General features: G+C 38.1%; 2 protein-coding genes and 1 long non-coding RNA gene across 3 annotated transcripts; 1 reads left to right on the top strand and 2 right to left on the bottom strand.

Annotated features, from left to right (window-relative positions):
• Positions 1 to 92,278: 92,278 nt before the first annotated feature.
• Positions 92,279 to 199,419, bottom strand: LOC112540109 (uncharacterized). Its single transcript, XR_015795935.1, has 8 exons — positions 199,279 to 199,419; positions 197,375 to 197,488; positions 162,095 to 162,145; positions 122,155 to 122,299; positions 107,099 to 107,256; positions 98,672 to 98,871; positions 96,755 to 96,795; positions 92,279 to 95,056 (listed from the first exon to the last, which is right to left on the bottom strand). It is a non-coding gene; the product is annotated as an uncharacterized LOC112540109 (long non-coding RNA).
• Positions 199,420 to 201,822: 2,403 nt separating this feature from the next.
• Positions 201,823 to 207,492, top strand: MARCKS (myristoylated alanine rich protein kinase C substrate). Its single transcript, XM_007423471.4, has 2 exons — positions 201,823 to 202,367; positions 204,344 to 207,492. The coding sequence occupies exons 1-2, from the start codon at positions 202,266 to 202,268 to the stop codon at positions 205,112 to 205,114; spliced, it is 873 nt and encodes a 290-aa protein (XP_007423533.2). The 5' UTR covers positions 201,823 to 202,265; the 3' UTR covers positions 205,115 to 207,492.
• A 25,528-nt stretch (positions 207,493 to 233,020) lies between these two features.
• On the bottom strand, positions 233,021 to 260,625 carry HDAC2 (histone deacetylase 2). The gene is made up of 14 exons (XM_007423472.3): positions 260,442 to 260,625; positions 252,156 to 252,268; positions 251,162 to 251,279; positions 250,100 to 250,174; positions 248,482 to 248,620; positions 243,366 to 243,507; positions 239,917 to 240,009; positions 239,726 to 239,834; positions 238,591 to 238,731; positions 236,374 to 236,482; positions 235,637 to 235,767; positions 234,696 to 234,851; positions 233,827 to 233,884; positions 233,021 to 233,399 (listed from the first exon to the last, which is right to left on the bottom strand). The coding sequence occupies exons 1-14, from the start codon at positions 260,491 to 260,493 to the stop codon at positions 233,369 to 233,371; spliced, it is 1,467 nt and encodes a 488-aa protein (XP_007423534.1). The 5' UTR covers positions 260,494 to 260,625; the 3' UTR covers positions 233,021 to 233,368.
• Positions 260,626 to 288,358: the final 27,733 nt, after the last annotated feature.

Raw genomic sequence — 288,358 nt, forward strand, 5'->3', positions numbered from 1 at the left:
CTGATATAACCAACATTATTAAGACTCTGTAACAGACCTTCAGTAATACCTATAGCAACACTTTGACAGCTACATACACCAGCCAAGTGGCTTCTGCCAGGCTGGTACTGAAAGCTGGCTAGAGCACTACAAAGACTGCTCTAAGGGGACAGATACAGGCATGTCTAGCTGCCTCTAGCACTACAGTTGGACTTTCAGCAGTACTATCTGTGGAAAAAAAATACTCTGAGAAAACGATTTTCAGAGGAATAGATGTATTAGGAAAACAACGAACGATATTGTGGTTTCAGTTTATCAGGGATTATTTAGCATTTTTCTGTCATAATTCACTTTATTAGATGCATCTACTTTAATTCAGTAGACTGTGTTCAAGGAAAACGAATGTTCTGCTAAATTTGTGGGTCTTCATGGTGTTCCATTTCAAGTAGCCAGGGATGACATTATGCTGCTGGTGCCCAAACAGAAGCAGCCTATTTGGCAGGACCTCACCTTTCTTCAAGTCCTTCAAGAGTTGCTATGATTCTCTAGTGCCATTGGATTCTCCTACACTTTATTTCTGCTACTCATCTTACCACAGGAATTGTATGAAGTTTCTTTTTCTTTTCAGCAGCTAGGCTAGTCCCTCCCCACACCACATGCTTGCTGAGAAATGTCATTCATACTGAGCTGAATCTAAATCAAGCTGATAAATGTTTCTCCACCACTGGTCTCAGGTTCAAAAAATAAAGGGATTCACATTTCACAAGATATTTTTTTTTTCATTATTGCAGCTGCTGCCTTTATACTATGAAGTGTAGCCGTTATAATTCTCCCTTCTGTGCCATTTAAACATGTACAAATATCTTTTCGCATCTCAGCATGCTTTTTCTCAGTCACAACTAAGGAAGCAGCAAGGGTTTTTCCAAGGGAAGTTCATATAAAACATAGGCTAAGAAAAATATTTCCATGAATTAACCATGCCTTCTTTTGGTATGAATTCTCCTGGAATTTCATAGGTGGTTTGACTGTCTTTCCCACAACATAGAAAAGGAAAGAGATCCAATTAATCCTTCCCACTGAAATAATGACCTCCATTGGAAGAACAGGAAGGGGAGGATGGGTCCAAATTGATTGATCTGTACCAGTAGTTTAATGAAACTGCTTGGTTTCCGGTTTGCCAACCCAGGGAACCTCCTGGGTTCATTTCTGGGGAATGAAGCAACCAAGTGATCCCTCATACAAGGAGTAGTGAATCTGACTGAATACGTGTAACAGCCTATCTTTGGGCATACATTGTGGTGATAAGAGGGGCAAAACATTGTTCTCTGATTGTATTGGCAGATTGTTATCCAGTAGCTCTTTTTAAAGTGACCCAGACTCTTAGGGTAGGACAGGTAGAAGGAACATCTAAGTGTGAGGAATTTTCTAGGCATCTGGAGGATAAAGTTGCTGAGATTCACTTGGAGCTTGAAGCTCTCTGGATAAGTCTTGAGAAATTTATTGAAACATTTAATGTTATTTGCACAATTTGCATGGATGTTCATCTCTCAGAAGTGACTCTAGGCAGCATACAATGGGTAAAAAATACAATTTAGCAACAACCATAATGCCCAAGGCCACAAACTCAATGCAACTCATTAAAAAAAAAACCAGGAACATTTACCAACATTAGCCAGAGATGGCTGAGGCTTCGTCTGGTGAGGTTCTCCGGAATAAGTTTGATCCTGTGAGTCCTGAGGAAGTGGATGGGGTGCTTTGTAGCATCAGCTCAGCCATTTGCATTCTGGATCCCTACATTTCCTGGATAGTGAAAGCATCCAGACAGGGAGCCAGGTTGGGTGGTGGTAAATGTGTCCTTGAGAGAGGAGTATTACTGCTTCTTTGAAAGAGGAAGTTGTATACCTCCTCCTTAAAAAAAAAAAAAAATCACCACTTGATCCAGATATGATGGACAACTATCAACCTCTTTCCAACCTCCCTTTTGGGGAGCAGGTTGTGAAGAAAGTGGTTGAATTGTAGCTGTAGAAGCTCTTGGAGGAAACAGATTATCCAGATCCATTTCAGTCAGGTTTCAGGCCTGAGTTCAGCATTGAAACAGCATTGATTGCACTTATAGATGATCTCTGGCAGGACTGGGATAGGGGTAGCGCAACCCTCCTGATCCTGCTTGACTTCTCAGAAACTTTCAATATCCTTAAAAGGTATCCTTTCTGAGTCATCTCTGATGATTAGGAGTCTGGGCTACTGTTTTGTAGTTCTTTCTGAAGGGACATTTCAGTCAGTGGTGGTTGGAGGGGAGAGAGCAAGCCCTAGACCCCTTAATTGTGGGGTGCTGCAGGGCTCAATGCTCTGCCCACTCATATGCATATTCCTAAGAATCTTAACCCCTGACAAAATAAGTGATACTGTTGAAGTGCTATGTGGATGCCCGGAGACTCAGTCCCACCAAAATGGAGTGGCTTTGGATACCAATTCCAGGAAAACTCCATCATTAAGTCTGACTTGCACTCCCCGGGCAAAGTTGGTTTTATTTGTTTATTATTATTTATTATTATCACCCTAACTTCAATGGACTCTGGGCAGCATACAACACCCCATCCATAAAAACAGATAAAACCTTAAACCACACAGATAGCCCAGAATAAAATGATCTAAAAACTACACAACTCAAACAAAACGAAACAGCCCTCACCCGCCTCAAATACAATACATTAATCCCAGGCCTGGGACCAAAGTCAGGTTTTCAAAGCTTTCCAGAACCCCAGGAGAGAGGGCACCATCCTTATCTCTGTGCTGTTCCAGAGGATGGGGGCCATGACAGAGAAGACCCACTTCTTCAGTCCTGCAGGATGACAATGTTTAACAGAGGGGACCTGGAAGGTATCCTCTCTGCCAGAACTTACCAGGTGGGCAGAAATGACTGGGGATAAGTGGTCCCTTAGACATCCAGGCCCTGTGCCACACAGGGTGTTATAGGTAATAACGAGCACTTTGAATTGCACTTGGAAGCCAACTGGCAGCCAATGCAGCTCATGTAGTAGTGGTGACACGTGGGCATGCCAGCAGGTATCCATTACTGCTCATGCCACTGCATTTTGGACCAACTATAACTTCAGGGTGGTCTTCAAGGGCAGCCCCATATACAGCACTTTGCAATAATCCAGTCATGAAGTGACCAGGGCATGAGTAACTGTTGGCCTCCCAACTGAGGAAAGGGTGCAACTGGTGCACCAGGTGAACATGGTTCCATCTTGTGTGCCAGTTGCAACTTTTCCTGGAATGGAAAGTGATACTCACTGTCACTCATGCCTTAGTAACCTCTCAATTAAACTACCACAACGTATTCTACACAGGGCTACCTTGAAGAACATTTGGAAGCTCTACTGGTCCAGAATGCAGTGACTTGAGTATTTATGAGTGTACCTCTACTTTGACAGCTGCACTGGTTGCCAGTTAGTTTCAAGGTGTAATTCAAAGTGCTAGTTGCCACCTTTAAAACCCTCCATGCCTGGGTATCCATGGGACCACCTTCTCCAAGTAACATCTACTTGCCCATTCTGTATGTGTCCTCTTGATTAGTGACTGCCACCTTCAAGGGCACAGAATCATGCCTTTTCCATTGCCCCTCCCCTCCTCTGAAATAGTGTCTCCTTGATCTGTGATTGGCCTTTCCTTCTTAGTCTTTAGGAAATTGCTGAAAACATGACTGTTTCACCAAGCCAGGGGGGCTGGAGCATTATTTGTATCCATCAATATAATGGATTGGATTGTTTGGATTTTGGCTCTCAGTTTTATGTGACTATAATATATAGTATTATTTTTAAGTTGTTTTACATCAGTTTGTTTTAACATAAATTATGGGGTTGTGGAATTGTACACCACTCAGAGTTGGTTGATTGGAGTGGCTTATAAGTTCTGTAAATAAATAAAAGGTGAATCCTTCAATTTCCCACAAGGTGCTATAATCCTCTGGAACTAATTAGAAGAGAATGTTTGGAGTTGCAGAGGAAGGATTTGAAAGTTCATTGTGTCCACCTGCACAGTGTTGGATTTTGCTCCATACCTTTTGAAGAGTACAGGTAGTCTTTGCTTACCAACCACTCATTCAGCGACAGTTCAAAGTTACAACAGGGCTGAATAATAAGACTTATGACCAGTCCTCAAAGTTGTGGCCCAGTGGTCACATAATTGTGATTCAGATGCTTGGTGACCTTACAATGGTTGCAGTGTCCTGCAGTCATGTGATTATCATTTGTGACCTTCAGAGCCAGCTTCCAACAAGCAAAGTCAATGGGGAAGCCAGCAGGAAGTTGCAAGCTGCGGTCACGTGACATCAGACTTAACTACCCACCATGATTTGCTTAACAACCACAGCCAGAACTGACAAACTGCCATTGTAAGTCGGGTGTGGTCATGTGATTTTTCACTTTATGACCATGTCGCTTAGCAACAGAGTTGCTGGTCCCGATTGTGGTTGGTAAGTGAGGACTACTTGTAGATTTTTTTCCTACTGGGACTTAAGGCACCTGATGTATACAGAATCCAATCTCCTCCTTTTAACACAGTACATTTATTATCTTTAGCATAACATAAATCTTGTCTTTTAAAAAAGATCTATGAAGGACCTCAGTCCTGTTACTTGAGAATACTGTCTTACCAAACAGCATCTTTTAAATGCCTGTTACAACAGCAGAACAGACCTCTCTCATTCATAAAATACAATTTAATTTTTTTTCCCATGGCACACTTTTTATCTGCCGCTAATTCCCCATAAAACAATTCTGAAAGCTGTTTTAACTCAACAAGCTTCATTTCCTTGAAAAATTTATGGAAGGAAAGGAAAACTAATTTATTTTACAAGTGGAAACAGTGACCTCATAGTCTCAATAATAACAAGCAAACACAACAGTTGTTAAACCCACTGCTTTACATAAACTTAAATGATTAGTAGAGATCCAGAATAATCTGTTGTTCAATGATGATTTCCCCACCCCCCAGTTTTTTCAGAAGCATTCATATCTCTTCGACATATCACATCATGTATGGCAATTGCAAGCAGAATCTTATTCTCATGATGAAAGACTTTCAGTCCTACTATTTTATTCAGAACTTTCTAAAAAATTTTCTCCAGTATTTAACAGATCCATTGGTTAATTAGAATAATTCTTACTCCACATACTTAGTTAAAAGGGGACAGAGAAAGAAAGGAAAGGAAAACTATGCACCCAAGCCAAAATATTTTTTTTCCCAGGGTTTTCACACAGCTCTAATTTACACTGCAGTCACACCAGGATGTGGCTGAAAGAAGTTTGGCGTTTCCTGCTTATACATGCTTGGGATGCATAACCTCAAGATGTCAAGAAGTCAGTGGGTCATGGGTACAAGGCCTGATCCACAGGTTATGTTTTTGTGGCTTGCAGATATGAAGCACGTAAACAACCCTTTGAAGGTTTCACATTTGATAGATTTCATGGTTTAAGGAAACCCACCAGATTAGCTTGTGGGTGTTTCTGAAAAGGAAAGGCATATTTTGAGTTTCTAACTTTGGGGGAATGTTTTAGTTTATAGTTGTAAAGCTTAAAAGCATTAAAGGAGGTGGGGTGGGGAAAGGAAATGATGAAAGAGCAAGCGTGATGTGAGGAGACATACCAAACGAAATAACTATGGGCAAAGAATGGGAATCTGATAATCCAGTTATTTATTCATTTGTTTGGACTTCTTCTTCTTCTTTTTTTTCAGAACCTATTTTGTAATGAGAAATATCCGAAAGCCTGTATCAAACAGCAACTCATGTGGCCAAACCTCCTGGATGCATATTCATTTCAGTAGGAAAAAGATTAAAAAGTGTAGGCTGTAGGCTGTATCTTCTGTTGGCATGAATGAGAAAGTCTTGTGCTGGGCAGCGTCAACATTCCCAGAAGTGCCGGCTGCATCTCCCTAAGCATTATTCTAAGGTCTGTGAGTCAATTGATATTGAAATCATAGCGGATATGGAAAGTTGTTTTTTTTTCCCCTCAGATCCTCTACACATTTCCAGCACAGTGGAAATTAATCTTCTTTAGGAATGCTTTTGATGGATACCCACCAAACACTATCTAAGCATTGTAAGTCACATATTTTTTCTCGTAAAATGATTGAAAAGTATGCTGCTTCTGTCAGCATCACTCAGAATCATTACTTTTAGACTACAGATGCACTCCTTTCTTAAGACTTCTCACATCCATTTACCAATTACTCTTTGCCCAGTTATGCACAGAAATAGTTCATAAAGATATGCGGCTGAGGAGTTGAAATGCCCTATATGTCATAAAGACCAGATTTAACACACAAAAGTCAGGTACTAACTCTGCTGATATTGATTTCTGTTCATTTATATGGGAGAGAGGGGAAAGAGTGAAGCAGCATAAGAGTATGGTCTACCTTTTAGCGTTATAACCTTTGTAGCACTAGGGAGTGAGAATATTCTTTCTTTCTTTCTTTCTTTCTTTCTTTCTTTCTTTCTTTCTTTCTTTCTTTCTTTCTTTCTTTCTTTCTAATTTAGATACCGTCCATCTCACGAAAAAGTGACTCTTTCATTAACTTTGGGTACAACAATAAGTCTAGCATTAAATCACTTAGCTACCAAGTCATATCCAAATTTTGCTCTTGGCATATAAATCTCTAAACAACTTGGGACTATGATATCTGACACATTACTCTTGCCGTTCTAGACCAGGTTGATCACTGAAGCCATAAGGGGAGGTCTTGCATGGGCTGGGAACTGCAGAATCTCACCTCGCAGACAGACCACCTTAGTAGTGCTGCCTTCATGCCTGAAGGCTCTTCATAAAATTCATGAAACATCTGTAATTACATGTTTTAGGCATCAGTTGAATGCTATATTTTTGTTTCATTCTTGTTTCCTCACTTTTTAAATTAAATACTATTTTGTGTACTATTTTAACTTATATTTTGCATTCTGTATTTCAGTTGTTGACAATTTGAACTGCTTTGACAGTTGTGATAAAGGGAAGTGGTTTGTTGTTACTGCTGCTGCTGTTGTTGTTACTGTTTTATAGATTTTCCATATTCAGACGGAGCATCATCTAGAACACAATACACTGGAAATCATAGTAGCTAAAGAAAATATATTTTTATTTATAGATATGGCAGTACCGAATGACAGCAGAATAGCTCAGAAGAAACTGGAAAAGCTTGTAAAGTATTGGAACAATTGAAATACAGAGATAATGAAATAAACCCACAAAGTTTTCCCCATAATTATTGGAGTATTAGGACCTACAACAATAGAATTGTCAAACCAGCTGAAAAAAATAGAATTATTTGGGCTCAAAACATTTAGTTTATAAAATACAGCTTTACTGAGAAGCACATACATATTTTACAGTGGTAGTTGGACAATGCTTAGGCTTTTGAATTGACCCTAGATTACCAGAATTTGCTGAATATTCTTCAGAAGGGAATCTGTAACAACAACATAATTCTAGCAATAAATCTCATGAAGCTTCAAACATGTTCTTAAAATTAAACATTCCAAATTAAAGTTATTTAATTTAATCTTTTTTAATCCATCAACATTAGAAGTGAAAATAAATTTACTGAAAGTTTAATATTATGCCAGAGCTGGAAAAGGCCATTACAAAGCATAGGACACCTGCTTGAATGTGATATTCATACAGTATTACGAAATCAGCTTGACAAAGAAAAATGTGCTAGACAATGAAAATCCAGCTTTCGTGAAAGCTTCTGATACCATTTAGCAAAATGATTCAATAAACTCTATTCTCTAATCTGGAATAAAGTTGTTATATATTATTTTCCCTCATGTTAATTGTTTTTTTTCAGTTTTATTTGCTTGGTTATGGTGCAAACACTTCATATGTAAGAGGAACCTTTGCACTGTGGGATTTTCATCACCTAATGAAAATTCATAGATCTCAATATTAACATAGCAATAAAAACAGTTATGACGGGTTATTATTTCTACATAAATATTGTATAAATATTCAAAGACCAAGTGAAGGATGTTCTTTTCTCCACTCCATAACAATGATGAATGTGGTGAGGTAGGCAGTTTAGTTATTCTAAAGAAGATAGTGTTGTCATGATAGATATATTAATACATTTATTGAACTGATTTTCTTGTAATTGATGCTTTAAAATGCATTTAATGTGTAGTGACAGTCCTATTACATGCTCAGGTGACTTCTTCTATCCATTTTAGAGGTAAGTTATACAGTTTCTTGTAAGAAAGAAAGAAAAGGGGCACCACAGGGTGCAGTTTGCCTGAAATTTTTTTCTTTTTTTCTTTTTGGTTATTTGCTAATATAAATATATTCCCACAAGGTGAAATCAGATAAGCCTAAGAAATGTATATAGCCAATATACCTGGACACCATGATGTTAATATATTATGATCGCTAATTGAATTTTTTTTTCATCATCTTATATAATAGAGAGTCTGCCTACATATTCCTCTTTACTTTGCCAGAACTAGCAGCGCATGAAAACTGAAAGGGAGGCAAAATTTTGCGCTAGCTTGGAACCCAGGTATCCCTTCCATGAACAAAAAGATTCATTCTTTCCCCAGAAAACTTTTGACTGAGTGAGGACTCCAATGGCAGAAGACAGGGTTGTTGTTGTTGTTGCTGTTGTTGTTGTTTTGTATACCAGGACTCTATTGAACTCTTCCTCTGGGATTCAGAGTCCTAAAGCCTCTGCAGCAGATTTCTGAGGAGCACTAGGGGGTGCAAGGAAGTTGGTGAAAGCGATCTCCCTCATTTCTTCAAGCAGGAGGGTCCTCTAAGTAAATGAAACTGACTGAGATTTAGAACAGACAAAACAAAGCATTTCTTTACACAGCACATAATTAACTCCAGACTTAATTATCAGAAAACATAATGATGGCCGTTAACCTGAATGGCCTTTAAAGAGGATTGGATGCGTTCATGGAAGACATGTTGATCAATGCTTGGGCCACCTAGAAGTATTTGGCTGGAACTTTAAGAAGCAAAATACTAGATGAAGATGGCCTTGGCCTAATCCAGGGTCAAGTGGATTCATGTGGTGAGTAGAAATCCAACTAGCAATTCCAGTCCACTACTTGTTTGTAGGGTTTGTGTAGAGTGACTCCACTCTATCTCTGTTCCCTGATTTGACTTACCTGGTCTACCTCAAAGGGCTGACACTTCACAAGAAATACTGGAACACTATTGATATAGGCTATAGTAACAGAATCTTGAAAACCTGACAGTGTTTTCCCTTCCCTCCTTCTTATATCAAAAAGTTAGGATAGAGTCATTGTCAGTTTCTTTCTAATAGATTTTTCCTTTCATGTTTTGCTACAGTTTGGCCAAAAGAAGAAGCAAGTGTACTGGCCATCTGCTGCCTGACATGATCCCTACCCAAGTTCCTGGACTAGTCTCAGTGCTGGTGTCAGAGTCCCTACACCATCTCTAGCTAGAATTGACCGGTCTGATACATATATCACTGGAAAAAATGCTTGTAATCCTTCATTTCTGTGAGGTTAGGGGAGTAAAGGAAGATGCTTCTTCATCATGGCATCCATACTGTAGAATATATTTCTCCTGGGAGTTTGACTTGCTATGACAAAGATGGAGCTCTTCTGAAGAGTTTTTTTTTTAAGCTTAATTAAATGACACCATTATATGAATCTTCTCTTTGTATTGCTCCAGTTTTAGAGTGTATGTTGGTTTTATTTTGATTGATTTTTGACTCTTTTGTACTGTGGATGTTTGATAGATAGATAGATAGATAGATAGATAGATAGATAGATAGATAGATAGATAGATAGATAGATAGATAGATCCCCTCTCACCCCTGTGGGTGGTACGTGTCTTCCTCAATCTCGGGTCCTCTACCAGAAGCCTGGGAGTTTGAGGGTTCTGTGCAGTATCTTAGCTGTTCCTAGCACTGCACTCTTCTGGACAGAGAGCTCTGATGTTCCTGGGATCTGTTGGAGCTGCTCTCCCAGCTTAGGAGTCATAGCCCTGAGTGCTTCTACCACCACTGGGACCACTTTGGCCTTGACTTTCCACATCCTCTCTAGTTCCTCCTTCGGGCCTTGGTACTTCTCCAGCTTCTCATACTCATACTCATACTCATACTCATACTCATACTCATACTCATACTCATACTCATACTCATACTCACTTTTCATACTTGTCATTCTCATTCATATATATGTATACACACACACAGACACACACATATTCACATATATACACACATACACACATACACACAGGCAAATGTATACAAATACATGCATACCTACCTACCTACCACTGGAAGTCTTATGATTTCAGCAGAATGACTGAATGAGCAACTCTTCATGTAGAAGAAGGTCACCAACTGACTACACTGAGAAACAAACCTAATTCCTCTTGAATATGACAATTGTGCCCTTTATGATGTCAGCAGCCACTGCACCTTGCCCCATTCCTACCTTTGATCAATGGTGCATGTCCAGCATTCAATACTCTCTCACTACATCTACAAAAAGAGAACACAAATTTGCTCAACAGGCCCTGAGGCAAAGTATCAACAATTCATGTAATATAAGAGGTAAACAGCCAGCATGAGATAGAGATAGAGATAGAGATAGAGATAGAGATAGAGATAGAGATAGAGATAGAGATAGAGATAGAGATAGAGATAGAGATAGAGATAGAGATAGAGATAGAGATAGAGATAGAGATAGAGATAGAGATAGAGATAGAGATGAATGTAGCAGTGAGTGATAAATGTAAAAAGTTCAATTAAATTCAGTTTATTCAATTTAGGTATTGCCTAACTCCAGACTGGCTCTGGGCAGATCACAATAAAAAAAGACAAAGTAAGAAATACAATAAAGAGAACAAGAGAACAAGATGGCAAATCTGGCCAACGGCACCCACACATACAAGTGTATCCAACATTCCCCCCAACTGCCTCAGCCCAAGGCCTGGGAGAACAGCCAGGTCTTTAAGGCTTTCCAGAACACCAACAGGGTGAGAGCCACCTGGATCTCTGGGGGAAGCTCATTCCAGAGGGCGGGTGCTGCAACAGAGAAGGCTTGTTTGGTGTGCTGCTGGTTCCATCAATTAAACAATGCCATCTTTCAGCACCACAGAAGTGCACCTTTTCTGTAGTAGCACCTGCCCTCTGGAATGAGATTCTCTGCAAGATTTGAACGCCCTCTCCCCACTGGTGTTTCGAAGGGCCCTGAAGTCCTGGCTCTTCACCCAGGCCTTTGGTGAGGACACCTGATGCCCCTTTTCTTCCTTTTCCTTGTCCCCATCCGGGTTTGTTTTCTCTGCCATCTTTGTTTTGTTTTCCTTGTACTGCTTTTAAATGTTTTTAACAATTTGTAAACCATCCAGAGCTGCTGGGAGTTGGGCAGGATATAAATTTAATAAATGATGGTTGGTCGCACAGTCTGCCAGTTGTTTAGACTGGATTTGGCATTTTATCCACCTATCGAGTCCTTCCCAAGGACCTGGGATAGGCAGATGCTGTTTGACGGTGTTAAAGGTATCATTGCGGGACATAAGCTGTTCCAAGTAAAGCTGCCTTTTGCAACTGACGGATGGTGATTTTGTCAATGCGGATGGTCTTCAAGTGGTGCTCGAGATGTTTTGGGATTGCATCCAAGGTGCCTATTACTATTGGTACTATCTTTGTTGTTGTTATATTTCATGGCTCCCAATTTAATTGTGGCTTCCTGCTAATACTCATGAAACTGTTTCTGTCTATCTGAAGAAGACAGACTAGAAAATGTGAAAGGTTCACCTACAAAGATCCCATGGCTACAGTGCAAATTCCTCTCTACTGAATTCCGTCCTTGATGTAGCTTAGTTCACCCCTTAGCCTTTTGACAAATGGAATTGAAGCAGCTCTTTATTGGCAAGAAGTCACTGGATCACTTTTATTTGTAATGGGAAATTCAATTATTTCAAATGCTCATGGGAAAAATGCACATACCTAAGTCACAAAAAGCAACATCTGTCCTCATTTTAGCGTTAACAGCAAGAAGTTGCTTCAGGGTAGCTCTTTAAGATGATCACTGCCTTCAGGCTTAGGGAAGGCTTTGAACTGAGGGAGATGCTCACTCTTCAAAGCGTTTCTTCTTTTTCCACCCCTCTTTCAGAAAAGCAGAAGCTAACAATTGCCATATTTTTAATTCTATATCAAGAAGCACCAACCCACCTTCCATCTCTCTCTCTTCCCTCTTTCCCTCTCCACAAGCCACATACAGAGGCTGAGTGTTATACAGGCATTTTTTACCTGAAAACAGCTTTGTTGCCTTGACTTCCTTCTTTGTATTTGGTCAACAAGAAAAGGGAAGGGTAGGGAATCATTCTGAGTCTTATGTTTCAAAAAAAACAAGGAGGTATATGTACTTTTAAGAATTCAGCCTTGAGGAAGCATCGGGGCAATGCATTCCAGACTAGGTTGGTTTTCAGAGTTCTTGGAAAATTTTGTTGTAATGTAAGAATTTGTTGGAGATCACTTTCATTGTTACTACATCATTTGTGATGTGAAAGCTGTAAAATGAGACGAGCCTGGGAATCCATTTCTAATTGCTGTGATGTACAGTAATTCACTTCTGCACTAGATATGGCTTAGTATCTACATGTTATCCATAAAGGTGCATCATCTTCCAGTTCCTATTTCAGTGTATAATTTTTGGCATATGTTTCTAAGTGGAAATTGTATTAATATGAGATTTCTCCATGTTACAAACTGCTGCAGAGAAAACAAATATTGCTATAACTATGTTGTATAATTTCAGAAGCATGGAAGGCCTAATGATCTTCTAAATCATCTCATTAGCAAGTACGCTAGCAGGTAGACTTTTCTAATGGGTTAACAAAGAATAAGAAAAGCTTATTCAAATGATAACATTTGAATGCTCTGGGCTTAAATGGTTAAAAAATCATTTCTCAAATTTGAGACATAAGCTGCTTAATTATGCATCGACCTTTAAAAATCATATATACAATCAAGTGAATCTTTTAAGAAAATCATTCTTTTGCTGGAAGAGACCATCTATTACCACATTCTGTTTCCAAATATGACTAACAGATGCATCTAGGTATTCCAAAGTATCAATTTTTTGTTGTATGGGTACTGTGAGTGGCTTCAGGTTTTGTATCATTGATTTAAGAGTATGATGACGATGATTCAAAGCTATAATGCCTCTTCGGACTTATATTCGCTTATCGTGATTGAAAGACCTTAATAAAGAATTGAAATTTCATTTTCAATGTGGAAAATCTTAAGTAATACACTTTCATATATTCTCTAAAATATTTGTTTGTTTGTTTGTTTACTGCCCTTTTATATTGCCACACCCCCTAATGGGTTATGACATGGAAGCATCTGCTACGTGCACTTTCATTTCTTTAAGTAAGTGAGTAAGAAATTGGCACAAGTCACTGAGTCAAGCAATGCCATTGCCACCAAAAAGGGATGCAAGCATTAATGGTGAAGTACAATTTCTTTTAGATTAGTAAACACATATGTTGGTTTTAATATCATAAGTTGACATGTGTGTGCAATGAAGATATAAAATTGTGAACCCTTTAGAACTATTCATAATCCTCCCACACTGTGACCTACTGTATGATCACAGCTTCATCTAAGCTCTGTTAATAAATAGAGAAATTCTGGTTAAACAAACAATAAACATAACAATGTAGCACATCATGCCTTTATTGAACACACTGAGCTAATATTTTCCATCTTTGTTGCAAAAAGAATGTGAAGCTTTAGATTAATAGTGGCATCTCTTTTAGCAGCAGTCACTTCAACTAAATATTACCAGCAGCTGTTGATCTATCTCAACATCAGCTTTGAGGAATTTTGGCTCATTCTTTTTACAGAACTGCTTCCACTCATTGATATTTTGGCTCTGTCTTTCATAAACTACTTGCTTTGGATCATGCTGCAACATTTCAACTGAATTAAAATAGAGATTTGGTCAGCCATTCTAAAATGTGATTTTTCTTCTGCTTCAGCCATACTGTTGTATATTTACATGGATGTTTAAGACTGTTGTTGTGTAGCATGAGACACATTTGTTTAAGCTTCAGCTCACAGATAGATCATCTGACATTATCCTGTACAATTTGCTGGTATGGTCAGATGCCATTATTTCCACAATGATTGTGAGCTATCCAGATCCTTAGGCTGTAAGGCAGTGCTAAGCCCTAATACTCATCAGACAATCAGGAATGGCCTGCAGATAACTGGCCATTGCCCTGTTGTTGTTGTTCTTTGTAACCTCCTGGAGTATTGTACACCTAGATCTTGGGGTGATTTGTATCACACAACCACTCATGAGAAGAATAGCTATAGTACAATATTGCATTTTTTCTACTTGTACTCTATCTACTTGACAGTGGAATAATTGAGGCCAAAGTCTTTGGCAATGGTTTTGTACCCCTTTCCAGACTCTACTGATCAGAGCATGATTCACTTCCACAAACCTGTGTCATGAAAAGTAGGTTCTAATGATGGCGACTAATGTATGTGTGTCTTTTTAATAGGGGAGGCCTCTCAAACTCACTGTTGATTGTCATCTCATTGCTTGGAACATTGGACTTAACTAAACACCTTAAAACACCTAGTTAGAATAGAGTTTCACATTTTTCCAACAAAGACATTGAATTTTAGCTCAATGTGTGACACAGCATACTGTTTGGGGTAGTATTTGTTTAACCAGAATCTCTTGAATGAAGCTGTAATCACACTACAGTAATATAGTTCTATGGGATTATAGATAGTTCTAAGGGTTCACAAACCATCCTGCACCATTGTATTGTCTCACACATTCCACCACATTCTTTCTAAAAACAGAATGGAAGGCAAAATGTATGTGTGAATAGAGAGTGGTACCATTGCTCTAAAGCACAGGAACTTCAGAACTAGAATGAGGCAATAATGGACAGTTACATTTCCTGTTACTCTATACTGAGCACTGGAATGTGTATTTCAGAACAATAATCTCAAATCAATGAAACCCACATTTCACTATCTTGTTTGCAAACTGAAAATATTCCTTTTGACACAACGGTTGCTATTATCCTTGGCTAGAAACAATCATAAAAATATAGCTATTAAAAAAGACTAACCCCCCCCCATTCTAACTGATATAATTTTTCCTCCATTACATTAATTGTAATGAACTTGCTATTTCTTGTTCACTACACAAATCCATTTGTTTCTTGACTTAGTTTTTAGAATGGATCAATAGCAGTATTTAGAAAATATAGCAAAGAACACTATTGTAAGATGCAAAAGGGAGAAGGAGAAGGAGAAGGAGAAGGAGAAGGAGAAGGAGAAGGAGAAGGAGAAGGAGAAGGAGAAGGAGAAGGAGAAGGAGAAGGAGAAGGAGAAGGAGAAGGAGAAGGAGAAGGAGAAGGAGAATCATCCATATTAGGATAACGTAACAGCTCTGTGAGGCCAGCTCAAGGTCCCTTTGCATGCAAGTTTTCATATTCCTCAGAACTTTTCATCAGGAAAAAATGGCAAAAAAGTTAATAGGTATGTGCAAATTGCTAACATTACCCTTCCCTTTATTTTCTGCTTTATTTATATCTCATGTTTCATTATTTTCACAATGTTGTAAAATGGAATCTTTGTGCATAATTTCCTGAAGTATATCTAAGTGATAACATAAATAGCCCATGAACGTTTTTAATGCAAAATACTCTGCTTTTGATCTTTGACACATACGCTGTTTTCATGCAGATTTGACACATACATTTTTACATGCAAATTTCATAAGCTGCTTTAGAAAAATTGCCTTAATAAAAAGTATATATGCTAGCAGACCTGATGGTTCCTATTTTTTCATCATATATGTACACACACTTTTTGTTTCTCTCACACACATAAACACAAAATCAGTATATATACATTGTACTGTGTGATATTACTATAAACATTATCATAGCCCATCCAATTTAATTAGCATTTAATTAATTAATCAATATAATTATTATATAATTATTTTAATTAAATAATTATAATCACATAATATAATTAATTATAGAATAAACTACATTTACTAAATGGTACTAAATGACTCTGGTGTGATGTTGATGACCTCGTTTCTCAAAAAGTACTAACTTCACTTTTTACCAGCCCCATTTTTTGTATGAAAAACTACTCTGAGACAACCTTTGATGCTTAAGCTAAGTCAGTGCTGATAATATTTAACAGCAGAACAGCTGAAATGGAAGCATTCTTAGATATTTACCTAGGTCCTTAGGTAAGTGGTAAGGATGTTTTGCAATGCCAAGCTTTTACTGGATTTAAACCTTACAGCCCTGTTGAGAATTTTCAGGGGATATGTTATTTATTGATATCTAACCTGATATGAATACCAAGTATGCAGTTATTAAGTGTCATGAAGCTTATTAACTTTCATTGCCATGTGACTTTCTTAGCTCTAAAAAGTTGTTTCATATAGAACATCTGGCAATAGAATATAAAAAATGATTTCATGATTTTGAATTGTCCCCATGTCGTTGTTTGGAGTTCACAAAGAGGAATTTTGGTGAAGGGAAGAGCACTCTGTCCAAAAAGAGAGCAATTTACATAAATGCTCTATCTCCAAAACACTCATGGGAACATGGACACATTACTGACCTTTCTTTTTCTAGAATTCCAACAAGTACCTTGCACTGAAACCCAAGACACCAAAATCCATCAGTAATTTCTACTCTAACTTAGGTTACTAGGACAAAGTCAGGCTAAATTAATTCCTATGGTCATGAGAATAACATGCCGGGGGGGGGCGGGGGGGGGGAGAACCATGTAAATCTTTCTAGATCCCAGGTGGAAGGTTTTAGTGAATAATATACTGTATAATACAGACTGTGGAACACAGCAAATTCATTTATAACTTTTGAGAATAAAAATGAAATCATTATAAGAATAACAAATTCCAGGAGAGAGATTCTCTTTTATTCTACTGGCAGAATATTTATTGGCTCTTAATTTGAAGTTTGTGGCAGAGCTACCAGACCTGGGTGGCAGAAGTCGGGGCAAACACTAGATGGCAGCAAAGTGATAAAGAAAATGTAACACTTTACTGCCATCTGGGGGTCTTCCAGAGTTTTGCATTCCAGATCTGGTTTGTAATGTTACATTTCCTACTATCTGTATGCAATTTCAGAATTCCATTCATGAGAAACAATATGAAATAAACAATCGTTTAATAGTCTGCAAAAGAGAGAAACTGCTGAAGAATTTCCCCATTAGATGGGTCAAATAAAAGTTTATACTGTTATCATGAGTTGTTTAAAAAAAATCAGAAACAGTAAATCTTGCATCCCAATTATTACAATTGACCTTTTAAACAGCAATACTGTAATGTTTTCTTGAAGTATCTTGGGAACGTGCACTTTTATTTTTAAGAAGACATTAAACACTTAAATCACAGTTGTGCTTATTTGGGGAGAGATTTTTACCATTTAACTAGAACTTTGTGTACATACAAAGCCAATAAAAAACATACCAAAAGAATGGTAAATACACATACGGTGTTTGCTGCTTTTTTTTGGTACGCTGGTTGTTGAGACATTATTACTAACAGGAGAGCTAATGAAAGTAAGAGAAAAGAGAAAACAACAGTCAAGCCTAGAATTGTGATGGCATGAGCAAACAGTAGACCTTGCTGGAAAATGACCCAAAATGGGGCTGATAATGATGTGCAAATATTTTTATGGTGGTATAAAAAGATAATGAATAGAATGAACTTGACATTTTGCCCAAGACATTCTGTTCCTCCAGGAGTTGCTTGGTTGTCAAATTATGGGGCTAAAGAATGTCTAAAACGTGTGCAGCAGAACTCTTGTGATCATGGATGGGCTTTCAGCTGCATTTCTCAAGCTGCATATCCGACAGGGTATGATAATGATCTAATTGTCTAGGGTTGCTTTGATTATTGCAATATTTTCCTCTTTGATCTTTTGTTACTGGAATTTGATAGTGATTTCCTTCTGTCTGTCTAGCATTCTAAAACAAATATAATTCACCTTTTTGTTATTTTGGTGTTATGATGCCCCTCTTTTAATTCCTACACTGCCTTTGTGATCATTTCCAGATTAAGCATAAGTTATTTAGCTTTTGAAGGCTCCATAACTTTGTCTTCCCATCAGTCTTTCCTCACATCTCATAAATTCTCTAATTTGCCTCTCTCAGTGTTTGAAATTCTCCTGTTCCTTTCCAAAGTCACTACATTTTCTTCCATCTGTCCCATATGCTTCAAACTGCCTCCAAAGATGTCTATACTGTATCATACTCTCTCTTTTATCTCCAGAAGGAACAGAGAAGGAAATGAAAAGTTTAAAAAATAATAATTGGGTTAGCTAAGGTGGAAAGAGAGGCATCATAATTGGCTTAAATATCTTTAAAATTGATTAGCCAAATCAATGGAAGATAAGTCTAACGATTAAGAATATTTTACTCAATCTGCTATGATTGCTAAAATATTATACCTTCAGGTTTAAAGGAGTATGTCTCTGAAGCCTGTTAGAAAATAAGATCAGAAGAACCCTTATTGAGGATTTTCCCCCGGCAACACATATCCCACTGGGAAAAACAGAATTCTTAATTGATTTGGTTTGATATCTCCTATATCTTGGCCAATAATATTTTGCAAATTTGTCTGATTTAGTAATATATAATTATTCTCCCAAGGGCCATAATGCTGTCAATGTATTATCCAAAATCAAGCCATTCTTGTGACCTATTCCTTCATTGGTATAATTAGAATAAATGGATCACATTGCTTAAAACAATTGTGGTTTAGGGTAGTTATTATAAGTTATGGGTATGGGTGTGATGCAATGAAACAACTGGAACAAATGAAATGAAGTTTCAGATTTCCTGTGCAGAAAATCAGGAATTAGTATGTCAAAAAATAGTCTGGTGATGGGTTGTAAACAAGAAGATTTAGCCAAAAGTTAACTTACAATGTGTAATTAGATAGTATATTTATTAGGAAAATCAAAATGACACCAAAAAATGCAAAAATCCAAATAAACTATGTTCTGACTCATGGCATAACTTAAATGGAGGTATCTGTTACTTCACTTGAGGCACAATGGGGATGTCTAACTCCTCTTTCTTCAAGTCAAATCAAAATTTATTTATGGTCCAAAACCAAACACAAGAAAAGACCAGCATACAGTAAGGTATCTATAAAGGAACATTTTAAAAATTGCAAGAAAATCCTAAAACATTTAGCAGCTAACAGTTAATAGCATTGAGGAGGAATGAGACAGTTTCTAACAGCTATAGCTATTGATAAGAATGTTGCAATCTTCTCAGAGGTTTCTGAAGAATGGTCACCCAGGAGAAGGGTAACAGCCTCCTGGTCGCAATGGCAATGAGGATTATTAACAATTGGAAGTATTAAACCTGATTGCCATTGGGTGTACAATGGACATTTTAATAGCACATGTGAAACAGATTCTACCTCAGAGACTGAACAGAAACAAGTCTGGCTTTCAGATGCAAGGCTTATATATCTACCAGTTGTTGCCCTAATAGATAGCATCTCAATTCCAGCCAAAGTAAATAGTCACCTGTGTGGAACATATAAAACGATATAGAAAGAACTAGGGACAGCCCAGGGAGGAGGAGCAATTTTGCTATAGAAAGGATGGGAGACTTTGGCTCTGTCATTTTGGATATCTAGATCCCAAATCCTCTGCTTTAGTTCAACCAGGGTTTAATCAAGTCCCAAAGCAGGTAGCGCTGACAAGGTAAGACTGCAATATGCCAAATCATCATTACGTCAAAATCCTCTGCAAAGTTCTGAATTTAATTTTGGAACTCAACTATGCGGTAAAAATTGAAATTTTTAGAGCACTGGGAAGCAACTGTTTTCTTTGCCCTATGACTTCAAAGACAACTAACATGAAACATTTCTCTGCTCAGCCCTGAAAAAGGATATGGCTACTTTAGGTGTCTCATTAACTATATGGCTACTTTAAAGGACCAGGTCCTTAACATAGCCACCTCCTTTTTAAGGCTGGCACAGAAGCCTGATAAAAGATAACTTTCTATTTTAATGAATAGCAGAGAGGCCCTACGCTTGTACTTATGTGAGTTCCAAAGCACGTCTGAATCAGTTTCATGGTATGCACAGCCCTAATATTATGTTAGATGTTTTTGCTGTCAATTTCACCTATTACAGCATAGCTGAGCTCCCAAAGCATGCCCAGCCCAACTATATTTTCAGTGCATAATCTCCACCTCAGGATTGACTTTGAGCTGCACACGTAGACGTTATTGCTTCCATAACCCCTGTTTTTATACCTTCTTGCCCAGTAAAGAAGTCTGGAGAAGGTGAAAGCCTGCATGTTGGGTTGGGTTCTGCTAGTCTGTTTAATAAATGGATTTGAGAGTTTTTCCCCCCAGTGGATCAACTTGGCTATGATTGCACAATGCGCGTGTTTTGTGAGAGCAAATCTTCAGCAATTGATTAACCATCAGGTGGTGATGTTTTCTTCTGTTCCTTCATTTGTGTTGTAGTATATGAATGATTCCAAAGCATTTTAAAAATTCGAATCTTGTGTCAAAATGTGAAGAGAAAAAGAAATCTGAAGGAAACAAAGGAAACAAAGGAAACAAAGGCCTTTGATGGGTTCAACCTGAAATCCTAAATCAATCAATATACAATATATTATTCTAATATATTAAGAATGAGGTCACATGTTTTAGGAAGTCTTTAGTGAGCCACCAGGAAAGTGGTTCTTCCCCAAAGATAAATATAGAAGAAAGCAAGGGAAAGAAATTATGCTACACACTAACACCTTAAGACAATGCTGTTTATTTTTATACATTGTTTTTTCATACAAAAGTCTAACAAAATGGTTCAAGTTAATCTATACACTTGCCTCTAGACTATAAGCAAACGATTTCACATGCAGGAAGCATCTGTCGATGCTTGAGGGCAAGGGTGAAGTGGGAAACAATGGGGCAGCTTAAGAAAGAATGATTGACTCTAGGAAAATAAGGAAGTTCACACTCAATGTGACATCCACGCTTTAAATATGAATTGCAAAGAATCAGATGAGTAAGATACCAATGTTTTACACATACTATACAATTCAAGCAGTGTATAAACAAACTAAGATTATTTTGTTTATAACGCTAAGAAAAAGCTTGTTCAGTAGTGGTTGCTGGGCCATGAGATTAAAGAAAAACAGGTTAACAATACAATTTTCTACGTGCTTACTCAGGGGTTAGTGCAACTGAGGGCAATGAAAGTTACTTCCTACAATGTCTAGGACTGCAAAGAGGTGATTTAAGCACTGATGAATACAGAGGGGTAGCATCAATCTTGGATTGCTTGAGTTGACAATCCACCAAAAGCAGCAATTGTAGTTTTCTAAATTAAAAAAAAAAAAAAAATTAACAGAAGCAGCAGTTGTTCCATGTTTGGAAAGCTGAAATAATATGTGATTTGTTTTCTACTTGAATGCCCAGTAGGCACTTTGCTAATGTAATAAATCTATGAAACATAGCTAAAAATTAAGAAGGTATTTTTAAAATCTGATAGGCTGCATAGCCTTGCATTGGGAGGGTTATTACAATGTAAGAACGTAGGATGTGACAACTTCAGTAGTGCTGGATCAGTTGGGGCTCAATTCCATATGGTCTAGCCAGGAAAATCTCTCTCCTTCCTCAAGACTATTTTAAAAAAAGCAGAAGCAGCATCATATAGAAATGGGGCAAGTGCGTACATTGAGAATAAGCAACCTCTTTTTTTGTGGTCCTCACAAACCTGCTGAAATCATATGCTAAAATCTGATGATAAATCACTGTCCGATTTGCCTGAACTTGCAACAGAGGTACAAGTTTACATCGCTTTTCATTGGAAAACCTAACAAATTAAAAGGAAAAGTTGAAAAGGCTTAACATACCTCAAAAGACCCTCCCGTTCTTGAAATCCCAGCCCCACCCAGTTACATTACTTCATGATCTCATTACCTTACTTGGAAAAATATATTTTTAAAGATGGCTTCTGGCCACCAAATGTTTGCCCACATATGCCATATACTGTAGTCCCAGTACTCTGCAGTACTTGTAAAGAATTATTTTATTTTGTAAATTCAGAAGAGCAAGGGACCTTGATCAGTCTGGAGAAGACAATCAGACAATGTCCTACTCAGCAAAACCAAGACAACAGTGTTGGATAATCCAGTGAAGCCAGAGCTGATGATGCTGACAGAAAATGCAACTGGAGTGAGACTGAATTGTCTGTGACCCATTAATTCCTTGCCATCAGTGATATGATGCCATTGCAAATACACCCACCACACCTGCAAGCATTGTAGCACAGCGGGACATCCCTAACAATGACCTTTTCATCGCCCAACACTGTATTTACAGAGTCAACTAACCCGAATATGGCTGCGGCACAGCTGTTTTCATTCTCTTGTTCGTGGGTGGCTTTCAAGCACTAGCTTTGCCAGGATCCTTGGAACAACAACAGGATGAATCTCCTTCAGGGATACTTGTAGCCACATTCTTTCATTCTTCAGTATTTTCGGTCTTGCAGTCCTTGAACTCTCTAGCCTTGGAATCCCTCCAATTTTGCAAAAATGAACTCATTTCATCAAATGTTTCCCCTTCTATGATTTGTTTGCCATTTTAAAAAAGAAAGAAAGAAAGCCACCCTCAAGACAGTGGTTCAGACTGGAGCCTTGGTCAATGGAACTCATACTGGGTGACCAAGTGTGTCACCAACACTCAGCCCAACCCATCCGCCCAAGTTTAAAAAAAGAAAAAAAAGGAGAGGGGAGCTCTCTCCCATATGCAGGGTTCTGAGCTCCCAAAGGATTAAAAAAAGATCAATTTGGAATAATAAAATAGAGAAGAGAAATCTCCAGCACAGAAACAAGCAAAATTAGAAATTAATAGAAACTCCTAAAGGTAAACATAAATGTTTGGTTCTTCAAAATGCTGCACACACCCTCTGAAAGGATTTGCTATGTCCTCAGCTGAGAATGAGATTTCCACCTATCTCCCATTTTTCCCCAGACAAAAGACATGCTGGTAGTTCAGGGCAAGTCTTGGGATGAATGCAAGGAGAAACTGCCTCACTTAAAGTGTTTATAATATCCAAACTGAGCTCTGGCAGCAAGGCATTTTTCACCAGGATATTTTGAAGTGATCCAGGAACTTGAGTGCCCTTTGAAAAGGCCCCATGAATAAAAATGGTTGTTCAGTTTTAAAACCGCTTGTGCATATCCATCGTTATTCCCTTTCACAGTAAGCAACTGGGCAGCATGCAGAAGAGGAGTAAGAAATAGTTAGCTAAGTAAATTAAAGGCATTTGCTAAAAAAAAAAAAAGAGAAAAAGAAAGAAAGCTAAATGAAGGTTACACCAACCAAGTAAGTCTCCCCCATTCGTGCACTCTCTCTGTCCCTTTGTGCTTGCGCCACACCTCACCGGCCACTCGCACACGCTCACACACCCTTCCCAAGCCTTGCTGCAGTGCTAGCTTAACAATCTGCAATTTTCACTTAACGACGGCAGGCATTGCTGTTGCTAAGCCATGCGGTCAAGTGACATCGTGCTTTATGACTGCATCACTTAGCAACATAAATTCCAGCTGTTGTTGTAACTCAAGGACTACCTGTATACATTCCTCATAAAAGACCACATACTACTCACTACCTTTCTACCTACAATTGCATGTGTTAAAAATTCTACTTCCATTTTCCCAACTTTAATAAGCATTCTATCCTAAGTACCCACATTTAACTATTTGCTGTGATTTATGTTTAGCTTGCAGGTTTTTGTTCATTTTCCTTGTCAAACATAACTATCTTGGTCTTCATTATATTAATGTTCAGATCCACACCTTCACTGCATCATACTATCTAGCTAACATTCACTGCAAATCATTCAGTTTCTCATCCAGCCACAAATCATCTGCATAAAAAGCATACACACTTTTGTGTCCCCAACCAAAAAAGCTCTAGCTTCACTACAAGCATTTCTTAGACGTTTACCCATACTTGCATTAAACAATGAGGGGGATATCACATATTTTCTTACTGCCTGTCCAGTATTGAACCACTTGCTAAAAATTCCATTTTTTCTCATCCATGCTTTATATCCATTATATACCACTCTTATTACATTCAGCAGTTAATGTTCCACTCCATAGTTGTGCAAAATATTCCATAATTTAAGCCTATTCATTTATCCTGTGCTGTTTCTAAATCAACAAATATACAATATATTTTTATCATATTCATACATTTCTCAATGATCTACTGAAAGGCAAAAATTGGGTTAGCAAATCCCAGCCTGGCACACGGTCACATTGCATAACTCACATTTTGCTGATTGTCACCCCTTCAACCAGAATTCTATCAAATACCTTCCCAGGCGCACTAATCCCCTGTAATTCATTCATGCTACCTTTTCTGTTGAACAGGGGAGCAATAATGGAATTCATTCAATCATCAGGCACAGATGCAGCCTCCCACACATGCTAAACAGGTTGTACAGCCACTCCATAAACAAACCACATCCATATTTTAACATGTCATGGTCTCTCCCACATTCAGAACCTCTCTTCACCCTTGTATCTTTCACTAAATCTCTAATCTTTCATCATAATCAATCATGTTTTTAGATTAATATCCATTCATTTGCCACATGCACATGTGAGAAGACTTACCCTTAAACCTTCTGTTCAAAACAAGCAGACTTTTTTCTAAGCAGATGTTCACCAAATAAACCCCATCTTTATTAATTATTGGGTCTCTGAAGGGCCCTATCACTTATTCTGTACTCTCTTTTCTTGTTATTATCTATCCATTCATGTCACTTAACAGATATTTTCCCCCTGAATTGCATTCATTCATAATCTCACACAATTTCTGCCCAAATTCATCTCTATTTTTTTCTATTATCGCTATTCACCTGAGAGGAACATGGAAGGATCAATGACCTACAGATTTCTGCTTTCATACACACCCACAACAACCTAGACAATACCATTTCATACATTCTGATATACATTTTAGTCCTTTCATTTATAACATGCTCTACACTTTCACTTTCCTGCCTGTATGTTTCAGCTCCATTCCCCAGATTCAGATCACCTTATTCAGCTTCATTGCTGAATGGACCTAGGAAGAGCACATTCTCTGTTGTAGTGTCTGCCTTCTGAAACAGTATCCCCCCCCACCCCTCGAGACCCATACAAGTCCTCGAAAACTTGGCTTTGCTCCCAGGCCTGGGGGTAGAGTGGTTGCTGAGCCGCTGTCAGTTTTGGGAGGCATTGTGTTGCTCCATTGTGTGTATAGTTCTGTTGGGAGGAGAGGCATTGCATAGTGTTATTCCAGGTGTTCATGATCTTTTTCTCTGGGTTTTTGTTGTTCATGACTTTTAACTTGTAAGCTACCCAGAGTCATTTCAAGTCAGGCAGCCTTTAAATCTAATAAAATAAATAATAAAAATAATAAGTTCAGCTTTCTTGCATCATTCCCCTTTCTTTTAGCTTTCAAAGTATCTCTTTTTCTTTCCTTCATTCTTTAAATCATGCTCCTTGCCATTTACCCCTCTTAGAAACTAAATTGCAATTTTCCATTTGTGATGGCTCTCTCTATATTAACCATCATGCTTTGGTCAACTGAGGTTTTCAAAGAATCCATTTTAATAAGATAGAGAAGATATAGATTATGCTACCATCCTTAGTTGTATCCATGCAACACATACTTTCCCTACTGATGGTAAGAACAGTACTGATCAGTTTTGGCCCATTTTGGACCGAATGTCACAAGTGCAAGCAAAGTCCAGTTTTGCCTCAAGAATGCTCATGCTATTATATGTAAGCTAGGATTTCTAATCTAGAGACTACCTTATAAGCCAACTTACTATTGCCCACATTCTACCAACTTGGAGACACATGGATTGTACCCAAACATTGTAACAATTCCTATGACATTTTACTAGTATGCCAAAATAGTACACTGAAAAAAAAAAATATTAACATTTCACTTGGCAGCTTCACATGTGCCAAAGAGTGGCATAAAACTATGCTAAACTTTCCAAGATGACTGGAAAATAGACACTATTCTTCAAACTATTGGGAGTATTTTCAGTAAGAAACGGATCGCTGAAGGAGTTTCTTCCAGAAATTCCCTGAATTCCCTGTTATTTCCTCTATACACTTTTTTGATGGAAAGGCTTAGATAGCAAATAAATCTTTATCCTCAGGTGAAACATATAGAATTATTGTCCCTGTGGCTCCTCAAGTCAAGGGACCATATTACTAGCAAGGAGTATATTCTTGTTCTGTTATTCTCAATACTCATTCTCCACTGTCAGGACCCCATAAAGCGTAGAAAGCATGGAGACTGAGTTTCAGAGAGAGCAGATCTCTATTTCCCTCTGGAAAGCAGCATGGCCTCTCTCTGCTTTTAAACCTTCACAGTCCAAGAAGACCCTGGGAAAAAGAAGAGGGAGTTCCTCAACTTGGAGGCTCCTCTTTCTGCTTTTCATGCCCTAGGTTGAAGGGGAAAACATATCTGCGTACACTGTGCAGTTAAACATTTTTATTTACTTTCTGCTAAGCCTCTAGAAAAGCAAATGGCAGGGAGAAGGGTGATTTCCCTAGTCTGGTGTGGATAGATCATAGCCGAACATCTGGAAACAAAAAATGTGGTTGGATACATTTATGCATTAGCCAGGGTGAGAAATGTCTATTGCAATTCATACCTGGTGTGAGGAAAGCCTTTTATAATGCTTATGGCATAAAAACAATTATTGCATTAGACCAGGAACATTTATGTGGAAACAACTTCATATGTCTGCCTTATCAGGAACTGTCCAAAGAATAAGAGAGCTGTCCAACAAGGAGCACAAGGATCATGGCAAAATTATTTACTAAAAAATACAGTACATTATCATTGTATCTATGACAAATAATTATCACACTTATTTTTGAGCCACAATAAGCAATGAAACACATATACATATACATAAACACATATACATAAACACAAGTTATAGTTTGGAAGTAGTTGCTTAAAGAGTGGCTTACTATGCCTTATTTAGATGACAAGGCATTTAACATGTTCATTCTTGGAGCACATAATTTGCATTGTAAATTCAGTGAAATATAATAATTGATATTATGGGGGTAAAGCAGTGGCAGCTTCCTGATGTTTGAACTTTCACTCCCAGAATTCTCAGCAATGGCCATGCTGGGTGGGAAATTCTGGGAATTGAAGTCCACACATCTTGAAGTTGCCAAGGTTGGAAAACACTGGGCTAACGGAAAAACTTTTTTTCTGTATAGCAGCAGACTCCTTAGGTCTAGACTTAATCTTAGAATATACCTTCCAAAAGCAATGAGGCAAAATATTCAAATGAAATATATTCATGGATTTCAATGGATGCGCTCTTGGCATAAGGATATTTCCAGAAAGAGGATTCTAGTGCTAGCAATCAAAAACTACTATAAAGCTATTTCATCTTTACTTTCTCAATGGATTTTCTTTTTGAAAGAAAAGCATGAAGGAAGTTGATAAAAAAAAAATTGGTGAATTACAAGCGAAAGATTATTCATTGGACTATCTGTCATTAGAAAGGCAGAACGACTGTAAATGAACACCTTGTCTGGAAGCTCTCTACATCAGAATTCAGACTCATGGCTTCCTAAGAGACTTGCACACATCTTGGAGCCATTTGTTAGACGGGTAATCATGTGAATTATATGAGAGTCTCCTGGTCATTTCAACATTTCCAAATATATTCAATTTTTGCCTGCAGTATGCAGGTGGCAATTACTTTTGAAGTATGTTGACCCTGTTTGATACTGAGCTTGTTCAGAAAGGATGGACGGATGGATGTATAGATCAATCGATCAATCCAGATAATTCCTGATAACAAAGCACAATGCAAAAGGCCTCCGAACTTCAGGTACTCTCTAAAAGCTGTGGCAACTCTTCCTTAAGCTGCAATTGAACTATAATTTTTAAAGCTGTAGAAATATATACTGTACATATGAGAAGAATGCATACTACCTGCAATTTAAATCAAAGTAAGTCAGATGTAACTTTTGTTCTTGCTTTCCACACTTTTTGGCCTGGCCTAATCCACTGGTGTAATTGCTGTTAGTGGCAAAATACATTCTTCAGTGGGAAAAAAAGTCATTCAATTAAAGTGAAGCTGGGAAATAATGCTCTTCAACTTCATTTCCTGGAGACATTGAACATTTCTGGAACAATGGGCCCCACTACTGTCACTTAAATGGTTTGATTTGGAAGAAGGAGAAGGAGAAGGAGAAGGAGAAGGAGAAGGAGAAGGAGAAGGAGAAGGAGAAGGAGAAGGAAAAGGAGAAGGAGAAGGAGAAGGAGAAGGAGAAAATACATAAGGATAGTCCTGAAACCCAAGCTTAATGGTGAAAATATTATTAAAACCTGAGCTATTCCACTTTTCCAATACTCTGCAGGAATTATAAACTGGATACAAGATGAGCTAGAAGCACTAGATTGAAAGACTAACTGACACTGCAGTAGCTGGAGATAGATAGGTCAATGAGGAGAACTAGAAAAAACAGAGAAATATAAAGAGAGTTTGAATAAATATGGAAAAAGAAAGTAGTAATGGCCCCAAGAGTAGCTGGCACACTTGGTGCCATACCAGAAGATCTGAAAAAGTACTTTAACACAATAGGAATGGATAGAATCTCAACTCCGCATTTATAAAAAGTTGCCTTACTTGGAATAGCACATATATTGCAATGATATCTTTAACTTTCCTAGATTGTTGGGAAAGATCAGGTAACCAAAAGTACCAAATCCATCAGAACTATCTGGTAGACTATGTATAAATAGCAATAATCATTATCATCATCATCTAAAGTTTTAGGAAAATAGATAAAGTAAGTATGCTGGGACACATTTGCCAATAAAATACTATGAATGAATGAAAAATCTCATTCAGAAATATCTGTCATCACTGTCATCACAAGCACAAGCACGGTCATCACAAGCAGAGTAAAGATTTCTTGCTCAATAGGAGAAGAGTTAGTTCTGAGATATTTCCCTTTTCCTATTTCAACCATATACTTAAACTCCACTCCAATTCCTTATCCCACATGCTAGAATAAAAATTAACATCTTTATAAAAAGCTTTCAACAATCAGGATGTTTTTCATAAATCCAGCTACTGAAAATATAGCTTAGAAGAACACTGAAAGCATAGTAAGCCCCATTCATAATTGCTTCAATGGTTGACATTTTTCTTTCAAACTATTGACTGAAAAATGGACTGGAATTACTGATTTTTTTTTAAAAAATGTTATTTTTCTAAGGGATTGGAATTATTCTTTAACGATTGCCTCAAAAACATGTAACTTAAGAACCTCACTTTTTCATTCCCCTGCATCGTTTTCTGAGCCAGAAAAATCTTGGACCTGGTTCCCATGCTGAGTGTACACATTTCCGCTTTGGCAAAGGTAGCCTATCTTAGCCTGTCTTGATTACTTTAATGTCCTAAGGGAGCACTTCTTATTTAATTAAGAAATAATTTCCTCTATTTAGCCATTTTGGAGTTGGTGTGCATGCATTCTGTTAAATTATAGCTCACAGGTAAGGCTGCAAGAATTAGATGTTTATCAGGAGTCACAGTAGGTTTCTAAAATATGAATGGAAATCAAGCCAAAAGCAGACTCACTGATGAAATACTTAGTGTTTTCTGCTTTGATCTAGTATCTTGTCATTCCAATCAAGATGTCTATTTCTGAAAGAATTTTTTTTTTAATTGCCACTGATTGTTGCAGCAACATTTACATGACCTTAAGGCTCTTTGATTTTGCCACATATATTCATATCAGACCAAATGCTAGAGAAATTAAAAAGGCATATCAAATTACAGTATCTTGAGAAGATGAAATATTCTGAAATGTTTTCTTGCTCAGCAATAGTTGGTGGCAGTGTACGAGGAAAGCTGCTAACTTTCATGTCAGTGTGGGAATGAAGAATACAAACATCAACCAGGTTAATTGGCAAATATTTGCAATAGTAAGTAGAAAATCCTTTGAACCAAAGAGACTGCAATTTAAAGGATCCCTGCTGTAGAAGACCACAAAATAGATGTCAGTCAGTGCAAATCCTAGTTCCAAACTAGCACCTGTAGAAGCACTTGTGACATGGAAGCTTCTTTTCATACTACAAGGTAAAGAACTTTATGGGAAAAAGTTTGCCTTCCCAGATGTTTTGGGGCTGATCATCTTATCACTGCCTATCCTAAAAGCACCCAAATCAATGGATGCCTTCTTGAGTTCAATGGACATTTGATTCATGATGAGGTTATGTTTTTCAAAATTATTGAAACAAAGCTTTCATTGTTGGTCACCACTAGCCTGATATAATGTAGAGTCATTGTTCCGGTTATTAATTATGCTTATCTGAGGCTGGTGCAAGTCCACCCTGCACTTGTTCAGTGTTGCTAGTCCTTCCAGGGACAAGAAATTGACTACTATCCACTGGCAGAGAATGGTTTTTAAAAGAGTCCCATAAAAAGAAGGAGGGCAGACCAGCCTTCAAGAACAATACTTAAAGCATAGTCAACTGAATTGCTGGGGTGGGGTGAGGTGGCAGGTCTCAAATGAATTTCCCTGGGCTGAAATAAGCTCCCAGAACTCCTGCTGTGCAGAAAGGGGGAGACTTTATAGTCCCATTTGCCTGTCCTACTTTCCCAGCATTGTCCTGACCTTCACACTGTTGTCACACATCCGCCCCACAAGGAACAGCACAGTTGCAGCTGCAGCAGCTTAAAGGTTTTAGGCAGAGGAGAACATTCTAATTGAGTTTTTAAAAGCTTAAGACTGAAGCTGCCACTATACATATCCGATTGCCATTGTCATTTTTGTTATCATCAGAAAGAGTTATGAAAACTTTTTGAAAAAGACCCATTAGGCCAATAAGGGAAAAAGAGCTGCTCTGCACCAAAAAATGGAACAAATCAGATTGCTATAAACCTAAAATGAATCATTTTTGTCACCGTATGTATATTGAATCTCAGAATTAGCCCTTGTTGCTTTATTATTTATACAGCTGCCACACTGAGGTCAGCCAGGATTTGATGCCACCAGGAAAACAACAGAAAGAGGAGAGTTGAAGTTGCATGGGCAATACTGCCCATGTCCGCAAAAGAAAATAAATGAAAACTCAAATTTAACATTCTCTTTGTCAGACGAAGTAGTTGCGAAAGGTTCCTTTCACTTAAAGACCCAAATCATTTCTGAACTATTTCAGTTCTCCCGAAATGCCAGTTATCTTGGTAAATACTATCACCCTCCTTTTACAAAGGATTTGTTCCCATCTGTGGCTTATCTCTACATTTCACCATGTAGATGAAGTATGCATATACTCCATAGTCACTCAAGAATAATGGATGTTCATGGACTCCATTTCATGCCTTACATCATTAACGGGATAATGTGCAAATTTTACAACAAATCTTCTTACTGTACTACAGATATCAGCATCTTCCTGTTCACTTTTGGTCTTTGTGATTGTGCAAATTGATTAAAAAGGTTCTTTTATATAGCTAGACTACGTGCATCCCCAAATAATGTGCAATCTGTTTGTCATGGAGGTGCAGTGCAAACACTAAAAGTAGCTACAACTCTAAACTAAATCCAGTTTCAGCAAATCCTCAAACACTGTTGAATTGGAACACCTCAGCCCATAACAATCCCAAGAAGGTTGTACCCATTTCCACTTCAAGAAGTTTAGGTATACCTTTAAAGAACTATCTTTATTATTATTCTGTTTTACATACTATAATGGCATCTGTTACATTTCCATAGTCCTCAATTTTCCTTTATTTCACCTCTTTCTTTAAAATATAAAACATTTTGAAAGGGATCTAGTTTATTCATTGTGCAGTTTTAAGATCTTAAATGGTTTGCTACTGGCCAGCTTTGTATTCTTAACAGGGTGGCATTTGCACCTTTCCTTAAAATTAAAACAAGTCACCATCCTTGTACAATCAGATATGAGAGGCAAAACGTTCAGACACTATTATGCCCAAATATTTTGTGAGAAATAAGCACGATCTTGTGTTTCAGTTTGTTTGTTTTTAACCAAAGAGTAGAATTGTACCTTTGATTGTCTCTCAGATGAGACAACCTTTGGGAACAAAATCAGCCCAACTTCTCTGAGACCTGTTGCGTGTGAACAAGCTTGCCACCTACCACCAGCACACAGAGCAATTTTAAGTATCCACCATGTTTCAGCCATAAGGTATTGATCCTATTACCTGACCATTGTAAGCAAAGGATAACCATTTCAGACAGAAACTTGCATAGCATTATATATTAGGGGAAATGTAGAAGACTGTAAGATAATGCATGGTTGAATTGTCAGTAATCTTGAAATGCAGCCAGTGCTTAGCCACCAGTCAAGTGTTGTATTACTGCTGGCCAGTAAGCAATAATTAGCATCCATTTGCTAGTCCAAAGAAACCAAATATATTATTTACACACACACTGTCTGTGGCACAACATGCTTATTCACAGAGACAATAATAGGTAACTCCAATGACATGGAAAGAGATCATAATGAAACTCTTTTAAAGTCAGTGTTTCAGATAGTGATTTTTGCAACCATGACCAAGTTTCAGTCTGTCTTGAATATGCGGTAGTGAATCAACATTTGGCAACAATCCTGGATTAGATGATGATCAACAGATCAAAACTCAAAACTAGGCAATATGGAAGAACTAGTTCCTGGTGATCCTAGCTGAGGAACAACATTTTTCTCTTTTTTTGGATGAGGTTAGGGTTGAGCTGCCCTTACAGTTAATCTAGAATCTTTAATTGGGTCAAAATGTGAATGAGAAAGCTTCTATTGTAGCAGTCAGTTAAACTGTACGATACTAGCTTGTACTCCCCACACTGGTTACCATTAGCATTCGATTCAAGAGGCTGAGTGTGGCCTTTAAAATCTTAAGAAGCCTTCATCATTTTATACGGCCCTTGGTTGAGTGTGGCCATGCAAACCTCTGTACTATGAGAGCACTAATAATTAAGTAACCACACAGTATATTTCATTCTTCTCTCTCTGCACTGAAGTTTGCAGCTTCAGAACTTACAATGCTGCTCGTATCTGTCACACAGAAATCTCATACTTATGCAGCATGCATGGCTTTCAGAGAGAGCATTTCTATCTTAAAGTAGAACTAAGGTCAGATTGGCTTTCTGTGGCTTAAATGGTTCAGGGGGTTACTTTTCCAAGCTGTTCTTTATGGGCTTCAGAGTACTTTTGGAAATGCATTGAGTAAAAATGTATGAATAGCTAATTGGTGATTCTATCATAATCATAGTCCAGTAATGCTTAACCATGGAGAATTTTCAGTTCCCTTTTCAACAAAACCCTAGACTGAAGATCCTCTAAGGGGGGGATGTTTGTTACTGTGAAACATTGGATGGTTTTCTTGTTTGTTTGTTTATGATGACCTGGCATGTTAGCCTTTGGTTTAATCAACCTTCAGGGGCTTCAGTTTCATTGGAAGCATGGATGGGAGAATCACCTACACTTCTTGGGGTTCACAGGGAAGATTTGAAGAGCAACCCTAACAGTGTACTCTTTGAACCCCTTGCTAATCCATTGCTCTCCCAGTGTTCTTGGATGTCAGCTCCCAGAGTTCCCTTTGGTTACACTGATTGGGAATGTTAGATAAGAACTAAATGGGTTAAGCTAACACTAGAACCTGAGAGAATCTTTCCTAGCCAGCATTTATGTCTTGCAGGGGCCAACCACCTGCATTCAGGAAGCTGACACATATCAGCGGGAAGGTAACAGTCCTCTTCTACAATTAGTTAGTGATTAAGGTATGCTGCCTGCAGTTCAGGAAACAATATATAACCATCAAGATAAGGAGCCATTGATAGCTCTCTTCCATGGATTTGTTCAGTCTCCTTTTAAAACCTTCTGAGCCGCTGGTCATCCCCACATGTGAGAGAGGGAGAAGACTATATTTTCCATACTACTCATGATGTTATAGATCTTTATCATGTCTTATTTAAGCTCAAAAGCGCAAATAACTAGTTTTTCTTGTAGGAGAGATGCTCTAGCCCAATGATTTTGTTTGCCTGTTGTGCAACTTTTCTAGCGTTTCTGTTCTGAGATGTGAGCAACACAGCTATACACAGTCCAATAAACTTTCATCTCAGATTCTCTTGGGAATATGCTTTAATTTATGGAAAACTGAGATAATAATCTATATTTAAAGTTATTTGAGAAAGAGTTTAAATAGATTGTGGTTAATCTTCAACCTCAATTTTAATAATTAGGATTGTGCAGTGCTCCAGATGCAATGGAAAATATAGGTCTTGGATCATGCCGCAGGGTGAACAGAACATGTATCTGCAGTACCTTCAATCTGTGCTTTTTTCCTGCATGCTCTGAAGTACCATTTTTTCTTCAGATCCAAAGCACTACACAACCCTAACTAGGATTAATTTCTGACTTGAGCTTCCAAACCATGAAAAAAGATATAATGCTTCCAGGTGATTATTATGTAGACCTCAACATGGAAATGATAGTCCATGGAATGGAGTTTTGAACAAAGCTAGGGTCAGAATGCAATGGTCAGTGACAGAGTCATATTCTGTAAGCAAGATCAAACAGTTAGAAGCAAACAACACCCAGAAGATAGCTAAACAAGTAAGCAATACATACCAAAGTATGGGACCAAGATCAGGCAGTATTCCTGCAAGAATCATTTTTTATGGTGGAGTAGGGCAAATATCTATCCTGTCTGCATTAAAGGCCTGAAGTCTCAGAGATCCATAGAGTTCAGTTGTAATTTGTCCGTGGTGCTCTGGGTGGTGATATTATCTTACTCATGAGGTAGATCTTATTTATGAGTAGTGCTTTACTCACAGGAAGATTTCTGCTTTTGGACTTTTAGGTGGGCATTCCTTTGCTTAGTGACTAACTGAGCCAGCACTCTCTGGCACCTGTGTGGGTGCTGATTAAGGACACTTCCACCCTGTGCCATTTCTGTTCCCCATCCCACTAGTCTTTTGAAGATTCTTTTTATTTTCAAGCAATCTTCTTCAATTTGATTGAAAGGAAATTTTGAAATAGTGAAATTCTCATGGGTGTGGACAAGGATGTTGCTGTTATTTTAACTAGGCCAAGGCCAAGGGTGTGTATGAGGTTCTGTCTTTCATTTTGTGATCCTCCCAGCAGTTTGCAACCCCTCTGAATTTCTGTGGGCAAGAGGCACATTTCTCTCATGGAGCTTTGTCAAATCAGCAAGCACAGGTAGCCAGGGAGAATGCATAGTGATGGAGCAATGTTTAACAGAAAAAAAAAAAAGTAGTGCCCTTTGCCATTTCTAACAAAAACAGAAACTCAAAACCACAACCAAAACAAATCTGAAGGCAGCCTAAGATTTCAGTGGAAAAACAAAGGCCTCTTTCACAGGCAAATAAAGCTTTCAGGAACTTGGAAAGCAGATTTTGGCACAGTATTGTGAGGTTCTACCTAATCAGCCTCAGATTTTGAAGGATCAGATTGCCTTTTCTGATCTTCCAGCTCCAGGAGCTTTGAGTTTTCCTCAAAGCAGGACTCTCCCACTGGAGTGTATCAACCATGTTTAATGCCTGATTGAATAGAAAGCAAAAGAGACAAGAGAAGCTAATCAGATTGGCTTGCAAAACTTCAGCTGACCATTAGAAGGCACAGAAGAGTTACAGTGTCAGTATCTCTTTGCTGTTGTCTACTGGACATAGTGTCTTTTACCAGCCAGATCTGGAGGATGGTTTTCTAATGATGCTCACCTTTCCCTAGTAAATAGACATCATTATGCCCTGCAAATGTCAAGCATTTTTCTAGACCAGATGATATTTACAAATTATGATGTTCTCAAGACTTCAGAAAAGGGGATTACCATCCTGGGATTGTAAAAATGTTGTAAACAAAAATGGTTCTTTTGCTACAATGCTTTATCTGAGGGATACGTCACTCTTAATCAATTGGACATTATTGCAGTTCAATATTCTAATTTGACTCATGGGGAAATTCTCAGTAAGGGTGAAAAGCCTTGTAGTGTGCAATTCCATTGGAATTCTACTTTAATGAAAGGCTTAGTGTTCATTTAAACAGAGAAAACACTGATAGAGCTATGGCACCATAACCCTTTCTTGATTTTTTTTTTTTTTTAAAGAGCAGCTTTAATCAAAATGCACCAAAATGCTTATGGAGAAAATGGGAAACTTTTTGTTTTGTTTCTGTTTCTGTTTGTTTGAATCATTCATACAATGCCTTTTTAATTCTTTACAGATGTTTTAATACGTTTTAGAGAAAATAATATTTAAAAGTGAAAGCCATGGTTTTTGCACTGGCCATGTTATACAGTTTTGGGCCCAGTTTAATGCTTTGGGAAATATTTTATTTTAAATCAGCTCAGAGACTGCTCATTTGATTTGGGGACTGATGCAAAGCAAGATTTTTGCAAGCAGAACAAAACCCAAATAGCTGTAACTGTTCTGATTTTTCACAGAAGTAAATTGAATTTGTAGAAACAACAGACAGTTAAAGGGGGTAAAGGCTATCCCATTACAGAAAAATAGGTGCATAGGTTTGGGGAGTTTTATTTCTTATTGTTGCATGGTGGGGAACAGAATGTTTAACTTGGTTATTTGGAGATAAAATGGTTCTTCATTGTTGGGCAGATTTAGATGGCATTAGAAGGCAAATATACTGCTTCTGTGAAGTTCAACGCTACAAAATTTCAGATAGTTAAGTTACGAAGGTTCCATGCAAAGAGTCCTTACAAATTAAGCTGGGTGAAGAATTTAAGTAAAGAAAGTTGTTAAAAAACCTTGGACAGGATGAATTATACTTTTCACTCTCTGCAAGTGACCTTGCCAAAAATCATTGGATTCCTGTACTGGGAAGTTTGATCTGCAAACAAAATATCTGAGGGAAAAACCTCATCACTTCTTTCTAATCATCCAATTAAAGATTTCTAAGACAGAGGGGACTTTGGAGGGAAGAGGTGAACAAAACACTACACAGTTCTTGAATAAGCCAGCTAGAAAAACAAAGTGACAAAGGTTTGCTGTTTGGAGTCAGAATTAAATACTGTGGGGGGGGGGGGTTGGAAAAATTACTGATAAACAAGTATTTTAATCAAGAAATGATATTGACTTTACAGCAGTGTTTTTCAATTCTGGGAGCTGAACTCCACACATCTTAAAGTTGCCAAGTTTGAAAAATACTGCTTTAGAGAGAATTAAGCAAGCATAAACAATGTAAGTGTCATTTTCTGCAATTACAAAACATAGCATACCATCCAACTCAAGTGATGTACTTTTCATTGTTTAATTTGTAGAAATTTACATAGATGTCTCCCTTGAGGTAATCTCAGAAAAGTATGGTGGTCTAAAAGTTTGAAATCCCTTTCTTTTTTAGTGGGGGAAAAAGCTAACCATGATTTTTCAGTTCCATTACACATGACATCGAAGATGTGTCATGTCAAAGAACAGCCAAGTTAATTGAGTTTTCATGTTTCACTAAGCTATCTTATACTGTATCTTATGGCACAGCACTGTGATTTGTTAGATGGAATTTATGGCTTAGAATTCTGGGTAAATCCGGCTGCTAGACCACTGTAATACAGTGTAGTGACTAAGATGCTGAACCACGATTTTGAGACCCAAGTCCACATCCCCTCCTGACTCAAAAAGAGACCTTCTTGAATAACTTCGGGCCATTCATTCCAGGGTCTTGTTAGGATAAAATCAGGAGAGAGATCTACAACCCTGCCTTGAAGTGTCAGAGAAAAGGAGGGATATAAATGAAATATAAAACTAACAAGCAAACAAAAAATGAGCAAGAAAAACAATCAGACTGATGTTTCATAGAAGTCAAGCACTTTATGTTTTAGAAGTTGGGAATTTCTTCATGTTTCTTCTTAGAATTGTATGGTTTTGATTGTTGTTGCTGAAAGGAGAAACAATTTGGGGAAATGTCCCTTGGGAGCTCTATGGTTTTGACTTCTGCCCCCCCCCTTTTTTTCAGAAGCAGCAATCTTAATAAAACAACTTTTTGCTTCCTCAGTGGGAAAAATGGAATTGCATGAGGTGCTGCTTCAGCCAAATGTTGTTAGTCTGTAAATTAAAATACCAGTCTCTTCTGCCAAAAATGAAAAATGCCTGCAAATGACCACAATTAAGTAATTAGAAATAACTTTGCCCCAAAAGCTCATGAGTAATATGCACTGTACTCACAATGCATTGCCATGACCTTCTACCAATAGGATTAAACGTTGCTCATAAAAACATGGAGAAGAAACTTGATAGATGCCTTGAAGGAGAAAAGATGCTGAGATAGTCATTTGTTTTTCTACGTTGAAGCTTTCTGCTGCAACTCCCCACACTTGTAGTTGTTTAACTCACCATCCATAGCAGGTTAAAGAAGCACAACTGTGTGAATGTTAATCTGTGTGTAGAACTTTGTGAAAGGACTCAACAGCTTGGGCAGGGATTTAAAGTGGAGAAATGTCATGCAATGAAAGGGTTATTTGTACTCTTCTCCAATCCCTTTTCTAATTCAGATTCATACACACAGAGACACAAAAGTGACTACTGTCTCCTGATGCCTATATTTGCATATAATGTTTGGTTTTACCCTCAGGCAAATTAGTATTGATTTTTGTCTAGGAAAATGACTGCTATTGCATATACTATACACAGAAGCCTTCTGAAAAATAAGCAAACAAGTGGTTAGTGTGCACAACTTCAATCCTTCAATTGAACCCAATTCAAGAGAGGGATCTCCCCATTCCTGCCATCTAAGATTCAGTTTATCATGAAGGCTGAATCTCATTTTGGCCACAATGTACTGAGAATATTTCTACACATATCTATTCAGAGGAAAGCTCTTATAAATTCTCTTGTGTACAGATTGCAGCCTTAAGTTCACAGACATCAGGCTTGGGCTTCTCCACTGTTATACTGGACTGTGAGGGTGGATTTTCAAACAATGGATAATTACATTAAACATCCAACAGAGAAGATATTCTATGTCGGTGAGCAACACATAGATGATTTTTCCTGGACAGCTTAAAGATTGAATGGAGGATCTTAGAACACTGCAATACAGGTGCCTTCGTCAGATTCATTCAACCATGTTGTCAGTTCACGTGCGACTGATGAACAAATCATCAGTAGGGTCCCCATGCTTTGAAGCAAGGCCTGATAAGCTTAGGGTCTTTCCCATTCCAAGGAGCAAACGAAATACAAGCAATGCCTTTTGCCTATAACAAATATAACTCTTATAGTATAGTTCAGGTGGGTGATCATAATTTGCATGGTGCCATCCATGCAAATTAAGTCTGTCATTTATTTTCATTATTCAGATTGTTATCAAATTATATGATTTCTCTCTAAACAGTATTACAATTTAGCTACCTCTTTGTTAGTATCTAGATCATCTCTGGTCTAGTTGATTTTTATCTTTTCTGTCCTTCAATGCTTTATAGGACTTTAATTCTGTGTTTCTGTCAGATATACAGTACCTTTCATGTTCTATATACAATATAATATTTCTTGCCAAATCCCTGCATGGAGTCTTGTCCTTTTCCACATCCAAGATAAATTTAACTTTACTTCTCCATGGTCTTGCCTCACATTTTTTTTTAATCATTAATTTATCTTTAATGATGTGTTGTTCTCCAGTTAGGCTGTTCTTTTAATCCTATCCTCCTATTCATACCTTTTAACATTCACATTTCAGTTTCTATGCATCTTGGAAAAGGGATCTTTCATGACTTTGTTGCAATGTATAACTTGACTGAAGACGTCATTCAAAGCAAGCTTCTTTTCAGCTAAAGGCCAGATTTAGCCTTTAAGTAGAGTATCAGGGACCATACTCTGAAAGGTAGATGGGGTTAGGTCATGACAATTGTTAATTAAATACATTTAAAATGCCTGCTACCTATATATTTAAACATTTTTTCTTTCAACCTCAATAGAAATGTCATTTTGCTGGCCATTTTGGAGGGACTTTAGGGCATAAGTGGCCCTGCAATCTTAAGTTAGTTGTGGCTGATTTAATGATATGATGCTGTTGTATAATAAAGATCCCTTAAAACAATAATTTATATTGAAATCTCTGCATAAACTTCTGTTATGGTTCAGGACAATTTAAATGAGTACAAGCTTCACAGGAGCAACTTTGAATGAATTCTGGCTGCAGCTGTGGCATTCTTGTAGGAATTATACACCGTTCCCTCCTTGAGTTAAAGCAGATTCCTTGCCAGCCTACCATAAGGCATCTTTGGTGTCTGAGAGGTAAGGCTTGCCATTATTCCTACAGATACACTGGACACAAACTGATCTTTTGCTACTACAGCTTTTCTTTCTAAGTCTCTCTTTTTTTTCCCAATGGCTGTCATCGAATCTCCAGATCACCATATGAAAAACAAACCATACAAAAGCCTACACAAGGCTGTTGCTTAAGCCATGAACACGGTCGTCATCATCATCATCATCATCATCATCATCATCATCATCATCATCATCATTTTCATGTAGCAAAAAAAAAAAGAGCACCTGAAGTAAAATTATGAGATTGCTGCAAATTCACTTTCTATGGAAGATTATTATTACAATTTTTACTTATTCTTTTAAATGAGTGAATTCAGTCTTACTCTATTATTCATCATCAGCTTTGTCATAGCTATTATGGGAAATTAATTCACTGAAATACATTTTAATTGCTCTGTGAGTCATGGGATAGACATGCATTTTTCTCAAATTAATGCATTATGCACACAGCTTTAGTCTGAGTTTGCCTAATTTTCGCTGAACATTTCAATTATCAGGTCCCATACCCTGTTGGAGATGGAGAGAGGGTGAGAAGAAACACCAGGACATGAAAAGGTTAATGCAAACATTATTTATTATTACTACCTCAGAAAAACTGCTTTTCTCCAAGACTGCAATCTATAAATGCTGCCTCATGTAAAGTGATATTTTTCTCCCAATTGTAAAACATTAAGGAATGGTGATCCCATATCCTATGAAGTTTTCATTGGATTGACTAATCTAACAATACTTGTGATATAACACCAATTATTATCCTTACTAGATAAGGTCTAGATTTGAAGCCATACTGACCAAAAGCTCAAAGCATCTTCTTAAGCCTCCCCTTAAAGGAAATATGAATTTAAAGATCTTTACTATACCTGGCTTGTGCATTCCAGTGAGACGCAAACCAAAATTATTCTTAGAGTTTTAAGATTCAAGAAGCAGTGGAAACATTTTCCATCCCACCACCATCAAAGATGTGAATTAAGAAAGAGGAATGGACACTTCCCCTAATGGAATCCTTGTTAGAACCAACTGAGCCATGTAACCATGACTGGTTGTTTTGGTTGTTTTAATCTTCTCAGAGTAGCTAATCTCCATAAAAGAACAGTTCACAGCCCTGCTATCAGGTTTAAAGTTTTTAAAAATAAAAGACAAGACACGCAAGGGACATATACTTGAAGTAAAAGGTAGAAGATTTTTTTTCCCCCTTGGTCATATAGGTGGAATATTGTTTTGAGATCATCAGTGTTTCCATTATTTCCAGAATGTTGGAAGTTGACTTTTGCAATGCGAAATGCAAATCACATTATAATCCTGAATTCATTCACTCTAAAATAATCTGTTGCTGGAGATAATTTCAGGTTCATCAAGTCACAATTTCATAATTGTCACTACTTACCGTAAAAATATGCCTCAGTGTTGGGAACACACTCTTAAGACTTCTCTTCAAATAACACAGTCACTGAAATCTAAAAAGTCCATTGGAGTTGAGCAACTAATAAATTTAAACAAACAAACAAACAAAGCATTTGATCTACCCATTGGTCTGTTGGACCACAGTGGATCTCTAAACAAACCTGAATTTGATCTCAAACATATCCCTGTATGAATATTTTGAGCAAACATATGAAATAAGATAATATCAGATTAGTTAAGCCACCTAGCATCACAGTTCCATCCACAATATAATATAAATGTCATCATTTGATCATATGTTTCTAAAGCCTTAATTTGCAGTTATTGAAGAGAAGCAGCAATTCATTGTGGACTTTTTTATTGTGTGACTTCACTAGCTTAAAAAAAAGCCTTATTCACTGCTACCATTTAATACTTGCAATTTGAGCATATCTGTGAAAATGTTTAACTACCATTAAGAAACACTTTACAGTCTCCAAGTGTTTTGATCACACCTCTAGCTAGAAGCAAGATGTTGCATGAAGGTGGCAGTTCTGATGCAAAGGAAAATTGGTACTGCCTACAGTGATGCTTATAAAAAAGTTGGATTTAAAATAAGTTATTTTTCTCTCACCATCATAGAATCAGCTCCTTTGTAAAGTGAATCAGGATGCTCCCAGATGAAACTATTATTGTGCAATCACCCTGTTTCAACTAGAAAATTCATATGATGATGTGTTCTATGCATGGCTAAGGTTTCAAAATAATTTAGCCACAGATCTCATTAGGTTGAATTTGGATTTTCCACTTTGATCAGATTTTGGAGCAGCACAGATGTCAGCATGAATCAAATTCTGGTTAGAATTTGTTTTTCCCTATGCAAGATTCTGCCAAAAAAAAAAAAAAAACCCTAAAAAGAAGGTACACTGCTAAAAATTATATACAAATAGTAGTAGTTACATTTTTAAAAAGCTTACATCAAGAAAATGTATACTAAAAAACCCTGGGCTGGGAAAATGAATTATCAAAAAATGAATGCAGGGTAATAGGCATTTTTAGGAAATGCTATTGAGCAATTTTATTAAACAGCTATCTAACTTAAAGGAAGTTGTGAATCAAGATCCTATATATTAGGAGAGTCTGAGAACATAAATAAAACACTATCTTTTATGATCTAGCTTGAGTCAAAATTAAGAGAAACTTTCTTGTAGAAGACAGAGATTCCAGACAACTTATTCACACCAAAGGCCCTTAGAAATAACCTCAGTCAGAGGCAAATCTCACCTTGGTCCCCAAACAACCAACCCATTTATTTTCATCTTAAGTCTTGCCAAGATGCCAGATTCTTTCCCCTCATTCTGTCTCCTCAGGGCAGCAACAGTCCAGTAGGAATCTCAGGCCACCTTAAAGGCATATGTTTGGCTGCTAGAAAACCAAAAGTCCACTTAGAATAAAGATCTGTTCAAAAAGTAAGGAAAGAACTCAGCAGGAACAATAATCCAGCAGGGGAGCAGAAAGGTGGGAAGAGGGTAAAAAGCACTGCTGAAATAAAATTTCATTCAAAGCAAAACCCATCTTTGATTGGTTTTCCCTCCAGAAATCACATCAAATCTCCATTTCCCCATCCACATTCCAGCCATCATTCCTGCTGTTAAGAATCAGACTGCCAATATGATACCTACATGTTTACTCACCTTGATGCCTTAAAGTCCAAAGTGCTTTCATTCATAAGAGATGGCTTCATCAGATATATGATTGATAACTAGGTTCAATAGGTATTTCTATTCCCACAAGTTGAGAGTGCCTTAAGGATGGGGATCTCTTTTACAAGATGAGATTGAAAATTCAAGAAATACAGTCAGAATGCAAAGATTTGTCCTTACAGCATTTGTCCTTACAGAAATGGGTTTCAGAAATGCTGTTTCCTGTTTTTAATGTCTTCTTCTGTCCCATCCTTCTCTTTGACCCCCAGAACAAAACAACACACACAAGGTATGGTAGCGTATAAGGGCAGAAATGACTTTTCATCTGAGTTTGTATCTAAAGGAAGAGGTACTGGGATGTTGTGTAAAGTTCCTTTATAAAGTGATCCAAGTTTACAAGAGAAGTGGTGATGAACTGGTGGGCAGAAAGAAAACCAAATGATAGATTTACCAAGATGATGTGTAAAAGGTTTGCTTTTTAAAAAATGCAGGCAAGAAATGTTGATTTAAAGATTACACAGTTATACCTAGCACAAATACATTTCTGCCTTCCACATCTAATAGACAGGGCCAGTTTCTTCACTGGATGTATGCTAAACGCAGTTGTTTTTCTGTAAAAAGGAGCAAGACTATTTACTCTTGGAATCCTAAGTTTTTCTTGAGCTCTGGTACAGCAAATCAGGTTGCCATGGTAAAATGGGTCAGCACAGTGAGCCAGTTGGTATGAGCAAGTGAAATCAGTCTCACAATGCCGAGAGAGCGACGCAGGCCCAAGCAGACAGTAATCTAGTCGAGAATCTAGGTCATTGGGATTCTTTCAATCTGCAGCTGTCTGTGTCGTACCTAGCTCTCTGCCAGAGCTCACAAAAGAGTCATAATGATGGCTGGGCTTCTGATTAACACTTTGGATGCATGGCTGTGGCTGATGGCTTTGTCTCCAACATTTCACCCTTCTAGTTTTTATTTCATGACTGACCATTGAAACATACACAAGTCACACCAGCCTATGCAGACCGTAGCCAGGGATAACCTGACTTGCTTCTTATAGGCATCTCATTGTTTTGTTTGCAAAATGGTCCATAAGCACACAACCTACTTTTCAGGAGATCGTTGTATATATTTGATTCTAGAATAATTGTGAAATAGTTTGTTCACCCATCCAACAATAAATACTAACCTGTAATCATAATACTATGTACCATATATATTTCAGACTACATACAAACCTGCTTTCAGATCTCATACGAAGTCTTCAGAAACGCTTGGTGAAAAAAACTGTAAAGAAGTAGAAAAAAATGGCTACACTTCATAACTTCCACTGTTGTGATCTTTTTGTCTACCCACCTGCATACCCATCAAATCTAATTAGTGTTTGAAATTTATAATTATTTCTAGCAATCCATAGCAAAAGACAATAAAATTCTAGTCAATAATCCTCTTTGTCCATCCTGAAGATGATGCCTACGCTCAGCTGAGTTTGTAACTTTAATATATTTGTTATTATTTATTTATCATGAATGCTCTTCAATTATCAAATTTACTAGGCAGCTCATAATATTACAAACAATACACAGTCCATTAAAAACCATCACTTTTCTACAACAGCTTCTCTGAACCACATTGAAAAGCTGCTTCTGAAAGTGAGAATCTTCTTGAAGGTTCTCTGGACTGTGTCCAAGGGGATGAAGATGAGTGCATTAGCAGATCAACAGTATTCTTGTAAAGCAGCTCTTGGAACTGATTATAATTATAATTAACACAATTACAGATCTATATACATTACAGAATGTCAATAAAATAGCACCGGGGAAAGATTTAATGAAGCTCTTCCTGTATCAGTACCACAAACAAAACATTCATTAGTTTTAAAAACCATCACAATATCAACATGTGAATAGACATAAATTAAATATAATGCAAAAATTCTTTCAAAGAGCTCCAGTTCCAACCTTTTTTAAAATTCATATTGCATATTTGTGTTTAATCAGTGTAAACTGACCACACTCTTATAGCAGCAGAACAGCGTAGGATAGATTAATTGATCCTTCTGAGGTCAGAGAGAGACAGAGAGAGATTTGATCTGAGAGAGAGAAATCCAAGACTGATACCCCATTCCCTATCACATCAAGATCCATAATCCCCCGCTTCCTATTGCTGCAACTTATTCCTCAGTAGAGGGGATAAAAGAGAGGTCTGCTGGTGTGTCATGAGTTGGCCTGGGAAGCTGTGAATTCAAACTTGTCATCTTCCCTCACAGCCCTCACTCAGTGAAAATTTAGCTCAAGTATTCAGATGATTGAAACTCAGTCCCTTTGACTGTATGGAGTAGAAAAGAAATAGGCATTTTTAATGGCTAGGAAAGGAAGAAGAAATATAAACAGTTCTCTGCCTTTTTGTCCCCTTTGCAAATCAGTTGCAAGCAGGGGACTGTTATTCACTGGTGCCTCCAGTATTGAAATGCTTTCAGAGGTTGGCCTGCCCATGACTCTATACATTGGTTAATTTCTTGAATTTCAGGCTTTATAGAATACTTTTTGAGATTTAAGAACAATTAAATAAACACATTTTATAAACATATGCCAAAGACATAAATCCCTTGGCTTAAAAATACAATGTGATTGTGTGTTGATAACTTTGCCGATGTTATGTTTTATAATTTAATATATATTATAGCTATTGCTTTTAAACAAAACCCATTACATCTAGTCATAACATGCATTGCATCTTCAGTGCAACCCAGTATGCTAAAATGCACATTTTAATATATCTAAGCATGACTTTGAACCTTTCTGAAAGCCTTATTCCCAGGTCGAGAACGTTTTCTTGCCTCCAACAATGGCATTTGAAATACCCACAGTTTGAGTCTGATTTCAAATTTTAGTTTATACAGAACATTCCCACAAGTTTCCAATTTGGACAATATAATAAATTACACTTTAATTGTGGTTTAATACATCATGACTTCTTTTAAGAAAGTGATCACGTGAGGGAAGGACACTGGAATAGAAATATGACATCTCAATTGAGCCAATCTATGTGTGGAATCAAAACGCACACATAGGGAGAAAGAGAGATTGTGGTCATACTGTTTATTTATTAGCACTGCTTCACTGTTTGAATAACGAGAATAAAACAAGAATGCTCATGTCTTTAAGATAAGGTCTGAGCTAAAATCCCTTAATTATTTTGTAGTTTCAAATGGCCTTGAGAATCAATGTGAAGCAACCTAAATTACTGACATTTTTGCATAGGCAGGCTTATTCTTGCAAAGTCAACAAACATTATTTTGTTCAGAAGGGCCACAACTGAGGTCAACAACCAGTTGGTAAAAACCATAGCTTAAATGTAAATTCCTTAGCTCAGAAGAGCACCCCCAGGTATCTCAGATTTGTGTTAAAGATCTACTAAGATGCTGATAAAATTCCTTCCATTCTTTAAAGGCCTAGATAAACAATATTGAAACATCACAGATACCGCTTGCCTTCCAGATCATCCTACCGATCATCCTACCTATTCTGGTATTCTAGCATGGTATGCCAACTATGCTTTTGATGCAGCATTATTGCTAGAAAAGTCAGCCCATCTGAAGCCTCGTGTAGACTTCAGCTCATGCCAAGCTCTTTTGAGGATAGACTTTCCAACACTGCAGTTTGATCATTTCAAACTCCGGATATTTAGAGTATTAAAAGGCAATTACAGTATATTATTTCATTTATTTTAAAAGGTGGTAAGCCATCCTTACTGCATTTCAGGGACTTCTTACTTATTCCCTTGTCTGAGCTCCTAGATCATTACATAGATGTCCTAAAGGCTTCTTTGTGGCCACAAAAGTGTTGTGCATATAAAACTTTCTTCACTACTGCACTGTATGAACCTATTTCTGATTTCTGGATGATGTACATGATTTAAGGCAAAGTGGCTAAACAACTACTGAAAAGGGAGTAGAGAATAATAAGTAGTAGATTTCAAGAAAAGAGGTGAAGGTTAAACAACCAGAAGAGAAAGACAGATCCTGGAAGTGAACCTCTGGCTATGCAGATAGTGCTGTTGAGCCCAATCTCAAAAGCTGTGATAAGAGGATATTAGCATATCAGTTTAAAGGACTGCCTCTCCCCAAAGGTTTCTGAACACCCCAGCAGATCTGGCAGAGTGGTAATGCTCTGGGTACCATTTATAAAATAATGTCATTTAGCAGGTCCCTGGAAGCATGCCCTCTCTGTTATTGTGCCTGCTCTGTGGAACAGCCTGCCCCCTGAAATATGAACAGCCCCTTCTCTATTGGCCTTTCAAAAGGCCACAAAGACCTGCTATTCCCCCAGGCATCAAGGAGTCTATAACGCTAGGCCTTTCCATAATGTGTCTGTAATATGATAATTTGAGTCTGATCATTTGTGCTCAGGTGAGGATTGGGTTGATTTGTTCTATAACTCATTTTTGTTTGGTTTTGTTTCTTGACTGCCCATGGTATTTTCAAGAGTCTTCTTCAACACCAAAGTTCAGAAACATACTATCTCTTCAAAGTCCAACTTTCACTTCCACAGTGTGGGTGGAAAAACCATTGCCTGTACAGTATAAACACATCATGGCATCTAAATGTCTATTCCAAGGCCTTCATGGCTATTCCACCAAGTGCTAGTCTGCAGCATATTTCTTGACTACTGTTCCTTTACTATTAATACTTAATTGTAAAAGGCAGAAGCTATACACCACTCCGATATCTTCACTGTCAACTTTAAGGCTGGTTGGTATACCTGTTGTCATTAGTTTGGCCTTTATATTTAAGTGTAGTCCCATTTTTTTTGCTGTGCTCCTTGATTTTTATTACTAGAGCTTCCAGATCGTGTGTGTTTTCACCTTTCAGAGAAATGTCATCAGCATAGCAGCAGTTGTTGATGTTTCTTCCTCCCATTTTAAAAACCATGCTCATCTTCTTCCAATCCAGCTTCCCTCAATACATATCCAGCATATAGGTTGAATAAATAAGGATGCAGCCTTGTCTCACTTCTTTGCCAATCTGGAGCCAGTCTGTATTGCCATGTTCCATCTGGACTGTGGCTTCCTAATTTGCATGATGACAATGAGATATTCTGGGATTCCCTTTTTCCTAAGCACATTTCCCAGCTTCACATGGTTGACACATTAAGGGCCTTTCTACCATCAGTTAGCTCTATTGACTTCTTTCTGGTATTTTTTTTTTTTTTTTTTTGGCATTCTCAATTACAAAGCATGCATCAGCAATCATGTTTCTTGTTCCTCAGCCTTTTCAAAAACCAATTTGACAATCTGCCATCTCCTTTTCTATATAGGGCTCTAATCTGTGTTGGATGATCCTAAGCATTATTTTGCAAGTATGTGAAATTAAGGATATTGTGTGATAGTTTGCATACTCCAAGCCTCCTTTCTTTGGCATTGTAGACTGATGTTTTTCAATCTGTCACTCTCAGATTTGCTGCCATAGTTTGGTTAGAAGCTTTTCTGATGTTCCTTCTGTTGCTTGTTGTGTTTCTGCAGATATTTCATCAGTTCCTGTAGCCTTCCAACTTGACAATGGCTGGAGGGCTAAATTAATCTTCTAGTATTCTTCTAGCTCCCTATCAATGAGATTCAGAATTTCAAAGTGATTCTTCATATTCTTCTTAAAATGATGGGCATATGTTCAAGATAATATAATGGAAACTGGTTGACTTAGTTTTTCTAATTTAGCTTGACTTGAAATTTGCACATGAGCAGTTTGTGATCTGTTCCACAGTCAGCCTCTGGCCACATCCTTGCTGTTATAACTGATCTCTTTCACCTTCTTGCATCAATAATACAATCAATCTGATTTGTGTGTACTTCATCTAGTAATGTCCATGTATAGAGGGGTAATTTAATTGTTGGAAGATTGTGTTAGCAATGAAGAAAGCACTGGATTGCAGAAATTAATAAATCAACCACCTGCTTCTATTTCAGATTGAATTTGGCCATAAAACTCACCATCTTCCTCTTGTTCTGCATCAGTGCCTGGAGCATAAACTTCAATAGTTCTCATATTAAAGAGTTGTCCATGAAGTCTAATTGATATTATTAAATCAGTAACTGCATCACATCCATGTACTGTGCTTGCTGTATCCTTCCTGACTATGAAACCGGTGCTGTTCCTTTTTTGTTTTTCATGTCCTGAAAGTGTCCATTTCTGATGCCTAAAAATGTCGATATGTAGCTGATGCATTTCAGCTTTCGCTGTGTCGAGTTTTCCCATGTTCCTGCTTCTTCCATTCCATATTCCCACTGTAATTCTGTAACTTTTCAGCTTTGGATTTTCTTTTTCTGCTTGGCAGCATCAGCCCCTAGATACCCCAAAGGCTTTAATCCAGTCACATCATAAAGGCCATTAGTACTTTGAATTATCTATCTATCTATCTATCTATCTATCTATCTATCTATCTATCTATCTATCTATCTATCAAATTTGTCACCGCCCATCTCGTTGAAATTACTCTGGGTGGTTTGCAGCAGAGATAAAATCAATTAAAATACAATATAAAAACAAATAATAATAATAATAATAATAATAATAATAATAATAATAATTCCTCAGCATTTCCTCAATAGCACGTTGACCCCATCCAACCTGAGACACTCATTATCCGGCACTTTATTGTCCATCACTTTATACTTTCTATCTATGTGGTTTTCTTGGTAAAGTACAGGAGTGGTTTACTTTTGCCAGAAGTCATCATCTGGCTCCAGCATCTTCCACACTGCTGCCACCTGATGTAGGTGCCCGCTGGCTTTGGTGGGCAGCTGGAGCATTCCTGCCTTGGGTGACCTTGCGGGATTATATACTTGTGGCATACACTGCTGGTATCATTTGCTTCTCTTTCTCAGGAACATGATTCATCACAATGAAGCAGCACAGCAGAACTTGAGGGGGATGAAGTTGGGTAGGAAGCCCAAAACGCCAGAGCAAAAATTGTATTAGTCAGAAGCTAAGCAAATAGTAATATAAATCATAAGTTTTGATATATATGGTATGCTAAAGCACTATATAAATTCACCAAAATGCATTTTGGAAAAAAACAGATCTCAGTCCTTTTCTGTTTCTTTCTGTTGTCCTTGTGCACATTTCTCATTAGACTCTTTCTCACTCTTCTCTCTTCAATCAAGTTGAATTGTTTGGCAAAGATGAACAGATGTTTTTGCAAAGAAACAGTTCACATACCAACTCCAGCATGCTATTTTACATGGAGTTAAAAATGAGGAAATCCAGAAGATTATCACATTGAGACTTTCAAGCATGTATTCCTAGGCAATAGGGGGAGGAACTGTGACAAATGATCAAACCTGCCCTCTTTCTTTGTGGTTCTGGATGGCCCTATTTTCTGGGACAGTTCGTAAATTGTCTGAGATGCCCAAACTGGAGTGTGAAAAGGGGACAATCATGGTTGGTTGGAATGTTAATAAATACAGTGACACAGGTAGGTTGCCAAGATAGTAGAAGACAATTGTTTGCAGGCATATTGAAGATATGGCCTCCATAAAGTCACCAAGGAAAATAGTTTCATAACTGATTCTGGAAGATAAAGGGATTAGCAGCACTTTACAACATACATAACTGATGGGGCATTTACTGCTGCAAGACAGTACAGGTGGTTGTTGCCATCACTTGAGATGGCCTTTAAAAAGGGCTGAGGCAGAATCATGGGGAAAAGCTATTAAGCTTAATGGCTTACTTCTTAGAACCTCCATGTTCAGGACCAGAATTTCTTTGGTAGATCCCTTCTCTGTCCAACCTTCAGATGTATTTGATTGGCTATTTGAAGAAGAAGGAATTTGTCTGGATGGATTTTTAGTCCAATCCATGAGGCTGTGAGGATGTGTGTGTGTAATCATCACATCCTTCTCCAATCTTCATTCTTTTTAATAAGGATACATGCACTTTCATAACAAATGAGACATCGGCCAACTGGGCTTTGGAAATCTGCTGTTATGGCTTTCATCACCACACCAAAGAAAGCTGCAGCCTATGAGTGTAGGAAACTGCACTGATTGAATGAGAAAGAAAATACAGCTGTCTGATTGTCCATGAGATTAAAGACACTTTTTAAAACTGCAGCGAATTGTGCAAGCAGGCAAGGTTCGAATAGGACAAGAGGAAAAAAAAGAAGAGAAAGAGGCTTTTCTGATATTGGATATGCCACGGCTGTGTAATCCCTTATTACTCCTACATGATCAAAACCACAAATAAAAAGAATATGGCCTCTACCAATGAACCCTATGTACAGTTGAGGAGCAGAGTCAAACCCACTTCTTTCTGCAGGAGGCAATTTCTCTTTAATTAGTTGAGTCACATCCATGAAGAACAACTTTTTGCCCCTTTGGATTTTCTGTTCTTCCATCTCACATGTCATCCACATTAAAGAACTGCACAGTGTTTTTGCTTTGGTTGGATTCTCCCTCAGTGATGGCTCAAGACACTTGGATTCTTTCTATCACAGTGGATGGAGAAGCTGAAGCAGGAAAAGAAAGGACAAAGGGTTGGATTGCTATAGTGGTGGCAAAGAGGGTGGTGTAAGGAAAAAGAAAGAGCTGAGGGGAAAGAAGCTGAAGGAAGGATTGTGGATATTCCTTATTCCCTTTTAGATTGTGGATTCTGGGTCATTTACATAACAGGATACGAAAGATGTGCAGAACATGTAAGTAATAAGACAAATGTCTCAATTCCCCATGGAATTGGGAAAAGCTATATGATCAGCTTGATTTTGAAGTCTACTTCTCTGGATGCTTTGGGTACTTCAAAGTCCTGCATCGATTCAGACTTTATCAGATGGCTGGTAAATTTGGATTTCTACAGCCATCAACACCAGTATAAGGGAGGAAAGATGGGCTGCATCTCATAAGGCCAGGGGGAAATGTGTTTGGCAAGAGCCTTGCAAACCTTATCAAGAGAGCCTTACATTAAACTGGAAGACGGAGGAAGGCAAGGCACTAATTCAGATTAAAAGTCCTGGCAATAGGGAACATGGCTGCATTCAGTAATGGAGATGAAAACCAAAAAAGGTACTCAGAAATCCTCAACATGCAGCAATAAGGATATCAGTAAACAGTGACATTCTCAGTCTCCAGTGCCTGTACAGCAATGCACAAAGAATATGAGTAACAAACAGGAGAAGCTAGAACTCCTAACACAGGAAAGTAAAAATGGCCTGATAGGTCATTTCATAAAAACTTGGTAGTAATCATGATTGGAATGTAGAACTCCATGATGGAATGTCTAACAGACCTTGGGAACGCGAGGGAGGGAGAAGGGCCAATACAGAAAAGATTCCTTCATCCAAAGGAGGGGGGAAGCATGACAAAGAGACTGGTTGTAATTCTGCCTTAATTACACCAGGCATAAGTTGATCTGGAGAATTGCTCTGGCAGTCTTTCAAGATTACATTACCCAACCAGCAATAAATATCATTCCGGAAATCCAAGTGGTTCTTGTTTCTTGAGTTTGCCAGCCCAAAGGACTTGACAAACTTGAGGATATTATTTCTTCAAAAAAATAGCCCCAGTCCAAAGGGTGGCACACTGGCTTTGTATGTGAAGAAATTATATGCCTGAGAAGAAATGCATAACTCTGAATAAGGAAGCCCTACTGAAAGCGTATGGCTAAGATTAAAAAGAGTAAGAACATAGGTGATGCTATTTATAGAAACTACTGCAAGCCACCTACACAGGCAAAGGATGGGGTGGTGTTTTTTAATCAATTTACCAAAATCCCTAGAGCATGGAATACATTGGTAATGGAGATCTGAACTACCCTAATATTTGCTGAAAAATACCTCAGATATTTTAAAATTTATTTATACCTAATGCTCTTGGCAAGCTATCCCAAACTCCCAGAGTGGGAGGTCCAATATATTTCTGAACTCCCTTGCTGACAATAGAAACAAGGAAAGGATCAACTCTCCTAGACTTAATCCTAACCAATGAGAGTAACTGGTTGATGGACTGAAGATATGAGGTACCTTGGAGGAATATGACCACATTGTGTTGTGATTCAAAGTAATTAAATGAGGAAATGCTGAGAGAAGTCAATCGTGTATCTGTAGGAAAACAGATTTTAATAAACTCAGGGAAAACATCATGGCATAAAATCACCCCTCCAAAAAAAAAAAAAAAAGTAAAAAAAGGGGAATGATTGATCCTGAAAACAAAATACTGAATGCACAGGCACAAGCGACCCCAATGAGAAGGTTAAAAGCTTAAGAGGCCTGAAGTATGAATAGTAAGCTCACTGTTAAGCTGAGAAAGAAAAAAGAAATGGAAGCAGGGGCTGATAATTAAGCAGGAGATGATGAGATGATAGATAGAAGATGATAGATAGATAGATAGATAGATAGATAGATAGATAGATAGATAGATAGATAGATAGATAGATAGATAGATGATAGACAGAGTTAGTAAAAGTGCACCAGAGTGCCATCATTTGGAGATATTTGAGGAAATGGTATTATCAAGCAAAAAAAAAAAAAAACCTGAAAATCTACTGATAGTGCTGTGATTCTTTTTGTCCTATAAATCTTCGAAACATAAAGTTCTCATAATTTTAGCTGCAAAGAAGTGACATTGAACTATCAACTTACACTGGACAGTCCATAACCTTCAATGAAGAGGCCTTACTCCTCTAGTGGATTGACTCAGGCTAGAATACACATGTACTACACAACACAGAGCTGGTTTTAGGCTAAGACCAAGTAAGCACTGGCCTGGTATGCCAAAGATTAGGGGGTGCCATTACCCCCTTTTTCCAAATCATTCTTAAAATTCAAATCTTCATGTTGGTGGGAGGTGGCGCCATCAATGTGGCCTAGGGGCATCATATACCCTTGAGTTGCCTCTGCACACACCCACCCACACCCACACATACACACACCTACACATTAATCTTCTCTCAGTTGTGCTGAAAGCAGGTTACTTCCCCTTGCTGCATGGCAAGTCTGGTTGTTTCACCTTTAACTTATGAAGTACTGAAGGACGTTTTTAAAAAATGTAAACTTCTTATATTTTTAGTTAATTTGAAGAAATTTAGTGAACTATAATTTTGTAACATTTACTTCTCTGCTACATTTCTTAGATGAAGACTAAGCAACGTAGTACCTTCTAGTGTTTTGGACTAAAACTCCCCAAATTCTTAATCATTGACCATGCTGGTTGGAGTTTATAGCAAATGCATTCCAACTGCATTCCAAACCATTTAGATGGTGCCAAATTGCCTACCTCTGTCCTAATCTAGCAGATCTACAATTCCCAGTCTTTCATACCACAAGAAATTGTGATAACTGTATTTTCTACATTTCTGTTTCATGTATCCCTTTTTATCAATAGTCATTTAAGATGGCTATCTTGAGTTCCATAGGATTCTTTATTGGTGTAATAATAATATTCATAGTGATTTGATGCAGAGTGGTTTCTATTTCACTATCACACCCCAGGCCATTCGTGGCATTCCTTGATGCCACAGATTATCAATTTGTAGTACTGAGTGATCTTTCTGAGTCAAATACAGCCCTGTTCATTTTTCTCCAATGCCCACTTGATCTGTCTGCATATACCAGTACTATGCATGGGTTTAAAACCTGAAAATTCCTTTGCAAATGAGAAGTTTATATGCTGAAAGCTATGGACTATTTGTCCTCTCCATGAGCTTGGCAATTCCATCATAGCAGGACTACTAGATTATTAGTGATGTTAGCTCATCCACAGAGCAAATATATTGTTTGTTCAGAATGACCTGACTGCAGTTGATTATCAGTCTATATTCCCTGTTCTTAGGTGAGGAGGAATCCTTCCTATAGTTTACAAGCTAAAAACAAAAACAAAAAAGCTTGTAGGATACTCAGTGCTTCCCATCCTGTCCCCTGCCATGTCCCTTTGAACCCTTCTGAATATCAGAGGTTTTAAATTCACGTACCAGAGAGCACTATCAATAGCAATGCTAGAGTATGTCTCTCACCTTGGAAAACATGTACCATTTTGAGCCATGAAATTACACCTATTGTACTACTTTTTCTATTGACAAGAATAATAGGAAAGCAAACCACCAATTATTCTGCATGATTCCAAGGGGGATTCCTGTCAGTTTTGATCCTTGCTCATTTTTTAAAAAAATACACTATATAGAGGAACAAAAATATTTCTCCTGGCTAAAGCACTGACCTTTCCTTGCAATATTCCAGAGAGGATGGTATATGTCAGATACATTATCTCTTTGGGAAGAAAGGGAACACAGGTATTCCTTGTGAACAGTGTAAGGGGAGTAGAAGAGATTGCCCTTTCTAAAACCATAGAGTTCAGTGGAGACTGTCTAGATAGAATGGCAATTTACATGTCAGGTCCTCCCTAAGAACTGCATCCCTTTCAATAATGAGTTTGATCTAATTAAGGTATGGATGTCTGCATGGTTAAAGTTCGCTTGCCCAACTTGACTAATGAAAGGCCACCCTCATCTATTTATTCATATATTTATTTGCAAGACCAGACAAACAGCAAACCCTGGTTCGTCAGTGGTCTGATTATAGATGTTTTCTGCTTTGTGGATCACAAAATGTTCAGGCTTGACTTAAAGTAGCCATACTGAAATATTCTAGTACTTTGATTTTCATAAAGCAGAAGCCATTTTTTTCTTCTTTTTCCCCCCTGTTTTTGTAGAAAATGCCAGGGTCTTCCCCCGTACCCCTCGCTTTGGAGAAACTGATTTTCTTGAGAAAGAAAGTAAAAGAACCAAGAAAGCATCCTTTGAGATATTTTATGTCCTAGGCAAATTATTCACTTTGTATTCCACATCTCTTCCACCCTGATTATACAAGATCATGTCAAAATTGCAATATAAAAGTTAACAGTTTCCTTTTGTTGTTTTTTCTCAAGAAATGTTTGATCTGAAAGGAAAAGATGCAGGTCTAAAACCTTAGCTCTTTAAAGATGGAATGTGATCTAATCCTGAATGTATCTAGTAATTTTCCTTCTATAAATTAACACGGCTCTGTCTGGAATGTTGTTATAGAGATTTCCTCATCAAATGGCATGCAATCCTGTTTGCTCTTTGTAGGCAATAGAGCTGAACACGAATGAGTAATGGATGTCAATTATCATACAATCATAGTATGAATGAACTGGCTCTTTATAGAGCTTCTAGTCCAACCTTCTGCTTAATGCAGGAATCCACTCAATTCTCCAAGATAAATGGCCATCTAACCCCATTTGACAACTCTAGTGAAGGGGAATGCACCACTGTTCTAGGCTGACTGTTCCACCACTTAATTTCAGTTCAGTGGTCCTTGTCCTACTTTCAGTTTCAGCTGAATATAGGTTCACACTTTCTTACATTTGAATGCTTTTGCTCTCCAGCGGGAGAACTCCATCTCCAAGACATTCTTGTGCATCAGGACTCTAAGATCCATTTTGGGCAGTAAATTATCCTGGGCCAGCACTGAGTACAGATCCTCAAGGTTAGAAAATGTTATGAAAATAAGCATATTTAATTGGACTTTGATTTGGACTAATTTGGCAGTACTGATGAAAAAAAATTGCCAATCCCACTGTGGGAATGTAGGCATATTCTTTCAAGAATAAGATTATTAATTGAAGGCACTGGCACTGAAATGAAGAGTTGGACAAGGGAAGGGAAATATCTCATGGCATCAATGGAGATATATCGGGTTATTCTAAACTGTCTTTTAAAAAGAAGAGGACTTCCTCACTCATTGCCATTCATGGACCAAACTGAGTTACAAGTATTTTTGCTGTAGTTAGTTTTCAGCTGCACTTTACAAAGTTTATGTAGGACCGCTAAGTTATATTGCTGGCTGTCACATTTCAAAGAAAAAAAAATAGATGTAATTGTCAACACTATGCTACAAGTGGCTTTTATTAAAATAGAATTACAATGGAATCCTATAAAATGACAATGAATGCCAAAACATTGTTTCACAGCTGGAGATAACATGAAATAACAAAGAAACTATGGCTACAGTCCTAATTGCATGTACTTGGAAATGAGCCCCCTTTGTCTCACTGGACCCTCCTCTCATCCTAAGCAAGCATGCTTGAGAGTAGCCAAAAATATTACATTTGATTTGAAAACTGACAGCCAATTCCAATTACCAAACATACTGTAGTTATACTGCCTCATGCCATTATGACTGCAAACCCCAGTAGGGTTCTATGCTACAAAAACAATCCAGAAAAGTTCTTCATGCAAGATTATCTGTAACATTGCACCATTATGGACTACTAGATATACCATTGATCTTGGACTGAAAAAGGTTGTGTTCAAATTCCTGAAGTTCACATTATAGCCCAATGCTACGCTGAGCTTTGGATACTTTCAGGGTATATATGAAGAATGTATAAACAGAAAACCATGAGTCATGCATTTGTAGCAAATAAGCCTCCATGTGCTTACATGGAGGACTTGATATAATCCATTATTTGCAAGGTGGGATAGTGGATCCAATTCTTTGCTACAAAACAGTGAGTAATGGATGGATGACATGTGTAAACTAGTGAAGAATATCTTGGTCTATCCTTCCTCACTTGACTAAAGTGACTGGAATGAAATCAGATAGTTTAGTATAAAACATTCAAAGATTCTTTGAAAAAGGGTGAAGTGCATATGTGCGATATGCAAATTCAACATGCCATTATTTGTATTAAGGCCATATCTAGCAGAATTGTTTCCTGGCAGAGAAATAGGAAACGTTGTTTTGTTTCAACGTGCCAACTTCATCATCACTGATCTGCTGAGAAAGGACTTACTGCAAGCCTCTCAAAAAAGCAACAATGAAGCAAGAAGAAAACTAGGATGGATGTACAAATGATCTGGCTCTACAGACACAACTAAAGGTAAGGCCCGTGTTTGTGCCTATTCATTTGATTTAAAGATCTATGTGTGGAATAGGCAATCTGGTACCACCAGGTGACTTATAATACAAAATCTAGAGTCTCTTGCCCTTAGCCTGTTGGTTGAATATTTTGCAGGGATCAAGTTGATCCTCTGTGCAGCTGTGGAAGACCACAGTTCCTGACAACCTTGTTGGTGTCAGTGGGATTAAAGTTAGTGATTTTAGAACTAAGGCTTATGATCAGAACAAACAAAACTAATATTAAGCACTGTGCCAATAAAGGAAGACTATGTGACTGCCAAGCTGAAGAAAAACAGTAAAGGGAAGAGCAAGAGAAAGAGGAGGAGGAGGAGGAGGAGGGAATATTTACAATGAATATTGTGTTTGGCCAAATTAAAAAAAAATGAAAACATTTTCAAATCAAAATGTAATCTGTTACTTTGCAAAGAAGTTGAAGTGCACTTAAATAAATTTCTAAGTAAGACCCTTTCAACAACTTAGAAAACTAAAGCTCAGTTTCACAGATATTTATATGTCTAAAGGGAATAGTATGACACAACAATTTCTGAGGTTATGTTGTTTTCATAAAATAAAACACCAACCCGCGCACACACACAAAAATTCACAGATTCCACAAAGGCAAAATTCAGCCATTCAGTCCATTGTGTCACTGAATCATTTTACATATTTGTAATTCTTGGTAGATCTGAATTGATATAAGTGGGATATATGATATAAGCAGGAAATCAATATGCCCTTTGAATACCTGAAGTTTTTGTTTTCCTTGCAGGTATGTAAACATTTATTATTTTAAAAAAAAAAGTTTTTCAGTAATGTGGACCACAAGGTCCATTCCTTGCCCTAAAGTTGCATATAAGGCACCAGGTATGGCCAGAAACAACAGGGCCCAGCAATCAAGCCTTAGGGCCTCACCTTCTGTAACTTTCTTAATGACAAGCTGAATCTAAGATGCATTACTATCCCTCTTACTTGACTGACTCTGCTATCAGCTGACCTCTGTAGCCAATCCATGTGTACCAGAGCCTGGAAAACTCTAGCTTCATTACCTTGGGGACTTTTACCATTATTTTCAGGTCACATGTCTTAAAAGATCTTTTCAAATCAACCTGTGATTGTCCTCCCAGAAGCCCACCTTAAAACACTGAGAATACCAGATGGACTGACCTATGTACCTTCCAGATGGAACACACAAAAATCGACATCCAAGTCCTGGTTTTGTACTTAGCTCATATTCTAGTTTTTGTCCAGCGACTTAAAAAAAAATCAACCCAATGTTCATTTTGAAAGAGTAATAAAGGGATGGCATAGTACTAGAGGGCTTGCATTCTGTGGGGAGGGGGAAGAGCTGCCTAATGGGAACCAGGAGGTGGAGAGAGGTGAGAGGGAAAACTGCTCAGCCCCAGGCTCCAGCATCCCCAAAGCAAAGCCACCTTTCCAGTCATTCTTCTTGTGCTGCATAAGAGCTAGAAGTAAATTGGCTCAGCTGCCCAACAGAAATGCTGGTGTGGGATTACAGGGATGTGGAGCTAATCTAGAGGTGGTAGAAAGTCCTGATGGCCTTGCTGTTCAGCATCTGGGCCTGCCTTTGACCTTAGCAGTGCCTTTTATGAAGCTGATTTCTTCCATTCCTCTTCTAGCTGATGAATATTGTTTCTCTAGCCTCTAATTTGATGCTTCTGGAATGTGATTGCTTCCTATCTTGAAGAAGGAACTTTTGACCTTTGCCTGCCACCTCTGGAACATAATCTATTCTCATCTGGATCATGTAGTTGCCTGGTTCCTGCTGCTTACCTCTGCCTCTCAGACTGACAACCAACCCTCGGGTGATCCTCAATATGATTGTTAATATTAAAAAGTGGAAAGTCCTAACCAGGAATTATGTAGATGGGTTTAATATAAGAATGTATTTGATCTACTGCCAGTTGTCTTGTAACATATCTTCTGGCTTCTCTGTGTCCTACAGCATACATAAAATGCACAGTAGAAATGGAAAAAATGTAGTTAGAAAGTGTCCACAGAAGGAAAAACCCAAACAAAGTGTGTCTATTAGGTGATTAGTATTTCTGCTGTTCTTATTTATATTTATTTGTAAAATATTTAACATGCATTTTAATATTAAAACAATTCTCAAACTGTATTTTTAAACGTTGTTTCTAGATGACATGTTAAGTACCAGTTCAGTGATGAAAAAGCAGAGTAGAAATCTCCAAATAAATAATGGTATATGAAACAAAAAGTATCTGCATTTGGACCCCTGACTATAAAATGTGTTTGCAAAACTGCATGAGCAAAGGTTCATGCAAATGTTTCAGGGATTCATAAAACAATATGAAAAGGATGCCAGAACAAATTTATCATCAAAGACAGAGAGAAACTAAGTGAAAACAAGTTTGAGAGGTCTTCACTTACTTGTGCCAAAAATTGTAGTCCTCTCTTCAAATGATTTCAGAGAATTTGTTAGGAAAACAAAAATGAGCAATACCCTTACAGTACAGGTAAAGTCTCCCAAATGCTAATCTGGATAAACCAGTGAAGTGTTCATTATAGATCTGGACATATCTCTAACATTCTAGCATAGAAATGTTCTGCTAAACAGCAAAAATCTGGTCTGAACACCCCCACTGCACTTTTTACTCAGTGTCACCTCTTGTATCCTTTCTGACAAATTCTTCCAAACATCTTCCCAGGCACACTTAACAAACTAATCCCCTGTCATATTTGTATTCATTCTTGCAACCTTTCCCTTTGTTTATCAGAACAATAGCCATATTCTTCCAGTCATCCGTCTTTATACACAAGTTAAGCAAGTCATTTAGCCATTCCATATGCAAGCTACACCCATATTTTAATATTTCATCAATTTCATCAATTACACCATCTACACATGAAGCTTTACCATTTTCTCACAGTATTTATTTCATCTTTTACATACTTTTTTTTTCTTGGATACTAATATTTATAGCCTTTGTTGAAATTCCACTCTTTAGCATATCACTATCAACCCTAAAATACTTCATCTAGCAGTTCCACACTTCAGTTTTGTCTCTCATCTCTTTTATTTTTAATTCTGTTCTTTATGCTCTTTGTTCAGTCCTCTTCAACTACTTCCAAAACATTTTTTATTGTCATCAAAATCTCTCTGCATTTTTCCTGCCTATTTTAATCTTAGCCAAGCCTTGTTCTCTTGAACTAAATTCTTTGCACCTATCTTTTTCTTTCTATACACATGATGAAATATTTTTCTCTCATCCTGATTTTTTGCAGCATTGTCTTGTGTCAGAGATTTGAGCTGAACATTCTTTGAGAGACAGACCACAAAGAGGAAAAATAAAAGAAACTGTACTTGAATTGATTGGGAAATCAAATGTGTGCCTATCCAGAACTATACAAAAAATGAGGAAAGGACTAGCAAGAAATACTACCTCTCTCCATGTGGGGGGATCATCTCTTTAGATGTCAATAATTTTTCCCTTAATGAGATCATTATTGGAGTTAAAGCCTTCATCAGATACCACTTTCAGTACCAGGTTTATTTAGACAGCCCCTGTTTGTCTGAATGGATCCTACAAGTGCTTGACTGAAATCAGACTAATAATTCACAAATTATTTCAAATATCTACTTCATCATTAGACTTCACCTACAGTCATTGGCTTAATGATTGCTGAGTAGGCCACTATTCCACAATTTCACTCATGTGTGTTTATATGTGTGTGAGAGGGAGATTCACCATTTCGAAAACTAAAGTTCAGACATTACATTATGAACACGTGGAGCAAATTTAGTCTGTCAAGACATGGAAAGTACTAAAAGTGGAACTACAAACGACAGGCCAAGATAATATTTGGAAAAGGATGCTTTATTGTATATACAAAAGGAACTGGCTGAAGTTTTAAAAATTAAAGGGGAAATACAAATGACAAACCAAGAGAATGACCTGGAAAATGTTTTCTTATTGGATCTACAAAAGAGGATTGTTAAATGAAATGGGATAAAGAAGAATGGAATAGAAATCAAATCCTCCAACAATATTTGAATGAACTAAAGATTAAGACTGCTAGAAGTAAAAGGAAAGAATATAAAGTTGATTTAGTTGATCTAGGTTAAAATAAGTAACTGCTCCTGTCTGTGCTCCTGCCCTCTGAAGATGCCGGTCACAGATGCTGGCGAAATGTTAGGAAACAAAACTTCCAGAACACGGCCACACAGCCTGGAAGACCCACACCAGCCATCGTTAAAATAAGTCTTTTTTTTTTTTTTTTTGCAAAATTCTGGCAACCCTTTGCGGAGTTTTTGCTAACACCAGGATTGAAAAGTTGATGTTTTATGGATTTTCTTTTAAATAAGGGATGGGACATGAGATGAAGAGATATTTGTTTGTAACTTTATGGGGGTGAAGAGTTACTAAATTTGCCTATACTTGTAATGAAAGTTGGAAGTCATTTATATATTTCTTTTCTTTTTCTTTATTATATTCTTTCTATTCTCTTTTCTTTCTTTAAGTTTAGATTGAATTAGTTTTAACTACTGTAATCAAAATCCTTAATAAAAATTATATACCAAAAAAAAAAAAGGAACATGTCTACATGGGAAATGCTCAGTGTAACATTTGGTTTTTAATACTTAGGAAGACATCAGTGGAAACAGTTTAAGGAAAAATAAGAGAGGGTTTTGATGCAAGGTTTTGCAGACCAGTACTGCAGCATTCTACCTATCATTATGGCAACCTGGTAAAAAGTACGAAACCTTTGGTTCACAGTATCAGCAGAGAGGGAATCATGAAAGGTACACATAGTGTTGTTGCTAGTAGACCTTTGGTGCACCAAGTCAACTCCACAAAGTGGTGGGTTGAGCTGGCAGTCATAAAGCACTATACCCTTCACATAAGATGAGTATATCTTTGCAGTTGTACTCTGTACATGAGATGCAGTTGTGATTACCCTTATTAACAGCCATTCTAGGTGGACAAATATTGCATTTAGGTACAATACACTTCTACAATTTCTCTCTCTCAAACTTGGAACTGCTAGTATTCAACCTGACACCTTATTTGAAAAGTTAAATCCTAGATTTCTTGCCTTGACTATGATTTAAGCAGCTTTTGCTGCCATTAAAACCCTATTGTGAGAGATAGGAAATGGTTAGATGTCCGATTGTCACTCTGCTGTTCCAACACTACAGACTAAAAGGTAATCATCCTATAAAATATCTTCCATTTGGTGCATCCAGCCATTTTAATGTGCTTCCAATGTCCAATCCACTAGGCATGTTTAGCAATAGATACTTCACCCATTAATAGATATGGTTATCTCAAGGCACCCTTGATCCTTGACCTTTGCCTGGTTTTTGATCCACCCCATTTTCTTCACTAGAATTTTCCTGTATCGGCTCTTTAGTTAATAGATCCACAGTCGATAAATGGAATGAATAGGGAAGAGACGATGTCCTTTAATTCAGAGCCCTTGAACATAACAGAAATGAGCTAAGTAATTGTTAAAAAGATAGCTCACAGGCCTTTCATTAAACATTAATTGGCAGGACATTTTTACAGTGGCAGAATCTAATTCCATTAAATTATAATGTGCTACAAGAGGTTACAGAACAAAATTTAAGGGTTCAGACACTTTACCTAAAAAACAGACAAAGGTTTCAAAATCACCCTACAATCCTAAACTATACTAAGATGGTTTGGTTGGTATACATTTCTGTGAAAGGATGTAAGATAGGCAGATTTACAAGTTGATGCTGATATCACATTGTGCACTAATGTCTTGTTGCTTTGCAACATTTTGACATTAAAACAAATAAAATGCAAAACAAGCAACATTTATTCTTCCTGATGAAAGAAATAGTCTAGTCCAGTAATTTCCATACCACATGCTGGAGCATACTCATATTTTATTTTGTCTTCTTCCAATGAGAAGGCAATTGGATAATTCTAACACATCTCTGCTTTGCAAGTAATTGTGACACTCAGGTTGAGCTTGCACTACACAGTTAAGTAGGTTGTTAAGGAACCAATCTGAGAGACAGACAAAAAACAACAACAACAACAGTAGGTATTAGTGCAAGAGAAGGGACAATTTCAACTGAAAGCACCACCAGGGCAATGATTCAAATAACACTCAATTAGCAATGCTGTGTAAACACCAAACCATAGACAATTGTGGGGCAGTCTTGACACCTTACCCAATCAGTTCTCCAAGAAAACTAGATGTAGACATAGAGTAACTAAATGCTGTTCATTACAGAACTCAGCACAGAGGCCTGGCAGGCTCAGGTCATGCCAGCCAAATATGATTGGCTATAATGCCCAAGTCATGCCCATTGAGGCCAATCTGGTCAATAGGAAAGGCCCTATTGAGGAAATGAAAACTTGCCAATACTCCTATAGTGCAAGGAGTCATGGAATACCAGGATGATTTCTTCCAGTAAGTGGGTGAGATCTGTATTTTTCCAAAAGAAAACTCCAAAAGTAATCATTGACTTTCTCAATCACCTACCTTCTACAAAACCTTTTCTACAAACTACCCATATATTGAGGCTCTGTATGCATCTTAACCACACACATTCAGCTCAGTCTTATGCATGTCTACACAGAATAAATCCTTTTACATTCACTAGGACATAATAAAGCAGGGTGAGCCTGCAAAGAAAAGAAAAGAAAAAAGAAAAGAAGTTACTTTTCTGAGAGTAAATTCTAGTGAAAATCAGTGGAACATACTTAGAGTAGGCATGAATAAATTCACAGGGTTGATTTAAAAACCCACAGGCTGTAGCAAGTACTGACACAGTTCGCTTAATAATGGAATGAGATCTTGGGCACACCTTACTAATTTTTTATTGTTTATTTGATAAACAGAAGTGGGATCCATTCATGAGCTCTTGGGAGCTTGTTTGTTTGTTTCATCTAAAGTTGGCAATGGAATGCTCCATTCCACAAATTTTCACAAAGAGAGGCAAGCCTGAAAGGGCCAAGCATGAATTCTTCATGTGTGATATTTCCGTATTAAGTATTAGTGAATTCTATCAAATGAGAACCCCTTTCAGTAAAATCATTAGGATGTTTATTTAAAAAATATGACAGAACAACGATACCAACAAACTGAGAATGGTCAAGCAAACAAAATAGGTAAGATGACAAAATGAAATTGATTAGATTAGAAACAAAGTTACCTGTTGGGTGGAAGTGAATAATTAAATCTTTACCATATATTCAAGAGTAGAGGTTAATGCAGTGCAGTAAATCTGCTAAATAATGTATTTCAGGATATGTTGAAAGGTGGGCATCCTTGCTTTCTAATTAATTTGCTTCATCCAAAGTGGGATAAATGAACATTTTCTAACTTGAAATCTGACTGTCCTCATGAGTCCTTTGAATGCAAGCAACCAAAATATAGGGAATAGAAGATGAATTCAAACACATTTGCATTAAAAAAAATATCTGAGAGACATTTTAGAGCAAACCCAGAATCCCCCATTTCATACATTTGCCAGAGGTATGGTGAGCATCTCAAAACTCAGAAACTAGATTACATATAGCCTTCCAGCTCTTTCACATATGGCTTTAATCCAGCTGGGTTGCCTGTATCTTTGAGGAGGAGGAGGAGAAGGAGAAGGAGAAGGAGGAGGAGGATTATAAATTACTATTTAGCCTCCAGGAAATAGGCTACAATACATTCCATTCTTGCATTAATATTCTTCCTATGTGCATAGATTTATAGTATGCTAAGCAAGCACGGGATAGAAAGAAATTGCACCCACACAGTATATGCATGCTTGTGAATGTATGTAAAGTTTGACCCAGCTTCTGATCATCAGCAGTAGAAGGCTACAAAAAGGTGTCAATATACCACATTTATTATGCTGGCTCTGTCCAATATGCAAGAATTGCACATCAAAGTATGGAAAATACACACACACACACACACACACACACACTTAGTCACAAATATATTCCACTGAGTTCTGTGGTACTTATTTCCAAGCAAATTTTACAAAAGCACAGCCTTGACTGTATTATGTTAAAGCTTGTTGAGTTCCATAAATGATCAAAATAATTTAATAATTAAATATGCTGAATTCACACACTTTTATTTGTCTTGTTCATTGTTCAAAGATAGATAGAAAAGAAAATATGACTGGTTTTATCCCCCTAGGGAGTAGTTAAATACTTTATATTCTAAATGGTGCTACCAATCATCAGACAAGTTGGTAATATTCACCACCTAAAGTCACTTGGACTGAGATGGGCGGCTATAGAAACTGCATAAATAAATAAATAAATAAAATAACATATCGACAAACATTTCCATGTGGGACCTTTGCATTGCTCCTAAGGCAGCTTTCAATCACTGTGTTCTTGTCATTTGTGTTGAACAGCTGGACTGCTTTAATTCCAGCTCATCTGTAGTACAGTATAACCCAAAAGGGAGGGAAAAAAGTGAGCTTTCCTTCTGCAACAGAACATTTGGGAAAGTTCGGGAAAGTTTCTGAGTGCTTCTTTTTCACTTTGGCTAGAACTCTTACCTCAGTTCCTGCGCATTAACTGACGTTCCATTTTTGTTCCAGCTTTCTTAGAGGGAAAAGAGGCTTCACATGCTCTGTTCATAGTCAGCTCTCAGATGTTAATAAGTATGACCAGACAAATGTGCACCATCCTATAGATTAAAGTGGGCTGTTGTGTCTCTTTACAGATCTTTGCACCTATTCCAAGATATACAGCAACCTAGAAAAACTGACCAGCCTTTTTATTACCTTATCTTATCTTACCTTACCTTACTTTACCTTACTTTACTTAGCAATGGCCTAGCCAACTTGCAAAATGCCAATCAACAACATTTCTGTCTCTTTATTCTTCCCCCTCCCGCCATGGATGGATGGAGAGCAGCAATTTATTTTCCTTCGGCTCTCTTTTGTGTGGCATGGTATGTTTGTTCCTTGAGGACTGTCTCCACTCACACACACACACACAGGCTATCTTCAGCATCCTGTTTCTAGTGCCAGTGAATTGGTGAGAATAAGTCTCCCTTTCTCAGCCATTCCAGCCATTTTTTTTTTCTTTCTGCATGAAGTATGTGGTTGGGGGATTTTTTGTGACTGGATCTACAGTAGCTTAAGTTAGGGCACTGGAGGACTGGTGCTTTTTACACTCCAGGATTGTTCAGCTGGGAGGAGTACTGATGGCTCATGATGTTCCTTTCCTCTTCTTTATGTTTCATGGTTTGCAGAAGCAAAGATTTCAAACTGGTTTGTGAAGGATTAAGGGGTGGGGGGAATTGCTGTGTGGAAGTGGCCTAAATTTGCTATTGCTGCTTTTAAAGATGAAGGCCGAAATACAATCTTGCTTAAACTCCTTTCTTTCCTTCAGAATTACATCTTACTGTAAAATATAGTACAATACGTTTTACCACAAACTTCAGCATGTTCTTAGATAAATACTTTACTTTTAATATATGTAGTTTCCCTCAAGACTTGTTGGTTTTGATCCTAAAATAAATATTGCACTTGTGGAAATTCACCAAGGCACAGTTAGTTGGTGTTAAGTTGTATAAACATCTACCAAAGCTTTGCGATACTGCCCTGTTTGTTTAAAGTGAACTGCTTCTATTGCACAATGTGAAATTGAAATGGCATTTAATCTAGCAAACTGCTAGCCCTTCCATTGAAATTGCCAGTGAAGCTTCCTTTTTCCATAAGTAGCTGTTATTGTTTTAATTTGTGTGCGCAACCTCACAGGATTTTTATGGATCAGATCTAGTGGTATTTCCTAAGCCAGTCCAATTAAAAGTTGCTTATGACAAAAATACACACAGACAATAGAACACTTTGGTGGGAATGTTTGAATTTTGAATAGGTCCAAATAAGCAACAGTTATGGAAAGGAGGAGGTTGGGAAGATGATGAGACATTGTTGGAGAGACAACTTTCTATATCTTTTCTTCTTACAAGGCTGTCAGTTCATGCACAGACCGGCCCTATCACGGGGCAAAGTGAAGTGGCCACTTCAAACAGTTGATAGTTGATGACCTGAAAAGGCTGCAAACAAATTGCTATTGATTGATGAACTGAATGCTACTATGCTTTTTTTTTCCAAGAAGAAGAAAGAGTAATGATTACAGTACAATTTGCTTCAAGTGTCAAAATAATTTTACTGTCTTTGGACTTGGACAAGAATGCCATTGACCGTGGCACCTCAGTAAGCATTTTGTACCAGTCCTGTCTTTCACTTGTGTGTAGGCAAGACATAATAAAGGAAGAGAATAGTACAACCTCCAACTCTCTCCAAAGCTGTATGCAACTACAGACATTTCTGCCTGAGATCTGAAAAAGTAAATATGCAGCTTCCCTGTTACAAATGGTGTTCATCTGTATGGAAACAAGCTGTCTTTTGTAGGGCTGACAGAGAATTCTTACAACCATCTTTGTCTGACCTAATGTCTGAAGCACGAAAGAATTTGAAAGGGGCCACCCTAAAAATACCATGGAGACTTCTGGGCATAAATACTCATAATGATATACAGTAAGAAAGGGATGAAATATGCATAGAATGAAGTTGTTTCATAGCACTATATAAAGATAGCCATAAGTACTTTGTCTCTTTTATGACCTCTATCCAACTTCCCCCCATCCTATCATGGTTAACAAAATAGCCAGACAAATTTGAACTTTATTACATGTGACATCATCATTCATTCTATTGGAGAACATACTTATTAGTAGATGTTTTTAAATATAATGAATACAAACAAGTTCTTACCACTCAGTCCTAACCATGCTTAGGCACACACCCTCTCAATTTGTCTCTATGAAACTTACCCTTAAGTAAAGTTATTTAAATCTATCCTAGGGTTATTATGGAAGGCTTAAGTGAAATATTTGTGTGTTTGCTGTTTAGTATCAAGGTAAGGTAAAAGTAAAAAAGATACAGGAGTTACTAAATTTCCACTCAGTATAATTAGTTCACAATTTAATCAAACCAATAAAAACACTATTTTCAACTAAAGCAAGGCCAAGCTCAACAATACATATTTGAAACAACACATTGTGATACAACTAAGTTGTATAGACATCATAATTAATATAGAAGGTACTCACCTAAGAGCTGTTAGCATTAATGAAAGTTGAGTGTGATAAACAGACCTACTCCACCCCACTAATCCAATAACAAGATCTTCACATTTATTTTAAAAGCCATCAATTTTTCCAAAAGTGAAGAAAAGGAGATGACTCCAGGTCACAAAGCCATATTCCTGAAAGACCAGAAATTACAATCCTGGAGGGGAAACAAAAGGAAAGCCTTGCCCAATGGAACAGAGAGAGAGAGAGAGGGAAACAGAGAGAGAAACAAACTGGGGGAGTTTGTGACCAGAGAGCTTTAAATATGAGCACCAGTAATTTAAACTGGGATCTAGCTCAAATCGGGAGGCAGTGAAGAGTTAACAAAATGTTAACATGAGAATAGTATGGAAGGTCTAGAACAGCTTGAACAGAACTGTAGGATCACAGGATGGAGAAGGAATCAGGAATACCTACCATAAGACTATTGCAGTAATCCAAACATGGAACAACCAAGGCATCTACAAATAAAGATGCAGTCACATTCACCAGAAGCCCTAGATCCTACAAATACCCATCAGGGAAAAATTAGTTACTTTCACTGTGCAAACAATAAATGGACTCAGAGTCAACTGATCATCAATCGAGACCCCAAGGCTGCAGGTAGAGGGAAATGGAACAACCTGGGAGCCCAGCAGACAAATAGGAGAGACCTGTTAGAGATTTGGAAGGACAGTCAAGCTGAAACACAGTGTTTTCCATAATACTCATATGCAACTTGAGGCAATGGAAGGAAATCCAGGATAAAATGCTAATGTCTTAATACTAAGCCATTTCATCACAGTTGACTACACAACATCATCAAAGACCACCACCACCACCACCAAAAGAAAAAAGAAAAAGGCCTGAGCTTCATCAGCATAGCAATGATATTGAAAGCTCTGCTTGTGAATCAAGACATCAAGGTGAAGGGTATAAAAGATAAACAAAATAGGACTCAGGACCTATTGGTGTCCCATGAAGGGAAAGAGGGAAATTCCCAAGATTGTAATCCACCATGCAATACTACAAAAGTGTGTGCGGGGGGGAAAAACTCAACAAGTCAAGGGCAAAGCCAATAATGTCCAGGGACCATAACCTAGATAATTAGTATCTGGTGTTCAAATGTGTAAAATTTAGTCATCAGATCCAAAAGGACCAGCATTGATGCAAGACATTAAGACTATCTTCAGAATATCATTCCAAATTTGAGTTAGTACTGTTCACTACTCTTTCATTTTAATAAATCTTGCTAAAAAGAACTCTGTGAATTCATGCTTGGGGAAAAAATGACTTTCAGTTCAAACTGCTGCCAAAAGCACAGCATTTTATTAGAGAATTTATCTCAAGTTCTCGTCTGTAAGAAAGGAGCTAGGAGAAAGCACACTTCTCACTTTAGTGGTATATGGTGCCAGCAGAGAATGAAAGGTAGAGAAAAGGTAAGAAGGAATTCTGATCTGAAACTGGATGTTAGCCTGAATGAGGGTGGGCTTTGCCTCTCACAGGACAGAAAAATAATTATCCAATGCTAGAGTTTTCTCTCAAGGCACAAATGACCAGCTCAAATTATCTTACTTCAGGCACATTAAGCAAAGATTGAATGCTGGAGAAAGTTCTAATGCTGGGAAAGGTAGAAGGAAAAAGGAGAAGAGGATGACCAGCAGCAAAGTGGATGGACTCAGTTACAGTGGCGATGGCTGTACCATTGGAAGACCTGAAAGACCAGGATAGGGACAGATTGTGATGGAAAAAAATCTATGTAGTTGCTAAGAGTTGACAATGACTTGATGGCACATAATCAATCAATCAATCAATCAATCAATCAATCAATCGTTATGTTATGTGTGTTCACAGCCTAGGGGAAGGAAACCATCCCCAGAGGCCTTTCTAGCATTCTAATCAAGACCCTTTCCTTTCTCAGAGCTACAGACAAACATGTGTAGCCTGGTGCACACCACATATTAATGTTGTGTTGTTCCTACTATTATGGGGTACGAATGTGTCCCTTATTTATGGGAACATTTCCTATATCATATTAGAGGAAATGAATTGAAAGAGCTATATGCAATGGCTTAAAGTAATAGAGAACACAATACTTTTCCCTTAATTTCCACTGCTGTTTTATAAGAGTTTCCCAAAAGGAAGCCAAAGCCATACTGCACAGTGCTATGCAACCTTCAACATGTTTTTTCAGCATCACTTTTGAGAGTGCCACTCATCCATTAGATTTAATTGTCACCATACAAGTGGCATGGCTGCCTGCTTTTAAAATGCTGACGCTGAGAAAATGGCATTAGGGCTGGCCACCTGTAAAGACAGATAGCAAGTTCAGGGCAGGCCCGGATATGAGGTATGAGCTCATATTCCTTCCTGGCTGACAGTTCATTCCTCTTGCTGCTAGAATAAATGAGATTTTGTTTATTTTCTTCTGTGCTTTTGGAAGGTGAAAAGGTGAAAGTGGCATTGTATTCAAATGCCCCCCTCCAAGCCACTCAGCACCAGAAGTTGTAACAGTCGTGACAAAGATCCTATTTGTTGAAACAGGTGGGAACAAAGTAGGGTTTGAAAGGAAGATGGTGCACAACAACGTGTCCTCCTTTTTCCACCTGAAAGTAGATGAAAATAAGCAGTCTATTTATAATAGTAATAGTCCATATAATAGTATAATATATAATAATAATAGTCTATTGAGCATACTAGCCTTTAATTTCATGAACAAACTGCATATCTCTTTCCCTCCACTGTTGCAAAAGATTCTAGAAAAAAAAAGTTTCATTTGATCTAATTGAGGAAATACAAGTTTAAACTAATCTCATCTAATGATAACATTAGGGGTTTTTTCTTTATTGTTTGTTTCAGGTAGAAAAAAAGAGTTTCCTATCCTATTGAGCGCTGTAATAGGACCAATGTGATGGATAGGTCTTGCACGTACACATGCACGCACACACACAAAGTAATGCTTCCAAGTATTTATGTTATCCGTAAATTTCTTTCCTGTAATTTCTATAAATACCTTCTGAGGTAGGGCTGAGCAATGTGCATTTTTTCAGCTGCATAAAGCCCTCAGCCTAGCTTCAGAAGCCTTCAGCTTAATTACCAAAATCTTCTGCAGGAGATCAGTTCAGGCAGAGTTAAAAATGGTCTCTCCTTTCCCCACAGCCTGGTGCTTGAGGAAAGGAAGCAGGTATCAGAAAGAGAATGAGAGAAGGGGGAGGGAAAGAAAAAAAATGGTGAAGTGAGAATGGATGTTCCATGAATCCCTGAACTGTACCTGAAGAGCCAGTTTGATCTAGTGGTTAAGGCATCAGGCTAGAAACCAGGAGACCAGTTCTAGTCCCACCTTAGGCACGAAGCCAGCTGCATGACCTTGGGTCAGTCACTCTCTCTCAGCCCTAGGAAGCAAGCAGCCACAAACCACTTCATAAATCTTGCCAAGAAAACTGCAGGAACTAGTCCAGGTAGTCACCAGGAGTCAAAAACTGACTTGAAGGCACACACACAAAATCAAATCAAATGAAGACTCTCTCTTATGATAGAAACCCCTGAATATAATGAAGGAAATTGTACTTTTGGCCACAATCTGAATGAAAATCACATTCCTTGTCGAGCTGCTTTTAATGAAGGATCTTGGGGGGAAGCACCCATCACTGTTCACTGCCCCTTCGCCACTGGTCTTTGGACTTTTGTGCCTCACCTCCTGGAATAGGCCATTTCCTTAACACTAAGCCTTGACCTTTACCCTTCTTGCTGTTTCTGGGCCATGCACATTTCCTTGTCTTTTCCCAGTCCTTTTTAGGGTATTGCCCTGGCAGAGATTTCCCTGAGGAAACCATACTGACTCATCATTGGTAAGAAAACAAGGCATTCCCAAATTGACAGCTGGGACTTTCCAACTTGTCAGCAACTGGAAAAAGTATAAAAGAACAAAGACAGAATGGAAGACTACAGAACAGGCCCTCTCCCCTCGGTGTATTGTTCAGAGGAAAATTGTATTCTGCCACTATAAACAGCTTAACAGAGGATTATGAACAATAATATTATCATTTTTATAACATTTATAACTTTCGGCACTTTCAAAGGTATCTATAAGTACACTGTCTCGGTAACCACATTCCTATTAAATCAGTCTTACTACCCCATAAGACAGATAAATAGCATCTAAGATAATGTCTTCTCATAAGATCAAGGTTGGGGCCAGATTTGAATTAGCTCACATTACAATACTAAAAATGGAAATTTTTGAGTGACAGAGCCATGCATTATGCGTGAGGAAAGGGTTTCCTTGATAAAATCTAGGTTACTACCTTATTATTCTGAAAAAGAAAAAAAAGAGATTAAAATTATAGGTCATGTCTGAGACTGTTTATAGAAATTTTCCCTTTTTATTTATCCCCCATTATCCAAAACAAGATTACAGTAACAACTTTTTCTGGATTCTGGTGCCATCAACTAATTTCATACAATGGTTTGGTTCCCTCTCTACCTCCTACCCATTAAAAAAAAGTGAGGTTGTGAGATTTCAGCATCCTTGCACAAAATCAGAAGAAGTTTTGGCAATTTTGCATGACCTTTTAGCAGGCCGTTGTGATCTTGTGTGATTTTAGCAATTTCCTTTTTTAATATAATTTGGGAAATGAGAGGGAGATGTCTTGCCGGTGTTGTGGACACTTAGAACCACTCACGAGTCAGATTACCCACCAAGATGCTGATCTTGTGAGGTCTATTAGAATCCAGCAGCAAGCATAAAATGCTTCCAAAAATCCTAAGCAGAACATGAAACCAATGGCCCTACTGTGCCCCCTCCACACATATTATTGTTGAATGTGGAGATTGTTTAACTATTATATCTGGAAACTTTATTATTAGATTTAGATGTTTTATCCCATACACACACACACACACACACACACACAGTCGTGTGGGAAAAAAAAGTACACCCTCTTTGAGTTCTATGGTTTTACGTATCAGGACATAAGAAAAATCATCTGGTCCTTAGCAGTTCTCAAAAGTAGGTAAATACAACCTCAGATGAACAACAACACATGACATATTACACCATGTATTTATTTTACATATTTATTTTACAAAAAGAAAGCCAAAATGGAGAAGCCATGTGTGAAAAACTAAGTACACCTTATGGTTCAGTAGCTTGTAGAACCACCTTTAGCAGCAATAACTTGAAGTAATTGTTTTCTGTATGACTTTATCAGTCTCTCACATGGTTGTAGAGGAATTTTGGCCCGGTCTTCTTTACAACATTGCTTCAGTTCATTGAGGTTTGCAGGCATTTGTTTATGCACAGCTCTCTTGAGGTCCTGCCAAAGCATTTCAATCGGGTTGAGGTCTGGACTTTGACTGGGCCATTACAACACCTTGGTTCTTTTCTTTTTCAGCCATTCTGTTGTAGATTTGCTAGTGTGCCTGGGATCGTTGTCCTGTTGCATGACCCAATGTCGGCCAAGCTTTAGCTGTTGGACAGATGGCCTCACATTTGACTCTAGAATACTTTGGTATACAGAGGAGTTCATGGTCAATTCAATGACTGCAAGGTGCCCAGATCCTTTGGCTGCAAACAAGCCCAAATCATCAACCCTCCACCACTGTGCTTGATGGTTGGTATGAGATGTTTGTGCTGATATGCTGTTTGGTTTTCGCCAAACATGGCGCTGTGCATTATGGCCAAACATCTCCACTTTGGTCTCGTCTGTCCAAAGGGCAGTGTTCCAGAAGTCTTGTGATTTGTTCAGATGCAACTTTCCAAATCTAAGATGTGCTGCCATGTTCTTTTTAGAGAGAAGAGGCTTTCTCCTGGCAACCCTTCCAAACAAACCATACTTGTTCAGTCTTTTTCTAACTGGACTGTGATGAACTTTAACATTTCACATGCTAACTGAGGCCTGTAGAGTCTGAGATGTAACTCTTGGATTTTTTGCAATTTCTCTCAGCATTGCACAGTCTGACCTTGGGGTGAATTTACTGGGACGTCCACTCCTGGGAAGATTGGCAACTGTCTTGAAGGTTTTCCACTTGTGAATAATCTTCCTCATTGTAGAATGAGGGACTTTAAATTGTTTGGAAATGGTCTTATAACCCTTCCCAGATTGATCGGCAGCAACAATTGCGTCTCTAAGATCATTGCTGATGTCTTTACTCTTTGGCATTGTGTTAACACACACCTCAGTACTCAAGACCAGCAACCTCCTAAAACTTTGGCTTTTATACACTTTGATCACACTTGCTGATCAAGGGCATCTGATTAGCAACACCTGGCTGCTACTTAGCCTCTTCATACCTATGGAAGCAGTAAGGGTGTACTTAGTTTTTCACACATGGCTTTTCCATTTTGGTTTTCTTTTTGTAAAATAAATGATGACATGGTGTAATATGTCATGTGTTGCTGTTCATCTGAGGTTGAATTACCTACTTTTGAGAACTGCTAAGGACTAGATGATTTTTATTATGTCCTGATACGTAAAACCATAGAACTCAAAGAGGGTGTACTTTCTTTTTCACACAACTGTATGCATATAAGTGTATATGTATGTATGAGCATGTATGTATATGCGTGTATGTATGTGTGTATATATATTGTGTGTGTGTATATATATGGAACGTTAAGTATGTTTGCTGCCTTGAGTTGACGAGAGAGAGAGAGAGTCAACTCAAGGCAGCAAACATACTTAACACTCCTGCCTCCTATTTGCTCCACAACAACCCTGTGAGGTAGTAGGTTGGGCCAAGAGAGAGCGACTGGCCCAAAGGCACCCAGCCGGCTTTCCTGCCTAAGGGAGGCCTAGAACTCATAGACTTCTGGTTTCTAGGCCAGCACCTTTACCACTGCACCAAACTGGGTCTCAGAAAATAAGAAAGACTATCTTTGTTTAATGAATTTATCTGGCCTCCTTTAAAGCCCTCTAGGCCAGTGACCCTTACCTCTTGTGGTGCAGCAAATTCCAGAAGATGCAGTACATGAAGAAATTTATTTTGTATGTTTTCAACAGTCAGTTTCATTTGATGACCCCAAATATCCACTTTTTTTGAGACAGGGATAACAGTTGATCTCTATTCATTTTATCCATACTATGCATGGATAAATCATGTCTAGTCCTAACCATCCATTTTCCAAAAATGAATGCTTTTTGTACTCAGGGCATACTAACTATGGTTCAGGAACTAGTAAGTCGTCATTCATATTAATAGCCATTGGTGGCCCGATCTTCCATGACCCAATCCAGCCCCCTTTTGAAACCATCCAAACTGCTACCAATACCACAACTTCTGGAAAGGAATTCCACAGTTTAACTATGCACTGTGAAAAATAATTCTTTTCTGTCAGTCCTGAATTTCCCTGTATTTAAGTTAATGAGCGATCTTGATTTCTAATATTGTGAGAAAGGGAAGAAAGCATGTACACACACACACATACACACACACACATAAATTATGATGTCTCTCCTTAGCTGTTCCTTGTAGCCCCCTAATCCTTTTGGTTACTCTTTTTTGTACCTTGTCTAGCTCCATAATACCCTTGTTAAAGTATAGGGACTTTAAGGGCATTATTGTATTAGTAGTTTTATTTTCAGTTCCTTTCCTAATGATACCATGCATGAAATTTGTCCTTGTCAGCTGCTCACTGGGTGACTTTTTCATCAAGCTGTCCACTGTGACTCCAAGGTTCTTTCCTGGATCAGTCACTGCCAGGTCTGATCTCATCAGTATAGAGCTAAAGTTTGGATTTTGTGTGTGAGTACTAAATTGCATCATTGTACCCTTGAATTGCATTTGCCTTTTGTAGCTCATTCATCCAGTTTGGAGACACCATTTTGGAGCTCTCCATAATGCCATTCTGGTTTTACCGCCCCTAACACTTGGGTATCATAAACAAACACTTCATCAGTACATACTCTATAAGTGTGGATTTTTTTTTTATTTGCACCAGTGTGTAAAATATTACAATTCATTGTGTTCCAGTATACTTAATCACCTTGAACTTCAGTTGCCAGTTCAGTTTTCCATCCACTAGATCCTGAGAAACCCTGTTGGAACTTTTTACAATGCACATGTGTATCCACTGTCCTAAATAATACAATGACATCTACAAACTCACTGACTACTCATCCTGACTTTAGATCATATGTGAATAAATGTAGTAATACTAATCTTAGAACAGGTTGCTAGAAAACATACTCCTTACTTTTGCTATTTTGAGAATTACCTATCATTTACTGTTGCTGTTCACTTCTTGTATTTTACTGAGCTAGTATTCCATAGGACAATCCATGACCACTAAATTTATGTTTGAATAAATATTGCCATTTATTAGGGATGTGGGGTGGAAGAAGCATGTTTTCTCGTACTGAACAAGTAATACGTTTGACAGGGAAAGTTAAGTGAGAAAAATAGTATGAGGAAAAAGATCAATATCTCTTTTCCAGTACTTCAGTAAGTTCAAAATCACCATCCCACCCATATCTTTTCAAATACACACAGAGATTTCCCAGGTTCACATTCAATTTGGTCATTGGGGTACACACATGCATTATTTTGTCATAACAATAATATTCCATATTCTTTGCCTCAGCATTGCACACATATCTCTTTCTTTTTTCTGCCCCAACCAGCTGGGGATTCACAATGCAAAAGAAAGATGAGGAGCAATGGATGTGATCCAAGCTGAATAATCATTGACAATAGTGGTTTAGAAGTACCTATTAATTGCCAAGCTGCCCCCTTAATCACCGTGTTAAAGACAAAGGATCCCCATTGGACATTCAATATGAGCCTGTAATAGGTCAGCTTTTCCTCAGAGAGGCATAGCTGTATGTTCCACCTGTGGTGCTGTGGTTGCTATGGTGTGTCTTGTTCCTTTCACTAAAGAGTACAGTGGAGGATCACGTACTATTCTGCTTACATGAGCAACCAACAGAGTTCTCTGGGCCAGTTTTTAGACAAGCAGCCCCATGACTAACTAGTTTTTCCATCTTTTTGAGATGCAAATATATTTACAGCAAGGAACTGAACAACAAAAACAGGTTGGAACAGAATGAATTTTCTCTTCCAATTCTCTGCCGCCTAAAACACTATGTTGAGCTGAATTAAAGGTCCGCAGAGCTACAAGTGACCTGGGTGCTGAGTGGCAAACTGAACCAACTGACCGATTCAATAGGAAACACAGTGGGCCAGTTTTGCATCCCCTCCAAATACTTGGCACTATGGCAAACAAATCAGGAAGTGGTAGGGGATTGACCTGGGGTTGAGCATTTGGCCAGCAGAGACTCTTTCTTGCCACCATAAAGACCAAGTCACTCTACAGTTTTGCTTATTGCAGGGCTCATGCTTGTTCCCGTTGGCTTGCTTATTTGCAGTGAGACGGTTGTCTTATGCTGTTGGCTTCCCTTGGTTGTGGTGAGCTGTTTGCTTGACTATATCAGCTGCACAAGTGTGTGTGAGAAAGTGGTGTTCAATGTGTGAGCTAATCATTCTTAGACCATGCTAGGGACAACTATCTGATTCTCAGGAATTCACCATACTGCCACAGGCCAGCCCTCTCTTTCACCAATCTCACTGACTTAAGATAGTTGCTAGAACTCAAATGGTGCTTCTCAAAGCAAAAGAAGGAGATTTCCAAGGGCTGCTTCTAGACTACAGTTTTTTAACATTGCCAAAATTGTCCTGTTTCACCATTCAGCTTGATGTAGAATTTCTGAAAAGAATGCTGTTTTCTCCATTGAATACACAGTGTCCCAGCTACAAAGCTGGGAGGTGGAAGAAGGGTGAACCCCAGTTTTATAACTAAAAGAGAAAGGGATAGTTTCTATGGACAAATTTTTAATATGAATTGTCAGGAGTGGAATTTCACTCCAATTTATGTACGTGTGTGTGTGTTTAATTGCCTAACAGCCAAACAGAAAGAGATAGTTTGACCTCTGTGGCAACACAGAGGCAATTAGCATTCTCTTCCTTCGTACATGTATGTATGAAGTGCAGAAGTCTCTGGGAACTGGCTAGCTGTTCTTCCTCACCTCCTTTGTTTTGCAGAGAGGGATCTGTCTTCCTCTCCACCACCATTCTCACAACTGTTAGGCTCTTCACAGGGGAGAGCAGGGATCCTATACCAGTTTACCAACCACCTTGCCCTAAGCCAAGTGAAATAAACTATTTTCTGGCTTCAGTGTGAAGAGAGAACCCAACCATAATCTTCTAATAACATCTGAAGGTGGAAAAGAAGAAAAGTCCATTTATTTTGAATCTCACCTACAAAGCAGAATCATAAGGTACAATTCTTCACCTCATCAAATTGTTTTGTATATGTCATAAAGGGAGGGTTGCATTAACACTTGCCTTTTGTTGTTTTTTTTACAACTAGCTTCCCTGCACATATTGCATAAAATTAAATGTGACAGCAAAGAAATTCCTCCAGAACATTGTTTTGTGGATTTCTGCATGCAGAAAGTACATTTTTCTCCCTAAAGAAATCTATACTGAAGAGTGAGCTACCATACTCTGAAAAATATTGTACTGCATGGATGTGAAGCTTCCCATTAAAGGGACATCAGCCTTGAATTAAAGGCCCCTGAAAGAGAGCTCCTTTGTAAAACTACAGCTCTCAGCAGGTTCATGGATAAGATAAACCATTGTTCATGTTGTTGTGCATACATGCTCTTGCATCAGCTAAGCACACCAAGATATTAACCAAAAGCTATGTTCTTATGAGTTTATTTATATTTTAAAATCAACAGATGTTAATGTAAAATAAACCCAGGAAAGAAAAACCAATTTCAGCAATCTTTTTAGTAATGCGAAAAAATGAGTTGTTTTTCTGCCAAGACTCTGAGTTTTTATTGACTATGTGTCCATCAAATCAATAGTGCTCCAGGAAAAAAAAATGAGGATTTATTTCCAAAGATTTTTTAACATAAAAATTCTTTATTTCTATCCTATCTGAAGCCAATGTATTACTTGGAGAAGTGGTTTAGTGGTATCTATGTGCCAATTATCTTTTCCAGGACTCCACCAGAAGATAATAGAATTCCGTCCCTCTACTAAATTGAAATGTGATTTCTGCAGACAGCAAGCAGCCTTTTCTGGGTTTTTTTTAAAAAGGCTGCAGAAAGAAGTGACTGCAACTGTTATGTGGCTTATGATGATATTTGTTTACCTCATAGCATTTGGTGTAAGAAAACTGATCAGTTATTTAATATACAGTTGGAGGAAACAACTGCAGTATCTAAATCACACCTGGTTAATTCCCCACAAAACAGGTTGAATGTGTGTGATACTTTGAAGCCTAGCACCAGAGGTGAGACCTATTCCCCAATCCAGTTGACTCAGATACAGTCAGATAAAAACCCATTTAAAGGAGAGAACTCTAAAGAAGGATATCGTTCTTGTTAGTGGAATGCAAAGTGCCCAATGTTGGTTGTTTGGCATCTTTAACAATAGCTGGGAGAAATTCCCAAAATCAGGAAAAGCCACCAGTCAATACTAACCTGAATGGAACAGTGGTATGAACTGACACAATGTTGCTGACTTGGGTCTGTAACTTGGTGGTTGAGTGTGAAATCTGAATGTAGAAAATCCCAGGATCAAGTGTTGGCATCTCCAGTTTAGAAAATGACCAAAAAGATTTCGCCATGAATCCCTGGAGAACCATTCTGAATCATAGGAGACAAAATGTGTCTAGATGAACAAGATCTGACTTGGATTAACTTCATATATTCTTCAGGAAGATTCATCTCCTCCAGTCACCCTGCCCATTCCCTCTTTTAGCTCTTCCCATCATGGTACTCTCCAGATATGTTGAAGTCATATCTGGCCATGCTGATTTGTGAATTATTAAGATTATAGTTTCAACACACCTGCAAGATATTAGATTGGTGAATGATGATATACTGTATAATCCTCAAATGATATGCATGTATTTGTAAGCTTGATTCTGCTCCAGGAGTTACTTCTATCATTCTAATATAATCTGAGTCCTGGAATGCACAGAATGTTGCGTGCAATAGTTATTCAGCCTGATTCAGCAGGTTCTTCTCTCACCAATATTACCTTCCTGAAAGTTGTTTTGAAAGAAAAATATAACTAATAGTGCCATCCAATATTTTTTATAGTAGTTCACTGAGATGAAGTTTTGAGGGATAATTGTTTGGTGCTTTATATGCAAATGTACTGTAAGCTCTGGTTTACATTTAGCCTCTCTAACTATTGGTGAACATTATCTTCCAATTTCAGATATTTGAACATTAGAGACAAAGGGGAAAAAAAGTCACAGAAATCATGCAAGGTGTTAACACGTTTCTTTTTATAAGACTAAATGTGACGAAGGTGACACCTTTCTGCCCCTCCAGACATAGTTTAGATGATACAAACCAACAGTATTCTGTTACACTGATACAGCCAAGTTGGCTGCATGGAATGATAAGCAAGAGGATTTTGTTTTAATGCCATGAACTCAAAATTATTGCAGGCATTGTTTCATTTTGTGGTCAAGCTCACTGGAGAACAGTCAAAGCTCTTTTTTTTTTTAATCAATTAGCTTTGGTAATAATTGGTGTTAATTTAGCAATCAGCTGGAGCTTTAACCTATTTTGAGTGACTATAGAAAGAAACACTCTTTTCACAATCTTCTAGTAGCACATTCTGGAATGTCAACAATAATGCTTTTGTGTATGTGTGAAAAAATGTGTGGCCTTTTATTTGTGTCAAAATGTATTATGTTCTATGGTTTTAATATTAATTACATCTATGGCTTCAATATGGTTTTTAATATGCTTTTCTATGTTTTTTTGTTATGGGCAAATAGAATGAATGAATGAATGAATGAATGAATGAATGAATGAATGAATGAATGAATGAATGAATATTCATATCTTAAAGGATAGTTTTGCAATGGCTCAGCACCAAAGCACTGAATTTGGAATTATTTCAAACACCGGGCCTTATGCCTTCTTTGTTAGACAAACTCAATGTACGCAATACACATTCCGTCCTCTCAGACATGGCATCTCCATCTTCACAAAGGGGTAGTTGCACACCCTGGGTCACGTACGAAAGCAGAGGAGCCTAAGCTCTCCCTTTCTGTTAAAGATGAAAATTAAAAACAATGGGAGAAACTCGGAACTGAGGCTGAGGTGAGAAGTTCTACCTCCCCAGCAGCTCTGAATTAACTGATAAGAATCCTCAGGGATCTGGAGGGAAAAGTCCAGGAACAAATGAGACAGAGGGAAATCTGTTTCAGGAAATAGCTATTTCTGAAAGGATGGCTTAAAAAAATGTTTAGCTACAAATATTGCATAACATTAAATTTTATTTTGACCTGTGCACATTTAATATTTTGTCTTGGAGGGTATTTTTTCTGTACAAGCTCAGTTCTTGCAGTGATTTATACCAATTAGCTCCTCCATATATCAGAATTGCTTCTCTCCTGTTGGCAGATCAACGGCACCTTGCAATTTGCTCAGCACTTTATTTTTCCTGTCAGATACTCTAACCTCTTGCATTTTGAAACTATTTAGTCTGAGTGTATTAAAATTCGACTACAAGTCATTTGCTGTACTCCAAATGTCTTTCTTTGAATAGAATTAGGATGCCTCTCAATAGTAACCCAAATGAGAATCTGCTGCCTGAAATATTGGTTGAGACAATTCTTTTGAACTCATTGGTTCAGCTAACTTTTTATGATAAATTTATCTTGGGAAAAAAAAACACTAAAGATCTATGCTTTTGAAGTCTTTCTGCTTACTCTTGTCAGAGTTGTCCTTGAAGTTAGAGATCTTCATTTGCATATAGACAGCAACAGGCCTACATTTCCCCTCTATTGTCTCGAGGACCATCTGTACAGCCCTTTTAAGGCCCTCAAATGTCTTCATACCATTACAGCTGCTACTTACAGAACAATGCTCATATTCACAAGATTTAATGTTTTACCTTCAGTGCTGATGGTGGGAATATTTTGGCATTCCAAAATTACCTGTGGAGTAAGCTACATTGGCTCTCTGCATGCTTCCAGGTGCAATTCAAAGTTCAAAAAAAAAAAAAAAATCAGTTTAAATCCTTGCATGGCACAGGGCCAGGTTACTTGTGGGACTATCTATCTCAGAGAGTTTCTGCCCATTCCACCAGACCCTACAGGATGGGTGCACTTCAAGTCCCCTCTATTATACTGTGTCATCTTGTGAGAATGAGGAGGCACACCTTCTCTGTCACAGCACCTACCCTATGGAACAGCCTCCCTCCTGAGATTTGGAGGGGCCCCACCCTCTTGGCCTTCCAGAAACCTGTTAAGACCTGGCTTTCTCACCAGTTTGTTAGGGGAGTCTGAGATACGTGAGTCTCTTTTGCGAGTTTGTTTCATGGTGCTCGGAGTTTTTTTCTTCACTGGGTTTATTTTAACTATATCTGATTATGGGGTTCTTTTATATTGTTTTTTGCAAAACGTTTGTTCACCTTACAGAGTTATGCATTTAAGATGAGCGGCTAGATTCATTTTCTTAAATAAATTAATATTTAATAATATACCCTATGCAGAATGCTTTTGCAGTTGCTGTGATGTTACTAATGAGTCAGCAGCACGTGTCTGTCTTGATCGTTTCCTGCGCAGCGCTTCTATTTCTACTTCTCTTTCACTGCATGGGCTGATCAGATATGAAAATCACCTACTTCTTATTCTGTAGACTGCTTGTCAGAAATTTCCAGGAATGTAGCAAAGTTCTGCTCAGTGTTAGGAGGTATCGGGCCTGATTAACATTTAGCAAAGAGCTACTCTCAGTAATCTTAAACTTCTGTCATTAATCTGTTTTGTTATCTGTTTTCTACTTACATTGTCCTTTATAGTTTTTCTATGGAACATTCTTTTAAGTCACAATCTATGTTTTGAGCAGCTCTCTATAGTTATCTTCTTTGAGATTACTTAAAGATGAAATGAGATTTCTACATTTCCTTTTCTCTCTCTCTCTCTCTCTCTCTCTCTCTCTCTCTCTCTCTCAATACATTTTCATTCTATTTATGCTTTGTGAAGGACATAATTTCTGTAATTACATTCTTCAGTGCTGTAGGGCAAAGCATGGTGTTATAGAATTTATTTCATTTTTGTCATTTTTTTCCTTTTTAGTTTTTTTAAAACATTAGATATTTAAAAACACCAGAAAAAACAAAAAAATGGGAAAAGGAAAAAGTAAAGATTTACAAGCACTATAAAATTAAATAAAATTTTCATACTAACATTAGTTAAATATGTCAGTTTAAAACTTCAGATCATTATTAAAAGCAAGATAATATGCAATAATTAACAATAACCAGGATAGTACAAACAGTAAATCAAGATGAGAGATTACAATAATTTTTGCCTCGTCTAAAAATTCTATCCTCATTTAGCAACACATAGAGAAACTTAAATGTTAAAACCTTACATCAGAAGAATCTCAATCTTCAGATGCAGTAAAAAGCTATATATAGAATTCCTGATTATAATTCCTGAATTACAATCCAGGAATCGATTCCATGTTAAATTTAAATTTAATATCAGATTTGGTTTTCAAATATGAAGTTATTTTTGACATTTACTTAACATAATTTCCAATAAGATGCATAGAGTATCATAGCAGATATAACCATACACAAAACCAGTTTGCTATACTATTGACTCCTCTTTTCCCCCAACCTCCTTGCCACCTTTTACTTGCCAGTCTGACGCATAGGCTGTGAGGGTCCTGTCTCACATGCCAGGAAGTATCATGGTGCCCTCCAGAAGGTTTCAGACTATATCTTCCAGTATGTCCATGCAGGCTAAGAATCCGGGAGAGAGCAGTAAGAGGAGGAAAACTAAAACAGAGGGTAATGACTGCTATCGGTATATACAGTAGGTACAGAGCCACATGTCATGACTGATCTCAAACTATGATGTTAGTCCAAGACAAATCTAAAACTCTTTGTGCGATAGGATGAAGGAGTCAAAAGGTCAGCTACTTCAGCTTTCGGACACACGATAGGACTATTTACCCAACAGCCCATCACAGATCAACTTGGGCAATCCAAGCAAACAGACGGCTGGTAGATGATTACAAGAAGCTGTTTGTAGAGCAAATAATTGCAGATCATTCAGATCCAAATCGAATTTAAAGTCATCACCTTTTAACATGAAGAGGTAGACACAGTCCAGTCATTTTTAAATCCTCCTGTTCTTATCCTTTACTGTGTGGTAAAGGATAGAAAATAGTGAAATAGGTCAGATGCTAAGGCCTCCAGACTAGCACTGTGGCCCCTGAGAAATTTGAACAAAGGCATCACATTTATTCTTTTTCCCCTTAGGCCTTAGCTAGCATAGCAGAACCAAAGGGCAGCAATAGCACAGAGAATGTTAAGCTTGGCTGCTCTTTAGTTTTACAGTACCACTAAATATTGGAACGTGATACTTTCCTGAAGAATTTAATACGTGGCTTAGATTGTTGGCAGAAGCAGTTAGGGTGCACTATTTCTATGGTTTGCTGGTTAAGAGGGTCTTAGTTGCAGTCCCTTATTCAGGCCAGGAACCCCACAGTCCTGAATCTGGGCTTGCTTAACTGCATTCTGATGGAGAGTTATTAAGCAGATGAAACTTAATACAAGCTCCCTTTTGGTTGGCTGACTTCTTCTGCTTCCAATTCTTTCTTTCCTGCATAGCAGCAGCACTGAAACTTTTCATGCTTTCCAGGTGTGTGCTTCACTACAAAATACAGGCTTGTTATACTAATGCAAGTTTCAAAAAAAAAGTTTCAAACTTTTCTTAATGTTTAGCATTTATATTATGCACATTCTCCCCACCCAAAAAAAGGGGGGGGGGAGAAATGCATTAGTCAAAGAGGGACAAGGTGATATCAATGTGGGTACAGATCGTACACTTATGCATGTAGATGAATGCAGTTGTAAAGAACATTATTATTTAAATGAAAATAAAATATACTGTAGTTCACCATAGCAATCGGAATGCTTGCATAGTGGGCTACTGCAACATCTATTAAGGATGGCAGATCCAATCAGACAACACTATTAACAAGTATAACAACATCTGGCCAGTAGCCAGACCATTGGGATCATCTTAATTCCCTTATGTCAGGGTTCCTCAACCTCAGCAACTTTAAAACGGGTGGACTAACTCCCAGAATTCCCCAGCCAGCATGGGGAATTAAAGTTGCTGAGGTTGAGGAACCCTGCCTTATGTGATAAACATCAAAGGTGCCCTCCTTCTGCCTACTGTATATCAACTTGGGTGTTATTTAATTGCATTTGTAAAGTATGCTTTATATCCCCACTTTTAGTTTGAAGCAAAGCAGGGAAATAGGGCTTTGCTTCACAAAGGCTGGACTATCTCATTGGTGCACTGTGGTCTCCAAGGTAATGTCTGCAGAGGAAGAGGCTGCTCCTTGTGTATTAAGATCCACGAGCAAAGATATTGCCTGAACAGGTCTCTAATCTCCTATATCCAGATCTTTCCAAAATTTTCCACACAAGTAATTATTCTGATAGTTATTTAAATCATTCTCCCTCCACAGCTGCTCTTCTCTGGTGGAAAATCTTAACCTTGGAAGTAGTTCAGTGAACTCCCCAGGGTTGTCTGGCTAAAGAAGGATATAATCTTGCCTCTTGGGAGGTGGAATTAATCACCTAGTAACTGCAGGTTAATGCTCTCTCCTTGGGGAAGGCCTGCACAGCAAGAGAGGTATTTTGTTCTCTATATTAAAATCAGTTTTCCTTTGTGGCATTATAGATAATTCTTCCATATAAAAGCACCAATTAATTAGCTGAAGGATATTTTTGCTAATTCTTTGTTTCCCAACTAAAGCTACACTATCTAACCAAAGCAAAGGAAATTAAATTGGATTAGCCTAAATATATTCACCAATTAATTTACTTATTTATGTGCTAGATTTATATTCTGCCTTTCCTCCAGGAACTCAAGGCAAAGTACATAGCAATCCCTTCTTCCCTTAACAATCCCTTTTTCCCATTCCACAGACACCATCCTATAGAGTAGGCTAAGCTAAGAGATGGTGACACTTCCAAAGATATACTGTAAGTTTCCATAGCTGATGGTGGACTTGAATCTTAGTGTTGTTGGCCCTAATCCAATAGTTTAATCATTACACCACACTGGCCGTTTTTGGAATTTGGCCAGTAATTATTGATATTCAACTCTGCTGAAAAGTGTAAGAACCTCTATTTATGTCCTACAAGAGAGTTGGATCATGATAGAGTTGCTTAAGTCTGTTGATAACTTAAAGTATAGTCAAATGTATCTTCTCATACCAAACACTTAGATGTGTCTTCAATAAAACTATCATGAGTGTTCTCTAGATAGTTTGATCTGGTTCATAAAAACCAGCTTTTGTTTTTTTGTTTTTGTTTTGTTTTCAATGACAGGGCACTTCTCTGCTCAAAGGGGCAGTGACATGGTGGTGAGCAATGCCAGCCCAAGGCAGTCAGGAACTAAGTGTGAGGCAAGGAACCTTTTTCATCACTCAGAGAGCTGGGTGGGAATAGGAATGACCCTCCTTGCAGGAAGTGGTCTCTCAGCATATTGCTTCTGATGGACCTATGTCCTGCTACTCAGCTTGTTCGAATCTTATCCGCTCGAAGAACTGGTTGTTGCTTAACACCTCCGAACACCATCCTCTAAACCAAGGGTTCTTAACTTGGAGTCTATGGATAGCTTTCAGGAGGTCCATGAACTTGAATAAGAAAAAATGCAACTTCATTTTCACTGTTTTATTTTATGCTTTTAAATACATGTTTTTTCTTTTTTGAGAAGGAAGCCATAGGTTTCACCAAATGACTCCCTGCACAAAAAAGTTAAGAACTGCTACTCTAAACTGAAAAGACATTCCTGAATATATCTTCAAAGAGAGTCAGTTTGGTGTAGTGGCTAAGATGCTGGGCTAGGAACCAGGAGACTCTGAGTTCTAGTCCTCCCTTAAACAGGAAAACTGGCTAGGTGACTTTGGACAAGTCACTGTCTCTCAGCCCAGTCCACCTCACTGGACTGTTGTGGGAAAAATAGGAGGTAAGAGCATTAGACATGTACCCCATCTTGAGTTCATCAAAAAAAGAAAAAAAAAGGTGGAATAAAGATGATGATGACAACGACAAAGATGATGATATCAGTGCCAAGGGGGACTCTGTTTGGTTTTCTTGTTTCCTGAACCTCTAGCCATCTCAGCCAGTTGCATGGGACGATCAGTTCTAAGGGATTCTGGATGATGACATACTATGATGTGCTATAAATGTCTTTACCCCAATATTCTTGTGGGTTAGGATGATCTAACATTGACTGGCTTCTCCTATGTAGTGTTAATCTGGTGAACTGAGTGGTTGACCCTAATTTAGCTTCTTGGAAGTGAGGGGAAACAACATTCACAACACTTGCAATAATGTGGTACCTATGAATCTATGGAGGGCTGCTTAAGGAAAACACAATGCGAAACTACTAAAGAGAAGTCGGTATAGTTCAACAGCCATGCTAGTATTTTCTGCTAGAATCAGAACTCAAGAATGCAGTCCATTAATCTGCATGGCCACAAGTATCAGCCCTGCTTTTGAAGAGGGGGCAGCCAGGGCTGAGGAATTTAGGGCAAAACACTATGAATTTGTTTTTGTCTCCTTCCTTTCAAGGAGATAAAGTGCATACTTGGTATCTTCCTATATTTACTCCTTTTTGCCTTTGAGGGACAAGAATAGAACATGTGTTTTCAAAAGGAGGACAAAAAAGACATTTTACATAATGTTTATATTTGCCAGTGTATAAGAATATACACACATTTTAAAAGAACTGCTGGAATTGAAAAAGAAAAACCCTGCATCTTACAGTGGCAGGGAGACTACATGCCAATGCTAGATGTTGATGAGCCACTTCGAAGCCCCTGCAGTCCCTTCTTATGGCTCTTGAGCTTTAAGCCAGAAATTAGATGGCTAGGCTTTCAGACTAAGGATATCTTCCAATATTGTACTGTCCCCTGGAGTAATCCCATGTCAGCTTTCATAAACGGGGAGGAAAGTCATTTACACAACACTATGTGCAGTGTGGGGTGCATGTTCCTTATTTATTTATGGTCCTCTATCACAGGAAAATTACAAATGTCTTATTAAATCAGTTATGGTTCCTTCGGTGACTCATGCCAGAGTTAACTGGGCCAGAAGCAATGTTTTAAAATCAAAAGTCTATGGTATTAAGCCTCTCTCAGCTGGCAAGGGAAATACCGCAAGAAATTATTTCACTGGATGCAAAGGTTCAGAGAGCAGATTCATTGTAGCAGAACTATGAAGCCATTGCAGTATCACTCCAGTGACTGTGGTGTACCAACCGTGAGCTTTCTTTATACCACAGTGCTCCATTTCTTGCCCCTCTTTCTCCTGCCTGCTCTACATGAAGAGCTAGAAGTTATTCTCTTTGGGGTGGGAGTCACACTGTCCAACCATTATTTGTTTTGGTTACAGCCTGATCAATAACAGTTTGTTTACTTTGAACCATGTGAGAGCTGAATCTGACATCGGGCAACTTAATGTCGTGTTATAAAATCTCACAACCTTGTAATATTTGCTAAATAACATCAAACATCTCTGCCAATTAAACCAATATATAAAAGACATCTCTCTCTCTCTCTCTCTCAACAAATCTCTGCCAAGCCAAAAACAAAAACCTAGCAGCAGCCCTCAGCCCTCAAACTCTGAGAGAATGCTCCTGGGCCAATAGCAACTCTATTTATATGCTTGTTGGCCACTCCCCTCCCCTCACACATCAAACAGGGGCAACACTGTTGTCCAGAGATTATAGCTGGGAGACATCAACCCCATTTCTTTTTGAATGCTATGTGAAGCTTACTGTGGCTTGCTGCAACCACCCACTGCTGTTCCATCACAAAAGGTCTGGGAATCAAAGCTCCAATCGCAGATATTTCAAGGTTTTTATTCTTCCTGGAGGACCAGAGCATAGCTGAGGCCACAAGAGGATGTGTCTGGGAAAATATGAATATATGGTAACCAACTGTCCCTTGTGACATAGGAGTCATACAGTTATGGGGCATCAGACCATGGTACTCCTTGGTTCGGCTTTCTATGTCATATAGTGGCCAAGTGGTCCAGCTTTCTTTATCATATAGTGGCCAAGTGGACAAGTCTGCACTGGAGGGTGGTTGGCCCCTTTTATTGTCATTACCCAGCAATCAGTGATCAAGGCACGGTTCCTATAGTTCAAGAGGCACTAAATAGCCTTCAATATTAGTAGCCCTTGACAGCCTGATCCATCATGAATCTATCCAGTCCCCCTTTAAAACCATCCAATTTGGCTCCCATTACTATAACAGCTGGCAGAAAATTCTAGTTTAATTGTGTGCGCTGTGAAAAGATATATCCTTGATTCTCTCAGCATTTAGTCTGAATGGATGACCTTGAAGGAAAAATATATTTCTATCCAAGTTAACTATGCCAGGGTTTTTCAAACTGTGTTCTGCAGAACTCAAGAGTTAACAAGAACGTGATGGTGGGTTCCACATGAGACTAAAGGCAAAAATAAATAACCACTTGGATACAGTCAATGCCTCTACACATACACACACACACACACATAGATTCTGCAACCTAAAAGAGTTTGAAAACCCCGGATCTATGCCATACATGACTTTATATACTTTGGTCATGCCTCTTTTTCCTTTCCTTCATCCCAAAGTGAAGAACCCCAACTGCTGTAGTCTTTTCTCAAAGGAGAGCTGCTCCAGACCCCCAATCATTTTAGTTGTTTGGTTTTTTTTACATATTTTCTAATTCCACAAGTAAGATCCTTCGTAAGTGGAGTGACCAGAATTGTACATAATGTTTCAAGTGTTGTCTCACTATAAAGTTGTATAATAACTGCATTATTATATAGGCAGTTGTGTTCAGTTCCCTTCCTAATGATTCCAAGAACGGAATTTGCCTTTTTCCCAGCAGTGGCACCCTGAGTTGATATTTTCATTGAATTCCAAGTTCCCTTTCCATCTAATCAGCTAAGATCTCATTATTGTAAAACTGAACCGTGGATTTTCTGTGTTAACGTGATTACTCTGCTTTTTACCAGCTTTCCCCCACCTCTTGCTTCCCCTGCCAGAGTTTTTGTCTCATTCACTTTTCTCCTCAACCCACATGTCACTTCCTCTTTAATTCAAGGCAGGCAACCTTATGACAGCTGGGCCTTGCATGTTTTGGAAGAAAAATGGCAGCCAAATTGGCAGTCAGCAAATAGAAAGATAACATGATGTTGTCACTAAAAGAAGCAGGTCCAGAACTTCTGAGAGAGGAGGAAGATTGAGGAAGCATTTCTGGTTGTTGTATATGGCGTATTAGACCTAAATCATGGTTTACATGTCAGTTTTCCTCTCTTTCTTTCCAAAAATGATGAGAAATTGCATTGCTATTTCTCAGCAATATCCCACTTAATTCTGATGGCACCACTTCTAGGGGCTTATAGAAAAAGAGGAAGTTTTCTTTTTTTCTATACAGTATTATTAATTTTGAAATGTGCTCCTAGATAACTCCTGCACACTGAGGGCTAGGGGCTTCTACAGAGCCTTTGATAGTTCCAAAACTAACAGAATTTTTAGTCCCATGATGCTTCCTGAAAAGCTAACTGACTAGGTCAGGACAGGTGTGTGTGTGTGTGTGTGTATGCATATGTATGTGTGTGTGTATTTTATATTATATTATATTGTATTATATTATATTATATTATTATATTATATTAATCCCAGGTTTTCAAGGATTATAAATACTGATCAGCAGGAAAATGACTAGTTGTTCACATCCTTTTATTTCAAGTTTGCAGCTTTCATTTGTGAAGTCAAAAGGGGTCTTTCAAAATGAATTATCCAGATTTATTGGATAGTCCTTCACTATTAGATTCCTCTTTTAAAACTCAATCTTGCATGCTGGATCCACTGAAGAAGACATACCTGGACACACAAAATCCCAAGTAAGTCAGAATAAGTTCTCTTTTTGGTAAAATAGAATAGCACAAACTAAGAATAATTAGGAGAGAGATGAAGCTATGACATGGAATAGGACCAGGAAAATGTTTGTTTGCATTTATAAGCATTGCTTTCTGTGATGTCAAAAAAATCCTCTTTTACAGAGTTAATATAGATTTTTTTCCCCTTCAGGTAAGCAAAAACCAATAAACAGATATATTACAAAAATCCATCTCAGAAAAGCCATTACAGTTCAACAATCATATTAGTTGCCTTGCAGGGCTGAATCCGCTACCTTTTGAAACCAGAAATATAGTTAATCAATGCTGGATGCTCACATACAATTTGCAGTACTGTGAAATTTGCAGGCACAATCTGAAAAATCTTACTTAGCAGTAAGACTGTATAGATGCATAAATTTACAAGACTATGCATGTTTCTGAGTAAACATGCATAGACTTGCACTGTTGGACATAATCTATTTCTGCACTGGATTATTTCAGAGTTAGAGCCAGAATTAAACATCATGAAATAATCTGCCACAATCATGTTTCAGGTCTCAAATGCATTTATATGATTTTATCTCATGTTAAATTATTCAACACCTTGCTAAAATTCGAATAATGAAAGCAGCCTCCTTCTACACTACATACTCAATATAATATTTGATCCACCTATACATATATGCCAAATAATTGTGTGATCTACCTCATCCCCATTTTGGAGAGAGAAACAATTAAATATGGTCTCTGAATTGATGGGGCTCTATCTGGAGAACTCTGGTCAGATGTTGTCTTCATCAAAGCCTTGGAGAAATGGAGAGGAAAGGGCATAAGCTTACTCCTCTATCTCAAATATTCTTCAGTAAGTTTTTGACTATAGAATTGCCTCCCAACTGTACTGTACAGAAAGCCAATATGCTAAGCAGGACAATGAACCTGATGCATCTTGATTTCTCTGAATATGACCAGAACTGTTCAAATCCTGAATGGATGCCTAGTCATTTGTATTCATAAATGGTAATCATCAAATTTAAAATTGCTCAACTTACCCTCTCCTTCTCACCTTTCCCTATTTCCCTTTGATCACTTGTTCTCCATTCCCTATTGCTATTTCTCCCTACCTCACTCTTCTTCAGTCATTCTATTTTTCCTTCTCTCTTCCTGCCTTCCCCTGTGTTCCTAATTTCCTTCTAACATTAAACTGAAATCTATCTCCCTATAACTAATATCTATTATTCCATGCCTGCACTCTGGAGTAAGAAAGAATAGACTTTTCTTCTGTGAGACATTCTTTCAGGTATTTTAAGAGTGGTATCTTATTTCCAGTCAGTTTTCTCTTCTCACAGCTGAACATGCCCAGCTCCTTCAAGTTCTCTTCATAGGACATAGCTTCTAGATCCCTGATCATCTACTTTATCCTTCTCTAATTCTGCTCCAGTTTCTCTGAATCCCTTTTAAATTAGACACATTACTTGCTATGAGGTCTGACTAAAGCAGAAGAATTTACCATTTTCCTTCCCACAATTTGGAAATTATACTTCTATTGATGCACCCTAAAATTGCATTTGCCTTTTTTGCCACAACATTGTACTAGTTACTTATACTTAATCTGTAAACAACTACTATTCTAAGATCTTTTTCAGATTTTTTTTACCCATGCATTTAATTTTTTATCTAAGTAAATAAAATTACTTTCTTCTATGTTATATTTCATTCAATTATTTTAGCCCATTTCTCTTATTATCAAGGGGGTTTAGAATTTCATTTCTGTCTTCTTAGGCATATTCCATCCCACCTAGTTTTGTGTTATCTGCAGATCTGATAAATACTCCATCCCCCATTTTATCCTAATCATTGATTCAAATACTGAAGAATAAATCTAGGACTAACTCTTGTGGCACCTCAGAAGATACCCAACCCTAATTTGATGAGTTGACAAGCCCTTTTGGAGCATAATTTTTCAAGCCAGCTGTGTATCCACTTAATTGTTAAACCATCCAACTCACACGTAACTACCATGCTAATCAGAATGTCATGGGATACTTTCCCAAAATCAAGTTGTATTATGTCTGTAGCATTCCAACAGTCTATTAAGAACATTAACAAATCCAAATGAGAGCATTTGTCTGGCAAACCTTCTTACAAATCCATTCTGATTTCTAGTAATTATTTATTGTTTCCAGGATACTTATAGATCAATTTCTGATATGTTCTAGAATTATTCCAAGAATCAATGTCAGACTGAGTGGTCAGTAGTTTCTTGGATCTTCCTTTCCCAGCTTTTTGACGATTGAGCCAACATTTTTTTCTATTCCATTCATCTGGCATTTCATCAGCTCTCCAGGTGTTCACAATGATAATAAGGGTTTGGCCAGCCATGAGCTAATTCTTTCAGTTCCCTAAAATATGGTTAATCTGACCCTAGATGTTTACAATCATTTACAGTAAATAGGTATTCCATTACCATGTTTCTGTCAGTTTCAATTTTCAGTGATGTTCTTTCATCCTGCTGTTCACAATTTCCTGAATGGAACACATACTTAATTGTTGGAGAAAATGAAACAAATGTACTCCAGAATATTTAGAGATCCTCTGGGACAGCATACAAAGTTAGATGAGGGGCTGCAGGAAAAAATAGGCATTCACTAAAATCACTATTTTCTTGTGCTCACAGCAGCTTTCTCTGGAACAGCAATACAGATCTGTGGAGTGTAATGGGCTTACCCCATTATAAGTGTTTGGGATCATTATCTTTAGCATTTCAGAGAAGCAAGATCCAGTTGGGGTAAACATTGAATGAATATAACTGTAAAAATGTCACGTTTGCCTCTAATCTTTTCAGACTGTATATTCTAGGCATCTTCATTTCACTAAAACTGCCTGAAGAAAGAAGCAAAATCTAAATGAGATATTACAAATATTCTCATTTGTAATATCAGCTGGAAGAGGGGACAAGCACATCCATGCAAAAAAGAAAAAGAAAAAAATGACTTTTTAAAAAGTCCAATAGTGATTGCACTACTGCAATTAGTAAGGCTGATACGTAATATCTAGCTCTGTTCACTTCATTTGCATGCTTTACTTAAACACTGGTGGCTTGGATTTTAGCTTTAAAAAGAACCAAGGCACACAGTCTTTGTTGCTATAACACAGATCACGTGTGCAGTGCATTACACCTTTTAGTAACAATGCTATTTATAGCGTTACCAGATTATCAGGTCACAAGGATCAAAAATACATGAAAATGTAGTGGATCACAAACAAAACAGTTACTAAATGGTAATTAATCATCTAATCCTTTTAAAAAAAAAGACTATATGGAAGTTCAGCAATCCACATTTTTATTGTATTATTGTCACCGTTATGTCATTTTTATCTTTGTTGGTTACATTTCACTAATTAAATAAAATAAAGCAATCCACACTACACACTTCCTATGAAATATCCACCATGCGGGCTCTCACTCAAAGGAAAAAAATGGACTATATCTAAATTTGTAGACATATTTATAATATAATAAACAATAGACAAACTACCTTGGGGAAAAACATTTTAAAATGCCAATCAATGTTATCTGGGGTTAAGTGTTTTGCACTTGGTGAGCAAAGTGCAAAAACCCATTCATGATGCCATTTTATATAGATTTTGGTATATTCTAAAATGATAATGCTATAAAATGTGTCCCAGGTCTCACATTCATTAAAACCTGGTTCATATTGATCACAGAGTTACATCTGGGGAAAAAACCCCAAAGCAATACAATTTCACAACATATCAAATTTCCAAAATGTTAGCTTGAATTGTATTTACAGGATTTGATTTGGCAGTATTTCTTTGGAAAGCTTTAAAATATACAAAATTCTGCCCATGTCTATTCAGAAGTGTATCCAACTGAATTCAATGAGATGCGCTCTCAATAAATACATGGGAGACTGAAAAGCCAAGTCCAACTTGCCTCCTCTCCATATGCAGAGAACTGAGAGCACTGCAATGAATATTTAAAGTATGCAAATCAATATTTTCATAGACATTTGGTTCTCTGACAAAATGATATTTGTTTAATTCAGTCATTTGCTACTCATAATATTTTTGCCTTGATTAGAATGCATTAAGCAGATTTAATAAATTTCACCAGACTAAGTTCAAATGCTGGGCCGCAGTCACTTAATCCTATTCCCACCTCTCTGGAAAACTCTGCCAAATGTCTATGTTCAGAAGCCCACTTTAAGACAACTCAACCCAGCTCCTGAATATGCTTGTTGCTTCATGGCCCTGAAAAGCAAGCCGGACCTTTGCAGAACCCACCATTCAGAAACTAACCTTTTTGAAGTCAGGAGGAAATGGCAACCAACTTTCCATGGCTTGCAAAAAAGAAAAGAAAAGAGAAATTAAAGCAATTCATGTCTATGAGGCCCTTTGACAATACAGAAAAATGAAAACGAAAAGAAAGGAAAGGAAATTAGATTCTGTTTAAGCCAGATCACAGTTAGAGTAGTGGATGGAGGTACATTGCAGGGGGGAACTTTCTTTTTTGGTCTGAAAGTTTTTGGGGTTTTCTTTTTTTGGCCCAGGGAAAGTGAACTGAGACCTGTGGTTGGTAGTGGTTTCATAGCCCCAAATGAGCAGTTCTAAATCCACTACTTGCTTTGTTTTGTTCCAGCTTGTCCTGTCTGAACCCCTTGTATTCACTAGGCCTGGCAGATCTGGGCTGCAAAAATTCTGATGATCAATAGAAGATAGCAAAGCGTTATACTGTAGGTGCCTGCACCATCCCATTTGCCCCTTCAAGATTTCTCTCCCTTTTCAAGGTGAGATCTACTCAAGCAGGTCAAATTCCATGGGCAAGACCCCGGTACTCAGGAAACAAGGTGTAGTTGTAATCAAGCAACAAGGAAATATGAAATAATAAATGTGATTGGTTACAAAGGAATTATAAAATACAAAGTTTAAAATAGGCCTGAGTTGCTATGTTGTACCTGCTAAATATGTCGAACCACAACTTCTAGCTGCCCTGCCCAACTTCCTCCTGAAGCTTAACCACAAGTATAGAAACTATTCTTATTATCTACTTGCTTTTAGGGCTTGCCAAATATTTGCTGTTAATTTAAACTCTTACTATGCTTAGGAGCTCCATGCTAAAACATTTATTCATATTCAAATTGCTTAAATCCTTCCATGCTTCTCAGGGAGGGAAGAGAGAGGCAGTTGTCCAAAAGAATTTAGAAAAAGGTACTCATCTTAATAGAGAACTCAAAAAATAGGTGGAGAAGCTGGGACGGATGAATTTGATCTGTTGACCAGGAGTCCTCATCTCTGAGTGAGATGATGAGGTTAGTTATTCTCTTATTGAGGCCACTTTCTCAAATGAATTTTAATACACCATTTTTAATTACACCACTTGCCATTCACACACAAAACCTATACCAGTTCAGCATTGAGAGCCAGTTTGGCTCTCAGTGGTGGATAAGGCAGCAGGCTAGAAAGCAGGAGACGGTGAGTTCTAGTCCTGCCTTAGGCATGAAAGCCGGCTGGGTGACTTTGGGCCAGTCACTCCCTCTCTCAGCCCAACTTACCTCACAGGGTTGTTGTGGGGGAAATAGGAGGAGGAAGGAGTATTAGGTATGTTCGATACCTTAAGTTATTTATAAAAAAGATGGGATAATTAAAATCAATAATAATAATAATAATCCCAAGTGAACAGAAGGAAGTCTCTTGTAAAACATTTCCCTGAAACTAGAGGCATGAGTCTGAACTGGCAATTGATAACATTGTTTGCCTTTTCTTGGGCAGGACAGTTTTAAGACACTGTTTCTTTAAGCCTAAATTTTGTCAGGCAAAGTTTTGATAAAAGCATTTTATTCAGTCTAGAATTTAGAATTTTATAATTAAAAGTTCTCCAATTAACCAGTGCTGTATTGTTGTGGTTTTGTTCACAACTTAATACCTTCACAAAAGTACCATAGAATTATGGAACTGGAAAGTCTCAAAAGATTCATCTACTCCAACCCTTCACAATGTGAAGGAAAACCAATTAAACCATCCCTGAGAAATGACCATAGGAAAACCAACAACCTCTGTAGGTAGACTATTCCACTGTCCTATGGATCTTACCATCAGGAAGTTCTTCCTTAAACAAAATCCAGCTAGCTGTAATGTATATCCATTACTTCTGGTTCTAATCTCTGTGGCAACAAAAAACAATTTTTGATTGGCCTCCATGTGAATCCTTTTACAAACCTAGACACTGATATCATGTCTCTCCTCAGTCTTCTTTTCCCCATACTGAACATCTCAGTTCCTTCAGCCTATCCTCATAGGATGTGTCTTCAAATGCCCGTTTCATCTTTATCACCATCCATTGAGCCTCTTCTAGCTGTTGATATGCTTCTGAAAATATGGTGCCCAGTATCATAAATGGTACTCCAGATGTGGTCTCCCTAGTGCAAAGTAGAGGAGAATATGACCTCAAGCATATTTGATACAATGCTTCTTCTAATGCTGCCCAGAATTGCGATAGCCATTCTGGAAGTTTTCTATAATTCATGATATTCTGTTGAAAAAGACAACAAAATAATTATCAGGAGAAAAACTATTTATTTATTATTGGAATATTTTTCAACATTCTGAAATATATACACTAACATAAAGTGCATAGATGCACGGCACATATGATGAAACCAAAAAATATCCAGCTGTATCCAGGCAGTTATTTTAAACACAGGTCCCATTTTTCTTTAGTAGGGCAAAAATGAGAAAATAGGGGTCTAATTTGGAGATGGAACCATCAGTTGTTTGAGAGACTAAATGAGCAAAGAGAAACACCTTGAGTCAAGTGTTTTCACACTTGATTGGTCATTTGCACATAACTAACAAGGCCACAGCCTGCATTTTGCAAATTGTATTTTCTTTGAAGAGTCCCTGCATTTTTCTCTAGCTAAGATGCCTTTTCAGGCCAAGTTGCTTTTGGATTTTTGTGTTTGAATAACTTGGGTTGTAAGGTCTTTTAGAACACTGCATTTTACATTATATTATACAACATAAATGAATGAAATGATGAGGTTAAAACGAGATAAGATTTCACCATAATATTCTGTTTCAATATATTTCTTTCCTTTATGCTCATTAAGGAGAAGAGAGTAGGTCCATTTTTTATTTTTATTTTTTTGGTCTGCGCTCAGTCATTACTGACCCTGCAGTGACTGCTTGGACGAGTCCCTGCAGTTTTCAAGGGAATTGTTTCGGAAGTGGTTTGCCAGAGCCTCCTTCCTAGAGCAGAGCCCAGCTGGTGAGCGCAGGAGGCGGGGTTTCCGTTGCTTCATGCCCTTTTCGGGCGAGCGTGGTTTTTCGCGCTTACCGGCAGCTGTTCCCGACTCCTGTGCAAGCGCCGCCAGCATTTTTCCTCCCACCGGAGTGAGAGTCCCCATTTATCTACTCACGTGAGTTTTCGACCTGTTGGGTTGACAGGAACTGGGGAGGAAACAGGAGCTCACCCTGTTTAGCGCGAAGGCTGGACTCGAACCGCCGAAGCGTCAGCCATTTCTGGCCGGCAACTTTCAGCGTCATTAAGCCGCTGCGCCACCGTGTCCCCCACAGTAGGTCCATTAGCAGATGCAAAAGGGAGGAATACTTATTAAGAGGTTGTATTTCTTTTGAATCAAGCTTCACGGCTGGTGACTTCATGGACACGTCCATATAGTTTTCTTGGCAATAATATGAATGAATAGGTACGGTGCTGGACTAGGAGCAGAGAAGCCTGAGTTCTAGTCCTACCTTAGGCATGGAAGCCAGCGGGGTGACTTTGAGCTAGTCATTCCCTCTTAGCCTAGGAAGAAGGCAATGGCAAACCACTTCCAAAAATATTGCCTAGAAAACTGCACTGATTTGTACATGAGTCAAATCTGACTCGAAGGGGAAAAAAGGGATATTCCAGGATGTTTTCTCAACTTTCAGGTCTAGCTTATAGCCCTGATATTTCTTGGTGGTTTTCTTCCAAATACTAACCATGGTTAGCTTTTCAAGATCAGCTGAGATCCATTACAAGTTGCTACCTACCTGCATAATGCAGTACTTGTTAGCTGGTCCTCAGAGACCAGACTGGGTCTAATGGATATTAAGACTGCTCACCCTTAGCAAATGACTCAGAAGAAGTGCTCCAGACCTCCTGCAAGCACTCTTTAAGCTATTCATTAAAACATATGCTCTTTTTGGTGCATTTCTGCAACTCTGAAAAAGACATCTTTTTTCACATGGAAGTCTGAAAAAGAAAAGTTACGCATGCTTTAATGAAATAGCAGAGAGAGGTTGTACTTGTACGCTACAAGGTTAGAGGCACTCGTTCTGAATCATTTTCTAAGCTTCAATAGCCAATTTCACAAACTGGAGAGATTGATGGGGCATGAAAACAAGTGTTGGGGCCAGCTATTGCTGCTCTACATTATCTGCAATAAATATGGGAAAGATTTTCCTTTAAAAGCTGCTTATCATTCAAAACTTGTATAATTATCAGGACATTGTGCAGTTCTAGGATGATGAATTTTATAATAGAGTTAAGACTTCTCTGTCTTCACAGGACATTCCAGGGGCTCTGTTCTTGGAACAAAGATATCAGACAAGTTTCAGAAGAGTGAATATTTGTAATGGAATGCATTGTATATGCCTCTGCTCCTCTAGGAAAGCATACAAAGATAATGAATGATTGCTCATGCAATGCAAACTAAATTTGACTATAGTGATTACAGCTTACACCCAATAATTGTGGATATGCTTGTAGTCAGAATTTCTGTTTTAATAATTGTTTAATAATAAATATACATTCATAAGTTTGTGATGCTCAACATGTTTACAAAGTCATAACCATGCATGATTATGCCATATACTGTATGTTTTTTGAAAGTTCCAGAAAGTTAACCTAATCAGATTTCCTGCAACTTCAACTCTCTCTCTCTTTCTCGTACACACAGATAGTAGTCATACGCACACATTCTCATTCTCATACATGCACATTCTCACACACACACACACACACACAGTCCCTTACTCGTATTCCTGTGTAAGGAATAGCAGTAGTAAGGAAGAAAGATCTCTGCCTGAAGGAGTAGGGAAAGAATGAAAATGGTATGTGTACATTAAATGAAAAAGTTTTGCAACTCCTTTGGAAAAAACCTTGGCCCACATGCTTTTGGAGATAGTTTGGATGATAAGGCTGAAAAATGGCTAATGCTTACTGAACAGATGGGGAGGATAAGAAAAATAATAGGTATTCAGAGTGCCTAAAGTTAAAGTAAACAGCTGACAATCAGAGCCATAAAGGCAAGGCGATGAGGGTAAAGACTGATAAAACAATGCCAGGATGAAAAGAAATCCTTTTTCTGGAGACTCCTTAGGGACTAGTCAGTTTATTTAAACAATAAAATTTATTGTAACACCTTACCACTGAAATAATGGCAATTTTTTTTGGGGGGGGGTGAATTAAAGATCACCAGATGCACAGATGAGACAAAGGGGCTCCTAGATAACAAACCAGTAAGTGTCTTAGTTTGTCATCCTAAAGCAATAACCTTGGAGTAAGTCCCATGGAATACATTGCAACTTACTAAGTACACACATAGTATGATTGTATTGCTAATGTGTAGCAACACCAGATCCTGACTGCCATATTCCAACCAACCAGTACTCTAGCTGTAAGGAAATAACAAGTGTAAAAGTTACAGCCTGGCAGTTACATATGAATATAATATACAATCCTACCTTTGGAAAAAGATTCTCAAAACAGAAGCAAATGGGAAGGAGCACAGTAGACTACTGATGGACATATCCATGTACTTCTCTTAGCAACAATTCAGAAGTGATCTTTGACTATTGTCTTTTGGGTTTTCAGTCTAGTTTACAATCCTGATATTTCATGGTAGTCTCCCATTCAAGTATTAGGCGTGTTGAACCTTATCTAACTTTTAGAGATGAGTCAAGATTGCTTGGGTGCTACCAACAAGATGAGTTTACCTCCCTTGAAGTAAACTACCAGCAAGGCACTTCCATATTGTTGACAGGAAAATATTCAACTCAACGGATACATGAAATCACAAGGAATTGAGTTTGATTGAAGGGGTCATCATCAGAGACAATATAAGCACAACAGGATATAACAACTGTTTGAAATTTGTTTTTATTTATTAGATTTATATACTGCCTATCCTCCAGGAGCTCAAGGCAATATATATCACACATCCTCCCCCAATTATTCTACACAATCATAGGCCTGTGAGGGAGATTGAGCTAAGAGAAAAATCCCCCAATGACCTTCCATGGCTAAGGATCTGGTCTTAGTCCACCAGAATCTCAACCACGAGACCACATTGACAGAACCATATGAACATAAACCAAGTGAGTTTCCTTCAGATGAAATGTGTGCATTGAGCTCATTATCTTAATCTAAAGATAAAATGTTTTTAGGAGGAAAGGATGTTGAAATAAAAGGATGTAAGTATAAAGGTTGGATACTTAGTACAGACTTAAAATATGAGACCTGACACATAATGAGAAGAGATCATAAAGGTCTATTATATAAACAAGATTTCAATAATTTGAATCAGTTGCCTTTTGGTCTTGATATCTTATGGAAGACTAATGCTAGTATGAGAAATAATCCTTTCTGATGGTTGTTTATGTCATGGGAAGTGGCTGTGAAATAAGAGTGTACAAATGCCACCATTCCAATGCAGGAACTTGATCCAGAACCCTAGGAATGGCTAATCAAGATTGGATTGTAAGTCAGCTTCTGTTTTCTCCTTGTCTAATACAGCGCTCTTCCTCGTGATCAAATTTAAATGCTATCCACAAATCCTTCAGCCAGCAAAAACTATACTACCATAAAATTTGCTACCACACTGGCAAACTCTATCTTGCCAAAGCCACAATATTGGCAATTGTCCTTATTTGTGGTGTACAGACATGTTAAAGACAAGACTTTAAATTCCTTCCCCTTCCACAAAACAACACCAGCCAGCAGGAAAACATCCATCATTCCCTCTCCTTTATGAGAGATGGGCCTGGGGCTGGAGAGAAGGTGAGTTTTAATGGGGGCTGGTGGATTAAGCCATCTGTCAAAACTGCCTGTGCACAAGGTACTATTTCATTATTCTGAAATAGGGCCATTCTGGAATAGCACTAAAGCTGTGTTCAAAAGCAGATGTGGAGTACTGAGATGGCCTTGAAGAAGGAATTCAGTAGTCATTAGGTAAACATCAGCTTATCCCAGAAAAGAAGAAGAAGTGAGGAAGATTGCCCTGCCTTGATTCTCTTGGGTGTAAGAGGGGGAGAAAGAATCTCTATCAGGCTTTCAAGATTCTGTTATTATTCCCTTTAACAATAAAGCAGAATTCCAGTAGTTCATGTGCTGTCTTATTTCCTGATCTGCCTACCCTGAAGGGCTGACAGCAGCCCAAACAGCATTTGACAGGCATGAGGAGAGACAAACCATGAAGCTTCTCTCTCTCTCTCTCTCTCACACACACACACACACACCACACACACACCACATTTCACAATGTAGCCCCCCCACTCCTGCTGCCAATTATGGTCAGCTGTTCAGGCAGATCCAAGTCTCCAAACCAGAGATTGCCTTGGGGACCCGGTGACTACACAAGGAGAACCTTCTTCGAAAGAACTGGACTTTCCTACTGTCCAAAGCAGAGCAGCCCTGATGGCAATGCCCAGAGCCTGGAGGGATGAAGGTGGGCCTGCAGTTGCCAAACGGGCCAATAAGTGCCAAGGTGATCTTATTCTCTAGGGCTCACCTCACAGCTACAATGTCAGAATGGTTGGTGAAGCACATCTGATTGTATCCATAGCAAAACCACTATCTTGGGATAAAGGGAAAAACACTCCTTTAACACCAGTACTCCTAAAGATGATTTAAGACTCCCTTAGTAATAAACTGGGGAACAGTTGAAGGCAACATAATGAGGCCAGAGCAGGAAAAAAAAAGATTGCTAGTGCATGTTTGTGCCACAATTAAATGCAAGTAAAGAAAGATTCAAGGAAAACACACATGACTGTAACTTTTGGTTCTTATTAGGCTGAGATTAAAACAAGACTTTTTGATGAGATGAGGTGTGCAAACCTACATTCCTTTAAAAATGGATTTTAAAATAGTACCAACATTTTTGTGGTTTGGGGACAGAATGTGATGAGCTTTGCACCATTAGAAGCTCCTAGAATAGAGATCTGTACTATATTTCATAAACATAGCTTGAGGAGGGGTGCTTATTATAAGAGAAGATGATGACTCCCCCTTTCTTTAATTCAATGAATTGATTTTCAAGGCACTGAGGTGGAAATCTAAGGGATTAATTCACTGATCTCTTCCATAAAATAAATCAGTTACTAGATTAGGTCAGCTAGCAAATGCAGTTCATTGTCATCACCACACAGCTGCTGAAGACAAGTGGCTTATAGAGACTGAAACAGCTATTAACCAGCAACGACAATCAATCCTTGTGACAGATTCAGATGCCAAATCTTCTCCCTTATTTAGTCTAGGAACATTAATACAGGGCCTAATAATGTCATCCAGAACATCAGGGAACAAATATTTTTCATTCAAGAAACTGTCCATTTCTATGCAAAACAGTACGTGAAATTAGAAATGTCAAATGCAAAAATGAATAGAACTTTTTATATCTCCAGGACATTTTGTCACTGATACCAAAATGGTAATCCTTGGGAAAACAGAATGGCAAAGACTGATTTCATCCAAACAGTGGGAGATTTAACATTGTTGTTCACAGATTAAACAGAGATCAAGGTTTCTTATCAGGTTACTCGTGTTAATGAGCTCATCAGTGCAAGAATCTCTCTCACACACCTAATGTTGTTTATAGTTACTATCTAAAGTAAATCTGTGTCTCACTTCTCCTTTCCTCAACTCTCCTCTGCAACAATTTCTATGTGTAAAGAAAGGATATTGCTTTCACAGAGTTATATTCCAGGCATCAGATGAGGTGATCCATGAAAAGACATGTGATAACTGTGTTAGTATCTTCAGGAGCCACAAGATTCCTTGTTATATTTGAAGGTTTCCTCTCAGCTCCCAAGATTTTGCTGACCTTCAAGATACTGACAGAGACCAAAAAAAAAAAAATTATTTGATCTCAAGTTCACTGTGATTTGAAGGCACCGAATCCAGTAATCCTGCCCTTTCCCACTTCCAACATGCTGTTTTACATAAATAGCTGGAAGACCGTATCTTTTGTTTTGCAGCAGCTTTGTGTTGCCACTCTTTGCAATGGGCAGGAGTCCAGAGAGGAGATTGTCATTAGAACTTTCTGGAGCCTCAGAATTGGAATAGAATGGGTTCTGGCACTTCTGCTCCACCACAGGTAAATGATAATATGCTCTGAATCACCCAACTTTTCTGGATTTCTGAGCTTAGTCACATCCCAAAGATCCAGGCACTTTGCTTCACCGTGTGCAGAAGCCTGTTATCCAGAAAAGCTGTAAAATAGGATCTCCTCTCTCCAAAGTTTTGCTTGAAGAGGGCCTTTGTTTGAGCTTTCAAGTGCTCCTTTCAAGTTCTGCACCATCCTAGAGACCAATTCTTTAATTAGAGTTCGATTTGAAGATTTATGGGTGGTTTTAATGTTACTGAAATATCTTCCTTTCCCTTCCTCAGAGACCATTTTCTTCAGAGGATTCTGGGAGACATTCTGAGATGTCCTCTTAGCTTATTTTCACACTTCTTCCAAACTCTCCAAAGGGTACTGCTATCAAAACATTGGTAAAATGTGTATTTATATCAATTTAATTAATCAGTGAAAAGGGCAGATAACTAATCAACTAAAATCTTTAGCTGGGTGACACAGTTCTTACGATGTCCTGGATTGTTGCCATCCTGACAAGTAAGGAAATTTATTTAACTATTCTGTTCTTGATATGAAAAACAGAACAGGGGTATGCATAAAAAGGCAAAGCAAAACAAATCAAATTTCATTTAGTCTATTATGTGCAGCTTTCTCATTAAGAATTATTCTAAATATCCACACCTGTAATACATACTGGCTGTGGTAGAAGAACTCAACAATAGCTGACAGATAAATGTTAAATATAAATCAGAAACTACAGTTGTAGAAATGTGCTTTTCATATCACAAATATCAGCCTGGATTTCCCATACTTTTGGGCTCTTGCCTAAATCTACATGCCATTGGTTAGCAGCCTAACCTCTGAATTTAACAGGTAATAAAATTAAATGTGTAGAAGCATGGCTTCCAAAAAGTCATGGGTTAGCTTATTTCGTATGTCTTAGATGATAGATAGGTGATCTAGTTCAGTCTGCCTCGGTGTTAAAAGTATCTAAACTGTTAGTTAAGCTTTACATGTAGAATTGTGTCTTCTCTCTGTAGGACAAATGTAATTCTGGTATCTCAGGCATCACAGCAAGTACATCGGAATGCATCTACCAATGGGTAGTTCGCTGCAGGCAAGGCTGTACGTACAATTGGACATTTGGCTTCTCAATCTACTGTACTCACCTACTCAGCACAGCATCAAACTGTTTCATAGCAATTTTCAAACAATCCACACAAAGAGCCATCTTTGGTTAGCTATTATTTTGGTACAAATATTGCATATGAATTAACAGCTATAGGCCAAACACATGTATAATTACCTGTGCGAATGCATTTTTCTTATGTTTCTATGCACCATTTTGATTAAATAAATGACAGCTGAGAAGAGGCCTCATCAGAACCTTTAGAGTACAGACTAGGGCTGAGAAGTTTCCTATTCAGGAGAGATTTTGTTGTTGTTCACTTCTCTGACACTCATCTGAAAGAGAGAGGAAAAGCCAAGAGGTTCCATCAAAGCACCAGCTTAATACCAATCCTTGATAGCCGAGTGTACCATTTTGTTATTTTTGATTTCGTTTCAACAGCTGTATAAATGGAACTTCAAGTGTTCTTATCTCTTAAAATCATTAGAATAATACAGAGTTGCCATATAAAGTATGAGCTGGAGTTGAAGGGGTTTGGAGGAAATCTCCCAGAATAAATTGCAAGTCAGGACAATATTTCATTTTGTAATCTTTAAAGCTAATGAAAAAATATGAAAAATAGCATTGTCTAAATGAACCTGTCATAATATATATACATACATACACACACATTCATATACAAACACACACACACACACAAGCAGATGTATCCTTTTAAGTCAATGTGCAGTGCAAGCCAATACATATTAATTGGGATCTATCCCCATGTACATTATAATAGAGTCAAATGGTTTATATTTAATATCAACTGTCAATAAATTAGATGAAATATATTAGCAGTTGAATTTTTAAACAATGGTTATGTGGTTCCTTTTGTTCCTTTTGCAAAACAAACTGAATAAAGCAAGAGAGGTGAATTCGTGGGGGTCTGCAAATCATACAACACAGTCGCATCACAAGCTCTGTCTCTTTTGGGTGTGCAGGCAACATAACAACCAGCCATGTAGAAAAAGGATAAGGCTTGCATCGCAAAGGAATTAAACTGCTTTCTTCGTTCTGCGCTCCTTCAAACACACACCACTTCTTGCAGACACCGCTGGGTGAATTAACTTTTCTGCCAAACCAGCACTATAATATAACCATTGTAGATAATTCTACTTGGACTATGGGCATTTTCAAGACAACTTGGGTCACTTCTTGCTATGCAGATGTGCACATGACTATTTTTAGCAGCATGAAAATGCACACTGCATCAAAAACAACAGGTCCTGATTGTTTTTCACTGGCTTTATAGAGGAGGAAAGGATGCTATTAAAATAGGTGGTATATCTATCCTCTGTGCTTTTCTGTATGATGGAGGGAAATGTGCTAACTTAAAAAAATTAGCTAATGGTATATCAAATCCTGATGTTTGCGCTCGCCTCCTCAAATTAGGATGAGATGGAAGGGAGATACAGGGTATAATTTTGAGTAATGTTGTTGGCTTAGCCTCCATGGCAGAACTGGGCAACTTTTTAAAAATTTTCTATCAAGAGTGGCTTTCCTTCAAGAATAATCAGTTCAAGGTGATATGGCAGCAGTGGTATAAAGAAACAGATTAGCCATCTCTCCTTTCTCTCTCTCTGCTTCTTCCTTCTCTTCCCCCACTTTTTTTTTTTTGTAAATTCTGCCATTCCTTAGCTTAGTTCTCTTTCTGTATCCCCTCCTAGACTTGTCCTCTGTACTCTCCATCAGGCTGGTAAATTAGAGGAATACAAGATTAAGCTGGGAAAGGAATGCAAGAACTATTAACAGAACTGTTAAAAGGTGATAAAAGAGAATGTAAATGACAACATAGCCTCAAGAAAGGAGGGGGCATGAGGAAAAAATTCAAAATAGTCCTGCCTTGATTCTGTAGGGTATAAGAGGGGACAGAGGGAAATGCTGGTAGGCTTTCAAGATTCTGTTATTATAACTTACAGCATAGTTCTTGTGGTGTCAGTTTCCTGACCTGCTCTACCTTGAAGGGCTGACAATAAAGGAGAGACAATAAGAGAGTAACATTGGCCAGAGAGTTCAACCAATGACATGGAAAAGTTCCAATAGAAGAGAATATATGTAGCTCATGGTTGAACTGTGGAGTCCTTGGTGCTCTCTGAGCTTGGTTGTTTGCTGGCAGACGTTTCGTTACCCAACTAGATAACATCATCAGTGCTAGTGAGTGTGGGATTTGCTCTCTGTTTATATATAGTAACTTGCCTTACCAGTTTTGGTGGGGGTGTGGTTTTCTCCTTGGTAGTTCTTCAATTAGCAAAGAATTTTCTGCTTCTTTGTCTGGTGTTAATCCCTGCTTATCTGGGTGTTGGCTGCTGAAGAGGATGTATTCTGGTCTTTTTGTTTCCTTCTTAGCTTTTTTATTGTCTCTTTTGAATGGTGCGTAAATGTGGTTTATCTCTATGTGTCTGCTGATGGCTGATTTGTATGAATGCCAAGCTTCCAGGAATTCCCTTGTGTTTTTGGATTTAGCTTGGTCTAGGATGCTCACAGTTTCCCAGTTGAAACTATGGTTGAATCTGTCCATGTGTTGTGAGATTAAGGAGTTTTCATTGTGTCTGCTAGTTGGATGCATGGATGCACTCTGCTGTCTCTCCTACATAGTGGCTGTTACAGTCTTTACACTGTTTGTTGTAGATGACTTCTGTTTTTTCTTCTTGGGTTACTGGGTCTTTTGGTTTACTTAAGATGTTTTGGAGGGCTTTGGTTGGTTTGGTGATGCTGTGTGGTTATAATAGTTAGGTGGTAGTTTCTGAGATGTTTTTGATGTATGCCAGTGTTATCCTTTTCATAGTTTGTGTTGGCTGTGCTGTGGTGGGTTGAATGGTCAGGCACTTTTTGATAAAGTTGTGTGGGTATCCATTTTGTTGGAAGTTGTTGTATAGCGGGTCCATTTCCTTTTTCTGGTGTTCTGGATTGCTGCAGTGTGTTTGTACTCATCTGAGTAATGTTCTTACACAGCTCCTCTTGTGGGAAGTTGGGTTATTACTTTGGTAATGGAGCAATTGGTTAGTGTGGGTTGTTTTTCAAAAGAAATCTGGTTATACAGAAAGAATAATATTTCTTTGGAATTTGAATAGCTCCTACAGTATCAGACAAAAGTCAGAGCTGATTTGGGCGGCTATAATAAATCTAAATAATACAAAATAGATTTTGAAAAAACCAGCTCAATGTTCTTAGATGTGTGTGTGTGCATACGTGTGTGCATTTGGTTGCAATCTTTGGTGGGACTTTTAAGAATTCCTGATAGAGATTAGAATCTATTCTATGTATATGCTATCCTTACTAGACATTTGAAGAAGTACCTAATGAATGCTGACTATAGGTAGTCCTCGCTTAACGACTGCCCTGTTTTGGACCGTTCAAAGTTACAGCGGTGCTGAAAAGTAACTTTACAGCCAGCCCTTGCAGTCACAACCTTTGCAGCATCCCTGTAGTCACGATTGAGATTTGGACACTTCACAACCAATGGACATTTATAACCATTGCAGTGCCCTGCAGTCACAGAATTGCCATTTGTGCACTTCACAGCTGGCTTTCGACAAGCAGAAGCTGGCAATAAAATCACAAGTCACAGTCACATGATGTCTCACATAACTGCCACATCACTTAGCAACAGAGTTGCCAGTCCCAATTGTGGTTGTTAAGCGAGGAACACTTGTAATGTCAAAACCAAACATGCTGCTGTGATTTATTTTACTGCCATAAAGTAACATGGTTTGCCTAGGGAAAAACCCTTTCAGGACAAGATCTCAGGGAAAACTGAAAGCCTATTTTAATTTTTCAAAGAGTTTTATGTTAAGCCCAGCCACCACTTTAATCTGTTCTCCCTCTGGCCTGCCTTCTGCAAGCAGCTTTCTATATACACATGTTATGTTTTAAATCACAAACTTATAAGAAATTGTTTGATAGAGTTCTATAAAAAACACCTACTGTTTATTTAAAAATAAAATAAAGCAACAGATAGCCGGCACAATGCAATGAAGTGAATTTCCTATTCCATAGAAGAATTTCCCATACTTGAATATGGCTTTGGAGGGACCTGGGGTGGGTATATCCTGGTAAATATTCATCAAAAGCCCATCATCTCATTTAAACAAATATTAGCAGAGAATCAGTGCTAGAATCAACTATGAGTCACACTACAATAAATTATTTACTTGCACACATTTCAAAAGCAATAAAACCCCAGGGTTTTAACAGTTAAGAATACTAATTCATACTACCATAATTTATTTAAACCCATACATTCCAAAGGCAATAAAAATATTCAGATGGTATGAAAATGTTCCCATCTAAAATTGATTCAGTGTTAGTCTAAGTTAAATGTTACTTTGCTTCAGATATTAGGAAAGTGCTTGTGGTTGGTAAAAGGACTGTGTCTGAGGTTAAAAAAATATTCAGGAATCAAGGAGAATATTAATTTAAGACTTGAAGAGGCCATCAATAAAATCTAAATGGCCAGATTTCTATAAAAATAAGAGAAAATATATGTAATACAATTAGAGGGTGTAAAGAAAAACCAAGTATCATATAAATTACTTTTGAACATTTATTTATTTTATATATCAAATTTGTCACCACCCATCTTGTTAAAACAATATATGCAATATATTGATTGTGTATTATGAAGAAAGAGCTGCTCCAGGACTTCCAGCTGTTTTAAAACAGAGACAGAAAAAATGAAGAACTAATCACTGTCCTGAGATGCTAGAAACACTGTTGTTCATTTTCATGTAATGATAGTTAGTATTTACCTTGGGCTTTTTGACAGTCATGTGAAATGGCTGAATGCGCTGAGTAAACCTGATAGCAAAGCTCAAAATGATTAGCCTCGTTTTGCAGATACGGGTGAGGCTCAGAGTTTACCAAAGGCTGGAGCAAGATCTGAAGTGACAGCTTTCTGACTCACACTCCTACAGTTCAATCCTATACATGCTTAATTATGGGATTTACATCTCAGTCTGTCTGCATAGGTTTGCATAATTGTGGGATATTGGAAGTATCAATTCTGCCTCTGGTGTGCATTCTGCTGGCAGACATAAACAATTGGATAGAACCCTAATTAGTATTATTTTTGTTCTCTGCAAGTCTGTTACTGTGTGCTGCTCTTCATTTATATATCTCATCTGGCAGGCAGGTTCAGAATTTTGCCTTAAGAAATGGCAAAAACATGATGCAAAGCACAGACCAATATGTAAGAGTTAATTCACTATTTCATAGACACAGGGATATAAGACAGTTCTGTATCAGATGTAAAAGACTGGAGTAAGTTCAAAGGAAACCTCATAAGAAGGATGTTGCGTCTTTAACCTAAGACAGAGACAGGGAATTTCAGGGCAGAGCTATGTAAAATGCAGGAGCGATGCAAACCAAAGGAGTGATATAAATTAATGCATTTGGTGTTATAAGTTACAGCAATACATGTTCATTTTGTCCAACCATAGATTATCTGGGCATTAATACTGCAGAATTACATAGTAAAATGCAAGCATTTATTTTAATTTATGGTTGCATTTCAGCTAGGTTGCTGTAGAAACTTGAGAAACTCATTCTTCATCTCATCCAAAGTGGTTTAATGCTCACCAGAAAATTTTGGGTTCAAATACACACAATGATACAAAGAATGTAAAAAAATTAATATTCAACTGAAACAGGAACTTTTTTGGCTGGGATTAATGGACAGTTAGAAAAGAGCCATGGAAGACTATTCTTATACAGTGGTACCTCGGGTTACGAATTTAATCCGTTCCGTGACTCTGGTCGCAACCCGAAGCAAATTTTCCCATAAGGTTCAATGTAATTACCGTTAATCCGTTCCAGTGTCCACGGACCACGCATCAAGGGCGGAAAAACGGCCACGGACCATGCGGCAGGGCAGAAAAACGGCTGCGGACTGCGCGGCAGGGTGGAAAAACAGCCGCGGACCACGTGGCACGGGCGGAAAAATGGCCATGGACCATGTTGCATGGGCGGAAAATGGCCGCAGACCACGTGTCACGGCGGAAAATGGCCGCGGATCCGGTTCGTACCTCGAGGCGGAGTTCGCAAACCGAGGTAAATTTTTGCGGCCAGAGCTGGTCATAACCTGAAAAGTTCGTAAGCAGAGGCGTTCGTAACCTGAGGTACCACTGTATATGATTACTGCTGTGAGACTATTATATGCACAAAAATGGAAAGACTTTGAAATACCCACAATGAAAGAATGGTTGGTGAAGATGATGGAACTAGCACAGATGGCAAAATTAACTTGTTGCTTAGAGAAAGATCAATTAATACATTTATTAGTGACTGGAAACCTCTTATAACCTTTTGCTGAAAAATGAAAAAATGAACGTGATTTTTGGATTTGATGATTAGAAAGGGTAGATTATGGAAAGAAGGAAATTATGATGTAGCCTTAGAAAAAGAGGGTAAAATATAAACACATTTATAACCGCTGTTAAGAAGATTGGAAGTCACTTCTTTGTCATCTTTTTTTTTCTTTTCCTTTCTTTTCTGTTTCTCTCTTTTTATTTCTTCCTCACCTACTTACTGCTTTTCTTTATTTTTCTTACTTTCAACTTAAAATTTGTATTGTTTTTATTCTGTTGAAAACCTCTTTAATACAAATTATTAAACAAATGAAGTGGTTTAATGCTCCAGGGTCCATCACTCCATCAGTAAATAACACACTAATATTAACTTTCTGCTTGCAGATATATCTATTTTTTTCAGTTGTATCATTAAAGCAAGAGAACGAGAAATCAAACTGTCTAAGTGGCATTTGTGTAGTGAACAACAATAAGTCTGAGTGACATCATGATCCACATGGAGAACAGACCTGCACGGGCAGGTATAATCATCCAGCTGAATTGATCTCATCACTGCAATACCAGAAATAATAGCATAGCCTTCTCCAACCTTTTCCAGAATTTTTCCATAATCCAATGTATCTGAAAGGCATTAGGTTGGGGAAGGCTAACATAGATGTCAGCCTGGTCATTGTGCTTATCTTATCATGTTACTAATTTTACATCTTGCATTTTCATTGTTTCTACTGCTTTTGTTTTTTACAGTAGTAAATTTCCTTGATGTTAGTACCTTGGATTAAATCTATTGGGCGTACCACTACGTGGTCCATTTTGCTTCCCAAACCTTCATGACTGGCCGTTTGCTATGAACTTACGTGGTAGTGAATGAATATCTGCCATTTGTTCAAACCCTGAGAAGGATGCTGAAGAGCAGAAAGAGAAAGAAGATGATCCTGTGGTGAACATCACAGAAGGTATGTCCAATAATTTTTATTGTTTTCTGCAGCAAAGTTAAATTGCCTTCCTTTGTCTTCAAGCCAGAGAAAGGAAAACTGCAACTACTTCCACATGCCACATTCAGATGACAACTGGCAGCCGAGCACTGCCTTTCCACTTCCAGGGCTTAGCCTGGGTCAGACGGCAGTGCAAGGGTCCTCCTTGTCGGTCCTCAGGGAAAGACGTGCCCAGGGGCAACCTTTCATTGCCTTCATCACATACAGTACTTTGCTCCTCCTATCATTAATTACTTAGTTCATTTGTAAAGTTAGTAGAGAAGCATGATTTGGAAGAAGCATATTAAGAAAAAGACAGAATGCCAGGCAGAAGTCAGGCATTCTCATAGTAAGGGCATATAGTTTGTAGGTCTAGGTAACAGTAAGGAATTATTATTATTATTATTATTAATATTATTATTATTATTATTATTATTATTTAAAATGTAAAAGAAGCTTTTGTGATATCTTTTTAATGAGCCTTTGCTCTAGAAATGAATGGCTATTGATCATATAACCAGTAATATTACCTCCAATCCAACATATGTTATCTCATTACCAGAACAAAAAATACTTGTAAATATACAGTACTAATTTTGGAGATATAAGATCCTTCCAAAAGATTTAGCTTGTTTGTTTTATAATCTCGCCTTTTATTAAGAAAAATACAAACAATTCATCAAATTTTCTAATAATAAAAAAAAAGCCTGCCTATTTCAAGTGTCAGGAATGGAGTGGTCCTGACATTTATCTGAAACTACCAAGGCTTACGACAATAATTACTGAAGAAACACATCTAAGATTTTTGCTTGTTGTGGCTTGTTTAATGCTAACTCTCAGCATGGTGCTTGGAGTAGCATAAGATCCATATAAAAGAGTTGCTCTGGCAATGCATTGTTATGGCTCTTTGCAGTGGGGGGGGGGGCTGTTTGTTTTGTTTTCTGTGTACTGCCTGTCTCTGCGTTCAGATTTTATGTTGGGTGAAGATGCCAATATTTAACCTGAGTCAATAATCTTATAACCCACTGATGGCAAGTCAGTGTCAAAGTTATTTCTGCATTATGAACTGACTTGAGGATGTGGAAGTCTTGCATGGTCTGAGAAGGACCTTTCCTATTATTTCAATTGGGCACAAGATTTGGAATATGGTTAATGGATGCGATTCCTGCCTTTCTATCATTGTTCACTTTTGGCAATAAATATAGTGGTAGAAATTAAATCATTCAGCTGAACTCTTCTCCTTCATGGAGAAAATCTATTTATGTGGTTGCTAACAGTCAACATCTACTTGATGGCTTTTAATCAATCAATCAATCAATCTGATCCTCCTTTTTGTAATACAATCACATCTCTGATCCTGTTCAGGTCTTGTGTATTCAGTGCAAATGTCTGCAGGAAAAAAGTTTCCACATACAGTATACAAGTTCTTGTACACTGGCTTTCATGTGAGTCAGGACACTGATAATGTATGTATAGAATCTTTATATATGTGAGCGTATACAGGTATGTGTGTGTATGTGTGTGTGTGTGTATCTACACATATATTTTTAAACTTTTTTGCTGTTGTTTTGGATGTCGATGATCCTTGTCAGCTATACAGAGTGACTTAAGTTTGTTCCTTAGTTTACTTCGAAATAAGTTTTTCTTTGTTCAATGGGAATGATTTTCAGGGCATGCACGGGAGCCCTAGGACTGGTTTGTTGAGCACTGTTCTTCAATCAGTGGGTAAGCTAGAATGCAGCCTAAGCTACACTAGCACTAGTACTATGTACAGATGGGGCTAAATATTAAGAAATGGGTCTCCAATGCACACAAGAATAAATACGTGCCCTGGCTGTGTGTGAAAATTACTATAAATATAACTTTATTGCGGAAAATTCTACAGAAGACTGATGGCAATGTTAACACTGACCTATTTTTGAAAGCCTTCTTCTTTGTCCATTTGTGAAAAAAAATAAATCCTAATTCACATGTTTTTTTGATGTCTCTGACAGACGTTATGCAATTTCATTAATTCTGTTCTATTAATTAGATCAGCACAATAAAATTCACAGTAAAAAAATGAAGAGAGACAGCTACAAATCAGGAGTCAGATCTCTTATCTTCAGAAAATACAATCTGGTGACACTTAGCTAAGCTCTTTCTCTTTCTCTTCCCTCTCTCACCCCAGTGTAGGGCAAAAGAATTACTGACCTGTTGTAAGAATTACAAGTAAACAATGCAGGATTTGAATACTGTAAGCATTATATCATCATTCATATTATTAACCTTTGTATACAGCTATCTATGGCAAAATAAATGGCCTGTGCATTGATATGTGTATGTTTTTGCATGAATACACATATACTATAGCCATTCAGCAAGTTATTTTGCACTTACATATTCAGATTACTTATTAATCAACTTTCTATTTTCCCAGCATCATCTCATGTCTGTTCAGACAAAAATCCAGCTGAGTTAAAGGGGGTTTACTATCTGGCACATGTGCATAAGAATAACTCAAAATACATGGGCTATGTTTAAAAGAAATGAATCCTAATTTTATCATTTTTATCTGAGAAGGAAAATGCAAAATTCACTTCACACATTGATAGTGACAATTACGATGATTAGAAAATTTTGAACATAAGGCAGAAAGGTCAAGCCTGTCTGTTTTCTGAGCAAGATCATTCAACACCTGCCTAATGGCATAAACAGTAAAAAAATATTTGAAGAAAAAAAAAACCCTTAAAGCTAGTTTTTAAATGCCAATACAATCTGGATTATATTTTTCAACTGTCGCAGTGACAGATTTTTTTGACAACCCTTCAGTTACAAAAACAAATGAACAGAGATGCACATTTGTGCCTTTCTATGCGGGATAGAAAAAAAAATGGAATGGTTCACCTAATCACTAGTGAATGGAATTATGGCATTATAATTTAAAACTGTTAAACCAAGGATTCAACTGTTAACTTGGAATTCTAGGTGGAGGAGAAACTATAGTTGACTGCACATCTGAATCCAGTTCTAATAGTTGTAGCACTCAGCACTTCTAACCAACTTCTGGGGCTTTGCCCCCCTACCATAGCCAACCAAAGCTGATTCTTCTTTTGGGCTCCTATTGCAGGAATGGGAACAAGATAGGCTGAGATCTACCGGTAGATCTCTTGGGAATTTCAGTGGTTCAGCAAGCACAGGCACTGCAATTCTGGCTCCCAAGGGATTAACAAAAGTATAAATTTTCCATCTAAATTAGGCTACAAAAACAAAGAAAGTTTGGAGTCTTTGGTATGAAAAATAACAAGCTGCATTCTGGCATGCATAATAATTTCTGCGTTTACAGATGGGTTTAGAGGCACTCCCTTTTTAATAATGAATCTATGCCCTATGCCCTTGGTACTGGCTGATAGATCTTGAATTTTTAGGCCAAACCAAGTCAGTCCAATAAGCCCCAAATCTGCTACACATCAAATTAACATTACATTTCCCACAATGCTTTATGTTATTGTCCCAAAGTATTGTGGGCAATTTAAGTGCTAGCTCCTGTGGAGGCACCATTTTAACTTCCTGCAAAGCTCTGCGGTATAGTTGCTTACAGTTGTTTGATGCTACTGCTAGATAAATCCTAACCCTGGGGCAACCAGATTTGTCCTGCAAAGACACAAATGACCTGGTAGCACAGTTAGAGTGTTGTGTCTCTCTGTGCTGCCATCTAGTAGTTGCTAGGATGTTTGCAGTCCAGATTAGGTAATCCTATCATAGCCAAGGGATTGCTGAGGTCATCCTGACCTACAGTTACCCTTGGTAGAAAAAGACACGTTCCTCACATTTAGAGGAATGAGGCATATGAGGCTTACTAGTGTGTGTATCCACACTAATAAATTATAGCTTGCAGTAACATATTTTTAAGCTTTCTTCAAGTAATCTCCTGAGCATGTGAAAGATGAAACATGTAAGGGAGCAGGACTGCTAAGCTACCCCCACTTCCCATCTCAGCCTGCATGCCCTTGGAGCCCCATCTGAGGGTCAAGCAAGTTCTGAAGGGAAGCATTGCTTACATTCACTTGAACACTTAAAATAGAACCTTCTTTGTGACTGGAGACTCTGCTTCGTCATGGTCCCCTGAAGCTCAGAGAGTTTGAGGACTAATGTGGCAGAACTAAATCACACTGGGGCAGAGGAGGTGGAACCAGCATGCTTAGCCCTGTACCTTACCAACTTAGGAGCCTCATATGCATGAGAGGGTTAGAATTAAGCCACAATGCTGGCACTGCATCTCCCAACCTAGAAATGCTTATTCCAACAACGGTGGTCTAATATTAATTCTTTATGATTAGTCATTAGAGCCCATTAAAAGATAGCTGTTGCGCTCTCTCTCTCTCTCTCTCTGCAGGTTTTTCTTGAGCTGAATTGATTAAACTTTGGTACAGTGCTTTTTTTCCCCTTCTTAATCCAAGGCAGTCCTAAGTGGATTGAGTGATTCAATCAACCCATTACATGTCAAGTGCCTTTAGTGTGAAGAAACCAATGGCAAAAAAGGAAATGCTGTTTATTAGATCCACAAATTAAAAGCATCATTATGAAATGGTACGCTAACCATGATTTGCAGCCAGCTTGTCAGAAATATTGTATGTATTGAACGCAGTAGAGTTAAAAAGCCAGGCATTACTTCCATTTCAATAATAAATGCTTCCTTTCTCAAAATAAAATGTTTTGATATTCTAAAGAGACCTCTTTCTCCTATGAACTCTAAGTGGCAGTTAATAGAATATTCAGAAATTAAAACACGTATGTAGAGCTCATTCACAAATTGTGTACATTATTGTAATTCATTTCTTATAGTTACAGAACAGTTGTCCCCACAAAGATGAACAAGATACTGTAAGTAGCATCAACGAATCCACAGAATGCATAGCCCTCTCTTCACATGTGCTACCAATTTCCTGAGGTCCACTCATATGTGATACTGCTCAGTCTACAATAAGGATCATGATACTGTTGGGCAGAGCAGCAGAATTCCAAACACACAGGAAAGTCCATGCCTAACCCTTTCCTCCCATAGGATGAAATCATAGCATATCACTAGGAACATGAGTGAAAATAATTTCTGTTTGACTACTCCTTATCCTCTTGGTACAGTTCTTTTTCAAGAATACAAGCAGAACCCGTCTTAGCCTTAGGCAGAATGACCCAACTGATATTGGGCTAAGGAGTGAGGTGTTAGAGCATACAACTGTATCTATCACACTCACTTTATCCTACACCCTTCATAATCACCAGCAATTCACTAAAAAAAATGTATAATTTTAAAGGTTGGCATTTAGATGCCATCTTGTCCTTTGACTCTGAGAACAACCCAAACCCAAACCCTAACCCTAACCCTAACCTGCACCAGCCCTGAACGTAAGACTGAAGTAGCCTAGATCTTCTTGCTTATTTTCAGTGTTGCTTTCAATATTATAAGCAAGTCTGTGTATGTGTGAGAGTGATACATATTCAATAATTGAACTGGCCTCAAAAACACACTAGTAGTCACATCCCCATCAACGCTCAGGTGGCTATTTTCTGCAGGAGCTGATGTTTTCTGACTGACTTCAAAAACAGCTCTGTGCAGAATACATTAGTATTATTCATAGTCCCAGGGTGAAGCAGTATATTCACAGCAGGCACGCGTACACTGAGAAACTGTTTGTGCCAACATTTCTGAAAACAGTCAGACAATTGTTTGTTTGATTGATATTTATAGGCTGTTTTTCCTCCAGGGAGCTGAGGGTGATGATCATGATTCTCTACCCTTTTTATCCTCAGAACAACACTGAGGTTAGGTTTGTGCTGAAAGAATATAACATCTTCCTCATGTCATGGACATCAGGGAGTACCAGTGAATGAGGGGTTAATGTTTTGAAGGTTTACAATTTAATAAAGAGACATTTGAATACATGGCAAAGGAAAAAAAAACCACACACACAATTGCATCCCTACAAAAGATCAAGTAAATTCTATGAGTCCATTGATAGTTATCCGCAATTCTTCATTTCTCTGTCTGGTGAAACAATCATGCCCTTGACAGGTGGAATCAGTGCAAACCACAGACTGGATATCTCACATGACCAAAGTTCAGATTTGAGAAAGAGAAAAGATATGCCCTGGCAAGCTTGAAATCACTATATTATGTTTCTCCACTACTGAGGCAAAAATACTCTACAACTGTCAAAAAACGTTTCTGTTTTGGTCTGAAAGAAACCAATATTTTTATCAGCCTGACATAAGTTCTGCTTTTCCTGTCTTTTTTCATTCCTTGAGGAATAAATTCTGTGAGATAAACTGGTAAGATGACAACTTCTGACACCCCTGACATTATTCTAATGTTAGGGAAGGGCAAAACTTGATTTCAAAGAATCCAGAATTATTCCTCTCCATTTTACTGACATGTTGACGATCTGAGTTATTTATTACAACCACAAGCAACTTTTGTCTGCTAAGACTGCAACTGTTTCACAGCAAAACCAGCTAAAATGTTGCAGTTAGTAGAGATCCAAAGTTTTGTGTAGTTTTGAGATACTGGGGAAGTGGCCAAGCTATAACCTGAGCCAAATGTGCTATAGCTATATTTCTGATCTCTCCTTAAATGAATGCACACCACTATGATTTTATGGCTTCTGAGCAGTAAAACCTGTCCAGGAATCAGGAAAAAAAAATCAATTGCATTTCATAATTAGTTTCCAAAGTTGAGTTACTTTTTTATATGGCAACCAATGAACGAGACATCATTAAAAGAGTTAAAATACATGAAAGGCCTTTATTTTTTCTCTTTCCTTCCTTAAACTATTAGGAACTGTAGCATGACCAAAAATCTACTATTTTTTCTCCATTCAACACCACATTTTCTGTTCTCTTACTGTCTCTCCTTTCCATTGCCTGCCTGCCTCCTTTCTACATCTGTTTCTCTCTGACCATCAGCCACCCATGTGGTATCCCAACCTCTCCTACAGCTGAATTCTCATAGCAAATTGCACAGCCATTTGGCACGGGGCAGTAAAATCATATCTGGGCAATGGCATCTGCAATCAAGCCTGTCTAGCATTTTGTATATAATCTTTAATATGAACTAAAGCCTAGGAAACCCAGTTTGATGGCAGATCTCAAAAACCTAAGTACGATCAGAGCTTGGATGGGGGGTCACCGCAATGGGAATCAAAAAAGTATCCTAAGATGACAATGGCAACTTATTGCTGTGCTTTTTCCCCAGAAAACTACATGAATGTGAAATCACTAGGAATTAGGTTCAACTTTAAAAATACTTTCTTCCTTTACTTCCTAAGAACATACATTCATAGATTGGTGTCATTTACCTTGTTGTTATTGTTGTTTGGGTAGTCTTATTTACACACCTAAGCCTATTACACATTAAGACAGCGTTTCTCAACCTTGGCCATTTGAAGATGTGTAGACTTTAACTCCCAGCATGCTGGCTAGGGAATTCTAGGAATTGAAGTCCACACATCTCAAAATGGCTACGGTTGGGAAACACTGCATTAAGAGGTATAATACAATAGCATGCATGAACCAAAGGACTAATTCCACACTCCAGCACACATCACCTACCTATACAGCTGGCATGTGAAAACTCCTTAGACTAACATTTGTCCTTAGCAATTAAAAATGACCACTAAAAACAAAATGAAATTAAGGTCACTCTTGTCATTGTTTTTCATGTAATCAGTCATAAGAAATAGCTGAATGAATGGCTAGAAGTGATGGCTTCCATTTTCTGTAAGTAAAGAGAGAAAATAATCCATAACATTCCTTCAATCCGTCTGACTCCTTGGTCAAACATTTCTCTCTCTTTTATCATTTCCTTTGATGTTAATTGCTTTCAATTTTTTTCAAAGGTGAAGAAAAAAATGATGGGATACAAGGTTCTTGTATTTACCTTACTTACAAGATGGCTCCTTGTCCATACTGCATTATGCAATCTTTTCTCCTCTGTTGTGATCATCTTCTCAGCAGACTGCCACCTCTATAGCTTCTCACACTTCAAATACATCCCAAGGGAAGGCACTGGAATGGAGGCTGACCTTGTTTTTTTTAAAAAAAAAAAAATTAAGAACTCTTTGCCAGATCACAATGAAAAGGGGAAGGGAAGGGAAGGGAAGGGAAGGGAAGGGAAGGGAAGGGAAGGGAAGGGAAGGGAAGGGAAGGGAAGGGAAGGGAAGGGAAGGGACCCTGAGAATAAGGCAGAAAAATAAAAGTATATTGGCAAATGGGGAAAAAAACCTTCGGGAAATTGGAAAATAGATTTCAACAATATGAATCCAGATAAATGTTTAAGAGCTTCTATAGCCTATCTGCTATGCATAGAGGCAACTGTCCTAGGTATAACTGAGAGGCTTCTTTTTTTCAAGCTGACTGGGAATTTTGGAAATTGTACTCCCACTATATTTGGACAACCCCCAGCTGGGAAAAAAATGAGAAGGGCTCTTCTCAAGGTTTTAATTTCTTCAGGAATTCTTCAGGGATGGAAGTTAAATCAGTTGATCCAGAGACAATTCAGGTTCCTCCCCTCTTCTCTTTCCTTCCCATTGAAGAAGTAAAGGTTTGAGTTTGAATTGTTGACCGAGACACATGGTAAACATTCAACTTTGTCTCCTAACCCTTTACGTATGAATTGATAGCACAGTGCTGAATGGTTGGGGAGGATGTGGGGTATGTTACTGAATGTACACTTCCACCATATAACATATTTATGGCCCCATAAAACTGGCGGAGGACACTGCAAAGATCAAATGTAAGCATCAATCAGGAGCAGGCCCTGTGCTGTACCAGCAGTTGTAGCACGAAAGCCCTAAATTCCAGAGACACCTTTTATTTGGTCTGTGTGGGGAGCAGGCAGTTTTGTTGGGGTCAGGAGTGAGGGGTCTTCCTCCACACGTACCAAACAGTAAATAAGAGGGCTGGCTGTACCCTGCGAAGGAAAGATGGCGAAGAAGTGATTGACTTCACTTTTATGTGGGCCCTTCCCCTGGGCTATCAGTGAAAAGGGGCTTCACGGTGAATTATGAGGAAGATTAATGTTTCAGCTTACCAGCTGGAGAAAGCCAACTGAGTGTTCCTAATGGCTGGGTGGGAGAAGGAGGACAAAGGGGGACAAAGTTTACTTGTAACACATTTAACAAAATGTGCTTTTTAAAAACAAACAAACAAAAGCCTAGGATTTAACAGAGGGGCAACAAGGCCTCTGATTCTGAAAGGACCATGTTTTCTGAAATGTGCATAGTTGCCAATATGCACCAGCAGGCCAAGATTAAAAAAGAGAGAGAGAGAGAGAGAGAGAGAGAGAGAGGAGATAATACACCAGTGGGCTAAAGCTTTCTCGTATGGCACCTAGATCACAATACAAAGCAGGGAGAAACAAAAGGTGAAAGAAAAAGGGAGATTCAGAGCTTTGGGACCTAAGAATGGATTAACTCCCGTCTCTTGGCTGTGATTTGCCATGCTGGTAAGAAAAGCCCCAATTCAGGGCTGGGGTGGCTGTTGGTCAATTGCAAAACTTCAGGGAAGCTGAACTGACAAAGAGCTGAGCCTAGACTGCATTACTTGTCCCATCTGGGTTTGTTTGCATCACAAATGGCAGCTGCCAGCCATCCTGGCAAGAAATAGATGAAGTGTGGAACTACAAGAGTGCAGTATTTTTGCATGCATGCGTGTGCATGTTCTCAGGAAGAAAAAAAGAGCAATTATATTAATAGAAGTAGCCGCCAATTCCTAAACACATAAAAGACTGCTACTGCTTCTTCAGATGTAACCAAACTGCAGAATCGCTGGGAGCATTAATGTTAAATTCACAAAATGACTTTTTATTTATGATCTTTCCACCAGTGAAGGTATAAATGTCAAAGATACCTTTCTGAAAAGAATAAAAAGTTGGTGCTATCAGGCAGCTACCACTGTTTTCAAGTAAGATGACATCTAAGCCTTCAAGAAATAATGAGATGTGAAAGATTAGCGTCCTCCAGTTTGTCTACAGGCAAAGCTAATTATATTTTTCTGTTATCTATAAGAAAACTGCAGGCATACATAGGGTGATTAATTTTTAGATAATCCAATTCTTGGCTACAGATGTTGGGAATTTGCATAATCATCACCTAATCAAACAGCAGAAAATTATCTGGCAAGTACTATAGTTGGAAGGAGCAAATATTGTGTCATTTAGAACAACATGAAGGGTTAACGCATTTCAGATTTTTTTTTTTTTTGTGGCAGGGGGCAGAAGATTTGTTCTTGTGAATTTGTTAATTAAAAACCTCTAGTCAGTTTAAATATATTCCTGTGGGAATCTGAGTATGTAAAAAGAAACTGTCTGCATTCAGAGCATGTGGAGAGACATATGTTATTACATAATCAGATTCCAGAATAATAGTCATAATAAAATTCTCTCTATTTTGAAAAAAAATACATATCCTGGAATAACTGGAACCAAAATACAATTTGCTCTTCTGTTTTAATGAATCAATAGTGGCAAAATTAGCAAACAAACAAACAAACAAACAAGGTGTAAAATAGAACGAAGACTTTATTAGTCCATCAGTTGAAGGTTGGTGTAAGGAAGTGTTTCTCAACCTCAGCAACTTTAAGACATGTGGACTTCAACTCTCAGAATTCCCCAGCCAGCCATGAGTTGAAGTCCACATGTCTTAAAGTTGCTGAGGTTGAGAAACACTGGTGTAAGGCATATTAAGTGGAATCCTGCAAAGCATTCAGAAGGGTGTGGTGCATGAAAGAGCACTCCTCCAAGTATTTGGAAGGCTCCTGGGGATGTTATACATGTGCACGTCCACAGCTGTTTCTCTGTCTACCTGGGAAGTGAAGTCTATCTATTTGGACAGGCATGCTTTGCACAACCCTAATATTTAGGACATCATACAGCATGAGTGGGATATGTCTCTGCAACTGTCTATCCACCCAATGTATTTTGTCATATTTATATTTATATTCTGTCTTTCATCTTGGCACTCAACGTAGTGTACCTAAAAGTCCCTCCTCCCAATTACTACAACAAGAATAACAACCTACCTGAGAAGTAGGTTGGGTTGAGAGATAGTGACAACCCAAATGCATTGGGGGACCTGGAGCTGAATCTCCTCAGTTCTAGTGCAATACCTTAATCACTATACTGCACAAACTGTCATACATATCTTATGATTTGAAATGCCCTGATAGTAAGGTTGTCATATATATTGTCTATTGGTCTTGTTGTTGTTGTTGTTCAGTCGTTAAGTTGTGTCCAATTCTTCATGACCCCATGAATCATATCGCGCCAGGCCTTCTTGTCCTTCACTGCCTCCCTGAGTTTGCTCAGTTTCATGTTCATTGCTTCAGTGATGCTATCTAACCATCTCATCCTCTGCCGTCCTCTTCTCCTTTTGCCTTCAATCTTTCCCAGCATCAGGGTCTTTTCCAAAGAGTCCTCTCTTCGCATTAGGTGACCAAAGTATCTGAGCTTGAGCTTCATTATCAATCCTTCCAATGAGCAGTCAGGGTTGATTTCCTTTAAGATTGACTGGACTATTGGACTAGTTTTACGCAAATTCTCATCAAGCTATCCAGAGTCTGCTTCCACCATAAACTGACCTTCCGTTCCTTCCTAACACCAAGCATTAGCCATTTCAGAAGCAGAGGTATGAGACAAAATCTGTAGGTACTATTCATCTGCCCAAACCAATGACTCTACTTGATTTTCAATGTTCTTATCCAGTGAGTGAAGTCATGGCTATAATTGACATTTAGAGGACCAAGGAGATTAAAATTTTAGACTGACAATTGTCTGTAATAATGACTTTCTGATTCATTTTAAATCCCTTCAAATTGCTTTTAGTAGTTCTAATCTTATTTTAATCCTTTAATATGACTGAATTCTTGATCTTTATGTTATTTCTTTAAATCTAGCTTGTACATTACCATGATAACATTTGTAGAAAGGTAGCACAGAAATACCAACAGATAAAATAAATATGTAAAGTAACTCAGTGTTGTTATATCACTAGGAGGGAGACTGGAGGGCAGTGCTGAATAACAATCCAAAAGTTCAATCTAGTGATGCTATCTACTCCCGTCTCCTAGCTGATTCTGTTTTTTGTTCGTTTATTTGGAGAATGCTTTTAGAGAAATACAGCCATGTTGAAGCTATAAGGCAGAGTTCATCAGGAGGAGAGGTAATTCAATGTTTTCCCTCCCATGCAGAAAATTATAGGACTTTTGAACACTATGGATATTGATTTATTAATTAAAGAGTTTGAAGGGGAGAATGTTTATGCATCTTATTTATATCTTATCTCTTTCCACATTTTACTTTTTAAAAAACCCTGAAATAAATGTGATTAGTTTGTCTCAGCATTGTTAGAGAAAATTTTAAAATGTTCCAGTAGATGTTTTTAGCTATGGTTTCTCCCATTGTAATACAGACTGTGAAAGCTGAATCATCAAAAAGGCTGTCATGAAGAAAAATGGGTGCTTTACAACAGTGATGCTGGAGAAAATTGTGGGGCTTAAGAAGAACTACTAGATGATGTAAAAACAGGCTGTTCACCAGAAGCACTAATAATTAAGCTCAGGCTTAGATATTTTGGACAAATAATGAGAAGCCAAGAGTCATTCTACAAAAAAAAGTCCTTGGAAGAATTAAGGAAAGTCGAAAAAGAGGCTGACAAGACAAGATGCCTAGATGCTATCACTGATGACCCAAGCATGAAGCTACAAAAATCCAAGGAAGCAATTACTGACAGACAAACCTAACACAATAATGTCCATCAGGTCACAAAAAGTCAGAGGTGGCTGAATGACTAAACAACAAAAACTCTATTCCCTCCAGGTATTTTCTCCTAATGGATGCTCACTTGACTGAATGCTACATCCACCCATATATTAAGCACTCACTCTAGATCAACAGGCCAGTGTAGATCAATTGTCTCCTCTCCAGCTCCATCATAATCCAAATCTAGTGCACATCTACACGCACTGTTTAGGCTTTAAAAATTCAGTCACATATGTTAAAAAAGAAAAGTTGACCTTTGGCCTACTATCTTAAAAAATGACTTTGAAAGGGAATGATTAGGAGTGGGACATCCATACCGCAAGAATTGATTCACCCTTTTCCAACTTAACTCAGGATGATCATTTGTACAATATGCATATGAAATAGCTAGATTTGAGACACTAAAATTAGAACAATCATACCGACAGCCAGTTTGGTGTAGTGGTTAAGGCATCAGGCTAGAAACCAGGAGACCATGACTTCTACTCCCGCCTTAGGCATGAAAGCTGATTGGGTGACCTTGGGATAGTCCCTCTCTCTCAGCCCTAGGAAGGAGGCAAAGGCAAACCACTTCTGGTATCTTGCCAAGGAAACTGCACTGACTTGAAGGCATGTGTGCACGCGCACACACACACAACCCTGCCAGGCTAGGTAGATGTCCTTGACTTTCTTGATTCACATCTCTTTCATTATCTCTCAAATTATAGAGTGCTCTACACTAACCAACTCTGACCCTTAGGAGCCCACGCTCAGGGGCCCAGCTCTGACTCTCAGGAGACCCACTCCTTCTGTTACCTTCACCAGAATTCACTTCTTGGTTATCTTTATCCTGCTACATGATAAGTCTTTGAGATGGCCCTCACTGCTGTAAGATGGGCAGCCTTAGAAATCAATCGAACAAACAAAGAAAGTTTCTCTGGATTCTGCCATTCCCATCTATTGCAAAACCATGACTGAACATCCTGTTGGTCAATAATCTTTCTTTATACAGTGGTACGTCTATTTACGAATGCCCCTACTTGCGAAATTTTCAAGATACGATCAGCTCCGGCCCCAAAAATTTACCTCTACTTATAAACTCGCCTCGACTTACGAGCCATTTTCCGCCCATGCCACGTGGTCCGTGGCCCTTTTTCCGTCCGTGCCACGTGGTCCGCGGCCATTTCCCGTCCATTCCATGTGGTCCGCGGCCATTTTTCCGCCCGTTCCATGTGGTCCGCAGCCATTTTCCGCCCATTCCACGTGGTCCGCGGCCATTTTTCTGCCCGTTCCATGTGGTCCGCGGCCATTTTTCCGCCCCTGACGCATGGTCTGCGGATGCCGGAATGGATTAACGGTAATTACATTGAACCTTATGGGAAAATTTACTTCGACTTGCGACCAACTCGACTTGCGATCAGAGTCACGGAACGGATTAAGTTCGTAAGTAGAGGTACCACTGTACTTGCTTCTGCAGAATCATCAAGGCTGTATTGTTCAGAAAGAGTTTTATTTTTGTAAAACTTTTCTGTACTTCTCTTCACCAAATTAGGTTGTGTAATTCATGCACATACACATGTGAAAGTTTGTGTGTGTGTGGGTGTGCATATGTCTGGAATTCTAACTAGTAAAAAAAAAAAAAAATGCAATTGCATCAGAAAATAATGCATTTGTTAAACTTGTCACCTAAAAGCTTACATGAGCTGAAAAATTGTGAAAAAAGGGAGCATTGCAGAACACAGCTGAAAAAGTCCTCATATCAGCCATGGATTTTGTTGCAATCTCTCCTGATTTCTGATTAGTTCATTGTTTAATAAATGCCTGATATATGGCTCACTGTCTGCTCATGTATGTGAACTGACACCAAAAAAATAGTATTGACGGTGAGGTGAAAGATCTACTTGCACAGTTGGTGTGCTCAAATATATTTTTGTTTGTTTTGTACAAAGAGTTTTACAGCTCCTTTCTGAATATAGTTCATTCAAGTTGGCTGGCATCAACCATAAACTTGCAGTTAAGTAAAAATTGTATCAGTCTTTTTGAAAGAAACAAAATTAACCACAACCAAAAAACGGACCAATTTAAATTCAGTCTTATATTTCCAAAGCCAATAATTTAAATGTTAAATAACTCAATGAGCAATTAAAAAAACAATTTATACATGGACATCACCAGACGGAGTACAGTGGTACCTCGGGATATGAACTTAATCCGTTCCGTGACTCTGGGTGTATCCCGAGTTGGTCGTAACCTGATGCAAATTTCCCCATAGGGTTCAATGTAAATCCAGTTAATCCGTTCCACCCTCCGAATTTGGTCCCTCCCCGAAGCAAATTTTCCCGTAAGGTTCAATGTAATTACCGTTAATCCATTCTGGTGTCTGCGGACCACGTGTCAGGGGCGGGAAAACGGCCGGGCGCCGCGCAGCGGGGCGGGAAAATGGCTGCGGACCACGTGTCAGGGGTGGAAAAATGGCTGCGGACCACATGTTAGGGGCAGAAAAATGGCCACGGACCACGTGTCAGGGTGGAAAAATGACCATACCCCGAGGCGGAGTTCGCACATCGAGGTAAATTTTTGCGGAGCTGGTCGTAACCCGAAAAGTTCGTTAGTAGAGGCGTTCGTATCCCGAGGTACCACTGCATATAGAAATCACTGTATCAATAAATAGAAGAGCTTAGCTGTGACAGCAAAGATACGGCCAGGGGCTGACTGTGAAACAGGTTATGAACTGCTCATATGCAAGTTCCAAATCAAGGCAAAGCAGAAGACGACAGCCAACTGATTTTCACAATATGATCTTGAGGATTTACCCACCATTTTCAAGGAGAACATCAAGAATTACTTTGAAGTCAGGTTGGCCTTGACCCTGCTGGCTTTTTTGTAAGGCCTTGAAAACGTGGTTTTGCCAACAGGTGTGGGGACCAAAGAGTGTGGTGGAGCCTATGCAGTGGCTGCATTGATTTTCATTGATGGACACTGACTACCTTGGCTACGTATTTTGTCATATGATTTTTATATGTTTGTATTGTTTTTAAATTGTATTGTTTTGGTGTTTTTTATTCTTTTTAAAACTGTTTGTGAGTTTCCTAGAGTCATATATTGAGATGGGTGGCTGTCTACATTGGAAAAATAAATAAGTCATGAGCCTCATTGATAGGGAACCAAAGGAACTGAGGAATGAAATCAAAGAAGTTGTTAAGGATGAATGTGAAAAGAGATTGCCAAAGACCAAGAAACAAAAGAAATTGGATGTCATAACAGACAGTGAAATTGCCAAGAAGACAAGAGAAGCCAAAAGCAGGAAAGACAACTATATCTAGAAGGAACTTAACAAAGAATTTCAGATTGCTGTTAGAAGAGACAAGAAGCAGTATCACAATGGCATTTCTAGACACTGGAGATGGAAATTGACATGGAAAAACAAGGACAAAAGATCTTCCAAAAGATCTCTGAACTCAGAAGGAGGTTTCAACCTTGAATTGGTATGCTAAAGGACACCAATGGACAGATAGTAACTGATTCAAAGGAGATCAAACAAAGATGCAAGGAGTATACTGAAATACTGTACAGTAGAGGTGTCAATGTCCAAGATACTTTAGAAGATATTCCCTTTGTACAAGAATCTTTAGTACTAGAAGATGAAGTTAGATCAGCTCTTTAGATGAAGTTAGATCAGCATTATCAAGTTGGAAGGCTACAGAAATTGCTGGAATATCTACATAAATATGGCAAGCAACAGAAGAAGAATCTGTAAAGATTCTAACCAAATTAAACTGCAAATCTAGAGAATGACACAGTGGCCAATAGATTGGAAGGGGTCAATTTACATACCAATGCAAAAGAGATAAGACTTAACACAGTGTACAAAGTATCATACAATATCCTTAATTTTACATGCTAGCAAAATAATGCTTAGGATCATCTGACTCAAATCAGAGCCCTACATGGAAAGGGAGATGCCAGGCATTCAAGCTGGTTCTTGAAAAAGCCAAGGAACAAGAGACATTATTGCTGATGCCTGCTAGATAATTGAGAAAGCCGAAGAATGCTAAAAATAAATCAGTTTGTGCTTAACTGATTATAGAAAGGCCTTTGTGTTGATCATGTCAAACAGTAGAATGTATTTAAGAAAATGGGAATCCCAGAACATCTCATTGTCCTTATGTAAAACCTATATACAGCTCAGGAAGCCAAGTCTGAAGAGAACATGGTAAAACAGATTGGTTCCTGGTCAGCAAAGGAGTGTAACAAGGCTGTATACTCTCTCCTTATGTATTTAACCTATATGCAGAATATATATTAGGAAGCTGGATTGGTAGAAGATGAGTGTAGTTTTAAAATGTAAGGAAGAAATATCAGTACAATCCCTTCCCTCCTCCTACCCCCCCACCCCCCATCTTTAATATTAGGGAAACCCAAATAATCACAAAAACTTATAACTTTTAATAAAATGTGCTAGTCTGAAGGGGTACGATCAGACTCTGTATGATTTTTGGTTACCATAGATTATAATGGCGCTCCTTCTACAAGGGCTATCAGTAAGGTACTGTACTGTAAAGACTTCCTCGGGTTAAGCTTGACTCATGGTAACTATAAGAAAACATATTTTCTTGGCACCTAGATGGAAATGGTTTACTGTAGCTTTCCTCCTGCATTTTTTTTTAAAATTTCACAATCTAATTTATGGTTCTGAGATTTCCTGATGGCCTCCCATATAAGCACTAGCCAGGACTGACTCTGCTTAGCTTTTTCATCTGCTGTCATCTGCTGTGGACTTGGTCTATATACTTGAATAGTCAAATATTTATTTCACTGTAATTTTAAAAGCTACATTGGGTTTTTACATTGCTAAGAATCAATTCATGTTTTTTTAATTTATGAAATAAAAATAAAATACTTCATATAATTTATTTCAGGCAAGAGGGAAGGAAGGAAGGAAGGAAGGAAGGAAGGAAGGAAGGAAGGAAGGAAGGAAGGAAGGAAGGAAGGAAGGAAGGAAGGAAGGAAGGAAGGAAGGTTCATATTCAACTACCTTTCTATTAATTACAGGAAACCCACCTGTTTTTAAAGTAGGATTACTTTGCTGGATCATTCTCTCAAGCTCTAACTTATCTTATAAAGTAGTTACATGTCTCTCTTACAGTTAAGAAGTCCAGTTGCTTTAAAACATTCTTATCAGCCAGGACTTACTAGAGTGGAAATCTCACACATCTGGTGGAAATCTCAGGAAAAGTGGGTTAGAATTCAGTCAACCAGTTATAAATAAGTGTAGGTTACAGGTACTAATTCTGCAATTTTGGGCTAGTTAATCTAAATAATAGTTGTTGGCTTTAATCCATTATGGTCTAGTTCAGTGAACCATGAACCTCCTTTTTCTTGGTCTTGAAGTTCTACACAAAAATGCCACTTAGTGCCCCACACTCCACCCGTAATAACCTCCTCAGAAAGTTGGATGGAACTTTCCATCTTTCTAGGGTGCTCATCCTATTTCTTTACGTATGGCTGCCCTTGCATTGTGTTACTCGGCAGCAGAGTATGCCTGCCCCGTTTGGGGCCAGTCTGCGCATTTTATACACGTGGATAGGGCATTTAGTGATACATGTCATATTGTTACTGGATGTTTGCGCCCCACTCCACTTGATAAACTGTATATCTTGGCGGGAATAGCTCCCCCAGGTGTTAGAAGGAGCGTGGCACAAGACATGGAATATGGAATGGTGTTACATGTGTACCCACACTGGCACACCCACTATTTGGTCAAGTACCTCCCACAAAAAGATTGAAATCAAGGAGGACCTTTTTAGATTGCACTGAGGAGATTGCTACCACACCTCAAACAGAGCGATTAAAAAGATGGAAATCCCAAACAAAACATCTTTACAATTGGATAGAACCGCTTGAGGAGTTGCCTGGAGGTTCGGAGGAGTGGAAGGTTTGGAGATATTTAAGTGGACTGCACCCTGGCTTGTGTAGAACTAAAGATCAAATGGAAAAATGGGGGTTTCTTCTTGAAGACAAGGATATTTATTGTGAATGTGGTGCTATTCAAACAATTATCCATCTTTTGCAGTGCTCCTTGGGATCGACATGCACACAGAATGACTTGCTGGTCAGAAATATCTTTACCATCAACGTGGCCCGGAATTGGGCAAGAATTATATAAATCTATATTTTTATTAAAGTTTTTAATTTTATAAAATTTAGATTAATAATGATCTCCCTTCCAGTTCCTGCATTTCTGACACGAGACGAGCACTCCACATTTGAGTAAGGCACATATTCCTTTGTCCAATGGTACCTTTTCCATGTTTTGGACAGTAGCTCTGAAGAACTTCATGAAAGATAGCCAATGAAAAGGGGATAGGATCTTGGGCAAAAAAATCTGAAGGAGGATACATTTCTGCATAAATATCATAGAAATGTCAGGAAATTAGTAGAAGATCTTAAGGCTTCCAACAAATGTAGAAAATCTTCTGGTTCCCCAAAAATTGTCAGCATTTTCCTCCGGGTGGGTGTGGCATTTTGTTGCTGCCACATGAAAAAAAAAATGTTTCCTTTTAGTATATACTTAATCTTTCATCTTGTCATCCAGTAACTGATAAAGATGTCAGTTTTGATTTCTCCCTGAAGCAGTGTCCCTATGTTTGTTTTTAACCATTGTTGAATTGTTCTAATAGTTCTCCTATTCTAAATTTGGGAACATTCAGAAATTCGTGAACAAAAAAGGCAACCTACCTTTTTCATAGATTTGTTTACAAACACACACATGCACAAATGCACACACATGCACGCACACACACAAATACTCCTCCCTCTATTTTTAGCTTATCTTTTCAAGCGAAAGTAATCACATGCCCACCACATTTTTGTATTAAGGCATTGTTATAATCCCATGCAGTACAGCTGTTTTACCATTAATCTTATTAGTAAACTTAATAGATTTGTTTAGAATTTCATAACTGTATAAAAGCATTATTTTCATTGTGCTTGAATATATAGTATGGTTAATATAAATTTAGGTTCTGCCTGAAAACATCTTTGTGGCTTTCAGTGCAAGAAGCGTTTTATAGACGAGAAATGATAAGTAAACATAAATAGTTAACTTACCGTGATGTACTAGAATTCTCTCAAGGGGATTGTAAAATGAAATCAAGAGAAGATTTGATAAAAGAACTATATACTTGTCAATGGTTTACTTAGTACAATTATCAGAGAGGTTTAAAGTGGATAAAAGATTTTATTGTTTTGAACAAAATAAGATTGAGTTTGAAATAGAATTATGTACTAATGATGAACATGTTATTGCTAAAATGTATAAACTTTTGCTAAAATATGAGACAGAAGAAGAAGAAAGAATGTATGATAATATGGGCTAATTTTTTTTACTATAATATACAAATGGATCAATGGGAAAATATGTAGTTGAAAGGATTGAAATATACATTATGTTCCAGCCTTAGAGAATTTTTATAAAATGATGTATCATTGGCATCTGTCACCACAGAAATTGTCTAGAATGTATAAAGGTACTTCGAATCTTTGCTGGAAATGTGAACAATATGAAGGGACATTTTATCATGTTTGGTAGACATGTAAAAAGGCTAAACAATTTTGGATACAAATACATACATTAATTCAGAAGTTTTTAAAGGTTAAAAATACAATTGAAACCAGAGACTTTTCTTTTGGGACTAATGGACAGGCAACAAGAAAAAAGTCATGGAACTTTGTGTTTATATATGACAACTGGAGTAAGACTGTTATATGCTCAAAAGTAGAAAGGTTCAACACTACCTACAATGGAGGAATGGTTGGTGAAGATGATGGAACTTGCAGAGATGGCTAAATTAACCTCTTTGATCAGAGAAAAAACAATATCTACATTTATGGCTGACTGGAAACCCCTTACAGACTTTTTGCATGAAACAGAAAAATGCACTTATGACTTGTGATTTTGATGATTAGAAAAAAACAAATGGATAATAGAAAAAAGTGAGCTTTTTTTGTAATCTTAGGGTAGGAGATAATTTTGTAATCATATTTATATTTGCTGCAGAGAAAATTAGAAGTTTCTTCTTTCTATTTTTTTTATTCTTTCTCACTGCACTTGTGTTTTTTTCTTTCTTCCTATCTTTTTTCTTTCTTCTCTGTTTTGTATTAGTTTGTCTTAGTTTTTATGTTCTTTTTAAAATTTTAATATAAATTATTAAAAAAAGAAAATATATTATGGTATATATTGATTTTATTCGTTTTGTGTAATTCAACTGCTGTTTAGTTCTTATTTGTTTCTGTTTTTTTTATTGTGGTTGGACCTCACCTTCATAATGTACGTTATAAATATTTTTTGTTTGTTTATTGTTTTAATTGGTTTTAATTCTGCTTTTTCTTTTTTTTAAAATCATTACCATTACAAGGTGAGCTGGCATTTCAAGGAATCTTGTTTAAACAACTGCCAACTTCATTACTGATCATCACAAAAGCACAGCATGCAAAACTGACCAGTATGTGCAATCTTAAGCTTTTAGTGACCCTCTAGCTCCCACAAAAACTTGAGGTGGACAGAGGTGGTCTTCACTGTGTTTGTATTTAATACAGTATTTGTATCTATTACCAAATATTAGATACTACTAGATCTTAAGTAAACCAAAAGACCCAGTAACCCAAGAGGAGAAAAACAGGAATCATCTACAACAAACAGTGTAAGGATTGTAACAGCCACTATGTAGGACAGACAGGCAGAAGGCCGGCAGAGCGCATCCATGAACACCAACTAGCAGTCAGAAGACACAATGAAAATCCCTTAATCTCACAACACATGGACAGACTCAACCACAGTTTCAGCTGGGAAACTGTCAGCATCTTAGACCAAGCTAAATCCAAAAACAGCTAGGGAATTCTTAGAAGCTTAGCATTTAGAGAAATCAGCCATCAATAGACAAATAGAGATAAACCACATTTACACACCATTCAAGAGACCAAAAAAAAAAAAAAGGCTAAGAAAGAAACAAAAAGACCAGAACACATCCTCTCCAGCAGCCTCCACCCAGTTAAGCAGGGATTAACACCAGGCAATCAGTGAAGCAGAAAACAATACCCTGATCAAGGAACTACCAAGGAGAAAACCACACCCCCACCAAAACTTGCAGGGCAAGCTACTGTATATAAATAGGAAACAAGCCCCACACCCACTTGCACTGATGATGTTACCTAGTTGGGTAATGAAACATCTCAAGCAAACAACCAAGCTCAGAGAGCACCATGGAGTCCACTGTAGATGCCTTAATACTCTGTAGCTCATGCCTAACACATTTCCTATGCCACTAGCCACAGTAAGAGTGCAAAAGGAGTGTTGGACTCAGGAGAAGATGCTTGGACAGTCCAGGCTCCATAACATACTGCCCTTGATTTCTTGTTTCAGCCAACTTCATCTTAATGACAGAGGTCCCTGCCTGCATCACACACGTTTCAGATTTGGCTTGTTTTCCCTCCTTAACATAAATATGCAATTGAGGATAAAAATAAGATGAGCCAGATTAAATTCTACTTTGGAAAAGTAAGTATAGCATCAATCCTGTTTGGAACAGCTGAACATTTGCTTCATGAGTTCAGCTTCAGGCCCCATTGGCATCATCTTACTCATATTCTAACAGAAGGTTATAACACATATACAAATTTACAGCTTATCAGTAAATTATAAGAGATTTTATGTAGTTTAGCAGTTTACTGTCTCTAGAAGCAGACTTTGGAAGAAATTATATTATTCATTTCTTTGAGGACTAAACAAAAAGTCCAACCTATCACATGCTCTCTACGGAAGCTCAAAAAACCAATTTACAGTTAATTGATCAAATGTCAGCTTACATTGGAACCTGTTTTCTAAATGCTGCCTCATACTGTATGTTAGCAGTTCCTATGGTTAGGTCCCTAAGGCAAAAGGCTGAGCAAATTGATTGACCTTTCTACAATACCTTTAAAATCAACCTATGCTCTGCCAGCCAACTGATGATATAAGCTTTTCAGCTAAGGACCTTCCTCTATATTTCAGCTCAGGCTTCATTTCCGCTTGCTTATTCGTAACATACAACAAAGCATATGGAGATTAATTGTCATTACTAATAACACTTAGAATGCCCTTTGATGGAAGCAGAATGAGTTGTGTTTGAAAGAGTGCTGATAAATAAGGAAAGTATGGGTGCTTTTTTAGAGAATATACAAGAGAGAAAGAGAATCCTAGAAACATACAGCAGAGCAAGGCAGGGTCATAAAGGACACTGAATCCAACCCCTGCTCAGTGTAAGAGCCCAAATTGAAGCATCCCTGACAATTCCCTATCCAACATCTTCTTGAACAGTGTTGTCCAAACTAGGCCACTTTAAGATGAGTGGACTTCAACTCCCAGAATTCCCCAGCCAGCCATGCTGGCTAGGGAATTCTGGGAGTTGAAGTCCACTCATCTTAAAGTTTGAGTATATGAGGCAGCATTTAGAAAACAGGTTCCAAGTTTGGACAACACTGTTCTTGAATAATACCAGCAAAGGAGAACCCAACATGTCCCTGAGAAGAAGGGAGGGACTTTAACTTCATGCTGTCATGATTTCTAAACTTTCAAAATAAGAGAGCAGCTTTAAAGCATTTGTACGTATTTTATGTGATACAACACATTATACTGTTTGTTCTTACAGTGACCTTTAATACTATTGCAGTATCCTTATGGACCACCTTCAGGTGTTATAGTGGTTCTTTTCCTATTTGCAGAAATGGTCTTCAAGAGATTATTACGCCTCTTGACTGTAGCAGCTATGTTGAGAGGTCCCTAAGACAAAATATTAATGTCATTTAAAATTCACTCTGTCTTTCAGAAAGAGAGTTACTGGTTCTTGGGGATCAGAATTGTGATGCTTGCCTGTTCCCCAGTGGTGCTGCATTCCCTTAGAGAAAATAGGTACACAGTTTAGAGGTGCTTCTAGAGTCATTGTGGCCTCATCAGCCAGGAGCACTTACTACCAGCTTCAGCACTTACTAGCAACTTATGTCCTTTCTGGATAGGGAACTACTCACACACTTGATCTGGCTATGTATATTATGCTACTATTGAAACATCTGCATGGACTGCCCATAAGCTATCAAGCCAGGTTCAAAATCTTTCATGTGACATATAAAGTCCAAACAATTTAGGAGCAGAATATCTGATGGGCTGCCTTTGCCATTATGACCTGGTTGATTGAGCCAACTGTTGAGGGAAGGTCTAATCCCTTTGCTAGAACAGCAGAGTGCTTCTCTCTTTGAGATGGTGCCAATCCTTTGGAATGTTCTCTCCCTGAAAGTTTGTAAAATGCCTACAGTTGCATCTTTTAGGTGCCTGTTGGAGATCTCTCCACCAAAATATTAAGTTTTGGATACTTTTTTCTCCTTTTGTTTCCTCTTCCTTTTCTTTTTTTTTTTTACTCTATTTTTTTATAATTAAAAAAAACCTTCATTCTGTATTTTATATTTTGTAAACCACTTCAAGATGCTTTTATATAGAAAGTGGTATAAACATAAACAAGAACAGTTTTATTCATCATTTTGAATGGCCTATGCTAAATTCTACAGACCAATTTGGAATCAGGGAAAGACATTATTCCTATGTAAAATTTTGACACTATTTTGGTGCTACAATTCAAATTTCTGCTTAGTTGTAGTCTATCTCCATGGCCTTTGTAAGGTGCACGTCAGTGCACACTATACCTACCTACTTGAAAGTAATGTGCTGCAAATAACCATTGGCAGATTTGTCACGGGCACCTTTTTCTTTGATGTTACACAGTTTGTCAAATATAGTTCTTAGAACATGTGAACTAGCTGAAGCAAAACATCCAAAGAGAATGTAACGTGTTTGTTACAGATGAACTATTCTGGAGAGATTATTTCATTTTCTTTTCATGAGCAATAGGTAGGATATATTACCTTTTGTTGTAGCAAGGTTAAATGGCTTCATGAAGACTATGAAGACTATGGAGACTGGGACGTGGTTGCATAGGGCTTAATGACGCTGGAGCTTGCCGGCCAGAAATGGTCGGGACTCCAGTGGTTTGAGCCTGTTCCACATGACAGGCTGAGCTCCCGTCACTCATCCCAACTTCTGCCAACCTAGCAGTTCGAAAGCAATTCCATCTGCGAGTAGATACATAGGTACTCCCATTTCAGTGGGAGGAAACGGCGGCACCTGCGCGGGGAAGCTGGAACCGGTGCTGGACCCGATCGGTGGAAAGAACAAACGCCGGACGCTGGACGCAACTAATGCGACAGGCGAAAAGATCATCGGTGGAAGAAAGCCTGGATAAGCTGACTCCCTTGTGACCGCTGCTGGCCACAATAGAATAGGGTTGCACTGTAGTTGTATTAGAATAGGTGTAATTGTAATTGTAATGGTTAAGGTGTACTTTGTGAGCTGCCCAGAGTTCCCCATTGGGGGATATGGGCGGAGATAAATCCGAAATGTAATGTAATGTAATGTAAAATTTAGGGGTCAGAAAGATGACATTATAACAAAATAGGTCAAATCGTTTTCACCATTTTGATTTGCTAGGACTGCCCCCAAAGTGGCAAACTGAATTATCTTAAATAGCAGTCAGAAATCAGTAATGTATATTGTTACAATTACACATGAATTTAATAATAATAATAATAATAATAATAATAATAAAAAATCACCATCAGTCAATTCCAAAAGGCAGATTCACTTAGAACAGCTTATATCCTGCGACAATACCTTTAACGCTATCAGACAACAATATCTGCCTATCCCAGGTCCGTGGGAACAACTCAATAGAAGGATAAAAATACCAAGTCCAATCTAAACGTCTTGATGACTGTGTGACCAACAATAATAATTTATTACATTTATATGCTGCCTGATTCCCAGCAACATAAAATTTTGTTATAGGTCCAAATGAAATAAAAGATAGGAAACTATGTCATGTCCAGTGGTGGATGGTGCCCACTAGGTCTGTTAGGGTAGAACCAAGGAGTCAATCATTTTGACTAATTGGATCTTATACCACCTTAGCATTCCCTCTTGGAAGATCCTAAGGATGTTTAAACATTTCATTACAATTACATACAGCTACTAACTTAACTGAGGAAAAGAACTTGAGAATGTTTGGGTGGACTTGATTCCACCTTTCTTATAACCAGCCATGTTGGCTTTATATTTGGTTCACATTACTCTTTGAGCAAGAATTTGGTCCCAGCACCATAATATGTCCACACCTCAAACTAAAACTTGTCATGAAATTGAATCTGAAAAGGCAATTGGTTTGTAGCAGTTGATAATTAGAACAAAATAAAGGGTTAATATGGAAGAAAAGAACCCCAAAACTAATATCCAAAGCAGTCTTCTGAATCCATAATATCCTGTTACCTAGAAAAGCCATGATGTGATGATGATCCACGTGGCAAAAAGCAGGCCTTGAGCCACATTTTTCTAATCCAGCTATTGAACAACACAGATGCCATTGCACATAAAAATTCATGGAGCCAAGAAATGTTTAACATTCTGAAATTCTGTAAATAGGAGGTTAGGGAATGATCCACACAGTTAAAAACAATCTATTAGACCTGCATGTATCTGTCTCATTGGCAACACATTGCCTGAAAGGCAAGGATAGCTCTATAACTAGTATGTATAACTTATATCATGAATGCAAAAGGTGCATGCCACTTTTTGAAAACTGTAATGGGGGAGAAAAGGCCCGGATATCTCTTAAATTAAAAAAGCACTATATCTATCTATCTATCTATCTATCTATCTATCTATCTATCTATCTATCTATCTATCTATCTATCTATCTATCCCTCCCTCCCTCCCTCCCTCCATCCATACACACACACACACACACACATACGTGTGTGTGTGTTAAAGAAGCCACTTAGTTCTTTAAATTAAAGGAGAGAAGTAAACTTGCAGCTAGAGATTTTTTTCAATAAAACTAGCAAAACTCACAAATAGTGATTTTTTAAAAAGGAAAGAAGGTGTAACAACTCATTAAAGTATGATCAAAGTAAAAATGGGGAGAAATATTAACTGATTGGCTGCCATTGCTAAAAATGTTCTCTCCACTGGTTGTTGCTGATTTGAATAAACAACTAGATTCTGTAGGTGGACTACAGGATGCTTGACTAACAAAACTGATTGGCTCTGAGCTTCCCCCCAGTTACCTATATTGCATTCTAGACAGCTTATACAGACACACATTTACTACTAAAAGTGTTCCAGAATGGTCAATGCATCCGGCTGCTTGTCCTGTTTCCCTCTACAGATGCTTTGCTCCTTTTGCACATGCTCTTGATGCTCCTGGTACAAAAAATGCCCAAATCAGTCTCCATGCAGATGCCAATCATGTTTTAATCCCTTAAGAAGCAATGCAGATTGCTGTTTCTCTTGGGTGTGATGCAGCAGACAAGTTACTGAGTTCACATGGTGATTTTGGAGGCAGTGACAGCAGGGTCTGGGCATATGTGTATTTGAGAGTGGGGTGGGAGTTACACACTGTACAGTATGTTCCTGTGCAAAAATTGTATGGTGCTCTCTCTAACCCGCAGTGGCTTTCCAGGGTTTTATACATGGGCACTTCTCAGCTTTATTAAAGCCTTTTCATGTTCACAGTATATGAGCTACAATCCTTCCCAAAAGCTGCACATTACAACAGGACATTAAGCATTATGGCCATTTTTTTGAAGGTGCAGAGATTTGTATCGAGCCCAGAGATTCATTTTCTATGGTTGAACCACAACTCTAGGGGTTTCCTTAGAGTCCTATTCATTTGCAGACTGAAATAAAGTGAAAAACATTATTCTGGAGTTTTCAGTGCCTACAGATTAGTCTGCTTCTGCCAAAGAGAACAAAGCTGATTGTCTCAGTGGGCTGTTTGGATGCAATGTGAAAAAACAGTTTACCATTACATGCCTGAGCTTCAGGCTCACATGCATTTCCCTCCTGTCTCCTCTTTCAGCATAACATTCACTTCTTGTTTTTAACTAACTACAATGTCTCATTATACTATACAAGGACAACTGTAATTTATTGAAATAAATTAGGACCAACAAGCTGCCGTATAAGGACAGGCATCCTCAGCTCCCACAACCCCTTTCCATCAATCATGCTAGCAGGGATGATGGGAACTGAAGGCCAAACTCTGGAGTACAGGTGATTGAACCTGATTTTCCAGTGCTTCTGCAATTAAACATTCTAGCTCACTTGTAACACAAAGTGAATGCCACTATCTCTTCCTTACGCTTGTACCAGCAACAATGGAAAGTTCTTGCATGCAAGTCCAAGTTTCACTGCTACTCCTTCATGTAGCACGAATGCATCTAAAATGAAAATGGCTGTCCATAATGCCCACTGACCTCCCTGAGAATGTGGCACTATCAATACAGTGGAAATGTCAATAAATACAGTGTGACAACTGGAAAAAAAAATGAAGTCCAAGGTATTGATCTCCAGAAAAGGTTCAGAAATAAAACTACCGATATGATAATGTTTTCACACATTTCTATGGTGTGGAGCAACTCACTGGTAAGAAAAGATTCTACCGTTATATTTAGACAGCATAAAAATATGAAATCAAAGCTAAATCCATAGCTCAGAGCAGAAGAATCATGCTGCACAAGAATATTCACTTCTTGCACTGCAAAATAGGTCTCATCATGTGGTAGAGCCTAGCCAACCTTGGTGTGAGCTTCAAAGCTAAGTAAGATTGTGCTTGATTAATAATTGAATAGAGACTATCCATGGCTGTCACCTAGACTAGGAAATTGAAGAAAAAAATAATCCCAGAAAAGGGAGGTTCATATAATCACCAGGGGCAAATCTGACTCTAGGAAATCTTTACTTTTACTGAAAGGCAGGCAGGTCCAATACTGAATGCCACAGAGCAGGTAATATGGGCAAAGAAGGTTTGCTGTTGCCTGAAGGTACTCAGGATATTTACACAGTGGCATCCAATCAACCACTGTCTTGCCCTCCTTACTTTGAAGAAGGTTGGTGGAGTTCTTGGGCACTGCTGTCACAGCATCCTCAGGAAACACTTGCATACGAGCACCACTCAACAGTTGTTCTATCCTTCATTCCAAAAGCACTATGACTTGAGCAAAGATATTATGTGATTGGAGGTTAAAGCTACCAGTCTCAAAAATACTCCATTCTGCCTTTACCTTGCCCTCTGCCTGGTATATCCTATTTATGGAAGCTTGAAGCAAACTGTGTAATTTGATTGATTGATTGATTGATTGATTGATTGATTGAAGCCCTCCTGAGATATTGCGGCATTTCCAACACCCTGTAGCCAGGATCTTTCACCCTAGGCCTCTCCCAGTATGAGCCACCTTGGAATCTTAAACAATCTAAGTATTTTGGAGGTATAGATTTGTGGCAACTGCACAATCCTACAAGAAGACCATCAACCTATTTCAGTCTGACTCTTCTTTTGCTGGTGTTCTCTTCTGACTAAAGCTACTCTGGGGTGGGAATTAAAACCAGTTCAATACACTAATCACCTAAGTCAAAGAACTAGAAACCTTTCTACATGAATTAATGAAAATTTAGTATTTCTGTGTCCCACTGATATCAGGAAAAGTTCACTACATGTTAAATCACTTCTCACAGAAAAAAGGTTAACATTGGCTGAATGGTCCTTTACATTATCCAACTAACCAATCCATAACAATTCTGAATCTAACCCAACATAAAATCTCCAAAAGCAAAATTAAATTTTAAAGACAAATATTAAGCTACCTCTAACTGTCTGGTCCTGCCAAATTTTATGGATGCCTAGATATTATATTAGAAAGCCATGTCTTCTTATGGTAAACTTGTTATCTGACTTGGTTTTCGATTACTGGAATGTGTCTGGAAGACAAAGTTCACATTTGGTGGTGAAAATGTTTCTCCGGTGAATTGGTTTGAGTTTTAGTGACAGCTGTTAGGAGGCAGCTCAGAGGATTGGAATGCTAGTTTAAATTCCCTTGCAGATGCAGAAAAAGCCCAAGGCAGGTGAGGCATCAGAGATACCTCATGATCAATGGCATTTATTCCATTAACTGTCTCACATCTGTGCTATGCCTCCTATCTCTATATGCCTGAGATGGGAACAGAGCAAAGCACCAAGGGCAAGTAGGCCTAATTTGCTAAGGGAAAGTGGGAGTGAATCTAAATCCAAAAGGGTGTAAACATCTGGCAGCCCTCCCTTATATATTTATGTGGACACTCTGCAAGTTCTTTCCAACGGATATAGCAGCTTAAATCCAGAGAAATCTTGTCCACAACTGGAATCATCTCAGCAAGCTAGTAAGGAAATTGACTGATGATCCCAGTTTCTCTGTCAGCAGAATTAAAAATGCATAATATGAGAGAAGAAGGAAAAACTGTGTTTGTTTCTTAAGCAGGTGCTGCAAAAGCTCTTGCGAAGAACATTCACTAGTGGCTTTGGAGAGAAGCCAATTGTAAAGCATCCATTTATGTTTCTTTGGAAATCCAGCTGTTCAGCTGCCTTCATGTAGAGGCCCCATAGACAGCTGAAGGAGCAGAGATCCAAACATCTTCACTCTTCACCATCAGCATTACCCCACCCTACAGGGACAAACCTATGCTTTATATCTAAAGAACAGTTATTGCCCAGCTGCTAGATATGCTTAAGAAGCAATCTGATGTGGAGTCACAGCTTGGGAGGATACCAAGTTAATGCAGGGTTCCCTCCCACCCCCCTCTATGGATTATTATGTCCAGGCTCTCAAGGGATAAAAAAAAAATGCCTATTTGCACATGTGCTAAAAGAACCTTGAGAAACAACTCTGCACAGCACAAAGGCAAGCTCAGTTATGAGATTTTGATTTAGACTGTCAAGTAAGTTCATTCCAGCTGGAAGCAAACATAGGCCATGTATCAAAAATATAGGCTGTATATTAAGCTATGCTCAAACTATGAGTCCTGTCAAGGGCCTATTCCCATAATCACATCAGTGCATGCCTGTAAATGTTGAATCCCAGCTGTTCCTGTCCAGCTGTATTCACCTATGCGATATATTGAATTCAGCCTGTTTGCAATGTTTATATTTACTAAACCCTATAAATTACATCTGTATACCTTGTGTTCCACATGCCAACTCAATGAATTAACAACACAGCTTGATCAAGGCTCCAGCAAACCTGTATTTCCTGACTTTCTAGTGAGAAGGTGATAAACTCATATCAATCTACTAATTAGACTGCTAAGAGCTTAAGTTCAAAGAATAACATATGTGCTTGACATGACACTTTTACCATGAGGGAAGTAGGCAACCTGTGGCTCCAGGGTCATATGCAAGCAGACACCAGACTTCCAACTTTATTATCAAAATCTGGCTACAGGTCATGTTGAGACAAAAGTGTGTGAAGCCTAAAATGGCTTAACACCATTTTCAGAAGAGAACTACTCCTTCTGACCACAAAGAAAGAAGGTGGAAATTCATATTGTATGGTGGGGATGTGCAAATCCTGCAATTCTGTGATCTACTTTCCTTTTTTACAAAACCTCAAGGTTCACCAACGGGAATCAGGATCTAAATAGCAAGTGGATGGAGACCTGTACTGAGTAGAATTAAAGGCACTTGGCTCAGCCCCCTGCTCCAAATGCTTGTTTAGAATTGGAACTGAATTCACAGTCCCATTGCATTCAAATCTATTCTTGATTTCCCATCATTTCAGCAACCTATTTCAGATTTCTAGTGAGTGAGAAGGAAAGGCAAACTGATGAGGTTGTTCTTCTGGAATATTCATTATATGAACTCCAACTTTACATTATCTTTTCTTCTAGGCAGCTGGGCACATTAGGAAACCAAGCACAGGACTGCAGCACCCAAGTTATGTAAGAAGCCTATGGATCCAGTGTAGCAGGGGTATCCACAAGAATGGTAAAAAAAAATCAAGCTGGTGGCTGTGGTCATACAATTCAAGCTGCAGCCCTTTTTATATGTGCTGCATATGCAACAATGACCATCTTTACTTTTTGGACCTCCCCCATACAGATGTCTGATTCAGTTTTAATTATGTATAAAAATCAAAACAAATTACCTAGACATTTAAAAAGTAGAATGGGGGAGGCTGCTTGTTAAGATATCAAGGGAAGTTTCTGTAGGCATGCTGGTGCCTCTGAACACCATTTAAGGATGCTGCTGTACAACGTCAATTGCCTTAGTAAGCTTTGCTAGAGTTCTTTTTATTGTTCATCAAAATGGTTATAATTCACCCTCTATCTGTGGATTTTGAGAGGTTTAAACAGTACCAGTGAAAAAGTCCAACACAATAGTGATAAACCAACAAATATATAGCAACATCCCAAACTGCTGATAATCCATTATCAAGAGCTAATAAAGTGAAAATAAATTAAGGTCAATAAGACCCCCAAGTTGGGTGAAGAGCCATATCTTCTTAACACTGAAATGAAGTTGATATTGGTGGAGACCTGGCATCTCTTATGTCACAGATAGTTCAGTATTATTGTCCCATAATGTCAATAACGGGAAGAGAACAGCTGCTTGCCAAAAATTATCTCCAAACTTTAACTCTCTAAACCAAAATCTCATTCATGTATTTGCATTCTTTTCATAATGGCCAAGTGTCAAAGCACTACATTCACTACATTCTATCATTAAAACACCTTGAAGTGGCCGGGCTAGTACTTACAGGTGGTGACACTATAAATTGGAATCTGTTGCCAGCAGTGTAAAAACAATGAGAAGATGCTCATCTTGGTAGCAAGAGATTATTCTTATTCTTATTATTCAGATATTGTATCAATTAGGTTTGGTAATTCAATAGGTGAGGAGGGACTGGCATATGTTCCAGACAAAGTTAAACATATCTCTTCCAATTCTCTTAATGGAAGTAGTCTATGCCCATACTTAAATCTTCTTCTGAAGCCAGTAAGACTAGATCACAGAATATTGTTCTCTACTAAAGTATAATGGGAATCCTGTATAACTACATCAGTCCACAGAAACTTGGTTCAGACTTTTCCATTTTTGGAGAGTGCAAACAAAATGGCATGAATAGAAGAGAAAAACAAATCTCATTTCACCTAATGAAACACAGCAGATGTTATCAGGTTTGGTCACACCACTCCCTTCTTTTCAGACATTGTTGGGTGGAATGTTCAGAATTCATGCACTGGGTGTGGTAACCAGAGAATTGACAAGTAAGTTAAGGTGACAAAAGCATTTTCTTAATCCTTCCAAGATTCCAACAATATAGAATAAATATTCACAAACAAGTAACATACCTAATAAAACCTCAGATTGATGAGTCATAGAGTCACAGACTGGGAAGAAGAAGCAACTGGTTATCAGTTGATGTTACAGGAGTCAGGGGCAATCCATTAGTTCCAGGGCCAAGGAATGATTAGGAAATGTCATTTCTTTAAGAAGTTACATGACACTAAGTATGATTTCCTTCATTCAAACTCTACCTTTGCTGCAATGCCTTTCCTTAAGCTGCTCCCCAGCCCCCAAATTCCTAGCCATAACAAAATCTCAATTTGGTTTAGAGAACTTCCTTAAGCTGTTTTTGTTCACATTCAGCCATTACCTTTTGTTCTCTCAACTTTCCTCATCCTTTGTTTTGTCCTTACAATCAAATTTTAGACTGTAAGGGGATTTTTACTTTGGGGGAGAGGAGCTATGCTGAAGAGAAACATATACAAGGAAGAACCAACACCAGTTTACAAGAAGATTATCCCTTGGCTTTTCAAATTCTGAAATGTCAGATTTCTTTACCAAGAGTATTTTCCCACTTGTACCTAACCCTAACAAACATGCCTTAGCAACAGCTTTTTTCTCCTGGATCCCCTTGGCTTTATCTTCATCTTGTCCCAGCACATGAAGGAGACAGGCTTTAGTCATCCTCATCCATACCTTAAACTAGCTGCATCTAACATCAGCTGCAAGGTGTGAAGAATCTGTTAAACTTCACCACTCATTATATTAGAGGCAACATAATGAGACCACTGGTAGGAGGGTTCAGAGAAGCACCACTGCAGGCAGAAAAGGGCATGTCCCCTTTCCCTCTGGTCCACATCAGCACTGTCTGTTATTATTTGGCTGCTGTTTCTCTTAAGAGATGCACAACACAGCAATTGGTGCCTGGCAAATGTAAACCATGGTCTATCAAAATTATGCCACAGCACCAGACTGATCAGCATTTCTCACCTATAAAAGTGAGGAAAGGAAGGGAAGAGAAGTCCTAAATAAAATACTGCTTGTGATTCAGCTCTCTTTATGATTCCAATCTGCTTCTTTTTTCTTTTGCTTTATTCAGTATGGGTTGTGACAAAATGGGATATAGCAAGGAGGTTAGAGAAAGGAACCTAGAGATGATAGACAGAGCCCTGAAGCTAAATTCCTCCCATTCTTGCTTCACCACTTGTTCTACCACTGGCTGGTGATGTGCAGAAGAAGGACAACAGCTAAACCACAGGAAGCATCTATCGGTTTGCTTATTAAGTGCTACATATATGAAATCGGGGCAGTACTATTCAGCAGTGAGTCAGAACAGATGCCATAGGGGTAAGGTCGGCAAGGGGAGCAGCTAATTTCATGACAGAATAGTATTCTTCTGACTCAAGGATGGGTGGGTATCAGTGGGGAAAAGCCCCAGATCATTCCAAAAGGATCAGTATGAGATTGATCCCAATTTTATGAATGTACAGCAATTGTGAGTCCTGGGCATAAACACACATGCATTGTGACACATTTTCCACCAGTGCCAAGCAAAAAGTCTCTTTCCCAAAGCTTTTCTTCCTTTGTAGATGAGGTATCTGGTTTGTTGTTGTTGTTGTTGTTGTTTTTTGCTTGTGTTTTTCTGAAAGTGCTTTAGAATTTCTTTCCATTTTTCTGGGTGGTGTTTCCAAAATTTTATTTTACTGATGGAAATGGAAAAGGTTGATACTGCTGTTCTATTCTGTTACACATTTTTCTATCCCTCTGAAACATCTCTGGCTGCCTACCCTTTCAGGGTGGACAAAAACAAACAAACATGGGATCACTTCAACATCTTCCAAAAAAATGGATATCCATGCAACTTCATCAAAATGTGCCTTACCACTCAACTCACTACAATACAACCAACAAAAGCTATGAAATGGATAACACTGTCATACATCAAAAACATCTCAGAAACAGCCAACAAACTATTAAAATCACACAGCATCATCATAGCACACGAACCAACTAAAGCCCTCCAAAATATCTTAAGTAAACCAAAAGACCCAGTAGCACAAGAAGAAAAATCAGGAGTCATCTACAACATACAGTGTAAGGATTGTAACAGCCGCTATGTAGGACAGACAAGCAGCAGACTAGCAGAGCACATCCATGAACATCAACCAGCAGTCAGAAGACATGATGAAAACTCCTTAATCGCACAACATATGGACAGACTTAACCACAGTTTCAACTGGGAAATTGTGAGCAGCCTAGACCAAGCTAAATCTAAAAATGCTAGGGAATTCCTGGAAGCTTGGCATTCAGACAAATCAGCCATCAACGTAGAGATAAACCACATTTACACACCATTCAAAAGAGACAATAAAAAAGCTAAGAAAGAAACAGATCAGAACACATCCTTTCCAGCACCCAACACCCAGATAAGCAGGGATTAACACCAGGCAATCAATCAAGCAGAAAATGATACCCGGATCAAGGAACTACCAAGGAGAAAACCACACCCCCACCAAAACTGGCAGGGCAAGCTACTGTGTATAAACAGGGAGCAAACCCCATACTCACTTGCACTAATGATGCTACCTAGTTGGGTAATGAAATGTCTGCAAGCAAACAACCAAGGTTAGAGAGCACCATTGACTCCACAGTTCAACCCTGAGCTACATATATTCTGTTCTATTGAAATTAAAATGTGTTGACTAATTGAATATTTTCAATCAATTATAAGAACTCCATTGCATGAATTAATTAAGTAATGGTCACAATAAAAACAATATGACCAATTATAGTTTAAAATCAATATATCCCATGGCTGCCAATGACCCTTTTGGATTAGCTGAATAGAATGATGAGTTCCCATATCTTTTACTTTATCGGTTGATGCCAGAGACCAAGTGAAAATAAAACAATACAATACACAGTATAAAACAGATAACAAGACAAATTGATGACAGAATTCTAAGGTCTGCAGGTAACCCCTCTATTTAATGATGATCACATTCAGTACCTTCTGATGGCAATCACAAATCAAGAACTTCACTATATTCTTGGAGATTTCTGGGGATAGGTCTGCAAAGAAGAAGCAGGTAATTTTTACATCTGACCAACCATACAGTACGAGAAAAGGGGGAGTCTTGAGTCAGCAGAATTATGCAACACTATAGTGTCCATTGCATAGGAAATAATGGACTGATCTACATGTAACATTTAATAATTCCTGTGGCCTCAAATAAAGAAGAGACAATGTCACTGTTTATTCTTGATTAAGTCCTTGAGATTTTCTATTAAATAGTACTTTAGTTTGTTTACAATATCTGAAACATATAAAGTAAGACTACCATGTCTGGTGTGCAAAACTAAATAACTAAATAACAGCAAAGAGTTACCATTTTCTGTATTCCCCTGCTACAATGCTGTGGTTGACCAGAATTTTGCAGCTCAAATATTGTAAACCTGTATGAACAGCTTCTGGTCCTTAGCCTGCTTTTCTTAGCAGAAATCTCCCCTCTCAGCTAATTCTTGCTTTTGTTCTCTCTGGGATCTTCCTTGCCTTTCAAAGTAGTGGCTCCTTCTTCCCTTATTAACCAAGTAGGAAAGTGTTTCATTTGCTAAAGTATAAGTAGTATGCACTGAACTAATCAGATGTATTGCTTCTGTAAGTGAATAGTCAATGAAGGTGCTGGACCTGAAAGAAGCTTGTCCTGGGTCCTTTCATTTTGCTCCTTGGCCAAACCTCTCTCAACATCGTAGCAGATGGATTAAGATTCCTACTACTCACCCTCTGGCAATCTGTCAATATTTCCATCATAGCCACAGGCTTGGAACTATACAGAACTTAACGCAAGCAGCCAGCATCTGCAGAAGATGCTTGTAGAGCAACTGTTAAATGGCATCCCCAGAACACGATTGGTAGAGCTTGTGTGATCATGCCCACAAGCTTAAAGAACTTTCCCCTTTTCTTGCTAATAAGTGGACAGCAAAGGCTAAACAGCAGAAGGCAGCAGAATGGAAAAGCTGTGCTTTAATACACGATGACAGTCATTCATAATCACTTTCCTCTGACTAATTGAAAATATGTTCTGTGTCAATATAGCTATGTTTTCCCCCTTTGCTTAAGCAAAGCATGTACTGTACAGTTAGCAGTTTCTTTTTTCTTTATTTTAAAGCTTTTGGGGGCCAAGTACAGATTTTAAAAGTGGAAGATCTTATTAAAGAAGTGTCCACAGATAAGATCAGCATCAACTCCCATTTCAGTACAGCACTAATGCTGAATGGTTGCAAGTGAATTATTATTCATTCCTTTGACAATAATTCTGCAAACTGTTGCTGATGATATAACCTGAAGGAAGAGATCTTTGAATTAACATCAACTGTATCTGAAGGTAAAATACATACAGAGAAGCATTTTTGGCCCGTGGAGCAAGGCAAACATATAACTTTCATTTCAGTTTCCTTGGAAAAAAACATAGTTTAGGCACGGTGAGATGGAGATGCTCAAAGTATGCCTCTTTCCAATTTGATTTGATTTCTATAGCAGCCCATTTCACATATGTGAGTCTGGGTGGCTTACAATATTGTCCTGCCCATGGCTTGACATTGTTGTGGAAGTCCTTGTGATCGGTCTTCTGTAGCAGCATGCAATGGAGCACCTTTTCCTAGAAGCTAAGTGAGCATCGACATGGGTTTAGGGAGGTTTTTTGGCACCAGGTGTAGACTTTTATTTTCTGCCAGACATTTTGATAGACAGCTGAGATTCGGTATAAGACTGGGATGGCTGAAGAGTGTTCTGGGAATTTTAACTGAATTATGCAATAATCATTGTCTGTTGTGATCATAAGATGATGAAGGATGAAATATAAGACATTGTGCAAAGAAAAGAAAAACTAAATGCCCTTTTGGTGGTAAATAAATAGCCTCCTTCTGATCTTGCTCTGCTCCTGGTGAATAAATGAACAGGTCCATGTAGTTTTCTCAGCAGCAATACTGAAGTGATTTGCCACTGGCTTCTTCTGGGGTGTTTTTTGGCTACCCAATGTAATCTATGTACAGCCTTGGAATTCCTGGAGGTCTCCCATCCAAGCCCAACTTTGCTTAGTGTCCAAGCCCAACATGGTTGGCCGTGTCCTGCTATCTTGGCAGACATTGTTCAAATGAAAAGAAGGTAAGACCTCCAACTATTATTCCCATGCATGCCTGCAGCTCAATAGCCTCAGGTGTGGCTGACGCAACCCTTTCAAAGTTGTCTCCTGAGTGTAATTTTTAATGTAACATAAAGGGAAAGGGGAATTTAACAATTATTTTGGGAGCACTTAGCTGCTAATTACTAGCTGCATTATTATATTAGTATATAATATTATAATATACTATTATTACATTAATGTTTACTGAGCAATAAAATGCTTGAAAAAGGTGATATGTTCCTATTACGCTGTTATCAAATGATGTACTTTCCATTGTTTAGTTGCCAAATAGACATGACAGTTAATTTTTCTCTTTCTTTCTTTCTTTCTTTCTTTCTTTCTTTCTTTCTTTCTTTCTTTCTTTCTTTCTTTCTTTCTTTCTTTCTTTCTTTCTTTCTTTCTTTCTTTCTTTCTTTCTTTCTTTCTTTCTTTCCTTTCTTTCTTTCTCTCTCTCTCTCTCTCTCTCTCTCTCGTTCCCATAATTGTAGAATTAATGGATTACTTAGTTAAAAAGAGATTAAGTCTTTAAATTCTTCCATTGGTTGACAGACAAAACAACAACAACAACATTAAGCCCTAATAGATAATCCACCTGTCAGTCTTTTTTAGTTCAGCCTTGCCTCCAGGGCCTGTGTATGTCGTGGCATCTGGAGTCAGACTTTCACATAGCTAAGGAAGAAGGAAGTTTCTGAGAAATCCATTGAACCTGAAAGGACTGAACATGTCCCAGTTGTGGAAGCTGCCAGTGAACTAATTCCTGCAATCTGTAAATAGCAGCTCTGCATCAGGACTGCAGTCGCACATTCTATGAAATGAAAAGCAATGCCCCCCTTGACTCAAAGGGTAGCTGGACAAAACAAGGAACCTCTTCAGGCCAACAACTTCTTCAGGTGCTCAGCAATGCAAAGACATTGTTTCTATGCAATATATGTTAGCTAAAGGCTACATCTGCATTTTCTCTATAGCAACATAGAACTTTCCAAAATGCACAATGGGCAACTATGGCTTGAGCCTACAGTGAAAAGCAGAGATGCATCTTGACCTCATGTCTGAGCAATACTACCCTTCCCTGCCCATTTCTACTGCTTGTTTTTATTATCCAACATGTGGCTGTGATGTGTATCTTCCTCTCTGGTGAGAGTTCAATAATCCCAGTTTTGCATATTCACAATTTCTTTCCATAAAATAAAAGCCAAAAATAACCATTAGTGAATGTTACATAAATGCAAAAGGAAGAAAAACAGGGAAAACAAAACTAGATGTGACATTAAACCATGTTTTCCTCCCTCTCTCCCCACGTTTTCATATATTATGTGAAAGATCTGATCCGAACAGGGATCACATTATGGAGATAGGTAACCGTACTGTTATTTTTACTTTACTTTCCACTTCACTTCAATTTGCCCTACCTTTCTGCCCTTAAGGTGGCTAAATTCAGAGAGGTGTTTTGCTTAGAGTCAATTAAGTTCACCCAACCAGGCATAATTTATCTGATAGAACTGTTGTGATAATAAAATGGCATCTACATTTGAAAGAGAGAGAAACATATTGGTTCTTTGTGGGGAGTGTTGTCAGGCAGGTTATCAATGCAATCCATATATCCATATATATGTATATACAATTTCCTGTGCTCTTTCCCACCCCCTGAACTTCAAAACTGTTGCAGATCAGGCTGCTTTTCAATCCTAGTTCCAAATTGAAAAACTGTGGCTAAAACGATTGATATGATTCTAAGAAATGTTGAATGTTAAAAAATGTAACAAAATTATTAAATAGATTTTTTAGATATACTAAGCTAAGGTTGTCTTCACTAGCAATTTACAGCATTGCTAGAAAGGCCTGACCATCCTAATTTTGATCCCTTGCTTGCATGACATGAGAAAGAAAAGAATCAGGCGGCTCATTATTATGGACACATTTCTTTTTACCCCTAGAATAAGGGCTGGACTTTGCTAAGGATGGTAGTAGGGAAGTGGGAACAAGCAGATTTGAATATCATTATAAATCAAAGTGTGTGTGCATGTGTGTGTCTGTGTGTGTGTGCATGCTTTTGAGTCAGTCTTGACTCTTGGCAACTCCTGGTAACTACATGGACAAGTCCATGAAACTGAAGACTGGAAACTTGAGTTTCCCTGCTGCTAAACCAGCTCCTTAGCCATTAGGCCGGACTGTGTCTCATAAATCAAATACTGCTGGGTTATTAAGCAAGACAAAAGCTTTTCTTGGCCAGCAGAACCTCACTTTATCCCCCACCCCTTGCCACTTCCAAACAACCTTCCTATTATTTCCAACTGTTCTCTCCCAGTTCTGTGCAATGCCTTTCCTTTTTTTTTTTTTTGCTTCTTTCCCACTTAAGCTGCTTTCTTTAATTTCTCCTCATGTCTCATCCATCCAGTAGTTGCTTCTGCACTCTCCCTTGATAGTTTTTTTCCTACTGCATTTGAAATTAATTCTTTTCTCCTGTCTTTTTTCCATTGAAGCTGTCCCTTCTGATTTCACCTCCAGCCACTTTCTACCAACTCACCCAATGCCTTTTTTGTTAATTGTGGCTTTGTTTTTCTCCACTAATTTCTCCTCAGTTCACTCTGTCTGAGGCCTTCGTCTCCTCCCTTAGGCCTTTTTATCCACTTTTTATCTTGTTTCCATCTCCACACTGCATTTTGCTTCTTTGAAATGTTCTCTTTAATTGGAATGTGTAACCATCATGCAAAAGGTATTTCAGCCCACAAAAGGAAAAGAGGGGTGGGAAGTGTCTCAGAAGAGACCTTCCTTAGTTTTCTGGAAAGTAAAAGTAAAGGAGGGGAGAAGTGCTTTCAGACTTGCAAGATCAGTCCTTTGAGGTAGTCCAGACAAGACCCACAAACCATGAGTACTAACGCTACCTTTATTGCAAGGTTACAATAACAGAATCTTGCAAGTCTGAAAGTACATCTCTCCCCCCTTGCCTTTACAGTTTAAGAAGGTAAGGAGGGTCCTTTCTGAGATGTTTGCCATGCCCCCATTTCTTCTGTGGGCTAAGCTGCCTCTTCTCTGACCATTGCCTAGTCTGCAACTCTATCTCCTGTCTCCCAAGGTCACTGCCACATACCATTACAGAATGTTCTTCTACAAGAAAAAGGAAAAACTGCAGTGTTTTTTTTTCATCAATAGATGGAGCTAAAGCACTGGGTTTTAATGTCATAGTGCCCTCTACTGATGAAAAATAAAGTTTGATTTTTAAAATATTGCTATTACAATGTTGCAAAGACAAGATAGTAAATTCAAAATAATTTTCAGCCCACCCACTTTGGAGTATGATGTACAACATCCTACACAAAGGCTGGTGTTGACCTCAATTTACCTCTGCCTGCAGTACAGGGAGGCATAAGACAACTTCCTATCTTCTTTCCAATGTTTAAAAATACAAGTATCAGTTAGGGAATGAGAACCAATAGACATTTTGTTTGTCCTAAGAAAAACATCTGAAGACGCCTGCCAAATTCTGCATACAGAAAAGATGCCTGGACTGGCCACTGGATAAAATCCTGCACTGGTCTACAGAAAAGCAGCTCTACTGACAGAGACTCCAATACCTCTGTCCTTAATCAGAGGGAATTTCTTGGCACGAGGCTTAGGAAACATTGCCAGAAGTTTGTACAATGGCACTTTCCTTTTCACACACTCAGCAACTGTTGCCTGATCTTATTAGTCGGGTCAACCCTGTAGACTAAAGGTAGAGAACCTTGGTTTCCACTATAATTTTAAATGATTTTATCACCGTGCTTTCCACTTAAGGAATCCTAGGAATTTTAAGACAGTGAAAATATTAGTCTCCAATAGAGAAATCTGAGTTTCATTGAGCATCATTCCCAAGTTCCTTAGGAGATTCCATGATAATTAAGCCAGTCCTAAAGCCAAACTGTAGTTCACCCACAAAGATGTAGTTATTTCTGACTGCTCACTTAGGTACTTTTTTCCCATGGTGAAGATAACCTTCTAAGTAGCAGGACCAACCACTTCTGTTGACCCCTTTAATGTTAGCCCCATCAGGTAGACTGGAAAAGGAATCAACTCCACAGAAAGGCTAAAACTACTTTTCTTGAGAGTAGCTATAACAGAATCTTCCAAGTCTGATGGTGCTGTACCTTCTTCCCCTTCTTACACTCATGTGAATTAGGGAGGTATCTAAGCCTATTCTGCATATTTTCTATTGTGAACTTAAGATATGGTTTTCCCCTTTGTCACTTTGGTAATGGAGCTTGTGTATCTCCATCAAGGTCACCTCTCTTACTCTCTACATCTAACCATTACTGCACACAGTGATTAGGGGCAGTGACTGCAACTAGCTTAACTTCTAAGTTTCATTAATCAAAATGAGCCATTCCTCTGGGGATGGGGATGGAAGGGAGTTAAAACTAATTGAGACAAATCACATGGTAGGATTAATTCCACACTATGTCAAAGTTAAACATCCCATCATCATCCGAAAACTTTCTGTGAAACATTTAGTTAAAGAAATCTCATCCTGAAAATCCCATGGGAAGTCTACTACCTCCTACTAGAATTCTGAGTTATGCTTTGGTGATTTACTCATGCCTATATACTGATTAAGGTGACTGATTCTGCATTTATTGTTTCATCATCAGCTTTTATCTCCCTACATTCCCTATCTTAACCAGATAACATTGTCTTTTCACTATTGCTAACTTATCATTTCTAAGTTATAAGAATGTTCTATTCCCTGATAATTCTTGGACATTCTTTGGTATTAGCCCCCTTCCCTCACTGAACTGATTTGAAAACAGTATTTAAAAGTATTTGAGTATAGATGACTTTTTAAAGTGATCCACATGACACCCTCAAAGTCAATTTAACTATACCATTGAAATAATGACTCCACTCAGAATTAACAAGATCAATAGGTCATAAGAAGTGAATGTAATTTGCAATCATGCTCAGTAAAGATAAAGTGAAAAGCTTTTTTTTTTTAAAGCAATTCATAGAAACATACAGTTCAGTGGTTAAAAGGGACTATTTGGAACATCAAATCCAACCCACTCTTCATGCTGGAATCCAAATTAAAGTATTCCAAGCAGACAGCAATTTGACCTCTGCTTGAACATTGCATGGGAAGAAGAACCATTTCTACTTGGAAACTAGTTCCACTGCTCTACTGTTAGGGAGTTTGGTGTTGGTTTTTTTCCTAACATTAAATAGGAATTTGCCTTCCTGAAACTTAAGGCTATTGCTTCATATCCTGCGTCTGGAATGATAGAGAACATATCTTGACATGATATCCTTTCAGGTATTCATGATATCCTTTCAGGTATTCATACAGTGCTACCATATTCCCTCCTCTGTCTTCTCTTCTCAGAGCTATACATTCCAGTGCCTTATGGCCTCATTTCATAGCTTTTTCATCTTTTGATCATCCCCGTTGCTCTTTTTTGAACCTATTCCAGACTGTCTAAATACTTGAGGTAGGGCCTAACTAATGCAGAATAAAATGGAAATAAGCAATAGCAGTATCTTGCTGGATGTGATTAATCTTCCATTTGCTTCCGCATTCTGTCAGTGGACAGTCCCTCTCCAATACCTTAGCATAATAAGAGATAGCCAAACCCAGCAGCCTTGTACATGGAAGCTTTATTTTCAACTACCATGAAGCATAATTGTTGATGAATCTTTTGACACAACATGATTCTTATGAGCCCAGAAATGTCCATAAACATCTCCCTTGGCACTTGACAAGCCTTATGTCCCTTTGACTTTATTTCTAAAGATTCTTCTAATTTAAACAAATGCATGGGAAGCTAGCCTGCTGACAATAAAACACTGGTTTCTGGTTCCAAATACCTGGTGTGGTATAGCAGCTAATTTGTTGCACTAGCCCTGGGAAGGTCTAGGTTTTCATCCATCCTCAGCATAGAAGCTCACTGGGTGACTGTGAGCCAGTCATTTGCTCTCCATCCAACATACCGCACAGTGCTGTGAAAAGAATAGGAAGAGGGAGCACTCTGTGGAAGGCAGGCAGACAGGCAGGCAGGAACTCACCAAAGCATTTTTAGGAAATAAAAATGGCCTTGGGTGCAGCCCTGTGTTTTGTTAGAGGAGTGCTTACTAGCAGAGTAGAAAAAGATAAAGCTGGCCCAGTAGAAAATGTCCTATCATCTAGAAGGGTCAGTGAAATATTACCTGATCAGTGTGTCTTCTGATAACTAAGGGCTACACATTTGGGTTGCAAAAATCTAGACAGCTACTAAATGACAAAGAGATACTGAAAATGCTAACTCTTTGCTGCCTTCTGGAGGTCACTCAGGGTTTTGCAGCCCAGGTACAGTAGTCCTAGAGAAGGACCATAGATGCTTTCTATGTAGCCATACCCATCACGGCAGGATACAGCTTTCCTGTTTTCAGATCTGAATAGGATGCTGCTTCTGCTCATTAAAAATGGGCAAATGTCAATTCTTACATGCTAAATAATTTGCCAAATTATCATATTAAACTCATAAACAAACTAACTCCTTATCACTGCTCTTTGGCCACCTTTCAGATTTTCATTCTTTAATAGGAATGAGAGCATAGAAAATGTGTAATCAAAAGGCAACACTTATGCTCTGTTTGGGGCTGGGGGCTGGAATCTCTATTAGCTGCAGATATTCTACCGAGACAGCATATTGGATCCTAGTCCATGTATCAAACATGCTGGACAATCAATATGTTGCAATAATTAGATTCTTGCTCCATCTGACTGTAATATTGTGTCAAATCATTTCAAGATTAGTTACCTACTATTTGGAATAATAAGAAAAATGTTGGTAAGTCTTTATACATTCTCTTCTAGATAATTCAATTGCACAGAATAATTATAAGCTCTCTGCTTCTGAAGGTTTTTCAGAACATGTTAATAGCTCAAACATTTATTTTACCATTTTTCCTCAGAATTATCATGACTTAAAGGAGCAGCAGACTGTAGACTTGAATATGCAGTCATCACCACAGCCTCTTCCAGAGGATTGAAACAGGATACTATGGATTGGAAACGCCCATCCTGGCTGAGGATTCTGTAAGTTGTACTCATGACACAACTACTGTAGACTGTGAAAGACTGGTCTAGAGGATAGTAAAGCATCATCAAATACTTTCACTGTATATTTAATAGTTACTGTCCCTACCTCAGTTTCTTTATATAGGCTCCAAATGTCTTTTCTTTCCTTTAAATTGCATGTTACTTTAGTTGTACAGTACTAGGAGTGCTTTCTGTGATCTTAACACAGTATATTTCTTTCACAAATCCTAGATCCTCATCTTACCTAAAGTTTTATTGAACAGCAAGGAAAGAATATAGCCAAAGTGAAAATTAAAGCACAGACATTTCCTTAGCATGTCCAAGCATATATAGTCCTGATTCACATCAAAGAAGTTGGTACAGTGTATAATTTGTTTCTTTTGAGACTTGGTTCTCACAAAAATCTCTTCAAAAAAATAATAATTGTGATCTGTTGGATTTATTCCATGTGTTTAAGCCTTTCAACTGATGTTCAAGCACTTTTTCTTTCATTCTTATAAATCAGCACTTTTTTCAGCATTTCAGGCAGAAAATGGCTACAGAAACCTGTTGTAGAAAAGTAGGAAAGACCTATACCTGGAATCTGGAGATCTGTTTCCAGTCAAACTATTCAGGTTTTGGACACTGTTGCACCGTCTCATATGATGGCTCTATGGTGTAGGCATCCCACTGCTGAAATACGTCTACAATCATGCAAGAGCACTGGAATTTATCTCAGCATGCAAAAACTCATGAAATTTGGAGCACATGCTGAGAAAACAAAATGGAAGGACTGCAGGCATCATTTTAGGTAGTGAAAGAAACTCTGCTGATTTTGGTGGGTGCTTCAAAGGGATCTGGGGCAACTGAAATTCTGATTCAGAGACAGGGCAACCAAATTTGGGTACAAAAGTCTGGATGGCCTCTAGATAGAAACCATTGTCTCTTTACTGCTATCTGGTGGCAACCTGGATTTTTTCAGCTCAGTTCTGCTAGCTGTCAGACCAGACTAAGAAACCAAGGTCATGCAGGCTAATACTACTTTTATTATAAAGTTATAGTAACAGTATTTTGCAAATCTGAATATGCTTCCCTCCCCCCCTCTCCTATCTTCATGAGAACTAGGGAGGGTCTTGTCTGAGGCATTTTCTCAGGTTACAGTTCTGCCCTGGACTCAGGTTTCTTTTATCTGACCATTGTCTTGGTGGTGGCTTTTCCACCTGTCCCTCAAGGTAATTCCTTCTTCACATTACACTAGCCCTATATGCAGGCCACCATTTCTTGGTGGAGCAGGATAGTTATCAATGCTACTGACATTGGGAGAGTTGCCAGCTGCTCTAAAATCGTAACTCTTTATAGCCTGTAGATGGACTAATAGCTTGACTTGATGTAAGAAAGCCTTATATAAGATTCCTTTAGTAAGATTCCTTTACCAGGGAATAATTCCATTGATATTAATCTTTTCATTGTCCCAAGAATTTAACTGCTCAACAGCAGCCCAGTCAATAACAATATTGGCAGTTGATATCTCCTAGTGATACCTTATTAGTGAAAGGGGCTATTCAGTGAATCACAAGTATGTTCCAACTGATAGGACTTTGGCATATGCCCCGATAACTTGAGGGAGAATGCTTAATGAGGCTGATAGGGCTTTGAAATGCACGTCAAACTAAAGAGAACGCTTTGCTTTTAAAAGATGGACCTTCTTAACTGACCAGTAATCAGGTTTTCCAATGGCAATGTTTTAGAGTGCATCACTGGAAGCATCCCTCCATTGAAAACAGCATGCCTCTGTATGTCATTTACTGCCAATCCTGAACTCTGGGCCTTTGAAACCTGGTGTGGCTAAAGAAAGCTCTCTCGGGGGGCACCACAATTAAATCAGTGGAGATCACATTTTGTTTTGATGTAGCAATTGCTGCCAGACTATCAGGGCCTAGATTTGTTGGTAAGCTGCCTGGCATGAACAGAATGCCAGAGGAAGATTACATCATCCTAAATTATACTACTTGTCTAGATTTGCCAAATATAAATCGTATTATTAGTGACATGGTTACCTAGGGATTTTTACAGTATATGTTTTACAGAGCTCTCAACTATTTTCTTCCTTTCCTTCCCTTCCCGCCCCTTTTCAGAGTCTTGTATTATAGCTTGTAAATTGATGTAGGTATAGCTTAGTCAGCCCCAACCTAGTGCCATCCAGATTACAACTAATGAACATGGATTGGTACTACTTGGTTGTAGAAGGGAGATCTGGTTAAATAATACAAATGTAGCTGCTTTGTTTTTTCAGCTTGTCATCTTCTGAAATTACTGTGCAAGACTGGTAACATGAGATAGCAGAATGAGATTTGCTGTCTTCCAGATCTTCCCCCTCCTCTCAACTTCAAGTGCTTCTAGAAAGACAGTGAGTGAAAAAGGAGAGGAGACCTCATTGTGTAACTGCAATAAGCCACATTAGTTCCCTCTTCCTATATCTTCATCATTCACTTGGAGATTTCTATGCTACAAAGCACAACTACAGTGGGGGGAAGGTCCCATATTACAAGCTTCTCTTCCATCTCTTCTTCAGACATATTTGGAGGGAGCGGGGAGATGCTAACTCTTTTAAAACTGATATTTGGGTAGCTGGGCAGTACCTGCATGTTCCTTGGCATGGACTCCGTGTTTTTCTGCAGGATGTCCACATCCTGAAGAGAGATGAAAAGTTATTGTGTGTAGTTATTGCATGAAATAATATGATGAACACAGGCCCTCTCAGAGCACAATCCAATACAGATGAGACCAAAAATAGCAGTAATAATCTATCTGCAGAGCACATATAACTCAGTAAAATAAGCCATGATACTCTCTGCTCCAGGGAATTATGCCACACATATTCCATTGGAAATTAATGGGTGCTGCACAAAAACATGGCACCCTTTGTCTAGGAGGTGGTACCTTTTGTCGCCAACCTTCACTCATAGCTCCTGAGTTGCCATTTTGAAACTGCTGATTAGTCAACACTTACTCAACCTACTTGACCTTTAGTCTACTTGTCTAGCAAGTCTGTTTCAGTGCATTTAGTGGCATATTTGCCAAGCTTCCTTTTCCTTTGCTTTGTTAGTCAACAAGTAATGGTTTTTGGAGGCAATAGCTTGAGCTTTTTGGTGTCACATTTATGTTTTGTTTTAAGGAAGGTTTAGGGAACACATGGCCCTCCAAAGGCAAAATAATTTAAATTCCCATAAGCAAAAAAGACCCATGCTTGATGTAATCATGGGAAAATATTGGAAAATGAATCAGGTGATGAATCCATGGGAATGCAAAGCTGCAATTTTGTACTTATATTTCAGGGAATGAGCCCTATTGAAATCTAAGGGATTTATTTCAGAGTACGTAAATATAGATTGTTATAGGATTATGGTATTAATTGTTTATTTGGCTTCTCTTAGTTATAGCAAACTGAACGCAAACTACAAAGGAACCATAGGATACCATGGTATCTTATAATATGTGATAATTGCATATGAGGCAGAACAAAGCAAAGCAAAGCAAAAATGTTATTTATTTGTACATTCTAGAAGTAAAGGAGAATGAACCACCTGCCTGTGACAGTATCTATTTTATGACTATTATTTTGCTCTATTCCACGAGGAATAAAATTGAGCTGAGTCTTTGGTTCTTAGTAGCTCATAAAACAAGATGCAACAAATGCCGTAGCAGATTGTCAACCATTTAATACTAGGTTCACCTCATCACTACAACAAGGCTTGTATCAAATTGTATAACAAAGCAATAATTCATAATATAGCTTACACAATGCTGCAGCCATGATTAAAACAATCAATTAGTCAGTGATTACCATCCATTCCTCTTTTCATCAAAAACGAAACTTTTCTAAACAGATTTGTCCTACAAACATTTTGCTGAATTGTGCTCTGCAATTTCTTCAAAGTTTGCTTTTTTTCTCTCCTTTCAAGGAAAAGATACTACTTTTCTATTTTATCTTCAGGGTGATTGAGGCTTGATTCTAAATCTTTGTTGACATTGTTTTGAGCTGTTCATTGTTGGAGGTACTGGAGGCTAATTTTGTTAGCGGTGGTGTTTCTTCTACATTGTTCCATCACTCTGAAACCTGACTGCCAACAATCTGGAAAAAACAAAAAAATCCCCATAGGACAAATTCGCTCCTGCTCTTTTCTCCTGTAGTTTAATTGAAATTGGGGAAAACAAGCTGACTGCAAATGGCTGGAGATGTTATTGCATAAAGCAGTACAGAATATTTACACAAGGTCTTGGCAATCTAGTAGTTAAATAAGTGCAAGAACACCATGCCGCCATGGAGAATTTCACTGACATCTCATTTCCATTAAAAGGAAGTTCAAAAGCAAACTCTCTTTCACCAAACTGAGTAAGAACATACCTATATATTTGTTTCTTCCTGCAGCTATTCAGCTTATACTATAATTTTTCCTCCTTCCCTGTTTTCCATGTCCAATTTTCCTCTCAGATCTACTTTTGATCTTACCAAAATGACCCACATTCTCATAACCCTTATATCCTTTACTAATCATGCTTTCAGATTTCATTCCTTTCCCATATACAGTATACATGTGAATAGACTTGTATTCCACAGACCTTTTTCTAATCCAATACTCACTACTTTCATGCATTATTTGTTTTCCCGAGATCACATTCATTCAGAATGTTGCATCAAATTTCCTCAAAACTCTTTTTTTTTTCTGTTCTTCCATTATCACCATTCACTGGAACATTGAAGTAGATACAGGTGTATCATGTAGTTGTTAGTCTAGTGTAGATTCAATTACATGGCTAAGACAGGGGACCAGCTTTTCTGGAAATAAGAAATAGGACTGCACAATCATTTTTTTTAGTCCATCATCCACTCATATGATATGCCCAAAAGTATGTGTGTTTCTATTTGCTGAGTATTGTCTCAATTTCTATATGCATATACCATTACCTCTGTTAAGGCATTGCTTGAACTGTTCTGATAATTAAATGCCCTTTTTCAAGATTTTTTTCTAAGTTTATCATTGCCTTCCTCTCTAGAATCCTCTTTACTTTTCCAGCACAATGTCCATCTTATCTATCCTTGAATTCAAGTAAACAAAACTATTTACCGTCTTCACTTCTTTTCCATCTGAGAAGGTCAATTTGGTTGCTTATTTACACATACACTGTTTATGTCAGGTTCAGAAGATGGAACCAGATGGTAAGGCTACTCTGAAATAGGCTTTGGGAGAAATATTTGGTGGTGGTAAAAAGAGATACCACATCATATTCCAGAGAGATTTCAATTGCTTTTTTGGGGGGAGGGGGAATGCAAAAGTTGAGATTTTTGAAGTTATAAAAAAATTGCCTTGTCATAAATCTTTTATCTATCTCTGCCAGCCAGATGGCTGGATTTACACATGGATCAATGAACACATTATCAATCCTATGATGTTCTTAACTACTTTCATTTTCAAAAGCTGGTATGTGTGCACTCCATAAAGTTATTACTCTGTATATCTTTTCTCAGATGATCAGCTGTTAGAGACATAAGTATGAACTGACAGCATGGTGTTCTTAAAATACAAGGCAAGATATAGCTATGATCTGGAAGAGTTTTAATCTCTGCCCTAAACTTCTACCTTTTTAGAATGAAAGTTCAGTGCCTTACTTTCAAAACCCAGCAATTCTTGATGGTGGCAAAACATATACATCAAAATACAAGTTTTGTAAAACCTATAGTGAAGAAAGAGTTATTCTAGAAAAAGAATTCCTGCTTCTAGGCCTCATATTACCCCACTATAAATACTTCCACATTCCCTAAGAAACCTTGTAATTTAGAACAGATGTTTTCAGCAAAAGTAAATCTAGTTGTTAACCAGATTGCCGGATGCCCATTTTATTGATTTCCAGATTAGGACCTTGAACAAGTTAAATTCTAGTCATATACTTAAATGTGTCATTTTATCAATTAGTACAGCCATAAGAGCTAGAGTAAAATGTTTGTGAATCCTTCACATACTTACTATCTCAGTGTGTATAGAGTAAGGAAGATGACTTTGATGGAGATATGCAAGAACTCTTAACAAAGCAGATCTTTGGTGTGGGGTGAAATGAAGGGTGAAACGTATCTTAAGTCCACCACAAACAGAAAATAGCCTTTATGTGGAATTGATTCCTGGTCTGGTCTACCTGGTGGGGCTGTCATATTCTTTGTTTGTGTGTTTGTTCAATTTATATCAGTTACCTCAATCACCCAGGTAACATTAGGTGACATATAACATATTAAAACAATAAAAGTAGAAGCCAATAATAAATAACAAAAAGCAGTATACATTACTATATCAGCAATGTACTAAGGAAGGGAGAAAGGAAGGGAGATATATAGATTGGAAGGGATTTTGTGTGTGATGTAGAGGTTCAGTTGCTGGACTAGGATTGGGGAGAAACATGTTTGTGTCCTTCCTTAGGCATGGAAGTTAGCTGGGTGACTTTGGACCAATCTAGTCATATACTTAAATGTGTCCTCTCTCAGCTCTAGACTGAGAAGTTGAAAAAGATCTATCTGCCAACCCACACTGGATCAGTGGGACAGATTATAATATGTAACTTTCAGTGAAGAGCAGATTGATTTGGGTTGATTATATGTACCATCAATACAGTCAGAGTATGCAGACTGAGCCACAGTGAAAATGAATGCGATTATATAATGTATATCCTCTGCACTGAGTATCTATAAGAAATAAGCTGTAAAAATCAATAAGCAGTATGGCAAAATAAAAAGCCCCTTCTAAATCAGACAAGTCCTGGACTGGAGTAGTAATGGTATTTCAGACTATTTCTAAATCTGAGAATTCCCTACCCTTGGCTGGAGAATTAGCTAGTTTAAGAACTCTGACTTCAGAAACATACAATCACACAGAACAAGGCAATAAATCTGGGCCAGAAATACTGCCTGCTTAGGAGAAGAGGAGGAAAGACAGCAGAGATGCCCTCCTCAGCATCACTCACTAAGGTGATCACCTCTCTCTGCAAGACTATTTTTGAGAGGAGAGCATGGGAACCCTTTTGCAGGTTCCCCATTCCAACCATGGGAAATGAAATAATCCAATGGATTGATAATGTTTATATTCCAGGCATTATATCCAGTCAGTTAAAATATAAGTCCAAGAGTATTTCAGTATTTTGAGTTAGTCCCATTGACCTGGCCAATGATTTTAATGGAAAGAGAGAGAGAGGAAGAGAGAGAGCTGGGGGGGGGGGGGGAGATTATACTGACAAAAATGGAGTGGGATAGAAATAAACATCCAGATGAACTGCTCTCAGATGTTTCAGCAGTGGAGCCAACTATAAGGGAGTTCAGCAGTACATGGAAAGCCACAGCTTCCTCACCATGCATATTGTCTGTGAATATTTTCAAGGGGAATAAAATAATTATCACATGCCATTTATTTATCTTTGACTTTATGGTTATCCAACTAGCATAGAAAACCAGTGAAATCAGTTTCAGCCCAAATTAGGAAAAACTCAGTGAAAGTTTTTTTATAAATGGTACTTAAAACCAAGGAAACTCAACATGATAAATTATAGTATAAGCCCCATGTGTTGGAGAAAATGTAAAGAAATAGATTTATACTATCATATGTGGTGCTCTTGTAAAGCTGTTGACCCCTTTGGACTGATTTTCTGAATTAAAATAGGACAAATAAGAACTTTAGACTGCTATATTAGATCTTAAATTGGCCTACGTTTTTCAGATAATTCAAATGACACTTTGAAACATAAAGATTTGATAATTTTCTTATTGGTTGCAGCCAGACAGTTTGCAGCAAGATCCTAGAAAACAGGAAAAGATTTGAATATTTCCATATAGTAGCAAATATGCTTAAAAATCTCCTTAATGGCAGAATTGAGCCTCCCCCCACCAAAAAAGATCACAATAACACGAAAGTTTATTTTTTACTTCACCTGCTTTCAATGTATTAATTAAGCACAGCAAAGATAGAATAATTGTCTACGACCCAGTTCCAGGCTCCTTGATAATCCAATTAAATAAGATTTTTGTATTTTACTTCTATCTGTACACCACCGTATTGCTATTTGTTAATAGATGTAAATAAATAAATAGGATTATTAGATGCCTCACACCTATATACATAAGAATGATGCAGCACAAATGATGAAGAAAATTGCATTTTAGGTTGGAAAGGAGAACTTGGATAAGAGTGTTGGTAGCAAAAGTTGCTATTTATAATTCATTCTTACAGCCTTCCTATACACATGACCACACATTTAAGATAATACCAGTTTCCTCCCTATAAGAGGGAGAGGTGATGATGGCAGATGGTGTTCATTCGTCCTTTAGACAATAGGGCTGTAAATCCAGGGCTAACTATAATAGGAGCTGAAAGCTTCATAACATCAAAGAGCAAACCCACCATTCTGAGCCTGTAGAAGAATAGGTCAGAAATCTGATTCTAAGCAGCAGAAGAATGGGAAGTAAGATCTCTTCCCTATTTATAAGATCTCTTTCCCTTCACATTTCATGATATGAAATGCCCTTGGAATGTTGAGTTTCTCTTGGAAATATAGATGCTAGACTTTTTTTTTTTTTTAGTGAGGGAGAAGGAAAGCAGTCCAAGGACATTTTCACAAGTGTCATTGAAATCTCTTTGTATTTCCCACTCTCCAAATTGTAAACAAACATACACACACATATGTGCACACATTCTATATTTAATCGGGTTTACAGAGGAAGCATGAATAGTTAAGGCCACTGGTTTTATCTCTGCACTATTTAGCTGGAAATCTGTTGTCCAGATACTGTATAGAACTAGGCAATTCCTCCCCTAATCCTGACATCACAGTGAAGTAAAACTGTGCCACGCGGTCAATGCTAGTAAACAAGCTTATTTATATTTGTGGTTTGTCCTTGAGCAGTGGCTTTAACCTTATGTAAATATTATGGGTTAACCAGCAATCAGTAGCTATCCACATATAGATGATATTGTCACAGAAGTCAAGGTCAAATCTAGCTTAGAATCACTAAACGTTTAGGATTATCAGGTACACAGAGAGGCATTTGCATAAGATGAGTGCTTTCTTGTTATATGGTTGATCAAGTCTTAATTCTTCAGCACTGGAATGAAGGAAGAAACAACCCATCTGACATCCACCTGTCATTTGTCACTCACATGAGTACACATCTGCCAGCCAAGCACTGCTCCTATCCTTTGTCTTCCAAAAAGTCTTAAGTACATTATCTTGATTGACACTATTTAGCCCATGGCATGGACAAAATAATTGAAACATAAGTATCAAACAGACAAGAAAAACAGAATTCCTGGAACAAAGCTTCAGAACAACCAGTGACAAGACACTGGATTCAATTGAAATATAATTCACACAGGTGGGAACATTTCCAGCGGTGGGAACATTTCTGAACATGATCATTTCAAGCCAAGAGTAAGAATGTAAGTCTCTGAAAGTCCCTCATCAACAACCACACTCTAGCAGACTAACAAAGAAACAAAAACTCTGCACAAAAAATCTTTGCCCATTGAAAAGCAAACCCATTGGGATGCTGGTCAAAACTGGTCCTCTATTATATTTAGTTTCCTGTGTACAGAAATACTGGCTATTGAGTGAGTTCAACCACATAGTCTTTTAGCTGCAATCAGAGTTGGCAACAATTGTATCACCTAATCTGTTGTCTGTATGGAATCATCATAAACTCATGCCTTAGTTTCAAAGACTATTCACTGAGAAGAAAACCTGGCCTGTTACCTCCAATTTGGAGATAGTTATATTGGCCCATTAGGCAAAACAATAAAATCAAAGCCACTGTAGGGTGAAGTCCTTCTCAGAGCCATCAAAACATAACTTTATAACTCGTTTGTTGGCCCAACTCATAACTTCTTGTGGCTTCCCTACACCAAAACAATCCTTATTTATGTTAGCTTTCTAAAAGAGTTCTTCCATAGCCTTCAGATGATTAAGGAATATTTGAGGCTAAAATGGGCCCAGTGCAGGAATTTCTACACTGGGCAACCCCTTGCCCAGTACTGGAATTTCTGCTATAATCATGTCATTCTTCTTGTTCTGATTGATGTTGTGTGTAAATGAGACACAAGTTTTGCATTTTCATTCACCTTTGTGCTAAAGTTGCAGCATGAACTCTGAAACAGAGCAGTCTGTATTTGTCTAGTGTTTGCTCTGATTTTATCAGAGGACCTTTTGCAAAAGTAATTATAGGAATAACTAAATTTAGGAAGATTTTATTTTGACAAATGAGATTGTATCAGGGGACATTAAAATACAGATGACACATCTAGATGCTCATTAGTCAAACATTCATTTCTTATAGCATTGAAATGATTGTGCGTACAATAGAAGCCATGTATCTGAAATAGAGTATTATTGTATGTGAAACTGGCATTTTCTTTTAGCAAGTATATTAATAGTATGTATGTTTAAAATGTACATACTATGAGTTCAGTAGGATTTCTGTTCAGATTAGGTTAAGAATTGTACTCAAGAGTATATATCAATGGTGCTGTAACAAGCTAGAATGAAGTATCAAGGGCACATCACCACACTCCATTCTAGTCTCTTGCTGTTCAACATATTTCTAAATGATATGGGGTTGGAAAATATGACGATCGGATCTGTAGATGACACAAAGGTAGGGGGAATAGCAAACACCTTAGGGAATAATATCAAGAATCAGGACGATCTTGACAAGTTGGAAAAATGGATAGAAACAAGCAAAATGGGACAACTTGTTGCATTGTTGGGACAACAATTCAGTTGCTGGAAACAGAGACAAATACAAATCTATACATTTGGATAGGAAAAATTGAAGGCCTGAATATGATGGTGGGGCAGCAGTACATGCAAAAAGGACCTAGCTGTCTCCATAGATCATAAGCTGAACATGAAAGGCAGTATGATCCTGCTGTAAAAGAGCCAATGCAATCCTAGGCTGCATCAACAGATGCAAATGATGAAGTATAGGAGGTGGTGGACTCATCAACACTGGAGGTTTTAAACAGGATGGATGACCATCTGTCAGAGATGCTGTACCACTGGATTCCTGCACTGGCCAAGGGGGTTGGGCTGAATGATCTTCAAGGTACCCTCTATTACATTCTATGATTCTATAAAAGATATTTAGGATCTCACTTATTGCTATGTTTTATTTTAAACAGAACTGACAATGTCTTATTGCTCTTCCCTTAGCAGCTTGTTTGTAGCAAAGAATGAAGCATGGGGGTTGGAGGAGAAAGAAGCAAAAATTCCCAAACCAGAATATTTCTTGCAGATAAGAAGCAAAAGGACACACCTGGTTATTCTAGAAAGCCATCCAAAGAGCCCAGGCCCATGAGTATATGGTATTTCTGAGATCTGGGAATAATTATGCATAGCTTGCAGTGACCACCCTGATTTCATTCTCCACTATTCTTCTAGCTTTCACTATGTTTGATAGCTACTATGTGAATCTCACTCAATGGACTAAGAGTGAGTGGTTCATGAGCAAAAATTGAAGGAGGGGAGAATATAAAGCCCAAATATTCTATCTTTAAAAATATCCACTTTGTTCAAAAGGGACCAATTGTTTTAATTTTCAGGAATGCCGGGATACTTGCATGGACAGATAAACTTCCCCAACCAATAACCTTCTAGCTGTGATGGACTGCAACTTCCCTTATCCAATGGCTCTGCTGGCTGAGGCTGATGGCTAATGTAGTCAAACACATCTGAAAATGACCAGGTTGAGAAGTCTGGTCATCATATTCAGCTGACTTTTATTTCCTCTTGTGAATGTTGTAGTTGGTCTTAGCATTTCTGCCACACAGTCTTAGGGCATGCTTGTTTTGCACTGAAACTCACCTAGTTCTTACAGCAGAGCTATCAAGCCATGATGCAACCAGAGGTTTGGCTTATCAGCCAGCTTGTTGCAGAGCCTGCGGCAGATTTTAGTTCCTCGGCTTACCTTTCTTAAATGATTCTTTGGCCTGAAAAACTGAGTTTTCAACAGATGTTGACAGAACTAACACAGATGCTAAAACACTGGCCAAATCATCAGTATGTACCATTTTTTAAAGTTAATATAAGTACCATATGTTTGACTTGAGTAAGGCTGAAATGGAATGTTGTACATGAATCACCTCCTTGGGAGGAATCTATCCTCTTGCATAAATACATTGCCAAGACTGCCAACATATGTGTGCCTTTTCTGTATTTAATTTAAAGTGGCACATTTATTAAAAATAATGAAACAAGATTTATAACTGAGAGCCTACGGCATCATAAAAATGAACATAAGTATTATATCATCAGCTCTGAAGGACTATACCCCCCTTCAAAACAAGAAAAGGAAAAGCAAGCCACTAGTGGCATGAGGACCAAGACTTGTGAATTCTTCCTCCAATGACTGACAGAATATTCCGCCCAGACCTTTTCATCACATTTAAGAGTTCAAGTACAATAAAAATGACCCTTGAAGTTTAAAATAATCTACAAGGGCTGTCCAAAACTGTATTAATTTTAATCAGCTGGAAGAGGTGATTATTACTATTTAAAATATGGTAACAGAAGATCTTGCCCTTTTATTTCTTGAATAGCAAATGAAATAGTTTTTATACTCAGTTCAAGGAGCCTCTGATGCAAAGAGTTTATCTTCTTCTTGCTTTAAGGGGGAAAAAGGTACAAAACCATCTATTATTTGGTCCTTAAAATAATAATGTCTTAAAGAAAATTAAGATCACTGTAATTGCCCTCCAAATGTTGCTGAAAACCCTTCATATGCTTTGAGGGGCATATATGATTCTATAAAAATATTTGTGTGGGAGTTACTGTTCAGAGTGAAGTTGGTATCACAGAAGACAACCTTTTCAGGGCTTGAGAGAACCATTACAGAACACACCTCAGCTATCCTCCACCCCACTCTTGGAGACAGCAGGGAAATAGCCATTGCCTTGGAAGGGTAGAAAGAAGGAGGGTAGAAATAAAACTCTGGAGCAGAGAAAGAGAGAAATTGCTGTGAAATTCAGTAGGTGGCTCTTCTGTTGTAAATGGCTTCATTCTAGTCTGCAATAAAGCAACTAATCTAGGCCAGTCAAGTACACGAGTCTTCATTTGTGAAGCCAGATCCCAAGCAGTGGGTCAGAGCCTACAGAGTTGAGATTTCCAGCTGTGCCTTTGGGAAGCCTGGCAGTTCTGACTTAGTTCTTTATCAAAGGATCCTATTTCCCATGGAGGGCCGGTTTGATCCAAAGCTATGATAGATTTCATAAACAAGGTTACCTCCACCAACTCCTTCCCTAATAAGTGCAATTATTCTACATTAAATGTAGTGTAAAGCCTTGAAAGTGCAGTGCTTGAATATAAACTTATCTGACAATTCTCTGGATTGTGGGCACCAAGGGTTTAGAAGGAGCATCTCTTGGTAGTGTGACCTTCATTATGAATCAAGACTAGTATGAATCTGGATTGAGATTAAGTAGAATCTGGATTGAGTTAAGGATCCTCCTTAGTAGATCAAAAGAATGACTGATCTATCAGATAGGTTACTTGAGCTATCTGATGCACCTAAGCTATATTTGTTATAGACCAACAACTGAAATCCTCAAGAGAATAGTGGGAGAAGGCCTTTCATGCTGCTTTGGAACAAGATTAAATAAGTAACTAAGTATACTATTTAGGTATGTTTTCCTTCTCTTTTTATTTTTTCATGCCTTAATTTCATTGGCTTGCTATCTCTTACTTCTTTTCTTCACTTTGTATAATGTCGCTTATCCTGACAGGCAGTTATGTAAGTGTAGCATTCCTTACCATCAAGAGAAACAAGGCTGGTGAATATACAAGACTTAGCCTTCTCCAGCTAATGGAACCTATCAAATTTTATGTAGAATAATTGCACTCTGATGTCATAACTTTAATAGTTTTAAGTAAGTGCAGTCTTGTGATTCCATTATTATTCCATAATTCTTAAATCATAGTTCATCCTAAGATATGATTTAGAGTTAATAAATATTCTAAATAAATAAATGCATCTACATACAAATACATACACTGCTGAGTTCTGCTTGCTTTGAAACCTGAATATGAATTTCAGTACAAAGTTGATTCAAATATGCAAATATTAATGCAGAAGTGTGGTTTATTCAAAGAAAAGGCAAACCACTTCTGAAAACTCTGCCATGTGTCCATGCAATCACTTGGAGTCAACACTGACTTGAAGGCACACACACACAAAATGGTGCAAAAGTGAAATGGTACAAATCAGCAATGCCACCAGTGTGGACATAAATTGTTAATTTATGCAAGTTTGGTTGGTTTTGTTTCGTTTTGCCTGCAGGGATGTTGACAAGGAGGAAGGGGACAGCATAACAGGAGAGTGACCTGAGGAAGGGGATGTATTGGCCTACCCATCATTAAGGATAGCAGAAGTTGGCAGTGAACCGCTACCAATTTTATAGAGCCAGGATGGAGTTGCCAATTCAGACAACCAAATATATGACAGCAGTGGTTTCTTAAACACAGTAAGGGGTTTTTAAACCAGTAGTGGAAGCACGGCCTTAGTATTTTCAATGCTAATTTACCGTCGCTCTACAGCAATCCTGCAACTGTATTGAGGTTAGCAGTAATCATTGCAGAAATTAGACCTTGCCCGCTTTGCCGAAATCAATCACAGCAGCTCTGTGGCAACTCACTTAACAATCCTCTCAATTCTGTATATGATAACTGCAGCGAGGTTATTATAGGCACAAAGATGAAAAAAATGCAGAAGTACCCACAACAGAGGAACGGACTAGGAATATGACAGAATTTGCAGAAATGGCAAAATTGACTTGTTTGATTAGGGACAAAACAATAAGTACTTTTATAAAAGATTGGAATTTATGGACTTTTTGCTGAAAATAGACAAAAATGAATGGGGATTTCTGGATTTGCTGATTAAAAAGGGTTGAATGTGGGAAGAAGGGAACTATATAATGTAATTCTAAAGGGGGAGAAATGATAAAAGGTTGTTTATAGCTGCTGTAAAGAAGATTGGAAGCCTAGTCTTTAACTTTCTTTTTCTTTCTTTCTTTATGTGTACTGTTTCTAGCACTTTTTTTTCTTTTTTTACTTTTCTATATATACTCTTTCTTGTTTATCTTTTGATTATATAAAAACTTTCAAAAAAAAATAAAATAAAACAACAACAACAACCCTCTCAATTCTGTTCCTCTTTATTAGTTGGCATATTGAAGGAAGTGATATGTTTTCCTTTTAAACCTGTACCTTTTTTAATGGGTGTGGATTCATATACAATATATAATATCTATATGTATGGAATAATGATTTTTAAAAATTAGTAATTTCCACATTGGGGTGTGTGTGTGTGTTTACATATATATGTATGTCTACTGCAAGACAATTTAACCAAGAAACCAACAAAATATTTTTGCATGGAAAGTATTCTGCAACAGCTGACTGTCTAAATTAACAACAGGATTTTATTTCATTTTCTGTTGACAAACTGTAAATATTGGAGTGTATGGTATATTCTTTCCTTTCTGTCATGGAAATATAGGTTCATAGAATTTCACCACAGCTGATATAGTACTGTGAGGTGCCAGAAATTAGTTGACCTTCAAAAACTTAGAAGATATCTTGTTTAAATGCAGATCTATAGAAAAGGCAATACAGAGATAAATGCATTACCCAAAATAGCTAAGCGTTCTACTTGTGATGTATAACTGTGGTCAGCCTTTAAGATGAGGCTGCTTGTATATATTTATTATGAGCACATGCAGCAATGTTCCTGTTGTATGCTACAACAGAGTTTGTGAAGCAGATATCTAAGAATCTGGGTATATGAGAAGTAGGAGGGATTCCTGCAGAAGTCTACTCATTTTTCTTTTCAGAAGTTGGCCTCCATAGTCTTTCTGTGTGTAAAATATGCCCATAAATTACGAGGACATTGTTTACCAGCAAAAGAGGCCTCCAGGATTACAAAATGAGGGCATATCTATGGTTATGTCTCCTATAGTGTTCCTCAAATTTTAAAGTTTAGTTATATCTGTGAGTTTCCCACTATTTCCCCTTTTTTTATGATGACTGCACCAGGTTCTAAAAACAACACTGCATTTTTCACAAGGGAGGTGTTGGGTTCCCCTTCACTGAACATCTTCATGCAGAGACTGGATAGACATTTGTCAGTGATGCTTTAATTTGGATTCCTGTAGTGAGCACAGAGTTGGGCTCAGTGGCCTATTTGGCTCCTTCCAATTTATGCTTCTCTAAACCAATATAAACTTAACTGCCTTGAAACTAGTAAAACACTCATTTCATGAAAAACACCTGGGAGTTCTAATTTTTTTATGATCCTGAGAATTAGTTTTGGAGGCCTGTGGACTTATGAAGCAAATGACTTTAGAACTCGACTTCAAGGGATGAATTAAAAATGAAAGCACAATTTCAGGGAAAATTGAGCCAAAACAGGTCGCTTCTCTAACCTTCCTTTTGACAGCCAGAAATGTCTCTAAGTTTCATAGGCATGACCAGGAATAGAAAGGGTATAATCAGAAAGTGAAGGAGGAGTGGCAGCAAGAGAAAGAGAGAAGAAGGTGCCAAGATGGGATTTGTCCCATCTACTGCTGCATTTGACCCTGTCCTCCACTGGCACAAAATACATCCATCCACTAGAAATGTGGATTCTCTTTCTCCCCTCTCACATGGCCAGAAGGGGTATTTCAGAAAATTCTGCCTTTGCTTTTACAATTCATCACATTATCCAGACCAACAAGCTGCAGTAAACATTTAATATGCTTCATTTTAAAACAAGCCAGGTTTAAACCACTGCTACTGTAGCTAACTTAATTAAACTAAACTTAATTAATACCTCCTGCAATTTTAGATTCACACATGACAATCTGTGATTAGAAAAAATGTAGAAGTTTCTGATTTCCTCTATAAGAGTCTAGGAGAAGGCAGAAATAAGCAAGTTTCCTGCAGTGTTTCTTCTCATTCACTTAGCACTACATGGCAGTCGTATAAAAAGGGCATATGTATGACCTCTCTCTCTCTCTCTCTCTCTCTCTCTCTCTCTCTCTATATATATATATGAACAACATATATAAAATATATGAACCTTAACATTCCAGTCCCTAGTATTATTGACTTCATTATATCCTGAGCAGCAAAATGTGGATTGTATTTAGATAATGATCTAAGCCATTCTTGTTTTGAGATACTTCTGGATAATCATCACATGGAAGAGAAGGCAGGCTGCAATATTTTCCATAAAAATTTGCTGAGAAAAATTTCAAGATTGCACATGGATTGTTCAGAACAGATGTGAGATAAGTATACTGTGCTTGTATATGTGCTCCTATAAAAACAGATACCGTTTAGTATAAATTATTTGATGCCTTCTTTGATCATGACATACATACAGATGAGGAAAAGAGACACCAAGGGATTTGTTTGCTAAGGAAGTAATGCAGCAAGCAGGAATGTGCATTTAGTTGTGATTTCCATAAACATTCAATGATTTCTTTTTGAAAAATATGTATTTCATTTCCAAATTTTAAATTTGGCTTAAATTTTAATATACTGCAATTTTACTACATCTGAGCTAATAATTTTAGAATGTGGTGGCATTGTGGCATTTCAACTACAGGTGTATTAATTCTTTAGACAAAAAGAGTTGACAAAGTAAAGTTGGGTATCAGTGCACTTAAGAGTGAGTGATTCCGACAGCCCATCAGTGAGCTATGTGACAGATCAAGGCATCACTATACTTTAGAAACTGATCTAAGAAACTGATCTAATTGGATGCTATAAAAAATATATCCAGGGAAGAACTATAATGAACTCGTTTGCATAAGCTGCTTTCAGAATTCTTCTTCACAAATTCTAATGTTGGATTTTGATTAAACAGTCATTAGATATCTATGCTGACATCCAATGTTCAATTATTCTCTTGAGAATGCAGCTGAATTATCCTTCCATTTTTCATATGAACTTGTTTTTCAGAATCAGAGTATTGCTTCGTTTACCTCAGTACTGCCTATACTGGTTGGCAGTGATTCTATAGGAGATTTTCATGACCTTACCTGAAGGATTCTGGGATATTCTACCACCAAACTAAGTAACATCCTGTTTTTCAGTATGATCAATGGGAGAATTTTCCTTACTAGTTGATGCACTCAAGGGGTATGCCATGTTCTCTTTTAACATCACCTAACTATGTGAAAATGGATATGTGATAGTATTTGGCTACTGATATGCTATGGAACCTTAAGTTCATATGTAAGAAATAATTTTTGATAAATAACATGCAAACTTATTTAATGTTTGATAGGTCACAGCTCAGGAAAACTGTGTGCTTGATGCCTCACAAAATCAAGATACATCAGTGCCAAACCACTCCCTCACAATTCTCACAATGAAATAAAATATCCAAACTGCAAAACTTATGCAGGAGAAATTTAAAGCGCAAGAATGCATACTCTGATGAGCTTAAGCCTATATAAATATTCATACATAGCTTTGCATGTATCTATACAGAAACTTAAACATATACACACACGCACAATTACACATACTTAGGCAGATGTAAGCATGTATGTATTTAATGAATTGTATATACGTTTGCCTGAAATGCAGTTTTTCTTGGATCATTGGTATACCACACTGCACATTCTCTATAACCAGGAATGCTAAGCGCTTCCTTTTGTACAAAACAATTTTGTCAAAATTGCTATGTAAAAGAACCCAAAAAAGTCCTTGTTCTTTCTCAACTTTTCCATGTCAATTATCCCGTCTAACCAAAAGCAACGACAACAAAAACCCTTGAGCTTGGCTATTTTTGTCTGCTCTACCCTCGCAGCCTTGAAAAGCTGTATTTCCTCTCAACCTTTTCAAAGCTTTCTCTACCTTAAATGAATAGGCAACTTTGGCACTTGGACCTCTCACAGATTCACCCCAGATCACAGGGTCTTCATCCTATCCAGCTGCCCAAATTTGCTGGACTCTCTTTCCAGACCTGCCAAAAACTGCTGGATTATATTAGACTTCTCTTCAGGAAACAAAGGGCTTTTTCTTCCCATGCCCCCTGCTCCCTGAAACTGACTTGTTAGTACCCAATTTAATTTTGGATTTTATTCCTTGTTGAGTAATGACTATTAAATAGAAGCTTTGCATATTGGTTGGTAACATAGCAGATATGCATATGCCCTGCCTCAGGGCATTAAATGATAGGAAAATAGGAGGGAGGACAAGATAGGGAGGAGGAAAATGGAGTGTGCTTAAAAAGTAGTGTGCAGTTAATTCACTTGTGTCTGGATACAAGAGTATCAAATTAGCAATTGTAATGTGAGTACTAATGTCAATTCATCTGGATCACCTATTTACTGGATGTTGTATAAGGAGGAAGCCAGTAGTTTACATCCCACTCATTCAGCGCTGAATGGTTCTTTAATGCATCCCTCCAGCTGAAATTAAATAAAATGCAAACCATCCCAACTTTTGTTGTTGTTCTTAAATAAATGTCTTGCTTCCACCCTGACTATGTGAGTTCACATTGACCTATTTTATAGTCTCGCCAAAGTCTTTTCTTCAGAGTTCTAACTTGCTTTTACATTGACAACCAGTTTATGTGCTTCTCTTCCATTTGCAGAGTGATGATCTGTATTTTATCACATGAGAGTCTGTAATCAGCTTTCAGGGTCTAATAGTAAATGCTAGCGAAGTTTAATAGGGATGGGACTGCCTGCCTTTCTCAGTAACACTTTTCTTTAAATGTTAGAAATATGGGCACAGAGCTCTTCAGGAAATAAGATGCAATGTCATAAAAATATTGCACCTACCCAGGACAACTCTCATCCCTAGCACATTCACGGTGACAGATTCATTGTTTCCAAATGGCAATGGATGGGGAACAGTATATATTGGGTGAAATTTGTTCTATATAGGGAGACATCTTATTAAAGAACAGATATTTAAATAATTTCTCTTTTCCTTCTTTCACCCAGCTAAGACAGTGATGTATTTGCTTAATAAGCTAATATATTCATGAGCCTTTGGCTTAGATGCAGATCCTTCCCTTCTCTTTTAGTGGTACAGAGCAATAAAAATCCAGATGTCTTTAGTTAATCATAGTTTCTCATTTCATCAGAACTATGGTTCAAAGTTTAGAACAAACCATAATTTTAAACCATTTAGAAAAGAAATCTGGAGTTCATCAAGCAACCTAGACTGTAGGGGTTTAAGATGCAATGCACCTAAATAAATCATATAATGTGATAAATACTTCATATAAATAAATATTTCTTTTTATGTTTGTATTTCTGTGTGAATGAGCAGAGAGTATGCAAAGTTAATGGTCCCTTTGGTACCTGCTGCATTAAAAAGAGCACAGGCTCTTTTCTTTACTCAGGCTCAATTGATTTAGTCTCCTTTTCATACTGCAAATGCTAATAAGAAGCCCACATTCATGAATATACCCCAAACAGCACATTAAAATGAAAAGGGAAGCAGTTGTGTTTGACTCAAGGGCATCTTTAAAATATTTTCAATACCTTGTTGCTGGTACTAGCCTAGTCAAAAAGCATTCTCTAATATACTGTATACATTGCATTTAGAACTTGTATTTAGAACTTTCCATCCTGCTTGATATTGCTTATCCCAGCCTTCCCCAGCTTGGTGCCCTTCAGATGTATTCGCATTACAATTCTCACGTCTTAGAATTCTCAGACAGATGTTCCAACATACCTGACTAACCTATTAATTAATTCAACAATTTAAATTCTCAAAATGATACGTTCGATAAAAATACAATAGTGCCAGAGGCCACGGATCTCACATAGCATATATATTTACATAAATCAGCTTCTTGGCAAGGAAAAAGGACACTGGAATAAAAAACTGTCTTTAACAGACTGGCCAAGGATCTTCAGAAAAGGGGACCATCTAAACATCATAAGGCAGTGTTGTCCAAACTTGGCCACTTTAAGATGAGTGGACTTCAACTCCCAGAATTCCCCAGCATGGCTAGCTGGGGAATTCTGGGAATTGAAGTCCACTCATCTTAAAGTGGCCAAGTTTGGACAACATTGTCATAAGACTAAGAGTTCAGCAACACTGCATGCCTCCTGTAAGTGAAATAATACAAATGTGGTTGAGATTTTTTTTAAAAAAAATCACTTGTGCATTTTACAATACAATACTATTTTTATAATGCAATACAATTGTGTTTAATTCAAACCCTTGCACTGTCTTGCTGTTCAAAGTTTCTATGGTTTAGGGCAGCCTTATACTGTATATGAAACAATTAAGTGGCTAACTTAAGACCAAAATATTCTTCCATGCTGCAAAAAGCCATGGCCAAGCTCATTCTAGCCTACATATTTTGTTTGAAACTGTATTTATACATGATAAATTATTTTAAGATAAACAAGGCCATTCAGTAAGAGATGTTTCAGTACTATGTGGTATATCTATTACAGTTCGTAACAGGCCATTCATTTTTCTAAGATATCCTTGAGATCTCATTTATGCTGCTCTCTTTTTTGTTAACCTTGCCTCAGCAGGCAAACCTTGAAAAACCTAGCAGATTAAACTGGGGATCCAGATTTTTATTTTAGTTTTTAATCTGCTCATAGCAGAACTTTAAAAAATGGGATGATATACTAAAGATATTACATTTCTCAGTAGGGATTCTACTCAGATATATTTTTAAATGTTATATTCCTTACATAGTATATTAAATTTTACATTACTTATATCTATGTTTAAAATCTGTAATTATTCTTGCAGTCAATGCATGCTTACATGGGAAAATGAAACTCACTCCAGAGTAACTGTTGATGGGAGGACGCGTATCAAGGGTGTCAAAAGCAAGGCCTACGGCCGCATGTGGCCTAGTGAGTTCTCTTCTGCAGCCCATAATGGGTCAAAGATTTAAGGCCCTGCCAGAGTCCAAATTCTGCTGGGGCAGCTCTACAGGCCCCTGTTTTCCACTGTAGCCATCCTGCCTTGCTGCCTTGTCTCATGCATGGGTGCTGTGCTGGCACGTGATGGACATGCAGGCCTCCAAAAGGAACACTGCTGGTGATGGCATCGTTTATCCATGATAGTTGATGCCAGGGAGGTGCACAGAAGAATACAGGAGTGAGATTACAGCCACAGTGATACAATATGTGACTGTTCTACAGTAGATAACATATTTTTCTTTTTATTAACCATCGATAAACTCATTTTAATTTCATTTTTAAATTATTATTAATTATAAATAATTCATTGTTTTCATTTTTTTTTAATTTAATGTATGTATGAATAAATAATAAATATTCAGGTTTAAAATTTGTTGTATTTCTGTGTGTGGGCCAGCGATTAGCACATCTTTTGCAATGTGGCCACATATTCATTTGAGTGTAAGACCCTTGGCATACATCATGCTAAATCATGGTTGCTTAATCAGGATTTTCTTAGTAAAGCAAATAATTTGCACTCATACCCTGCACTAAGCTATAAAAGATACTGACTGGATTCATAGAACATGGTAAACTATTATTTCAGGTTCTACAGAAAAGAAGAAACAACAATTAGCAGCTCTGGGAGAACAAACAGCATTTGTTTTTTACCTGGAAATCCATAGGGCCTAGTGATTATACCAGTGAGATCCTCTAATATAATTTCAACCCGTGAGGATCAGACTGGTACTTTGGATTCAGGCTGATGTTGATAAATGCCAGGTCAGTCTGCAATAATTCAAGTCAATCAGTCATTTCTATAATTAAATATGGCTAGCTGAATCTCGATGTGATCCTGGGGTAGGGGAAGTGGAATGGCTGTTGAATACTGAAAGACCTCAGAAGTTAGGATGAGTAATGTTTCACAGATTTCCGAGTGTGAGGCCATATTTGTCAAGTTGGACCCGAGGAACAAACTGGTGGTGTGGTATTGTATTATCTTCTCAGTTGCTTGATAGCAGTTCTCCACAGGCTTTGAAATCTCATTGCAGATATGGTTATGGATTGAGATCTCAGTATTGAATTAAATCAGGCAATCTCTAAAATGATCTAACCTGGATTGGGAAATTTCCAAAGCGGCAGATCAAACTGAACTAGAAAGCTTCAGCATACCTTCAGATGTATTTCCTACCAGAAAAAAAGAAAATGTAGGATGGAATCCTTGCCTTGAAAAAGTCTACTGAGACTCAGATTTGTCATGACTAAGCTGTCCTATCAGTTTCCATGGTTCTGTTCAAAGCATGACTAACTATGGATATAAACCAATCATCTTCCTTCGGTTATGTTCTTTGCTATTGTAATTGTAGGAGTGTCAGGGTATCTAAACTGAGTAGTCAAGTGTGACATATTTCTCTCCACTACCTATAGATGTGCTACCTGGGTATTAACCACAATTTTAAGCAGTCCTCTGGAATATTAGTTCTGCATAGCACAGCACATTTACCTTTTTTAAAAAAAAAAATCTTCATATCAGTGTTCTTCAGTACTAGATGCAATACACCTTATTCTCTAATAAGTATGCTTTGATTTTCAACCTTAAATCCACTGATTGGCAGCTTGCATTGAATTGTTATCCTAGTTTGGTTCCAAGTGAGCTACAATGCTAAACTAGAGCAATTGGAAGCAGAACACTAACTCATCTTTATGAAGACTTGCCTTTATCGTTCTGCAGAACCCAAATTGTCAGCAGGAAGTTTTAGCAGTGAAATTATGGTAAGCACCTCTTTTTCATACCTTTTATGAACTTCTAAAACATTAGAACATTTTCTGATTTAATTAAAGGAAAGGGAGGGCTAATCTAATAAATATTTATAGGCTGTTACCAAGAATGCACTTAACAAGACTTATCTGTAATGGTCGATATATTTAAATGGCACACATATCCAGCCACAGATATTTAGCAACATCTCCTCCAGTGCTGGTTTTATAAAAGACACATTTTAAACATTCTACCTCTTTCCTCAGTGAACCTTCACACGAGAGACATATTAGATAAAATGTTTGTTATACTCCTGTTCTCAGGTCGGGAGCACTCCTACATACTATTACTACTGAAAGTCCTACTCTACTCAAAAGCTTTTTTTTTTTTCCACTCAGCAACAGTCTGTTCTGTACAGTTTTAAGAAGGTGTTTTAAACACACATAAACACCAACAACTGCACTCCCAGCTCCTCTGCAACAATTGAAAATGAGCACTGCCAGCCAGTTAAATAGCTGCTTGGGTGCTACCCAAAGAGTTTGCATTTGCATGGATGTGCTGTGTTCCAGTGAATGGCATGTCTAGCAAGTCCTGTTACCAATAGTATTTTAACAAGGAATTCCCCAAAAGCAAACATGGGAACAAAAGAGGAACAGCCTTTGAGAAGGAAGAGGAATGGAACAAAGTGACTGTTTTTAGTAAATGAAGACAACTTGTGAGTACGTCAAGTCAAGATTTCGGATCTTCATATCCCAAGGCAAAGAGGGAACACTGTTAATAGAACAATCTGGATTCCCCAAAGCCCAGGGGTTGTAAATGTGCCTTTATGAGCAGAAGAAAAAAGGAAAGGCTTTCCTGTGCGTGGTGTGATGGAAATACTCTACTAGCTCTGGAATCAGTACTAGAGAGGTTTGGGGAGGTGCGGTAGAGCTAGAACGGGGAATAGAGAGACTGGTGGAGGATCCACTAGTCTTGTGAATGGGTCTGCAGCCAGACAGGATTCTGCAGGACATATTATAATATAGGGCTAATTAATTTTAGGTTGCTGTGTTCACTCATTGGAAGAGAGTTATGCACAGCAGTTCCTACATTCCCCTTCCCCTTGTTATTGTTTTATACGCAAATAAAGCTTTCTAAGAATTCAGAGAAATGCTGGAAGTGATTGGATTTTATGAGATCTATGTGTCTTTGTAGAACTGTGGAGTTGGAAAGAACTATAAAGATCATCTAGTCCATTGGTTCTCAACGGGGGCAGTACCCGGGGGGGCGGTGGGAGGATGCTGAGGGGCAGTGAACTTGCTTTGGGCGGTAGGGGGGCGGTGGGCATGTTTTGGGCGGTAGAGGGGCGATGAGCATGTTTTGGCATTCGAACTTAATTTTAAAACTCCCCCCAAAAATTTATTAAGTCGATTATCCGGTTTACACCATTTGTACCAGCAATAAAACGAACTTACGCGACGGCTGCCCTCACGCACTTCTAAGAATGGTGAGACGAATTTGTATTCTAGGTAGGATGACCTTGAAGAACTCGACACTACAATTCTTCTCTGATTCCAACCAGCACAGCGCATGCGTCAGCTGTTTTCCTGCATGATTAATCGCAGCATGTGCGTCAGCTGTCTTCCCGCGCGATTAATCGCAGTGCATGCGTTGAGCGTCCTTTCAATATGAATGTTTGATTTGACCCGTGTTTCTTGAGTTGCTTTTCGTTCACTTCATTTTTTTTGCATTAGTCATTTTAATTTTAATAAAAGGAATGCAATTACCTTCCAGGGCAAAAGTATCGAGTTAAATCGAACAAATTTGGTGTGTAAGTCTACTGAAAAAAATTACTTAAAATTTTTGCCTTTTATAATTCAGTAACTCCCCACCCCCCGCTCCCCATACCCTAAATTACAGGATTTTCACAAAGGGTGGCGTTGAAAAATGTTCCGCTCCTTAGGGGGGCGGCAGCTTCAAAAAGGTTGAGAATCACTGATCTAGTCCAACCCACTGCAATTAAACTTTCCTCAAGGGTTGGCTGTCTACCTTCTTCCTAAAAACCTCCAGAGGGAAAACCCAAAACCTCCACAGGTAGACTGTTCCGCTGTTGTATGGATCTTACTATCAGGAAGTTTTTCCTTATATTTAACCAAAAACCACTAGAGTGGTTGCAACTTGTACCCATTATTTCTGGCCCTAGTTTCTGTGGGAATGGAAAATAGTTCCTGATCACCTTCCCTATGGCACCCATAAGTACCTGAACGCTGATATCGTGTGACTCCTCAGTCTTCTTCTCTCTAGACTAAATATCCCAAGGTCCCTTCAATCTGTCCTTATAGGGCATGCCCTCAAGTGCCTTATCATTTTTATCACACTCCTCTGTACCTGTTCTATCCTGTCATTGTCCTTATGGAAATAAAGTGTACACTCCAGGTAGTGGTCTCATCAGTGCAGAATAGCGTGGAATAAAGGATTCATGTGCTTTTGATTCAATCTTTCTTCTGATGCAGCTCAGAACTACTTTAGTTCTAGCAGCCACCTCACATAGCTGCTCATGTTCAGCTTGTTGTTAATGTCCACACCCAAGTCCTTCTCTAATAGTTTTCCACCCATGTATCCCCAGCTTGTATGCTTGTACTATATTTCTCCTCCCTAAATATAATGCTTTACATTTTTCCCCACTGAAGGGCATCTTGTTCCTCTTAGCCCAGTCTTCCAACCTGTCCAGATGAGATTGCAGTTTTATTCTGTCTTCCTGAGCGTTGGCCAAACCTCCCAATTTCATGTCATCTGAAAATTGGATAAGCAGCCCATCAAGCCCTTTTATCCAGGACATTAATAAAAGTGTTGAATAACCCTGGCTCCAAGACAGATCTCTGTAAGACCCACTGGTTATTGCTCTCCAACTCAGTGTAAAGCCATTAAATGTTGACTCTTTGAGCCTGATTAGCTAGTTGTAAACCCATCTTACCCAAACCACATTTTAGCAGCTTGTCAGTGAGAATGTCATATGGACCCTTGTCAGAATTTTGCTGAAAATGAGATAGATTATATCCATAGCATGTCCACTAAAGTAATTAGTGTCAAAGAAGAAGAAAAGATTTGTCTCACATGACCAATTAGGATAAAGCCATACTAACTATTAGCAGTCATGATGTTGTCTTCAAGATGCTTACAAATAGCCTGCTTTACTGTTTACTACAATATCTATCTATCATCTATCTGCTGTCTGTCTGTCTGTCCTCTGGGTAACAACCACAATAAAAGCGAACTATAAAAAACAATCAAACTAGAAAAAGCACAATGGTTAACCTGGAGGGAACAACTCAAAACAAGCCTCATACACGCACCTTCCCAAAGGAGGCTTCCATTTATCCAGGCCCAAAGGGTGGGGGGAAGAACCAGGTCTTCAAGGCTCACTTGAAGGAGAACGGGGCAGGGGCCATTAGAATCTCTGGGGGGATGCCCTTCCAGCAGGCAAGTACTGCATGGAGATGGGATGCTTTTTGGATCCCATCTGATGACATTGCTTCAGATGGGGCCCAGAGCATGCCATCTCTGGCTGAACAGACAGGATAGGCAGAAACCACAGGAGAAGGTTATAACTAGGTCCTATGCCATGTAGGGCTTTACAAGTAATAACCAGCACCTTGAATTGCACCTGAGAGCTTACTGACAACCAGTTCAGTTCACGAAGAAGAGATGTTATCTAGACATACCAAGGTTTGCCACATTACTGCTTGTGTGCCGCTGCATTCTGGAACAACTGCAGCTTCTGAATGGTCATCAAGGGCAGCCCCATGTAGACCACATAATAATCCATGTGCAATGTGACCAAGGCATGAATGGCCATGAGGAGGGTTCATCCAGTTCATCAATTCGTGATAGATAGATAGATAGATAGATAGATAGATAGATAGATAGATAGATAGATAGATAGATAGATCGATCTGTGCAAAGACCTTCCTGGCCACAGCCACCTGCTCTTTGAGTGGGAGCTAAGAGTCCACGAAGAGCCTCCCAATTGTGCCCCATTTCTGAATGGGGAAGTGTGATCCCATCCAGTTCCCCAGGCCCCAGTGGTCCCAATACCCACAGCTACTTGGTTTACCTAGGGTTGAGTTTGAAGCTGTTCTTCCCCATTCAGGCCCCAATAGCCTACAGGCACTAGCACAAGATTTTCACAGCATCTCTTGCTCAGCTTGAGGTCAAGATATACAGTGGTGTATGATCAGTATAACCTTGAACTGATATATGACCTTACTCAGCAGCCTCATGAAGCTGTTAAACAGGAGGGGTGAGAATGTTGAGCCCTGTGGCACCAGACTCATTCTTTCCCCTCCTATTAACACCGACTGGAACTGGCCACAGAGAAAAGAGAGCCACCACAAAATAGTGCCTCCCACTCACAAAGGCAGTCCAGAAGTATACCATGATTGATGGTAAAAAAAGCAACAGCAAGAAGAAATCAAGAAGAACCATGATGATTGCATCCCACCCATCTCAGCTCTTCCAGAACTCCAATGCTATCACTGTACTACATCCCAGCCTGCAACATGACTGAAAAGGCCCCTGATACAACTTTTCCTTCAGGGAAAACTGCAGCCTGATCACCTACTCAACAATTTTCACTAGACAGGGGAAGTTGGCGACTGGATGAAAATCATCTAGAACCATTACTTCTTGAGAAATATCTTTTCAAGTATTGACATTAAAGCAGATAATAAAGCAATAATGATAAATAATTATCGGGATCCTCTTTTTTTCCGCTTTTCTTAAAGAGATGGACCACATTTTGTCTCGTCCAGATCTTTGACACTTCCCCAGCTTTCCAGGAATCTTCAAAGTTAATTGATAGAGGCCCAACAGCTCTTGAGGCAGTTCCTTCAGTATTCTTAGGTGCATTTCAGCAGGGTCTGGGGACTTAAAAGCATTCAAATCACATAGAAGATGCTTTACCACATCCTTACAACTTGTCCCCTTCCTTGTTGTTTTCCTTCCCAGTCTATGCTGCTCAAATCAACATTTCCTTTGACATAAAGTCAGAAGCAATATAGGAGATGAGATTTCTGTTTTCCCTTGGCCATCTGTTAAGATTTCTCCATTTGAAGCAAACAGTGATCCCACTATGTCCTTTGTTTTCCTCTTGCTGTTGATATATTTGAAGAAATCCTTCTACTGGATTTTGACTTTCCTTGCCAACCTTAACTCATTTTCTATCTTTGCCTCATTTTTACATTTCTGAGCTGAACTGTCATGGTTCTCAGTTAATCCATAGCCCATTAATTTGAAATGAAATTAATTAAGGACTACAGCCCCAGAGAACATTTCCTAATGATAGTGTGCTATTAGTCTGCTGGAGGAGATGAGTTTGCTGAACAGATGGAATACTCACCGTTTCCAGGGTATATGGCATTCTTGAGGAATTCCTTGTAGTGAATGTTACATAATATGTAATAACAAATAGGATATGTAAAATGTTGAGATTAGAATTAAAAACAAAAACAAGAAACATCACCACACCTTAGAAAAATTCAAAGCATTCTAGCTCAGTTGGTTGCTATTGATGTTTGTTTTCTTAATTTCTTTGTTCATCAGCATTGGTACCAATGTTTCTAGGGCCCAAGAAGAAAAATCTAAATTCTGCACATGCCTACAAACATACATGCTCCCAAGGTAAGCCATCTACTGGGAGATTCCCCTGTATAAAACGTCATGAAAATGAATGGCAGGTGTGTACATGCACAAACATGCTCTTGTATTGCAATAATCAACTGAATGTTGAGCTCTTGTAACCGGAAGATAAGCCTTCCAAAAATTGGTAAGGAACAAATAACACAACGTCTTGTTCAAGCAGTTGGAATTGTGATTTCTGATACCCGTTGATAGGGTTACATTGAACCTAAAAGAGTTTCATTCCAGTCTTTGCCAAACTACACAATGTCATGGAAAAGATCTCCACTTCAAGCTGCTATCTGTAACATGGGTTGAGCAAGATCTATCAGCTGCGATTCTCTGTTCTGTGCTTAAAACATCATATACTTGATTAATAAATTAATAATTACTGTTCATCACTTTATTCCTCCCATTCATCCATACTCAGCATTGCAAAAGACTCTGAATGGAGATCCCAGATTTTTCTCATTATTACAGACCTTAAATTAGGTTGGAAAAGGAGGAAGTAGAGAAGTTACATGTTGAAAGTGGGATCATAGGCATCCATCAAGGGTGGATGGGTAAAGAACAAATGATAGAATATTCACTGTGACATCACAGCACAAATTCCATGACTTAAGTACTTGCATCTAACACTGAAACACAAGTACAAAAGGGCAGGGATTGCACATTATATTTTGTTGTTCCAGATGCTTATGGGTAGGACCAACTTGCATACCTCCATCCTACTTCCCATAATAGCTGTCATTTGTTCAGAGGAATATATGAAAAAAATTCATGTAAAATTCCTTCAGGCCCTGGATGCCCACTCAAGCTAGCTAGTACATGCTCTGGATAGAAAGAAGTCCTCCTGTTCCATTCATGGGATCTCTCTCTCTCATTCTCTCTCTCACACTCACAAAAAGCAACCAAGACTGAGTTTGGTGTATACATTCACATTAGCTATAACAAATGAAGCTTGAGAAGCCTGCAAAATGTTTAAAACACTGAGATTTAATTTCTCTAGACCAGACATGAATGACTAGATTGTAATGAAGCTACACACTTGGTTCCTCTTTCTCAATCTAAGGCTACAACTTGGTTCTACATCAGTACTTTTGACACTATTAATTCTGGAAGACACATTCTTAATTCTATCTGGAAGAAGATTCTGACGAAACACCTCCTGTGTTATTTCTTTTGTTACTAAATGAATCTTTATCACACTGAAATAATTATTAAATAGTTGGGACATGGAGTTACATACAATTTTGTCCCATAGCTTTTCTTAGCCAGAGATTCTAAGGTCTCCAAGTTTCATCTACTTCCTACCTTTCTCCTACTGTAATGCTTACATTTTGCCTTTCATATTGACCTTTCAATCTCTTTCCTTCAGCACTTTTGATGGGCAGATATCCTAATACCTTATTTATCCAATGCCTCTGACCTTGTGAGAAGACATGGAAACAGTGTCATGTCTTCTTATATTGTCCCTTTTATGAAGATATTTATGTTATTCTTATCACACTTCTGTTATGGTTGCCATGCTGAGTTCAAATGTGTTTTATTTGCTGTCAGACCAAAATGTGGGCATTTCCAGTTGTCAGGTTTTGTGCCATTGCTTGTAAATATGGGTAAATGTGCTAGGTTTAGCAAATATCTGTGTATTTTAAAATTTCTAAAGATAAATTCAGGATATTTGAGGTTTTATAATGGTGAGAAAGTTTATTGTGCTGGTCTTTTAGAGTGTAACACTTTTCTCTGTAAAAAGAAAACAAAACAACATGGACTTTAACATCATACATTCCATAATAAACTATCAAGTTGTATTATTTATATGATGGATAATAATGATGAACAGACAGATACTTAGGGGTACAGATGAGTCTTGTAAGGAGACTTGGATCATTCTGCATTGGAATACCAAACATTTTGTGTGCCATCTGGTAACAACAGCACAGAAATTGACTAAAGGGAATAGCCATCTGCTTTTGTCAGAAGGGAAACCACATGTATTGCTTGAGGATTGATGCAATCCATCTGCAGTCCAGTGGGTAAGAAGGGAACTTTGCCTTCAGCATGAGGAAAAGATGTTGAGTTTGCAAGAATCATCTAAGGGAGAGGAAAAACTATTTTGATTTATGCTTCTCAGTAGTCACTGTTTCTTTCAGTATCTCCAATTACCATACTTCTTTGGTGAGAAGTTTGTCATGCTCCATTGGATTCTGGTAGACTTTCCATTTTACAGATTATATTGTATCTTGGAGAAACATTAATATATACCAGATGGATCTGGATGTGTATTTGAGTTTTATAAGGGATGACATTTATACAGATTTCTTCAATTTGAGTACTTTCAACTAATTCATTTAATTAAAATGTGAAGAATATTGCAACCTGCATAATCCGACTCTGTGCTTGAAGAAAGAAGTCAAGAATTCCAGTGTCCATGAGAGATTGAATTCTGGGCTCTGAAGGAAGGTCACCAGAGAGGAAAGCCCATCAGGGGTGCACGAACTCTGACTCTAATACCTCAAGTTGGGCAAGCCTGATGAAGCATTTCAAGTAATGGCACAATGACTTTTATTATATTTTTACATGCTATTATCCTTGTCAAGGTAGGCCAGGTCAAGAAACAGACACTGCAGGGATTATAAGAACGTTCCTTTATTGTTGTTGATCTATTAACACAATCTTGAAAGCCTGTCCAACCTTATACGAAACAAAATCGGGGGGGGGGAGGGGAGTATTTTGAGTTTCTTTCTCATGCTTGCTTCTATCTCTGGCATGTCCAACTCCTTCCTTAATGGCTCTCTCATACTTCTCAGTGCCAGCTCTAAATTCCTTTACACATGTAAATTATTTGCTTCACAAGTAATGGATCTTATTAATAAAAACTGGCAATTTGTGATAAATGAGTTCCCTCCTGTTACAAACAATGTTGGAGAATTAGAAGACTTTCCACAAATGTTCAATACTGGAAATCTCCTAAAAGATATAAGTACCTTTTTTTTTCCCTGACTGGTAGAAAGCCCAGAGGTAGTGCTACAGTACATAGCTAGGTTTTGTTTGGATGAGAATGATCGCTGGGAATAAATTGTTTGTTTTCAATTTATTTACAAATGCACAAGAAAATATATGAGAAACAAACATATTCCCAAATCAGACTCTTTCCCACAAAACAATGGAAACCTAAGAATCTTCAGACTTATCCAATTCCAGCTTTCTGCTCCTAGTTATCTGTCTCTCTGGGTGTCACATTCTGAACTCTGAAATCATTACTGAACACTCTATTTCCTAATCACGTATAATTTGCCAAATAACTAAACAATAACTATTCATTTATTCACAAGAGATGGTTCACACTTACCATATTCAAAGAATGTGTGTGAGACTGTCCTTGTGGGGAAAAGTGCTCTCAGCTTTGGTGAAACACCAGCCATGGTCCTATCAGTTTCATGCCATATTTATACCTTCAGCCACCTCTTCATTTCCAAGTGAGTTGTGGTTTCAGTCCCATTAGCACTAGTTGAATATATTTGTATATATTTGTATATTTTCCAGCCAAAGCCTATTTGTCAACATGATCATGAAGTGTTTTAATGCATTAACTAAACAGCCATGTTCTGTTGCAGGTGTCCTGTGTTAATTTACACCAATTAATTATGCCAGTGTTTCCCAACCATGGCAAATCCCAGGTGTACAGGCTACAACTCCCACAATTCTCATTAATAGCATGCTGGCTGTGGAATTCTGGGAGTTGAAGTGCAAACGCCTGGAAATTGCCAAGGTTGAGATACACTGCTATAGACCTTTGGCCCAATAAAAATCATATTAAATGACAAGCATTCTGAAAGAATTCAAGTCAAAAGTTACATTTATATATGTCCCACATCTTGATCTCTGTATGTTCTTTTTCAGTGGTTCAAGAGTTCTGCAAAGCTCAACAACTACTTAGCCATTTCTTTTTATTTCCTAAGAGCAACTCATGCCAAATGAATATTCCTTACAAATGTTTTCTGTTTAAGTAAGAACAATAGGATGGTGGACAGCCAGCCCTCCCACTGAATTCAAAAGGGATTTCATCCCACAAAAGTGCATACAGAATTCCAGTCTTAACCAATAAGTGGATCTCTGTGCAGAGACCTAGGCAATAGCCGGGTTTATACATTACATTAAGCCACAGTTTGTTTTAAGCCTGATTTGTTTTAAAAGTCACCGTGGCTGGGTTCAGGCATCACATTAAGCTATAACCTATACCATGATGCCTGGCTTTACACAATATCCTATGCAAAAACTAAACAAACCATACTGTGGGTTAGCACGACCTATGAACCCAGCCAATGCCTTTTTCCAACAGGCATGGAACGCATGACAGGCACAACCACTTGTGGTGATCACATTTTTTCCTACACAGAAATATTGACCAGTGTTAAGGCAAGCTTCTTCAACTGGATGTTTTCCAGATATATTGGGATTAGAACTCCTAAAATTCCTAGCCAACCTGAGTAGATATGGTTGAGATTCCCAATATACATGGAAGATAACAGGTTAAGCGAAATCTGAGTAAAAAAATTCACATTTACAGCAATGATTGATATATCTCCTAATGAAAAGCATCCTTTTCCTTAGGCCAACAGATGTAAGGTAATCATTGCTATGTTGTCTTGAACTGTCATCTTCTTATTATATGAAACATACAAACAATGCAGAGCTGCCTTAGGAAACCATGTTGAACTTATTTTATAAAGGTAAATATTGGTAAATGGCTCAATCTCAGTTTTAATATAACAGATAACAAGATTTAATGCTTTGAACTGTACTATACAGTACTGTAACGCTGGGAGAGAAAAAGAAATAACTTTATGAGGGAAAACAACATGGAACTTTTGGAATTTTATTTTGGGAATTAAATTATAAAAAGAAAATATAAACTGCACCAAATAGTTGATGTGATCCAAAGTCTTGAAAAAGTTTTCCCTTTACAACCTTCTAAAACATATTTTAAATGTGTTGTGTTTCATCAGAGACCATTATGGCTATGCAACTATTCTGTGTGAGGAGTCAAAGCTCTGATTCAAATTAACTTGCCAAATGAAATTGGAAAGTTGAGTTAAGAAATGAAATGTCTCAATTTCAGGTGCTGCTCTGCATATGAAGAAAGATATTCCCTGAATATCTTTTCCAAGTTGAAAACTGATGCTAAGACTCTTCCAAATGTAAGGGCTGCATCAGCCTTAGACAAGCACTATCACTGTGTCACCATCATACCATAGGAATGGCAAAGGTCTTGGAAAACTGCTGCACAGAAAATAGATAGGTTGGAAGAATTCCCTCTGGAGCTGTGGGATAACTCCTGCCATACAAAAACCTCCTTGGCAGAAGAACATTTTCTGACGTGGCACCCGTCCTTTGGAACACCATACCACCCAAGATTAAGTTGGCTGATTTCACTTGCTGCTGGCCTTTAAGAAAGTCCTTAAGACCTGCCATAGGGGTCAGGAAAGTAATTGAGCCCACATTTGCTGGTTGCAATGGTTTCCTTGATGGCCATGGTAAGTTTTTTGCTCTGGTTGTTCCTTATTTATTGTATTGTTTTTAATTTCTGTTAGCCTCCCAGAGTTGCATTTACAAGGCATTTAGCAAGATGGGTGGAGATATATATAGATAGATAGACAGGCAGGTACTGGCCGATCAACCAGACATCGTGGTAGTAGACAGTGGTGGTGATAGACGTAGCAGTGCCAAGTGACAGCAACATCAGGAAGAAGGAGTATGAGAAACTGGAGAAGTACCAGGGCCTGAAGGAGGAACTAGAAAGGATGTGGAAAGTAAAGGCCAAAGTGGTCCCAGTGGTGGTAGGAGCATTTGGGGCTTTGACTCCTAAACTGGGAGAGTGGCTCCAATAGATCCTAGGGACAACATCAGAGCTCTCTGTCCAGAAGAATGCAGTGCTAGGAACAGCTAAGATACTGCGCAGAACCCTCAAACTCCCAGGCCTCTGATAGAGGACCCGAGATTGAGGAAGACACGTACCACCCATAGGAGTGAGAGGAGTTTTTTTTTTTTCCATTTTAAATAAACAAGTTTCCCTCCTGAAGCCAAAGTGCAGCTCTTCAGGTGTGAATCGAGGAGCAACCATGCCACTCTCCCTGCACAATCATCAGTGTTATTTTTTTTCCTCCCTACCAAAGCAATCAAACAAAAGAATTATGAGGCAGGGCAGTGCCCAAGGTTTCTGCCTCTACACTGGCCAACCACATAGCCTTTCTATAGCCCCCTTCCTTATCATTCCCCACCTCCAGGGAGCAGCAGGGAAAATATTTGCACATTGGCCAATCCTGCCTTGGAAAGTCATGGATGGTGACTACCAGTAGCTCAGCTATAGTTTGTTGAATAAGCCACATCAACTATGCTCTTACAACACACTAAACCAAGATCACATTTTTGGCTCAGCATAATCCCTGAACACAGCATCACAATTATGATAACACTTTCTATAGTCAGTTTAAGACAGAATCAATACAAATTTTAATCTCAGCTCACAAGGTTCTTTGTACTTCTATACTTCTGCTATTGGAACACAAGACAATTTGTTCTAAACTCAAATCACCTATCTCCTGCATTTTATTTCTATGAAAGCCAAAGCAATTTTGTTGCTACCTATCCAAATGAGTCCCAGGCACAGAGCATCCTTTAATGAAGGCAATTTCATTACTTTTGCCTACCCTGTGTCTCTAAGGTACAACATCTCTGGAAGATACTTTACATGCAGTAGTCAAGTGGACTTGACTACCTCTTAATATATAAGGTGTTAACTTTTCCCCCTGGTCTTTTGTTCTTTCTGCAGTATCTGATGACTGAAACAAAACTGATTTCTAATATGCCCTTCTTTAGAAGAAGCTCACTTTAAACTTAACACCACAAATAACAGCATATTGGTTTAAAGTATAGTATGCTTCTATGTGTTCTTGATTTGAGGAGTCATTTAAAAGCTTCAAATGGGAGGTTGTGGCCCCTTAATGTGCCTTTTGTGTGTGTGTGTGTGTGTGTGTGTTAATTACTTAACATTTGGTCTCAGCAACGCATTTAAGAATCTGAGTCCCTTTTCTGCAAAATAAAAAATGTTGAACCTGGCTCACAGCACTAAGAACTGTGAAAATTGATATTTATAGCATGTTTTATATGATATGCTCCCCTTGGAATATAAGACTTAAAACCTGGCATGATAATTAATCACATGTATAGCACTTTGCAATTTACCAAATTGGTTTATTATCTCTATCTGCATTTTTGCCCACACATAACAGCATGCTAAAATTCCAAGGCTATTTTTACAGATGGGAAACAACAGTTAAACCACCCAGAGTCACCAGATGACATTTGAACTCTGAATTTGGAAGCCTGAATGCTAGAATGCCATCAATTTTACCACTTTGCCTGGCTGGTCTGTGTGACACTACTGAGGTAAATCAATTACAATTGATCAAACACGTTTCCTACTGTTGGATTCCTTTAAAACCAGGAAGAATTAGCAGATATCCCTCTATCCACAGACAATACTGATGGGTGTTGTAAAGGTGATCCACTGTTGATAACTTCTACTGCAGCCAAATACATAATTCTCCTTTCTTTTTGTTATATGTTATGAAGAAGGTTGATTATGTAGTTCTTCAGGCAGTATGACTGTACCAATGTAAGCAATTCTGAATGTCCAGTATCCTGGTCCTTACAAATTATGGAAGAACCAATGTGAAGACTTAGATTAGGTTCATGCAGTGTACTAAATTTAAACCATAAACTACAACCCTAATTGTAATTTAATCAATAAAACATATTCAAAACATGGCTTAGCAGAAGGCTTAATCCCAGCTTGGGTTAGGACTAAAGACAGAGCACATGATTTACATGAAGGAATCTACCAATTCAATCACCAGCATCTCCTGGTCCTTACTTCACTGGAGTTGGGGAAAAGACTCATCTGAAACCATGGAAAACTACTCTCAGTCAGTGAACAGAGACCAGAAGTAGGCAATCATTTTGCATCCAAGGTCTACACTTGGTTGCAAATCATAGAAGACTTTGGATGTCTATGAGGCCACAGGGGAGGGCTACAATTTCCACCCTACTTTTTGCGTGGGGCTGTTATTTAGGAGAGTTATTTTTTACACTAGTAAGTGAGACAGGCACTTCAGAAGCTCAACATGCCTGTTCTTTCAGCAAGAAATACCATAGCTGTAATCTGGCTGTTTTCTACTGAAATTTGGTAGCACTATATTTGGGGAACTTGGCTCGGGGATCTCATGCAACCTGTAGAGTTGCCAAGCCATGCAGAGATAATACCAAAGTACATACACTAATAATTAACGTAAAATGAACTGAAAGTGCCTTTTCTTTCTTCTTGCCCACCCCAAGCATAATTCCACGTCTATTAACTTAAGATCATATGTATGAAATTATATCTTGGGTAGAGTATTATTTCCAAGTTTATTTTTTAAGCTAATTATAAGGTCACCTGAAAATGCAACACCAAAGTGTTAGTTTTGGGCTTTGCCTACCTTTGTGTGGGGGCTAGGAGTGCCGTGGTTGATGTGCTCGGAAGCTGACTGACTTACATAACATCTCCCCGTCTTATGCAACAAGGTGGCACTGCAGATCCTTCGCTAGAGCTCCTCAAAGAAAAAAAGGATACAAACTGGATAAATAGAATTATGCAAAAGCAAATTCCAAAAGCATTGGTACTTCTTTCCCCATAATGTATTCAGGATCAGAAAATAAATTTTCTAAACAGTATCTTCTTGCTGCTGGGAATCGTAAGTGTTCCCTCTGTGTATATCTTACATTTATATCTCAATTAATTAAGCACTGTAAAATCCTTAGGGAGCAAGGCATGATACATTGATGGCTGATGCTTATAACACATGTATTGGAGTTTTGTGGCATGACTGTTCAATGAATGTTTAAATGATCTTCCTTTCTTTTGCCTTCTATTTCAAATTATTTCCACCAGACTTGTTATATTCTGATACTCAACCTTTTTAAAAAAAGGTATAAACACACATATCTTTTCCTGATGTTTAGCAAAACCTACATTTAGTCACTTGTTTCAGGGCTGATTTCACTTGCTGCAAATAAGTGTACATAAGACTGCAAACCTAAAATAGATTTAGGAGTTTGGTTTGACTGGTAAAAATGTAACAGCATTTTCCACTGGGGAAATATAACTTGAGAGCCAGAGTGGTGCAATGGTTAAGGTTTTGGACTAGGACCGGGAGAACTAGGTTTAAGTCTAGCTTAAGACACGGAAGCTCACCCATGGCATTGGGTCAGTCACTGTCAGCTACTTTTCTCATAGGGTTGTTGTGGGAGAAAAATAGGAGAAAGGAGCACTATGTATGTCTCCTAAATGTAAGGCAGAATATAAATCAAAGAAATGAGGAAGCTGGTTCTCTCATTTATAGGAAGTAGTGGAGGCCTCAGAGCAAAGCAATGTGACTGCTGAATTCACAGTGCCCTTGGTTACCCAACACCCCCTTCCGTAAGCAATTGCTCTAACCTAAACATTACTAAAAAGGTATGACTATAAGAGCAAGGTAGCAAAACACTTAAGAGCCAGTGGCTGGATTCATACAACTTAAACTAAAACTTGGTTAATTTGTGACTCAGCCTGTTGTGTGAATCCAGCCATGTGTGGCTATCTAGTGGTTCAGTATGTTGAGCAAACAGAGGCAACTGGACCAATTCAGGAAACCATGGTTTAGCTACCTACAAGTAAGCATGTTGTGAAATCACTTTAACTTGCAGATTCAGATTCAAACCTTTGCTCAGCCAGGAAGCTCACTGAGTGACTTCTGGTCAGACACTCTCTCAGGGTTGTCATTGTAAAATAATAATAATAATAATAATAATAATAATAATAATAATAATAATAATAAGAGTGTAAACTGCTATGTTTTTACAGGAATAGTAGAATACTTGTATGGTTATTTAGAAAGAAGCAACTAAATCCTCTCCATTTCCAAGCAGTAGATAGGAGATGTAGAGATTGCACCTGTGTGAGGAAATTCCAGACTTCCCAATTCTGCTTCTCAAGCAGCCACAGAATTGCAACAGAAAGAAGAGGCAGCAATTCTTCCCAAGTTCATCTAAAAGGATCTCCTGCGCCCCAACAGAAGAAACTGTGCACTAACCAGCCAGATGTCTGAGGCCATGAATTCACATCTTTTCCAAAAAGGAGATGAATCTAGTGGCTCTGAAAAGCACGAGCTTAGTGAAAGACTGCCGTTTGCTCTTACTCTCTCACTCAACTCTCTTCCTAATACGTGTGTGGTTTTACCTCCTTCCCCAGTTTTTCTCTCTCCCACCTCCCGCCATTTTCCTTTCATTTACTGGCTTTGTTTCTAGGCCTAGATAAATGATTCCGGTTCGTGTCCCAAGCCCCGCCAACCGCGTCTTCTCTTACAGCAACAGCCTTCCAGAACATATTCCTTCGGTACCCCTCGTAATGTGCGTTTCCAAGAAAGGCGAGGAAACCCGATCGAGCAATGGAAGAACTCAGTTCAAATGGCTTGATCAACTGCTCCTTCAGCTCGCAACCGGTCCCTCTTGGAGTCTCCTCCCCGCCTGGGGTCAGCCCATCTTCCTCCGCGCGCCCGGGCCCCCTCCCTCCCCTTCAGGGTCCATCTGTTGGGCTTTTCAGCAACTCTTTCCTTTAGCGCCTTGCTCACGCGAGCCCCTCCCTTGCGAATCTTCCCTGGCTGTCACCTAGGAAACTAGCCGATACCGTGTAAATAGGCACCCTGAAAAAGCAATGCAGCCGGTAACAAAGAAGCAATAAAGGAGCCGAGCTTCTCAAATGAGACTAAGAGAAGGGGAGGAGGAGGAGGAGGAGGAGGGGGGGGGGACCAGACTAGCTCAGTTTGTCCTCTCCACCCCCTTTGATGCAGATGCTGGAAGAGATGCCTCTAGCCGCCTCCTAGACAGAATTCGCAGCAATTTAAACCAAGAGATACCAGATAATGCAGATGGAACGTAACCGCGGTTTTTTTTCCCTTAGTGAAGAAAATCAACAGGCTCCAAAGTGCATTTTACAAGCGCCTGGATGTTAATGGATTTATCCAGATTACGTTTCGGTTCGGGAGTGCCACATGTTCACAAAAGGGGTCGGTTTTCTTCCACTAGCTCTGCCGACTGCCTGCCCGGGTTCCCTAAAGGACGATAAGCTATGCTTGTTGGCACTATGCATGTCTGCAAAAAAAAAAAAAAAAGCCAGCTTTAGGGGAATATACAGAGTGAATAATTCATCGAATTGAAGCAGCGTGTTCCCTCCCCTTTTCAAAAGGGAGAAAAATGAAGATGAGAACACAAGGAACGCGTTTTGCACGAATGGTTTTCCATCAGGAGATCCATATTCCCGGAGTAGATTAAACTGGAGAAAGGAATTGTATTTGAAAGAATGCCGCGGGGGAGAAATGGCAATGAGGAAGGAAGGAGGAGTTTGATGTAAAAAACAAATGCCTTGTGGTGTATTTTGCCCGCAAGAAATGAAATATTCCTTGACTGAGTGCCATCTTGCTAAAAATACTAGGATGTTGGCAGTACCGGGGAAGGGGGTCTGAAATAGCGGCAAATGCATTAATCTGCACTCATCACACAATGAAACGAGGGGGAGGGGAGAGAAAAAGTATATGCCGTTAATCTTGAATTCTTTCTCTCTGCTTTTTTCAAACCAACAGCCCACCGGCTTCTTAATAACGTTTTCGAGAGAATATACGTAATTCGGTCGACCCCCCCCCCCTTTGGTACGTGCTTTGCAAGCAACGAGGCGAGAGATTTTTTTCCCCGACATTTCTTATGGCTCCACTGTAGTGATTTAAACCCAAGGGATAGAAGAAGCAACTCAGCAAGGATTAAGCTGGAGATGAACTCTTAGGCAGTTAAGCGCATCTGCTCGCACTGATGTGGGGTTGTGGGGAAATGAGAAACTCTTGATAGGATCTGCTGCCTCTTGCTGAAGATAAGCCGCCCCTTTCTTTCGAAATCCAGAATCTTGGAATTGTCATACAAACCATCATGGCTCCGACAAGCAACATATAAAACGATTTAGATCTGAGCTCCATTGAGCTGGAAGCATTTTCAGTTACACGTGGATGCTATTTAGGCACACACAGAGAAACGGACATTCCTACTGTACTAGCTTCCTCATCTAAAAAAAATGGTTTCGCATTCTCGGCAGTTTCCAAAAAGATTGAAATCAAAGCTAATCAGGCAGCGAAATTTAATTAGAGCCGTAGGCTCCTCGCATTTTTTTTCCCACTCTGTATTGTTGGGGGAAGGGATTATGCAAACGCCAAGGTAACAGCAGCAGCTGCTTTAAGCATTTTTCACATCTGGCCTACAGACCTCATAATTTTCAACTCATGATCTCCCTTAGCGAAACTCGATCTACGTGGTTTAAATACCTTCCAAATTGGGAGAATTGAACAATTGCAACCAATTAAAGGGGGGAAAGGACCAACCCTCCCTATCTGTTGATTTTTTTTTTTCCTGGAGAAGCTGGAGTGGGCTGGAGGAGGAATAGAGGGGGCGGCAGCGGGGGCGAGAAAATGAAATCACAAACGCACACAAGTCAAACCATTGTCTCTAACTTAACAGGGGTGGGGAGGGGGAGAGACTCAAGACACCAAACTGAGGCTACCAGCCCTGCAAGTCAAAATCCTCTCCCCCCCTTTTTTTTTACGGAGTGTTTGTTCATCACTACCGTAGGGGCAGTAAACACCGTGTATTCTTCGATTTTTCTTTTTAGCAAGAAATCAGAGTACAAGTCTTAATGCCACTAATTTATTTATGTTCTTCGGAGTATTAATTATCAGTCCAAGGCCGATTTCAAATTATTGCAATCGCAGCTCCATTGTTCGCTCCAATTGGAGGCCCCGCCCTCTCTTTTGTCTGGCGGCGCGTTGATTGGTGGACGGCGGGTGGGGGCTGCCGTCAGTGCTTGGGAAGCCCATTCATCTGTGCACTTGGGCGTTGGACTCCGCATCTTATTAGCGACCAGGGAGATTTCTCCATTTTCCCCTTGTCTACAGTACGGCTACAAATCTGGGATTTTTTTTTATTACTTCTCTTTTTTTTTGTACTAAACTTGGGCTTCTAATATTTTTGCTCGACTATTTTCTTGCCTTTTTATCCCCCCTTTCTTCCTCTGCTGCTGCCTTTTTTGACCTCTCCAGCTTTATTAAAAAAGGAGTGCATATATTTAAACATATTCGGCTCTCTTCTCTTTTTCCCCCTCCTCCCCCACTGGTGTGTGTGTGTGCGCGCGCGCGCGTGTGTGTGTGTATCGCTGCTCTTCAGGCTGCTGGTCGCCCAGCATTTATACGAACGAACCTACTGTTCTTTGTTTGCCTTCTTTTGGATCTGCCGAGTTTCTTTGTTGAATAGACCAGCATGGGTGCCCAGTTCTCTAAGAACGCTGCAAAAGGCGAAACTACTGCTGCTGAAAAACCCGGAGAAGCGGTAGCTGCATCTCCCTCAAAGGCGAACGGACAGGTAAGAAGAGGAGCGGCTCATGGATTGTTACTGGTTTCTGGGCTGAGTGCAGTGTTTATTCTGCTTTCCCCTTTCTCTTTCGGGGAGGGGGTGCGTGGCTTTTAAACTGATCACAACTCCCTCTTTAAAACAGATAGGAGTGGCTTTTTATGGCACCGTTTCTATGTGGGATCTTCTTTTGAACCAGTTGTATGTGTAATGCAGTGGTAAGGGGGACAATGCAAGATTCTTGCCTACTGTAGGATGTCCTCTTCTTGATAGCTGGTCTCCGCAGGAACGCTTTACCCCCCCCCTTTTTTTTGTATGTATGCGCTTTGATGGCTGAATTGAATGTGCTCTCCGCGGTTTCCTGTACTTTAACCGGCTGTTGCCCCCATCCCCGCCTTTGGCGCGTAAGGGAGATCTAGTGGATCTTGATGGAACAGCCGGAGATACCTGAAAGCAAGACTGAGGTTAGGGGCGCTGGAGAGTTGTCCGCGGATAGAGGAAGGGGCTGTCGTGCGTAAACTGTCCTTCTCCATCTTGCTGGCTGGGTTTACTCAAAGCTTAAGCTTGGACTCTGGTGGCCTCTTCTTAATTCCCTTTCGCTGTAGCCAGTTTAACGCGGCTGCTCTTCTGGAATTTGGCGACTTTAGGATGAGAATGCGGAGAGGCGTTGCGTGTGCGAATGTAAATTGGCGCAGTTCCTGGGGAACTGGCTCGCGTGTGTCCTTCGCCGCGGCATGAACCGGGGACACTTTTGGGGCTTGCGAGGGTGTTGTAATCCGCCCCGTCTCCAGGCGCTTTGTGCTCGTTCCAGTGTGTCTAGGGCATTAGACGTGTACCACCCGTGCTCTCGGCCAGTGCCAGCTTGGCCGCGCTATGCCACCCTGTAGTTGCTCCAGAAAGAACCTTTGAGGCGCGCTCAGCCCAGAGACGCGCGAGCAACAGATGTGATCGTGAGTGGCGGCAGCGCCTCTTGCCTTGATTAAACCAAGGCGGAAAGGAGGTTGCCCGTTTTCTGCTTTGGAACTGAGGAAGGTGATAGGAGAAAGGAAAACGGCTTGGAGAAGCGACGGGCAGCTTTGTTCGCTCATTGAAGCCGCTTCTGGCCGAGGCGCAAGCGACGCTTCGCTCGCCCTTCTCGCTCCTCCCTCAGCGTTGTTCAGGGCTGTCCCACCGTCGGCCTCGAGCTGTGCAAGACGGAGCCACAGTGCCCTCTAGAGGCGGGCGCTCGCTGGTAGCGGCTTCGATCGGTCGCGCAGGGGGAACGCGGACGAGGGCCGTGCGATGTGTCTCGAGATGACGCGGTCTTCCCGCCGCGTAGCCCCCTTAAGAGATGAGCTGGAGGAAAGGCGTGGGGCGTGGCTTGGCTCGGCTTGGCTCAGCTCTGGGTGGCGCGTTCTCCCTTCTTCACAGCCTTGGCGACACGTCACGCGCTTTCCTCCAAGAAAGCAGCGGGAAGGCCTGCGGCAACGTGCTGCCACAGACAAGGAATTTGACTCGTTCTTGCCCTGCCTCTCTTAACAGCTTGTAATCCTTGGCTGGTTTGTTTGTTTGTTTGTTTTTTTGGTGGCTTCGAGTCAGCCTTGACTCCTGGCGACTGCCTGGACAAGTCCCTGCAGTTTTCTTGGCAAGGTTTTGTGGAAATGGTTTGCCATTGCCTGCTTCCTAGGGCTGACAGAGAGTGACTGGCCAAAGGTCACCCAGCTGGCTTCATGCCTAGGGCAGGACTAGAACTCACAGTGTCCTGGTTTCTAGCCTGGGGCCTTAACCACTACACCAAAGTGAGGCTGCTGGGGACAGGGTTCCAGGACTGAGCCGCTCCACTTCTGCTTCGGAGAAGTGGCAGGCAGTGTTTGGCCTTCCAGATTGGAGTTCGACTCCCAGAATCCCCCAGAGGGTAGAGCTTCTGGGAGATGAAGTCCAGCCGGAGACTGCCTTGCGCTGGGCCCAAGAGAGCTTGCCCTCCACTAACAGTCCTTTTCATCTTCCAGGAGAATGGCCACGTGAAGGTGAATGGCGATGCTTCCCCAGCAGCTGCAGAGGCCGGCAAGGAGGAAGTCCAGGCAAACGGCAGTGCGCCAGCGGAGGAGTCAGTCAAGGAAGAGCAGAGCCCGTCTGAGCCTGCCTCTGAAAAGGAGACCGCCGAAGCGGAGAGCACAGACCCTGCCTCGCCCGCTGAAGGGGAGTCCTCCTCCAAGACCGAGGAGGGAGCAACCCCATCTTCCAGTAATGAGACCCCGAAAAAAAAAAAGAAGCGCTTTTCCTTCAAGAAGTCTTTTAAGCTAAGTGGCTTTTCTTTTAAGAAAAACAAAAAGGAGTCTGGGGAAGGAGTGGAGAATGAAGGGGCGGCTGCTTCGGAAGGGGGAAAAGTTGACACTGCAGGGGCCGATGTGGAGCCTGCAGGCAGCGAGGAGACCAAGGCTGCTCCAGAGGTGTCGCCTTCAGCCCCTGCTGCTGGCAGCAGCACGGAGGACCCCAAAGAGGAGACCGGGGGCTCCCAGGAGGCCCAGCTGGAAGAGACTGCCCCAGAGAAGCCGGCAGGAGAAGAGGCCAAGGCTGCCGAAGAACAGAAGCCCGAGGAGAAACCTGAAGAGGTGCCGGCGGCTCACGTCCCAAGTGCTGCCACCGAAGCCACCTCAGCTGACCCAGAGGCAGCCAAAGCAGAGGAGCCAGCAGCGGCGGCAGCGGGGCCAGCGGCTCCTTCACAGGAAGCTGCCTCCGAGTCTAGTCCAGAAGCTCCACCCGCTGAGTCGGCAGAGTAAGAAAGGAAACGAAAAGAATGGCAATTTTGAGATGATTGAACTTTTCTTCCCCCCCGTTTGTTTGTTTGGAGTGGTGCCAGGTACTGGTTTTGGAGAACTTGTCTACAACCAGGGATTGATTTAAAAGATGTCTCTCTTTTTTTTGTCTCTACCCACAGATCCCATCTCAGATCATTCTGTTACCACCATTCCAACTTGGTAGAGGAGAGACTAAATGCCTCCCTTTGCCTTGTTCCTCTTTTTTTACATCAGTATTAATGTTTATTGCATACTTCGCATCTTTATTCAAAATGTAAACTTTCTTTTCTCTGTCAATCTATGGACATGCCCATATATGAAGGAGTTGGAGGAGTCAATAAGGGATAGCAAATGAAGTGATAGGGGTCACATTGGGGACTTAGTGGTGCAGATAATTTGCCAAGAAAATGTGCCACAGGAAATAAGGGGTTAGTCTTTTTTTTAAAAAAAGAAAGTTATTACAATGTATTTTGTGAGGCAGATGTTCTATAAGGTTTACAACACTACAAGTCTTGATTAAGAAAGAAGAAAAAATCCAATACTCAGATTAAAAAAAAAAATCATAGTCTTAGGAAATTCATTTAAACCATAGGAACTTTCACTTATCTCATGTTAGCTGTACCAGTCAGTGATTAAGTAGAAATACAAGTTGTATAGGCTTTATTGTTTATTGCTGGTTTATGACCTTAATAAAGTGTAATTATGTATTACCAGCAGGGTGTTTTTAACTGTGACTATTGTATAAAAACAAATCTTGATATCCAGAAGCACATTAAGTTTGCAACTTTTTCCACCCTGCCCATTTTTTGTAAAATTGCAGTAATCTTGGACCTTTAAAAATAAAAATAAAAAACAAAAACCACACACTATTTTAAACTCAACCAAGCTGTGATAAGTGGAATGGTTACTGTTTATACTGTGGTATGTTTTTGATGACAGCAGACAATGCTTTCTTTTTCCAGTTGTCTTTGAAAATAAAAAGAAAAAACAATTTCAGATGCAATGGTTTTTGTGTAGCATCATGTCTATCATGTTTTTTGTAAATACTGGAGAAGCTTTGACCAATTTGACTTAGAGATGGAATGTAACTTTGCTTACAAAATTGCTATTAAATTCCTGCTTAAGGTGTTCTAATTTTCTGTGAGCACACTAAAAGCGAAAAAATAAATGTGAATAAAATGTAGAATTTGGTTGTGTTTCTTTTTCTGGATACTCTTGATAGCTTAGTCAATTACTTGTATTGTTTAAATTTGTATAAGGAAGGCACTTGTTTGCCACTTAACATTACTCTCAATTCCTGTAGTATAGATTGCATGGTCTCCTGGCCCTATTAAAACTTATATCTGTAGAAAGAAGATCTTTAAGGCCTTCTAAATAGTGATGTGAATTGGATTTTAAACTGGCCATGCCACTGTGGACACCTGATTGGCTAATACTGAGTTCTGAGGAGAAACTAGATAGAGACCAGAATGTGTTCACAACATGTTTGCACCAGTTGACTTCAGCTAGAATGGGTATGTATGTAATCAAATCCTTGAGGATCGCCTTATAGTATATTAGATTGTTATTTCTTAGCTTGAGTTGACTTGACACTTTAGCTGTGGTTGTTTGGAATGTCTTGGGTCTGAGCCTGAGTTTTCCAACAGGGACACCAAAATTCAGGTGTCAAGACAGCAAAAGGTCCAATCTTACATGCAAGTTCTTAATCATTTTCAACATTACTTCAGTGCCTAACTTTATACAACCTGTCTGAAAATTTGGGCTAGAGTAAAAAAAAAAAAGTGTTTGTTCTACCAAATGAATGAGCAATACTTTTTGTATATTACTCCCAACTATACATAAGTTAACAAAAATTGCTATATTTGTCTATAAAAGTCACTTGGTGCTTGCCTTTTAACTGTTTAGACATTTGGGCTAATTTCCACCTTGCTGCTCAGGGCAAAATAGGCCTTAATAAAACAGTAGGCTTTTGTAAAAACAAATAACAGAGTATTAATGTTGGAGGATGGAAATTGATTCAAAGAAGCATTGTTCCTAGGTTTATAGGTGAAATTTAGTGTTACATTTAACTTGTTTCCCTCTGTTTTCAGCTGTAACTTGCTTTAGAAGCAATTATACTTATTTTAGGAGCGAGTGGCACATTAGCACCTTGTTCCCTGAAGAACAAAATCTGAGCTGAATGAGGTTCAATGGATTCCATTCTGAATACATACTCTTACTCAGCTATCCATATTTTTTTTTAATTTTTGGCTTGTATATATATACTCTGGTCACCCTGGTATTTCTCTGTAGTGTTAGAAATGTATTGACTATTATGCTTTAAATGGCCATGGGATGAAATAAATGGATGTAAAATCTTCCATACCAGTGTCATTTTTGGACTCCATCTGTGAGACACTTTCTAATCTTAATTCTTCATAAGTATTGATAAGTATTGATTGTACACCTGATCTGTGACTCTTGGCCCATCATCATGTGTTCTTAAGTCTTTAAAAAAATAAAACTAGCTGTCATTTACATCTGCATACAGACTGATTTAAATGGAATTTATCTTTTCTTTTATCCCTTTACCCAAGTTGTTTCACTGGGCCAAAGTAGGACATAGGCCAGTGTGTGCACTGCAAATTCTGGGATTATGTCCTAAGGTATACTCCAAGGAGTTGTAATTTGCTGCAGCTCGCTGTAGAGTAACATCTAGTGGTAGGTTTGGATTTGTCTTTGTAGAATATGTGGTCTTAAAACTCTAAGAGCTGAGTGCAAGCCGTAGTGTGTTTTCTCTTAAACATGCTTATTGCTATTGTGGCAAATTCTTATAAACTCCCCAAATTATGCTAATTTGCTTTGCACATCTTTCTTTGATGGGTATAGATTAAGTGCATATGTAATCCAGAAAGTAGTTTATGCAAAGCCATGTAATGAATGCACTGCTTTATTTTACTAATATATCAGGCTCACTAGTAGGAAGCAAGGTGTAAATCTAATATAGCAAAGCTTTTGTTACATAATGACTCCAGTCAACACTGAGATTGGATAATTTGTTTTAGTGTTGGAAACTGATTTTAAATTTGCTAGCACATGACAAACCAACATGCATCAAAAAGTGTTCCATTACCTACATAGTATCAAGCATCACTGCATAGTATCCAATAGACAAAAGGTGAGGCATTTTGAGATAGTATTCAATGGAATGATATGAACAGCTTAATACAAACTGTTACTGTTAAATAGTTTAAATAAGGATTGATCCTTTAATCAGTTTGAGCTATGCATTGACCAAAGCCATTTGCCATCTTCTGTAGTTGAAGTAGTCCTGTTCATTTATTAACATTTTTAAGGGTGTTTAGAATAACATGAACTTCGATTTTTCAAAAAAAGTAAGAAATGAATTTATAGTTAAAAGAATGTTTATATGGAAGTTCCATTTCTGGGTAATTCAGTTTGGGTTTTTAGTTTTACTTCTCAATTCTAGGTGTATTTACACAGAAATTTGTTTCACTCATTTCAGTGAGGTTTCCATGTTTATTTAAAGTTGAAGAAATTGCTAACAGTGACTGTCAATAACAGCAAGATTATAACAGAGTTGCTATAAATGTGTAGCTTGAGGGCAGTTTGCAGGTCAAATTATCTTTTTTAAGTTTAAAAAGCCCAATGACAGTAGCCATTTTAGTTAGATTTCTTTTTTAAAAAGACATCTTGATTGTGGGTTAAGAAATCAGGTGATTTGCAGTTCCTTCTGAAAGGGCTATGAACAGTAATAACTGTACTGTGAAATCTCTGCCAGGGATAAGCTGCCTAGTGATCACCTAATGTTTTGGACTTGAACTTAGCCAGTATGGCCAGTGCTAAAGGACTGAGAGGATTGTAAGAATGCTAGGAAATACCATATTGCCTCTATACAGCTGGATGGGGCAGACCAATAGCAGATTCCTGTGCTGTATAAGTGGCACATCTGTGTATGTTTAAATGTATTTATAGATGAAAAGCATACAGAATATTTCAACGAGATAGAAACGAAATGTTCATTACAACCTTTGAACATAACTGCTAAACTATTTTCCTAACTTATCTGGAATAACAATTTCAGTAATATTAAGTATCAATAATAAGTTAAGAACTAGCTCTTTGCAACAATATGGTCAAGGGCTATGAAAGCACTCAAGATGGGAAATCTACAGTTTGTGGAGATAGAACTAATGAGAAAAGTATTAGAAATCTCATAAACATAAGTTAGACTTCATCATCTATCTCTGAAAAGAAGGCCATAAAGACTTTTCCCCCAGACACTGGGAGAGGGTGAGATGGAAACCTGTTTTGTTGGAGGCACCCAAGGAGGATAACTGAGGTGCCGGGGTTTTATTTTTATTGTTATGGTTTTTATTGTTTGTTGGTTTTATTGTTGTGTGATGCCCAGACTTGTGTTCTAAGATGGTCAGCCATACAAAACCTTTAAATAAGTATAAATAAATAGCAATCAAAAGTGATGATGATGATGATGATGATGATGATGATGATGATGATGGTTTAAATTTACATGCCACTTGACTCCCAACAACTCTGGGTTATTAATAATCAGAATATGCAGTGACTAACCAAGGCTTTCTGTGGCAACCATGAATGATTATGAGAATTTCCATGTATCTCTAAAAATTCAAAAGATTCTATACTGAGTAATACATGCAGTATTTGGTAAATGGGATTTTGAAAGTGTTTTCAAGACTACGCTATTCTAAACACTGCATAGCAAATGATAATGAACACTTGTTCATTTTAGAAAATGCCCTGAATATATTAAAGGGAGAGCTTTTAATTGGTTGGTTCAAAGTTGAAATATGCTGAAGAAATAAAGCATTTTGATAAAAGTTTTAGAAAAAATTTTTTTCTAATGCATAGCATTGCAAATAATTGCTTTTGTGTAACTTTTTCTGTAGAAAGTATATACAGAAAACGCTATATAGCTGTAGTGATAGTTACTCTTTAATGACAAAATAACAAATACTTGTATATAATTACAAAGGATAATGTAGAAATAAATTGTCAGTAATCAATGTAACTGAAATAATATAAGTAGAAAATATGAATTTGTCTAACCACATGCCTCAGAATCCTTTAAGAGATAAGTAAGGTTTATATTTAATATGAATACATATTGATTTCATTTGAAGAACTAACTTGCTGCATATGTAGTGTGATTTGCATTTTTTTTTACTATTTCTACTTCTTAAGCTAAAAAAGAAACCCAAGTAACTGCTGCTTGATGAGAAAATGAAGTAAAGAAACTTAAAAGAACAGAATTTAATGGAAATAGATTTTGAAAACGTCATATCAACACAAAAGCATTGGTATGCATTTGTAAATCTTAATCTTCATGTACACCTTCAGAAATCCTTGGAATCTATGGGCTACTGTTTTTGTTTGATCAGAGCCAAAGATCTGCTTTTCTTCTATCCTGACCTTTCCTGAACTATTTTTATTGTTCTTGCTTTTGGACACTACAGAAAGTTATTCAGAAACTATGCTTATTGTTAGTAGTACTACTACTATTAGCTTGAAGTGATGAAGCTGCAGAGACAATAACTAGAAAGGAAGAGAGAGCAGATGAACTCAGACTGAAGCTGACTAAACACAGGTGAGAGCAAATTTTGGAATGTCTTCTACAGGAAGAATGACAAAAGAGCTGACTTTTCCATCACTATTCTATCAGTTCAACGTCATCTGGTGGAGTTGTTCCAGTGATAAAATGCTTACTATCTGCTGTCTTTGGAGGAAGCAGAAGATCCTGTTGGGCTCAGTGATATATCTGGAGATATAATCACTCATAAAATCATTCTGGTTTAGATTCTGCATTACTTTTAGACTGAATGTTTCTATGTACATGGCTGTGAAGAAAATAAAACATCTAAATAGAATAGGAAAGGACTGATCTTCTTTCTAACATAGATAATTCCACTATTTATTATTTATTCAAATGTGTTATAGCTGCCCAACCTTGACAGGTGGTGTGCAAAACCTCTATAGCTTCAGTCCCCAACATGGGACCCATGAACACCAAACTGTCTTGTTGACAGTTGCCTTGACACTTATCACCTCTACAACCTATATGATTTTATTTTATTAGATTGTGTTAATTTAAAAAATAAATAGGAAGCTGGCATTCTGAAAAGCAAAATGCTATCACTTGGTATCTATATTTTGAAGAATGCTTCTGGGCTCCACCTAAACTCATGCCTAGAAAATTAAAATGGGGATGGTATGACTTCAGCTCCATGCTTCACCTAGGGATGTGCCCATCTGCCCAGAAAAAAACAGAACAAAGAGAAGGTGAGATGGTCAAGAGTGTCTTGGGAGCAAGAAGGGAGGGAATGGGGTAATCTCACCATGTTGCCTTCTGATAAATGGATATTTTGTGGTTGGCCACACCCACTGTGGCAGACCATCTCATGAGAGTGCCTATGACATATACAGAAAGTTAGAAGTCTTAACCTTGTTTACCAAAGGAATCCCAATGCAGGGAATAATGCGAGGTGAAAAATGTGAAAATAGCATAATGTCAAAACAGCAGTACAGAAACACCAGTTGGTTCCCCATCTCCCAGTTAGTTATTGATGGCATGAATTGCAAGAGCATTATTTAAGTCAGAACTGGTCCTGATGTGATGTCTTTTAGATTCTATGTCTGAAATCCTTCCTGATTTAAATGGAAGAATTATACAGATGTTTAACCTTTTCCATATTTCAGTTCAGTGGAATTGAAAAGTGGAAAAAATGCCAGGATTTTGAAAGATTGGCCCATAATTTTTCACAGTTGAAATTAATGATTTTAGACAACTGTGCAAGCACAAGCACATCAATCACTCATGGCTTGCTATTATCTTGCATGGGCAAAGAGTTTAGACCTTCCTGGCCCAACATGGTGACCACATATCTCATTACAGTATTCCTAACTGGAGTGGCCTTTTCATTCCCACAGGTCTTTGCCAAAATACACTTTGGTTATTCCATGTATGCTTCTATTTGCATTGGTATTATAGTCCTTCCAAGCTTGCTGTTGAAAATGAAGAAGATAGAAATCACGTATAATTTCAAGAAGACTGGATAGAAGAATTCAGTTTCATTGTATAACAAAAAAAATCTTTCAGCATATGATCTTTAAAATGCCATTGGTAATTTACTCAAATCCAATAGAGTACTTGAAAGCAGATTGTGTTTCCCTTTAGATTAGAAAAATAGATCAGAGCTTTCTCTAAGGTATTAAATAATGTCTTTAAAGATTAAAAATGCTTTTTTTTTTTAGGCAAATAGCCATTAGGAAGACCTAATAGGGTTTGGGTGGAGAAACTAGTTGAATTCATTCATAGTACATACTTTGTTATTTACTATTAAAGAATATAATGAATGGCCCACTATTCTGCTTACTTTCCAGCTTGCTCCTGCAACTTCCAGTTCTTCCTTCTCTGTCCTCCTCTAGTCAGAGCTTCACCATTTCTTTATCTTCCATGATATTGAATGGCCAGGGAAGCCACATGCTTATTATTTTGGGTTGCATTCATGTTCCTGAACTATGGAAAAAGCTGTCAATACAAATCTGAATTTTAGAGCAGAGTGAGCCACCCCAGTTGACACTGTTTGTGTATGTGAAGGGTTAATGGCAAGCCACACATAAAGAGCAAATTAGGCTTGCTCTTAAACCTTATGCATTCTGGAATGATCCAATTCATATGTAAAACTTGAGATAGGACAAAACTGAGACAAAACTAATTCAAAGGACACTAACTTGCATTGCTACCCATATATGAAGGTGGTTTCCCATGTAAAGTTCTTTGTCAACATTGCTGCAGTCATAAAATGTATCATGTTGGGAACATAACAAACTGTTGTAGATGTGAACTGTTCATAAATCTGTTCTGGAAATTTACATGAGTTTTGCATTATACTGTAGTGTTTTGTATGCATATATCTCTACAGCTATTTTTTCTATGGAAGATAAACAGAATTGCCCCATGAGGGAGATTTTCAGTTTTCTACATATGTAAATTAAATTTATATTGTAAATTTTATTTACAATACTGCTAGCTTTCCAGAAAGCAGGATTCAATAATGGCTGGGCAAATACATTTTTTATTAGATTAAATCTTTATACAGAAACAGCGGGGGGGGGGGGGGGGGGAGGTGGAGAGCAGACATGTTTCACAGATAGCTCTCTGGTGCCACCAAGAGGCCACTGCGTTGCATTGCTGGGGGATTCCCATTTCCTGGGTTTATGATGCCAATACATTGCTGCAGAGGATTATCCTTGAGTTGGAAAAACATGAAAATAATAAGCTGGTATAGAAAGTACCTTCTAGGTTTTCTGAATAACATATTCTCTTATTGACAATCTACAGAAGCAGTACTTTCATTAGGCCACTCAGAACTATATAATAGTTGCAAGCTCTTCAGTTAATAAATTCTTCTTTGGGCAAAATAGTTAAAAGTGTTGCATTTACCACTCTGTTTTACATTCTCTCACTGAGCACAATCCAGAAAGTTATTTACTATGTAGTAAGACTGACACCCATCCCAGAGATATTGCAGCTGTTGTGTGTAAAAGGAGACATCACGGATAAGTTGTAATGCCAGCAGGAAATGTTCATACCCCTATCACAGCTTAAGCAGGGCTCTTCCATCAGAGGAAGTAAAATATATGCACAAGAAAGGTTGTCTAATACTCCATTCAAATCAGAGTGAGTAAATAAGTAAAGTTCATTTGTAGCCATTGACCAGATACAGCAAATAACAACAAAAACATCCTAGAAAATTAAACATGAAAATAACACCAGAAATAAAAATAGCTGAGTCACTAAAGGTGGGGAGAGAATAATAACATTAACTTGCTAGTATGGTGTAGAGGGATTAATTTGGGCTGTACAAGTTTTGGGGACCCTCCAAGTCCTTCAAATGAGTGTGAATTAAGCCTTTCTTTTTTAACTCTGCACTTTAAATCCACTGATTTTAGTGGGACTTAACTCACTTTTGATGAACTGCATCCATGGTTTCTGTTTCAAAGACTTGCTGCAGGTCTTTATTTTAACTTTATTCTTAATCATCCATATACCACTTGCTCCTCTCCTATTGCTCATTTGAGCAAACATGTTATTCCAGTTGAACACAGAACCGGTTTGGGCAGTAGTCTATGGAATGACAAGTACCTTCTTGTCAGGCCTAGCCCAGGAACTCCAAGAGGCAATGCAAAATCAGTTCAGCTATGTTTATTAGCTACAACCTCTAGCAAGAATCTTCCCAGACTGAAACCCCATCTCCCAAAGTCAGCCAGCCACAACAGTGTGAATTCCTCAGGGAGGTGCCAGTCTCATCCTCTTGTTCCTCCCACGCTCTTCTGGGGAGCTAAGAAAATGTTTATCTCCCTGAGCCTGGCCTTCATAATTCCATTCCATCACACTTCTGCCATTAAGCCTGGGGTCCCATATCACGCTGAGCCAACAAATGGTTGGTTTGGTTTGGGCTCAAGATTCTTTCTGAACTTGGCCACTGATTAAATTGATGATCCAACAAAATATGGCTTAGGATGGATGGACCTGGGGAAGGGGGAACTGCTATCCTTCTTAGAAGGCATTGCCCGGCAGCAGGGAAGTCAATGGGAAGCTCTCTCAGAACTTCAAGATATCGGTTTGGAGATTGGGCCTCCAACATCTTTACCTGTGCCTCCATGGATTGCTGCTACCTACTCAGTAGTTTTGTGCTCAGCTGGTACCACCCATTGCTTGACATCAGATTGTCTTTTCCTACTCAGCATTACTACATGAGCTCCCTACTGAATCGTAAAAGAAATAGAAAACTGACCTCTGACTGCATAACTTAGAACTTGTGCTACTTCAGGGCATCTCCTGCTACTCAGGATATGTTGGCAAAGATCTGCTTAATATCTATTTGAACCTGGAAGGTAACATTTAGACATTGCTGTATTTCCATGAAGTGAGGTTTAAAATGTGCTTTGTTTGAAAGAACTTCTAAATTTTAAGAAAGCAATGCGATCAAAACCCATCTTGAGAATAGAACTAAATCTAAAGACAGCCTATTGGCTTATCAAGTAAGTAAAGATTTCTTTGCAACTGCTTTTATTTGTTGTAGCAGTATTTCAGTTCATCAAAGAGAGAAGCCATCTGAGACCTGTTCTCCAACCTACAGCTTCCCAGGCGTGTTGTTTGTACATGGTCATGCTGGCTAGGGATTCAGGAGTTGCAGTGCCTTCACTTATGTGGTGAACACCACACTGGAGAAATCTGCTTTTTAGATTTTAGCCTATAATGATTAATGAATTATGGTTGGATAATGATAATTCTGTAGGGCTAAATTGTATGGATAACTCAGTTCTGCAAAACCTTATCACATGTCTTCATCTCCACAACCATAACTCTAATTCTTTGAAAGTAAAATATTAAATTGATGATGTTCCCTAGAACCTTCTTTTAAAAAAATAGGTATGAGCAGAATTCTGTTAACTTTGAAATAAATGCAATATCGCCTTACTGTGACCAACAGAGCCTTTTCTTTCTGGTGATGTCTCAAGATTAGCAATAATTTCATGACATAATATTGGCAAAAGAATTTCTAAATAGAAGGTCAAAGAATTTAAGGCAAAGGAAAAAAGAACAAGTGAAAAATTATACAACAGTAACAATAAAGTCATAAACCAATCTATAGTTGAAAATAATATATCACACGCTAGGAAACTCCATTACAAAGTGTGTGTGTGTGTGTGTGTAACTGCTTGGATTTATATACATCTAAATCTCACTGGCAGAGTAACACTATAATTTTTCAGATGGTTGAATTAATTTCCTGATTCAGCAAAAGTTGCTCTCTGAAAAATGGCATGTGATCGTTCTGCATTAGCAGACCTTTTCAGCAGGAAACACCTTAGACCTAACTATGAAATTTTTTCTGCTTGGTAATCAGATATGTCACACAACAGCCAACCAGCTCACTCATCGGTAAAAAGTTCAGGGCAATAATTTTATCTTCCTCCACTAAACCCCAGGTTGTGATTTATTTTATCACACTACAAGATTTGTCCAGCAAACCAAACTTGTAGTTGTCCAATTAGTGTGCTAAACTGAATGAGGGCATCAGTTTTAACCCTAACATAATCTCTTTTCTACAAAGAGAAAATTATTCTGATCTTTAAAAAGAAAAAAAAAAAGTGAGAGAGAAGACTAAGTGTGTCAGCCCTTGGTAAATGTCTCAGCACAAAGCATATATAATAGTTTATACATAATAAATCAGTACCTTGTTCATTACTGTTTGTTCAGTATTTGTCAAAATCCAGCATTACTTTAAAAACCTCTCTCTCTCTTTTTACTCTTTTACAAAAATCCCTGGGGGAATGCCAAAACGATGATATAGTGGATATCAAAGGGGTTGAGTTGGGTGGGGCACACAAATGTCAGCCACTAAAAAAGAATTACAACCTTTGCGCTTTCTTTTGTTCTTTGCTTTTTCTTCCTTTGTTCTTATGCCTTTTACTTATTTTAGCTATACCCCTTCAGGAAAATGAACAATTTGGCTTTTTATCCCTGATGATTTCTGCAATCTCAGAACTTTAAATAATTTTAAAAAGGACTTTTTTCCAACCTGCTCTTTCTTAACTCGAGACAAAAAGGAAATGGAGGAAAGTGCTGTCTGAATGACTGCTTTGTAGATTATTTTCCTGAATACGTTCCTCTAATATACAAATTCTTATCGATAGACTCTTTGGAAGAAGAATAGGCAACTAATTATTTTGCTGACTATAGACTTACTGTGAGAGAAGCTGTCATTGGTAGCACGGTTTCTGTCAGGGTACACATGCTGAAATACATGAATGTGAATGTCTGCAGGTGATTAAGTCTACATGTATAGTTATTTCTCCACAACTGTATTTATTACTTTTGCAGGGGAAATCTGATGGAAGTCGTTTCTAAAATGACATGCAACTTGGCCAAAAAATGACTAATCAAACCATGAAGCACTAACCAAGTCTTTGTACTAGAAGTTGTTGACATGAGTGACTTTACCTGACAAATACATTTTGGATGCCTTGGTGATGGGTATATGAAACAAAATTTTACATGAAAAAACACATCATGAATCATTTGAAGATAGTTTTTTTTAAAAAAAGAATTACTTCAAAGAGGCTAACAAAAATAAATCAAAACTGTTAACAATATTTAAAAACAGCGATAAGATTTAAAAGCAATGGTAATCCAACAGACCAGTCAGAAGTTTGTTAAATAAAACCAGTAGGGACAGTGGAAAGGTGTCAGGTAAAAACTGCACATTGAAATGTGAATTTGGGCAGCAAGGGTTCTTTCCCACATGCCCACTAGCCTAGCTTGGAAGGAGGAATCATTCAGAGGAAAGCCTGTCTACTTATTCAGATAGGTTAAGCTGACTGGTTAAAACATTTCAAGGTTCCCCAGCCTTGTCACCAGATGCATGAACTTCAGCTCACAGAATTCTCTGACCACCATGGCTACTGCTGAAAATTCTGAGTGTGGAAGGGTACACATCTGGAGGGCACCATGGTTGGGGAAGGCTGTTCTGCACCAGCAGAAAAAGATGGCAGATTACAGGTTAATTTGGAGAAAACAGTTATACTTTTTTTCAACCTGGTATGTAATCTGAGAACAGCTTTAATACCATACGGGTAATCTTCCCCAATACTACAGTCTATGACATTGGTCCTGAGAATAGATGATTTTGTTATGACTGATAACTTAACCTTTACAATGGCAGGATAGAAACAGTCTGGAACAGGGCAGAATCCAGAACTACAATTGGTTGCATAGAATCCCTGGGCAAAATAAAATCACTTTGCCTTATTCAATGTTATGCAATTACAGGAACTATCAGGGTTTAAAAACAACTGGTGCTGCTGTGTGGAAAACAACTGAGCAAATTACTGAACATATTAACAAATAGGAACAGGAAATAAAACCGCAAAGTAGAATGAAATTTAAAGGAACAGTAGAGAAGGAAATGACATCGCTCAACAGAAGCTAAAAGGTTAGAAAAAACTTTTGTCCCCAAATCCGGAAAACCATGTTAGTCAAAGGGGTGATTCAATCAGCCCACACCTTAGATTCATCTGTAGCTGTTCCAGTTATAAAGGAGTGTTTTTCCTCTTCTCCAGACACAACATTTGCTTTGGACTCAACCTAGCATGCGTTAGCAATGATGTGGTTGGCCTTACAGTCAGGGGTTGAGATCTGCTTTGCTCTGCTCAGCTCCTGTTGGCCACTTTAAGCTGCTGCAGGCATGGCCTCTCCCTGCTGGTCCCTGGGACCTATGGCCATTTGGACTTGGGTTGCTGGGGAGACCAGGGAGAGTCAAGTCCAGAGCGAAACCTAAAAATAAACCTTTAAAAAGGCATATTTTTAAAAGGCTTAATAAACAAATAATATTTTTTTTAAAAAAAATCTGTGCTTCTGTTCCTCTAGCAATGCCATTCTGTCTGGTGCTGAAATTAACATGGATGGGGTTTTTTGCACTTGTTCAAGAACTGCTTTCCCAGAGTTTTGCCCTTTGTTGATTGCTCCTCCCCCTTCATCCCACAGCCTTCCTCCGTGCCTGTAAGCCTGATGGATTGGGAAGGAACTCCTGCTTTTTTTCTCTTGCTTTCTCTTGCTCCTGCACTTATGCTCCATCTCTCTCTCTCTCTCTTTGCTTGTGCCCTCATTCTGTCTCTCTCACTCTGAGGGGAAAACAGAAGCTCCAGCAATATGTGTGGCCCCTGGATGTCAGCAGAAGAATAGAGGGAGGGAGGTGGAGGTCAAGCAAACCAAGGAAATAGCTTCAGGGTCTTTCTTTGGAGTGAGGGGTTCATGTTGGTTGCATATTGGGAGGGAAGATGTCTGTCAAAGAAGCCATGAGATCAGGAGTGTACTGACACAGACAAATTAGGTATGGTGAAGATTTTAAATGAGTCTCCCCAGTAAGAGAAAGGTGCTCACTGTTATTTTTAACATTTCTCTTATATAAAGGAACGCATGCGGTTAATCCAAAGAACATTGAGAAGATGAGAAATAGCCATTAGTATTCTACAAACACTTAAATACTAATAGAATAATTCATTCTGTTCTAGAATAGGAAGCCTCCAAGCTTTTCAGTGGCTTCTAATTTGAGTTTACATACACTCTAGAACAAGCTAAAGAATGTTTTAAGTAATAAGGTCATTTTTCTCATGTAATGCGCCATCCCCATTCCTTGAATGAAAAGCATCTTCTACGTGCAGTGCTGTATCTTTGCATGTAACTCTACATTCTTTAAGCACCTTATATTTATTGTTTTTATTACACCTTAAGGTTCTTGTTTCCTTCCCTTCCCTTTTTTAATCTTTAAGTTGCAATATAGGCTCATTGGAAAGAAGTTACAAAATTTCAACAAACCCTAACTTTCCTTCTATGAAGTGGAACCATCTGTTCTTTTCCCACAAAGTTTCTATGGAACCACAGTAGAACAAAATAGCAACCTTTTCCCTTTACTTTAAACATCTCAAATGCATGTATTGAAGCAACAGTGGTACGGAGGGGGAGGAGGAGAAGGAGAAGGAGAAGGAGAAGGAGAAGGAGAAGGAGAAGGAAGGAAGGAAGGAAGGAAGGAAGGAAGGAAGGAAGGAAGGAAGGAAGGAAGGAAGGAAGGAAGGAAGGAAGGAAGGAAGGAAGGAAGGAAGGAAGGGGGACAGGCAGGCAGGCAGGCAGGCGGGCGGGCGGGCGGGCTGAGGCTTGCCAGTACTGTACTGTGGTGTGTGTTATTTTCTTGTGAGGGCTAATATCTAAATTGGCTTCGGGTGACAAATCTCTTTTCCGCCATGAACTCAGTTAAATGGAAATTACCTGTCTCTGAGGCTCATTAGTTTGCTTTCAGTGAAGTGGCTGCTTTTATCTATGGATTTTCAACTAAGTTCAAAAGAACGACTTGGGGCAGTTATCTTGCTTGTGAAGGCTTTCTACTCTTGCTGAAGAATCATATTTCAAATTTCTGCATTTTTGCTACCAAATTGTGGCAATACATTATGCAGGGCTCTGAGACTACAAAAAGGATGGCTGGGGACTGCATGTAATCTTTGGCCAAGAAGTTATCCTTTATTGCTATTAAAGAGCAATATAAACAAGAGGCTTGTTTACTACTGGATCAACTCTATCAGTCTATTAAACTGTGTAGTTTGGCATGCCCAATAGATGTCCCACATATCTCAGTGGGTGTTTTGGGATCAGTATTCCTTAAGTTGGGGGGAAAAAATCTAAGTGTAGAGATGGATAAAGCTGCCTCTTTCCTTTTCTGTGAGTTTCAAGTTTTTGGAAGCTGAAGTTTGTTTTGTCTTACTCCGACACCAGTTTATAATTTGGGTGTGTCTAGGTATACATTTTACCTAGACACTTTTTCACTCAGGCAAATATTTGGAGATGTATAAAAATGTAAGGATAATAGTTGATCTGGCTTGTATATTAAATTGTAAAACTCAATCATCTATTTATATCTATATTTATCATCTATCTTCCAGAAATATTGGACCAAGCATCCATGTTCTTGTCTCTTCATCATTCAAATGAATGAATGAATGAATGAATGAATGAATGAATGAATGAATGAATGAGTAGGTAGGTAGGTAGGTAGGTAGGTAGGTAGGTAGGTTGTTGTCCAAACTCCATATGAAAGACATCAGAAGAGAAAAAGCCAGTTTGTGCTCTGTGCCATGGATTGCTGAAATTTGCCATGAGACATCAAACCTCACTTCTTAACAACCTCTACAGCTACAGTGAAGCCTAATTTTATTAGGCCTTGGTGCAATGGCCTTTGCAGGCAATGAACCAAATTTCTGTTGTGATTTATGTAATTTGCATAATGACATAATTGACATAGACAACATAAATGCCTGCGACACTGTACTCTTCAATTGAAAGGAAATTCCTGAATGGACATCCCTCCCCCTGCAGTTAGACCATAAAAATGAAACTTTGCTGTATTTTCATTATCATGTTATCACATTGCTGGACTGCAGCTCAGATTAGCTTGCTTGCTTCCTTTCCACTTGCAAGAGAGGGCAGACTTTCCTTTCCTTGAGCAAATCTGATCTAAAAAAGTCTGGGAGATTAGGAATTGGGCATGTGTTTTGTGCTGTGTCTCAATTCACTGTGTTGCAAAGGAATACAGTTTCTTTCTTATCTTTTTGCATTTAATTAAACACATCATTTAGACTAGGGTTTAAGAATTGCACAAGAGATTTTCAATAAAAAGAACCTTTTACAAGTTTGTTTGAAAAGCTAACATAACTGTAATCAGTCTGAAATGATTACAGAAATGTTCTTATCAAAAGAAAAGAAAAGAAAAGAAAAGAAAAGAAAAGAAAAGATTTTTTTTTCCAAAATCAAAAACTTTGGAAAGATTCCAAAACATTTTACTCCTTTTTACTTTTTTTTTTTTTTGCAAGCATAGCCAAATTCTTCAACATCCTAGAGACCAAACACAATTCCCATACAATCGTTTCATTTAAAATGTGCAGGATATAGCTGTTTTTATTAAACAGCCAAAATAAATTAGATGCATAATTCAGACAATATTTTTCTGTCCACACAACCTGCACAAATTCTCTCGGTTTTTCTATCATAAAGTTATGCAATTATTTTATAAATTGTGTGTTTATATCAGACTGGCTTGCAATAAAAATGAATATATTATAAAATAATATTATAAAAATAGACTAAAACAGTCTCTAAAGCAGCATCAAACACTACAAGTAAAAGAGTAACAAATGTTTAAAACCCAGATGTGATTTTTTTTGTTTTGGTTTGGTTTTTTTATCTGATGCAAGAAACACATTTGAATAGGTATTCTTAAGGTGGAGGCTTAAATATAGCAAACCTAAAGCATTAATTTTGTTTGTCCACACAATTCCTGAAGCTGAACTAAACCCATTTTGCAAGAATAGGAAATTAACTGGTTTGGGCCAGATTCAGATATGCTTGGTATAATACTCCTTTTCTGATTTTGTTGACCAGCACATTGTAATATCAAACCATAATGCTAAACCGTACAGCCATTCAGCAGAACTCCTCTTACAGAGCCACTTGCTGGAATCCTGGTAAACAGCTGGTATGTTTATACAGGTAGGCCTTGTTTAGCGACTGCCTCATTTAGCAACCATTTACAGTTATGACAGTGATGAAAAAGTAACTTTGCAACTAATCCTCACATGGCTGGCTGGGGAATTCTGGGAGTTGAAGTCTACACATGTTAAAGTTGCCAAGTTTGAAAAACACTAGTTTAGAAGTAGGTATGTGGCCACCACTTTTGTGATTTAATTTTTTAATAAGTTTTTATTGCAATTTTTAAAGAAATACAGAGAAGACAATATTCAAAAACAAATTTTAATTACAGTGGATCAAATTTTGCATTAAATTGTTTATTCTTGTAAAGTAATATGACATTTATGCCAAAGGGAAACTTACTGTGACATTTTTCAATTAGTAGAAAAAAAATAGTCTTTTCAAAAATGGATAAATTATATGTTTCTTGATTCCAGTCTTTGATATGTGGAGTAGTAGTATCAATAGTATCTGAAGTAGTAGTAGTATCTTGGCTATTCCTCATGCCTCTTTTAACCAATGTTTCTCAAAATCAATCAACTTCTATGAAATAATGTTTAAGTTGAAAGCATGTACCCATAGGTCTACTTATATATGTCACAATATTATTCCAAAAAGAAACCAAAACAGACATGATCATATCATATCAGTTAATTTACCTTCAGATGTCTTATACTGTCACCAGAGAAACTCCCTCTTTTCTGATACATTCTTTGAGAAGTCCAATAAACTCAGAATAAAACTTTGCGGATGGATTCATTTCAACTTCAGGTCTAAAGAAGGAAACCTAACATTTTTTAAAACTTGGATCCAGTTATTCTGTATTCCATCTCTTTACTCCTGAAGTCATAAATACGTATTTCTCATATAGTTTTGAAGTTGGTTTAATTTAAAAAAAAAACAGACACTATCAAAAATGATAGCATCTCATGCTTCTTTGAAACAGTTAAGGCATACTGAAAAATCACGGCATGATAAATCTAGACTGAGATGGGTGAATGACACATGATAAGACTCTCTGCAATCCCTGAGTCAACAAAAAAGTTAGTATCTACATTAATTCACAAGATAGGTCAATAATTTGCACAAGGTTTAAGATCTTTTCCTGGTTATAAAATCAATGTTCTATAACCCTCATAAAAAGATATAGGCAATTTACTAGATTTAAATGATTCATTATAAATCTTTAATAGTATTGAAACCAATAAATCTATAAGAAATTAATATCACTTTTGTGACTTACAACAATTAATGAACCTCAGCTTAAAGACATAAGAATTCGGATTGATGAGTTACATTTACAGAGAAGAATGCCTCCCTTATCCTGAGCTTCATTTGTCTTTCCTGAAGAATCAAGTAAACATGAATAACCAGCAGCCTGGAACATGAGCAAGACCATTCCCGAGGCAGGGCAAAAAGATTAAATCACCTCCAATTTCCAATTCAGCATATTGATTAAATGCCAAGTTGTTACTGAAAATAAAACAAAAACACAGAATTATCAGACAAAGCTGCCCAAACTTATCAGGAGCCTTACCCTTTGAGGCTACATACAGGGCAATCCCCTGGATACCATAGGAGGGCTATGCTAGCTGCTTGAAGACAAAAACATTTCACCCACTGGGGGGTGGGGGGTTCTAAGGGGTGGGAATAACTTCTAGGGAGAGAAATTCAAAATTGCCTATCAATCTTTTGAATGATGTGATCAGGAATCTTCTAGATAAGTTCTATGCTATCTGTTTATTTAACATAAGCCTAAGTCGTCAGCAAATCAGCCTGGGATATGGATTCAAGTAATGTTTGGTCTGGGTATGTCTGGGAATATCCTTTGTTTAGAGGAATGGTCTAGCAAGTGAGGAAGAAAAGGCTGGATTTACCAGAGTTATCCAGAACAAAGAGATGTTGAATGAAGCACAGGTGAATTCCCTTCCAGCTCCAGAAGATTCTGATTTTAGAAATAATTGGTGAATGATATTGGAAGCAATTAAAATATAACATCCACAAGCAAACTTTTGTTGTGCTCTTTATCCTGTACTATTTATTCCTTTACCAGACTTTCATTCTATTAAAACTATTTTAAAAGATTTAGTCTTAGAAATCTAGATGATTCTACCTTCTCCTCTCCCAAAGCTACATAGAATGTATACAGGTAGTCCCCAGTTTAAGAATGAGTTCCCAAGGTCTGTCCTTAAGTCGAATTTGTATGTAAACCGCAACAGCATTATTGTATAATACTGTGTAAATAGTATTGTATAATTAACTGAAACCATTGTACATTTAACTCAAACCATTGGGTATTTAACTTGAATTTTGCTACAATAGCAAATTCTTAACTATGGGTTGTCCTTAAAGTGGGCATTCTTAACCCAGGGACTAGTATTTCACATTTAGCCTATCATGCTCAGATTGCAGTATTTGAAGAATGTCAGGGCCTAAAGCAACTATAATACTGATATATTGTTTGAGTAGCAACAGAAGTAATGAAAATTAAGTTTCATTTTTCCACAGATAATAAATGAAATACCAGAATGCAGTTGAGAATATAAAATAACAGGAAGAACATCTATGTCTTCAAAGTGCTGTTGTCTCTTTGTAAAATAATTCTGGGATTTCCTGATACAGTTCCGAGCCAATTTTAGACTGTCGTGATGTGTCTATACCTACAAAGATCAGAATAGTGCAGGCAATGTTATTCCCTGTGACACTCTATGGAACCTAAAGTTGGACTTTGAAGAAGCAAGATAGAATAAGTATTGATGCTTTTGAACGTTGGTGTTGGAGAAGACTCCTGAGTATTCCTTGGACAGCCAAGTAAACAAACAAATAGATCATCAAACAAATCAACTCAGAGTTCTCACTCAGGGCACAGATGACCAGGCTCAAATTATCATACTTTGGACATATTATGCAAAGACCTAGCTCTCTGGAGAAGGCTGTGATCCTGGGAAAGGTGGAAATAAAGAGAAAAAGAGGAAAACCAGAAAGATGGATGGACTCTTACAGTGGCAAAGGATGCGCTATTGAAAAACCTGAGGGACCAGGTGAGAAACAGATTGTCATGGAGAAAATCTATGTGGCCACTAAGAATTGACAACAATTTGATGGCACTCAATCAATCAATCAATCAATCATCAATCAATTCCAGCCAAATGGAACAGGTTGAAAATCAACTCATTCTTCCTGAAAAGACTTGGTAGAGGGGAAAAAAAAGGAAAGGGAAAATGATCCATATAAAGCTTAAATTCTTGAATGTCTAGAAAAACAAAGATGAACAATGTCAAAAATGAGTCTTGGATTTCACTGGTTCAGTGAAATACTAGACATGATTATATAGCTGACTGCATTAAGGTGGTGGGTAGGATCCAGGATGGACTGGAATTCTGGAAGGAGAAGCTACTTAATAAATACAATCACAAACAACTGCAATGAGTAGGAAAATATGGATTAGCTAAAACAAATCTCTCACCCTGGAGGCATTGGCGATAACTTTTGTAAAATTGGAATATTGTCACCAGTTTCTCTGCATTCCTAAGTGTCAGATACTAACAAGCACAAAGGCACAGTCATGTATTTATATACTTGATTTCCAGGTATCCAGGGGTAATGCAGATCACTATAGAGAAGACATTTCACTTACCTAGGTGGATGAATAAGTTCTAAAAATAAAGGACATTGGCAAGAAAAAAATAGATTTTTCTGAAAGAATGAAGAAAATGAGCTCTAGGATGAAAAAATCTTGAAAAATTCACAGAAGGGGAAAAAATCAGTAGTGCAAAACAAAATCATACTTTCCCCCCCAGAACAGGCAATTAAAAGCATGAATACAAAGTACAGTAATTAACAGAAGATGAGATTATTTTAAACATGGATTAAATCAGTGAAGTCTTCTCCAGTGTGTAGATCTTTCATCTTCCTGCATAGTTGTTCTTTTTTTTATAGCTTCAAGGTTATAATTTGATCTTAGGAAGAGATAAAATAAGTGTAATTTTAAAATATTGTTTATTTTTATTATTTTAAAATGTATTTCTTCTGTTTTAACTTCAAAACAATAAAAGGGGTTAAATGTTGGCACTTGTATTATATGTGAATGTTTTTAAAACAGAGAGAATTGTACAAGTTGTTCATATGTTTTTGTTTTGAAATTTTCTTATCAAAGGAATTTTCTGAAAAGCATTGGACTTGCATTCAATAAAAACATCTTTACTGATGTTTGAGACGGTCTCCCCCACACCTTTTTTTTAATGAGTAGAACCTTGCATTGATCACTAACTTCTTAACCACATTTACTCATATTTTTATTGAAGGGTTAGCACTATGCTTTATGTTTCAAAATCAGTATTGCTATAGCACCACTTAACTGAAAATACCTTGTTTTCTCTGCAGTATGAAATCCATTTGAGAACTTCAATGATAGTTTTAATTTACCTTGTTGTAAAGGGCCAGTTTTTATTTGTATGTTCTTCAGTATGCTGCTCCCCACCCTGTACCTTCAGGACAACATGCTAGTATGCGTTTTTTGAAGAAGCATAAATACATTAGCAATAATTTGGTGCAAGACCACCCCCAAAACAAGCCATCTCACATTTGGAAAGACGCATAGTCTTCTCATAGCACAATCCCATGCACTTCTCCTTCTTAACAATATTTACTCATTAAGAGGCAATACGATTCAAGCAAGCATTTGCAAAGCAGATACATTCTTTTACTGGAGGAGGAGTGCAACATAATGGGATTGTCTTGCCTGCTTAGAGCTGCCTCTGTCACTCTTTTCCTCCTCACATTTTATCATCTTCTTGTGATAAAACTTCACCAGTCCCTAAACTGCTTTGTAGAAGTATGGCTTGTTATTCCAGCTCCTATCCTCTTGTCCTGCTTTTCTATCTGTCTTCTCTTCTCTCTAACTGCTCCACCAATTGGTCTGAGGTCTTCAGCTGGCCAATTTTTCTTATTTCTCTTTCCTCACCAACCACCTCTGGAGAGATCTAGTGGCATGTCTTGTTCAGAATTAATTGTTCATTGGCTCTTAGCTATCCTTTTACATACATTAGAATGACAATGCCCATTTGGTTGCTGTTATCTAGGATATTTGCTCAATTAATATTTAAGGTTGTACATTTGCATTCAGGGATATATGCACAACACTACAGCTGGCATGATCTGCCCAAAGCATAATATTTCTTTCACTAACTATAAGCCTCAGACAACTCCATTTTGGGCAGTATGTTGTGCAGACTAAGCTGGTTAATTTATGTTTAGTGTGTTGTGCCAACCCAGAGAAAATAGGTTAATTATAAGAGACCATTGTAGAAACAGAGCCTACATCATAATGAATCACAAAGGCTGTACCTTATACATAATATAGAAGAAAAATCTTCCTAATATACCACCATTATTCATATAAATGTTACTCAAAACTGACATTTCTGCATTCACTTTCCCCTATTTTTTCCCTCTTCTCTTTCTAGCCTTTTTAAAAAGCACCCACTGGTACCTATTGAACTTAAAAAAAAAAAGCCAAGTAGCTGTATACAAGAGGAGAAAATTAACTATATCTTTCCCATTGCAACTGCTCCCAAATCTTACTGAAACTTTTAAAAGCTCATGCTGCATGGAGGATTTTTGATAGTTTCTAGCATGGATAAAGAAGGCTTTTCTCACAAGTAGCGATCCACCTGAAAATGTTCCCTGACGGCTAGGTTTTTGAAAGACTGCCATTGATACCACTGAAGAATTTTAAAAAGTCTAAATAGTATTCAAGGAAATAAGGATCAAGAGATGAGTCCACTGGGCCTACAAATTACATCTGGCCCATACATTAAAGCTCCCCTGTTTCTACTAGGTATATCTTCTGAAAGATCCTGGGGGTTGCTGATTTTTCTGAGAAGTTGCAGGAAATGATAGTCAAAAGATGCCTAGAGCAATGGTAGTGAAAAAACAAAGCTAGAATGCAATCAAACACGATTGTGTAATCATGTTTGGGAGTGTTCCTTGGTGATAACAGTAGTGAAACATCTATTTCTCCACACATACCAAAAACCTTGAAAGCCTGACACTCTCCCCCTTCTTTATACTGAGAGAATCAAGGCAGGGCAGTTTCCTCCTCACTCCCTTCTTCTTTTCAGGGCTAAGCTGGTGTTTACCTAATGGCTACTGAATGCATTCTTCAAGGCTATCTCTGTACCCCTCTATTTCCATACTCTTCTGGGTAAACAGATGGAAGATCTATCCAAAGGATGCTGTGATACTTTTGTGAGATTCTTTGTAGATAAAATTGCTCACATTTGCTTGGAGTTTGATGCCACTTGGTCAGAGGCTGACAAGATAAATGAACATTTGCCTGCAGCTTAGCTCATTTGTGTGCTAGTCCTGGCAATGAAATCTAGAGAAAAATATTGGCACTGAACATCAATGAAAGCTATTAGGTCACACTCATTTCTGTCTGCCCATTGCCAACTCAGATGTCCTGTTCTTGGCATCCACAGGATATACACTCAGTGTTAATGCATTATTTACAACCCAGAATATCAAGTACTATAGCCAAAAACTCCTGAAGATGGTGAACAGCCAAATGTTAATGTTGGCCACTGTATATTTTTGTACCATCTGTGCTGAAGTATGTGCCAATGAGGTTGAGCAGACTTATGCAAAGAATTTCCTATAAACAGAAATTTAAGTATTGCAAAATATTAAGAGGGATACTTAACAACATCAACAACTGTGCCTACTTAGTCTTTGGACCTGTTTTAATATAAAACTATTGCCATGCAAGTTATAGGAAATGCTTCATTATTCATTATATTTTAAAAATAAACGTCTAAAAATACTTGACATATGTCTGTGAGGTCCTGTACTAATAGTGTATTAGTGTGGTTAACCACAAGCACTTGTCCTCAGGAAGAAGCTGTCATAAAAAGACTAAAGTTAACCAAAGGAAGATCGATAATCCCAAATTTTATCCTAATTGCTGATGCAACTGGCATCTGCATTGATTTATATTTTGTTGGAATATTTTGATGAGATTTTGAAGGGTGGTTGCTGGAAAATGGCTGGTTACAAAGCTTATTAGTAAATTGTGAAGCCTTATGTTATAGTATGTATATCACCATTTGCTATACAAGTAGTCCTTGACTTATGACAATTGGGACTGGAACGTCTGTCAATAAGTGATGTGGTCATTGAGTCACGCCTGATTGTACAACCTTTTTTGCCAGAGTCGTTAAGCAAATCACTGTGGTTGTTAAGCAAATCATGCGGTTGTTAAATGAATCCAGCATCCCCCATTGACTCTGCTTGTTGGAAGTCCCCTGGGAAGGTTGTAAATGGCAATCACATGACCCCAGGATGCTGCAACCGTCATAAATACATGCCAGTTGCCAAGCACCTGAATTTTGGTCACCTGACCGCGGGGACGCTGTGACAGTCATGTGAGGACTGGTCATAAGTCACTTTTTCAGCGCCATCATAACTTCGAATGGTCATAAGTCGAGGACTACCTGTATATAATCACTTGTCAAAAGGCAAGGATTATATGTCTGAACCCAGTGCCTTCCAAAGGTTGAAACTGAACTTCGAGAATTTCTAAGCCATTAAGATGGATTGGCTTTAAAAAGGAATGGCAGGAATGAATGGAAGATCAAACTATTCGAGGTGTTGGAAGAAGCTATCAGGGCAATGCAAATTGTCTTTTTGAGGCAAACTATATTATTCCTGTGCCTCAATGAGAGTTACAACAGTGTCTCTGCAATAGGGTTGTGCAGCTCTTTGAACTGATCTCCAAAAATTGCTTTGGAGGACACCAGAGTTCAAATAAATACTTGTCTGCATCATCTTAATGCAGCCATTTCTTTTCTATCAGAAAAGATGAAACCTTGATTCCATTGATTTAATGGAACCATTTAATAGACTTCAGATGCAACAAACTAAAGTTCCACCTGGATTCTCCCAAAATAACAGACGTATTTGTTGCATCTGAAGTAGTCTGGATGAGGCATTTGCATTTATATTAATTTTATCTTAATTTGATGACATCAGTGATTTATGTCATTTGTGCAGTGACATCATAATGCAAATGACAAAGATGATAGAGCTGGGGTCATGAAGAAAATGTCCTAAAATGTGGGGATGATAAATGTTTGTATATAACAGACATTCAGGGATAAAAATCCACTCTCCCACTAATGTGTTAAAATGAGGATTCACTGTACTTTCTTTACTCCATATTAAAATCACTTTAAAATAAATAAATAAAAACATTTACAGTTAAACAAATAGTTAAAGGAACTGTTTCAGCTCATATTTGGCTAGCCTGGGAAGAGGAGGAACCAGAACAACGGATTTCATTGTGATTTTCTCAACTATTGCTTTTGTGCAAAAATAAAAGTATGCCATTCTTAATTATGCCTCAAACAATCCTCCTATTAATAGAGATGCTACTTCTGGTTTGTAAAAGGACCATAGCCATGCCATGTTTAGATGTTGTTATATCTGGACCGCTGACCTGATCTGCCTCCCCCACAAGTAGTCAATGTAATTGTCTGAAGGAAGAAAGATTACTCATGTGCAGCTGTACAGTGTAGGCTTCTAGATGAGCAAAGACTCCACTGATTCAGGGAAACAAGAAACAAAAATTATCTTTTCTTTCCTCTTCAGATGAAGAGAATTCCATGAATTACTGTATATTAATGGATCTTTGGATTTAAGCACACTGTTTGACCCAGTGGCAATTATTTTGAAGCTGGGGCATAACCCAAATATTTTTACCAAACTCAAGACTGTTTGTAGCCCAAGAAAGAAACCCTAACCCTGATCGTTATTGAAAGAATGACAGATTTTGTCAGGTTAAGAATTACTTATTACAGCTGCTCCCCAATTCTATTGTTCTTACCATGAGTAAAGCTTATAATCTTTTTTTCTAGGAATACAACTATTAACACAGTCATAAGAACTCTTTAAAATTATGATGGTGTGGATACGTAGATAATTATTCCATCAAAAATGACCAAGTTTCAAAGTAAGGTTTGAATCAGATCATGAAACAAATTTAGTCAGATCCTTTTGTCTGGAGTTTCAGCAGTGAGGCTTTTGAGGCTTTGCCAAAATGGGGGGAAAAACTCCTTTTACTATTTACGTAAAACAAGATGGGAAGGGAAAGGAGTGGGAATGTTAGATTCAGTGATCAACTGGTCTGCCTTCAAATGAAAATGATAGTTCTTATCGGATGATAGGTGCCCCAACCACAAGTATCATAGGAAGAGAGAGAACCTTAGTTTTACTATTTATTACATCCCATTGTTTACCAATTTAAAAAGAATTATTGTGCATGTTTTAGGAATTGCATTAGGTAGTTGATCTGATTACTGATTAATATTTAATACATGCAAAAGTTTAGGCACTCCTGGTCAAGCTGTGTTTCAGTGACTACTTAAATAAAGGGAAGCTCACATAACCTCTACATTATACAAAGTTAAACATGACAATCTTTTGGCAAATTTGAAGGCATGCTTACTATTTATGTGCAGATTCAAAATAGGAAACAATGCATTTGGCAGGTGCAATAAACTGGACATCCTTTCAGTCAGTAATATCTCTAGCAGAAATAATAGCTTCCAGATGATCTGTGTAGCCAGCTAAATCTTTGTTCTGCGACTTTTTCCACACTTCCTTGAAGAACACTTCTAACTCAGAAATATTCTTAGGTCTTCATGCACTGCATATTTGAGATCTCCCCACTGATTTTCAATAATATGCAAGCCTGAGAACAATGGAAAATCATTCCAAAATCTTCTTTCTTTCCTGTGAATATTTCATTGTTGATTTTGGAGGTATAATTCAGATCACTGTCTTGCTGATATAGCCAACCTCTTTGAAGCTTCATATTCAAATTTGCGTTTAATTTTGTATCATGCAGAGTTGTGTCAGCTTTTGTTGTGATTGAATCCTTTATTGTTTCAATATCCAACAGTCAGTTCCATTATGTGAAAAGACATCATTCCTTCCAATCACTTGTATAATTCTCCATGCCATCCTTTCATATGAAATAGACCCAGCGCAGGGTCTATTATTGCTGTAAATTTAAGTTTGTACCAAATCAACACAGATATGGACATTAAAAAAATCAGATTTTAAAAGAATGAAGTTTGAAAATCTTGCAGCAATGCAAAGGATCTAACTGGAGAACTAATGGCTCTGCTGTTTTGCTTAACAAAGGCCCATACATTCTATGAACTACAAAGCCTATTACAAACCCAACCAAGGTCCAAAGATGTTTCCTTGCCTGTAAGAACAGAGTTCTTGCCTGTGATTATTGGTATCAGGATGTATTCCACTTAGAGTGCTATAAAATCCATCTTGAGTCTTTTTGGAAGCGGGTTGTCTATAAATAATTGTATAAAAATAAATAAATATTCTACAGATATGTCAATCAGCGGGATCAGAACATAGCAAATTTACAGCTATATAGGATGGGACATTTTTCTGGCCAAAATATAAAATGTTCAGAAATATGTCAGGGTATTGTTCTGGTAAAGATATTCCTGCCACTGAATTACTGAACAGAACTGAAGGTTATTCGATAAGACTACGAAAATGATATTACTGTAACATTTAATGAAACATCAGTTGTTTATCCCAGAATTGAGCTGTTGGTAAATCTTAGCCCTTTATGCTTTCCAAAATAAATCAATTTCAAGATTAACCAGGTTCTTTTATAACAATAGTATGATATATACACAGGTACTATATACTGGGTAATGATGGACAAATCAGCCAAGTACAGTTTGTTTGTTTTTTAATAAAGATATAATTACAAAAAGGGGATAAAATCAATCAGGGAAAAGGGAAATTTTAATAGATCAGTTTAGACGTTTAACTACATCTTAACTCACATCCATTTTAAATAGTGTTACATAAAGCCTGGCGGAAGGAACAAATTTTGTATCATAATTGGGGAATTCACAATACAAGTTGCCAAAAATCAAAACACAGTTGTTTGAAAATAAATATGCTCCATGCCAAATTCTACTAAATGAAAATAAAAAGTCTCTTCCAGTACGAAAAGCTTCTCTTAGTATTTTTTTCATTATAGCATTGGGTCCTTTGACTGACATAAGGCTTTATGTTCAAGGATTGCTTAGCTGTTCTGACTTTGTGCTGGGGGGCAGAGAGAAAAAGACAGTTATTAGCAGAGGTCACATGTAAATATCACACTGCGTTCATTTCTTATGCAAAAAGTTCAGTCCAAAGTCTGAATGCACCCTGTATGGATCCCTTCTGTGCTCCCAAGAGACCCACCAGCGGCTTGGGCTAAAAGCTGGGCCCTTTTTTGCTTTTGGGAAATGTTATGGGCCAAAGTGAGTGCTTGAAGCTTGGCAGATGTTTAGGGAATCCATTTCACATTTTAAAAATTCTGGAAATTCCCTCAAAATGGGAATGGACCTTGACCCACCCACTCAAGCATATATTATAAACAAATGTTAACACAGAATTATTGTCATTTATAATGGACAGCAAGTAGATAATTAACATCTCAATAACATTTTAAAAGCAGGTACACACTTTACAGATGGAATTTACTTACCCTTTGGTATCTACTTTCTCACTACTATTATCTTTAGATTTATCTTCTTCTTTAATATCTAAAAATTAAAAAAAAATAGTAGCAATTTGCAAAAACAATATAAACAGTTTTATGATGAAGAAATAATCTCCACTTAGTTTAACAGAACTCCCAGGTAAATAAATATAAGAGTGCAGCTCACATAAAACTGAAGCTATTAATTTCACAATGAATTAAAAATAAGATTATATGCATTAGGTGTAATCTAGAAAACATGGCAATTCACATTAATATGTACTATTCATAGTATGACACAATTTGTGACCTAAGCAAAACCTGTGTAGTTTTGGATCCCTCCTCCCAACCCAGGAAGACAGCAATGCAGCTACTTTGGTTTAAGTCATAAACTGTGTAAACCTGGCTGAATATTATCATAAAAAGCCTTCATTCAATCAGTTGAACAGTGGAGGGTTTCAAAGAGAAGAGAGAATTAAGTAGCCCCACAGTCTTTTCTCTCTGGGCTCCATACATTTGGCTGGGGGACTGAAGAATAGCTGTCCTTGTATTTGCTTTAACTTTAGTACAGCTTTTCACATGAGACAGCTTTCCAGGAGGCAAGTAAAGCAGGCTTCAAGATCATAGTGAAAGTGAACTCTCATTCTTGCAAATATGAGCATAGTTCTTTACATCTCTGTCTGAATGTGTGGTAGTTCAAGAGAATAGATAATGTGGCTCTGTGCCTAGTCCAATTCTCTAGCTTCTATTCATTCAGTTGAACACTTGAAAGGGGCTACAATTAAATGCAAAACAGATTACAGAATTTACTTACAAGTAAATATGGTATGCTTAGCTTAACAGAAAATACAATTAATTTAGCATTTACTTCTTACCTGCTTTCTTGTCTTCTGCCTCTTTTTTGTCTTCTTCTAAGCGCGCCTTCTTTGCTCCTTTCTTATGATCTGCAACGTTTCTGCGTCCACCTTCTCCTTCATCTTCAGAATCAGAAAATTCCTCATCGCAGGCTATCCTCTTATCAGAAGCACGAACTAGAATTAAAATGGAAATTTAAAAAAGATATTCTTACAAGATCTTACACATCTCTTGCAAATGTTACCTGATGACATAATGACTGTTCAGCAAGACATTCTATGTATTTAAGAAAAATCAGAAAGAGTTTGGTAACCTGATACCTATTGATGTAGATAAATTCAGCTGTCTTGTACTCAGCGTTGTTGTTACAGTTTTTGTGTTCAAGCTATCTCAGAAGGTCTGAACAAACACAATGAATTTTTAATACATTACAATTAATAATTGATAAGGTACTTGTAATCTGTCTCCCCATGAAACCCTCATTTGTATAACCACCCCCATCCCTACATATTTAAATCTTACATCAATTAAGCCCATCCATGCATCTGATAAAACGAGCTGCAACTCACAAAAGCTTATGTCTTAGAATAAAATTTATTGGTCTTAAATTGTGCTACCAAACTCTCTGATTTTTGGCTACCACAGAATAACATGTCTCTCCTCCTATAATATGTAGGAAACAGAATCATCATGGGAATAAATTTAAACCATTTCTATGACCTCTCATTAAGAGTTGAGAGGAAAAAGTAACATGCAATTCCTGTGTACAACATGGCACAGAATAAGCAATTATTTATTTATATCCATTCACAAGCAATTACAAAGAAGCATGGTGATTTTTCCTTCAAAAAAACAACTGCACTGGGCTTGTGGTCTAATTATTTTCTCCTCAAAAACTGGAAACAAAACCCAGAAATTCAAGGCCAACAGTTTTAGCAGATTACATATAAAATCTTCTTACTAGAAATACGTTTGTCTGGATCTTCACCGTCTTCATCACCACTGTCTTCATGAACAGCATCTTCTGGAATAGCTTGCATCTGTACACCAGGAGCATGGGGCAGCATGCGCAAATTCTCAAATAAACGCTGCCTGCAAGGGAAACATGATTTATTATGATACAACTCTATTCCTGTCTTTGAAGTTTTTAAGTATCAACAATATTAGCTGTCTAGTTACTGAGATTGCCATAGAAAAGTAAGTTATATGGCAATAAGACTTATGGCCAACAGAAATTCACAGATGGGCCTTCTGTGATCAGAGATACACATGCGTAAGTGTTCACACAATTTTAATACAAGCTTTGAACCATACTATTTTCAATGTTCAATGTAAACTTATTGAAAATTGCTAATATAACTTCATAGTGATAACATACACCAGTTTTTAAAATAATATGCAAGCTATGAATGTAACAATAAAAATGGTTTCTGAGACTTACTGCAGCTTTTACTTTCTAAGCAAAAAGGTTTTTTTAATATAGGTAGGCCAGTTTAGAAAAGGAAAAGTGAAATTTCTTCCAAGTTACTAAATGGATAAACTATCAGATTTCATCTCCTATACCACCTAAGAGCCCTGGATATAATTAGCTCTCCCTTTCCTTACTTCCTATTATTATTGATCACTTAATAAAACAAACATTTACAAATATTCACAGCATTATATTATCTTTATTAAAAATAGGGTATTAATACTTACTTAATCTTTTCCATATATTCTGGAGTGTTCTGATTTGTCATATTTGATGGGCTAATATGCAGTTTGAAATCTGGTCCAAAGTACTCAAAATAATCATTATATGGCAATTCTGTTAAAACAAAATTGAATGTAACTTCTTAGATATCTTTATTGCTGAATTCCATAATAGATTTACAAATCATACTAGTATGATATTTGACAATATTATCAAAAAAATAAATGCAATGATTTATTCTACAAGAGATATAAGTAAAAGATATTATGGTTCAAAATTATGGTTTGATCCAAAATACAGTTAAAAAACACCTGCTATGCAAAAACCTGCAAAAGAAAAATAGGGTCTGCACTGTCACATGAGAAAGTGATTTCCTTCTGTCATGTTTTGTGTTTCAATATATTTGACACCTAGAATTTTGGAATTATTCATTTAAGCAATAAGAACCTATATTCATTTAAAGCTATGCAAGTATAATATAAGGTAGGATAGGAAAGTTCTTCAAAAGAGATGCTTTCAAACATATAGAAACTTCTCTTTTGAACTGCTAAAACTTGAAAGAAAGAAGCAAAGTTTCTATGCCTACATATATGTGTGAAGACACTGTATAAGCCTGGAAAAAGACTGTTTAAATAATTCCATTAAAATATCTGCTTTAAAATTTTGAAATAGGTATTTTGTACATGGTACCATACAGAGCCATTTGATATAGCAGTTAAAGGTGCTGGATTAGAAGCTGGGAGAGTAAGACTGTTAATTCTGACCCATGGAAGACAGCCAGGTGATCAGGTCAGTAACTCCCCGAGGAAGAAAGCACTGGCAAACCACATCCGAAAATGTCACCAAGAAAACTGGGTGGACTTTTCCATGAAGGTACTGTTTTTTCTTAAAATCACTGTCTAAAGTGGAACAATTTAAATAACATACATTACATACAGGGTTTTATGTGATTTATTATTTTTAAAAACTGTCGCATTCAAGAAACATCAATTGAAGCTTTTAAGAGGTGGGGTTTTGGGGAAAACTGCTTTTTCCATAACACGATGGAGAGACTTCAGCCCTACAAGATAGACCAGGTTAAGAAACCATCGCCTTGGTAGCACCTCTTCCTCTTGTCCTTCAAGGCCATTCCCTCTTCCCTCTACAAGACAAATTATTCAAACCCACCAACTATTCATTCCTCTTGATTCATGTGGAGACAAATGATATAGCCAGAAGAGATCTTGAAAGAATCTTTGGAGATTGCAAAGCCTTCAGCAAGAAGATAAAGGAACTGGGGGTGTAAGCATAATTTTTTTTGCAGTATTTCCAGTTGAGGGTCATGGCCCAAGAAGAGAACGAGATCCTTTAAGTTAATAACTAGCTACAGAGATGGTGTTACTGAAAAGGGTTTAGATTCTACAACAATGGTCTATGTTACTTTCATGAAGGACTCAGGGGAAGAGATGAGCTACATCTTACAAAAATGTAGGAAATTATGTGAAGTTTGGCAGATACCTTGCCAGTCTCATCAGGATAGCATTAACTAAAACAAAAGTGTTCAGTGTAGCAAAAGCCAACAATCAAATATGTAACCAAGTTCTGGAGTCAAGAAACCAGAACACAGAGGGAAAAGCAGAGGGCCAGGATGGGGACTGAAGAGTTTTGCAGGAAATTAGAACTGTAGGGCTTGTGGGTGGTGCCCCTCAAAACCTCAGAAATTTCTGTACAGAAATGTTCAAAATAAGGGATAAACTGGAAGTTCTAGAAATCCTACCTCAGGAAGGAAAACATGATAGGAATAGTGAAACATGGTGGCATGATACTCTTAACTGATACACAGCAATGGACAGCTACGAGTTAATTAAGGAACAGATGCAATCAAAAGGGTGGGGTACAGAAAAAAATATACTTGCACAAAAATTCATGGAACATGGAAATCCCACTGAAAGAGATTGGGTAAGAATAAAAGAAAGAGAAATAAAAGTGACACTATTGGGATTTATTATAGACAGCACCAAAATTAAGATTTGAATGGTACAAGAAGATTCCAAAAACTAAGTACTACATCTGTGTCCATGCTAAAGTGAGAATAATGTGAGACATTATAGGGAGCTGCTGGAATCAGGAATTTGGTAATTAAGGCAGAGAAAAGTCTTAAGTGATTTATGTTTGTTATAACTTACATTATTAGGCAATCTGCACTTTTATGTATAAACTGTGGTACCTCTCAAAATATTTACCATTAGGAATTTCGCAGTCTAAGGCAACAGCAGTCTCATAGGTCCAACAGCGAGCAACATTGCGTATGGTGTATCCACCTCCTCCAAGCATCAAAAGAGGCAAATTGAAAGTCTTCACAACTTCCACACATTTGGCATGACCTGTCAGAAGTCATGGACATTTAAAAATAAAACATGCAGTTATAAAAGGCACACATATTTAATACGAAGATTACCCAATAAGGATTTCCTATATTGGAAATTCATGATTAAACAAAGTACAACTGAAATGATACAAGAATAAAATGGGATGAAGCATACAGCAGCTCAGTTCTAAAATTTTAAAATACAGATAGTTTATTGGTCTTAATGGAAATTCACAGTTGAGCAATACTGTTATTATGATTAACCAAAATGCTTTAAGATGTTTTGCACTTATGACACTGAGCTACCTGTATGTAAATTTTCTTCCAGGTTACAAAAAAGGCACAGAACTGCCCACAATTAACTCTAACTAATGAAATGATTCTGTAAGAGCTATGTTTCATTAATGGAAAAACTTATTAAGTACCAGCAACTTTATATGCACATGATGCTATATTTAAGGAAAGATTCTTATGTTCTTATGTACATGTTTATGTATATGTGTTTATTCACATGCCATTTGGCAAATAAGGCCTAGGTCAATCCATTATATGTGAAGATGCCAAAATGGAATATCTTTTTAAGTTATTCCTTTAACTGCATGACGTATAAAAGAATGTGAATGCATGAACAAATGCCAATAAAAAGCATTTGAAGTTTCAGCAGGTAATAACAATTATCTATCTTGGATGACCTGTTCATTCATATACAATACAATACAAGCTTGAAGTTATTTAACTACTATTTTTACTTGGGTATGAATGAACAATTACTTCGAAATTATCCCACCAAAACTCACTGGTTATAAATAACCTACCACATAAGTATTAGAAAATACAGCTAAAATGAAAGAAAAATGTCTGGGATTGTTTAGAATTGGAAATCCATTGTAAGTCATAAGGTTGCATTCTTCAGAGAATTAAAGCTCATAAAACATTTCCACCAAAAATTTCTAACAATGATTTCAGAGAATATGTAGCTGTGAAGCTTCTGTAATGTTTTGTTCCCTTACCTTTAACAGTAAGATTAAAACATCCCAGTCTATCACCAGAGAGTGAATCTGCCCCACACTGCAATACCACAGCACTAGGTTGGTACATTTCCATCACTTTGGATATAATCTAAAAAAAAACAGGAATGACAGTAAACCTTCAATTCAATATTACAATATCAACTTTTAAAAGGTATATAGAATATACTCACTGGTTTAAATATTTGTCCATATGACTCATCATCTATTCCATCTCTCATTGGAAAGTTAACTGCATAATATTTGCCTTTTCCAGCTCCTATGTCCTATAAGAAAAACAGGAATAGAAGACATCGCACACCAATAGCCGAGAAGAGAAAGAGAAAACAGCATGGTATGTTGTGCTTAATTCCAGATCAACTTTGGCCATTACAGTGATTTAAACATATTGTTTCTATACTGCAGAATATGAGAAATATTAAATAGGAAATAAATACAAAGTATACACCAGAGGTATCAGATATACTTCAGATTAAATTTTTCATACAGTATAAAGCATTTGATTTGCGCAACAGAAAAATGTACAAAGACATATGTTCAGAGAAAAAGGCTATAGACATGTGACAATACAGAAGAATCAGACCCAGAAGCATAATTAGGATGCAATTTATCTCAGCAAAGCATGATTTGGAGTCACTGTACAAGGTAAAATACAGTGTCTTTCACCAAGAATGAGGATGGCATAAAATATAGTTATACAGGCATGTTAGATTTTATAAAACAACCAATTACCTGGGGATAGGGAGTAAAGTCATGGGTCTGCTCTGTCAGATCCGTAAAGTCACATGCTATTTTATCTACAAGAAACGTGGCACATTTCACTAAGCAAAAGACATAACAATCATATTTCTTTATGCTCATCCCCTAGCATTCTTATATAAATTCAAAATCCTTCATTCAATAATGTTAACGGCTGCATTCCTTTAAACAATGGGTTACTCTTCATATTCCCCAGAATGAAGTTACTCTTTATTTCCAGTGGGGAGCCTATTGATACAGAAACAACTGAGTGCCCTCAGAATGGATAACAAAGAAGGCAGTGGTGCAACTTCTCAAAAAGTTTTGTTTTAGAAAATAATTGTCCCATCTCCAACCTTTCCTATCCTTTTTAAGGTAGGTTATTGAAAAAGCGGCAGAAGGTCCTCTAGAAGAAACAGATTATTTGGACTCCTTCCAGTCCAGATTCAGACCAGGACCTGGGATGAAAATGGCATTGGCTGCTTTGGTGGCTGAAGTGTGCTGTGACCTAGATGGGGGAAGTGCAACCTTTCAGATCTTGTTAAGACCTCTCAGTGGTGTTTCATACCATCAACTAAACTTTTTGTGGGTAGGCCTTCAATAGTGCTATATTCTTAATCAAGTGATTCCTTCTCAAAAAAAACCATTGTATAGATTATGTAATAATATACATTATTATACATTGGTGTGGTTGTAGGAGCCTGCCATGCTCAAAGGTAACTAAATAATAAAAATGAATCAATAAATTAAAGCCCCAGTACTATGGAAAAAAAGCTATGTTAAAATTTAGCTGACTTTGCCTTCTGGAGAGAAAATTTCAGAAAATTTGCTTTCAATAAAAATGTTCCTTAAATGTACTTCACAAGCAAGACTGTTTAAGATCAATGTTTTTGCAGTGTAAAAGAAATTAGTTTCACCTGTATTTAGCATGAAGCAATAGTACCATCTTGTGGTCAGACAGGTTGAGAAAAGCTTTCTAAACTATCGTATTTGATTCCTATCAAAAGGTAAAAGGAAAGGAATTCCTAAATTTCTCTGAATTCCATATTTGTTATTAGTGTAAACATCAAGGCAGGGACAGGGATTTAGGCCATCATTAGTCTTAACATCTAATGACATTAAAAATCACCTGGTTTCTCTAACCTCAGAACATAGCCCTACTGATACTAAAGACTCAGGCAACCTGAAATTGGCAAAATAAGGATGCTCTAAACTTTTTCAGTTTCTTAAAATGTTATTAACTACCAATAAGCTCTGAGGCTACATAAATTATCTGTTTTCCTGACTGTTATAGTTCAGAGGAACAAGATTATGCACCCATATATGTGTTATTACAGCTAGCTGCTCTGCTCACAAAACTTTACCAGAACTAGATTTGTTATGTCTACTACATTTATATTCTGACTTTCTTCTGAGATTTTTAAGATTGTGTACATGGGGTTTCCCCCTAATATTATTCCCCTTAGCTGGTGAGCTTTTTGGTCAAATGGGGGCTTGAATTGAGATCTCCTTAGTCCAAATCCAACAACTTAAACATTACACTGGCCCAACATTATATGTAGAACAGCATTATATAAGAACAAGGCCACTGTAGTTTGTTCAACAAAACAATGCTTAAACCATGATTTAGTGCAATGTCTGAACTTTTTTGTAAAGTATGTTCTACTGGTTATTCTTTTAAAGTTTTTTTTAAAAAAGCAGTACACTTCTAAAGGAGACTGGAATTCAGTTTTTCAGATGCAGCTAGGATTCTAAATAAAAATAACAGCCAAGTATTGGCCTTTGGGCTCAAATGTGTCTAACGGATTCTAGTGATACAATGACCTTTGTCATGGATACAGTCTTAAATAATTATGAATTAAACTGTGATCTGACACTGGATTATCTGGACTAATAACAGACCGTTATTTTTTCCAATGTACTGCCTTGTCTGTGAACTCAAATTTCTGTAGTTCCTTTACAGTAACTGCTACTGCATAATATAGCATTATCTCCAATAAAACGTTACCCATTATACAACACAGTGAATGTATTTATTCATAATAAAATAACAATGTTGATTTTCACAGCATTTACAGGAACAAAATATTGGGATATAATTTTTAATGCTAAATATTTTGTTTGCTGTCATACTAGTCCTTGTATATGAAGCAATGTCATCATTTTTATAGTTCTATTATCATCATCATCATCATCATCATCATCATCATCATCATCATCATCCATTCAATCGTGTCTGATTCTCGAAGACTGCCTGGACAAGTCCCTGCAGTTTTCTTGGCAAGGTTTTTCAGAAGTGGTTTGCCATTGCCTCCTTCCTAGGGCTGAGAGAGTGACTGACCCAAGGTTACCCAGCTGGCTTTATGCCTAGGTGGGACCAGAACTCACAGTCTCCTGGTTTCTAGCCAGATGCCTTAGCCACTATACCAGACTGACTCTCAGTTCAATTATAATATTGGCAAATCTTAATGGCATCTTGCTATCTATTAGTTTTGACCAGCCATTTTGAGGTTCTCTGGATATTTATCTTGTAATTGAAAATGGAATCCAGAGATTAGGTTGGAAGAACTTTGTAATCACCCTAGATGCTAAAATTACATTTATTCAAAACTTTAGTCATCTCCAGGTGCAACATCTAATATAATGGTGCAATTACTTTCAAAGCATTATACTACCTCTCCTAGAAATATACTAAAATATGGCTCTGGACTTACACTAAGGTGGAGTGATATCATGTCAATGTAAATCTTGATCAAATTTAAATGAACTTAATAGAAAAAGCTGGACAGAAAAATAATAACTAATTTAACTTGAGAATGAGGCTTAAGAATAGCATTTCTAAAATGCTGTCATAATTAAATGATAAGCTTATAACTCAACTCACCCTTAAATCTCCTGTTCCAGGGAAATATTCACCATATTTATGGAATGATACTGTCATAACTCGATCTGTGGTATAAAAAGCTTCTTCAACACCATCACCATGATGGATATCAATATCAATGTAAAGAACTCTTTGATGGTATCTGGACACAAAGGAAAGAAAGCAATACATTAAATCTCACTACTCTTCTTTAGAGGAAAATTAATCCTTGATTTTGCTTTCCTTCCCAAACTAAACCAGTAATATAAAACAGCTTTATCTCTAATATGCAGGTTTAAGTTCCACAATACAATCATATCTATCCTTCATGCAATTCCAGTATTATCAGAACATTCCCCAATATTAGCCTAGATGATGGTGCAGAACACAGTACTACATATACAATATTATACTGCATATTCAGTGTACAATAGGGAGATCACAATGCAATAACCGTATTGACAGCTGCATCTTAACAAACGTACAATTATGTAAGCTTCTTATTTGAACTGTGATATGGCTATTTTAGGCTTATACTACAGTTTTTTTTGTTTCCCACTTTAAAGCTGAAGGAAGCAATGCTATCAATTTATGGCAATTCTTGTGAGAGGGGCTTCCAAGAGTTAGAAAAGAAAGAATCAAGGGCTTTAGGTCACCCATAGTGATACTTGTTACTAATTTACAACCACCAGCAATGGTCATGGTGGGAAGTCTCGTTACTCTAGGAAATGATTTTTTTTCTCATCCCCTAGTATTAAGTATTACTAAATAAATTTTGCATTCCAGTCAAAATATAGCCCTTTCTTATTCTCACCTTAAAATTAAAAATGTCCTGATATATACACTCCCAAATGTATGCTTTTCTTCTTTTCCTAATAGCTTTAGCCTGATAAAGCTCCAGGTGATGATTTTACTTGGATTAAGTAATTGTGTCATTACTTAAGCCATCTGTAGTACGTAATTCGAAATGGAGGATACTCTGTATTAGCCTCCATGTTTAAGATTATAGATCCCACTGCATAAAATCCAAGAGAGTGGGGCTCAGCTTTATAAGCAATTGGGATTGCCTGCTAATTATTGGCCTATCAGTCTCTTAAACACAATTACAAGCTTTATGCTAAGCATCTATATAATAAACCTAATTCAGAACATATATTGGCTGAAGAATAGGCAAAGGTTTAGATGTTATAAATCATACTCTTATTTTACAGCACTAACTGGAAAAGTATACAGTTAAGCCAAGCTCTGCACTATACACTGCTTATTACCGTATTTTTCCGACAATAAGACGCCCCCATGTACAAGACGACCCCCACTTTTCCAACCCAAAATTAAGAAATCAATATTTTAAAGATAGTGCAGAATACATTTTTATTTAGTAATTAGTTAACATTTACCTGATACACTCGGTGGGAGGAGGTCCAAACCGTCTCTCTGCAGCTCTATTTCCATGCTCTTTTGCATAACTGATTACATTCAATCACGAGTGAAACTGCCGATAGCTTGTCTCTGCAAACAGACTTCCTCTAATTGGTTTGTTCAGCATCAGCTGACGTCAGTTACATCAGGCTCGTGACTGGAAGAAGTCTGTTTGGGAGACAAGCTATTTCACTCATGATTGGAGGCTAGCAATAGGAGGAAGCCTGTCTGCAGAGAGAAAGTATGGGCAGTTTTGCAACCGCGCGGTTCTGTCCTCGGCTGACTTCCTTGAATAAGACGCCCTTCAATTTTTAGCGTAAGGATTTTAGAAAAAAGTATGGTCTTATAGTCGGAAAAATACGGTAAGTCTGCATTTGATTTTATTTCTACATCCTAAGTTGTAGAGCAAATAAAAACTCTACTTTAGATATGTTTGCTCTGTGAATCTGGCATGATCTGAGTAGACCAGTGCAAGCCTATGTACTGTTTCAAATTGGTTACAGCTACTGTTTTTTGCTTTTAGTCTAGAACCTCTGATCTTGGTTAATAATTCTGAATTGACTTGGACAAGATTGCTTTAACAGAAGTTTCTTCTCATAAGACACACTTTTACAAGCAGGTTTAAACAAAATGTTATGAACAAAGAAGGTCAATTCAATCAGTTTGCCTTAGATATGTGTTTCTGAGCAGCCACTCCCCCTTTTAAGACCAGCAAAATATTTAAATCAAATAACCATAACTAAGTTCAGAAGAACATTAACCTAGCACATTTTGATGTATTCCCAGTGGCTGCTCTTGAGGGGAAATTCAGAATATATAAATAAAGACTCTGTACTTGTGGTGAAAGGCAATTGAAAATATGGTCAATGTTTTGCTGCGCTGTCCATTTTATAAAGACCCAAAGCTATCTTTTATAACTTCCTTTATAACTAATTTTTCAGGCCATTCAAATGCATTTTATGTACAGTTGCTGTTAACTAACCAATATGACTCAATTTCTTTGAATATGGCCAAACTCCATTTTATTATTTCTAAAATTCATTTTGACTGAATCATGCTGACCATGTAAATTAAAATTATTTACTTTGTATTTTACTTTGCTTTTAATGGAACACTGGTCAATGACTGCAATAAAGTCTGTTTGGTACTGTACAGACGGCCATGAATTTTTATTTTGTTTTCTTATAATGCTATTTATTGTTGTTTTATTTATGTGTTAGTTAAATAAAAAGCTATCTAGCAAACCTATGGAAGCCTATCTGTCCAGATTTGGCAAGTTCTCCTGTGAAAGAGGCTTTTCTAAGAAGCTTGGAGAGGACACAGGATAAGAAATTCTCCTTTCATAAGATTCTATAAGACTGTGTGTGTGTGTAATTCAAGATGTAGCATTTTAGTGTAACATTAATTTGCTATTTGATTATTTTTTTTCTTATTCTTAAGGTGGAAACCACTTTCTTGAATTCTGCACAGAAGACAGAAAAGTTACATAAAACAAAAAGGTATATCCATGTTCTTTCTACATGTAGCTATGATAAATCTTACCAAATTTGTTGCCCCTCCTTGTATTATATTCCCAAGCCACACAACATTGATACCTATAAACATTCTGCAAATTGCTTAGTTTTTAAAATTTAATTAATTTAAATTATGCAGCCCCATTATTTGCGAACACTCCACTCTTTTTTCTCCTAATCACACCACCAACATTTGGCAGCAAAACACTGTTTTTCAAAGGTATGAATTTTGCAGAAGGTTGTAAAAGTGACAGTGAAAATAAGGTACACTATGCCCCTGTATATGTATACACTTCTATTTCCTGACCCTCTGCTTTCTTGTATTTTTGCTTTCTCTTGTATTTTCTTTCTCTCTTCTGTACCTTGAATCTGCCTGCTGCAATTAGGACTTTTGTGCAATTAGGTCTAAATATCATAATTTTCCTAGTCACTCTTATATTTTCTGTTTAAATGTATATGTGTGCATTTTTGCATCATTTGATCTTAAAATTTAGTCTCGTTGCTATGATGCTTCTCAAATAAGCTGCTTCTTCAATTGAAGCTGCTGACATTTTAATTATGTAATAATACTAATGAACCTTTCTATCTTTGTGGAAGAGAAAGTGAGTTTTCATATATACATGAACAAAGAAACTCTTTAAGCTTCAATTTCTGGTTATGGCTAATTTCCTCTTGATGTAAATAGCGCCCATGAATATAATTTAAGATTTTGAAAAAGTACTGGTTAAATACACACCTACACATCTGTGTTTATGCCCATTGTGACTTCAGTAAGACTTTAAATATAGGCTGTTTACTGGATAATTTGTAAATCCTACCTTTATGATTGCCCTACTTCTTATACATGATAAGGTTCCTAATACTAGCTTTAAAGGAACTAGACTTTTTCCACTTGTATTTGTTAACCCCAAACAAGGAAAAAATAGTTTCTCTATATTAACTAATACCATAATCTTCTATAATGTCCTATACTTAACTAAGTTTTGGGAGAAACTTATGTACTGAACCATATAAATGTAACTGTGTGACAAAAGCTAAAATTTTCAGAGGATAATATTCTCTTGAATTACATACCTAGTACATGGAACTTGACAACTGGACAATGTAAATGGATTCTCCATGCCCTTACTATAGCTAAAAGATTGATATTGCAGCATTGGAAAGATAAATGTATGGTCCCATTTACTCAATGGATTGAAGACATGACTGCACTTGCCACTTATGAGTGGACTGCCTACTGACATAGACTTTGTATGGACAAATATAATGAAATATGGGACTCATTTATACAAAATACAGTAGATTAAAAAAAACCCACACGATAGTCATATAAATTAGAAATATATACGTACTTGAATAATATTTGCATCAGATTTGTTTATATAGAATTGTAACTGTTTACTGTTATAATCACAATGACATATCATACTATGTCTTTTTTCTTTGTCATACTTTTTTTACTTTTTTGTAAAGCACTTTTTATGTTTTTTCTCTTTGATAATGTATGTATCTCCATCATTATTATCATTGTTTTACTTTTTTTCCTTTTGTTATTAATTAAAAAAACCCTAATAGCATAATTTTGTATTAACATCATTTTGCACTTTTACATAAGACTGAAATTAACTGAAATAAACAGACTTACCCATTTTGTTTGTGTTACAAATTCGTCAAGAAATGATTATTGAAAATGAGAATACCAAGTCCACAGATATATTGAAAGACTTTACAGACAAGCAATCAAGAAATATTTGGTCCTAATTTAGCTGTTACCCATAATAGATTGGTCTAAGAATATAATGATTATCTATACTTTAAGAAGAAAGCAAAACATTCATGACAACCAGGGCATCAATAAGCATTATCTATTGTAAAATAGTAAAGCCATCACACGATTGGGAATAATAGCTTCTTATAGCTGTTCTTTCACTTCTAATGGCAAGAATGTAATCAGGATAGTTTTAGAGCAGATGATAACACTTTTAAATTAAATTATTTAGGAAGAATGTTTTACAATTTCAATTAGTTATCTGTCAGGGTGCAAAAAAGAGAATTCCAAACTACCAAAAAACTCTGTCCTAGCTCTGCTATTTCTCTGGTCAATGTACTCACTTTCAGCCCAATACTCATGTTTTCAACTTATTTATAGGACAAATTATAAATATATATATATATATATATATATAACTGTACCAGGAACTTACTTCAATAACTCAAGAATAGCAAGCACAATATCATTAACATAACAGAAACCAGATGCCTCTGATTTCTTAGCATGATGAAGTCCTCCCGCCCAATTAACAGCCATATCCGTTTGTTGTCTATTCAATTTTACTGCTCCAGCTACAGAAACATGAGAAAATGCAGTTAAAAATCTTTTGCAGAAATGAAAAGACAAGATATAATATCTAGCAAGAAAAATGGCAGTCTCACTTAGCACTTTTCTGTTCTGGTTTGAATTTTAACATTTTTTTTAAGCACTTCTGCTACTGGGTATCATGTGTTACAAAGCACATACAGATAGTCCCCACTTAACGACCACAACTGGGACCTGCAACTCCATCACTAAGCGATATGGTTGTTAAACGAGAAATCACGTAACTGCCATGCTTAGCGATGGCAGTTCTGGCAGTCCCTGTTGCTGCCGTTAAGCAAATCCTACACAGTCATTAGGTGAGGACCCACCCTGATCCAAGCCATTCCCAGCTTAATCTCTCCCAGCCCCAAGCCTTGATTCTTCTAAGGTAAGGGATTGCCTCTTCTTCAACACCCCCCACCTGCCTATCCTTCCCCCATCTCTGCCCTTTTGGTTGCCCTAAAGAGCGGCATTGCTCAGTGACATGGCACTGGGATAGTCTCAGCCTGCCGCTGCTGCCCCCAGGCCTCTACTTCAGCCCCAGCACCACCACCAAGGAGTGCTGCCTCAAGCCCCATGCTGCGAAGCCCCATTGCCACAGTGTGGCCAGTTGCCCAAGCCAGTTACCTCATTGCCATGCCACAAAGCTCTCCTACTGCATGGCAAAAACCTAGCAATCACACTGAGGAGGACAGGGAGAAAGGTCAGCTGGGAGTGGCAGTGGGGGGGGGGGGGCAATTGTAAATGTGGGTGGGCCCAAATTATCACATGACTGCAGGGGCGCTACAATGGTTGTAAGTTTGAGGACCACTCTTAAGCCTATTTTTCAGCACGATCATAACTTTGAACGGTTGCTGAACGAATGGACATTAAACAAGGATTACCTGTAATACACTGAATGCCACTTTTAATGATGTTTCTTATTTATTCTATTGTTTTATTTTCAATTTCTACTCATTTTTTCCTCACATTGCAATAAAAATACCATTCCTATTACCTATACTTTTGCCAAGTCCAACGTAAAAATACCTCCATGCGAAGTGACCAACACATGGACCGCATGTGATACTCAAGTCCAATTTTATGGACCTCAGAGCTCAGAGTCCTACAGGATTGTGTAGCTAGAAAGTTTTGGCCAAATTGCCAAACTCCAGCAATGTGATTCCCCCAGAAGACAAAAGAAATAAAGTACCTTATTTAGGAGCTCAGTATTGCAAAAATGGCGAAATAAATAAATAAGCAAGCAAGCAAGTAAAATTAAAGGGGGTGAAATATTTCTGTTTATTAGGTCGTTATCATTTCATCAGCAAAAAAAAAAAAATGAACATGATAAAAAATGTGCCACTTCTACTTCTACCCAACATAGAACATGAAAGGGTATCTAAAGTAATACTGTTACTGCTACTTAATTGACAAATTTTGAAAAATCAGTAACTAAGAAAAATACCTAAGAAGAATATACTTACCTACAGAGCCTCCTGTTGACAGCTGACAGAACTCAAACAGTCCATCAAAGACAGGACAGTCTTCCCCAACATTAACTAAAGAAGGAAAGTTTTATTAATCCTCTAAAGTTCTGTTTCAAAGTGTATGTACAGTATTTTTAGGCTTGTTATACTAATAATTCATGAAGTTGAGAAAGTTAAAAACAACACTATAGTGGCATAATTCCAAATGAGGCACATCACTGGTATTAGTTTATTTTAGAAGTTAATGTTACTGTTCCACAATTTTACTCCATTACTACAGATGTTGCAACTGTTGATGATTACCTAGCTCCAGCAAACTTAATATATTCACACTTAGAAATTTAAAAACTGCAGCTTTCCTCCTCTAATGCTTATAATATCCTAAAATTGTAAAGCAAATACATTCAAATTCATGTATTTGAAACTTCCTCTCTCCCACTCTCTCTCTCTATATTTTTCAAAAAATAAGATTCAAAATAATGCTGCCAAATCCCCAAACCATAGCATTGCCCTTTAGTTACTACATCCCTACCTTTAAGGTAAGCAACCACATGATTAAAGGCAATCGTTGCTATCTGCCTCTGATATGTTAATCATGATTAGAAGTGATATGGTTATTCTGATGGAGATGTACTGCTGCATCACAGCTCATTTTAACCAGAGAGAAGGCTGTGAATCCCAACAGAAAGGAACAATTGAACAACTGAGCACTTTCAGCCCTTAAACTACAATTTGATTGTACAATTTGATTGTACAATTGAGCAGCATTTTGTTTGAGCAAAGTTTTGATTATTCTCCATATAACAGGCAATTAAAGAAATAAACTACTGAAAATGCTAACAACCACACCAAAATTGTAATAAAGTAATAAAATAATTACAATATTTTATAAATTTCTTCCTTAAATCAAGTCCTTAAGACAATATTGAGGAAAAATTCACTGCTATAAAAGTGGTGCTTAGATTTTCTTTGTATGCAAGATCACAGCATCTCTTATGCTAGGAAAGGGCTCTCAAAAGTTAAGAATTTATTTTATTTTAAAATCAATAGGACACTTACATCTCTGCATTTGTTTGCTATATTCAGACATATTGTCAGGTCTTATTGAACGAAGAAATTTGATGTATTCATCGCTGTGGTATTTAGTCATTTCTTCTGCTGTAGCTTTGTGGGGGCGCTAATAAGCAAAAAGATTGACACAGCTGTACTACAGGAAAAGAGCTAACAGTATTTTAAGTAAAGACAAATTTCATCAGACACATTAAACTGATACAAAGAAGTAGATTAAAAATTCCAATTTGGGGTTTGCCATGTAAATACAATAGTTCCTGCATATATATTATAATAAAGCGGAAACCAAGTATAGGCCATATAAAAACTAAATATAAAATATTTTTAATAATAAAAGAAAAGATATGTTGTATCAAGTATATGTTAAATAATTGGGAAAAAAGTTCTACAGCATGTGTGGTGAACTTAAACCATTTCAAGTGTCCACAGGAAAGTATCACTCTATCTCCTCCAGCAGGAAGAAATTTACTCCAGCAGCTCCTGCACTGCCTTGCATGGGATGCCTTCACCTTTTCAACAGGGAGCCCTTTTTCCAACCCCATTCTGACTCATTCAACATGGAACACCTTCAGCTCTCCTGCCCCATCAAGAAAAGTATGGAAGGCCCTAATATAGCTGCTTCTGAAGGCCTTTTAATTGAACCCCTACAAGCAGAGTTACAACAATCTTAGGTGGCTATTTTCTTTCCCTATCAGAGAGGGTACAGGGCAACTGAGATGGACTTGTACCTACAGATGCTCACTTGGAACACTTACAACATAATTGTGGCAGGAGAGATCACTTGAGTTTGGAATCTATGGCCCAACACATTCCTCATTCTGACCTAGTGATATCATTCTAAAAAAGTCTTAGTGTCTCCACAATAAAATATAACATTGCATGAAGTTTAACATTCTAAGATGTGTACAACATATTATTTGTATGGTTATATTCTTTTCATTGGTCACTGACTTTTTAGTGATAGTAATAAATGCATACTTACATAGATTTCCATTTTTCTGTACAAGCCATAATTTAGCAATAAATTGTGTGTCATACGGATTCTGTGAGGCTTCATTGGATGTCCCTGGCCATAATAATAGTTTCCAATATCACCTAGAATCAAACAAGAGTCCTATTTATTAATTTTTTTAGCTTTACTTTTATGTTTCATGATACAATCACCAGACACCTCTTGAGTATCATTTTGTTAGTGAACGTTCTTTTAAAAAAACAAAACCAAAAATCTACTCTAATTCCCTCACTGGGATTTGGAAGCCCTCAGAATTTACACAGCATTGCAAACACTGGAACTCATTTGCATACTCTGGGCACTCCAGTGGACACTGGAAGAAACAGAGTTAGTGATAACTACAAATAATTGATGGCTTAACAGTATTTGAAACAGGATTATGGTCTGTGATGTTACTACTTGCAGCCGCCACCATCTTAATGCAGACTAAAGCTACAACAAAGCTTATATAACATGTTCTTGACATTCCCAAAGAATAATACTTCCTTCTACATTCTGAAAATGCCCACTCCCCCTCTAGTGGAAAAGCTGATAAATAAGATGTGTGATCTGCATGTGCAAAGTATTATTTGAACCTAAGGCAGATATGATAATTAATCCTGGTGATATTATTCTCATCTCATATTCACAGCAGTTATGCTTAAGAAAAGCTGTAAACTGTATTTAGTTATTTCAATTAAACAATAATCATATTTATTAAATTAGAATGTAGATTGATGAAATATATACTTTTAATTCTTCTCTTAAGACCTAATCAATACATGCAAAAGTGTGTAAGCCCTAACTTTCAAATTATACTTCTGAAGGGCAATTTAATATCACTGAAATGGTCTATATCCATCACATCATCTCTAGAAGTTTGAATGGGATCCTAAATAAAAGCTTACAAGAATATACATACAGGTGATCCTTGGTTAACAACCACTTGTTCAGCGACTATTTGAACTTGTGATGGTGCTGAACTAGTGGTACTTACGACCAGTCCTTTGAGTTCTGACTATTGCAGTGTCCTGCGGTCGCCATTTGCGACCTTCTTTGCTGGTTCTGATAAGTAAAGTCAGTGGGGAAGCTGGCAGGAGGTTGCAAATGGTGACCATGTGACATCCTCACTTAACGACCTGTGGTGATTTGCTTAATGATAGCAACTGGTCCCAATTGCCCTTGTTAACTGAGGACTACCAGTACTTTGTTGCTATTTGACCCAGTGAAAAGCAATTTAGTGAAGAAAGTTTGGAAAATACACAAAGGTAGAAGGAAGAGTCAAATACCCTCCTTTCCTCAACATCTGTCTACTTTAAATTGTTTCCATGCAAATATGTTTTCCCCTAAAACAGAAGCTTTCAGGGCCAAATTACCTACTATTCCATGTAACTTTTTGTTAAATGCTTAATCCTTTGCATGAAATCATTGTAGCTAAAGCAAAAATTTCACATTTGAATTATAAAATGAAATCACATATTCTTGGGAGGTGCTAATTATAAAGTGATAGAAAGTGCGTTCAGTACAAAAATATACATAGAAATATAAAGTATATTCAGTATAAAAAGTCAATTTGCAGCAACTTATACATTTCTTATATTTTTGTCTGCTAAAATTCACTCAATAAACAAAAAATTATACAGAACTTTTCAGAGAGGCTGAGATCAACAATTATCAACTTTCAGAAACAATACGACCAGGATCTAACATCAATGCTGTATCACTGGCTTTACTATAGATTCTATTTAGGTAAAAATGCCCTTGCTAATGTCTAAATATGTTTATTTTTTTAAAATAATTTTTCATCACAAGTATAAACAATTTCAGTAACTTACCATCTCTTAAAATACAACAAATACTCTCTTCATCCCATATCTCATCTCTTAACTATAAACAAAATGATCCTGAAAAATCTACATGTTTATAGATAAACCTTTCTGTCTGGCTAAGATTTACTCTGAGCTTGTAGGGTTTGCACTACTGGTGATATTGCTACTGCTACACTTATTGTTTTGTCATGTATTTTGCATTGTATTCTACAATTACTGTATTGTATTATGATTGTATTTGTACAACACCTAGAGCCTCTGGAGGGAAATGGTTTCTAAATCTTATAAATAAATATCAATTCAATATTAGCAACACATATTTCTGACAATGTTCAATACTTACTTTTTTTTAAAAAAAATACATCTAAATTTTAAGAATACTAGACTTTTATTTCACAAGGACAATTTTCAACATGTAACCTTCATTTCTAGGGATGTTCTTTCTCCAGAAAAGCTAAACTATTAAAACTAAATACCCAAAGAAGAATGATGTAGCAGCCAGTCTGCCTTTCCTGGCAACATTTTGGAATTCTATACCAAGCTGCAACACTTGTCTGTGTAACAAACTATACGCTGTACTGTTTATCTTAGCACATAGTAAAACTATCATTTATTAACAACTCTAAACTATCTATACAAAATATAGGTAGCATATACAATGGGGCAAAAAAGTATTTAGTCAGCCACCAATTGTGCAAGTTCTCCCACTTAAAAAGATGAGAGAGGCCTGTAATTTTCATCATAGGTACAGTGGGGCAAAAAAGTATTTAGTCAGCCACCAATTGTGCAGGTTCTCCCACTTAAAAAGATGAGAGAGGCCTGTAATTTTCATCATAGGTATACCTCAACTATGAGAGACAAAATGAGAAAAAAAATCCAGAAAATCACATTGTCTGATTTTTAAAGAATTTATTTGCAAATCATGGTGGAAAATAAGTATTTGGTCAATATCAAAAGTTCATCTCAATACTTTGTTATATATCCTTTGTTGGCAATGACAGAGGTCAAACGTTTTTTGTAAGTCTTCACAAGGTATTCACAAAACACCTAAGAATTTTCATTTAACTCTCTCCAAGCACAGTATTTAGAATATGAATCTTATTACATATTACATACATTTCAGCCTTCTCAATAGAAATAACCAGTTGCAAATATTTTTACTAGTCTGCTGGCAGAGAAAGGACAGAGAGCTAAATATTTATGCTGGATGTGGAGAAGCATCTTTCTTTAGCACGATACTGATTTTGAAAATGAAGAGAACAATAAAGTTTTTTTTATTATTTTAAGAGAATTATTTAAGGGAATTTTAAGGGAACAATCCAACAACAGGTCAACTTTCTTTTTACAACTTAGCATGCTATTCCCCATCACAACTGCAACAATGTATTATTATTTTTATTGTTAGGATGGGGTAAATATACAATAAATCAGACTCAAAAAAACCTATTATTACTTTGATTCTCAATTCCATAATACTGAGTCAAATACAACAGAAAATATTTTTATATGAGATAGCTTTTTCAAATTCATGATCAAATTATTTAGCTACACCTTTATCTCCAAGAATTTTTATCATGTACCATCAAATTAGTGTTGACTCTTAGTGACTACTTTCTCCAGGATGATGTCTTCCAACCCCAACCTTCAGATCCTCCAATGGTGCATCCACTACTGTTGTAATCAGCTCCTTCCACCTTGCTGCTGTTCATCCTCTTCTTTCCTTCCACCTTTCCCAGCATTATGGACTTCTCAAGGAAGATGAATCTTGACATAATGTGTTCAGAATATGATAATTTGTGGTCATTTGTGCTTCAAGTAAGAACTACACATGGTATTCTCAACAGTCTTCTCAATACCAAAGTTCGAAAGTGTCAATTCTCTTTCTATTCTGCTTCTTCGAAGTCCAAGTTTTGCTTCCATATGGTGTCACAGAGAAAACCATTGTATGTACAGTTCTGATCTTTGTAGGTATAGACATATCATGGCATCTGAATATCTTTTCCAGGGCCTTCATTTTTGCCATAGTACCTATTTCTTTATTGCTGCCTTCTTTACTATTGATAGCTGATCCTTAAAAGCAGAACCTATCTACCACTTCAATATTTTCACTATCAGTTCTAAGGCTGGTTGTTGTACCAGTTGTCATTAGTTTGGTCTTCTTTATATTTAACCATAGTCCATTATTTTAGACTTTTTTATCCCACCTTTTATTATTTTTATAAGTAACTCAAGGCAATGAACATACCTAATGCTCCTCCCTCCTCCTATTTTCCCCAGAACAACAACCCTGTGAGGTGGGTTGCGCTGAGAAAGAGTGACTGGCCCAAAATCACCCAGTCTGTTTTCATGCCTAAGGCAGGACAAGAACTCACAATCTCCTAGTTTCTAGCCTGATGCCTTAACTACTAGACCAAACTGGCTCTCTTTTTCACTGTGTCTCTTCCATTACTAGAGCTTTCAGATTAAATTTTGCATTTTCAGCTAATAGTTATCAACGTAGCTCAGGTTATTGATGTTTCTTTAACTTTAAACCATACTCATCTTTTTCCAATCCAACTTCCCTCTATATATATGCAGCATATAGGTTGAATAAGTAAAGAAAGAGTATACAGTTTTATCATACTCCTTTGTCAACTTGGAGCCAGTCTGTTTTGTCATGTTTGGTCCACACTTGTGTATAGATTTTACATGAGGGCAATGCGTTGTTCTGGGATTCTCACTTCATAAGCACACTGTAAAACTTGATATGGTTGACACAATTAAAGGCTTTTCTATAATCAATTAAGCATGTATTGAATTCTTTTTGGTATTTTTTGGCCTTCTCAATTATCCAGCATGCATCAACAATAATGTCTTTTGTTCCTTTTCCAAAATGAGCTTGAAATTCTGGCATCTCCCTTTCCATGTAGGGTTCTAATCTGTACTAGATGATCCTAAATATTACTTCGTTAGCATACAGTACTTGGTTACATTTCTTTTCCTTGATATTGGTATTTTGACTGACCTCTTCTAATCTGTTGGCCGTTGTGTCATTCTCCAGATTTGCTGGCATTGTTTAGTTACAATGTTTACTGAATGTCTTCTATTGCTTGCCATATTTTTGTAGGTATCAGTCAGGTTCAAGGCTTCAAAGTGATCCCATATCTTCTTGAAAATGGTGATTATATGCTCAAGATTATACAACATTTTTCATTAGATCTATTTTCTTAGCTAAAATACTAAGAAACCATTAATCTGTGGTTCCCAAACTGCACTATGGTGCCTCAGCAAACTCACAAGGGTGCCATGGGATATTTTACTACTTAATAAATGGACTGTCCTAACTTTCCCTGAGGCACCACAGCACGAACTGCTGGGGGTACCATGAAAAAATTATTGAGACATTAAGGGCACTGTGAATTGAGAAAGTTGGAAGCCTCTGCATTAATCTAAGCCTTTTTCCCCCCAACAAGATCTAAACAGGAAAAGACATTTTACTTTTCTACATTAATGATTTCAATACTGACACATACTCAGAATTTTAAAAATGAGCCCTCTGTCTTTGAGGTTCTGGGAAAATTGATATTATTCACTCATGAAATGTCAGGTCTGCGATGTTCAAATCCCAATGAAGTAAAATCTCGTGCAACCCAAGTTAGGTTCAAAAAAGATTTCATTTATTGGAAAGTATATGCAACTCTAAGCAAAGCATTGCTGAAACGAAAGCCCGCACTTTTCCCACTTTACTTTTACCCCTACTTCTTACCCTCCCTCTTTCCAGGTGCCCATTTGGTTCTCACAGAGATGTGACCTTGCACATTCCTAACCTCCGATAACCTAGTCCATCTTCCTGGCCTTTGATAGCATACCAATTCCTTCTACTTCCACTTCCCCCCTCCCCCTTACTAAAGAATGGCAGAAACAAAGCAAGCAACTACTACATTAATATTTTGATTGCTGAAGGTTCTGACATGAAATCATACGAGGCACTTCTGCCCCCAAATTCTGTTTTTTTTCCATGGTGATTTGAGCACAAGTTGACTAAAAAAAGTTGACATAGATCAGCTTCCAGCAAGTTGTTCAAACAGATCGGCTACAACCTGTAGGATTTCATTTTGGCAATATTATCTTTACTTTAAACAGCAGCCACAGGGCTAATTCTCATGTCCCTCTAACCATGGCATGAACATGGTTCACTGAATATTTTTAAATGATATGCTTTCATGACATTGCATGTATCTCACCCTTAGCCCAATCTTCTTTAGCTGTCTCAGTTTTAAAGTAGCATCTGCCTCTTCTTCTGATGTAATTTTAACTGTGGACATAATCTACCACACTTCACTAACAGTGATTGCTGATGCAGTCAAGGGTTGTGATCTGCTCAACTTCTATTAGCCCTTTTAGGCTGCTGCAGGCATTTCTCCTACTGACTGGCCACATAACTATTCTGGCTTTGGCTACAAGTTAGGCCAAACATCTGGGTTGTGCAGAGGCAGCTGCCTCTGGTATGTCTGACTGGTGCTTTCTGAAATGCTTTTCAAGTTTATGTAGGGTCCTTTATGGACCAGTATGCTAAACTGCATTTCTGAAAGAATATTAGACCTTTGCTTACTCTTTTACTCACTTTGAGTAACAGAGAAAAACCATTATACAGAGCAAGCAAGTAGCAAGCAAACAACACAAAGACAGACAGGAGTGAGAGTAAGAGTGAGCACAAAAGAAACAGTGAATCTTGCAACCTGTTAGCTGGGTTATTTTTGGACATAGGTTTAGTGCTCTTTCAGAATACTGCTTGACCCATGTTCAGAAACAGCCAGACTAACCAGTTACAACCTATAATTCAGGCAACATGAAAGGTAACTAAACTCTACATCCCAGGTACCCACCTATACTCATTCAACCCTGCCCCACCACACATTAAGGAGAGTATTTTTCCCACTAGCAGCTGAGACTCAGTGAGAGGAAAAACAAAAACAAGAGAATCTACCATTTGATTTCCTTAAAAGTATAAGGACAGCACCACTTGCCAGTTTTATTCTTGAGGCAGAATAAGAGTCAGCAGTCAGGACAACACAGTTTACGCCAAGATACTTTTCTGCAGACTCAAGGACTGGAGGATAGCATCTTAACATGATCATTAGGAACAGCCAATATTTAATTTGTGCCTCCCCTCCCCATTGCTCAAAAGCCAGCTACATGTATCACATATCACTATATGTTGTGAGAATAATTCTACTTTGGGAATATTTATGTTTTCAATTAATATTTAACAATTCTTCTAAACAGAAAATTTCTTAGTAATTTCCTCATACATAATATAACACTTTCTGCTCATTCTTGGAGTCTTTTCAAGCAGATAAAGTTTACTACACTTTTATTTAGTTTGTGAGGCTAGATCAATTCATCTGAGAAAAAAAATAGTTATTGGTAAAAATTCAAACAGAAATATTTTATCTTCTACTGATTAGCTCAGATGTCCTATTATATATTCTATTTTAAAATGATTTACCAAAACCAAGCTTTGCATATCTGTATTAACACAGAAATATCTGAAGCACACCATTTTAATTTTTGAGTTTCATAAATGCTTTGTCTTGTATTAATGGACTGGCTCTGATGCTTTCTCTTGTACTTTTTGATGGAGGAGACAATCTTACATTTCCCAATTTAATAGGAATTAAAATCTCTACCTTTCTTTCAAAAATAACATGAACCCCCCTAGCTTTTTTATCATTCTTTAGCTGTCCAGACATTAAATATTGTTTTTTAATGACCAGGAAAATGTCCTGTAATTAAAACAATTCTTCCAGCCAGTGATATTTATTTTGCATTCTATTGGGAAGGAAGTCTAAGAAACAGGAAAACAAAACTCTTTCAGAGTGGTTCTGAGCATAAAGCTGTGTTTTCATATGAGTTATTTCTACAGATCCCATAGCGTTAAGTTCTCAGTCCCATACACTACTGAGAGCAATTCCTATTGCAGTGAATGGGCTCATTTCTGAGTTATGGCAAAATCAGATTCCCAACTACAAAATGGGGATCGAGAGGGGAAAGGAGGGCAAAAGAACCATTAGCTTTCCATACAGGTATGCACGGACAGCTCTTTACTAAATAGCTATATGTTGAGGTGTGCAGATTTGAAGGAAGAATGCAGGGATAAAGGGGGGGATAGAAATCAGAAACGAGACGAGCACCCACGTCCCATCCAAATGCACGCTATGCAGACACAATAGGTAGAAGCAACAGCAGCAGAAAAACTGGAGGGGGAGGGGCTGCCTGCGGCGCGTGCGCCGGAAAAGAAGGCGCGCGAGGACAGAGAGTATGGGAGGGGCGGCGTGAGGAGCGTAGCCAACGAACGCCCTCAAGGATAAAATTGGTGAGGGGTGAAGTGGACAGACAGAAGAACAGCCGTCCTTAGACATATTATGCACCCCCCGTGCAGCCTCGCCCCACTCAGCCCTTCTCTCACCGTCATAGTAGTAACAGACTTTCTTCTTGCCGCCTCCTTGACTATACGCCATGAAGCCGTCTGAAGGAGGCTCCGAGGATGGATTCAACTGAACTGGACCAAGCTAAGCTACTTGGAAAGGCAGCGAAGGCACCGCAAGACGGATGCCGGAGCCGGGGACAGCGTAAGGGGGCTGGGACCCCGCCTACTCCAGCCGCGACTGGTGTCAGCCGAAGGTACCATTGAGGAAGAGGGGGCGAAAAAGCTTTAGGCTCATTTCACATCGTAGTTTTATAAAAATATGCTGCCGTTTGACTTCACAGTACACAGTGTACGTGTTCAAGTTATTTTTTGGGCGCTAAGAAAATATAATGGGGAGACTTATACCTAGTAGAAGAAAAACGTAGGCTAATCACTCCCATTCTCAACATAGATATATTGGTATGGTCTGCGTAAAGAAGCAGACCGCTCTCCTCGCTCTGCCTATTTTAAACAGAACTCTTGTAAGGCGCATGCGCAAAATCCTCTTTCGGTGGTAATACTTTGGGCCCTGTAGTAAGTAAAAAGTTAATCTTTCCCCTGTTCATCAGATAGGAAAGAGGAAGATTCTATTCTGAGCTAAAAGAGCGTGAGAATTGGTGGGTCTTTTATGCTTCAGTTCTGAGAGAAAAAAAAATTAATAAAACTTTCGAGTTGCTTATGCTTTCTTTTGAAATCCATTTATTGACTTACTATTTGCATTTTCTTAAAGTCTTAGTCTCTAAGTGTTTTGAAACTGCTTATTGACAGCTAGTCCCTTAAGAACTAGGCCCAGTAAGGCCTGGCCTATGTAAATCCAATTGGACAATAAACCTTGAATAAAATGAGCTTTCCTGCTTTTCCCTGTACATAAGAATTGCCTCTCATCTCAAAACAGGTGGTGGCAGCAGCTTATGGATGGGGAATACTGCCTACTCTGTTACTTGGTCGAGGAAAGAAAAAGTGGCAGTCCAGGGAAGCAAGGGGAAGGGACTTACTTATCAGACTGTGAAGGGCTCCACACCCCACTACAGCCCTAATTGCAGAAATAGTGGCTTCACTCCCTCTTCTTTAAAAGTTTCACCTCCACGCCCCCATTGAGACAAGTTGAGGTTACTAGGAAGAAATAATATATGCCAGATTCTTGTTTTTAAAAAGGCTGGTTTGCCATTTGTTTGGGTTGGTTCTTAGGAGTACCCAGTAAGCAAACTGCTCTTGGTTATGGTGGGTAAAAAATAGAATACATAGATTTGTGAAGAAGTGAAAAATGGCATAGCTGTATTGATAGATAGCATTATTTACTTATTTATTTATACACAATTTTAATAGTAACCACTCAAGAGGCTGTGGGTAGCTTACAAAATGAATACCCTATATACAGTGATACCTCGGGATACGAACGCCTCTGCTTGCGAATTTTTCGGGTTACGACCAGCTCTGGCCCCAAAATTTTACCTCGGTTTGCGAACTCCGCCTCGGGGTACGAGCCATTTTCCGCCCGTGCCACGTGGTCCGCGGCCATTTTCTGCCCGTGCCACGTGGTCCGCGGCCATTTTTACGCCCGTGCCACGTGGTCCGTGGCTGTTTTTCCGGCCCTGCCGCATGGTCCGCGGCCGTTTTCGCGCCGCGCCGGGCTGTTTTCGCGCCGGGCCGGGCCGTTTTCGCGCCGGGCCGGGCCGTTTTCGCGCCGCGCTGCACCCGGCCATTTTCGCGCCGCACCACGCCGCGCCCGGCCGCTTTCCGTGTGGTCCGTGGACGCCAGAACGGATTAACGGTAATTACATTGAACCTTATGGGAAATTGCCTCGGGTTGCGACCAAATTCGGGCGGAGGGCGGAACGGATTAACCGGATTTACATTGAACCCTATGGGGAAATTTGCCTCGGGGTGCGACCAAATTCAGAGGGCAGAACGGATTAACCGGATTTACATTGAACCCTATGGGGAAATTTCCTTCGGGTTACGACCAACTCGGGATACGCCCAGAGTCACGGAACGGATTAAGTTCGTATCCCGAGGTACCACTGTACTTCATAATAAAGAAAGCTGTAAAACATAAATGTCAAAATATCACATTTTCTGGAGAACCATTCCACTGAAAACATTCTAAGAAAAAGCATTTTAGTAGCAAGAATAGGGTTCATTCTTTTCTCAGTAGTATCTGTGACTGCATTCTTTTAATTTTTCCTATATAGGTGAATGGCAACAACTGATTCCTAAATGTCAGTACAATGTTAGGAATTGTACAATAGTACAGTTCCTTCACATTTATCATGTAATCATGATATCAGGTTCCAGCAATTAGAGATGCAGTACAATGTGAAATTTATTCCAGTATTTGGTCTTCAGTGTAATAAGCACTGAAAACCTAGTTCTGGGGAGGATGGCTATGAAGAAAAGCATCAAAGATGTTACTGTCTTCCTTGGTGCTGGATATGCTGAAGGTATCTTTAAGCTTAAAGTCAAGGTATCCTGAGGAAAAGTCCTGCTTCATACCACTATCTTAGTATAGTTGCATAAGACTGTTTCACGCTGTCAAAGTCAGATTTCCAGGATGTCAGTATTAATTTCTGCAGATATTAATAAATAAATAGATGCTACTTTCCATGTGTCTATGCTACTTCCACAGCTTTGAGGCTTAGTGGTAGATAGAAACACATCCGGAAATTTCTAGATGAGAAGTTAACAAATAGAATCAAGCTCATGAGCAAAGAAGGAATGAGTTCTTTCTTTTCTGAAAGTATCAGTGCATCTAGGAGGAAAAAAACACACACACATGAGTACACACACATACTCAGGTCTTTACATTTAAAAGTTGTACTGTATGCTTGTGTACTGTGTACAAGAAATACATTTTAAATATATTAACATCTTCCTATTATATCATTTTTAGAAATTATTTTTGGAAGTCAAGGCTGGGTCAGCAGTATGTTGATATTTTTCTTACCTATTTTACATATAATTAAAAAATAAAGTGTCAGAAATATTTCATAATCCATTTATATGGAACTGGCCATGAAGAACAGCTCACAATCAGTTTCCCCTATTAGCTTGGGAGGGGGGAATGAGTTTGAAGGGGAGGGTGATGTAATGGTGTGTGGGAAAGACCTTGGGAGACTGGGCAAAGAGACATGGCTAAGGGAATGGTCAGATAAGAGCATACATCGCAACTGGATGGTGGGTGGGACAGAAGTTCAGAAGAGAACCTCCCTCGTTTCTCGGGCTGTAAAGCAGACTTGTGGGGGAGAATTGTACTTTCATACTTGCAAGATTCCCATCAATGTAGCTTTACAATAAAGTAGAATTAGCTCATCTGGTTGTGATTTGTATCTGGTTTACCCCTCAAGGCAACATCAATATTGCAAGTATCATACTCTCTTCCAAAGAGAGGTTTTTCAGGAATGGCCTCTGATCCTCTGCTATCCACCAAGCATCTGGCAGCAGCAGCATTGTTGCAACACCAGCAGTAAGTAAATGCACAGATGACCAATTTGCAGAATGCCACAATAGAACTAACACAACATCTAGGGCAAAATTTACCCCAACACATGGCAGCACAACAACCTGTGGCTCAGCTAATGCTCCTGCATACCCAGGGGAGCTTGCTGGAGATTTTTGGAGGGGACCAAATGTCCAATTCTGGACATTCACAGCTCAGTGTGAAATGTTTATGGCAGGCAGGCCTGTGGAATTTCCCACTGATCGCACCAAAGTGACTTTTGTGCTGAGTTTGCTGAAGGAAGTGGCAGCTAAGTGGGCAATACCATTCATTGGGAATGATCTGGTGCTGGAAAACTATCAGGACTTCATGCATAATCTCAAAGGATACTTTGGGGATCCCATACAAAGAATCACTGCTAGTTGAGAGATCCGAAAGCTCAAGCAGGGCCAGAGGAGAGTGTGGTCATATATTTCGGACTTTAAATTACTTGCTCACGATGTAGGGTGGAATGACTTAGCCCTGATTGACCAGAGAACGGCTGGCTGAGGACCTAAGAGATGAGCTAGTGAGGCAAGGCACCCCAAATATCCTGGAAGAGCTGTATCAATGTTGTATAATAATAGATGCCTGACTGGAAGAGTTAAGGCAGAGAAGGAATAGTACAGGTAGTCCTCAACTTATGACCATTTGTTCAGTGACTGTTTGAAGTTATGACAGTTCTGAAAAAGGAGACTTATGACTGGTCCTCAAAGTTGTGGCTGTCCCAGCACCCCCACAGTCATATGATCATGATCTGGGTGTTTGGCAACCTGTTCTCACAACCAGTTGCCAAGCACCGGGCGATCACATGATCGCCATTTGCAACCTTTCATACTGGTTTCCCCAGAAAGTCAAAGGGGAAGCCAGCAGGGAAGATTGCAAGTCACTGGGGTAAGTCTCACCCACCCACGTGCACTCCCCCAGGCTCTCTGTGTTCATGCCACACCAGCCACTCACACCTGACCCGCAACGCACCCCCACACATCCTCCCCAACTCATGCCACACCCTCATGCACTCTCCCCAATGCACATGGCACCTCTCCTGTACCACTGCGCACCCTTCCCTACACCCTCGTGCACGCCCTCACTCTCTCTGCCACCCAGCAGCAGCCACTTACCTGCCTGCTGGCCTGGGACTTGCAACTTCCTGCTGGCTTCCCTACTAGCTTTGGTTGTGGGAAGCTGGCAGGAAGTTGCCTCGCCTAATGACTGTGGGATTCAGTTAATGACAGCAACCGGGTCTACAGAGATTGCCATCACTAAGTGATGAGGTTGTGCTTTACAATCGCATCGCTTAGTGACAGAAATTCAGCTCCCAATTGTATTGTAAATCGAGAACTACCTGTAAGGGTTAAAGAACCTATCTGTCTTCCCATACCCCTCTTCCCAGTGGCTTTCTTGGAATCCAGCAGAGGAGAACCCACGTCATGAGGAGAGAAGTAAAGAAAAGTGATCAGGGACTGTGCTTTTACTGTGGAGCCTCTAGACACATAGCCAGATCATGTCCGGTAAAAGTGCAAGTGTCTGACAAAGCAACAAGATGCAGAACTTGTAAATCAATAGAGCACATAGCCAGCAAGTGCCCACTCACTTCAAAGCAGCACACCAGGGAAACTTCGCCAGCCCCTCTTCCCGGAGCTCTGAAGGAGGGCCTTCCACTATTTGATGAGAGCTCAGACAGCTGACAGGCAAGCATACTTAATTACTCCTGTTATTGTTACATTAAATTCCAGGCAGAAGGTGGAACTTTTTGCTCTTGTAGGCTCAGGGGCAACCAGTAATTTCATAGTTATAGAAACAGTACAGAAACTAAAGTTGCCTTTTCAAGCTCTAGAAAGCCCAATGATAGTCGAGACAATTGACAGACAGGCACTAAGAGGAGGGCCAATTTTGCAGCGCACAGCTCCTTTGCAGTTGACAATCAAAGATCACACAGAGTTCATAACACTCTATGTAACTGCCTCCTTGCAAGTGCCCATCATCTTGGGAATGGAGTGGTTTCAGCTGCATGATTCAGTTGAGCTCAAGGATACTCTCATTTGCTTCCCCTAAATGCTAGTAGCATCACTTATAAGCAGTGCAAGTTTACTTCTCCCCTCCAATACAGAGCAAGGGAGGATTGGCACTACCGGCACTACCAGCAGCCACTCTGAAGAGAAAAGACGGAGCCCCCATGCATACCATTCATGACTACAAAGACCTGAACATAGTGACAATTAGAGACCATCATCCACTTCCACTTATTTCAGATCTACTAGACCGGCTACAAAAAGCACACATCTTTACAAAACTAGACTTGAGAAGTGCTTATAACCTAATCAGAATGAAAGAAGTACATGAGTATTTAACAGCCTTTGATACAAGATACGGCAAATTCAAATCCACAGTGATGCCTTTCGGCCTGGTTAAATGTGGAGTTATTTTTTTCTAGATTCATGAATGAAATATTTTCAGACTTTTTAGACAAGTATGTGATGGTGTACTTAGATTTCATGTTAATTTATTCCAAAGATCCCTCCTTGCATGTTACCCATGTCAAAAATGCATTGCAAAAATAGGAAAAAAAAATAGGTTATGGAAGAAATGTAAGCAATGCTGTAATCACAGGGTAAGAGGGTAATTTACATTTATACTGATAAGTGTTGTAAAAGAAAATTGGAAGTCATTTCTTTAATTTTTTCTTTTTTTTTTCCTGTACTTTTAGCTTTGTTCTTTATTTCCTTTTTTCTTCTCTCTTCATTCTAATTCTAAGTTCTTGTTTTTAATCTTTTTAAAATTTTAATATGTATGTATGTTTGTATGTGTTGCAAAAATTGTGGGACAAGCTCTTTGCCAAGTTGGAAAAATATGCATTTGATCTGCCTCAGTTGAACTACTTGGGCTACAGAATCTCCACAGAAGGCATACAGATGGATCCAGCAAAGGTACAGTCTATTCTATCATGACGCCCCTGCTGCCCCCCGTAATGTGAAAGATGTGCAACACTTTCTGGGCTTTGCTAATATCTACAGGAAATTCATCTCTACTTTTGCTGACAGTGTAAAACTGCTGTCCCAACTCCTAAGAAAGGGTTGGCAGTTCTCCTGGTTGATCCAAGAGCAAGCAACATTTCAAGAGTTAAAACAACTCTTTGTTTCTCAGCTCCTCCTTCACCACCCTAACCCCTCCTGTCCCTTTGTGGTGCAGACAGATGCTTCAGATGTAGCAATAGTAGTCCTGCTACATGGGGAGAATGAAGGTAGGGACAGATTTACTACTGTGTGCCTTTTACTCCAGGATGCTACTCCCAGCAGAAAGGAACTATGATATTTGCAGTAAGGAGTTGCTGGCAGTAAAAAATTACTTTCAAAAATGGACACACCAGCCCATCCTATACAAGTTCATATTAACCATAAGAATTTAGAGGTTCTGAAGAATGATCATTCTCTTACTCCTCAGCAAATCATGTGGGCACAATTTTTCTCCCACTCTTATTTTGACATCTCACACATTCCAAGCTCCCAAAACAAACTTCCAGATGCCCTCTCATATAAGCTGGAGTATTGATGTGCCCCAGTCACCTCCCCCCACAACAATACTCCAGCCATGCAACTTTGAGTTGCACTGTAAATCAGACCAACATGAAAAGCTGGGAGCAGGAAGACAGACTATTGACCTATTAGATCAGATTAGAGCACAGTAATAGCAGAATGCATATGTCAGGGCCCAGATGGATGACCTCTAGAAAGACCAACAGTGGAAGGAGGGCAGGTGTTAGTGGGCATTTATATGTTCTTCTTCCCCTAAGGGACAAGGTACTTCAGCTGTGCCACAACAATAAAACAGCAGGACACAGGGATGTTTAAAACCCAACATAGAGTTTTCAGAGAGTTTTGGTGGCCTCACACCCACGTAGATGTTAAAGGTTATGTTTCCTCTTGTCATGTCTGTTGCAGAGCAAAACCAATCCCTGGTAAGCTGGCTGGGTTATTACAGCCGCTAGAGACCCCCTCATAGCCCTGGGACACTGTTTCTCTAGATTTTGTCACCAATCTTCCCCCAGTCCAGGGATATACAAACAAAGTTAGTAGTGGATTTATTTACCAAATTGGCTCATATTATTCCTTGCAAGGGCCCCCCAATGGCCCAAGAAAAAGCTCAGGTCTTTTTGGACCACGTCTTTAGATATACAGAGGAAGTCAGTTCATTTCCAAATTTTGGAAGACCCTCTTGCACTTATTAAATGTTAAAATTCATTTGTCTTCCTCACATCTTCTGGAGTCCAACAAAGAATCTGAGAAGGTTAACCAACTGTTGCAGCAATATTTAAGATGCTATATTTCATACTAGCAAGACAACTGGACTGATCTCATACCTCTTGCTGAATTTGCTTACAACAATGCAGCACACTGCTCTATCAATATGTCCCTGTTCCAGGCAACTTATGGATTCCACCCACAGCCAGGCAAAAAAGTGCGGTTCCTTGTGATGCAGTTTTCCTGCATGAGAGGCCCAAAGTTTCTAAAAGGAACAGCTAGAACTAGCAAAGGCCACATACAAAAAAGCAGCAGATGCACATAGACTAGATGGAGCTAGAACTGCAGAAGGGGATTTGGTGTGGCTTCCTACAAAATTTCTGACTTCTGCAAGGCTTTCCAAGAAACTAGACTTGAAATTTTTTGGCCCCTTTTCAGTGATTAAGCAAATAAATCAAGTAGAATTCCAATTGCAATTGCCAGCATCAATCAAGGTTCACCCTGTATTCCGTCAGTCTTTGCTAGTAAAAGAGGCATCCCTCCTGCACTCTGCCTTCAGAGGAAGCATGCCCCCTTCCATGCTGGTCAACGGGGAGGAAGAGTACAAGGCAGATCAGTGCTAGACTCTAGATGCAGAGGGAAGCGGATTGAATACTTGATACAATGGAAAGGCTACCCAGAATTGGATATTCGTTGGAGTTAGGCAAACTTTCTAAAGCAAAAAGGCAATGATAGTGTGGTATATGAGAATGTCACACTGATGTAATCCATTACAAAAGGGAGGGACAATCTTTTGTCAGTGGAAGGCCACATTCCCTTGAAGGCAATCTGTAGGGGCTGTATATCAACAGCGAGTGAGTCTTAAGCAAGCAGGGGGCAGGGCCAAAGCCAAAAGCAGGGTTGCCCCTTTCTCTGTTTTTGATACTTTTAAAAATTTTTAAATCTGTTTTCCTTCCATTGTTCTGCTTCTTGGCACCCTTTTATCTAGGGGCCTTTCTGTCTCTCTCTCACCACACTGCAAGCTATAGAGACCTTGCTCTTGCCAGAGACCCAAAGTGATTGCTTGCAGAGGGCTTTTGATGATTCTTCCCAGGGCTGCAAATTACCCCCACCCACATTACAAGGACTGTGGATTACCATCGCTGACCTCAACTGCAGAGCAAACGGGAAACAAAGAATTGTAGGGCAGCAGAGATAAACTCAGTGGCAAATTTTCTTCCGTATGGAGAAGGAAGGCTCACACAGCTAATGACCAGGAAGTGCTGTTGTGTGTTGTCACTGCAGACCTTCCTCAAATAAGCATTGCTGTCTGCTAACTAATGACTTATATTCAGGGAATTTACAGTCTTCACCAGTCACCAACTTGCCAAAAATGTTGACATTTTGTTTTAATAGATTATATTACTACTACTCATAGTAATATTATTAGGTATAGCTGTGGTTTTCTAAAACCAATTTTTAAAGAAATTATCTCTACTTCATTAGTTTCTGCTCTCATTTGTTTTATTTACTGAATGATTAAATGGCAATTAGCAGGTGGTCACTGAAATATATAAAATGCAAATGCTTCCAATATCAAACAGGCATATTTTATTTGACAGAACTGAAATTACACACAGGTGGCAATCACTTTTTATTTTTGCATACACAATGGAGGAGGAAGGGGATATCCAACCAGAGATAATTAAACAAACAAACAAACAAAAAATCCAGCAGATTGAAACAACTCCAGCTTCTAGATGTGGATTGGTAGATGATATTTGAATACAGTATATGGTCTTCAGCAGAGAAATTGTTTACTGTTGCCTGCCAATTTATCAGGACATCACTACAGTTTTTCAGTTGGTAAAGAACAAGTTTAAGATGGACCCAATGGAATCATTACACCAAAAGAGGTACTTTTCTCTAAGGCATGACATCTACACTAAAAACATGGACCTGCAGAATTCAACTAACCCAGAATAGATATTTTTGTGTAGATATACTTTTAGTGCCAAGGATGTCAGAGCTAAGACTGCTTAATGTCTGTCACCAAGCCGTGTGTAAATAGGTGAAAGTATAAGCAATGTCCTAACAACTATATTGTTAGCTGTCATTTCTAGTCTGCTCCACAAAATGAGTATTTTTCATTATTTCATGAGCGATTTCACAGAATTATTATTTAGTTATGTTTGGCTATGTTTGCCACCCTCTGACCCTTTGTTCCAGGGAATTCATATAAAAAACAATTTAAAAAATCAAATAAAAAAACAGTGGCATAAACATTAGGATTTGTGACATCTTCAATGTTAAACAGATATTGTACACTGCATCCTGCAGAACAGGGATGAAAAATCTTTGGTGGCTGGTGGTGGCTGCATTAATGGTGTAGGAGGGTCACAGTTGGCCAAATGATGATAAATAGTGAGTGACCCAGTACTACGTTCATAAGCAGGGCCAATATTCTCTGGTTTTGTGGTGTATGTGTATTTACGTTTTATTTTAAAAAGTGCTAAGCTTGTTTTAGGTTTACACTACACTTTTCATGCATTTTCTATCTTAAAATACAGGTACCAAGGGAGCAAAGTACATTAATGAGTTTAAAGAGACATGGAGATCATATGTGCTCCCAGGGCTGTAAACTGTCCATCTCTGCTGAAGAAACAGTTCATTATACAGGGGAGTTTATTTTCATGTAACATTCCATAAGTAGTTGCGTTGTACTTTATATTACTAAGGAGCAGGAAGTATGTACACTAATTGAATGATTACCTGCAGGACTGGAAACTCTGAGATTACTCCCAGGTTTTCGCTTATTGCAAATATGGTTTAAGATTTCTATGAGTTCAGATTTGCAGAACAGAAACAGAATGTCTTATTGCAACCAGGATTAATATAATATAACATAATAATTGTGTATAGCATCTTTACATCTTTAACAATTGTGCTGTTTCACCAGAAGTAGGAGTATTATTTCTTATTGCTTATTATCCAATCATTTGTGAATGGAATATGCCTCAAACAAAATGTGGTTGCTCTTCTAGAAATGCTCAGGTTTGGGTCTGATGGTTTTATACTACCTTCTATCTCCCTGATTAAAAGATTAATAAAAAAGATTAAATCAGTATTGCATGGCCATCTGCAAAATCAGCACTGCAAAAGGACATGAGTCGTTGCATTTTTCCTTTCTGACATGGGCTGAAACATTGGTTGAACAGGGTATTTGGATATCTGATGATGGGCAACTTTTCTGATGGTAAGACATTTAATCAACCAAAATAAAAGCCAGATAGTATGCTCCTGTTATAGTTTGGGAGAGGTAACCAACAGGAATAAATGTATTAAATATCCTACATATAGATAATTGGAAATGTGGCATCTGTCTCTTTGTAGATCTAGTTCTCAGAGCTACTATTTAATGAATCTTCTAGCATAGTCAAAATTCAGTGCAAAAGACAACTCAGATGAGAAGCCATAAAACTGCAGCTTTTATTCCAGTGTTCCCCCCCCCCATTGACTTAGTATTGACTCCTATCAGTAATGATGCTAGATTATTAAAAAAAAAAAAAAAAGTAATGATGCTAGATCAGCCTTGCAGCCCTATACTTTAACGATACATTGAAAAGACTATATATAGGAAACGTTATTGCTAGATGTGCGGTTTTGACAGTCACCTACAAGAGATGTGCTGTGTTGCTATTCTCCCAGAAGATAAAGTGAACTTCATTAATATAAAGAGTCAGCTAGTAGAAGTCTTGAAAGCAAGGCTTGGTTAACTGGAGGCCATAGCATCATCCCTACATCTCATTTGTCAAGAGGGAGACTTCTTGAATAGTAGCACAGATGCTGTTACTCACCAAAGAAGGAGATCAGTGTGAGGTTTACAACTTCACCAAAGGATGAGAATGACGGCAACTGCCAACATGTCACCATCAGAAACAAAACACCATTCCCCTACCTTGACAACTGATTCAAATCTCTAGACTCTGAGGAAATCTCGGCCAACATCATGTAGAGAGAAAGGAAGATGACCTTGACAGAGATATGCAAGCTCTGTTACCAGAACAATGAGGGGAGAAACATATTTTAAGTCCACAACAGACAGAAAGTATTTTGAAAAGTCTCAGATAGACACCTCCCTAATTCACTGAACTATAAGAAGGAAGAAAACACAATCAGACTTGTAAGATTCTGTTATTATAGCTACTCTCAGTAAAAGTAGTTTAGCCTTCCTGTGGAATTGGTTCCCGGTCTGGTCTACCTGGTGAGGCTGGCATATGAGTTGAAACCCTGTCCCCTGCTCCAAATGGAAATTTTCCATGGCCAATCACCAAGAAGGAGAACATGAAGGCTGTGATTGTATATGACTTCCTCTTGACAGGTACAGAAGCTCCTATTTATTGTCCAGATACTCCATTTTGACATGAATACTGTCTCTCAGATGCCCAACTCTGGCATTTAATGGAAAGACTGATAAGGCTTACTAAGCTTGCTAGTAACCCCTCCTACTCATTCATATGGGCATAAATTATAGCGCAAGGCACCACCTTCAGTATATCAAGAGTGATTTTACAGCTGTGGGGGAATAGATGTGGGAGAATAGCTCTGGGGCCAGGAGTCTTCTACCCAACCCCAAATTAGTCGGAAGAGGTAGATGAAGGTTTATTAAAGCAGATAAATGAAGCCTCAAAAAACTATGTACAGGTAGTCCTTGCTTAATGATCATAATTGGGACTGGAATCTCAGTCGTTGAGCAAAGCAGTCATTAAGCGAGTTGCCACGTGTGCTTTGCTCAACAACCGCAATCCGGGCACTCCCGGTTATGGTTGTTAAGTGATCTCCTGGGTTGTTAAGCGGACAGAGTGAAAGGGCTGCCTGCTGAAGGATTTTAACTCCATGTGGAACTGAAATCCTCCTGGCAGGCAGCCCTTTCATTCTCAAACGTTCCTGGAGCCTGCCAAAGGGTTTCCCCTCTCCCCCGTGCATGGAGGGAAAATCCTTCATGGGGCTGCAGGAACGGAGCTCAAATCTTCAGGATTTGAGCTCCGTTCCTGTAGACCGCTGAGAGGTTTCCCCTCCCCTCCATGCACAGAGAGGAATCCTTTGTGGGGCTGCAGGAACACAGCTCAAATCCTGAAGACTTGAGCTCCATTCCGGTAGCCCGCAGAAGGATTTCAGCTCCTTTCCATCCCTTCTGCTTGCAACATTCCCTGCCAGCTTCCCCAATGACTTTCTGGGGAAGCTGGAAGAGAAGTTTGCAAATAGTGATCACATGATCAAAGGGCGCTTGGCAACCAGTTGTAAATGCAAGCCGGTTGCCAAGCGCCCAAAATATGGCCATATGACAATGGGGGGAGGGCAGCACGATGTTTTACAATAGCCAGAAGTGCTTTACAGGCCATAAAGCACCCCTTCCGAGGCCATTGTAACTTCAAACCATCATTAAATGAACAGTTGTTAAGTGAGGACTGCCTGTAGTAGTTATGATTGGAAGTTTAAAATTCAGACATTTGCTAGAAGACTAATTCTGCCAAACACAAGATGTCAGATAAATTCTTGATTGGGGTGTGATAAATTTGCTCTTTAAAAAGATTGAGATGGGCACTAGGGGATCTGCAACTATGGATTTGATTCTGACTAACAGGGAGGAGTTTATTAAAATATAAAAGTGGTGGAAACATTGGGTGTAAGTGACCATGCATTGTTTGAGTTCTTGATTTTAATATATGGTAAAACACAACCTAGGGATTTTAGAAAGTTCAATTTTAATAAATCAAGGAAGATGCCATGGGAACAGAAGCTTACAGGTAAAGGTGTTGTAGCCAGATGGACCTTCCTGAAATGGAAATTTAAGGATAGCATAGAGTCAGTCAAAGCAGTGAAGAAGAAAACTAGGACATCTAAAAAGGACGTGATTGAGTAAGCATCTCACAACAGAGACTAAAGAAGATGCTGATTGGAAATGGAAGGAAGGGGTAATTACAAGGACATCTCCAAAAGTTAACCTTAGAAATATAAGAATGAGGTCAGGAAGGAAAGGGAGAAAATGCAGCAAGAAGAGTTTGGTCAATTATATCAACAGTAGTAAGAAGGTAAAGAAGGTGGTGGGCTCATTGTTTACTCCAAATGAAGAAATTTTAACAGCCAAGAAAAAGCAGCAGAACTAAAATCCTATTCTGCTTCTGTCTTTATATCAAAAGTAATAGTAATTTGAATAGCAGAGATTAGGAACAAACACAACTAGGAAGGATGCAAGTCAGTAAGGATGTGGTAAAGGAACTTTCAGCTAATTTGAGCACCTTCAAGTCTGCAGGCCCTGATGACATGTATTTTAGAATACTGAAATAACTGGCTAAAGAGCTGTTGGGACCTCTGTCAATTATCTTTGACAGAGATTACATAATTTTGGAGAGGAGCAAATGTTGTCCCCCACTTCAAGGAAATTTTAAAAAAGGATCTCTGTAATTATTGACCAACATTTAGAAAGAATCAGAACAGATAATAAAGCAGGCCATTTGTAAGTGTGATGGGGAGTGTGTGTGGATTCTCAAAATTGAATAGATACAGCATAGCACACGAGAACCTTCTTATGAATAAGGTCATTTTTTTTCTTTATTCGTAACATTTCAAAGCTAAAAAACATTTAGCTTCTCTTTCAGCCATGCAAGGCCAACTATGCAAGCAGCATTCAGCTAAAGCATGCAAGCCAATCCCCCCTCCCTCCTGCTTCATGCTTCAGAAAGGAGTGGAATGTGGCAAATTGATTTATGGACTAATTGCTTTACCATTCAGAGATTAGCTATCTCCCTCCTGCAGTAGTAATGCTTCTGCTACTGTATCATTGTGCCTAACTTAAGCTATTGCTAAATGTGTAGTTATTACTAAATTCCCCAAAGAGTTAATCAAAGGCTTTAATTAAAACTTAGTTGGCAATCTCTCACAGCTAGCAGAACTTCCATCTTCTCTGCTTTTTGGATCCTATTCCTCTCTGGAATCTGTACTGAGTAGACTGATCCCATTGAGGACAAGTTGCAGCTACCTTCACTTAAATGTAAAGAAAAGCTTCCTGACAGTAAGATCTGTACAACAGTGATAGGTTATGGATTTTCAGTCCCTGGAAATTTTTAAGAGGTTGAATAGCCATCTCTCAAGGGTGATTTAACTAGTTTTCCTGCATATAGGAGAGGATTAGACTAAAATCATCCTTGTGGTCCTTTCCAATTCCAGTATGATGATTCTATATTTCTATGAAAAACAAATCCTAACATCTCTGAACTCTGACTCAATCAAAATACGGTGCTTGGAATACATCTGGGGATAACAAATGCAGATTGTAGAAACTTGGACAGAATCTCTTCAAACTGGCTACGCTTGAAGCAATAGGAGCAAAATTCCATTCCATTGTAATGAGCTTCTCTGTCAACATCCAGAGATCTCATTAGATGAGAACATACACTCACCTGACATGTAACCTAATCCCTTTCATCTCTAGTAAGGAAGCTCAGGAGGCCAGCTAGCTTAATACCTGAGCAAACCCCTTGAGGTTAAATAGGAAGAAGTTTGCTGAGAACTTTGCTCCTTTGAATCACTTTGGGGATAGTGTTAGACAAATTGGGGAAATTTATACTGAAGATCAGCAACAAGGAAATTTGTGCTAAATGTTTCTGTTTCTAAAATCTGTTCTACACACTACCCATTTCCGCTGAAATTTCTGTGAAACATTATTTATATTAGGGACAGCTGCATTTAAATTTGCATATATTGGAGAAGATTGTTAACAAACTTTGATACAGATTTTTTTTCTTTTTGTTTTAATATATAGGGAGTTTGCTAGACAACCTTCAGTTGTACTTTTTGTATGGATTTAATGCTGAGACTGATTTGGTCATCTTGATATATTGAATGAGCAGGAGTACAGTCCTGTTAAGTCTTCTACCCTTTGGCAATTTTCACTTCCATTGACCAGGGTTTCCTTTGGAACTGTTTAGTGGGACTGGAACTTGGGACATTTTATTGCAATGATTCCATTCCTTGTTGGTCCATGTCCTGAAGATGCTGCTGATGGACTACTGCTGCATACCTAAGCATCTGATCTAGGATGTCCATAGGTTCCATCTAGGGGTGTTATCTAGGTGGTTCAGTCCTGTTCTTGTGAACCAGTTGTTAGATTTTGTTAGAAGGAAATTGGAGAAAGCTACATTTCTCCTTCTTTCTCTCTCTCTCCCTCCCTCGCGCACATACTTACACAAACGTACATCCTGAAGCTGTCAGGGTGAGACAACTTAATTAGCCTGTTATTACTCTGCCCTGCTGCACAAAGAAGATCTGGTAGATTGAATGCCTGAGTGAACTCCAAGCCCTCAGACACACCTAAATCCCATTATTTCTGTCCTCTTGTGATGTCTCTTCTGTTGTCAGTTGCACCCATGCAAATGTCGCTGGATTTGGAAAGGATATGTTTCTTGGAATATGGTTTGTTCTTCTAAGCTTTCTGTTGGTATGACCCCAGAAGAACAAGTTATTTTTCAGTAAGGAAATGTAAAAACATTTCCGTACATCTCCATGTGTTCAAAAGGCCCTGTTTGTACATAAGAGTATGTTATTCCCAGCATAAAGTAGGGAAATCCCTTGAAAATAACAGCTGCCTGTTCCAAAAAGTCTTCCTTAAAATTGGTGATGAAAAGTAAGGTGAGGACGTGCAGAAGTGGAAGTGCAGAAGAGTATAGCAACATGTCTTTGTGTTTAGATTCCTAATTTCCATAATCTCATCTTTGCTCATATATCTAGTCATAAAGTATGTGTTGTTTAGTACATTAACATGTACTGTTTCTGAATGTTAGAATTTGTCAAGAGATGAAATTTAAATAAATATATGGGATTGCTTTCTAGTTCAGAACTGGATTTCATATACAGTATGTGTAGCTACTTTAAGGTAAGGTTAAGATTTTTTAGTTTAATAAATGTATTTTTAATGATATACAGTGATGCTATTCATTTGTTTCCTTTTGGACTCATTAGAGATCAATGTAGTACATTGTAGAGATCTATCAGTGTAGTGAAGAGGCTTCAATGTTGTCATCCTTGGCTAATGAACTAGTCCTCATGACATTTGGAATTTGAGACCCTGATATATAGTAAACAAGCTAGTTAAAGTATTTTGATGTATGAGCCAGAAAAATACTACAAACATTTCTCTTTCCTGGAAGCAAAAGTATAACATACCATAAGCAACTAATGATTTGCTACCCTTCTGGCCCACTCAGAATTTGAAGCCGATAGAGACTGTTTATTTATTTAAGCAATTTATATACCAACTCAATCACAGTGACTCCGGGTGGCTTACAAGAATAAAAATCCAAATACAAAACCCATTCCACCCCGCCCCCCGGGCAACAACAATACATTTACATTAGCCATTTGATGGGCTCCGGTTTCATTGTGCTGAAAGGTACGCCTTGTATTTTTTCTTTTTTAATATTGATATTTAACTAAAATTAAAAGCTTTCTAGTGAATACATAGTACACATCTAGTAACTTGTTGGATTTTCCAGGCTTTCTAGGAAGCAGAATGTTAGAATTCTGTCCCTACTCCAAATCTGCTGATTTATCCTAAACCACTTAAATTTTTTAAAAAGATCATTTATGTAATTGTGCAAGCACCCATGTATATTAAAATACCACTTCAGTACAAACAGAAAAAGAAATAGGTTAAAGAAATCTTCTTTCTTGGTGGTGTCAACATCATGCAGCAGGTTTGCACTCACAATGAATTATCATGGGAACCAATTATAACCTAATTTAGATTAACCTTGCAGTTCCATCTTGCCCCTATGCTGTGTAATATATACATGTAACCAGCTGAAGAGATATTTAGGTACTTTGGAGTGGGGTGCCATCATTATGCAGATGACACCCACTTCTATTTTTCCTCACCGTTCAATTCCAAAGAACCACTGAAGTTCAGTAGTACTATTGAAGATTGCTCAAGTTTAGCAATTCGCTAAGTGAGAGACAACAAGCTTAAGTAAAATCTACACAAAACCGAGGTGTTGTTAAAGTGGAAACTAAGAAATCTCAGTCAGGGTAATCCCTGAGCCTCTTTTTGGATGGGATTGCAGTCTCCCTGAGAAAAGCTAGTCTGCACCATTGATTCTAGACTATTGCTGGATTTTTGGGTAGTAGCTGTGGTGAAAAGCTTGCTTGCTTGATTACTTATACATACATACATACAGTATGCGTGTGTGTGTGTGTGTGTGTGTGTATGTATGTATGTATATGTGTGTGTGTGTGTGTGTGTGTGTGTGTATATATAATTTAACAAGTGATTCTGGGTGGCTTACAAAGATTTTTTTTTCCTGTCTTCAAGTCAGTTTTGACTCCTGGCAATTTCCTGCACAAGTTCCTGCAGTTTTCTTGGCAAGATTTCAGAAGTGGTTTGCCATTTGCTTCTTCCTAGGGCTGAGAGCGAATGACTAGCCCAAGGTCACCTGGCTGGCTTTGTGCCTAAGGCAGGACTAGAACTCACAGTCTCCCGGTTTCTAGTCTAGTGCCTTTACCACTACACCAAACTGGGTCTTAATCTTACAAAGATTAAAACACAGAATTCCCACAACATATAACCCCCTGGCACCCAAGGATAAATAATAATCCCACTCAACAACACCCCCCCCCCATCAATAATAACACATATTAACACTGTAACCTTCCTAGGCAGGTCTGGTTTAGCAAGTTACTCAAACTTGATCACATCCCATTTTGATTAATCTGCTCTGGGACTATCCTAAAGTATTCAAGAAGCTGTAATTGATGTAAAATGCAGCAGCTAGGCTGCTAACCGCTGCTCTCTTCTGAAAATCTACATGGCTGCCAATTGCTTTCCAGGCCCAATTTTGTGGAAACAGCTATATGTTGCAGAATGTATGGGAAGAGAGAGAAATTAAAATAATACGACAACTCACAAAAGGGTTTCTGGAGACTGGCGTTTATTTTGAATAGGAAATTACATTTAGATAGAAAGCCTAAATATCTGATCTAGCTGCATTCTAAGTTAAAGAATAAAAGGCCATGTGATCTGCTAGGTTGCATGAAGCCTGGCACAGTGACTATTCCGTTACCAGAGGAGAAAAAGGGGAAACGTGGGAAGAAGAAGCAGGATCTGGTACTGATCATAGCTCTGAGAACATCAGTCTAATCAACTGGAGGCATGCTTTGTAGTATCAAAGAAAATGTAAATAAGTCAAGGGAATCCCTATTCTAGCTGTAGTCATTTCCCCAGAAATAACCTTAAGTGATGGGTCGAAGTAACAGTTATGAAGACACTGTAAGTCATTAATGGGAAAATGACTACACTTACTACTTTTAGTGAACAGTAGCTACAGAATATGCAGCTAGAGCTAGATACAGAAACTCTAACTCTGATCTGCCATCTAGCAATCATCTAGATTTTTGCAGCTCAGATCTGGTAGCAAATCTATTGCAAGAAGGCAATGCATAGATTTTCCAACCAACTTTAAAGCCCTGAATGCCTTAGTCCTAACTGAGAATAATCTCTTTCGTTACACATCTATTGGGACTTGAAGATCTTCAGGAGAGACTCTTCTGAAGGCATCTGCACTTTCAAAGGCCTGTTTATCAGGCACGTGGGAGTGGGACTTCTTTTGTGTTGCTCCCAGGTCTTAAGAGTTGCATTTGGTTCTTATTCTCTCAGCCTTTGGAAATCTATAAAGACACATCTCTTTCTAGAATAATGGTTTTTTTAAAAATCATGTTTGTATTTTAAATTTAAGTTTTGACTTTTCTATTATAAGTTATATGCTGTCTTTAAACATCCTTTTTGAACAGAAAGGAAGCATATAAATTGGCAGATCGGGAGGCTCTCTGCACAGTCACTCATGCCCTGGTCACCTCCCGGTTGGATTACTGCAATGTGCTCTACATGGGGCTACCCTTGAAGAGTATCCAGAAGCTACAGCTGGCGCAAAATGCAGCGGCGCGGACAGTTCTGAATGCCCCTAGGGGGTTCCATATAACACCTCTGTTACGCGAGCTGCATTGGTTGCCGGTTTGCTTCCGGTTCCAATTCAAGGTGTTGGTTATTACCTTAAAAGCCCTTCATGGCACGGGACCAGATTATTTGAGGAACCGTCTTGTCCTCGTTACATCAGCCTGCCCCACTCGGTCCAGCAGAAGGAGCATGTTGTGGACCCCATTAGTCAAGGAATTTCAACTGATGGGGTCTTGGAAGAGGGCCTTTTCTGCCATGGCCCCCGCTCTGTGGAACAACTTACCACCCGATGTGCGGTGTATCCCGCTCTCATGGCCTTCAGGAAGAGCATGAAATCTTCGCTATGCCAGATGGCCTGGGGGCTAGATGGGGGCTTGCACTATTGGAATTGGCTTGTGGGGTAATTGATTCTACCCCCCTATCATCTTAAATGTTTTTAGACTTTTTATGTATATGATCTTTTTATATAGTCTGACTTTTTAATTAATTAATGTGGATATTTATATTTTTAACTGTTTCGGGGTTTTACTTTAATTGTGAGCCGCCCAGAGTCACCCTCCAGGGGAGATGGGCAGCATGCAAATGTGATAGATAGGTAGATAGGTAGATAGGTAGATAGGTAGATAGGTAGATAGGTAGATAGGTAGATAGGTAGATAGGTAGGTAGATAGATAGATAGATAGATAGATAGATAGATAGATAGATAGATAGATAGATATCAACTACTATACATACCATAACATACATTAACACAAACAGTAACTGCAAAGATTTTACAAACTTTCCATCTTTAAGTGAAGGACTTTTCTCTTTCCCCCCCTCTTTTTTCACAAGTAAGTGGGAATGAAATCTATAGTCCTGTACAGTTATTTTTGAGTAAGACATTTTGGAAAAATGTTGGTTGATTGTAGATTTGGGACTGAGCTTTAAATAAAGTAGGTAAGCCCATTACATTGAAGTGAATGAGGCTAAATCTGCAGGAATAATTTTGCACATTGCAAACCAGTAAGAAGTAGCTGAAATGACCCATTAGGTTGCTTTTATTTCTGTTCCACAGGATTACTTATTTTATAATGTTTTAAATGAAGAGTCCCTTGTATTTCTGCATGAATATAGAACCTATATACTATACATTCTACACTGATAAAATATATTTCAGTATGCATATGCTAAGTTTCCAATTTAATTGTGGGACAGCTGCTTTTATGATATTGCTGGCTGAACCTTTAATTTAGCCCTTGAGAGGGAGCTCTTGTTCATACCATGAATTCTTAGTTAAATTGACTGAGAGAAAGCTATAGAAAACAGACCACACTTTTTAAAATAAACTGTTACATCGTTGGAAGGTTTGAAGTGTCTTCACCATGAAATCCAACTTTTCCAAATTAAAATAAGCATACACAAGCATATCATTTAATCAAATTAACCCATTTCATTTAGAGGAAATGGGTTAATCCTATTGCTTCTGGATGAGCATCCAATGTACCATATGATCCTTTGGTAAATGCTTCCTAGTGCTGAAGGCAGAACAAATGTCAGAGGCCTCTATGAGAGTGGGAGTTGAATTGGCAACTTATATTATTACTATTTAGAAAAATAAAAGTGATACCACTTTTCTTTAGGGAAAAGGAATTTAGAACATGATATCATATTATAGGAACTACCCATTGGCCCATCTAGCATAATTCTGACTCCATGAGCTTACAATGACTTTCCAGGTTTGCTGGCAGGCTTCTTTCCCAGTCCTATCTGGACACTGGGATGTGCAAAATACTCAGTCTACAAATTGTTCCTTGCACAGAACAGCTGCTTCATGATGGTCTATGCCCAAATCAAAACAAGTGTGTTTTGGGTCTTTTGGTCCATACAAAAAGCGAAGCAGGGATGTTTTGTTCTGGATAGGAGCTTAAATGCAGTTGTACTGGGCATCAGTGATTTGAGGGATATAAGAGCGGGACAAAGCCAAGGATATTGGCAGCCGATGGGGTGAGGCAGGGAGCAGAAGGAAGGCACTGGGCGGATTGGGGGTCAGTGGGATATGCTGTAATGGGAGCTGCTAAGAGGAGGAGAGAAAAGGTTGTATGATGCACATCAGACTTGCCTATTTTCTCTCTGAAATCACTGTGATATCCCTCAAATACTGCTTCATCTGCAACCCAAAACATCAAAAACATTCTGGATTTTGTTTTTGCCAAATGGTGGCTGATAATTGTTCAGCAAAATTTCCAGAATGCCATGGTTTATTCTGGGTTTAAAATATAAATACTAGAGGTAAAAGGAAGTGAATCTGAGATATTTGTATTAAAAGCCTAATCTAACAAATGAAACAGTCTTTTCTCCAGTTTTATCTTATGGACAGAAAATGTGATCACAGACTGCTCTCTTTGTTGGCAGCCACTCCTCTTCCTAATGACCAGTTTGGGCTTCAGATTACAATTTTGGGTATTAATCCACTTGAACTATAATAAAGGGTAAAGAATTTTCTATTACTAGGACTAAGAACAAATCGGTGTTAATTCACACTGCCAGCTCTTGTATGTCCGTCCATCCGTCCATCCATCCACCCATCCTCCCTCCCTTCCAAAATCAAAAGGGATTTCTTGTTATTGAAATTAGTTTCCTCATATGTAGTTATCTATTACAGTATATTAAATGTATGAATTTGTTTTCTGTACACTGGATGTTTTATGTAAACAGGTTCATTTCCAGAACAAACCTTTTATGATCAATTGTTTGAATAAGCTGACAGAAAAAGATGGAGCACCTGTTTATATATGAGTTTTCTCATCCGTTATGATGCTAACTTCACCTTCTTACAGTAGTGTGTTCTTTTGTTTTATTTCTAACACAATACTTTCAAATCCACTTTCTGCCTTTTAAGATGAAAATGTACCTTTGCTATTGGAGCAGCTAATGTTTCTTTAAAGATTAGCACTATCTGCACAAGTCCTTTACACTTTCCTCAATCATAACATGTACCTGTATATTTATAAATAAGCAGACATCACACACAATATCTTTTTTGCCCATCACCTAACTTGGCATCATAAAGCAACCTGCCACTTAGGGAAACAGTTGTGATAGAGAGCTATATACTTTGATTTGTTCTCTCATTCAAGTGATATTTTTTTCCTATGAAGGATCATAGATCTTCTACATCCCTTTAGAAGCTGCTGATCTTTTTCCACATCTTCACTTGTCTTAAATCAGTAAGAACTATTGTGCTTTCTGAAAAAAATTGTACTTGAGATATCCTGGGTCATGCTGATTTTGTCTTGCTGATCTTCAGGATTCCTGAACCTGATGGGGTCTTTGTTTTCTGAGAATCATACTACATTGCCTGATGTATTTGGAATTAGTGAGGTTAAAGGGAATATCAACTTAATTGAATACCAGATTAACAGAAAATGGAATCATTAGAATCACTGGCACCACAAATAGGCTAAGTCAATAATGCAGATGGTCGTCTGATTTTCTAGGATATTTTAGCTGAATTATAATTTAATCGCCTTATTTGCAGGGGTCAAAATTCAGTTAGGACATACAAATCAGAGAGCTGAAGGTTCTGAACTTTCTAAAGAGGTCACATTTTGCAGAAAATGCAATCTTTCTAATTCTGAAATATTTTTTTTTCAAATTACATTTTGTTTTTTTTTCATTTCAGAAAACCTTTAAAATCTATTATGAGAAAACAGAAAGAACATTGGTCCTGGATCTGGTTATGCTGCTTAGAATGATTTTATATGTTTGTATGTCCTTCTTATTTTCTTATCAACATAGTCACGATTAAAGATGAGCTCTTCTTTCAAAAACACATTTGGAATATCAAAGAAAACTCAATATTAGGGTCTTCTTTCTTCCTAACTATGTGAATGGAATGTGTTCCATTCACATAGCATAAACATTTTTGTCCTGAAGAAGCCTGATTCTGCTGCCCCTCCTAATCTCTGGCATATAGCATTTGTAGCAGACAAGATGGTAATGGATCACTGATAGCTCACAACAGAGATGGCTTGCATCTGGACGTGCAAGTGCATCTGTATCCCAAGACTAACAAGGAAGACAAGGCTGACTCCAAGTCTTCCTGTTCCACATCCGTCCTTTGACTCTGGAATGGGCTACAGTGAAGGCAGTATAGCATAGGTTCTTCAGATTGGCTCAGGATAGCTGATATTTTGCCTCTGCTTTTCTTACTAAGGAGTCATTATGTCAGGCATTATACCACAACATTATGGCAGAGGTGTGACAGAAGGGCAGAGACAGCCATTGGTTGCCCTTAGGCCTAGGTTAGGCATCTCTTGTTTAACTAATACTAGGAAGGCTTGCACAGATTTTCTACTATGGTTGATCTCCTGAGATAAGTTAACGTATTGTCCTTGCTCTCTGATGTGTTCTCACATCCTGCTGAGCCATGGTTTGTTTCACTAGAATTTACTGTGTAAATTGACTGGGTAATTATACTAAGCCTCATATGAACATGTTTTCTGTCTCTCTCCAGAGAAAGAAAGGTCCATCTGTTAAAAGCCAGTAGTGCTCATGTGTATGGGCATACAGGTGTATGATGGCGATCGCTCACCTAAAAACACATTTTTGTTCTGATTTGTCTATATTCATAATATAAAAGAGGTGCAGGATATGATTCCTTTGGAACATGTAAGCATTGGGAAAACTATGAGAATGCCCTTCCTTTCCATTACCAGCAAGAGCTCTTTCTTGAGTTGCTCTGGATATTTCCCAGATAAGTTTGTGCTGGTGGAAAACAGCCAAATCACCATCTGGCTGTTGATCTGACTGAAAATAGTGTAGTGCTGTTATTTATCTATTCTACATCTCCATTCATAGCCTTGGTTCCCCCAGGCTCAAAACCAGATCATCCTGGTTGACCAGATTGTTGTCTCTGAAATAACACATTTAGCAATGTTGTCTGTCTCTGCTGGATGATAATTTCCCAGGCTTAAAACAAATCTTTCTGGGCTAAGACATTTGTTGCTGCCACTGAATGTTAATATAGGGCATTCAGCAGAAGACACATTTCTTCCATTTCTCTGAAATTCCCTTCGGACCATCACTATATAGTAAAAGTTCCCCATAGTGGTCCTGAAAATTTAATTAGAATGCTGGCTCCATCCCTTTGTATCCCTCTGCTTTAATATCTCCAAATGACATTTTTTATTAGCTCGGTTAGTGAAACATGACCAGGCCCTCTCAGCCATAGGCGGCCCATTCTTAATCAAGGCACGCTCTTTTCTTTAGTGTTCCCAACTGATACCTAAAAATAGTGCTTGAGCTTTTCTGTGAAATTGAACTTAAACTAACTGGTCTATAACCTGCTGTAGATCCTTTTGGACATATGTTAATTATAACCTTAAACCAACCCATTTCCAATCTGTAGGCTTCCCTCTCAAAATCACATTCTTTGAGCTCTAGCAGATCTCTTTTGATTGCTTTTACCTGCTGGCTGCTATTTTTTCTCTAGCAGAATCTTTGGCTTTGTTTATACTCTCAAGTAAAAAACAAAACAGAACGCCTTGTTCCCACTGCAAAGGAATAATGCCACATTACTTCTTTCTAAGCTATTCTATGCAGGGGGGAAAAACACTGCAAGATCTGGAAACCAAAGTATCTCCCTTCCTTCACCTTATAGCTGTAGTGCTGCCTTCACGTTGGCCAGAACCGAAAAGAATTCCTGATATACTAGCTGACCTCAATGTGCTTAGCAAGCTACTACCATGAGTGGCTATTCTTCATTCTCTGCTGTCATATAATGTGTCATATAAAAGTGATCCTCATTAAGTTTCTGTCAGTTTAGACCAATGTACTCACTGTTGGATCTGACAGCCTTTATAATCATGTCAATTTTGTCCCCAAAACCATCACCCTATTTTTTTTTGTTTTTTGTAATTTTCCTTTATAAAAACTGATTCCTACAATCATTGGTATATTACAGAAGAAAGTGTGCAGATGTTAATTTAACATTCATTATATTTTCTATTTACTATATCTATAGTAAATATTGTACCACCTTGTTAAAGTGTGCAGCTTCAGAAATTTATTTTCTCAACAAAGATTTCTCATTCTGTTCTTTAAATGTTTCCATCATTCTGCCTGTTAGCCTACTTCATAGTACCAAAACTTAAATCTTGAACCTTGTTCCTTTAAAAAAAAAAAAAGTAAAAGCAAGAGTAGCAACCTTTGATGACTTGTGTTGCCTAAGTATACTCCTAGCTCACTCTTTAATGTCTTTGTTTTTCCCATATAGATTTTACTACAGGGACATTGCAAGCTTATAGGTAACGTTTGTGCTTGGCAGGTGGCACAGTGTCTTAGTATCTTTTTCTATCCACTTTGATGAAATAATGCAATTAGAGGTGTATTCACAACAGTCAAGATGTCCATGTGAGAAATGGTGTTGTGGGTGAAGAAACCCTGTAATGGTGAATGCTTCTGAAAGCAAAATAGGATTCTGGGCATGCTGAAAAAAACTTCTATGTTCCTTTATGAGTCTACATAGTAGAAAAACCATAAATGTGTGCCCATATGTTAGGCTACAGGTTGTCCATTTACCTGATATGTTTTCTTAAATAAAGCTTTTATATACAGTCAGGTCCAGAAATATTGGGACATCGACACAATTCTAACATCTTTGGCTCTATACACCACCACAATGGATTTGGAATGAAACAAACACAATGTGCGTTAACTGCAGACTGTCAGCTTTAATTTGAGGGTATGTACATCCAACTCAGGTGAACGGTGTAGGAATTACAACAGTTTGCATATGTGCCTCCCACTTGTTAAGGGACCAAAAGTAATGGGACAGAATAATAATCATAAATCAAACTTTCCCTTTTTAATACTTGGTTGCAAATCCATTGCAGTCAATCACCGCCTGAAGTCTGGAACACATAGACATCACCAGACGCTGGGTTTCATCCCTGGCGATGCTCTGCCAGGCCTCTACTGCAACTGTCTTCAGTTCCTGCTTGTTCTTGGGGCATTTTCCCTTCAGTTTTGTCTTCAGCAAGTGAAATGCATGCTCAATGGGATTCAGGTCAGGTGATTGACTTGGCCATTGCATAACATTCCACTTCTGTCCCTTCAAACACTCTTTGGTTGCTTTTGCAGTATGCTTTGGGTCATTGTCCATCTGTACTGTGAAGCGCCGTCCAATGAGTTCTGCAGCATTTGGCTGAATTTGAGCAGATAATATTGCCCGAAACACTGCAGAATTCATCCTGCTGCTTTTGTCAGCAGTCACATCATCAATAAATACAAGAGAACCAGTTCCATTGGCAGCCATACATGCCCACGCCGTGACACTACCACCACCATGCTTCACTGATGAGGTAGTATGCTTAGGATCATGAGCAGTTCCTTTCCTTCTCCATACTCTTCTCTTCCCATCACTCTGGTACAAGTTGATCTTGGTCTCATCTGTCCATAGGATGTTGTTCCAGAACTGTGAAAGCTTTTTTAGATGTCGTTTGGCAAACTCTAATCTGGCCTTCCTGTTTTTGAGGCTCACCAATGGTTTACATCTTGTGGTGAACCCTCTGTATTCACTCTGGTGAAGTCTTCTTTTGATTGTTGACTTTGACACACATACACCTACCTCCTGGAGAGTGTTCTTGATCTGGCCAACTGTTGTGAAGGGTGTTTTCTTCACCAGGGAACGAATTCTTCGGTCATCCACCACAGTTGTTTTCCGTTGTCTCCCGGGTCTTTTGGTGTTCTTGAGCTCACCGGTGCGTTCCTTCTTTTTAAGAATGTTCCAAACAGTTGTTTTGGCCACGCCTAATGTTCTTGCTATCTCTCTGATGGGTTTGTTTTGTTTCTTCAGCCTAATGATGGCTTGCTTCACTGATGGTGACAGCTCTTTGGATCTCATCTTGAGGGTTGACAACAACAGATTCCAAATGCAAATAGCACACTTGAAATGAACTCTGGGCCTTTTATCTGCACATTGTAATTGGGGTACTGAGGGGATATCACGCACCTGGCCATGGAACAGCTGAGAAGCCAATTGTCCCATTACTTTTGGTCCCTTAACAAGTGGGAGGCACATATGAAAACTGTTGTAATTCCTACACCGTTCACCTGAGTTGGATGTACATACCCTCAAATTAAAGCTGACAGTCTGCAGCTAACGCACATTGTGTTTGTTTCATTCCAAATCCATTGTGGTGGTGTATAGAGTCAAAGATGTTAGAATTGTGTCGAT

The sequence above is a fragment of the Python bivittatus genome, unplaced genomic scaffold (assembly GCF_059951505.1).
Source record: "Python bivittatus isolate LINGU-HERP-01145 unplaced genomic scaffold, Pbiv_v1 ctg000020_np1212, whole genome shotgun sequence".
NCBI classification, from domain to species: domain Eukaryota; kingdom Metazoa; phylum Chordata; class Lepidosauria; order Squamata; family Pythonidae; genus Python; species Python bivittatus.

Excerpts from the sequence above, each read along its gene's own strand:
- MARCKS (XM_007423471.4), top strand. The coding sequence starts at position 202,266 with ATGGGTGCCCAGTTCTCTAAGAACGCTGCAAAAGGCGAAACTACTGCT. Across the intron at positions 202,368-204,343 it reads CCTCAAAGGCGAACGGACAG|GAGAATGGCCACGTGAAGGT; the intron begins GTAAGAAGAGGA and ends TTCATCTTCCAG.
- HDAC2 (XM_007423472.3), bottom strand. The coding sequence starts at position 260,493 with ATGGCGTATAGTCAAGGAGGCGGCAAGAAGAAAGTCTGTTACTACTAT. Across the intron at positions 239,835-239,916 it reads ATGGACAAATATTTAAACCA|ATTATATCCAAAGTGATGGA; the intron begins GTGAGTATATTC and ends GTTTTTTTTTAG. Across the intron at positions 233,400-233,826 it reads GAGAAAGTAGATACCAAAGG|CACAAAGTCAGAACAGCTAA; the intron begins GTAAGTAAATTC and ends TCTGCCCCCCAG.